This window comes from Pteropus medius, unplaced genomic scaffold, assembly GCF_902729225.1.
Source record: "Pteropus medius unplaced genomic scaffold, Ma_sr-lr_union100, whole genome shotgun sequence".
NCBI lineage: Eukaryota > Metazoa > Chordata > Mammalia > Chiroptera > Pteropodidae > Pteropus > Pteropus medius.
In genome coordinates, this window is record NW_024356248.1 from 2,139,214 (window position 1) to 2,418,619 (window position 279,406).

Consider the following 279,406-nt stretch of genomic DNA (forward strand, 5'->3'; position numbering starts at 1 on the left):
TGACCCGATTGCTGTGTGACTTTTCAGCTTCTCACCTCTGGGCCTGTTTTTCTATCTGCAAAGTGAAGGGGCAGACTAAATCCTTCTAGATTTTAAGTTGGAAATCCTGGGCTCACGTCAGCCCATCTTCCCATAACTGTTCCCATTTATAAAGCACTTCCTCTGTGAGAGAGTCAGCTTTTCACTTTTCCCTCCTTGCAAGACAGCAACTATTATCCCCATTTTACATATGAGGAAACTGCCCCAGACCTCACAGGCAGGAAAGGGTGGAGCCAGTGTTGACTCTGGAATTGCTCCAGGCCTGCTGGAATGTGCTGGCGAATTGCTGGTTGTAAAGTGCTGGGACTGTCATTGTAGGCTCAGCACCAACCGCTTGGTTGAGCTCAGTGATTTTCTAAAGGCATGGGTTGCCCTGGCTAGATGGGTGACCGCTTTGTCCTTTCTAGACCTGCCCACTCCTGAGCAATAAGATGGGCCCTTGTTTCCTTCATGTGAGAAGGCAGGGAGGGGTACAGATACCTGGGAGCCAGCCCTGGACAACAGCAGCTGCCTCCCCTCTGAAGCTTTAAAGCTCCTTAGCTGGGACCAATAGGGACAGGCCCTCAAAGTCGTCCGAGGCCAGCATGCACCATTCTTTGGCTGCTGAGTACTGAACTGGGACAGACATCTGCACTCCGTGCTCTGGGCTGAGTGAGCTTCAGGTCCCCAAAGGAGGACCACCTCGGGCAAAGGAGACAGCCCGCCACCAAGCATGGCTCCTTTTGCTTTGATTGACGTGGCTGGCCTCAGAAGACAGGGCCAGAGCTCTCATCAGGAAGAGACAGGTTAAAGGAGGGAAAAGCTTCCTACCACACCCAGCCTTCTAACGGGGACAGGGAGGAGTGAGTTCTCCGTGCCAGGAAGCATTCAAGCAGAAGTTTGAATCTGCTTGAATCTGGATGACAATAATAGCAAACTCTCATTCAGAGTTTATTAGGTACCAGGAGCTGTTCTACGCATCACACCTATTAATACATTTAAACTTCACCACACTGTATAGTGTGTTCCTGTGTGGTCGGTGGTATCAGCACCTTTGTTTTACAGATGAAGAAACTGAAACAGAGAGGCCGCATAATTTGTCCAGGGTCACACAGCTAACAAACTAGGGGAGGGGTTATTATTTGAATCCGGGCAGGCTGGCTCCCAAGTTGTGCTGGTGACGACTTTGACACTGCCTTGTGGGCTGAGGTAGAGGTTCTCCAGGCTATTTTCAAAATGATAGTTTTCAAAAATCCTTTTTAAAAAACTCTTCCCTCCCATGCTCTCTCCTGCATCCAGCTCCTTAGTCTGTGCTGGGTGCTGCTGGGCAAAAATCCACAGAAGGTTTAAAGTCATCCCAATCGGCCAAGATGATTAAAAAGTGGGAAGCAGGACCCTGGGACACGACTGGGCAGGAGGCTTGAAGTGATGAGAGGGGACTTCATTATATATACTTTTTTTTTTAATTATGGTAAAATATACCTAACATAAAATTTACCATTGTAGCCATTTTAAGTGTATAGTTCTGTGGCATTGATACATTCATAATATTGCACTACCATGATCACCACCCATTTCCAGACTTTTTTCATCTTCGTAAATTAAAATTCTCATCCCCCAGCCCCTGGCAACCGCCAAGCTACTTTCTGTCTCTATAAAGTTGACTACTCTAGAAACTTCACAGGAGAGGAATCGTACAATATTTGTCTTTTTGTGTTTGGTTTATTTCACTTAGCATAATGTCCTCAAGGTTGGACCACATTGTACCATGTGTCAGAATTTCCTTCTTTTTAAGGCTGAATAATATTCCACTGTATGTGTAACCACATGTTTTTTATCCATTTATCCATAGGGGGACACTTGGGTTGTTTCTGCCTTTTGGTTATTGTGAATAATACTGCCGTGAGCATGAGCGTATGAGTATCTCGAATCCCTCTTTTAATTGTCTTGGGTGTGTAGCCGGAAGTGGAACCGCTGGGTCATATTATACTCATACTTGGGAAGTCCCTGTGCTGGAGACGGGGACAGGCACAAAGGGCAATGTTTCCTGGCTTCAGCAGGGCCCTGAGGCAAAGGGGTGCTAGGGAGGAGGGGTGAGATCAGGAGTTGCCCCCAGGAAAGGCCTGGGCCACCCCATTAGGCTGGAAAGGAAGAGGCAGGGGTGCTGATGTCTTGGGTGAGCTGAGGGCACATCCTGCTCCATCCTGAGCCTCTTCTAGAACTTGGGTTTCAGGTCTGGCTCTGGCACAAATACTGCTGTGTGACTTTCCTTCATTAACCACCCCTCTCTGGGCTTGCTGCCTGTGGAAAGAGGGGACTGGGCCAGAACAGGAGGTCAGGCTTATTTGTTTTTAGTTTGAGATGTGTTGTTTGTTTGGCCTCAGGGCCTTGGGACTCTTTCTTCCAACACTGAAATGATGGTTGTCCTCACTGTGGGGAGTCAATTATGGACATGTGAAAACGTATAACAAGGAACAAGGATATTTGTGTACTTGGCAACAATGTAAGAAGTTGAGATTGTAAAGTGCTGGGAAAAACCGGGAGGTAACTGTTCACATAGCAATCACTGCACATTCCTTGCTACAGTTTAGCAGAGAGTTCTGAGTTGTGAGAATCTCATTGTTCTACTAGATAAGCAATCTGGCTAACCTTGGTTCTTGACTACTGTCTTTCTTATTGTAATGTTATAAATAGTGTGTTCTAAATAAACTCGGGGACACAGACACAGCTTGATTCTGTGATCCCTCCTGCAATTCTGTCTGTCTTCTTTCTTTTCCTCAGTCCATGCTCCCCCTTTCAGGTACCCTCAATTACTTCGTCGGCTGGCTCCGACACCTCACGTCTCCTTCCACCTCCACCCCACTCTTTCACCGTCCTTCCCCTCTGCCTTGTTACAGGGGCGTGTGGAAGGGAGTCTGCCTCACCCCAGCCCACACTGGCCTGGCCCCCTGGGCCCACTGGACGTGTACTGGCAGTGTCTCCTCAGGTGTGTCTACCAGGGCGACAGGGTCCCCAGAACAGAGCTCATGAAACCTCTTATTCTGCCAACAGGAACACTGTTTCTGAGCCCAGATTCTTCGGAAGCCACCTGACAATCCTCACCCAGGCCAGGTGTCCCCACTGTGTGATCACCTGTGTCTCAGCTGCTCCTAGTGACTCTCTGGAGTGGAGCGATTTGAAGCCGAGACATAGCACACAGGTGGTCGTGGAAGGGAGTGCTGACTGGGGCAACGCCAAGCCCATGAGGCCCTCTCATCCATGGGGTGGGGGCCTGGCTCCGCTGAGGACAGCGTGCCCAGGGGAGAGGATGCTTCTCTCCCCGTCACAGCAGGATGCCTGCTATTCCGGGGCTGTCGTGACAATGAAATGAAGGCTGTAAGAAACAAGCTCAGCGTGGTACCTGAACTACGGACACCAGTGAGTGACAAGGGTGTGATTATCATGGGTGTAAAGACTGAGTCCAGGGAGAGAGCCCGCTGACAGGCCAGATGACTTCGGGCTCCGCTGTCGATTTTCCAGCTTCTCCAGTGTGGCAGGACCACTGCCTGAGTGAGGCGGGAGGGCCACCGGGGCTGGGATTTTAAGACTCCCACTTTTAAAAAGTGCTCTGGTGGCTCTCCTCACCGCGTTATCACCAACAGGAACTGAAACGGCCGCGTCTAAGGGCTTAAGGCCCCTCTCGCTGTGTCTCTGCCTTTCCCAACAGGAAGGACTGACTCCCCTGATGGTCTGAGCGCTCGCTCTCCACCGCCCACCATGCTAGCATCACTTCTTGTTGCTCGGTTCCCACCTCGGTGGACGTTTCCTGGAAGAACTCTGTTGTGCTTATTTGATGGCTGTTCTGTTTCTGCCTGTTCTGTTCTTTTACTGTCTCCTCTGGGGGAACTGTTTGATTTCGCACACGGTTTAAAAATTCATGACTCCTGGAGAAGATGAAATGGGGAAGAAAATAAGAACCCAATCTCAGCCCTTTGATGAGATAGAGATATTCCTGGCAGTGTTCGGCAAACCCAGGGCAGGGGGCAAGACGGTGGGTTCGGGAGGCACAGAGATCTGGGTTCGAATCTGCAGCCCTGCCTTTATCAGGTCAGATTTCCTTAGTTCTTAAAGCCCATTTCTTTAGCTGTATGATGAGGTCACAGTAGAAATGCAGGTGGGGTGAGGATTCAGAAAAGGTAATATTTAAGTGCTTAGCCCACAGCCTGGCATAGAGAAAGCACTCAGTACTTATTTATGATCATGTTACATTTCCCAGCCTCCCTTGCAGTTAGATAAGGGCTATGTGGACAGTTCTGGGCAATGTGCTGTGTGAGGAATTGAGGAGTGCCACCTTCAGTCTGAGGTTATTAGGAGTGGCTGTGAGTTTTCCATTCTCTGTGGGTGGGGACGCCGTGTTGGGATAGAAGGACCAAAAGATGGAAACAGCCTGGACCCCTGAGTCACTGCATGGAGGTCAACTGCCCTGGACAGCTGCCTTTCTCTCATCAGGGTTGTGATAGAGAAACCTTCCGCCCCTGAGGTCTGGGATTTTGTTTGCTACTGTGGCATAGGCAAAGAATTGAAGATGTGAGGACTTCCTGGGAAAGAGGTATAGATGTGATTCTGTGTATTAGTCAGAATTCTCCAGAGAAATAGAACCATTAGGACATTAGGATGTGTGTGTGTGTGTGTGTGTATATATATATACATACATACATATATATGTATGTATGTATATATATATATACATACATACATATATATGTATGTATGTATGTATATATATACATATATATATGTATATGTGTATGTATATATATATATGAGAGAGAGAGAGAGAGAGATGATTATAAGGAATTGGCTCATGGAAGCTGACAACTCCCAAGATCTGCAGAGTAAGTCAAGAGAGCTGATAGTTTAATTCTAGTCTGTGTCTGAAGGCCTGAGAACCAGAAGAGCCAATGGTGTAGTTCCCATTTGTGGATAAACAGGCTTGAGACCCAGGAAGAGCTGATGTTTCAATCTGAATGCAAAGGCAAGAAAAGAACCCAGTTCAAAATCATACAGGCAGGAAGGATTCTCTTATTTGGGGGAGAGTCAATCTTTTTGTTCAATTCAGGCCCTCAACTGATTCACTCACTTAGGGAGGGCAATCTGCTTTACTCACTCTTCTGATTTAAATGTTAGCTCATCCAAAAATACCCTCGCAGAAACACCCAGAATGTTTGACAAAATATCTGATTATCCTGTGGCCCAGTCAAGTCGACACATAAAATTAACCATCACATTCTATCATTTGGGAAGCAGATAGCTCAGAGACCTACTGAAATTTTGCAAGAAAAGTAATGTCAAAGAAACCATGAGCCTGGTCTTTAAAAAGCTTGTAGCTGAACTAAAATGGATTAAAATCTTAAACATTAAGACCTAAAACTGTAAAACTCCTAGAAGAAAACACAGGGAAAAAGCTCTTTGACATTGATCTTAGCAATGATTTTGTGGCTATGACACCAAAAGCACAAACAACAAAAGCAAAAAGAAATAAGTGGGACTAGATGATACAAAAAAGCTTCTGCGCACAGCAAAAGAAACAATCAACACAATGAAAAGGTAACCTACAAAATGAGAGAAAATATTTGTGAATCATATTATCAGAGAAGGGATAAATATCCAAAAAAAAAAAAAAGGAACTCACACGACTCAATAGCAAAAGACAAATAACCCAGTTTAAAAATGGGCAAAGGACATTAATAGATATTTTCCCAAAGAATATATACCAATGGCCAACAAGTACATAAAAAGGTGCTCAACATCACTAAGCACCAAGAAAATGAAAATGAAAACCACCGTAAGACACCACCTCACACCTGTTAGAACGGCTATTATCAAAAAGACAAGGAATAACGAGTGTTGGTGAGATGCAGAGAAAAGGGAACCCTTATGCACTGTTGGTGGGAATGCAAAATGGGGCAGCTGCTATGGAAAACAGTATGGAGGTTCTTCAAAAAATTAAAACTAGAACTACCGTATGGCCCAGAAATTCTACTTCTGTGTATATATCCAAAGGATACAAAATCACTAGCTTGAAGAGATTCCTGCACTCTCACCTTCTTTGCAGCATTTTTCACAATAGCCAAGACATGGAAACAACCTAAGTGTTTGTCGATGGATGAATGGATAAAGTGGTACATATATAATGGAATATTATTCAATCATAAGAAGGAAACCCCACCATTTGCAACGACACGAATGAAACTTGAGGGCATTATGCTAAGTGAAATAAGTCAGAGAAAGACAGACACTGTCGGATGGCACTTACAGGTGGAATCCAAAAAGAACAAAATCACTCTTAGAAACAGAATAAAACTGGTGGTAGCCAGAGGCAAGGGGGTGGGGGGTGGATTGGTGAAAGAAGTCAAAGGGTCCCAACTTCTGGTTACAAAATGAATAAGTTCTGGGGGCCCAGTGTGTAGCATCGTGAGTATCGTTCACGATATCGTACACTTGGAAGTGGCTAAGTGAGTAGATCTTAAAAGTTCTCACTGTACATACGAAATGTGATGGACATATTAACTAACCTTACTGTGATAATCATTTAGCAATACATACACATATTAAACCATCATGTTGTACACCATAAATTCACACGATGAGATGTGTCAATTATATCTCAATAAAGCTGGAAAAAAGAAAAGCAAAAAAAAAATTAATTTAATTTCAAAATTAAAATCTAAAAAAAAAAAGCCTGTGACTGAGACTTGAAACTTCCACGAGCAGGAAATGGACTGAGAAATCCACAGCCCTCAAGGAGGGCAGAGCTCCGACCCCAGTGTGAGCAAGAAATAGACTTTTCTTGCTGTTTGGATCCACCGAGATCTGGGGCTGGTTGTTGCCACAGCACTACCTAGGCCTTCTTAACTTTTAAGCATTGTTATTTTTAAACATTCTCTTATTATTTCAGAATTAAGTGCAAACATTTCAACATGACAGAAAATCTGCCATCCCCCTTCCAAGCCTCATCTCTGAGGCTTTCCCACCGGATGCCCAGGCAGATAACAGGGGGCTAGTTGTGTGTGTTGGGGCAGGGGGTGTGCAGAGAGGTGGGAGAGATCAGAGTGCTGTGACCGCAGGCAGTGGCCCTGGGGAAGAGGTGATTGGGAGAACACTGGCCCCAAAGCACAGCGTAGGGCTCCCAAAGGGGGCAAACTCTCTGATGTTTTAGGAGAGATGTAGATAAACATGTTTTTAACAATTTGTGTGCTTAAAGTACTTAGTGATGGCAACAGAAAATTTCTTATGATAAAGCAATCCTGTAGAGGGGCCGGGAGGGCTGGTGTAGAACCAGGCTGCCTGGCTGCTCGTCCCACCGCCCCCACTCACCAGTTGAGTGACCTCAGGAAAGTGGTACAACTTTTTGGCACCCCAGTTGTCCAGTTAACATGGGATGATCAGAGTGCCTCTACCTTCGTGAGAAATAAATGAGCTAAATTAGAAGTGCCTCACATGGTAAGCTCATCTCACTGTTATTAGGCTCTGGATAGAGCTAGAAGCAGCATGTTTTGGGCTCTCTTCCCAACACTGACCAGGACACCAAGCACTTGACCACGTGAACTTCCTGCCACCTGGGCAATGGACAGTGCAGGTGGCAGGGGTCACTGGTGTGAGTTTTCAAGCACCGAATTTACACACACACATCACCACAAGAAACATTCCTGGACACTGACAACCATTTTTTATGTGACAAACTGATAAATAATGGCATCAGAGAAGGCGGTTAAAATCTTTTGCTCTCTCTACCTACATACATATGGCTGTTGGCACTATCGATGCTGGTTAATATCGCGGTTTAAAAACGAGAATTTCTTCTTGATGGAGCACTTCATCCTCATTTTAGATATAAGTGACATTAAACCAAATGCCCTTTTATAACAGACTGGTCCTAACCAGCTCCGGTTTTCTCAATGAGAAACTTACTTTTAAACATGAATTTCTGTAACTCAATTAGACTGCTTGCATTCAAACTTAATCTTCATTTAAACATTTTATTTAATTTTTTAATAACATTGTTTTTGTTTGTTTTCATGGTTATAGATGTGATTTTTGACAAAAATGCCAAAGCAATCCAATAGGAAAAGAAGTCTTTTTAATAAATGATGATGGAATAAGTGGGCACCTATATGGAAAACAAAAAGAACCTCAAATCTTACTCACACTATACCTAAAAATTCATTCAAGATATCTTCATGACTTGGGGATAAGCAATGGCTTCTTCAACAGGTCACAAAGAGCAACATAAAATAGCTGATAAATTGAACTTCCTCAAAATTTAAAACTTCAGCTCTACAAAAGACACTGTTAAGAAAATGAACATATAAACCACAGATTGGGTAAAAATATTTGCAAACGTGTCTGGAAAAGGACCAGTATGCAGGATATATAAAGAACTCCTACAATTCAATAATAAAATGACAACCAAATCTTAAAATGGGCAAAAGACTTGGATACTCAACAAAAGATATATGGCCTTATAAGCGCACGAAAAAATATTCAGCATCATTAATTATCAGAGGAATGCAAATTAAAACCACAATGAGGCACCAGTACCTACCCACCAGATAAGCTAAAATTTGAAGGACTGACGCCACCAAATGTTGACAAGGTTTTAAGTCAATCGGATCTCTCCTCCCTCGTTGGTAGAAATATAAAATGGTACATCTACTTTAGTTCTGACAGTTGCTTTAAAACTAGACATACACCTACCTATGACCCAGCAATTCTACTGCTAGATATTTAATAAGAGAAACAAAAACATTTGCTCGTAAGACTTGTTTGTAGTATCTTCACTCACAATAGCCCAATACTGGGAACAGCTCAGGTGTGCAGCAATAGGTAAATGGATAGACTAAACAGGATAGTGTCATACAATGGAATAAATAGGGACAAATACTGATATGTGTTATGACATGGATCGAACTCAAAAACATGCTGAAAGCAGTTACACACACAAGAGTACATATTATATGATTCCATCTACATGAAATTCTAGAACAGACCAAACTAATCTATGGTGGAAAAAAATCAGAGATATGCTTGCCTGGGGGTGTGGGGCAGTGTGTCGTGGGGCTGACTGGGATGGAGCACGAGGGAACTTTCTAGGGTGATGGTAGGAATTTCTGTATCTTGATAGGAATTTGGTTGTCAAAGTGTACCTAGTTTTGGTCAAAACTCAGCAAATGTACAAATGTAGATTTGTGCTTTCTACACCTGAAACTAATATATTGTATGTCTACTGTAATTGAAAGACAAAAATTAAAAAAAAATTAAAATGTGTGCATTTCAATGTATGTGCATTTTACAGCAAAAGAAAAAAACTTCAAATATTGAACTCTAGTTAATGACATGCACTCTGAAGTATTTAGGGAAAGCATTCTAATGTAATTTTCTTTAAAATGCATCAAAAAGAAGATGGATTGATGATAGGTGGAGAGGGAGGGAAAGATGGGCAGATAAGCAACAAATCAAGGAGAATAAAAAACTAATTGAATCTAAGTGGTAGATGTACGGGTGGTCACTGTAAAATTCAACATTGCTATGCTTGAATTTTTAATAAGACGTTAAAAAAATCAATAACATTTCATGTATTTATTTTTGTTACCTGTTTAATTTTGGCAAGTGACACTATTGATATAATTTTTTCATGTATGGTTGTGGTTTCCTTTAAAAATTAATTTGTTTAAATAAAAAAAGGGACTCAACTTAAGAAAGATAGTAAGTAAATATTAGTATAGACGGTATGTAGATGTGGCAAAGTTCACGATGGCAAGGAGTGAACGGGATCAGTATGGGACAAGGAGGTGTTCAAAGTAACTCTAAGGGAACCTGGATTTAAATCCTGTCTTGCTGCTTCCTGGCCGTGTGAGCATGGGCAAGCCTCTCTGGGTTTCGATTTCCTCATGCAGAAATGGGATAGTGCAACCTCCTCTGAAGGGGGCTTGTTTGCGAGTATGAATGAGACAGACCAGGGAAAGAAAGCTTAGTAGGTAGGCCACAGTAAGTGTAACCTCGCTCCCTGCACATGAGAAAGGCAGAGAGCATTGCTCTCTGGGACAGCAGCTTGAGGGACGCGGTGGAGCACGGAGTGTGTACGCATGTGTTGAGGGGCGGGGGAGTCTAAGAGGGCCCACCAGACTGAATGGGAGGAGAAAGCAGAGAGAGAGCTGGTACTGAGCACCCACACAGACACGACTCCCAGCTATTTCTGCTTCTCCAGCACACCCTCCTTGTGGGAAATGAGATGCCAACCCCCAGCTGTGGTGGATGGACCCTGGTGCCCTGTGCTCCAGGACCGTGGGGTGCAGCGTCCATATTAAAGAACGCCTAGGTTGGGGACTCTGCTTCTTTTAACATCCCAGATCTTCCAGAGGCCTGGGCAGAGAACCAAGAACTCTCCACTTTCCACAGTGAAAGAGACAGGCCTAATGCACTAAAACCCTTCTCTCTGGGAGCGTCCCCTTCGGCCATCCTTGGCCACATCTGAAATGGGCGTGACAGAGCATGTCCTCTTTGAGGTGGCATACTCTCCCTCCTGCTCATGGGTGGTTGGAGGTCCAAAGTTTTAGAACTGAAAACTGTCAAGAAATTTTGTGAAGGGAGGGAAGCCTGACTCCTGGTTCCCTCGGCAATACAATTCTTCGAAATCTACTTATTTCTAGTCGGTTCTGTGTGCCGTAGCCATACTTGCCTAGTCTTTTCCTAGACATAATTCCTGAGCCTAACTTGCTTTGCTGGTTCACTTCCATACCGCTTCCTTTCTCCTTAATGGCTATCTGGAGGCTTTCTGGTACAATAAATAGGAGGCATGCCTTTAAAAGAGAACATTCATGTCCTTGGCAAGAGTATCTGGATTCGGGCAAGACCCAGCAAAAAACTTGAAGTCTCCTTTTGTTGTTATAAGTTACGAGATGGTAAATTTCTCTACATATTTCGTCCTTTGAAGCCTATGTTATTCTTGGATAGCTTCACCTTTTCTACCATCTGCCCAAAAATGTCCGCTTGCCAATAGACATGTTTCTTAAGCCCAAAGAGCATTACTTACTTTAGGCCATCTGTCCCACCAATGCCATTTTACCTGACTGGGGAAGAGTCTAACACCGTTCAGAGGGTTCCCTGGGAAACTGAGGTTTCACAAGGTGGCGTAACTGGAAGCTGATCAGCATCATCAACTCAACAGCTACAGGATGGCAAGCCCACTGTCCTCAGACATAATAGGCTATAAACAAGGGGGCTGTTGGCTCAAAGTCTCCCAGACCTGCTTGCCATTTAAGGCTGCTTAAGCTTCCGTATCATGGCTTCTTCCTGTCTTGCCACAACAGCAGCAGATGGACTGAAGGGTAAAGGTGAGACTCTCAGCTCTCCCAGAGGAATCTTGCCCTGATGTTTAAAATAGGAGCCAGGTTTGCGCTGGTGCCGCCCTGGCTGATGCTGAAGAGACAGAGTAGCTATCTCCAGGTCATGCCTGACGCCAGCAAACGGTGCCTCTACGATAATCCACAACAGATTGGTTCTATTTGAGACAGAGTTCGAGCAAAAGGTGTTTGACTTATGGATTCTGAAGACTTAAGTGGATAAGTGAGAAAATGGTGGGAAAAAAAGCAGCCTTTACTGACCCAGTTTAATGTGTCATGTGAGAGTCTGGAGATAGGATTCTTGGGACCTCTTCAGGTGGGCAGGGCACGGCCAGATGCTTATCTGCCCAGCGCAGGCTCTGAATGAGGCCAGCAAGCAGTGATGTGTCAAACCGAGGAATGAGTCTAGCTTCTATTCACGGACCTTTGGGGTGGGGGGTGCTGCTGGCCTTTGCTATATGTTTATTAATATTTTTAAAAAATGTACTGTGGCCGGCCTAGTTTTACTTAATGCCTAATAAAGGGAAAAACTGTTTACATAGCACCCCTGGGTCTGACACTGAGCAGCTGAAGTTAGCAAGATCCTTCACTTTCAGAGATGACACAAGCCAGCAGCCCAGGAGGAAAACAATTCCTTTAGAAGCGTGCCATTCCCAGGTGAAAGTGGCAGCAGTTGGACATTATGTTAAATAAGACAAAATCAGAGTAAGGAGAGATCAAACCCCAGGGGAAAAAAACCCCAACTGCATACTTGGCTACTGGGGTTTGTTGCGTAAGTGTCCAGGATAGATGAGCAAGTCGCTGCCCAATTCATGTGCACTTTTTACAGTCCAGATATCTCTCTATATATAAACTCTCTGCCTGTTCAACATTTTCCTCACAGTACATCAAATGAGGCCCGAGAATGGCCAGAGTCTGTGGTAAGCATCCAGGGTGACATCTGTCTTCTCGTCTGCCCTGGTTCCGCCTTCTAGATCTTATTCCCATTCCTTACTTAGGTGAGCGCTACAGATTTTTCCATCAAAGGTCTTGTCACCAAGGTCTGTTTTCTCTCCCAGTGAAAGATACCCCGTGGTTCTTTAATAGGCTCGGCTTTCTATCTGCAGATGAGGCTGCCTGCACATAGCCTGCTGAACTTCCTGACACACCACGCGGTTTGTTAGCAGACAGGTTTTAAGTCTCAGGCTGATGCTATGACCAAACGCTGACACTGAATATCTACTGAGAGCTTACTGTGTGCTGGAGACCCTGTAAGAACTTTATATGCTTTACCCCTTCCTTCTCATCTGATCTTCACAGCTGGTTAAGACAGGGAGCATCACCATACCCATTTCATAGATGAGGAAACTGAGGCTCAAGCCAACGCATTTACCCAGCAAGCAAGCAGCAGTGCCAGATTCAAACTCGTACCCAGTGCTTCCTCACTTACGAGACCTACTCTGGGTGACCAAGTGATTACCTGGGGGAGCATCTGGCAGCTTCCTGCCCCATACATAACACACAGGTCACATCTCAGAACTGTCAAGTTTCTTTGCTATAACTTTTCAAAGCGTAGATTTCTACTAAGTTTCCATCAGTAAGGTAGCATGCTCTGGTAGAAAGTTCACAAGCTTTGGAGGCAGACTGAACTAAACGAGATTCTGGCTTTTTGACAGAACAGCTACTTGACCTTGGACGAATGACTCTGAGCCCCTTTTCTCACCTACAAAATGAGCAAACCACCACTTGTCTGTAGGAGTGCTGTGAGCTTTAATGTGATCATGTAAGTATAGGCTGGTTCTCTTCTCTTCTTCCCTTAGCCAGGGACACTGCAGAGCAGGCAGGACCATGACGCAGCTCCATGGGAACCCCGTAGCTCAACAACTCCAGAAACATGTGCTCCCTCCCTGCGTGCAGGTCTCACGCTCACCATCCACCTGGCAGCAGCTCTGGCCTGCCTTCCTCAGGCCCACACCTTCAGACAGTGCTGGCCCGGTCTGGGTGATGACTGTTCTGACAGGATCACAGCTCTGAGGGCGAAAGCCGCCCCTAGCAATACGGAAGTCTTCTGGCCCTAGAGCTAAACACTAGTGGCTAATTCATTCCAACATAATTGTGGAGACTATAGAAAAATGGAAAAAGTTTGCTATTGTGCTGTATGGAGATAGAAACCTGTGATTACGACCTTGTCAAACTCTATAAATATCTGGTTAGATTATACAAGAACAGACAAAATTAAATAATTGTGTGCGAGTTGGGGAACTGTGATATTCCTTTTTAAAGCATTCCTTAATATTCAATTATTGTTCAGTTCATTAAGTGAACATTTTAAAGAAAATCTGATGAGAAAGTGGGCTCTTAGGCGGCATGCACGCAGCATTCCCGCCCGCTGCCCTCGTTCTGCCCGCTGTGCCTTTGAAGGATGCAGCTCAGGGGGGGGTGGATCGGCCTCCCTTGGCAGGAAGAACCGTCCGGAGTTAGAAGTGGGGAACTGTACTGGAACAAAGCCCTGGGCACTCTGGGAAGCTTTCCATGTGACACCCTGGCTGGCTGCCTCTTTTCACTGAGCAGCTTCTGGCTGAGCCCATGAGCCAGCGCATTCGCTTCCCTACAGTGCCCTCCTGTGGCAGATGTCTGCCGGAGAAACGGCCAGGCCCAAGCGCTGGGCAACACTGACAAACCACTTCTGAGGCCTAGAACTGAACAAAAAATTGTTAGCATGAGACATACTGATCCACATGTCCTGGAGGAGAGGTGAGTCCATAATTTGTGGCAGGACGAATGGTCCGGGAGGGCTGAGTGTCTAAGGAAAAGCAGGAAGTCATAAGCAGTTAGGGTCCCTGGACGGAACCCCCCAAGACAGGCAGTGGTACACAGCTCACTGTGGCTTTTCAAAGAGGTACTCAAGATCTGGGGCCCGCAGTCTCTGCTCTTTGTTTTTGTTTTTAGCAAAGTCTCTCAGCAGTTCCATGACTTCATTTTCAAATATTTCTGGGGCTGGTTTTGCTTCTGTAAGAGAAGAATGGGCAGAAAGAACTGTGTCGGTCAGTCAATACTTAGGCATAAGGATCTTGAGACTTGCAACTCTGGTCTTGGCCAAGAGCCTGAGTAGAAACTTCGACAGTCTCCATTCTTCCTCTAAATATTCATGGTAGCCTACCCTCGGTGTGGGCAAATGACGGCAGCTTGCACCTCTAAATCGTTTTATTGGAATGACTGCTCCCACTGGTTACGTATCGCCCATGGCTGCTTCTGCGCTACAATGGCAGAGCTGAGTTAGTACAGCGGAGTCTATATGGCCATGAGACTAAAATATTGGCTATTTGGTATTCGTGAACGAGTTTGCTGACCACTAGCCTGTCCAGTCTTGGCCGGACTACTTTGCTCTGCATTTGGTATTTCAGTTGTTTTCTAGGTATTGTGTTTTCCCTTTGAGTCTATAAATTTCCTAAGGCAAAGGTCCTGGGTTGTAAGTGACAAAAACTATTTATTCTAGTAAACGTAAAGCAAAAAGGAATTTATTGGAAGGCTACTAGAGGCACACAAAAGTAATATGAATCCGGAGAACCAGATTTGAACGGACAAAGGCACCGGGAGTTCAGAGTTCAGAGTTCAGCCTCAGTCTAGGGGTACGGCATCCGGAAGTATGCTGCTCATCTCCAACCTTTCTTTCCACCCTGAGACACTCACTCAGGATTCAAATTACAAGCAACGCATCTCACTGGGAAAGCTTAGGTAACGTCTTCGGGAATTATCCTATCGACACTAAATACAATGCTGGGGTGGGCGGGAATTCCTCACAACAGAGTTGATTCCTCCTCACACAGCACAGGACCCAGCACCCAGTGGAGCTGGCATCTATTTTCTTGTGAAGATCAAAATAGGGTCAAGAAGACTTAGGCTCCCCGCTGGGATGGTGAAAGTTGGAAAGCGCACTGTACTCACTCTAACGAGAAGCCTATAAACTATAGACAACATAAGTTTTCTTGAAGTCATCAGGGAGCAGAGGTCACATGGCAACCAAATAGAATAAAATCTAAGGAGAAAGGCCCCTCAAAGGAGAAACTGGACATGAGTACTTGCTTACCTGAGACAAGGCACAGGAAGAAGAGACACTGGGCACCATATAAACAGGTAAAGGGAATATAGCTAAACTATTTAGTAAACTGCTAAAAGCCAAGTGGGGCTAGCCACAGACACGGGAGCTCATATCCACCTGCAGGTTCTTCTCAACAAACCACCACTGAGTATGCTCCTGACAAACACTGGCTTCAGAGCAGGAGGCTAGAGAGAGCCTCCCTCAGTGATGGAGGCCAGGAGGAGGGAGGGGAGTAGCCAACACTGCAAAAAACAAAACAAAACAAAACAAAAAACTATAAAGCCCAGCCAGGCTGTTCTCTTCTACAGAACAAAAGCCTCAAGAAACTAGGAGGAGGTCAGCAAATCCTGTCTCCTTCAGGGCACACATGAGGACCCATGTGGGCTGGTGGAAGAGTAAAAGGGAAAAATATCCCCTTTCCTGTGGGATGGGTGGAGTCACTGAGAAAGCCCACCTCCAACACTCTGTGCCATAGGGACTGGTCACAGCTTCTGACCTATAGAAACTATAAGCTAATAAATGGATGTTATTAAAGTCACTAAGTGTGTGGTTATTTATTACATAGCCATAGAAAACTCATAGAGATAGAAAACACACACCATGCAAATACTAATAAAAGAAAGCAGGAATGTCTAAATTACTAACAGATACTCTGGAACAAGGAATATTATCAGTAGCAATAAAGACAGATATTACATGATGATAAAGGAATCAATCCATCAAGAAGATATAACAATCTTACATATGTCTTTATGTAATAACAGATTCAAAATATATGAAGCAAAAACTGAGAGAACGGATAGGAGTAATAAATCCACAATTATAGTTGGAGATTTCAACACTCCTCTCTTATTAATTGATAGAACAAGTACAGAGAAAATCAGTCAGGATACATAAGACATGAAGAACAATATCAATCAACTTGACCTAGTTGGCATTTATGGAACACTTCATGTGTAAGTGCAGAACACAAGTTGCGTTCGAATAAATGCACGTGAAACATTTATCAAGATACCTACATCTCAGGCCAAAAAGCAAATTCTGAGAAATTTAAAAGAACCAAAATTATACAACATACATTCTGTGGTCACAATGGAATCAATAACAGAAAAATATCTGGAAAATCTAGAAATATCTGAAAATTAGACATACTTCTAAATAACTCATGAGTCAAAGAGAAAGTCACAAAGAAAATTAGAAAATATTTTTAATTAAATGAAATGAAAACGTAACACATCTAACTTCGTAACGTAAAGCTAAAACAGTGCTTCGAGAGAAATTTAAATGTTTTTCTAAAAAAGAAAGTCTCAAGTCAACAGTTCAGCTTCCGCCTTAGAAAACTAGAAAAAGAAGAGCAAATGAGCCCAACACGAGCAGAAAAAGGAAATAATAAAGATAGGAGCAGAAATCAATGAAATTGAAAACAGAAAAATAGAGAAAATAAATGAAATCAAAAGCTAGCTCTTTGGAAAGATTAATAGAATTGATAAATTTCTAGTCAGACTTGTCAAGAAAAAAAGAAAAAGTCTACAGTTTACCAATGTTAGAAATAAGTGAGGAACCTCACTACAGCTCTTCAGACATTAAAATAAAAAGAGAATGGTACAAACAACTTTATGTCCATAGATTCAACAATGTATGTGATGTGGGCAAATTTGGTGAGAAACACAAACTAACAAATCTCATCCAAGAAGAAATAGATAACTTGAATTGTCCCATATCTATTAAAAAATATTTGACTTTACAGTTAAAATTTTCAACGAAAAAACTCCCAGAACCAGATGGCTTCACTAGCAAATTCTATCAAATGTTTAAGGAAGAAATAATACCAATTCTCTACAAACTCTTCCTGAAAATGGAAGAGGAGAGAGTACTTCGCAAGTCATTTTATGAAGCCAGTATCACCCTGATCAAAACCAGATGATTCATCTTCCAAGAAAACTACACACCAACACCCTCATGAAGACAGATACAAAATGCTCTCCAAAATATTAGTGAATTAAATCAAATAATGCATATCATGACCATGTGGTATTTATCCTAGGAATGCAAGGTTGGTTAAATATTTGAAAATCAATCAATCATCTCAATAAACCAAAGGGAAAAAAAATCACATCACTAAGAAATTATCATCTCTATAGATGACTAGAAAGCTCTTGACAAAATTCAACATTTATTTATGATTAAACACTCAATATACTAGAAACAGAAGGATGTTTTCTCAACCTGATAAAAGGCATTTAAAACTTACCTACCGTGAACACATTTAATGGTGAAAAACTGAATATTTCCCCCCTAATACTAGGAACGAGGCAAGGACGTTCGCTCTCAATGCTGCTATTCAACATTACACAGGAGGTCCTAAACAGCACAATAAGGCAAGTAAAAGACTTAAAGAGCATATAGAATGGAAAACAAGAAAACTACCTGTTTACAGATGACACAACTGTCTACATAGAAAAATCCCAAAGAATCCATAAAAAAGCTTCTAGAACTGAGTTTAGCAAGGTCACAGTATACAAGGTCAGGATACAAAAATCAATTGTATTTCTATAGCCTGCCAACAATGTAAAATTGAAAAAAAATTAAGTACCATTTATAATAGCACCAAAATATTTAAATACCTAGCTATGAATCTGCAAAATATGCTGAAAACTATAAAATGCTGATTGTGGAGGGCAGAATTCTAGGATGGCCCCCAACAATCTCTGCCTCCTGCTATCATGTCCTCGTGTGATCCCTCTCCTTGAATGTGGCTGGACCTAACGACTTGATTCTAACCAACAGGACTTGGCAAATATGATAGAATGTCACTGATGTGATTAGGTTACAAAACACTGAGACTTCCATCTTGTTAGTAGACTCTGTTCCCTTCCTGGTTTGCACACTTGAGGAAGCAAGCTGCCATGTGGGTGAGGCTCTTGTAACCAGGAACAGAAGATAGCCTCTGGGCAACAGCTAGCAAGGACTGAAGAGCCTATGAGGAACCAAATCTGCCAACACCAGCGAGAGCCTGAAGCAGATCCTCCCCTAGCTGAGCCTCCAGATGAGACCCAGACCCTGGGCTGATACCCTGACTGCAACCTTGTGGCAGACTATAGCTTAGGAACCAGCTAAACCATGCCTGGATTCCAGACCCACAGAAACTATGAGATAATAAATGTAGGCTGTTTTAAGCCAGTAAGTTTTGAGATAATTTGTTAAGCAATAGATAACATACTGATTAAAGAAATCAAATAAGACCTATATAAATGGCGATATAGCAAGTTCATAGACTAGACAATTCTAAATTGCTGAAAGAATCTTCCCAGATTCATTTACTGATTCAACACAAGCCCAATCAAAATCCAAGTAGGATTTTTTTTTTTTTGAGAAACTGAACAGCTGATTCCAAACTATAAAATTCCTGGAATAAAGAAAATCTTTGTAACATTAGATCGGGCAAGTCCTTAGACATAATACCAAAAGCATAATCCATTATCACGTTTTATATTTGGAACCTACAGAATGGCTTCACTTTTATGATACAAATATTGAGTGAAAACAAAAACAGAAGACTCAGAGCGTGACAGAAATGGATGAGCTATCCCCTAATATCCATTCTCCCACTTTTTCCTTGATAACAGAATCCCCGATTTAGTTGGACATATGGAATAGACTATATTATTTCTTCCTTATAGTGAGGTGTAGTCATGTGACTAAACTGTGGCCAATGGAAACTAAGTGGAAGTATGGCGTTAAACTTCCTGAGGATCCATAAATAATGGGTGTGCTCTTCTACATACTTTTTTCTTGGCTAAAATATAGGCATGACGGATAGAGCCCCAGCAGCCACCTTGGATCATAAGGTAGACAACACACTTTGGGGATGAAGGAGTAGGAAGTCAAGAGGAATCTGGACCTCGTGACTTTTTGAAACCCCTCTATATGTCTACCTTGGACTTCTGTTATGAGATAGAGAAATATGGTTGTCTTGCTTAAAACTATTGTGTTTTGGATTTTTTTTTTTCACTCACAGTCAAAGCTAATCCTAACTAAACACAGTGAGAATTTGTTCCTCAAAGGCAGTGCCAGAATGGGACTACTAAAGAACTCCTGCTCTGCGGATTATAGAGCCGTCTGGTTCTACTCCATTCCCAGTCTAGTTTTCCTCCAACCTTCCCTCTAATACTGTGAGCTTCTCATATAATTTCACTAAATTCCACTTTTGCTTAAGTTACCCAGAATAGATTTCTACTGGTTACAAAGAATCTTAACTAATAAATTTGGTACACTTTGGAAAAATTTGAAGAGTATTTGGGTTGAGTGTCTATTATATGAATTAAAAAAAAAAAATGCCTAGGTTATAATTCCAGACTCAAATCAGCCCAAATCATCCTATTTTTCACATTATGCCGCTTATCAGTACCTGTAGCCCAGTAGTAAATATCCCAGTCGTTACTGGGTTCATTAATCAAGCGATCATAGAGGTTCAGCTGTTTCTCTGTCATGTTGTGCAGATATTCTTTAGCAAAGAGGCTAAAAAAGGAAAGAGAAAGAAGTTGAGAGGCTGTTTCCAGTCAAAGAAAAGTGATACCAAGACTCACGTTCCCCTACCTAAGCAAAATGCAGTTTTCCAGCATTCCTCTCTTTCTGCTCTCATAGAGCAGACGGGCTCTTTTAGTTTCTATGGATTCATCAGTTCGCTCCTGCCATGGAGGCAAAGGGATTTCAATCATATCTTTTTGGGAATCTGTTGTGCTGTCACTGATGTAGAAGCGTCTGAATGATGTTGTACTGAACAGAGGAGATACTACACGGCACCTTGACAGAGCAAGCATCTGAAACAAACCACAAACATCTTTATAACAGCAAAGAATATCACTGCCATTCATTCAACACACTAGGTATAAAATGCATTCCTTCTCATTTAGTCCTTAAGAAGTTATACTGTTACTGACCCCACTTCACAGCTCAGGAAGTCAAGGCTTAGAGAGGTTAAAAACTTACTAAGTTCACCCAAATAGTAACTTGCAGTTAGAAGTGAAACCTAGCTCTAACTGTAAACATGTTCTTAACCAGTGCCCTTCTAGAAATTCTCCAGTAGAAATATTTTCTCCTTCTTTTGCAGTCCCTTAAAATTCTTATGGTATAGTTTGTATTCCAGTTATTTGCTTGTGTTAAAATCTGAGCATACAGTGATGGCATAGACCCTAATCCCCCAAGGGCTCCCAATCTAAAGAAAGGCAAAAATTATTAAGATGTGATGAGACAGTGGTGACATCAGCAAGATGGCAAATAGGCAGCCCCACATTCTCCTCCCACAGAGAGAGCAACTCCACAGCAATACTCGGACCAATTCCCTGTATGGGACCTGGGATACAATAGAAGCCTGGGGGCTGAAAACAAAAGAGCGAGGAGGCTTGTGGCAACTCAAGAACCTGCAGTACCACAGAGAGACACAGAGGAAGCAAAAGATTATGTGCTCCTGACAAAGGAAGCCAGTAAATTCTTCTCATTGGGAACTGACATGCACAAATCCAAAAAATACATATCCATTCAAAAGAACTGAAAGACCCTCGGAATCTCTAGTAAGGCTGATTGGTGAAGGTCTCTTGGTATGAAGTAAGTACAAAAAGACTAGGAGAGTTGGCTATTTTTTCAAATGCGTGAGTCCCAACACAAAGTTTCACAAGATGAGAAAAAACAAGGAGACGTGGTTCAATCAAAGGAACAAAATAAATCTCCAGAAATCAACTCTAAAGAAAGAGGTACATGAATTACCTGACAAAGAATTCAAAATAACTGCTATCAAGATATTCAATGAGCTCAGAAAAACAATGTGTGAACAAAATGAGAATATCAACCAAGAGAAATATTAAAAAGAACCAAACAGAAGGAGTCAGTAACTTCAAAGACAGGTCATTTGAAATTACCCATCAGAGGAAGAAAAAGAAAAAAGAATGAAAAAGAGTGAAGTACACCCAAGGCACTTATGGGATATCATAAAGCAGACCATTACACACATTATAGAAGTCCCAGAACCAGAAGAAGAGAGAAAGGAGCAGAAAGCTCATTTGAATAAATAATGGCCCAAAACTTACCAAATCCAGGGAAAGAAATGAACATTCAAATTCAAAAAGCCCAAAAGATTTAAAGCACACTAGACAGCAACGCAAAAGCATATGATGAAAGCATAAAGCTCACTGATAAAGGTAAATATGTAACAAATACAGAATACTGTAAATGGTGGTGCATAAATTCAATACTGATATGGAAGTAAAAACAATTTTCAAAAAACTATGTTAATGGATACATAATATAAAAATATGTAATTGTGACATCAATAATATAAAGGGGGAAGGAGTTAACGAGCAGTTTTTGTATGAGATTGAAGTTAAACTGTTGCCAGCTTACAATAGAATATAAGATATTTTGTGTAAACCCCACAGTAAGCACAAAGAAAGTATCTATAGAAGATACACAATAGAAAATCAGAAAGGAATCAAAGCATGTCTCTACAAAAAGAAAAATCAGTGAAACACAAAAGATAACAGCAAAAGAGATAAAGAGGGACAGAGAAGCTACAATATATGCAGAAAACAACAAAATAGAAATATTAAGTTCTTCCCTATCAGTAATTATTTTAAATGTAAATATATTAAACTCCCCAACCAAATTACATAATAGAGTGGCTGGATAAAAATAAAAAAATAAAACAAGATTTAACTATATTGTTACAAGAGATTCACTTTAGATGTAAGCTATACATAGGTTGAAAGTGAAATGATGAAAAAAGATATTCCATGCAAATGGTAACCAAAAGTAAGCAGAGATGCCCCTACTTATATCAGAAAAAAATAGACTTTAAGTCAAAAACTGCCAAGAGATAAAGGACCATATGTAATGATAAAAGGGCCAATTTACCAGGCAGATATAACAATTATAAACATTATAATCAACATCAGGGCACCCAAATATATGAAGCAAATAGCAACACAATAATAGATCTCATCAACCAACTTTCAAACGTAGATAGACCATCCAAACAGAAGATTAAGGAAACAGAGGACTTGAATAACACTATAGAGCCAATGAACCTAACAGACATATACAGAACGTTCCACTCAACAGCAGCAAGAATACACATTCTTCTCAAGCACACCGGGAATATTCTCCAGGATAGTTCACATTAAGTTACAGAACAAGTCTAAGACTGAAATTATAGGAGATCTTTTATGACCATAGTGGAATAAAACTAGAAATCAACAGTAGAAAGAAAACTGGAAAATACACAAATATGTGAAAATTAAACAACACACTCTTAAAACTAATGGTTCATATGGATCAAAGAAAAAATCAAAAGGTAAATTAGAAAATATTTTGAGACAAAAGACACAACATCCAAAATAGTATGAGATGCAGCAAAAAGCAGTACTAAGGGGTTTACAGTGGTAAACACCTACATTAAAAAAAGGAGAAAGATCTTAGAATGCGGTGTGAAATGATAGGTATTAGAGAAGACTTAAAAGCAGAGAGACTTAAGAACTGAGAGAAGGGGCGCCCAGAGGCGATCTGGCCAGCTCCACCGGGGAAATAGGTGAAGTCCGAGTTGGGTCTGGAAGGAAGCCTGATCGTTCAACGGTACTACAAGACAGGCACACAGTGGGCTCAGGAAAGGGTGGACGCGACTTGCATCTACTAATTTGCAAGATCAACCTCTCCTTGGACCTGCCCTTGCCCTGGGCTATCAGGCAGTTGGATGTCCCTCGCGGTCTCCAAGACTGAAGAAGAAGACGAAATTCAGTCCTCACGGTGGCCAGCCCAGTACCGTACGACAGCCACTCTCCTCACCCGCGATAGAGCCGGGAACACGGTCGCCACCGCCATTTTTCCTGACCCGTACCGGAAACCCGCGAGCCAGCCACTTCCGAGAACTCCCGGACGCCGGCCCTGCGGAAAATGCGTCCTGAGCCGGAAGAAGCGTCTCTGCGTATGGCGGAAGTGGCTGTGCGTGTGACGCCGGTGGCGGGGTGGGGGGGGGAAGGCGGGACCTGGGGACCGAGAGCGGTTCGCGCGCTTCGGGCCTAGTCCGGACTCGCCGCCTCCGCCGCCATATTCCCGGTAACGGGGGCGCGCGGCCGGGGGCCGGCTGGGCCGGAGAAGAGGCTCGGGGCCGATGCTGAGGCGGGGAGGGGGTCGGTTGGTGGGGCAGCCGGAGTCGGCCGGGCGGAGAGGGAGGCGCGGGCCTTTGTGGGAGGGGGCCGAGGGCGCTGGGCCGGGTTTGTGGGGAGGGAGCGGGGCGGGCCTAGCCGGGGGCGAGGACCTGGCCTGGGTGCGGCGCGGGGGTGGCTGGAGCTCCGGGACCCTCTTGGACTTTAGCCGGGGCCGCCCTAGGGCCTAGGCAGGTGCGCTGGGCTGGGGCCGCGGGCTTCGCCGCGGGCGTTCTCCGCAGCGCTGTCCGAGGGCCCATAAAGGCAGAGGCCTGGGCGCTCCCGTCGCGCCACAGGCGGCTGCAGCGCAGCTCAGGTCGGGCCCGAGGGTGATGGGCAGCGAGCCCCGCGAGCCCCGGCGGCCTGGGAGAGCGAGGGGCGGCGCGAGGCCGGGGGCGGGGCGGAGCGGGTGGGGCCAAGCTTGGGCCGCCGGGAGGCTGCGTCTCTGGAGACGTGAGGTTGGCAAGCATTGCCTTCTTTCTAACCTGAGACCCTCATGTCATCTAACTCTTGCCTCTCTCCTCAGTGGCATCTTTCTTACTTTGTTCATTCTCCGGGCTCGCGGTCTGCCTTCCGGAGCCATGTCAGAAGGAGTGGACTTGATTGATATATACGCTGACGAGGAGTTCAATCAGGTGAGGGGTCAACGGGAGCATTGGGATTTTCCTGGATCCGCTGAAGAATCACTTCCAGCGTACTTGCGGTGGTTCCAGATTGTGCCACCAGCCCTTGAGGATTGGCCTGAACACGCCTCATCGGGTTTAAAATTGTTCTTTTAGCAAAGACTTTCAAGACTTCTGACCATTCCGCTTTATGTTAATATAAGCCTCCAGGCTTAATTTTAAAGGCTTTGATTTAAGAGCAAATAAAAATTAGGTTTAATAGATTGGTGAATCAACCTGTGGAACTCATTGCCCCAGGAAGCCAAAGTTGGGTATCTGTCTCCTCAAACACTAACCACATTTAAAATCAATTGTGTTTGTTATAATGTTCATGAAGACAGTATTGATACCCGTTCCTTTGAGATTCTCTCAAACTGCAGCTGGAAAAATATAGTAAGGCAGTACAGAGTCACACTATAAAAGATACTGTGACATTTTTCGCTTTATTTTGATTGTTTTTTATCTTCTGTAAGTAGCTTGAGCCCAATCTTAAGAAGTCTATAGGTATTTTGGTGTAACACATTTTATTGTGTTACACCAAATCTTAATTGTTTGGGTGTTGAGAAAAAGCAGGTGTAGACCCACTCACATAACCTAAGTTGGATTTGTTGGTCTCTTTATGTAACATTAAGAAACATTATACGGTGAGTTCCTTTGAAACAATAATCTCATATACAGTTCAAATCTGAGCTCTTGAAGTCATATCTCAAGAATGTTCCAAAGCCGCTATTTAAAACTTATTAATGTCTTATCTGGATTGTTTTCAACCCATTCTACTTGAGTAAACTGTCTTTTTCCCATTGGTGTCTTATAATGGGTACACATAGGATTGAGAAGGATAAAAAGAACAGACTAGAGAAGGAAAGTGTACTGCTTGGACCCTGACTTTGATACGAGGCAGCAGAAGAGGTTGAAGTACATTTTTTTCACTTGGTATTAGTTTACATTAAAAAAAATTTTTTTAATGCATTATGCCTTTTTAATGTGAAGATTTAAAAACACAAAAGTAGAATTGTGTCATGACCTCGTACTCATTATACAGCTTCACCAGTTATACTTTTTGATCGTCCTTTTCCTGTGTCTCACGTAAACTGGAGTGGGTGCTGATTGGCCCGAATACATGAAAAAAAATTTTTAATTTTGAAACAAGTCAAATAATTATGGATAAAAAAAGGTTTGGTATGTTAATTTAGTTACAAACCATTGCTTTCCTGAGTTTTTCATGTTACTTTGAATCTGACTTTTACTACTTTTTAACAAGTTATGGTTTGTTTTTTAACACAAGATAGCAAGGAAAGAGGAAGACTCCCTTGGTGGAATTGGCTCCCTTCTGTAGATTGATAACAGTGCTGCTAAGTCACTTTGGAAGATGAGCAGAACAGGGTCCTTGACCACAGGTCTAGCTACATTTGGTCTGAGAAAATGAGATTTCAAAACTGCTTATGCAGTATAAGTTGTAGGTCATCAGCAAGACACAGGTCTTCTCCAGTGGTCACAGCTTTGTCAGAGTAGAAGTCATTGCCCTTAACAATTTGTGTTCTCTGGTCTTTTTTGTTGAAAAAGACTTTTTAAAGATAGAGCAGAGATGGTGTGGGGAAATCTAGTAGGCATATATACCAAACAGACAATATTTGATGTTTGGCAAGTTGAAGAAAGTACAGGTTTTGAATGTCTTATGTCTTGTGGAAGGTCGGGGGTAGGTGCGCTTTTTTCCCCCCTGTAAATGAGTTAATTTTTGGCAAAGCTGGTTTTAGTGTTATTTGGAGGCTGCTAAAGAAATTATAAAGTTTCTGTCTGGTTAGAATTGTTAAAAGCAGGCTTAGACTGAAACAGCTAGTGCAGATAGTGTCTTATAAGGTTTTAAGAATGTTACTGATTCACCCCAAGGTGATCCACGCACCAAAACTCCGTCACATGTACTTTGCTCCCCAGGGAAAATGAACACAGTTTCTAGATGGAACCCCGTGGTGCCGACTCTGATCTCTTATATCTTATAGCATGAGCTGCAGATGCCTCTCTTGCTGAGCTACTTCACTCCTGTTACGTCGGGAGTCTTGAGATTCAAGCTGCTCTGTTGGACTGGGGAGAAAGGTTCTGGAAAAGTAACTGAGAGCTGCCTCTCTCCTGAGCATTTCATTTCTGTTACTAGTGCTAAGACAGGCAGGCGCTCTGAACTAGGCGCTATGCCTCGTTCTCTTCTTTACTTCCATCAGCAAGTATTTATTGAGCTACTTCTGTTTGCTAGGCACCTGAGGGGACTAGTGAGGTAAAAGGGGGGAAAAAGGGGATCCCTGTGCTCAAAAGAGGTGTTGTTCTGGTGGTTGAGGACAATGGACAGTGACAGGGAAGGAGGAGGGTGTGAAGTGAGAACTGTGGAAATGGTATTTATAAAGCCAAAACTTTTTAGTTGTGATTACAATGGAAAGAAACAATGGTATCAAGTAGGTTGCTTTGAGAAAAATAAATCCTAGGCTTTATTACTTCCCTCAGATTCCAGGCAAAGGGGGCTGGAAGGTAAGAACATTGAGCATACAATGAGGAAGCTCTTATTTAAATTCAAAATTCTGCAGGTTCTTTTTTGTTAACCAAGAAGCTTCATGAGACAATCACAATTTTTCCTATACAATTAAACACAAAATTCTTCCTGAGTATTAAAAACATAGTTCCTTTTTAATCTTCCTGGAATGTAATCTATAATACATGTAAAACATTGTATCGTTCACTTAATTTGTAGAATTAGGTTCTGCTTCAACCTAATTTGTCACTGCATAAATCACCAGCTTATTTGGTAATCAGGCCATTACCTGTTTTTCTGTCTTACCGGCTGAAGAAGTAAAATGAATTGGTGGTGTTAGCAGATTTAAATCCAAACTCAACTTGATCAGTTGTTTCTTCAATAAAATCCTCAACAGAATCCTCAGCATGCTTTCTCTGTACATCAGAACAGCTCCTGCCAACTTCTCTGAACTGAGGCTTTATGGCCCAGAAAGACCATTTGAATCTTATGACAATTTTGCACTCATTTCTTTTTGTGTTTCTTGAAGTGGTAAGTTCCATACAATAGGTCTTCCAGGATGGAGTCTATCATTCTTTAAGGCACCCTGAAAGAGTAGAGTGTTTGCCTAGGCCTACAGTATGGGGGATTTCCTCTCTGAGCTATCCAAATCTGCATGTTAGTTTGCTACCCAATTATCAGTGGTCATTTTTTATTACAACTTTCAAACACCTCTGAATCAGAGATACTATATAGAAGGAATCCCAATTTGATTTCACCAACTATCCAAGATAGTGTGTTTCCTTATTCCTTTTAAAGAATTTCCATTTTGAAATCCTAGATTTGGTATGAAGTAGTGCTCTCCAAGAATTAGAGCATTGGAGAGGATAAGGTGTTTTCTAAATTCTTACTCTGTCTTGAACCACGAGAACAAATCACCATAGCTAGTACATGAATAAATAAATGATTCATCTAGAATTGGAATTGTTTGAAATATCAGGGGTATGAAATATTTTACACATAATCTGTGAAGTTATTAGCCCTAGCCGTCTTCACTTTATTCAGTTTATTATCCACCCTGCACTCTGCAGTGTTAGCTTCTCTCCCCATTCTTCACATACTCATTTTTATGCAAAATTCTTATTTATAGATTTGCCTGCCTAGAGCAGTCTTCCTGTGCTTATTTGCCTCACTGATTCCTTTTCGTTTTTAAGTTTCCTCTAAAAATTTTACTCACTTTTGCCATTCTTTTTCTGATATTTTTACATGGTTTAAACTCCTCTCTTGAGGGGTTCCTTAGAGTATTAGTGATATTTGAAATTCCTTACATGCCTCAAAGTAGAATCCTTTCCCCTTTGACTGGCAAAACAATCCAATAGTATTATCTTAGTGTGAATGTTCTTCCATTGTACTTCAGATAAGCTGAGAAACTAAAAGATTGTTTCTAAAAGTTTGTGATGATATGTAGGTCTAAGAATGAATTTTGTAGTGAATCTCTCTAGTCTCACTTCAGAGTCAGCAGTTCTTGTGATGGCGTTGAAGAGAGAGAGTCATAGGAGCTTCCTGTCCCGAGTTTCATTAGAGGAAATGACTCTCCAGAGAACTAGACAGGTTACCTAATGTTGGTTTTTCTTTTATTCACTTTTTAAAAAAGGCAGCAATGACGTGAATGAACTGTAGATTTCCTAAAACACTTTGAGCTTCTCCTTGTCTCTGTCATTTTGGCAGCATCATCTTTAGCACTATTTGAATGTTAGAGTGTTACCTGAAAAAAAATACTTGTCTGAGATAATGACATTACAAAATCTGAAACATTAAGATCCCTTGATAGTAGTTATTGTGGTTGCAGGATTTTGGGTATATAGGGTTCGTCAGCTCAGGCTTCAATAACAAAATACCAAAAACTGGGTGGCTTATAAACAGCAGAAATTTATTTCTCATAGTTCTGGAGGCTGGAAAGCTGAAATCAGGTTTGGATTCTGGTGAGGGCCCTCTTCTGGGTTGTAGACCACTAACTTGTGTCCTCACATGATGGAGAGAGCAGAGCAGAGCCAGCAGCAAGCTCGCTCTTGACTCATAAGGGTACTAATCTCATTCATGAGGGCTCCACCCTCAAGACCTCATCTAATTCTATTACCTCCCGAAGGCCCTACCTCCTAATACCATCACATTGGAGAGTAGGGTTTCAACATAAGCATCAGGGAGGACACAAGCATTCAATTCATAACAGTAATATATCATGTAGGCAAAAAGTATATTTTTCATATCTTCCAGAATACACATTTACATTGTAAATGCTTATCATGACACAGCTTATGATATAGATGCTTCTCTTTTCTGACCCTTATGTTTTAGAGACTTTTTCATTGTTTTTATGTATCATTGAACGTGGCTGGTATTGCTCAAAGATATCTCTTATATAGGTGTCATGTACTAGATCTGCATGTCACTTGAGAAATAGAACTTAGTAAAGGAAGGAAACTCCCCAAGGTTATCCGCCTTTTAATGTTTCTTTGATGGTTATAAGAAAGATGGGATTATGTACCATGAGTCTTAGAGCTTCCCAAATCATTTGTGTAAGTCAAATCAGTAACTCACATTCTTTTTTGCGTTCATTCCCATTTTAACACGCTTTTCCCTTGCTTTCTATTTCTAAATAAATACACTCTATTTCTTATTAAATAGAATAGTAAGTTTTGTGTAACTCTTGATTTTGGAAATTGCATAAGATGTTGAAATTAAGTTTTCCTTAGTGATATCTTACATGTGGTCTGTAGAAGCTGACCTTGTTGATAACAGTAGCGGATGGATCTCTGTATTCTTCATTTGCATTCTTGTTTAATCATCATATACCTTTAATTTTTCCAGGTGGCTAGAGCTAGAAACATTGCAGACAACTAACAGGGTCTTCAGAGAAAAACCTACATAAGTATAATTAAGTGATAGTTTTAAATGAGAGAGTTTTCTTACCTAGTTTCCTAGAATTGGACAAGGACGTTTTGTACGTTGTTTTATGAAGTATTTGGTTAGATTCTAAGTGAACTAGAGTGAAATAAAATGAACTAAATGAAAGGTTTGCAAACCCACTTTTGCCAACCCCTCATTTCTTAGGATCCAGAGTTCAACAATACAGATCAGATTGATCTATATGATGACGTGTTGACAGCCACCTCACAACCCTCAGATGACAGAAGCAGCAGCACTGAGCCACCTCCTCCTGTTCGCCAGGAGCCATCTCCCAAGCCCAATAACAAGACCCCTGCAATTCTGTACACCTATAGTGGCCTGCGTAATAGGCGAGCTGCTGTTTATGTGGGCAGCTTCTCCTGGGTGAGCATGGGTATCCAAAAAGGCTTATGGGAGGGCTGGTGGGAGAGCACTGGGAGGTGATGGCATTTTCAAAAACCACTGTTGCACTGTTTTGTGCTCTGATGGGGTTGGATTTCTTTTTCCTGGGATCAGGTTGGATTGATCTCTGAAAGAGAACTATCCTGAGGACGTACTGATGCCGAAGAAAGCAATGATTAAGTGGGTAGTTGCTTTTTCTGCCATCTTGTTACCACCCCTGACCCTGGGGCTTTATGTCTAGCAGGGTCATCTGTGGGATGAGATTTCAGAGTGAACACCTTGAACTCTTGGTGGTCATTAGATGGTCCTGTGATAATGATGGGTGACAGGGATCAAAGACCTTGATAGCTCTAGTACACTCGGGGTAGGTGGTGATTGTTGTTCTGCAAGTTATTGTGTGACATGTTTTTGGGCTGGTGGTTTTTTTTCCAAATTAGGAAATGTACATACTGAGGAGAAAGTTTCTGATATTGGGCAACTGTAGCTTATCAGTTCTATAATTAAAAGATGCTAATAGTTAGTGTTTGAACTGACGACTAGATAGCCTAAGTGGCAAAGTTAAAATAAGTTTTAATCTTCTCAGTCTCTGAAGATGGGGATGGGGGAGGAGTGGGTTTTCTTGGAGTTCTTTATGGGCGAGGACAGTAAGAAAAGCCTGCACTAATTAAAATATTGATGGGCTTTTGGGTTTCCTGTGGGAGGTCATGGCGATGATTAGAATTCTAGGTTTGGGGGAAGGGTTGGGACATTCTGGGGGGAGGGGGTGTGGCTCTTGACGCTTCTTCCTTTTTCATCTTGCCGGCCCTAGTGGACCACAGACCAGCAGCTGATCCAGGTTATTCGCTCTATAGGAGTCTATGATGTGGTGGAATTGAAATTTGCAGAGAATCGAGCAAATGGCCAGTCCAAAGGGTGAGGTCTGGGTTTGAGAAGCCCCTTTTAGTTTGTAACCATTGGAATAACAGGTTTGCACTGTGTTTCAGCCTTGGATTTTAATCCTTCCAGCCCCTAGCCCAGTTTATTGCTTTGATTTTTAGCAAGCTGTCTTAGAATGGGGACCTAGCTGCAATGTAGAACATTCATCTGTTGAGGGCCAAAGAAAGCTGATTTCTAATTTCAAATAGGAAGATTATAGGCTGACACCTTTTCGTTGATAGTTTTGTATGTGTGCATGTTTAATAATAGCAAAATATCCTTTGCTTTACCAGCTTTCACCAAAAGTGGAAGAGAATTTCTTTGTTCCTCTCTCATTTGTCTAGATCTCATTCCTTTTTTTATTTTTCTTCCTCAAGGTATGCTGAGGTGGTGGTAGCCTCTGAAAACTCTGTCCACAAATTGTTGGAACTTCTGCCAGGAAAAGTTCTCAATGGAGAAAAAGTGGATGTGAGGCCAGCCACTAGGCAGAACTTGTCACAGTTTGAGGCACAGGCTCGGAAACGTGAGTGCGTCCGAGTCCCAAGAGGGGGTACGTGGAGACCATCTGTCTGAAGGGGGGAAGGCTGTGGGTGTGTTTTCTGTGGTGTAGGCTCAGCCTACAATGTGGAGGAGTTGGGAGAGGGTGGTGGTGGTTGCGGGTGGTGGCGTGATCAGTATGTGCTGGGAATGAGGTAGATTCAGGTTCTAGCTTGGCTCTGCCATTAAGTCATGTGACCTTGGGCAAGTCACTTTACGGCTTAGGGCTTATTTCCCCATCTGAACTAGATACATGATGTTTAAAGTTCCTGTCAACTCTAAATTGTGTGTTTCTATTTTAAAAAATCAGTGTATAGTGAATGGGCTTAATCGTAAGACATGTCTCTATAAATTACCAAGAAGCAGCCACCCTAAAATGTAGGTAAATTATATAGAGATGGCTGTAATGTTGTCATAAACATAGATAGGATGGGTGCTCTGCCAGGAGTTGACCAAAGGAGTGCTGGAGAATAAGAATTTAACAGTGTTTCTCCAGGTAATTGTCCAGGGATGCCCTTTCAATTCCCTGAATATGTTAGTCTGCTTGGCAGGTATCTCCCATTATAAAGTAAGTTGCATTACACTATCTTAGTTCCTTGAGAGTGTCCCTTAAGTTCAGAGAAAAACCTATTCCCTTTATTCTGACTGTACTCACCAAGTCACCTTCTGATACTGATTTGGTTTCCCAACTAGGCTCTCCTACTGGGAAGAGAATGCGCTGACCAGCCGACACAAGTATTCCGGTCTGCTTGGCAGTTACATTTCTCATTGTAAATTAATAAATTGGCATTCTGGTTTATGAATCAGTCTCTTGTGAGTTTGGTTAGTGCGAATCAATCTCCTAAGGTTCAATTACCCCTGGGTGAACTATTAAAATTGAGATTCTGAACCTGCGAAACCTGAGGAGCAGACCTTGGATTGTCCTGACCTCAGAAGGTGCAGCCACCCTGCAAGGCCCTGCCTGAAACAGCCAACTGCCTTTACTTTTCTTTTACTACAGTGGAGGGGAGTGGGAGGGGGTGGTCAGAGTCCTGCTCTTAAAATAGTGACTTAAATTGATTGGGTGGTCCGCTGAGGCCTTGTATTGATGGATTGAAGGTGGAAATATGGCCACTTCTCTCTTGCATGGGTCAGTTGTTCTTTTAACTAGATTGAGAGCTCAGATGGATGTGGGGTGAGCTCCTGTTGTTCTGGGTTCGAAAGCACACACTTCTTCCTTGACACCTTGAATCTTCAAATCCCTTGTGTTCAGTCTTTTCTGTAGTTCCTCTTCAGACTTCCTAAGATGCATAATTTACAGCCCCATCGGGGGTAACATTCCTGCCTCCACTTGGCTGTTCACTCCTTGGTGTGTTACCTTTCTTTACTGAAATGATGGTGGTGATTGAGTGGTGTCTTTCTGCTATATCATGTTGGTGGACTTGGCCTTTGGGCTTCCTTTGCTTAAAAAATGGTTGCTACTCTTGGGATGTGTAGCCATAGATACAAACAACCCTTTCAGCTGGGAAGGTGGCTAACTCATACTTGCTAATATCTCTTCTTCCTTCATTTTGAGAGAACTTGAGGAAGAAGCAAGTTGCTATGTGTTTGAGACACAAAAAGCAAGAAAGTCCTATGATAGGCACTGGTGATCTCCTACAATATAGAAGCCAACGTGGTTGCTAGGGTGATTAATTCTACCTTACGCTTTCGCCAGGAGTTGGGGCTTACACATTTCAGTTGAAGGTGCACTTTTCTTTCTCTCCACACTTGTCTGCTAACAGCATCTTTCTGCCTCCAAGACCGCCAAAGCCATGTGATCATGTTCTTCTGTTGGAGGCCATGTTAATCAGGTTTAGAGTAGGCTATTAAATTGGAGAAGGAACACATTTAACCAAGTGACTTGACAGTGTCAGCCATGTTTCCAGCTGTATACACACATGCTTTGAGTTCCTGTTGTGCATAACACCATACCAGCATGCTGTGATGATGTTCCTGGTATGCTGCTCTGTGGGGTAGAGCATTTGGGCCATTGAAATGTAGTGGGAGTTCCCAGATTTGCAGCATGTTTTGTACCAAGCTCGTGCTAGGAGTCCCTACTGTTGGCTGTGTACCATCTGCTTGTTTTGTGGCAGATCTTTTGTTGGCTTGTCTCCCATTTTCTCTTTACTGTTCAACCTTCAGTCTCCTACTCTTCATTGTATGCCTCTACTCCATGCCAGTCACTGGTTTTGGTATGTAGATGGAGGAAGTGTCATCTATCCCCTGCCCTTCCTTTTTTTTCCCCCAAATTCCCTAACCAAAGCGCCTTGGCAAGGGGAAAATTCCAACTGTACAGCAGGATAGAGAAGGTTGATTAGGACCAGTCTAAGGAGAGAGGCCCTGCACTCTTATCAGGGAGCATGTGATTTCAAATCAGCTTGAATCCAGCTGAACAGTAATGAACATACTTTAACACAGTCGTTTTCTCATGGGTTATTAGGATCCTTCTGCACTTAGAAATATAAAAGAAATCTAAGGATAAATTAAATGTGAAGCCCAGAATTTTTTGACATGCAGAATTTAGGGTAATATTGTTTTCTGGGTTTATGTCTTAACTAAGTGACCTCTGACCTTTTTCTCTGACGCCAAAGAAAGGTAGTAGATGATTTTACCTTCTTTTTCAGCCACCTGTCACCTTTCTCAGTATGGTGTCAGATGCCTCTTACTGAAGGGTGAGCTGGTCCCACGGGTATGTCTAAAGCCTGCGCAGTAACGGTAGTTCCTTTTTGCTTCATAGGAATACCTCCACGGGCCCACTCCCGAGATTCTAGTGATTCTGCTGATGGACGGGCCACACCCTCTGAGAACCTTGTACCCTCATCTGCCCGTGTGGATAAGCCCCCCAGTGTGCTACCCTACTTCAATCGTCCTCCTTCAGCCCTCCCCCTGATGGGTCTGCCTCCACCCCCAATTCCACCTCCACCACCTCTCTTCAAGTTTTGGGGTCCCTCCTCCTCCTCCTGGCATTCACTACCAGCATCTCATGCCCCCTCCTCCTCGATTACCTCCTCATCTGGCTGTACCTCCCCCTGGGGCCATCCCACCTGCCCTTCACCTCAATCCAGCCTTCTTCCCCCCACCAAATGCTACAGTGGGGCCTCCACCAGATACATACATGAAGGCCTCGGCACCCTATAACCACCATGGAAGGTAAGACTATCTTGTTCCTTTCAGATCTGAGCCAGTTGTACGAGGGTAGACAATGTGAATGAAGCATTTTCTCCCTGAGGAAGTGAGCACTGAATTTTTATGTTTTCCCTGTGGAAACTGTTGTCATAGCGTTGAGTCCTGGGAAATACAAAATATTGGATAATGTTTTTATTTGGTATTTTGTTTACATCTTAACCACTTGACCCATATTATGTGTTTCATGTCTCTCTTTAAGGAGCTTGATTAAATTGAGTGCCATAGTGGCTATTAGGAAGGCTGTGGATGTCTAGCACTATTAGGTCACCCCAGAGTTACAAAAGTACATGACACAAATCCTGTCCGTGAAGAGAACATGAACACACAAAACGTTTAAGACGTTATACAGGAGAGCAGATAACATGGTATTATAGAATGTGGTAAGGATAATAAGGGAGGTGGACAATCAGGAATGGTATTATTTCTGTGCAGCCGAGATTCGGGCCCTCCGCCCTCTACAGTGAGTGAAGCAGAATTTGAAGAGATCATGAAACGAAACAGAGCAATTTCCAGCAGTGCCATTTCCAAAGCGGTATCTGGAGCCAGTGCAGGTAACTCAACCTTACCTTTGCCGCCTTTTCCTTGCCTTTAGTTTTTGCACTATTTTTCCATATTTTCATGTTCTGCTACTTACGTTGGCAAGAAATTCAAGATAAAGTTGGAGCACTGTTAGATTCTCAAGGGCGGCACATTCTAAAAAGCAATATGTAACCTGATTTTTTTGGCTTTTGGGACTCCTTTGGTGTTATTTAGCCTTTGGCTAGACCTGCCCCATGAAAACCAACTCAGTGCCTAGAATATAAATAACTAATACCCTCTCATTGCAGTATTTGTTGTAGAACGAAATTCCTGTCTCATGGAGATCTTGACCTCAATGGATCTAGTGTCTATGTAGTGGATCCAGTGCCGAGTGCAGACCCTGAGTTTTTAGGACTGATGCCTCAACTAGATGATGGTTTGATATGGAATCTAATTACAATTGGGGATCTAGGGAGAGCTGGTGGCTTCCGTGTAGCCTATCCTAGAAAGAGGCAAGTCTGCTGGGTGTCATCTTAAGACATGATATGCTCTTATTATTAACTTGCCCTGCTGTCGATATTAAGTGGGCAGAACCAGAAGCCATGACTCTTGAGAGCCCCAGGCACAGAATCTTTGGTTCCTAAAAGAAGAAAATATAGGAAGTTTCAGGGTTCTGGTCTACATTTCACATTATATTAATCATTCACTTATTTTCTGTGTGTTTCCCACATGAATGTAGATGTAGACTGCCAGATCTCCTAAGAAATAAGTTAACCCTAAATATTATCATCTTTTTTTCGTGATTTCTCATCTTTGGCTGCAAAATTTGAATTCACAGAGTAGGTTAAAAATAGAAAGTGTATATATTCTTTTTTTTTCTATATATATATATATATTTTTTTTTCCTCCAGAAAACCTTTATTGGCATCTGAATAAATCTCTTTAAGTAAAAAAGTAATCTGTGCTCATTGTCAGATATACAAGGGACTATAGTGAAAATAATCTTCACCAGTTCCTTTACACTGAGATGATCAAAATCTGAATCTCTGTCTCCCTCCACTCTTGTTGTGTCAGTCACTCAAAGCACAGATATTTATCGAATGCCTATAAAATAGGCAAAAATTCCTTCCCTGGTGTTCCTGGGCCCACAGAATAATAGTTCTTCTGTAGCTTCTATTTTATTATTGCTTTGCACAGAGGAAGCCGCCAGTCCTCATCACTAGACCCTTGTCTGGTTTCATGCTTTCTTTGCATTATTCTTGTCCTTTATGCTCCTGACTTAGCTTACAAAAGTGTTATGCAGGCACCTGCCCTGCGCCAGGCATTGCACAGATTTGGGAATGAGGGGACTCGTTCTTGATGGCAGCATAATTTAAATAAATGAATTAATTAATTATACACATATATATACACACACACATATATTCTACATATACATTTAGATACACATTACATACATGTATACACACATCTGATTATAGACTTAAAGTAATTCAGACAAATATGCAGTGTTAATAAATGAAAGGCCCTCCACACAAGGACCACTTACACGTCCGCCTTTTACAATTTTGCCTATCCAGATCTTTTTTTTCCTGTGCATGAAACATATATAATTTTGATTGTTTTTATAAAAATGAAATACTGTTTTGTAACTTTTTAAGATATATTCTGGACATCTGTTGTATCAGTGTATAATACCTAACATTGAGTCCTTGCTGTGTGCCTGGCACTGTGCTAAGCGCTTTACATGGATTACTTTGTTTACACACAGATTTACCTCATGCTTTTTAACAACCATGTAGTATTCTGTATAACCAGTGTTGTGTAATTTATATAGCCAGACCCTATTGAAGGAACTTTAAGTTGTTTTGAATTCTTTAATACAACAAACAACACTGAAATACCGTTAAACATACATAGTTGTAAACAGAACTAGAAAATTTTTGGAATTCCTGGGTCAAAAAGTTTGCACGTTGTTTATTTTAAAGGATGTTGTCAAATAGTTCTCAGACATATATGCACCGATTTATACATCCACTAGCAATATCTGAGAATCTCTATTTGATTCCAAACCATTGGAATATAGGTGCCATCCAGTTTTATACCTGCCACTTTTTCCTCGTCCATTTTACCGTGGTTCTGTGGGACAGCTAGTTACTCTTGGTTTGTATCCTCCTGAGTTCTCCTTTTGGTCCAGTTAGTTTACTGCCTCTGCTCATCCTTGGCCTTTCCCATCCATCCCCTGTCAGGGGATTACAGTGACGCGATTGAGACGCTGCTCACAGCCATTGCTGTTATCAAACAGTCCCGGGTCGCCAATGATGAGCGTTGCCGTGTCCTCATCTCCTCTCTTAAGGACTGTCTTCATGGCATTGAAGCCAAGTCCTACAGTGTGGGTGCCAGCGGGAGCTCGTCCAGGTGAGTCGATGATCGCTTCAGCAGCCTACCACTCCTGTGCAGCACTCTTCCAGGGGTTGGCAGGGGGAGCAAGGGAGCCCAGAGTATCTGGCAGGGACCTGGCTGAAAGAGCAGACCTAGCCCTCATGCCCTCAAGGGGAAGAAATTAACTAAACACTTGCATTAATAAATGTCGGAATGTCTGGAATCTGTGTTGGGTGAGGCATGGGCTTATTTAGGAAAAAAGACAGACTGGTATTGCTAAGAACATGGGCTTTGGAGCCATACTTGCTTGGATTTGAATCCCAGTTCTTACCCACCTGTATGACTTTGAGCGTGGAATTACCAACATTCTAGGCCTTATTTTTCTCATTTTTTTAAAAAAGATGGTAGTAGTACTGACCTTACCAACCTGTTGTAAATATTAGATGAGATAATGCATGTAAAGCTCTTAGCACTGTGCCTGATACATTAGTAAGATCTCAACAAATTTAACTGTTCTTATTTTCCCAAAAGAGACGAGTCCTCAAAGAGCTAACATCCTCAGGGAGCGGGTCCGTGGTAGAGTAGTAGAAGGCTGGTTTAGGCAAATACTAGAAGACACCAAAACACAACATTTTAGGAAAGAATGTGGCAGGCCCTCTGAGTGAGGCTGAAGGCTCTTTCTAATAGGAAAAGACATCGGTCCCGAGAGAGGTCACCTAGCCGGTCCCGGGAGAGCAGCAGGAGGCACCGGGACCTGCTTCACAATGAAGATCGGCATGACGATTATTTCCAAGAGAGGAACCGAGAGCATGAGAGACACCGGGATAGAGAACGGGACCGGCACCACTGAGAAAGGTGGGACGGAGCCCCGTTTCTGGCTGGTGGATGATCTTTCATGAAAGAAAAATTATTGATAGTGAAGATTTCTGTCTCTTTTTAAAGCAAATAAAGGGGATGGAGGACTTCTGATTTAGGTAACTGAAAATTCAGTAGGGCAAATTTCCTGCTTGTTTGTCAGGAGTCTCACCCTGAGATGGCCCCGAGATGAAGTTATTTTTGTTTTCTTGGCTGCCTTGCCCTGGTATCTGAGACAGCTCCATGTCTGCAGGCAGTGCCAGAGTGTGAATCCAGCTCCTCTAGCCGTATTACTTTCTGATCCTCACTTCTTCACTTTGTAAATGAAGATAATCAAAGCAGCTGTCTCATTAGATTGCTGAGTAGTCAGTGAGGTAATCCATAGGCATTTAGCACCTGTAGTTCCTGTCACATAGTAAGTTCTCAATAAACGACAGCCATGTTATCATCATTGTTATATTTTAACCCTACCAAACTTTCAAGTAAAAAAGTAATATCTATTTAAAAGATTTTGAAAATCACAATACTTTAGACAGGAGAAAACTGATCTGAAAAAAATAATTATCCTTAATAGCTTTAGAGACGATGGAGGATATTTCAATGGCAAGATGTATTTGTTTTGGAAAAGCTTATTGACAGCAAATATTTCTTTTTTAAAGCAACACAAAAGCAGGAGAGTTGAGGTGGGGGAACCATAGTACCTCAGGTAATTGAAACTTTGAGTTAGGCTTGCCTGGCTCCAGGGGCTCCAGCACTGTTGTTTTTATTCTCAGAGTGGCTCCAGATTATATCCCATCAGCTCGGCACTCGCTACTGAAAGCAAGCTTCCAGCAGATGGTTTCTAATATGTAAGCAAGAATGGTTGTTGACTCTGTTTCTGTGGAGATCTTTAAAAGTAGTTTAGACTCTAGGGTGGTCCGTTTGTGGTTCCAGAAGGCTGCTGCGTGATCCAGGTGACTTTGGGGTCTCTTGTGGTTTCATATCAAGTGCATTATGAAAATGTTCTCAGGTACATGTTGATTTGGTTGGTCTGAAGTCATGGTAATTGAGAAGGGAGGTGAGGAGTAGGAATGGTTATGTTTGGGATCTTTGGGGTGGATAGCTGGATGAATAGATGAAGAAGGCGGAAGGAAACCTCCCCACCAGTGAGTGCCTGAAGTTCACAAGCAAGAGCTGTAAACAGTTGGAAAACTTGGCAATATTTTGCTTACCGACAACCTGACATGAAAAGGAGTCTTGCTGTGTTTGGCTGCTGCCCTCTACTACGTTGTTTGGCATTAAATTAAGCAGAATTATAGCTGGGAATTTTGTCATCTTCTATAGGTGGCAGATAAGTGGGAAAATGAAAAGTTACATTTTTTACCTGCTTCCCTTCTGTTCTGAAACTACTCATTCATTCCACAAAAATCTTCGAGAGCTTGACATTGAAATCTAAGATACCAGTTAGGGCGTGGGTTCTGGATAGTTCTTTCTAGATTTTGCCATAGGCTGAATTTTGGGAGGTACCAACACATCCTCCAGAAAAGCAGACTCTAGGGGAGGTGGAGCCCACAAACAGCTTTGGTCTAATTCAGTCTTGGAGCAGGCAGGAGGGTGGGCATTAGAGTAGGACTTTGCTCCGGTCTCAGCCCTCTGCAGCAGTAGCAGCCTTCCCTTCTCGTTGGAGCTCGCACAGTTGCTAGTGTCGCCGTGGGTCAGTTATCACCACCCTTGCCCAATCCTGCAGCCCACAGTGTGTGTCCTGTGGAGCTGACTAGGATAAGTGACCAGGGAGATGTTACTTGGTCTGTGCAGAGCACGAATTATAGTCTCTGAGGCTGCGTCCGCTTGGTAGTTAGAACATGTAACTGCATGTCACCATTCTGGTGGCTTTGCTTCTCACAGCCTTTTGACAAAAAAAATTGAGATCCTCTGATTATTGGTACTTTGGAGATTGAACATCTGAACCTGAGACTTTGGTTGTCATTTTACTTAATTTCTTCCACCTGTAAAATGGGATTATTTCTTCCATTATGAGGATGATTCAGTTTGGATAACTGAAAACCATAACCCAGTAGTTCCCAGAAAACAGTCACTGGCTGGTGCGGGCCTATGACAAGATGAGGAAAAGGAACTCTGGGGAAGGTTTTCCAATTCCCCAACTTTTCCTATGTAGGTTATTCCATCCAAATAATAATTTAGTCCAAAAGAACTGAATCAGAGACCCTACAAAGGTCAATTTCTCACATTTTCATCTTAAGGACTCTTAATTCCATCTGCAGTTGCCAAGTTGTGACTTAGATTTCATGTTGGGGAGATGGTGCACAGACCTCATTTATCTTGAGAACTTTGCAAGCTCTATGTATAATACCTTTTAGTAAGAAAATAATAGTGTTTATATTGTGTGAACAGTGTTCTTGAGAGCAAAAGGCATGGTCCATCAGCAGTAGATGAGTGATCTTTGTCCATCCTTCCTCAGGATACGCACCACCTCTGGAGTCTGAAGTCTGATCGGTCCACTTCAGCAGTCTTTGGCTTCTGTCTCCATTCAAACACTACCACCAAAATATAGCCATAACCTTTAAGAATTGGGTGCTATAGTTTATATTTCTCTTGCACTAGTTATCTGCGTCCTGTTTTATAGGACCAGTTCCCAAAGTATGTCTCTTTCAGGGTATATGTGTGTATTCTTTGCAGTTTGAGGATATTCTTAATTGGTGGTTTTAACTTTTTGTAGTTCTCGGCTATCGTTTCATTATTTTAGGACCTTATCCTACTTGAAATATGGTTAGTCTCACCTCATTCCTGTTCTCCTAGTCCAGTGCAAAGATTCAGTAGCCCAAGCGACGTGAAATTGAGAAGGCACTGAGGGCTTCAGTTTTCCTATAGAAAATGAGACAAATACCTACCTGCATACGTGTTTAGAGAAGCCAGAAGGCAGAGGCCATAACTGATTCTGAAGCTCTCGAGCTGAAAAGGTGCCATTTCAGAGTGTTCGAAGGATCACACAGCTGTGGGTGTCTTTTCTTGGCTGACTCCTCCAGGTTATAGTGTGTGCGTAAAGGGTGAGCATTTGTGTGGGTGCTGTTTTGTCAGTTTGGGTGTTAGCAGAAATCCTAAGCTTGAATTTAATCTCTCTTTTTCTGTTTAGCTATTCTATTTTATGTGGTCAGACTGACCAAGCCAGTCCCTGTAGATTGATAGTGCAACATTGGAACAACGGCTGAGTGGACTAGAGAGAGATGTGACAGGTGGCTTGTTCTTAACTGTGCTTTTAAGTTTCTCGGATGGTAACTGCTGATAATTTTCTTTTACTTCCATGCTCTGCTTTCTATTCTGGCCTGGCCAGATCTCTCGAGCTTGGTGTTAGCATTCTTCTTGGTCCTTCACCCACAGCTGTCATCTAGGAAAAGACTTAAAATCTCTTGAGTTTTAGTACTGCTTAGAACATTTCTGGTTCCGTGTGTGTGTGCATGCACACATACATACTCATAAGAGTGGTGTTTGGAATCAGGTTTAACCAGGGCTTCTTTAAAAGAAGAAAAAGGTTTAGGAGGTTCCTGTGTAAGTACATGTTCCCTGCGAGGGCCTTTTGGGGGTGTGGGGGTTAATGGATGTGGTTATGTACACACATGTCTTCTCACCATTGTACCTCCCATTTCCAGATTTGCCCCCTCCCCTTAAGGTAAGCTATGACTTGCTCAGAATAGATTTTCTGAAACAGTATTTAAAATCACCATGTTCCCTCATAGCAACTTTCTCGAAATGTAGTTTCCATACTTTTCCAGCCAAAGTCTCCTTTTCAATCAAAACTACTTTGAGACCTCATTTCATTGTCTATGTTTCTCTCCCTAATCTTAAAGATGTCACTGCTTTTTTCTCTCTACTCACTGTAGCTTCTCCAACCATTCCCTCACTACTCACAGTGCCAGACACTCCCAGGCAATCCTGCTTTCTTTGACTTCCCCCAGGCTTGCATTCTGTCTGTATCCCCTATGTCATGTGATGTAACGTTAGAAACTGCCGGTGTAATTCATTTAAGCCCGTTAATCAGAAAGTAACCTCTAATTTGTGTTTTCTTCTCTTCTGATGTTCTCATTACAGGAGTCTGGTTGGAAGCAAATGTTTTTTTAATGGACTTGCATCTCCTCACCTTGATCAGGACTAAAGGACGGAGGCCGATCCACCCCTCCCCCTTCCTCCAAACCCCTAACCCCCTCCAGACACCCAGGGAATACCCTCTGCCCTACAGGATTGAAGACTGCTTGACAGCTCTCCCAATCCCACACCTCCTGTCTGCCAGGAGAAAGAACCTAAAGACTTTATGGGGTGGGAGGGGTGGCAGACAGGAAGAAAACATGTCCAGGCCCCTGGTTTCCATAGAGAATGGTGCTTTGTCCAAGGAAACGTATGAGTTTCTGATTCTCCAGGAGCAGTTTAGTGGTGAGGTTGATGGGAAGACTTCCTTCCCAAAGAAAATGGATCCTCCGTGTAGGATCTGTCTAGGAGAGTGACTGGGTGTGCCAAACTATGCCCAGGGTCCTGCCCTCAGCACTAGGTTTGATGGGGCCAAGAGGGTCCAACCCCCATGCTAACATACCACTTTGTTTAATTCCTTTACCTTCCCAGCCCTTTGAGGAGAGACCATGAGAACAGAAATTACCTTATGAAAAGCTTCTCTTACTCTTGCTTTTTTCTCTTACATATTGACGGTTTGTTTCCCTGACCCCCTAGAGGGCTGAGTCCTTCCAGCTCCCTGCTGCCCAGCCTCCTCAGTGGACTTGCCCCTTCTGAGCAGAGAAGGCCCAGGAGGCTACTTTCTGCTGGGGAGCCCGGCAGAGTCAATTTCCACCCTCCGCTGCTTCATGCTTGGTTGCCTCTTGCAAAACCAGCTCTACTAGGTGTTCCCTTTCCCTAGGGCTTTGCCGTTTCACAAGTGGAGCTCTTCTCCCAAGAAGGCTGCTTCCTTGTTTTAGAGGAAGGTACTGCCATTGGGAGGGTGGGGACATCGGACCTCAGCAGTGAAGAACTCTTGTGAAGTACCAAGAGGCATGGGGAAGGAGGCAATTTGGGCAGGATACGACCTACTTCCATAGGCTTTTCTTTTTTCAGGTTTGATGTAAGCATGGGCTTGCATCCCCCAGGTACATACTTCTACTTAATGTGGGATAACCTGGCACTGGTAGACAGGTAAAAGTCACAAATTTGGTGTCTTTCCACCTTTTGACTATTGACTTACTAGCTCCCCTCGCTCTGCCTGGAGGTACTTCCTGCCTCCGATAAGGAGCAGGGAAGAAGTGGAGCCGTGACTTGGATGAGCTCAGCTCTGAGTTCTAAGGACCACCACTCTGGGGGCCATTTTCCACACAGGCATATGGAATTGCTTTTCCCGTACCATCCAAATTGTGACGTGGTTGTTGCTGAAGAAAGAAGCAGCAACAGGGTCCTGCAGTACCCACGGGGCGATGGATGCTACTTGCGCATGCATCTGCAGGGCACATGGCATCTAACATGGGAAGAGATGTGGCATGTGAGATGAGACTTGGCATATGAGATGTTGGGTCATTGGAGACCCTTCTGGCTCAGAGAGGAGAGACTGAGTTGGACTGAACCCTTCCTCTGTTCCCTGCACGTTTCTGACATAGCCCTCAATCAGTCACTGAGGGAGTCCCCCCAGGGTTGGAGAGGCACATTCCCTCGGGACAGAGGCTACAGATGTGTAGCTTTTTTTCCCCCCTGTCCCCAACCCCATCCCCACCTCCACTTCAGAACGTGGCACCCCGCCCAACTAGCCAAGTGTTCAGTGATGTGCTTATCCTCGAGAGCAGCTCCGGGTGTCTTTTTAAAATGTAGAGAAAACCAAGTAAGGTGACAGTTTAAGGAAAAATATATATATAGAATACCAGAAAAGCCGTTTACCCGGAGAATTTTTTCTCCCCATTTTTGTTTTGTTTTTACTCAATGACACAATTTTTAGTTTTATTTCCTGATAGCAAAAGGAAAAAAAAAAAACCCAACCCTCACAAAGGCCAAGGCCCCGTCCCCCTGTCGTCGGTGATTTGTTTGTCTTTCTGATAGGTTGAAAATTGTGTAATAAACTTGATGACGCTGTCAATCTTTTATACTGCATTGTATTTTTTTCCTTTTGTAAAAAAGTATTTTTAAATAATAAATGGGGTGTGAGCTGTTTTATGGATTCTGCATTGAATAGATTTGTTGAGGTGTCTGGGGCATGGGCATGGGCTGATGTAGATGCTGTGGGATGGTAGTGAAACCCTGGGTTCTTAGCTGGAACTGCATGCAGTTGCCTGTGGTACACACATTAGGAGACCTAGTGCAAACCTTTGGAAGTGCCCCTTGAAGTTTAGCTTTTTTCCTTAGCCAGCTAAACAGCCTGGTTAAAGAAAATTCTAAGTCATCTTTTACCCTTCAAAATTCTTAAGATTTCTATGGCCATGCCACCCTGAACAAGCCCAATCCCGTCTGATCTCGGAAGCTAAGCAGGGTTGGGCCTGGTTAGTACTTGGATGGGAGACCACCTAGGAAGACCAGGCGTAAAAAAAAAAAAAAAAAAGATTCTTAAGATTTATTCTCAATAAAATGTCCTACCTTGTATAGTTCAATGTCAGGAAGGGAAGAATCCTCTGCTAGGGGTTAGAACACATGATCGCTGGTGCCTCCTTCCACCTGCCAATCTAACCATGGACAAGCAATGGAACCTCAGTCTAATCTGTGAGATGAAAATGATAGCTGTTCTGCTTCCATGCAGGGATGTTTTAAGAACTAGAGATAATGTCTTTTGTAAACTGATCTACATATGAGCAAGTACAGATTAGAAGGCAGAAGGGATTCCAGAGAGCTGCTGGCTTTTTAAAAAACAGGTGAACAAAAGGAGAGTTACACGATAAAAAGATGAACCAGAGACCTGGTGATATATAATGTGTATTGGGACCAGTAAGGGCAAAATCTAAAACTTAGTAGAAGGGAAATTCCCTAGAGGTAGGTCTATGACAATGTGAACTTGAAGGAAAAAAATTGGGAGTCCTTGTCAGAATTTAGACCACTGTTGAAGTTCACAGCCACCTGCTTCTCCATTGTCTGCCATGCCTGCTAAAATTCCTGCTTCTGTGCTGCATCAATCTCTACGTAACGTAAAGTCTAGAAATCTTTTTATGTGCCAGATGACTTATGTAAATGAAAATGTGAGGGCTGCTAGTTTAGCTTTCATTTCATCTAGGAGTTACCATGGTGGTATAGAAGGGGACTGACCTTTGGGACAACTCCAGGTTCAAGTCCTAACTCTTACTATTTAAGTTGAATGCCTTTGGACACGTGTGATAAACATGGGTCAGTTTCCTTTTGCCTCAGGATTGTGTACACTAAATGTACTCTGCCAGGCACTGGATGAACATTAGTCTACAAGTTGCTGCCATGGTACACCCAAATCTGTGTGTCTTAAGTGCTTCTGGAATGGGGCCAGACTGCAGCCGCTGGAGATGGCCATGCAGTCACTTGACAGTTCCAGCCATGAGTTTGAATATGAGAGCAGGCCTTTTCTAGCTCATGTGACCAGAGTCTGCTCCTTTGCTCAGTCCTCTCCACTGTGCCAGAATGGTGGTGCTTGCAGGTCTGCACAGGCTATAAAGTGGTTTCCCATGGCATGCAGTGAGTACAGCCCCTGACCATGTTAACCCAGAAAGCCTAACTGTGATTCTTGCCCTGCCTCAGTTTCTGTTGTATGATGTTCTACTCTGGTGTGACTAACTGCATCCACACAGGTGGCTCCAACAAGCATCAGGATGAATGAACATTTCTGGAGCCACCCAAGGGAAACTGCACTAAGCTTCCAGATAACCATGAAGTAAATGAGGGACTTTTTCTAATCACAGCTCCCTTTTCAACCATTCATTCTCATCCTCAAGTGGTACCTGTGAAGAATGAAATTTACTAATCCAGACTGAGATTCATAAACAGAGTTTCTAGTTCCAACTGTTAGTGACCAGTTATATGACACTTGGTTATGTTACTTCCCCATCTTTAAGATTGCAAAGTGGAAGATTAGATTAAGTTGGTCTCTAAGGTCCCTTTGAATGAGCTACCTCTACACTTCCAACTGACCCTTCCATTCACTTATGTGTGCTGCTGGGAGGGTGACCTTCACCACTGAACCTCTAAATGAAATGGCCATGGACAATGGGTTCCTCTCCAGTTTAATGCCAGTGATTTCTTCAAGGCAGGGCTAGAGAAAGCAGTACGAGAAGCGAGAGAAAATCGGGGTATTAGTGGGGTTTGTGATTTAAGTATCAGGAACATTCTTATGGATTTTTAAATATTGTTCCATGGTTCATTAGGCCTGTCTACCACGGTTTTTGGATAGAACTCTGAAGGCAGGAGGCAAGGACACAGAAGGAATAGAAAACAAGAAAAAGCATCCGTGCACTAAACAATGGAGCCCTTCACAGGATGAGAATGAGCCTGATCACAGAAAATAATCAGAGTTTAAAAACAAAATGGAATGCTTAAAGGCCAATTACTTTTTACTTTGAGTAAGTACAGATATTCTAGAATTCATCTGACAGAAGGGCCATATAACTCAAGGTTTCCTAAAGTAAATTCTGTCATGGCTCCTGGTGGCTTCTTGGGGGAAAAAAAAGCCACAACCAAGCAAGATGAGAAAGTTTTAAAGATGGTTACTTGGAGAAGGGGATGATATACTCATCTAGGGCAACATTTCTCCAGCTTAAAAAAATAGTTGTTAACTTGAAATATTAAGTGACCAACATATATTGGTAAGTTGAGAATATGCTTCTTCCAATTACACCTCACCCTGGAAAGGAGCTGACAATCGTCTGTAAGAGGAATGAGAGACAAGATGCTGGCTTTGGGGCAGAGGTGAAGAATACAAGCAGTCTTGCAGGATGACAGACCTGAAGAAGACATAGAAGCTGGCGGCGCCTTTAAGAATTAATTCAGGCTGGAACTGGGGGAAGAAAATCAGTGGGACACCTTCATCATAGTCTTTGTATCCATCCTGGGTCACTAAGCACAGCCTGAGAACAAACCTGGGATAGTCTCTACCCTCTCTCGGAGTGGATGAATTTCTAGGGACAGGTGCCATAAGGAAAAGGCTGCACAACGGAAAATATGTATTTATTATAAAATGTTTGCTTCATGATGAAAGTAGAAAAATAACACTATGAGCTACTAAAAAAGTTCTGGAGCTCAGTCTGAAGAATGGGATAAGAGGCTTTTGCGTTACTTGGAGCACACCAACCTGAGGCTTTCTGTCCTCATGCGTGACAGGTATGGCACAGCACGTATAAGGAGTACGTGTGACTCAGGTCCTGCTGGAAGCCCAAGGAGCCTACATTGTCCACATAAGACGCTCTGGCCACGATGATCAAAGAGGAGAACTTGAGGTCAGCAGGAAACTGGTTCTGAGAAGGGCCAGGAGGCGGACAGCCTTGTCGCCCCCCCATGCTGGACTGCAGAAGATTCTCTTAGGCTGACGGTCCTGTTTAGAAGACGGTGCCCATGGCCTTATGCTCAGTTTATTGCCCAAATGTCTATGCTGAGGAAAAGCTGCAACTTTTCCCAGGACAACTTGACCCACCATTTCTCACTGGTGTTGCTAAAGTACCAGAAGCATGTGTGATCTCAACCCATGAGGGCTGCTGGCTGAAATTTTTGTATTTCAAATCCTGTCCATACTGATGGCAGAAAGAAAGAAAGAAAAATGTTAAAAGACCAGTGAAAAAGAGCAGCTGGCCTGAACTGTTCTATATTCCAAGCCTCCTGGCCCCAAAGAACAAGGAGAATATCTTCCCTAACTGGGTGGTAACTGTCTACCCGGAATGGGAAAGGCAGTCCCACAGACACCCCTTTCCCACTTAAAAGTCCTCTAGACCCTTCAGGTTGCAGAAGAACAATGACTCCCTCCCTGGATGGGATGGGAACCCAACCCTCAGGTAACAGGAAGTGGTCCCTCAGCAGCGGTACCTGGAGAAAGTGGCCAAGGCAAGCACTTCAAGCAGCAGCTCTAAGCCACAGAAGAAGAGCAAGATGCCGTTCATGATGGCTTCCAGGCGGAGCACGTAGGTCTGCAGCAGCAGGTAATAGGAGGCCATCATGGCAGATGGGAAGGTCAAGGCCACACTAATAGCAAGTGGCATCTTTCGCTGGCAGAGGTTTCCCTTTGTACCTGTCAGACACAGCCCATGGAGTCACCTCCAAGTGGCCTGCTTTCCCTGGCCTCAGAGAAAAGGTGAGTGGGATGTGATGGACTGGCAAGGCAGAGAAAATGATCCTGAATGAGGACATGCAGATTTATAAATGGGGTCCCACTGTACTAAAAATTAGAGGCTTTGGAGTTTAGAATTGGAGTCAAAAATCCTGCTTCCAGTCTGGCTCTCACTCAAGGGACAATGGACTCTTTATTGGGGCGAATTTTTTTTCAATTATAAAAATAATAATCATTCAAAACTTCACAACCAATATACAGAAAATAATTTTAGAAAATATAGAAACTGAAAGAGCCACCCATGCTCATGCCCTGGAGATAATTATTATTAGATGTATATTGTTTCAGATTTTTTTTATGTGTGTATACTCACATAGTACTATTAATTATTATTTAAAAAAATCATACTAATACTGTTTTGCAACTTTTTCCCATTTAACATAAGTCAGACATCTTTCCACATATAACTACCTTATTCTTTTTTAATGGCTGTGAACAATTTCATTAAACTAATACTGTCATTTAATTGATCCTGTCTTGATAGATGTTTAGGTTGTCTCTAATGTTCTAATGTTACAAAATATGTGGCAATAAATATTCTCACACTGATACCTTTGCGTCTATCTGGAAATATTTGTTTTTTTTCAGCTAGTTTTAGAAGTGAAATTGTTAGGTCTAAGAATATAAATTTTACATGGTGAAACTATCAGCAAAAAGGATGCACTAACTTAAATTCCCAAATAGTCTGGGAATGTAAATATTAACCACAAGAGTGTGGGACTACAGAGACCTGTTCCTCAGACCTATTCTCATACTATTGGAAATAGTATTGGAAATATTTTCAATCTGATGAGTGAAAATGTTCCCTTGTTGTTTCAGCTCACTTTTTATTAGTGAGTTTGGGCATTCTGTCAGGTTTATTGGTCCTCTGTAATTACTCTTATGTGAATTGCCTATTAGTGTCCTCTGTCAATTTTTAAACTTAGGGGTCTTTTCCTTAGTGATTTATGTGAGCCTGCTTTGTCCTTTGTTGTATGTATTGCAAGCATTTTTCCTCCCAATGTGTTTTAACATTGTTTTCAGTGATGAGATATTCTAACTCATAGGAGATTTGCTCTGTATTTCTGGGGATATAAAATTTATCCTAAAGAAATCCTTGTTCAGAGAAGTGGAGCGGACTGTAGTGCTACTCTGTGCAGGCGTGCACTGCCCTGGACATGGAGTTACAACTGAATCTATTCACCCAAGCAAACCAGTGAAAGGAACCAGGCATTCCTGTAGTAGTTAGGCAACTGGGAAGGAATTATCTAATATCTCACGCTACTGCCTACCATTAGCACTTCAGAGCAACAGACAGGTAAATCTTGATGCAAACTATAAAGCAGTTTGAAACTTCAGAAAGAGTAATGGGATATGTCACCAGATCCAATCTCTTATTGTGAGCCTAGGTCATGTACTTCTTGTTAATCAAGTTACAGTTACCAGCTTGTCTCATAAGGAATGGAAATATTTTCTGGACAACACTCACCAAAAAAGAGTCGAATTACTTCAATTCCAAGATAAAGGAGGAGCATCACCACATCCAGTACAAGATTAGCTGTTGGATACGGTAGCAAGAGACCTGCCGATACAAAAGCCAGAGTTTGCAAACAACACATAACAGCACCCACAAGAACTCCCACACACTGGGGAATAAAGAGGACAAGAGTCTTATCAGCTTTCCATGAGCTGGTGAGTAGGATGCAAGTAGGATCAGTTAACCAGCTGCGGGATATGTTAACTCACAGTGCCACTATGTCTGTTAGAGGCGGGCTCATTATTATGGGGTTTTACTAACTCCAAACGTCTTGGAGATTCCACCCTCCAAAATGATCAGATGTACGTGGGTACACAGGCTGCTGAACAGTTCTGAGGGTCACCAATGGGCTTAGAATTCACAAAAAGAGGTGACAGGGGAGAGTCAGAATAGAGAAGCCCACATTTCCCAAACTCAAGAAATTCTTGCTGAATCATTCTCAAAGAAGCCATCCAATGAAGAGACAGCTACCTTGCAGTGAAGAGGGGCACAGAAAAGAATGAAAAATAAGAAAGTTTTCAGTGGGAGCTGCCTCTGGGCTGAAGTTGGGAAGGGATTTGGGGCCAAGGGTAGTCAAGGCCCAGGCCTTACCTTTATATAGAAATATGAAGAGTTCCAGCAGGAAATAGGTAGCATAATACCACCCGTTCAGAAAGAACAGGATTTCTAGGGGGGTGGAGGACAACCGTTTACCTGAAAAGATGAGCACAGAGAACAAGGATGGGTCGGAGGGCAGCTCAATCTGTTGAGTAGTCGTGTCTAACTTGGAGAAAACGAGAGGTCACAGCCAATGGCAAGGGCCACTTGGTTGCTGATAATGAGGGGTGTGTGAGAGTATAGGATGTGGAGAGAGCTTCCTTCAATCTCTTTGTTCCCCTGGAATCACTGTCAAACTCGATTCTTTTGGCTTCGGAGGTGAAAGTCAAGGCTCCTCTATGATCTAACCCCATAATTACATGGGAGGGAAAATTGGGGCGCAGAGATCAGCAATGGCTTCTTCGAGGTCACACAGCAAATTGGTCTTTGAGCCGGCCTAGAATAGACCGAGCCAAGGATCTGGGGGTATTTGAGATCCTCACCTCGAGACAGTAAGGCGCTCGGGGTGAGTGGGGCTACGAAACCCTGCTTTGGATAAGTGAGGAGCGCTGTCCCTAACACCCGAAAATGGAGGGTTTAGGTTGAGCCGCCGGGTAGAAGGGAGAAAGGGGACTGAAGGGATCAGGACCAGCGACTCACACACCTCCAGAACCTCACCTCGCGGCGCCATCTTCAGTCCCCATGGAAACTGCGTACGCGGCTGCAGCCGCTCCCCGAGCAGCGAGGCGCTGCCGGAAGCGGGGGACGGAGTGGCCCCGGCTTCCGGCCGCTCAGCCCGCCCGCGGCACTCTATGGTTAGTGGGCCGGAGCCGCCTCGGTGCGGTCCACGCGTGCGCAAGAAGGGCCGCGGGCGGCAAAAGGCCTTCTCTGCGACTTTGGTTTTCTGAGGCTCCGCCGCCCACGCAGCCGTCGCCCGCGGGACCCCGAGGCAGTGGAGTTTCTCGTGGTCTCCCCCCCGCCCCCAGGTTACAGTGCGTCGGCTGAAGTGGCCAGTTGTGGCAGTGTGACCACAGGATTGGCAAATAGGCCCTAGCCCCACGATTTCTTTTCAGACAACGGTCTGAAAATGGGAAACGGTGTGCGCGACGGAGCTCTGCAAATGCGGGGTGAGGTTTAGGGGTCATATGTCTACCAGGCAGCCTTTTAGAGGGGTTAGGGGGTTTTGTGCGTCCGATTTATTAGGTATTTAGAAGGCCCCAAATCAGAAAACGTGAAGATGAAACGTGATCAACGTGTGACCCACAGCATGCTGGAGGAGTTGAGAGGACAAAGTACTCCCGGCGGGAATTGAGGGACGTTTCCAAGAGATGGTCTGTAAACTGGGTTTTGAAGCCTAAATACGATTTGGAGCAGTAAACGTGTGTGACTGCCTGCAGCAGAGTAGGAAAAAAGGGTTTTGCGTGGAATCGGGCCGTCTTGGCTGTTAGCCCATTGTTAGAGTAGGACAGGAACGGACGGCACGCTCAAACCAGGTAATTTGAGTAGCGACTAACTTTTAAGGACAGCGCTAGTTGGGTTGGAGGTGGGGCGGTAATTGTATTTCTAGGCATCAAAGAGCGGAAGCAATTCCCTGAGTAATTTATGTGTCTCTCATTTTGGAGAAGGGCGAAAACGTCACTTTTAGAAGTATAGATATATCTTGTTAGTAGGAATATAACTACTAGGGAAGATCAAGTATGTGTGGAACGGTGCATATGGAAGCTGAGTAGCCAAAAAGATAGACTCTGTTATCTATTTTTTGCCTCTCTGCTCCACATTCACCCTTCAGTACCGGTTCAGCGATAATGGACTGGACTCTGCAATTTCTTCAACCTTACAGTGAGCACAATGGCAAGCTTTGTCAGTAGAGGGCGCTGGAGGGACATTGAAGGAAAGGATTCGTCTTCCCCGCCCCAGTGAGCTCTGGTTTGCTTTTCCTTGTTCCTGCACCATGATGTCTCAGCAGTGCAAATGCTTGGGGACATCGAGGAAATCAGGCGTGCTCTACTCCAGCCACACGCCAAGAGCCAGCACTTCCCTAGCAACCTCGCAGAACTGGTCCAGGCCCGGTGACCACTTAGCTGTGGCCCTCCTGTCAAGGATACTGCATACTCCAGCCCTTGCACCATTGACAACTCCCTCCCTCTGTGCACCTGCCCCCTCAGCCTTGTTCACCTATGCCCTGGACAGTATTTGCCAAAGCTCTCCAGGCATGGACACCACGTACCCACCACAGCAGTGCCCCAGCTCCCTCCATGCATCTGCTCATCAACATTGGCTCTTCTTCCCAGAAGCTTGGTTCCTGTGGCCTTCAGGCCGTGTGTGGACATCATGTATTCCAGGCCTTGTGCACGCAGAGCACTCCAACAAGTCTTGGCTCACCTGTGCCCTGCTGGGTGGTTTACTGGGATCTTCTCAATGTGGACAGTGTGCGCTCTGGGCCCAGTGCCTGCAGGTAGTGTCTGTACGCTCCCAGTGTACCTGCCCACCAGCCATAGTTTGCTTGCATCCTGGAGGGCTGTTCCTTGTCTGGCACCTCTCTGGCCTGGGTAAACCAGTGAACTTGGGGGACCCTGTCAGGTTTGCCTTCCTCAGATACTCTCCTTCAGCACCCTTTTAGAGTTCTCTTCAATATTTTGTACTTCCTCTCACATAATAATTTAATGACTCTTTATATTAAGCTTGCCATGTTTAAATTACTGTATGGTTTCTGTCTCCTGGTTGAGACCTAGACTGAAACATCTAGCTATCTTATTGTTAGTTTCTCAATTCCATAGTCAAAGAGCATACTCTATCCTTTTACATTGATTTAAATTTATTATTAAATTTATTGAGAATTGTTTTATGACTCAGCATATGGTATATATTGGTCAATATTCTGTGTATTTGAAAAAATGCATTCCACATTCATATGCATTATAAAGGAATAGAAAAAAAAGTATATTTACCTAGATACTATTTCTGATGTGCTCCGTTCCTTGCTGAGGATGTTTCCATCTGTTGTCATCTCCCTTCAAGCCAGAGAATTTTCTTTTTTTCTTCTTTTTTTTTTTTTTTTTAGAGAACTCCTTTAGCATCTTTTATAGTGCAAGACTCTTGGCAATGAATTCTCTTCTTTATTTTTTAAATGTCTGTTTCAACTATTCTTGAAGTATATTTTTGGTCAATATAGAATTGTGAGTTGACTTTTTTCTTTCAGCATTTTGGAAATGTGATTACACTCTCTTCTGGCCTCTGATTTCTAGTGAGAGGTCAGCTGTTAATTGTCCCTCTGTATGTGGTGGTGTTTTTCTCTTGCTGCTTTCAGGATTTGCTCTTCATCTTTAGCTTTCAGTAACTTGACTATGATGTGCTTAGGTGTGGCTTTTCTTTGTTTTTCAAGGCGGGTTTGTGGAGCATCTTAAATCTGTCAATTTCTATCTTTCATCAAATTTGGGAAATTTTTGGCTATTATTTCTTTAAATATTTTTTTCTGCTCTTTTCCTTCTCTTTGTCTTCTAGGACTCCAATTACATGTATGTTGGGCCGATATTTAACTAGTCATGAGACTTTTTAAAAATATTTTTTTCCCTCTGGTTTTCAGCTTAGGTAATTTCTGATGGTCTATCTTCTAGTTCATTGACTCATTCTGTTCTCCTTTGCTGTTAATCCGTCCATTTAAAATTTTTCAGATATTGTAATTTTTATTTCTGAGATTTCTGTTTTTCAAAAATCATGTTTCTATTTTGAGGTTGCCTATCTTTTTATTCACTGAGAACATATTTTTATTGCTGCTTTAATATCTTGCCTGTTAATTCCGATATCTGGATCATCTCAGTATTGGCGTCAGTTTTCAATGTTAAATTGTGAAGATTCTGGTTTCTACTGTCTCCAAAGACTGACGGTTCTTTTTATCAGGCGGTTAGCTTGGTTGGCTACACACCACAAACCACACTTACTGGGTGGCAGCTCCAGTCTGTTTAGATCTTGTCTTTAGTTCAGCTACCTTGAGTCTGAATTGCATGTGTAGTCAGAGCTTGGGCAGACACGTAGGCAGTCAGAATTTGGGGATTCCACTCTCTCTGGCTCTTTTTCTTCTGAGATTCCCATCTTTCTCTCCAGTGGCATGAGTTGTCCTGGCTCAGTATTCTGGTACTATGGTTTTCCCCCAGCATGTCCTACATACCATTTTGCCTGCTACCAAGTTTCGAGCTGCAAAAATAGGGAACTTTCTCTGCAGAATTCCCCTCTTGTGAGTGTGGACTTCCCATCAAAATTTTGCTTCCCTTCATTCTCCAGTTGTCGTCAAGTAGCTGTTTTTTGTATTATGTCCAGATTTTACAGTTGTTATTTGTGGAGGATCTTACTCAGCCATTATTAGAAATCCCTACGTTCATTTTAAATATTTTATCCAATTCCTGCATATTTTCCTCCATGTCTCGAGCATGTCAATCATAGTTTTAAACTTGTCTGTTTTCTTCAATATTTTGATCACTCGTTTCTATTTTCTACTTTTATTCTGGCTTTAAATAATATGGTCTTCTCTCTTGACTTGCTAGTGATTTTTATTAGATCCAGAAATTGTGTATAAAAAATTATAGTGTTTCTAGATGTTTTTCTTCCACTCCTTCCTCTGCCAGGCAGACAGAATGGGGACTGATCACTGACGGGGTTTGAGGCTGCACTGTGATTTTGATAAGCCTCAGTCAACCTGTTTCATCTTGTTCCTTATAAGGAGCCCTCCTGAGCTTTCAACTGAAGTCCTTTGTGATCACCGGTTCCCGCACCTGGCAGGTCCTGAATTCTAATCATCAGCACCCTAAGCCTGCCAATAGTTCCATTCTGCTTTCCACAGCTTTGAGAAAATGAGTGTGTTTAGGGCTCTTCTGGTTCTCAACTTTGTTCCTCCAGTGGAATGACACCCATGAGCTCAGCTGTTTTCTCTGTTCCTGGCCTGCAACTCTCTGGGCAATTCTTGGATTCTTAGCCTCTTGCTCAAGCCCATTCAGCAAATGCCTCCAGGGGAAAACTGCTACAAATTGTCAGTTCACTTTGCTAAGATTCTCCCTTCTTTAGAATTTTAGGCCCTCCAGTCTGCTTCACTTGAGCAATTCACTGAAGTAAAAAGGTGGTACTTAACATTTCATCTGGTTCTTCTAGTTCCTGACAGGAGCATTTGATCAGCCAGAAGCAACTCCATCCTACTAAAGATCTCTAAGCACTTTTAAAGTGTTTATTTCCTTCCTCTGAACTTTGGAAGCAGATGTCCCCAAGGAATCAATTTATATCATATCTTAAAAACATTCCTACTGCTAAGTGAAAAAAAAAAGCCAACTATTTTATGGCATAGTCCCTATAATCACAACTGTGTATTAAATATATATACATACAGTTGTCCCTAGGTATCTGCTGGGGATTATGTAAAATGGCATAATTCATGTAATTTATGCTCGTCTTCCCATACACTTTAAATCATCTCTAGATTATTTATAATACCTAATACAATGTAAATGTTATGTAAATAGTTGTTATACTGTATTGTTTAGGGAATAATGACAAAAGCCTGTACACCTTCGATACAGACAACCATTTTAGGCCTAACTACATAGTACATGTCAGTAACAATGTGACCTATATTTCCCCCCTCGCCCCCTAGTATTTTTGATCTTCAGTTGGTCGAATCTGTGGATATGGAACCTTACCTGACTATTCAAGGATTTGAAATAAATGAGTGGGGTAGGATTATAGCAATTTTTTTGGTAAAAATGTTTCTGAAGTATTACATTGTTACCTATAAGAACTATGTAAGTAAATGCAGACTGTTGAGGGGAGGGAGAAGGAACTCTGGCTGACGTACAACAGTGAGAGATTAACTGCATAAACTTTTTATAACTTGAATTTTGTACAACATGAATGTATTAACTATTAAGGAAAATAAACATATATACATACACATACACATCTCAAACTCACAGGGCTACAAAGTGCAATAAATATTGTGAGGAAAACAGGCATTTGGTTGTGCTCACTAGCTGCAAATACAGCAGAGAACATTGTAGCCCTGATTCACTGGGTTTCACAGAAAATCGCTCATCTTTCCGCGATTGTAATGAGCAAAGGGGATTATAATAACTCCTGTAAGAGCTTTTATGAAAAGATTCAAAATTGGGCCATTGCCATCTTTTTACAGATGAAGGCATAGTAGGTATAGATGATGGCTTTGATAGGACTTTTTAGATCACCTTTTCTAGTGATAGGGGCCTTCGACATTTTATTTGAACATTGTAACTTTTCTTTTTAAACGTCCGTTAAAATCTGACAGCACAGCTGATAGTCTCTTTCCCCGGAACTTTATTCTAGGCTTCTAAATGGTGGTGGTGGTGGGGGGTCAACATACCATGGCCTGGGGCAAATCTAGACTGTTTCTGTACCTTAACTGGAATTAGTTTAGCTTTGTATCGGTTACTAAGAATAAATTTCCATTTCTACATTGTTGAAAAAGATCAAAGGACAATTATTTTATGACATAAAAAATGAAATTTAAATGTGTCCTAAAATAGTTTTATCGGAACACGGCCATGTTCATTTGTTCACATATCACCTATGGCAGCTTTCACGCTATAATGTTGAGTTGAGTAGTTGCAACAGAAGCCATATGGCCCTCAAAATCTGAAATATTTACTATCTGGCCCTTCAGGGAAAAAGTTTGGCTAAAGTGTCTCTGAATAACAAGTTTCATAGAACAACTTTCTGGTGAGGTAGACTGACAATTAATAGCCCTCCCTGTATCCATGCCTTTTTCCAACTTTGTAGTGCTTTCTAACCTGACTCTGGGTACAGTCACGTGACCTGCTTCAACCAATGGCAGTCAAAGAGACAGGTAGAGGCTTGAAATGGGATGAAGCACTGGGGCTTGTTCTCTGGCTCCTTGGCCACTCATGTGAACAGATACAGGCTAGTTAGTCATGGATGGGTCATGTGAACCAGAGCTGAGCTGCCTAGTCATTCCAGCTGAAGTCAGCCTAGGTTAGGCAAGAACCAAGGATCCCAAGATCACAGCTGCCTGGCTGACCCACAGCTGACTATGGACACATGAGCAAGCCCAGCAGAAATCACCTGAACCCAGCCAGACCACCGGAACCCCAAGGCTTAAGAGTCATGTAACTGTTTATTGTTAAATGCTACTGAAGTCTGGCAAGTGTATTCTGGCAATAGAAAACTGATAATATGGGCACATGAATTTAAATTATTTCTTTTGCCAAAACGGGAGTTCAGGGCTCTGACAGGGGGATGGAGTCTGTATAAAGCACAGATGTCTGGAACTCCAGGGGTCAGGCAGGGGCGTCAGATTACATTTTGAATTTCTGCAAAAATATCTTGTACTCATAATGGGACCCAATAAATATCTGTATTTGCTCTGTGGCTCAATCTGCCTACTATGTCAAGGAGATGCTAAGGCTAGGCCTTGGCATGCCTCTTAACTATGAAGAGAGCTAGCTAGACAGATAGACTCCACCATTTATGGAAAAAGACTTCAATTTATTTCCTATTTCTAAAATGAAAAAAAGTGCTTCGAGTATAAAATCTAAATGTCCAAGGTGTGATCAGTCAAGAGTACAGAAATGTCCCTGTGTATCATTCAGTCACCTATCTGTGTTGCAAAGCAAGTGGGTGCTGGGAACATCTGTACAGGCTAAGTGTGAGCTCCCTAAGAATAAAGCCACAGAGCTCCTGGAAGGGAGATGGGACAGAAAGGAAAGGGGATAGAACCAAAGCAGGAGGCCAAGAAGGAATTATTTATGTCCTGGAGTCTGTACTGGGCAACACTTTAATTTGCAAGAGGGAACATCTTCCTTTTTGACTGCTGAATGAAACTGGCCTGAGCCTGTCCAAGGAAAGTCAAGTTGCTTCCTGTGCAGAGGGCCCATCACCCCCTCTGCAGAGCCGCAAATGTAGCTTTTATCAAGCAGGAAAGGCATCCATCAGTGTGACAAGAAGTGGTCACCTTCGGACTTGCATGAACTCCTTGCGCAGCCACAAAGAGTCCTGGTAGAAGCGAGGATCGCCCAGTCTCACAGCTGTCCGTTTGTAGAAGTAACAGTATAACACTGCCGCTGTAGATAACAAGCAGAAAAGAAGCCTCAGGGATGCTCCCTAGTATTCGGTTCAGGTAAGAACATACCCTAAGGAGGCGGAGGGACCCTGCCTCATGATTTCCCAGTGACTCCTGACAAGAGCAGAACACAGTAATCTCTCCTGTTCTTGGTGTGGCTATTCCGCTCATCCCGTGCCAGCTGTGATGGGCATGCAAGCCAGGATCAAGGCTCTCACTGCCAGAGCCATAGGAGGGACCAAAGTGAGACCTGATGTTGGTCTGGTCCTTACCTAGCCTCTGGAATACAAATAGTGTTTGAAGTCCATCTGTCCAAACAAAGCGGTTAGAGTCTTTCCAGCGTAAGTTCTGAAGGAGACATGAATAGATGGGAAAGGTTAATGGCCAGATAAGGCTCCGACATATCCAACTTGGTTAGCTGCATAGATGCCACTTGGTTCAAAATAGGCAAATCTCATCGTCTTTCTTTCCATAGCCTCAAGTTGTGTTTCTTAAAGGTGCCTCAAGATCACTTTTTTGCTGCAAAGGGAATATCCTTTTAACCTTGGGGGATGAAGTTTGAACTAAGCTATTTATTCCATTTCACTCCATAGCCTTGGCCAAGGAGAAATGATACACATAATCTCAGGAGTTCAGTGTGGTCACTGTCTTGCCTTGAAAATCTCAGGCTCAGCTCCTGACAGATAAAGGCTCAGGGTTTAATCAGATTAAGAGCTTTGTGGTAAAAAGCCAGGACCTATTTTGGCTCCGGAACCGGAGCGGAGACAATCCTCTTTAGGAAGCACCTACAGACTTCAGCACTGCTCTGCTGCTTTCCTGGGAGCTCTGCTTCTCTCTAGGGAATCGTAAGGGTAACCCAATAGAAGGTTCGGTTTGAAAAGGTGACTTTAGTACAGAAATGACTAAAGAACCGAGGTGTCAACGTGTTGTATCAAAACGAGTACTTGAGAAACACATGAGATGCCCAGAGATGAAAGAATTTGTGAAGCAAAAGGAATCTGGAACCATGAAAACTGGATCTGCTCTGAGGCTTACCTCAGAACCAAACGGAGGCATCTTGAACTTGCTTCTCCTAGTGTACGTGATGGGTCGTAGCAAAGGGCATGAAGCACTAAAGGGCAAGCAGCACTTGTGCTTGGTTATTTCCCATGGGACACTGATGCCTAAGAATACCCCGTATCAACACCCACCTTCCCAAACAGCTAATGATGAAACCGATTCAACTTCCTGTTTTAGCCCTGGCAGGCCTGTTTGTGGCAGAGGTGAACTGAATGTCCAGAAATGTCCCTCGACTCTTGGATAAGGCTGTTCTTCAACACATAAGGTTGGGCAAAGCACCTCGTGAACCCCTCTTGTACCTAGCTTCAGGGCAGACGACATCCATTTCACCTTTTTTTTCTTCTCAAGGATTCCATGAAATGTAAAAGAATGATGCTGGATTCCCAGAGAAGATATTCCTTACCCTTTAAGGATTCAGAAATTCAGAGCTCCGCTCTTACCATGACCCAGACATGAAGGGAGATGCTGAGGGCGAAGTACATAGCTGTCAGGATGATGGTCCCTTTGAACTTGTGGAATAGGAGGTTGACCAGACCAGCCTGGAAGACGAAGGTGTTGAAGAACATGAGGAAAATGATGATGATGTTGAAGAGGACAGCAATATCCTGGATGCTGCAGACACAGAAAACACAGTAGAGCCAAATGGAGGCCTGTGTTAGAACCCAAGAGCTGGCCTCAAGTCCTAAGGGACACTATGAGGTCTGTCCTTCCCTGTGATTTAGCCCTCTGAAACCCCCACAGAGGTAGCATGGGCTTTGGGGCCCCAAATGACATGAAGTGAAAACTATACACTGGCCCCATCAGTTGAGTTGCAGTCCACAGACAACAAACCTCCTAGACACTTGTGAAGAGAAGCTAATTTCCTCCTTATGTCCAGAAAATTCCAGCCCTGTCTGCAGCATAACCTGGTCCTATCGGACATTTTCATCTAGCAAGACAGCAATGCACTTTCCCTCATCTTTGCATGGCTGGTACTTTAGTGCCATCCAAGTCTCAGTTCAACTGTCCCCTTTTCAGAAAGACTTTTCTTTAGCCCTACTACCTAAAGTAGCTCTCCCCTCCCCACCCCAGCTACTTTATATCCATTTTATGACATTTTACTATTTGAAATTATTATTATTATTTTTTTAAATGTGCTCATTATCCCTCCACTAGGATGGAAACCTCATGAGAACAAGAACTCTCCAGATTCACCACTGCAGCCGGAACTGTCTGGCAGGCCAATGAATACTTGTTAAAGGAAAACCATGTCTAAGGCTGTGGCTTTCTGTTTGGAATGTGCCTCACGAAGTCTATACATCATTATGAAGGAAAAATGCCAACAGCTTTCATCTTATGGGATTCGTATATATGATTAATGTGATTATCCTTTTAACCTGTCACTTTGTAATCCTCTTTCATGGCAATGTAAGACAATATTTCTAAAATGATTGGGTCAGGAGTCTGACCCTCATCTTCTATGTGAACTGCTCCCTGTATCCCAAACTCTTGTCTGAAGTATGCAAAAATAGGACCTGGGTCATGACTATGTACCAGCGAGTACCCAGGACAACATGAAATTTTTTCTCCCTGATAATTCTATTAATAACTTTAAAATGCTAAATCACAATTGTCAGGGCCTTCGAACTGCTTGGTTTAGCTGTCCAGTCCCACCCACTGAACTCACATGAAGAGCACCAGCTGAATGACAGGAGCCATTCGGAGTAGCTCCGAAAAGGAATTGACAAAGAGGTCATAGGACAGCAGCAGGAACTGCAGGGAGAGCACCAGGCTATAGTTACTGGTCTGAAGCATCTTCCTTCTGCTCTCTGGGGAGCCCAAGGGCACATTCCACAGTTCCCCAGAAAACAGCTCCCCAGCACTGAGGGAGAAGTGTCTAGTCTCGCAGAATCAGAGCTGTTTCCCTTCCTCTAAGACCAGGGTCTGTTGAGGAAAAAAAAAAAAGAAAAGTGGTTAGAAATTCATTAATATAATAAATATTTACTGAGGACCTATTATGTGCCAGGCACTGTTCTAGGTGCTTGGGATATATCAGTGAACTACATAAACAACAAAAAACCCCAACTAGTCACTCCTAGGGACACTTACCCTCAAACCTTTCTCCACACCTAAATTTTCTAAACACAGAACTCTACTTTTGAGTCTAAAGGAATCTGAGAGTACTATAAAGAATGACCATCTGGTCATATAATAATTCTAACACTAATCGCAGTTATAGTGATCACTTACCATGAGCCAGGGACTATTCTAAGCACTAACATTATTTAAATCTCACAATAACCCCATGAGGTAGAAGATACACTATTACTTTCCCCACTTTACAGATGGGACAATTGGAAATCCAGAGAAGTGAAATAATTTGTCCAAGGTCACATCGCTAGTAAGTGGCAGAACTGGGATTCAGATCCAGGCATTCTGGGTCCAGAGTCTGTGCTCTTAACTACTGCGCAAAGCTGCCTCTTACATAACTGACAGGCTGATATGTAACACAAAAATGTTGGCACAGGAGAAGTGGGAAGTGGTACAGGCAGGGAAAGCTGAGAGGAAATTGTGCTCTCTTGCAAAACTCTATGTTTAAGATTACAGTAGCAATACAGTGGCTCCAGGTAAGAGAAGCTGGGCCCTAATTTTCATATATTATAAGACTCTGAAGTTACTCTGGGGGCGTCCTGTGACCCCTCCCAGCTGGATTAAATTTATAAACAAATTTCGAAATGCTTCGAAGTATTAGAGATTGAGATTAAATTAACGTCTGTAAAATGTTTTACAATTTACAAACTCTATATTTATTACTTCTTTTTATCTGTACACCCATCTTGATTAGCAGCTGTCATTATGCATATAATCCCCATTTTACACAGAGGCTCTGAGAGGTTAATAAACCTTGCCCACCTCATCTGGTGTCAAAGTCCCACCTTGGTGGATGTGTGAACGTGGTTTCTCAGCCCTTTCTTCATTCAACAATATTGATAGCACCTACGTACCAGGATCATGATAAACTTGTCAACCTAGATAATTTCCTCTAATCCTCGCCAACTATTCTGCAAGGTGGGAAAGAATGATCCCTATTCTACAGGGAAGGGCACAGGGTCAGAGTTCAAGTCATTCTTCCAGGTCGCAGTTGAGAAGAGCCAGGATTCACAACTAGGTGACATCCAAGCTCGAACTCCTAACCACTACCTCAGCCACCAGAGGGCTGTTGTGAGGATCCGTTATATAGAACTGCCCACAGCCACCTCTATGGGAAGAACGAGCATCTTCCTCGAGTTTAGGGCAGCAGTGATTCGCAAGGCAAAGAAAGTCTTCAGTTTGTCCACCGCTACCTGCCGCATTCCCTTTGTCCCCAGGGCAGTTTTCCTCGACCCTTCCCAATCCACTTTAAAATGGAGCTGCCTTGGCAGGAAACCGAAACCAAAACAATAACAACAAAAATTCCGACTTCTAGACACATTACCTACTCCTCATCAAGCACTCTCACCTCAAAGCCCCATAGTCGGTTGTCATGGGGACATCATCTGGTTTCCGGAAACCAGTTTTAAATTCCGGAAGTAGACGACGGAGGCGGGCTCCGTCTGCGCCGCGTTACCAGCCTGTCATCGGCTTTTTCTCCCGGCTCTACGGCCAGTCCAGCTGCCACGTTTGGGTCTCGCTTTCTTGGGCTCGCTCCTCCCCGGGCCCTCCCAGCCGCTGACCAAGGCCAGCCCCTGGTGAAAAGCTTCTCATCGGCCCAAACATATCCGCTTCCACGGGATGGGGGACGAGGGGCAAGGTAGACCCACGACGGCGTTGCTGACCCCTGGAATCCCAGGCTTGGGGAAAAAACGCCCGCGGAGGAAGTGGTGTTGTGCTCAGCTGCTTAGCGCGCTGGGAGCCGGCGCCCCAGCGGTTCCGGACTTCATTTCCCAGGAGGCCGCGCGCGCGCGACCGGAAGTGTAGCGAGCCTATAAAAGGTGGAGGCGGCCCCGTCAGTTCTTTCTAGGGCGACGGCGTCAGGTGGGTTCGGGCATTCCCGAGAGTCCTTGATTCCACCCCCTAGGAGCCTCGGTTGCGGCGGCGGGCGCCGGGAAGGGAGAGGCGGGTCTCGGAGACCCCAAACTTCATTGCGTCCCACTGTGGTTCGGCGATGAGAATGAGCCCAGGCTGGGAGTTCAGTTACCTGGGTTCAGTACTGGCTTTGCTGCTACCTCGCTTCGCACTGTCGCGACCCTTTGCCCGGCCTCAGTTCTCTTTTAGGGAGTGAACAACGTTCTCCGTGCCCTTCCTTCTACTGGTGGTGGTCGTAAAGGCACGAAAGCTTTTCAGAAGCAGCAGTCAGCAGGCGGAGCCCCTCGTCTTAATTTTCACTCAAGGTTAGCCGGGACCTCCTTGGCCTCAGCAGAGACAGGGATCGGTCCCGGCGTTCCTGGAACGGTTCTCTGAATACCTGAGGCAGGCCAGGGCATAGTCCGAAGGGCGGGCCCGTAATCACGCTGGGAGCCTTGGTACCGGAATCACGTCGGTACCAAGGAATTTTAGACCTCACTCCTAAATCCTGACTTGGAAATGAGTCCTCGGAGCTGAGGGGCTATGCGAGCGTAAACTTGGATTCCTGTACCAGCTTTGCTACACACCTTGGCCAAGTCACATTCCTTCTTTGAGCCTCAGTTTTTTTCATCTGTAAAATAAGAGTAGGACTTGAGTCCTAAGTCTCAGGATTCCTAAAACTTGAACTATTCATCTGGGACAGGAGAGCAACAAAATGACTTTCGGTTCCTTTATTTGTAGTCTACAATATTAAAGTAGTACGAGTTTGAAATAGAGCCTTTTCCTAAGTCTGAGGGCCGAATGGGAAATACAGCCATACCTCCCGTTTTTACATCTTGCTTTATTGCGCTTCACAGCTGTTGTGTTATTTTACAAAGGAACGCAAGACTCTCCACCAGCAAAAAGATCACGACTGGCTTTATTGCGATATTCACTTTACTGGGGTGTTCTGGAACCAGACCCACGATGCCTCTGAGATATGCCTGTACCCACTTCCTACTCCAGGGCCTGATCTGTTTCTGTGCAGCCTGGGAGAATCCTTTCTGCCAAGGGATTCCAGAGCGTGGACTCGTTAGATGGGGGTGGACCAACTGTGACCCACAGACCAAATCTGGCTCGCCTGAATGGTTTTTACATTTTTAAACACCTGAAAAAAATGAAAAGGGAAACTTTGTGACATGTGAAATGACATGAAACTAAAGTTTCAGTGTCCATAAATAAAGTTTTTTTTGGCACACAGCTATATTAATTTGTGAAGGTGTTGTCTATGACTGCTCTTGTACTACATTAGCAGAGTTGGTGACATGGTTGCGACAGAGACCACATGGCCTGCAAAACCTAAAATATTTAGCATTCTGGCCCTTCACAGAAGAGTTTGTTGTCTTAGAATGGGGCTCCACAAAGCAAGGGCAGACTAGGGGACCACACTGTGGTGAGTACATCCTGAAATCAGCACAACCTGCTCTCGAGTAAATGAGAGCTTATTTTTAGCATTTGCATTGCAATTTTCACTGGACTCTTCCTTTTTTCTCTGCTTTTGTTCTCTGTTTCAGGCAGAGGAAGGGCTCATCTGTATACTGTGAGCAGTATAGCACTGCAGCCCTCTGACAGGGAAGTCCCCATTGTCTATTCCAAGCTTGTCCCAGGGCAGGACCTCTTCCAGGGATGTGTATACAGTCTTTTTTGGATTATATTTACTTTTACTTTTTCCTTTGATGGAAGGAAGAGATCCTTCATGCTGACAGTTCTTCCCGGGGGTGACTGAACATTTGGTGACCTGAAGCTTCCTCTGCTTCTGCACGAACTAAGGGGGCAGCTCTGAGGCTGGGCAGCAAATCTCTGAGCTTGATAGTTGATTCACAAAGCTTCTAGGAAGCCGGTGGCATGATTTTCTCCTTCCAGTCTCATGGAAGCTTGTTTTTACCCCCAGACCTCAGCTCTTCCTTTCTCAGAGATTATTGCCAACTTGGATCACCTCATGAGAGCTCTGTCTGTTTCTGGTTAGGTGGACACCTGGCGTGGAGAGAGCTGGCATGGCATGGAATCAGGGCCACTGGGCAGGCACGGGGGCCATATTCTTCAGGTTTTTGTTAGTTGGGATGAAATGCTGTGACAATACTAAGAAATGTGTAATACTTTACTCCTGCAATGTTCTTACATACATTTTCTCACTTGACCTTCTGATGACCTGTGGTCAAGGAAAAAACATGAGCCATGAGGCCAAACAGATAAGGGTTTAACACTCCCTGCCCACTTACTGAGTTCTGATTCTAGCCACTTAATCTTTCTGAGCCTTATTTTCCTCATCTGTCAGATGGGGTTGATAACCCCTCACAGGGTTGTCAAGAGGAGAAAATGGGATCATGTGTGTAATGTTTCAGTGTGCTGTCTGCTCATAGCTGCCTTTCAGTAAATTATATTCTTATTGTCATTCTTTTATTCCAGATGAGAAGACTAAGTCTTACAAATGTTAAATGATCTGCTCAACCTCACTTCATAATAATTAGAGCCCAGGCTGCCACCCTATCAGTCTGCCACTAGGATTAAAGGTAAGGAATCAAGTGTTTTATCTCCTCAGGAGTTCTCGGCCATTAGGGGCCTCCTCCTTGTTAACTGGTTCAGATTGAGGGACCTCAACTGCAGGAAGCCACAGCATCATCTTCTTGGTATGAGTCCATGGGATGGTGAGACTCCTCGAGAACTGGACCCATGCTTCCTGCACATTTGCTGAAAGCAGGGACAGTCTGTGACTTTGTGCGCTTGTCCGCTAATCCTCGTGCCCACCTGCCAGGCGTTTGAGAGGAGCTGCTCAGGGGCCTGTGCATTCTCCATGCCTGAAACCAGAGTCAGTGTCTGTGTTCATCAAGTGCATGTGGAAATCTCAATAGCAGGTCCTTGAATAATGTTGTTTTGTTCACTGATAAGCTTAAGGAATTTAAGTCTTGTATATAGCAATTAGCCTGTGGTGAAATTGGTTTTATTATACATCATTTCACCACAGTTCCAAAACCTGTCGACGATGTTAAGTGAGGACCTACTCTAAACTCTTGCTTTCTAGACCATGAGTTCTTACTTCCTTTTTTCTCCTTTGGACTTTCCGCAGAGGAAGAGAAAGCAGAAGTCTGGGGACAGCTGTGGGCCATTGCCCAATTCAAGGTACAGAGGGTGGGGACTCTGGAGTGAAGGCCTGACCTCACCTCCCCAATGGGAGGATTAGCCCCACAGAGTTCATCATCTGGGGGAGAACTTTTCTGTAGAAGTGGGAGCCCATAGGACTTCCTGGCTGGTCTGGTAGTAGTGTATTTGCTCCTTGCCGGCTGTGATGTGATTTTTGCCTCCTGATGTTAGAACCGAGGGCATTCGTGGGAGCTTGCCTGGATTTCAATTCCTGTCCCTTTTCTGTGGGGAGGCAATTCTGATCCTGTGAGGGGAGACTAATCCCAGAGTTCTGGGGCCGGAACCATGGTATCAGCCACGGCAGATGAGGCACCTCTCCAGGGCCAGCCCCAGGCCTGACTGGCTTCTGTGTGCACTGCCAGCTGCTGAGCGGGGCCTCAGTCACTGTCCTTAACCAGATATCAGGCCCACCCAGCTGTCAAGGCCTCATAGGGCAGTGCCCAGGCTGATAGTTGGGGAACTGAAGCAAAAAGTGTCCACCCTTCAGACCAAAAGCAAGGTCTCTAGCTGGCGTGTGGAGCACATTCGAGCCAGCAGGAATGTGTGATTTCTCCTTCTTCTAGGAGTGCCTGATCAGAATGGCTGTGGCATGGTTTTATGTGTCTGTCCTGGCACTGTCGTCCTTGGGCATGATATGCATCCTCTTTACCACCTATTGGATGTGGAGCTGGCACGGCGGCTTTGCATGGAATGGCACCAAGCTCACGTTTAACTATCACCCAGTGCTCATGGTTGCTGGCATGGTGGTGTTCTACAGTGCTGGTGAGTATGAGGTCAGCAGGGGAGATGTTCCTCGGCCCAGGCCTGAGCGGGGCAGAGCACTCCCTCTCTAGGGCTGGCTTTTGTCACTGTTGGTTCAGGGCTATAGAGGTTGGGTGGGTTGGTCTGTCTCCGGGCCCGGGTGTCATTTGGGGGCATCTGAGAAAGGCAACTTCATGAATATACTAGGGCAGGGGTTGGCACACTTTTTCTGTGAAGGGTCAGGTAGTAAATAGTTCAGGCTTTGCAGGTCGTATGATCTGTATTGCAACTATTCCGCTCTGCTATTGTGTTGTGAGAATAGCCATAGACAAAATGAAAACACACGCCTGGCTGTGTTCCAATAAAACTTTATTCACAGAAATAGGTGGTTGGCTGGATTCGGCCTGTGAGCTGTAATTTGCTGACCCTGCTCTAAGGAGCAGGAGGTTGAAGCCTCTCGTGGCATAGTAGGTCTTCACGTAAGGGATCTGCTTACTCCTGCCAGACCCATCTTAGTCCCATGCATTCAGAGCTGAGCTTTGGGACCCAAGAGAGCCTCATTTTCCCCACTTGTAACATGGAAATAAACGATGGTGACATTAATGATAGCAGTCTACCCTGTGTACTTCAGATACCTCATCCCATTTTGTTCTTACAAGAAGCTTATGAGGTGGGCTCTATTGTTATCCCTGCTCTACAGATGAGGAAACAGATTTAGAAAGAAGATGCCAAATAGCTAGGAGATAAAGCCAGGATTTGGACCTAGGTTATCTAGCTGTACATCCTGTGTTCTTGATAACTCATCTCAGTTGTGATAATACAGGTAGATGAAATAATGAATGTGACATTGTTTTGTAACCTGCAGAACTGCATGCAAGCTACCTTTATTATTGTAATGATCCAAGGGCAGGTCCAAGAAACTTGCTCCTCCCTTTTTATCACTGTCCCTTCCCTCTTCCCTTCACGACCGACTGTTGTAGGGACAAGAGACGCTGAGGAGTCGATACCAATGTTCTAGCATTTCTTTCTTTCCTTCGTTGAGAGGCTATGTGGGACCACGTCAGGGTAATTCCCCTAATGTGTGGTGAGCACGAGGGGAACAGGCCAAGCCGAGACTGCTCTCTCCTGCAGCGTCGCTGGTGTACCGTCTGCCCCAGTCGTGGATGGGATCCAAGCTGCCCTGGAAAATCGCCCACGCAGCCCTGCACCTGGTGGCTTTCATTCTGACCGTGCTGGGGCTCGTGGCTGTCTTTAAATATCACAACAAGGCAAAAATCGCCAACCTCTACTCCCTGCACAGCTGGTTGGGCATCACCACCGTCTTCCTCTTCACCTGCCAGGTGGGTGCTTTCCACCCTCCTTTGGGTTCCCACTGCTGGATGGCAGCCATGGGTTCTGGTTAGGGCTTCGCTTGTATCAGCACAAAATATTCCCTCTGCTCGTTGCCTGGAGATGGCCTTGCAGGGCACATCCGGTAGAACGGGCCATTTAAAAGGCCGTGGGAGATTGGCAGTTCCCACACTCACCCTGTTCCTGCTGTTACCCATCACACGGCCCACCTGTCATCCCAGAGTGCTCTGAGCTAACCTTGACACAGCACGTACCACGTTGATGCTAAATCATCTTTTTCACCTTCCCTACTCCCACCTTTCTGTGAACCAGAAGCAATTCTAGAAGTCGTGTTCATATTCTGATGTCAGTGCTGTACAAGGGAGATTTATGAGCCGGTCCTGGAAGGAAATAGACAAACAAGAATGGCTGGGTTTGCAGGAGAATGGGGTTGTAGCTACGCATTTTGTGAAACGTTGTTTGTGTAGCGGGAGCAGACAGACCACATTCAGGAAGCTCGGTGTGGTGCTCGGGAAGTGGCTGGTGGGCCAAGGTTCCCTGACCCGTAGGAGCTGCTTGCGGGGTGGGATGACCTTTGGTCACCCACAGTATGGTCAGGTACTTTCTCCCTGTGTCCACAGTGGTCCCTGGGCTTTGCCACCTTCCTGCTGCCCTGGGCGTCCATGCAGCTGCGCAGCCTCCTTAAACCCGTCCACGTCTTCTTTGGAGCCTCCATCTTCTCTCTGGCCATTGCGTCTGTCATTTCTGGCATTAATGAGAAGCTTTTCTTCAGTTTGTGAGTGGGGTGGGGCCCCAACTCTAAGGTGGAGGAGAAAGAATAGGGTCCTCAGAAGATGCACCTTATGATCATGAGACCCAACCAAGGGAGGGGGGCCTTTGGGGTTGGGCTCGTTCCTGATCTGGAAGGTCTTTCTTTACGTTGAGATTGGTAAACAGTCAGCAGGTGTTTATCCATAGTAGGTGCTAAGTCAATTATCGAATTGACTTAGCACCTACTATGTGTCAAACTATTCTAAGAACCTTAAATTTAATCCTCTAATCGCCCGACAACATCGATACTGTTGTCATTGCCACTTAAAAATGAGTTCCAAGGCACAGAGTTCCTTCGTAGTTGAAAAGCATTTTGCAAATATTTGTTGTGGCAGGGACTTAGAAATATGTCAACATTCCAGGTCACGGGTGGTCCTGGGGAGCATTCTCACCCTCTGTTAGTAGCACCGATTCTCCCACTGGGCAGAAACAGGTAGAAAAGCCTCTCAAGAGCCTGCATCGTTTCATCATCTTCAGGAAAAATGCCACCAAGCCATACTCCAGCCTGCCTGGTGAGGCAGTCTTCGCCAACAGCACTGGGATGCTGGTGGTGATCTTCGGGCTGCTGGTGCTCTATATCCTTCAGGCTTCGTCTTGGAAACGCCCGGAGGCGGGGATCACGACTGAAAGACAGGTATGGAGTCCAGGTCTCCCATGGCAGGTTGTTGGGGTAGGCCTGGGTCTAGACAAGGGTCACCCAGGAAAGGCGTGAGCCTGACCGGGAAGACCAACCCAGTAACATGGTGGGAAACCAAGTAACTGGAAGGTGAGGTTAGGTTCGCCGGTGGGAGCCCCGAAGTCAGGCCAGCACGTCCCAGCCATCGTAGCAGATGTAGCTGCTCTGGCTCAGGGGCTTCCAGGGGCCTGGCCCGTCCCCTGTGAGAGGATGGCGGTTACTCCCCCAAATTCCTGTGGTTTCACGAGGGAAAGCGAGGCCTTATTTTCCCCAAGGAAGGACTTGAGCATGATGAGGGCTGTCGTAATTTTTACTCTTCCAGCTTCGGGGCTGGTTTGGTGGGATGGGAGCTTATCTAGCAGGTGCTTGGCGACCAGTTGAGTGCTTGGAGCAGATTTTGCTTGTTCTTGGCCATGCAGGCACCTGAAAAATGGGGTGAGCTGGAGGGCGCATCAGGCTGAGGAGCTTTGGGGCTTCCCTGAAGGATGCGGTGGCCTGGGCGAAGATTGCCCTGCAGGTTGGCGTTCTGTGTGAATAGCTCAGACCTGGTGTGACTCCTGCAGGTCAGGGGCCACTTTGACGTTATGTCCTTAACCCCTGTGCCTCTGCCTTTTTTTCCAGTCCCTGTTGCATGAGAGAGAGTGAAGCGGGAAGGGGCCCCAGGAGCAGCCGGTGGTGTGGTCTGGATTCCCCGCAGGAGCTCTGATCTACCTGGGGTGCCCGTCTGGTTTCCGCAAGACTCATCTGGGCTCCGGGCCCAAACCTGTCCTTCCCTCTGTGTTGGGCCTGCTGTCTCCAATGTACTGCTCACCGCTTTTCTTGGTGGCTTTGGTGTCTGCACCCCTTCTTGGCATTGGCCTCCGAGTGCCCCATTTGCACAGGCCCCACTTGCCGCGGCTGCTTGCAGCGCTCCTGATGTCTGTCCGAAGTCAAGCAGATTTCCCCTTTAGACCCCTCAGGACATGGTGGGAAATCCCGACAGCCCAGATAAGCTGGGGCTCAAGTGCAGTCTAACGTGAAAGTGGGGGAGGTGATGTTCACAAAGGCGTTTCGTTTAGGGAGTGCCACGGGGCAGGCTTCATCTGCTGTGATCTCCGTCGGGCCCACCCGGCTGTGAGGCTGGACTGGGACGTCGCGAGGTGATGGAAGGAGAGGGGAGAATGGTTGCAGAGCAGCCTCTGCAGAGGAGCTGAGGCGCTGACGGCTCTTTGCTGCTGATTCATGTTGCTGCATTGTGTGCCTGCGTCCACTGTGACCGTGTGGCTTCACCTCTTCTAGCTGCTACTACAGCTGGTGCCTGGATCCCGGGCTGTCCCTGTGACTTACACACCTGTCAATGTCAGGCAGCCGTATGAACCCTGGTAACCTATTCTCCCAAGTACAGACAACCTGCCCCCGACTGTCCCAACAGGGATGAGTAGCAGGGCGCCTCAGACTTTTTACTTTCCCTCACTAGCGTAGGGTGTCCCTGCTTGTCCTGGGCAGGTTAAACCTTGCTCTCTTGACAGGGTCCCAGCCCCACTGATTTTCACACTCCAGCCCACCATGAGACGTGCCGAAGTTGTGTATTGTGCCCAGCAGAGCTTAGGGTCATGGCCATCTTCAGAGGTGTTCCTTGCTGAGCATCAGAGTGCCTCACCTGCCCCCAGAACAGCTGCTTGCCTGGCCAGACCCAGGCTCATGCGTCCTGCCAGCCTGTGTGTTGTAGCTCTTCTTGAGGGGAAACACCAGTGGGCACTTTGGCTTTTCCTGCCCCCTCCAAACAAGCCCGGCCAGGCGCCACACTGCTGTGCTTAGATAACAAGCAGCGTAACACCTGGGGTCCAAAGTGTACTTATTCCCGTGCTGGTATCCGTGAGGCCAACTGGCCACCCCAACCCTACATGGCCAGATGCTGGCAGGATGGCTATAGCTAAACCTCCTTAGTGGCTGAAGCCTTCAAAACCATTGGGATGCCAAGTGCCTTGCTCACTTCCAGCCCTCCCACTTTCTACATAGGTAGGCATTTCACCTGTTTATGAAGCCTGATATTCATTAAACATGTTTTTGAAAAAGCCGCCTCTGCGGAAATGACATTGTGGTTAAATGAGCCCTGTATAACTTGTAAAAGCTTTAGGACAGTTCTAGGCCTAAGACCTGGGGAGGGACAAACTAGAAGGCGCTGAGGATCCACATGGTTGTCTTCCTGGAGTTGCCTGTGACTCCTGATAACATAGATGTTCCTAATAGTGAATGGCTTTTGAGCACTTGGTCATCTCATGAAGAAGGAAATGCTTCCAGTTTTATAATCTGGAACACAAACGGATAAAGACTTGCCCAGGGTTACCCAGCCAGGAGATGGCAGAGTTGGGACCTGCAGGCCAGATGTCTGATGCCAGAATCTCCTTAGCTGCTGGGTGTGCACGTCTGTGCACTGATAACTGTGTCTTGTGGTCGGGGACCCGTGGTGTGGCCGATGGACAGGGGACCTTGAGCAGAGAAGCCAAGGAATTGAGGGAGACTGCTGTCAAGTTTGGGCAAAGGAAGTGATGGGGAGCCTCCCATCCCCTAGTGTGACCAGCTGCAGATGCCACCTAGTAGTGGAGCAGATGACCTGGAAAAAATTGGATGCAGACACCAGTAATGGGAGCTCCCAGTGAGTGACCCCCTGGACTGTGCCAGCGGCTTCACCATCAGTTCATTTGAATCCTTTTCCACGTCTCCACAAGACAGATACCATTTTGATTTTACAGTCCAAGAAGCTAAATAATAGGGCTGAGTTTATGTAGTTGGTTAAAGCAGAAACATGACTCAAAGGTGTGTCTATGTGAGTCTATGCCCATGCCCATGACCGCTGCCCTGTGCCAAGTGTGGGCCAGCTGTGCACTGTCCTGTCCACCACGCACCAGACTTGGCATCAGTGATTGCTCCAGAGAAACCTGGGGGTGCCCTTTCTGTTTTACCGCTGACTCTTACACCATGGTGATTCCTTTTCCTCCTGGTGTCCCATTTGCTCATTTGATTCCTGAAGGACCAGTAGGTCCTATTAGTTTAGTGCTAAGAAAAGCACACCCATTAGGTGTGGTCTGTGTGTCAGGACAGGAACGGGGATCCCAGCGGAGCCAGCTCAGCTGCACAGACCCAGCCTTTGGGTCTCAGGTGGTAAGAGATATGTCATGATCACCTCAACTAGGGGCCAAAGCCCTAATCCCTGGCGCAGCAGCAGGGCCACTGTTCACAGGTGGAAAAAGGTCCCTCAGAGGAAGCGGTAGCTGCTGCTTCAATGTGGTTTATTAGCTTGCTTTCCCACACTAGCTCAGGGTCAAATGCAGAAGGCCTTTCATGGAGAGTCTAAAAGCCAAATTAACATTGACAGTTAAAGGCTGAGCTGCCACCCAGGGAAAATGCCTCATTGCTGCAGCCCAGAGTTGGCTGGGGACAAAGAGGGGTGACCCCAGGACCCCACCCTCCCTGAGGAGGGAAAGAAAGGGCAGTGCTGAAGAGGCACGGGACCCACTCTGGGACTCATTTCTACAGTGGAGAGGTTCTAGAGGCTGATGGGGGAATTTCCTGCTGAACTCAGGATGGGCCCGAGGGGCGAGGGAGGGTGACAGAAAGCAGAAGTGATGATGGCCAACTGCACTGCAGTGGGAGGCACTGAGGCCCAGGGAGGCATTCACATACTCTAGCTCTGCAAGACCTCCAGGATGGCACGGAGAATGGCTGCGGCTGCCACCGCCCCGGGGTCTGGCTGATCCAGCCGTGCAGAACTGATGTAACTGGCTCTTCCAGCTCCAGCTTCCATGTTCTTGGTGGCCTGGGCTGCGGCTTCTGCACTCTGAGGGGGTGAGAGTGGGGGAGCAGGTTTAAAGACGAGCCACCAGGCCTCCTTCCTGCCATGGAGCCTGGACCCTCCTGTCCCAGCTCTGCAAGCACCCTCTGTACTGTCACTAGGGTAGAGAGGTCGCCTCCTACCGGCCTCCATTTACTACCAGGGCAAGGTCCACCATTTACTGAGGGCCTGCTATGCCCCTGACACCACCTATCTCTCCAGCCTCATGGCACCCTCTGATTCAGGTAGTCACCTCTACTTTTAGAGGAGGAAACTGAGGTATAGGAAGTTGTTAACTCGCTCCAAGCCTGTCTCCCTGGGTAGCCAGGCCCAGCCTCACTCACCTTGACTGCTTTTGTCAGAATCTGCAACAGATCAGCCTTTGGGCTCTTCCAGGCCTGGAGCTCCTGTCCTGCTGCCCACAGAGAATCCAGCTGGACAAAGTGAGGGACAGGGGAGCTGAGGACAGGCCCTGCCACAGAGGGTATCCTTCAGGGCTTCTATAATCAAAAGGGGGTAAGGACTGGGCCAGATACACACCATAGTCCTGTCACCTGGGGCAGCCTTTCCATACCTGGCAGGGAAAGAGAACGAATGAAGTTTACTGTGGGGAGTCACTTTGGGGTGGGCACAGGGCCTGGCTGGGATGAGGTGACATCAGCCACCTCCTCCAGTCTACCCCTGGTTTAAGGCACAGGGTTCTGGCTCACTTCTGCATGGCCTCCAGGCCGGCATCCATGGCAGCAGACCAGGCTGGGAGGTCAGTCTTGGCCTTGAGTGGCTGGGCTGCTGCAGTCAGGAACAGGCCATAGAGCTGAAGAGGAGCCGAATGCTGAGCGTTCGGGTCTGGCCTGGGCCTCAGCCAGCCTGGGAGCCCTCGGCCAGCCTGGGACCCCATGTCAGCCCTCCGCCCCCTGGGGCTGCCGGCACTCACTGCCCCGGATGAGCCTCCCATCTTCTCCAGCAGCAGGAGGGACAGTTTGGAGAGTAGCTGGGCAGGGCTGGCAGGGGGTGGACCCTCCTTCAGCCACCCCTGGATCGCTGCAAGCAGAGGGGTGGTGAGGAATTCAGAGACTCTCCCTCCCATCTGCCTGGACCCCAAAACATACCCCGGCCCCACTGCCAGGCAGCAGGAATGGGCCCTGGAAGAGGCTGAGGGAGCCCACGTGAGATCCCAGGCTCCTTGTTTATACCCCGTGTGCAGTCTGGAGAGGTGGGGAAAATGGTGACTGACGGGGACCTCGGCGTTCACCCAGCGGGTGAGGCCTGCCTGGGCACCCTCGCCTGACCATCCATAGCTCACTTCCCTGCTTCATTTTCCTCCTCAGGCCTTTGCTCTACTGTACTCTTACTGATTGTTTATTGCTTGTCTCCCTGCCAGAACACAAGCCACAAAGGCAGAGATTTTTATCTGCTCTGCTCACTATTATATCCACAGACTCAAGAGCCTGGCCTGTAAATTTGACACCATCTGATTTTTTTTTTTTTTTTTTGACCAAATGATGCTGGATAATAGAGAACTAGCCTGGGTAAGCCAAAAAAATGAGAACAATAGCATGAGTTCCCTTTGAGTCTAAAGTTATTATTCACTGCAGAATATTACATTTTGTTCTGTGATAACCTTCCCACATTTGTAATGTCAGAAGGGCCTTTTCTGTATGAAAACAGGTAGAAAGGGTGCTAGGTTTTGTGAATGACCACACTTGACAAAACAAAAGTCACGTCAGCACTCCAAATGATTTTGAAATTGTCCCTGCTCACGTAATGCCAACGTCTCAGAACCAAAGTGCCACCAGCCCCTTTCCTGACCCCAGAGGAACCCTGGCACCAACCTTTGGCGGCACGGCTGTGGGTGATGCCACAGTCCCCGTCACCAGCAGCACGGTCCAGGGCATTCAGATGATCCTCCATGCTCAGGAGGGTGGAGCACACGCGCTCCAGCACAAGCACTACCTTCTTCGAGGCTACCCCTAGAGAGGGAGGACAGTGGGGAGGAGGCCTGCCTGGCCCTTTCACAACTGAACTTGAAGGTGTGGGAGGTATGGGTGCCCAGGCCCTGCAAACCCTGCACCCTCCAGGGCTCGGGCCAACACCCTGGGCCACCTGCGCCAACAGTGGGGTTTGGTACCTCCTGCAGTGGTGGAATCACGGGCCTCCAGGGGCTCAGTGGGGGCTGCCCGGCTCCGCTTCCGCCCAGTCACAGAGACCTTGGGAGTGTTAGGCCAGGCTGATGCGGTGGTTTCAGCATCTAGGGACAGGATGATTCTCTTATACACGGGTCCGTTGGCCAGAGATCAAGTGGGACCCGGATTCCCCACCTGGTGGCCTGGCTCCATCTCAAAAAGCAAGTACTGAGTATCTACTATATACAAGGGAGGTAGGGGTGGCGTCCCTGGGGAAGACCCTGATACCAACTCCTCCACAGTCACGTGAGGGCTGGAAAAGGCTCGAGAAGTCAGAAAAAGCCTTTCCACGGGAGCCCAACTGTCATGGTCAGCCCTGATAGGGTTTCTCCAAATCCCCCTGGCTCTTTCTAGTTATAAGGAGCCCCGGCTCGGATGCCCCAGGTCCCCGGTCTCACCTATCAGTTTCAGGAGGGGCTCATCCACCAGCAGCAGGGTGAGAGAAAGGCCAGGCATCTCCAGGGCTGACATGAAGGTGCCCACGAGGGAACGGGCAATCTTTACCCCGCGGCCCTCTGCAATTCCAAAACATGGACATCTATAAGGGAAAGTGGGAAGGGTAATGCTTCCCACTCCCAAGCCTGGAGCATCAGAGGAATAAATGGAATAAGAGAAAAACAAGGACTTGGGAAGCTGGGGCCCTGAGGTCAGTAGGGAGATGGCCAGATCTGCTCAGGGCGTTCCTTCATAAAGCCCTAAATTACCATGTTCCCTGGAGAAGTCCCTTCTGTAGAGGCAGATGGGTAATTACAGGTCTCATTTACTGAGCTCTTACAGGTGCCAGACACTGTGATAAGTGCGTTTGGTATGTTTAGTCTTATTTAATCCACGACAACCTGGAGGCAGGTACTAATGTTTTTATTCCCTTGTGTATTCTATACACAAGGACCAGGCTCAAGGCTTGCAGCAATTAGGTGGCAGAGTGAAGACCTGACTCAGGGCTTTATCCAACTGCACAGTCCATGCTCTGGACCATCACAAGACCCCACCTCAGCTGCTTTTCTTATGCCCAGCTTCAAAGGGCTGGAGGGAAGAAGCTCTGAGGGTTGGGAGGTCCCCTTCCAGAGCAAGGCTCACCCAGAGAGCGAACAGCAGCGTCGGCGATGATGCCCAGTTCCAAGAATGACAGGCCGCCCAGGTTGTTGACCATCAGCACCACGGAGGAGCCTATAGGCAGGCATGACACCCTGGTGAGGCTCTCTGGGCCCCCCTACCTAGGGGGGGAAGGAGGGTGGAGAGAGAGAAGGCATGATAGCCCCTTACCAGCCTTCACAGGCACATGGGACACATTGGAAGAGTTGGTCATGTGGTCGAGCATGAGTGTCACAATCTTGTCGGCGGTTGCAATCTGCCAGAGGGAGCCAGAAGTAAACTGTGTCTGAGGCCTTGGCCACTCATCCACCTTCCCATCCACTCACCCATCCACTCACCCATCCACTCACCCATCCATCTATCTATCCATCCATCATCCATCCATCCATCCATCCATCCATCCATCCATCCATCCAGCATCCATCCACCCACTCTGGGCCAGGGAGTCCACCTACCTTTATCCGGTGGACACCAGCTTCCCCGTGGATCCCTGTGGACAGACATGGTCACTGCTGACCTGCTCAGGCCTGGAGACTTGCTCATCATGTTTTTATTAGGGGTTTGCTAAGTGCTGTGTACACTGGGTGTGGGGGTGGACATGGGCAGAATAATGAAAAATACACAGTCTCTGCTCTCCGGGAGCTATGGTTTGGTGGTGGAGAGAGCCAGGAACTTCACTTTTAACTAGGTAAGAAGCTTTAACTAGAGGCAGTCACCACGAGGCCACATGAGGTCGCTGCCCATCGCTTTGGAAATGGGAGGGAGAGGGAAGACTTTGTAGCCAGGATGGAACTCTGAATGGACCTTGGAAGAAGGGCTGCATTTTGGCAGAAGACCCAAAATGGTGTTAGCACAGGCAGGGAGGTGGACAGTGCATGGAACACCCACGTGGTGGGAGCCCTAGGTGTGGATGGCAAAGCAGGTAGAAATCAGGCAGGTTGGGCCAGAAGAGCCTCAAATAACCATTTCAAAATACCAAGACCACCCATGTGACAGCTCCAGGTAAGCTGAGAGGACCAGGTAGATGGCTCCCAGAGCATAAGATGTGGGTAGAGCCCAGCGAGCTGGCATGGCTGGGACAGGATGGCCACAAGCTTACCCAGGCCGAGCTCTACCTCATCAGCTGCAAGTTCAAAGGTGGGTCTGGAACCAGGGACACTGCAGGAGGACAAGCTCACTCCCAGGGTTCCTAGGAGAAACGAGACATGAACGAGATGACTGCTCTGCTCCTGGCATTGGCCAGAGCAGCAGGCGTTAGGTAGGGCAGCAGTAGTTGGAAGCCCTGCCCAAGGGCAGCCTCTTCACTGAGATGGGATGCCAGACTTTTCATCTCACATAAAGAGAAACCCAGCTCTGGGACCCAAGGCTATCAGTCCACAGAAACTCCCCCAGGGAGACCTTCCCTCAGCCCCTGGGGAACACCCTGGCGAGACTTCCTATGGAGCTGGTGGGAACATGCTCCTAGTCCCAAGGTAAGCCTCAGCCTCCTCTCTTCCCCTCCCCAATCCCTGGGCTGGCACTCACCCATGGCCTTGGCAACCATGTTCACTCGCTCTGTGATCTCCTCCAGCCCCACTCCTGCCTCGGCCAGGGCACCTGCCACCTGCACCCACACAGAAAAAAGCCCCCATAGGGGAAGGAGTCACTGTAGCACTTGGGGGTAGAAGACAGGCTGGGGCTGACTTTCTAGCTGGGCACATCTGAGTACTGCCACATCAACCTGGCCCATCGCATTTAGGGCAGAGGAGTGTACGCCTGCATTCATGATGCACTTACCAGGAATTTGGAGCCAAAAGGGGCTTTACAAATAGAGAAATAGACCCAAAGAGGAGAGATGACTTGTCCAATGTCACACAGCCAGTTGGTGGCTAGTCTTCTAATTCCTGGTCTCAAGTTCTTTCTCCAGGGCATTCACACCGTGGCTCCTTTTACCCCCCTCCCACCCACCCACCTACCCGGCCACCAATCCACCCACCCACTTTTTGCCAAGGATCTAGTGTATGTGCTGAAATGACAAAGAAAGTGACTAAGTCACAGTCTTGTCTTTGAAGGAACTCTAAGCCTCAGGGGTGGGGGGACCGGGGAAGCAGACATACACTAATCGAACATTTAATGGGAAGTGCTGAATGTGATGGTAAAGTTTGCCATAAGATGCAACACAAGTGCTGAGGAGAAGCTACTAACCAGCCTGGGCTGACTGACACGAAGACCCTAGAGGCCTTTTGGCAGGCGAGGAGAAGCTACTAACCAGCTTGGTGTAGCGACAGGGGTGTCTTCCCAGATGGGGAGACATCAGAACCGGAATTTGATGGGACAGTAGGAGTTAGCCAAGCCAGCGCAGGCTGGACGAGGAAAGGACTTTCGAGGCTGTAGATACAGCACCAGGAAAGCCCCAGAGGTGGTACAGGGGGTGGGGGTTAATGGGGCATAAGAGGATGGTAGGGATGATGGAAGGTGAACTTGGAAAGTCGGGGAGGAGGGGCTACAGTATGGTGGGGCCTGACCAAGAAGCCTGGGCTGACTGACTCAAAGACCCTAGAAGCCTTTTGGCAAGCGAGCAGCCTGGCAAGCGCACATCTTCAAAAAAACACCTCCGGGGTAGTGTGGGAACAGACTGGATGCGCAAGCAGGAAGCAGGCAGGGGAGCCCAGTGAGAAGGTGGCTACTGGCACCTGGGCACGAGCAGATGAGCGCTGAACCGAGGCTGGGACAGAAAGGGCGGGGCTCCGAGGAGGATGTGTGTTGTAGAGGCACCTGGGAATAGGGTCACCAGGACAGGGCGATGCTGGGTGTGGGGCATGGGAAGCCAAGGGCCTGGGAGAATGCCTATATGCTGGGTTTAGGTAGTAGAGGGGATGTGGGGCCTTCCTGGTTCAGGAAGCACTGGAGGAGGAGTGGCTTCCTGCGGGGTGGGATGGCTGGAAAGGTCCAGGTACCAGGTGCTGCCAGGAGACAGCAGACTGGGAGGGGCTGGCCAGCCTGTGTTCAGGTGGGGACACCTTACCTTGTGTATGAGCACTGTGCCACACAGTCCCCGCCTGCCTGCCTTCTTCAGGACGGTGAAGGCGCTGTCATCCCCAATGACCACCATCTCCACAGGGATGCCCGCAGCCCGGGCCTGCTCCCGGGCCAGGCCAAAGTTGAGGCGATCCCCAGTATAGTTCTTCACGATGAGGAGGGTCCCCACTGCAGGAGCAGCCAGCAGGGCCCCATCAGTGCTTGCCCTCATCACCCCCTAGCCTGCCCTCCTGGCAGCAGCCCCTCCTGCATGCCAGGCTTACCTGTGCCTGCCTGGGCCACTGCCCTGATGGCCGCCAGGATGCTGCCCACGGCTGGGGAGGTGAACACAGCTCCCGCAATGACCCCTGTCAGCATCCCCTTCCCTATGAAACCTGGAGAGGGGAGGGGTGGGGAGAAGATGCTGGGTGGGGACCCGTGTCTGCTGTCCCTGGGCCTTTCCATGCTCCTGGGCTTCATGGTTTGGTGGGCCCTACTGTGTGCTTAATGCAAGAAAAGCACCCGGGGTTGCTCTCTACAGATGCTCGCTCAGGAGTTATCTTCTTGGAAAGGCCTTCCTTGACCCCCACAACTGAAACTGTCACCTACCCCAGCCTTGTGGCTTACTCTTCCTTTCCCTGCTCTTGTCTTCATAGACTCATTTATATAATCTGGAACGATCTCTTTCACTTATATGTCTATCTGGTTACTCTCTGTCTCCCCAGAGAACAGAAGCTCTAGGAGGGCAGGCACCTTGCCTGTCTGGTTCACTGTTGCATCTCTAGTGCCCAGAACAGTCCAGGCACACAGTGGGTACTCGTTAACGTTTGTTGAATGGGTGGATGGATTTGCCAAAGGGAGACAGCAAAGGTATAGAGGATATAAAGCCTGGTCCCTGCTCCCAGGAGCTCTCAAAGAGAGCTCACATGCGTGGAACTGAACAAGAAACAATCCAGGGTTGTCCATGTTGTATGTGAAAAGGCAGGGTAGGAATCCAGAAAAAGGATGTCCCTCTAGGCTGAAAGAGTCAGGAAGGCTTCGTGGAGGAGGGGATGGGTCAGCCGGGTCTGGAAGGCCAGGAGGATCCACAGAATCACTGACTCTCAGAGCTGCAAGGGTCTGGAAGATCATTTGGCCTAATCTCCTACTTTTATAAGATACAGAGACTGAGGCCCAGAGAGAGACCATGACTGGACTCAAATTATAGTCTGAGGTATAGGAGAGCGGGAACTAGGACCTGGTTCCTAACTCTGGGCCAGGCTCTGTCCTGTGCCTCCTAGTAACAGTGACAATCTCTCTGGAGGCCCCGTCCACTCTGCCCAGCACCCACTCTGTACCTCTGGCCAGGGTACTCACCGGCGTGGGCAGGCTCATGGCCGGATCCACCACCCGACAGCAATGCCACTCGGCCCTTGAGGCTGTCCAGGTCAGAACGGAGGGCCACACGGTGGCCCTGCAGGAGCTGCAGGTTGGGGTTGCAGGCCACCAGGCCAGCAAGGGCATCATCAGCGCAGCCTGCTACCGAGTTTATCAGCTTCTTGGACGTCTGTGGGAGAGGAGAGAGGCGGAGGTCCTGGGAGTCATCTGGCCCCCATCCTGCCACATTGCTATGGCCAAGACCCCTCTTCCACGCCCACTCAGGAACTCCAGGCAGACAGCAGCTGGAGCAAGAACTCCAGGACACGCAGAATTGGGTGTTGTTTTATCAGATGGATGTTTCTGTAAGTTCTTAATTTTACCTTTCTATCCTTTGCCTACTCTATTAAGTGTTTTGAACTATGGCTTAAATTTATCCTGAAGAATGGTTTCCAAACAAAAAAAAAAAATGGGGGAACTGGAATCCTGAGTACAAAAAAAATTTAATGAAATTAGGGCCCAATGCCTTTTTTCTGTCAAAGGAGAAGCCCGGCTGAGGCTCCTGTGCCAGGGCAAGAAGGCAGGACAGGCTGTTCCCACTGGGCCTTGGATGGGGGAAAACAACACTTCCCACGCCTCTTGGCGTGCCAGACCTCGTTCTAGGCACTGTGTGTAAAGGGATAAGAGAACACTGGTCCTGCTTCCAATGGAAACACAGAATTTCCACATGCTGAGAGGAGTGCCTCACAGGGGAAGTATGTACATGGGGAGGGCACCCGGTAGGGCCCTTGGCCCCTTTGGCAGATCTTAGGAGTCTGCAAAGGGGGAGTAGGACTTAGGGAGGTAAAAGGGAGTGAGGGGCACTCAGGGACGGAAAAGGGAGCATGTTCCAGGCAGAAGGAGAGCATACGCCAAGGTCTGGAGGTGTGAAATAGTATGGTGGCCAAGCCAGGAAGCAAGTTAGAATGACCTGAGATACCAGTGACGATCAGGGAGAGGCGGCAGGAGCTCACCAGCAGATGGAGGACCCTGGCCACCCAGAGCGTCAGGTGGGAAGGGCATGGAAAGGCTGGCCTGAGCACTGAGCTGCCACAGGAGGCACAAGAGGGAGGCATGGGGGCTAGAGCTGTTAAGGGTTTGGGTTCTGCGGGCGTGGGCACCAGGGCTCAAATCCCACATCTGCCTCTATCGGGTGTGAAGACACTCACTGTTCTGAGCCACAAGTCTTCCTCTGCAAAATGGGGATTATACAGTATATGCCTGTTATACAGTAAAAACTGAATAAAAGGAAGCATCTTCCTTTTTCAAACAGGCTCTAAAAAGCTGGAGCTAGCTGAAGGTTTGCAAATTGGGTGCAGCTCCTGCTTTTGTCCCAAAGAATGAAACTGAGGCCCCAAAGGGACCCAGAGGGCCAGGCTCACAGTGCCACCTGCTGGCCCGGGGGGCAGCCTGCAGCTGATTCGGGTCTTAGCAAGGTGCACTTCCTTCCCTGACACTCCCTTCCTCAAGCCTGTGGACGGCAGGTTCCATTGTGAAAACTTTGGCCTTTCCTGGGTCCTGCTCTAGGACGAGGAGAGCAGCACAAGTCAGTAGGGAAAGAGCAGAATAATAAGATTGGCTCCAACCCTGAGCAGTGACTAAGAGCCAGACCGCTTCTAAAGGCTTTTGAGCATGTCTCAGTTAATCTTCCCACCAACCCTATTAGCTTGGTGAGGAAACTGAGGCACAGTTAAATGACTTTCCCCGAGGTCAGACAGCCAGCTTGTGTCCAGGTGTGCCTGGCTCCAAAGCTGGCTCCATTTTGGCCTTATCATGCTGCTTCTCCCAGGGGCTGAAGGGAGGCTGAATGGCAGGTCTTACCCTAGGAAGCGAACAGGCTTGTAGCTCTCAGAACCCATCAGGGACTGGAATATACAATGGAGCTGTAAGTTGGTCTCAACAACAAGCCCAGCCTCCAGTGCCACCACCCTCCAAGAAGGTGCTCCCTCACCATCCCTGACAGCCCGTCCTGCCTGGAATTCACAACCATTCCTGTACCAGAGCCAGAGGAGGGCTTGGGACCAGTGCCACCCCTGGTTCCCGTAGTCTGATGGGGTAGAAAAGGAAAGAAAGTTGATTAGGCACTGTGCAAGGCCCAGGACTCATCTGATAAACGCCTCACGGCCACCTGGAGGCAGGCCTTCATCGGCCTCATATTGCGGATGAGGAGAAAGAAGCTCAGATAGATCGAGTCTTCTGTAAAAGGTCACAAGCTGGCAGGCTGAAATTTGAACCTAGTTCTGTCCAAGGCCTGTTTCGGTTTGCATCAGTTCTAGAGTGGGCATGGAGCAATGCTCAGCAATGCTGAGCTTCCCAGAGTATAGATCCCATCTCTGGAACCAGCTGGCCTACATATGCACCTGCCTTGGGAACAGACACAAGGTCCTTCTCCATGGCCCCTTCTGTGACTGATACAGTGCGTATTACAGAGTAGGTAACTGTTAATGTTCTAATCTAAAGTCATGACCCAGACTGGGCGCAGATGGGCCCTGGAGAGACTCAGAGGCTACAGCCCCAGGCCTGGGTGGGAAATAGAGGGAAGCAGGGATCAGGCCCAGAGAGGGATCCTCTCTCTTAACCTTTCTGAACCACAAAAGACAGCAGTATCTCTTGGTCAGAGTGTAAGGAATCCTGTGTGCCCAGGGCTCCCCCTCCCCCTCACTGCACCAAGCCCAGGGGCCTTCCATTTCCCGGGGATCTCGTGGGACTCACCATAGTGGGGAGACTCTGAAGCAGGCTGAGCTCACACCTTTGCTCTGAACTGCTAGATGGATGATCCTGTGGGTGCTCCCTGGGTCTCAGTGCAGTGTAGACAGCAGGAGTGCCTGCAGGATGGGGAGAGAAAATGAGCTGCTGAAGGCACTTGTACCCTCCTGGCACAATCACGCTTCCAGAGCCCTAATAATTAGCGAGCTGCTCCAGACTTTGATCAAAGTCTAAACTCCAAACGTGGGCTGGGGATGAAGAGAGTGGGGCTGATCAAGGTTCACGCCTGTACTTGGCTGCCAGAGACAGATCTATCCACGTTGGGCACAGCACTGCCTTTATGCCCTGGAGCGGCACCTACCTCATCACTAAGGGGCAAAATGACCCACAGAATAATTTCATCTCTCACATGGGCCTTGTATACAGTGAATAAGTTTACAAAGATCTTCACACACTTGCTCTTGTTGATGTTGGTACCAAACCAGGAGGGAGGCAACTGAGCCTTTGACCAAATTTTGCTTCTGGCAAACTGACTCAGAGAGCTCTAGTGACTTGTCCAAGGTCATACTATTAAGAGCCAGGACTTAAACCCATATTTAGTCTTTGTACAGACTGTTCTACTGATAATTCACTGTCTCTAAACTCAGGCAGGCCCTGGTGTGGGAAACCACACATGTAAACGCTCAGTAGGCTAACCCTCAGTTCAACTTGGTTCAGAGGTATCTTGGGGTCATCCAGGGTCTTGGGCTCACTGTATGTTTCTGCAATGGGAAGAATCCACACCAGCTCTGCATCTGGCTCTGCCTCTGACTTTGGCTCTGCCTCTGACTTATTGTGGAAGAAGGCGGATCCTTAGGTAAACCAATTCCCCTCAACCTCAACTTCCTTATCTGTCAAATGGGCTGCATCCTCTGTGGTATTCCACAAGTGCTCCAAGCCACACGGGTCTCTTACTCCTTGCAGAGTCTGATGTTGTCCGCCTAGAAGTTGCAGAGTTAAGGTTCTCACTGGGGAAATTCTGGTTGTGTTTGAGGTCAGAATTTGTACAGCAGCAGGGGTACTAATAATGCCGGGCAAGTGGCCTAGGGGGTCCTTCAAAGTCTGTATAATTAAACACAGTTCACTATTAAGAGAGAGGTGAGCTTGAGCCTCCTGGTGTTCTCCCCACCCCCCACCCCAGGTGCGGTGGGGTGACAGATCATTCCAGGGTCAGGTGAGGGTACTAGCTAGGTTTGGAAGAACTAGGACTAAAGGGAGGAAGGTACGGAACTTGGTTCTAGACTGGTCCGAGCGCAAATTGCTGTCACCTCCCTTCCCTCTCTAGGCCTTTGCAGTTCCTCAGGTTCCGAAAGAATGAAAAGCCCCAAAGGCTCTGAAGCGATGGAAATGGGAGATAACGGGGCCTAGGACAGGGCGAGGAGCGCGGACTGGGGACGAAGTCGGCGGGTCAGCTCCCAGGGCAGGGGGGGCGTCGGCGCAATTCTCCCACCCGCTCACGCCCGCATCCGCCACCTCTGCCGCCAACACCGCTTCTCAAAGACCCACAACAGGGGCCCTCATCCGGGTACTCCGGACTCTGGCGGTAAGGGAAAGGGCGGGGCCTCCGGGGCGGGGCCTCTTTTGGTTGGCCGCCTCGGGCGCCCTGAGTCCTCCAAGAGGCCAGGTGAGGCCGTCCCGTGATGCCCTGCGCCCTGGCCGCTCTGGGCTGCAACGTGTCTGCGGGGCGGAGGCAGCGGCAGTGGAGTTCGCCGCGCGGGTAGGGGACCCTGTCTCTTCGCTGGTGTCCATCTCTCTGTCGTTGCGCTCGAGTCCCGACGGGCCAGCTCAGGCCTCGACATGTCGTACAACTACGTGGTAACGGCACAGAAGCCCACCGCCGTGAACGGCTGTGTGACCGGTGAGGCTGCTGAGGGCTGGAGACCCCGGCGAGGGAGGGAGCTGGGGGGGAACCTAGGCCTAGGGAGGCCCGCGGCTCCTGGGGCGGCCGGCGGGGAATGGAAGCTGCCGGCGGCCGAGGAACCCCTAGTCCACTTCTGAGGACCTGTCTCCACACGCGCCTTTTGGAGGGAGAGGGAAGCTGCGTTCGAGGGTCCCCTTTCGTCCCGGGAGGTCACTTGACCTCGAGGACAGGGACGGGCCCAGTGGGACGGAGAGCGAAGTGCGAGTTGTTTGTGCGGTGTTGTTGGGGCCCCGAGACTGGCCTCGTGTGGTCAGCGGACGGGGCGGTGGTGATAGCGATTTATGGGTTAGAATTTTCTTGTGGGAGAGCTGGGGGGTCGGGGCGGGGTGCAGGAGGTGGAGGGATGTGAGGCATGTCCGCGCTCACCCAAGGCGGGAGTTCTCCTTGCCTTGGGGCTGTTGTTTACTGGAGGGAGCTGCTGGAAAAGAGGGTTTGGATGGCCCAACCCAGTGCTGGGTTTGCCTTGTTGACTAGGCAAGAATTGTTAAGGACACGGATGTCCAGAATCTGGGAGTAATCGTCTTGAACCAGGTTTTCGGCAAAGTATGAAGACCTCAAACTTGTGTGTGTGCGCAAATACCAATTATGATTCCAAAACAAAACTGTTGTTTGAAGAGTTGGAAGTGTGGAAGAGTGTGGAGGAGGGTACTGGCAGATTGCTGGGAAGAGGTGTGGACAAAACAATGTTTTCACATAAAGCTGTGAGAGTTTTCTTCATTTGACCTGGTGTTTTTGGTAAGGAGTTTGTGAAAATTTAGATAAGGACTGAATAGAGATGCACACTTTCCCCAGTATCCCTTGATGAGAGAATAAGTCTGCCAGTGCAATATGAAAAGTAAAATTTGAGGGTACAGAGGCATCTGAAGTGTTTTCACAGTCATTGTCGGTTGAAGGACTTTTGCTGCTCTTAGGCCCAGCCTAGTTTTCTTAGTCTGATTTGAGAAGTAGCTTTCGTGAATTTATGAAGTGAGGCTGTGAGGTGCTGAATTTGGTGAGAAGGGTGTGAATGGAGGGAGCTGGAGAAATAATATGAATTAAATGAGAATTCTGGAGGTATTAGGTAGAAGTGATAGCATTATTTAGATACCGCTCTGGCTTTAAAAGTTAGAGAATCTGTTCTTTCAGGACATTTTACTTCAGCTGAAGACTTGAACCTGCTGATTGCCAAAAACACAAGATTAGAGATCTATGTGGTCACTGCCGAGGGGCTTCGGCCCGTTAAAGAGGTGGGCATGTATGGGAAGATTGCTGTCATGGAGCTTTTCAGGCCCAAGGTAAGTGCTCTGGGTTGGGCCCAGTGACAAAAATGGTTTTACATTGTTTTATATTGTTGCTTGGGGTGGGTGGAATAAAGCTTAAGAGAGAAACTACTCTTTTTGAATGGCAGACTTTAATTTATGTTCTTCTTGAACAAGCTTCCTAGGAGTGGGAGAGATTGACTAGGGAAAAAGTTTGAAATGTGGATCACCATACCGTGGGTCACTATGGTGCTTCATTCAGAGTGTCGGCTCTAGAGTAGGGCAGTCTTGCCGTCATTCTTTATTAAATCAAACTTTGGATGTCACCGAACCTTTCAGAGTCTTATTTCCCTATCTGCAAAATGGGGATACCAATATCCAATCCCCTGAGTCATTGCGAAGATCAAATGATTTAAGAACACAGGGCCTAACATAAGCATTCACTGTTACTTTAACAGTTACTCTCATATTACCATCGTCATTATTATAATATAAATGTTTTCATTCAGTTAGCCACCACATTGCTTCATTATATCTTAACTGAATCTGACAAGAAAGCAATGGGTTCAAAATTTTAATTATAATCTTTTGAACAAAATACTCACGTTTTGGGGTTCTGTGTTAATAGTAAGTAAAACTTTGTTGATCCGTTTTAGCGTCCACTGTTATTTACATTTTTTCCCTCTTTCTCCAAATACTTGGAGAGGAGTAGAGGAGTCATTTACATTCATCTTTCAGAATTTGAATGAAATGATTGAGGTTAGTTTGATTTGGAAATAAGTGAAGAAATATATGTAGAGCGGAGAGGTGGAGAATCATGAACGTGAGGAGAGGACTAGATGTTTATCAGCTTTAGTTCTGGCCTTTTGTACACACCCTTAGTGTGTGTGTGCACTTACGTGTGACGTACTCACGATGGGTTTTCTCTTCAGAGAGAAAAGAAAGTTCTTAAAGAACTTAGCATGCTTAAAGAATGATGATTAAAGGCTGGCCAGGTATTCCTGTTTTGAACAGATCCTCTTTTGATAGCATAATGTTGGTTTCCAGGGGGAGAGCAAGGACCTACTGTTTATCCTGACAGCTAAGTACAATGCGTGCATCCTGGAGTATAAGCAGAGTGGCGAGAGCATTGACATCATAACGCGAGCCCATGGCAATGTCCAGGTGAGGTGTCTGCTCCAGGCTGATGACGGTTTTCTAGGGCCATCATGATTTGTTGAAGAAAATTGAAGTGCTGGGGGCAGCTCTCTTCAAATGACCAGAGAAACAAGGAAAACACTAAGGGTTTGAGCTTTTATGAGGAAGGGACTTCTGTAGTTTACTCAGAGTCCAAGGGACAGGGTAAATAATTCACGGAGGTTCAGTATTTTGCAAAAAGGAATACACTGACATTTAGGCTCCCTGGCATCAGTAGATGCCACTAGTTTTACTACTACTCCTAAAACCATCCTGGGAAAGAGATGCTGGTGTCCTCTGTTACTCTGGGTGTTGAGGTTCTTTCCTAACCCCAGTTTTACTTCTCAGGACCGGATTGGCCGCCCCTCAGAGACTGGCATTATTGGCATCATTGACCCTGAGTGCCGGATGATTGGCCTGCGGCTCTATGATGGCCTTTTCAAAGTTATTCCACTAGACCGGGACAATAAAGAGCTCAAGGCCTTTAACATTCGCCTGGAGGAGCTGCATGTCATCGACGTCAAGTTCCTATATGGCTGCCAAGCACCTACCATCTGTTTTGTCTATCAGGTACTGGAGCGGGAGGAGAGAGGGAGAAGCTGCGTGAGTTGGTGTAGTAGGAGTTCATTTTCGCAAAATTGAAATGCCTAGATTTTGTAGTAGAGTAGGCAGAAGTGTTTAATGTATTTGTCCTGAAATGTTTTGAATGATAGAATCAATATGGGTCAGGTTTTGGTTGTATCTTGAATGCAGAGGTGCTTTCTGTGGAGGCAAGAAGCTCTGGGGCTTGTAGCAGGTTTTAATCCTGAGATTACACTCTGGTTGTGGGCCTTGGAGATTTCGTAGGGTGACCCAGTTATACTTCATCTCAGTCTCTTAGTGGCATGCTAGGGGATTATTAAAACTTAGCTGTAGAGAAATGATCTAGAAATTGCCTTTATAAGCAAAGAGAAAAATATCTTGGTGAGGCTTTATATATGTCTTCTAAGAAGAGGTTGGCATTTTATTCAGCACTCACTTTCTGGTGACTTGCTGGCTCTTGACTTCTATTTTAGTCTGTGCCTAAAACTTTAGCAGAGCTGATCGTGGGCAGCTGTTCCTTGGGCCAGATCCGTTAAGGAAGGGGGGCAGGGTGGCAGAGCACTAGACTGACCGACATGCCTGTATCTTGGTAAAATCTCAGCCTTTTAACAAAGGGCCATATAGCATGAGGTCATTTCATTAGCATGTGGTTGAATAAATGACGGAAGGAAACATAGTCTAAGTCCATGTATTATGTGTGGACATGAGCACACTTTGACAGGATCTCTGTTAAGTATTGGAAATATTATTGTATATTTGTAGATTCCTAGTGTCACCATATGTATTATAGTTCTGAGGCTGGTTGGAGTTCAGTTGAATAAGGTTAGAACTATTTTGGAGATTTGTTTTATTTTGCAGTGTATTAACTATCAGAGCTGAAATAATTTAGAATTTCTCTTTATTCTTCAGTTTTGTAAATATCAGATTAGTAAAACTCTGATGTTGGTTATTCTGTCTGTTCCCAGCCTCAGGGCTGCCAGTGCGAAGGAGCTTTTGTTTCTGTATGTGTGTCTCAAGGGGCCTAAATCTAAACCCCAGTTTGAACTTCTCGTGAAGTTGAGTCTTACCCCAGTCGTTGATGGGAAAAATCTCTTCATCAACTAAAAATTACTTTATTTCCTGTTTTTTTTTTTCTTTGCCAAAAACTCAATTTGACATACTTACCATGTGAAAGGTAGTTATGCTAAGTGTTTCATGAACTGTAATAGCGACTGAGGGGTGGTCCCAGCCCTGAAACACATGTCGAATTCCTTTCATAACTTCCTAGACGCCTGTCTGGCGTTTGTTGAGGCCCTCCTCCACTGGCCGAATGTAGCCTTTCCCCAGCCCTGCTCTTTTATCTCATAAAGGTGACTGACAGCTCCAGGGCGAAGTGAGTCATGATTCAGAAAAAGGAGGGGGAGATGATGTTGACAGTGGCAGGACTGGAGGTTTTATCTAACTTTAGAGGAGCAATAAAATGTGTGTTCTCCTAACCATCACTCCTTTAGATGTATTTAGCTACTCACTGTGTTTGTTTTTTCTCTTTAGCTATTTTGTAAGTTCTTGAACATATATATATATACTTCTTACACATGTATACGTGCGTACTCACACAAAAGTTCATATTTACATTGTATCTTATAGTGGTCAGTACAGTGACAAATTCATTTTTCTAATATTTAAAGCTTTCCTGGTTGGTTAAAGTGTTGGAAACAGTAGTTCTCAATGTCACTCTGTCCCAACAGTCACAGGCTCAGCTGGTGGCTGTCAGCATGCTGATGGATAAGGATGGATGTGAAGGCTGACAGGGGACAGTATTATCACATGCTGGGTAGTGGTGGTGTCCCTTTCAGGCCCCCTCTCCAGCCCAAGGTTCACCTTTCCTAAGGACTAATCCATTTTCCCCACCTAGGACCCTCAAGGGCGGCACGTAAAAACCTACGAGGTGTCTCTCCGGGAGAAGGAGTTCAATAAGGGCCCCTGGAAACAGGAAAATGTAGAGGCCGAAGCTTCCATGGTGATCGCAGGTTGGTTGGGGGTCTGAGGAAGTTTGCCTCTGCCCCAGGTCTGGGCGGGTTCCCTGTTTTTGTTCCTTCCTCACCTCTGCCCCTTCATCTCAGTGCTCAAGCGCTATTATGCCTGTTTGTTGTTCCGCACTCCCTTATGTGTCCTCCCTTTAAATGTGCTTTCCTTTGTTTTTTCCATTCTGTCTTTGGGATTTTCTTGTTTTTTACCCACCCCCAAAATATAGCTTTCCTTTATTTAGGATGGAGAGATTAACTATAAAACACTGAGGTTGATTTGCAGAGTGGCATATGGAAATTAGTCTCATTATTTTATTGTTGGGCATAATATTTAAAAAACTGAAAGGGACCAATAAAGCTTATCCAGTCTGACTCCTTTATTTCATAGATGAGGAAACAGGGCCCGAGGGACTTGCTCATGCTCCTTGACAAAGCCTGGGCTACATTCCAGGCCTCTTTGTACCTTATCTATACTCTTGCCCCAGTGCTGTGTTGTGTGTCTCACCTAGTAGAGAAATTTTAAAACTCTTAAGTGCAAATTGTCTCTTCTAAATGATGGCCCTGATAGTGGGGCAAATTAAGCTAAGGAACAATTAAGCTGAGTAAAAGCTTTTAAGTAGGAAGGATTTGAAGCTTAGGAGAGAAAATGGGAAGGATGCACATGGAAGAACACCAAGATGACTGTACGCTAGGCGCTCAGAAACACCAAGAGCGGCAATAAAATATCACCAGGATTAGATCGTGCCAGCCTAAGGTTTTTAAGACAGGATTCTCAGCAAAAAGGCTATCATGTTCCCTGGGCTCTCGATGTCTTTTTAAAAACAGTGACCTTGTTGAAATTTGCCTGAGATAACTGGATCAGGGCCCTTGCTGTCTCAGGGTGAGGCGGGGCCAAAGTGCAGAGCATTCTAATGCTGCCCTTTCTTGTGCAGTCCCAGAGCCTTTTGGAGGGGCCATCATCATTGGGCAGGAATCAATCACCTATCACAATGGCGACAAATACCTGGCGATTGCACCTCCTATCATCAAGGTGAGCAGCTTTCTTTTACTTTTTCCTTCTGTCTTTTCTCTTGTTCTTATCCTGCTCCTCTCTTTCTCCCCATTTGTCAAATGGAGATTCACAGATTTCTGTTGTATTTCTAACTAAATGTGTAAGATATTGTGTTGCTCTTTGGGAATACAAAGAAAGATTGGTCTGGTTTTGCCTACAAAGGACTTGCCTGTTTACTAAGAGAGAGAAATAATAATCAAAATAGGTTGACCCTTTGGTGCAGCCACTATGGAAAACAGTATGGCGATTCTTCAAAAAATTAAAAATCGAGCTGCCATACAACCCAGCAGTCCCACTTCTGGGTATTTTATCTGAAGTAAACAAGAACATTAATTCAGAAAGATACATGCACTCCTATATTCATTGCAGCATTATTTATAATAGCCAAGATAGAGAAACAACCATATTCCAAGGTCAGTTGATAGACGAATAGATAAAGAAGATGTGGGTGTAGGGTGTCTGTATACACACATATACACATTACACACACACACATATATATATAACACAATGGAATGTTATTCAGCAATAAAAAAAGAATGAAGTCTTGCCATTTGTCACATTGTGGACCTAGAGAGGATTATGCTAAGTGAAATAAGTCAGAGAAAGATAAATACCGTATGATTTCATTTATATGAGGACTTTAAAAAAAATGAATAAAACGAAACATCCATAGATACAGAGAACAAGTCGATGATTGCCAAAGGGGAGGAGTGTGGGGGAATGAGTGAAAAGGGAAAAAATACTGTGCAGATCTGTCCAAAAAGTGATTCTAGTCATGATAAAAATGGCATACATCAAAAAAAAAAAGGGTTACCCTTTTATCTACCGGGGCAACTTTAAAAAGGAAAAGTTGTGCAAATTCTATTGAATGTGTTCAGGGCTCAAGTCATGTAAAGTAATATAGCAATGAATTATATAGACTTTAAAAAGTTAGTGATAAAAATTTCAAACCTTAAAATTTCAAGTCATAAAAATTAAGTCTTAAGGATAAATGGCAAAATCTATGGTAGCATTATTAGTAGGGGGTAATTAGCGATAGTGAGGATAAATAACAAAATCTATGATAGCATTTATAGTCCAGTGAATACTTATAACTGGTTTCTATTCCGTTTATTTCTGTTTTCCAGTAGAATAATATGAAGAAACATTTAAAGTATATTGAGCACCTCAGAAAATTCTTCGAAATAAAAATGTCTTGATTTTTAATCACCAACGTAATGTTAGCTGAGTGGATTCCTTGATTGTGAAATGGTTGGTTTTAGTAAAGAGAATGGCTTGCTCTCTGGTTGTGGAAGAAGTTTCATCTGTAATGATTGTGTCTTCCTTCTTGGCAGCAAAGCACGATTGTGTGTCACAATCGTGTGGACCCCAATGGTTCCCGCTATCTGTTGGGAGACATGGAAGGACGGCTGTTCATGCTGCTTTTGGAGAAGGAGGAACAGATGGATGGCACCGTCACCCTCAAGGACCTCCGCGTGGAGCTCCTTGGAGAGGTGGGGCTCGTACCTGCTCTGCTGTGTCCTCCTAGGGGCCTAGTGACCCGAGATGTGCGATCCCACACTGAGACTGGGAATTATGTTGCTTAGCAACACCTGGCCACTCCTGCTGTGGACGTTGGTTTTTGAATGAATTAGAGGTTGGAGAATCTCACAGGCAGCCAGGCACTACCTCAAGCATAAAAAAGAAAGGGAAATAAAAGGTACAAGCTAGAATTAAAGATTAATGCTGATAGTTCTGGGAGAAGATTCCCAAAAAAGTTAAAGAATTATGCAGTGAATTTTAGAGGTTTCTAGTTATTTTGAGAAGACCAAAGTTGTTGGGATTAAAATGATCATTTGGAGCAGGCACCTGCACAATAAATTACCAGTCTTTCTGACCGTAGGGATGTGATAAAAACTTCAGAGATTTAGGAACATTTGCTTAGCGTGACCTGGGATTTGAATTAGAGGATTGTTTTGGGAATCACGGCTGTAGTTGGTTGTTTTCTCAGCAGAGGTCTGAGAGATGGATAGGACAGCGTCTGGATCCCACGCGGAGTCCATTCTAATTTCTTTCATGCTGTCGACTTTCCCCTAGACTTCTATTGCTGAATGCTTGACATACCTCGATAACGGCGTTGTGTTCGTTGGGTCGCGCCTTGGTGACTCCCAGCTTGTGAAGGTGAGAAGACATTTTCCTCCTTCTGTCTTTTTCACTGCTGCTTCATCAGGTTTCTCCTGTGTTTAGTGCCTTTCAGATGTTCTTCGGTTCATTTATCTCCCTACTACCCAGCTTTCTACCTGTTTGGTTTAACTTCCTGCCCTGAGTAGATCTTTATCCTAAAAGTTCATTCAGCAAGTGTGCCAGGCAGGGTGCTGGCTTTTGTGGACAACTATGAACAAGATACATCTCTTCCCTTTAATATGTCATAGTCTAATGTACTGGATATTCTCTTAAATATGAAAATTTTGGACCTTCTCTGGAGAAAAATGCCCACCAAACATTTTACGTTAATTTCCAAACTGCTTTGTTAGAAATCCCTGGCTGGTTAGTGGGTTACCTGTAGGACAACCAGGTTCCTTAGTCCATGATCTTCACTTAGACTCCTCCAGTGGAGCACAGGAAGGGCAAATTCTGGTAGGACTGAGAGTTTCTTTTGGATGAAGACCCATTTCTTTAGGGATGAGCCTGTTAGGAGTGTTGTAGGACTACCTTTATTTTTTCATTTTAGCTCAATGTTGACAGCAATGAACAAGGCTCCTATGTAGTGGCCATGGAAACCTTTACTAATTTAGGACCCATTGTGGACATGTGCGTGGTGGACCTGGAGAGGCAGGGGCAAGGACAGGTAAGGGGGTCATCCTGGAAATGGATGGTTGGTGTGCCCACTCGAATTGTGTCGTAGGTTTGCCTGTCTAGAATGGGGAGTGTGTGCTGAAGATAACTTTGAAAAGCTTCACTCATTATTGCCAGTGATGGAAGGATAACTACCATTTATTGACCGCCTATCTCGGGTTGCCAGGCATTTTATATTCATTATCCGTAATCACACGAGCGTCCCGTTAGAGTTTCTTGGCCATTTCAGAAGTGAGGAAACTTAGGGCTGAGAAAGATTAAGGAACTTGTCAGAGGTCACATAACTACTAAGTGGCAGATTGTGTCTGACCTCAGATCCTGTGATCTTTTAGTAGTCTAGGTTGTATGGGTGGAAGCCAGCTTGCTAAGAGAAGCTGTAGGAGCTTTTTGCTTCTTGTACTAGGATATCCTGTTTTCTTGGCAAATTTGAGAGATGTTGGAGATCAACCTCTGCTAAGTCTGCATCCTCGAACCTAGCTCTACGATAAAGGTCCTTGGATTAGTTATAGATAATTTATTTTCTGGGCATCAGTATGATGGCCTAGGCTCTGGAGGGGTTTATTTAGAAACTTTTTTTTCCTTGCAGCTGGTCACATGCTCTGGGGCTTTCAAGGAAGGCTCTTTGCGGATCATCCGGAATGGAATTGGAATCCACGAGCATGCCAGCATTGACTTACCAGGCATCAAAGGTAGCCTTCTGGTGGACATAAGATGCTGGTATTACTTGAGTGACCTTGGCCTTTTGCCTTATTACATATTGCGAAGGCACTTGGGTGGGACCTAGAGGAAAGCAGATCAAATGAAGAGTAAAAGTCATGATAACAAATAAATGATAGAAGCTTAAACATACTTAAAAGTATAAAAATTAACTTAAAAAGAATACTATTGACTAAAATTGGAAAATGAAATAGAAGAATGAGGGAGGAAAAGATTAATGTTTGTAGGGAATTGATAGACTCTCTAAAGAAAGTGGGGACGGAGGATATCATATAAGGTATAAGTATAAAAGATAACTTCTAGAACGAAAATACAAATCTTAAATTCTAGGCAAAATATGGTGATCCAAAAGATCAAAGACTATAGTGAAAGACTTTCACAGCGTATAAACAGTCAGCATAACGTAAAATAATGTAACAGAACTGATATCAAACATCTGTATGAGTATCTATCTGACAGATATGTTTTAAAGAAAAGATAATCAGATTGAATCATGAAATCATTTCAAAGTTTTATATAGGAGGCACATCTAAAATAAAGTAATTCAGAATACGAAAAAGTAAGGTGAGAATAGAAAAGAAATAGAGATTTTTGAGTTAGAAAGGAAGAGATAATGTAACTACAAAACCCAAGAGAGTGAACCGAAACACTATAGACAGTGAGAATTTATTAAAGTGGCAGGATATAAAATTAATATAGTGAAGTCAATAACTTTCACGTAAAAACACAATGAGAAGGTATAGTAGAGGGAAAGAGGTAATTAACAGTAGCAATAAAATGATAAAATACCAAGGAATAAATTCAACAAGAAATGTGTAAAATCTATACAAGGGAATCTTTAAAATACTCTTGAAGGATTAAAAGGATAGATTGATTAAATGAAAAAGATATACCAAAGTCTTGTAAATCATTCTAAAGCAATTCTCTCTTTGACTTTTTATATTTAAGGTATCGCAATAAAAATATCAGTAGATTTTTTATCTTGACCTAGACAAGTTAAAATCCAAATGGAAAAGGAAAAAACAAGAAAAGCCAGGAAAACTTGAAAAAGAGTGGTGAGATGGGACTAGCCTTACCAGATAGTAAAACGTACTGTAACACTTCAGTAATTAGAAGTGTGGTTTTAGTGCATGAATAAGTGGGCTCAGAAGTCCAGAAATAGACACAATTCTCTGTGGGAATTTAGTGTATGATGCTGGCGCTATCTCAGTTCAGGGAGATAAAGATGATTCTTTTAAATAAATGGTATAGGGATAGTGGTCATATGGGAAAAAGTAAGGCCAGACCCATACCACACAATGTATAGCTTGCTGGAATCTAAACAGATGAAGGACTTAATGTAAAAAGAAGCTATACAAAAACTAAAAGAAAAAGTTGGTGAATTCCCTTCTAATTTTGGAGTGAGGAGGTCTTTTAAACCATAACTCAAAGTACGGAAGCCAAAAAGAAAGATTGATAAATTCAACAACATAAAAAAGAAAACACTTCTTCATGGCAAAAGCAAAACACTCAGCTAATTTAGAAGAAATGGCAAACTGGATAAAAACATGTTCATCTTCTAGACAAAGGCCTAATCTCCTAATTTATGAAAAAATTTGTAGAAAGAAATTTCCTGACCCAAAATTGGCAAGAGACAACATGGACAGGTAGTAGTCCTCACTTGTATTAAGAGAAATGCAAATCAAAACAGCGATATCATACTTTACCAGATGACCAAAACTAAAAGTTTGACAATACATAATGTTTGTGAGGCTGTAAGGAAATAAGTGTGCTCCTTGACAATATCCACCAAAACAGCTGCATCTAGGGATTACCCGGCAGCCCCAATTCTGGGCTTTTACCCTGTAGACCTTCATATGTAAGATTATTTGTTGTGGCATTGTATCTTATAGCAAAATGGTGGGAGAAAAAGAACATCCGTCAGTGGACTTACCAATCAACTGGTATAGCCATAAAATCAGATTCTGTGCAGATGTCCAAAGCAAGGAACTATTCTGTTTTGATAAGGCTCAGGAATATAGTAAGTGAAAAAGCAAGGTGCAGACCAGTGTGTGATAGGCTCCTTTATATTTGTATTTGCTTGTAACAAACACAGTTCTTTCCTAGTTCCTTGAAAAAAAAAATTGGATTATTAACCAATTTATCCCAATAAATTTAAATAAATAAATAAATGGAAAGACAAACTAGAAACTCTTCTTGATGACTTTTTTAGGGGATAGATTGGAGGGAGAGGTAAAGGAATGAGAATTCTGTGTTTGATTTTGAGTCATGGAAATGTATTATCCCATCTGAAATCAAATGAAAAAATTTAAAATATCAGGCTCAAAACAGTTTTTAGAATACCTAATTTCTTCAGAATCTTAAATCCAGGAAAGAACAGTGTGCGTTTCAGCTCACAACTGACTCTAAATTTCCTGATCTTCCCCTGGGGTCAGGCTGGTCCTTCCTTAGATGTGTTGGTCTGTGCTGTGCATCTTAATTCTTGATCTGTGTTTCAGGCCTATGGCCACTGCGGTCCGATCCTAACCGGGAGACTGATGACACTTTGGTGCTCTCTTTTGTCGGCCAGACAAGGTAAGATGAGTCTGGTGCCAGCTCCAGTTGCTCATGTGAAGGTTGCAAGGTGGGGAAGCTGGTCCGGCTGACCTGGCCTTCAATTCTGCTGCAGAGTTCTCATGTTAAACGGAGAGGAGGTGGAAGAAACTGAACTGATGGGTTTCGTGGATGATCAGCAGACTTTCTTCTGTGGCAACGTGGCTCATCAACAGCTTATCCAGGTAACAACTGAGAAGGGACCAGGCCCCATGTACTTGAATTTGACCTAGAGTGCAGTACAGAGCACCTCTGGATTTTAAAAGTCTATTCTTATGGTTCTAAAGTAATGTTAAAGGGCTAGAAGAAATTTAAATTACGTGATAACCAACTCACTACCAGAGATAACAATTTAACAACTCTTAATTTTGGAGATGTTGCTTTTAGCTTCATTTTTCCTCTACACTGTATGTATATTGTATTTATCCATGTTTTCTTTTATAGATTGGGATTATATATTTTCTGGGGGTACTGTTTTAGTACTAATTACATCCTGTCTTCTGAGACACACATTTTCCCCCTCATTATAATATTAATACATACTTATTGGAAAAATGTCAAAAAGCACAAAGAAGAAGAAAGTCATAATGCTACCATCCTATATGACTGTTGGCAGCACTTGCCACATATTATTAGAACCAGAGCTCTAACTCTGTTTGGAATCTTGTTTTAAATCTATCCGTGATAAGGGGGTCACTTGTTAGCCATGAGAGCCCGATTTCTGAGCCTCCTTCCCCCTCCCCCCGTCAGTCTCTGTTTGGAGCGACCCTGGTGCTCTTCAGCTTTGCACACCCCTCGCCTTTTCATCTGCTCTCTACTCTGGCCAGAGTCAGTGTTTGTCAGTGTTGGGTACAGGACTTGAGTGCCTGAGGATTATTGAACTGTCTCTACTTTATCTTCTTGGTCTTCCTTTAGCCAACAGGCAGTGCTGGACTTGGTAAGAACTGGAGGGAGGTTTTGTCAGTTTGTGGATCAGGTGTGTGTCGTGGGGCAGTACCGACTCATTGCTTCATTAGCGTTTTCTAACTAGTGGCCCGAAGACTGACACAGCTCACAGATCTATTATTAAAGGGTTTTTCTCCTTAAATATAAACTGTTTTGATAGGTAAGATGAATTGATACATAATAATGTTGTCAAAATGCTTTGGGGACATTTCGATACGATTGTTGCCTTTAGTAAAGAATTTTGAATTGTTTTAATGATTCGTGCACAGTAAAGAACTTGGATACTTTAGAGGTGTCATTTGGGGTTGAGAAAAACTGCTGGCCTGGGTCTTACTCCATTGATTCCTTTCCACAGGATGTGGTTTGAGTTACCCCATCCTTAATCAGAATGAAGCAGGCCTTTTATTCTCGCTGTAGGCATGCAAGCTGCAAGCTGCCTTAAGTCAGTCTTTTTCAGAGCTTCACCTACACATGACATTGTAATTAATCATTGCAGGATTTTGGAAAAATATATGGCAGAAGAGGACTTGCGTAGCTTATTCTTAGGGCTCTCCCAGGGCAGCTCTTAGCACCTTCCTGCAGCTACTCGAAGACACTGCTCTTCTCTCTCTAGATCACTTCCGCGTCAGTGAGGTTGGTCTCTCAAGAACCCAAAGCTCTTGTCAGTGAATGGAAGGAGCCTCAGGGCAAGAACATTAGCGTGGCCTCCTGCAACAGCAGCCAGGTGGTGGTAGCCGTGGGACGGGCCCTCTACTACCTGCAGATCCATCCTCAGGAGCTCCGACAGATCAGGTGTGTGTTTATCTGTCTGCACTTTTTTCCTCCCCTGTTCTCTGAGACTTTTTTCATTGTTGGCTTCCCTCCTCTGCCATATTCTTCTTTGTTCAGCCACACAGAGATGGAACACGAAGTGGCCTGCTTGGACATCACTCCCTTAGGGGACAGCAATGGGCTGTCCCCACTTTGTGCCATTGGCCTCTGGACAGACATCTCAGCCCGTATCTTGAAGCTGCCCTCCTTTGAGCTACTGCACAAAGAGATGCTGGGTGGAGGTATGGACCTTTTAAACGTAGGCTGGGATCAGAGTCAGCATGTGGACCAGGAGCGTAATGCAGCTCTTTCCCACAGAGATCATCCCTCGCTCCATCCTGATGACCACCTTTGAGAGTAGCCACTACCTCCTCTGTGCGCTGGGAGATGGGGCGCTTTTCTACTTTGGGCTCAACATTGAGACAGGTGAGACGCACGTGTCGGCTGAGGGGCTCTGAAAACTGAGGAGAGTTGGAGTTGCAGAGTTCTTAGCCTCGGGGTGCTGATTTTGGACTTTCATAGTCCAGCTTTCTGTCCTTCTTTGCCTTTGCTCTTCGGACCCCGTTCTCTGTAGGCCTGCTGAGCGACCGGAAGAAGGTGACTCTGGGCACCCAGCCCACGGTGTTGAGGACTTTCCGCTCTCTTTCCACCACGAACGTCTTTGCTTGCTCCGACCGCCCCACTGTCATCTACAGCAGCAACCACAAATTGGTCTTCTCCAACGTCAACCTCAAGGAAGTGAACTACATGTGTCCCCTCAACTCAGATGGCTATCCCGACAGGTGAGCCTCTTTTTCTTGCCTCAGCAAGAGCCGTGGATTGAGAGCGTTGTCATGCTCAGTAAAAAGCGGAGGTGGGAGGTGTAGAGCAGAGGCGCTCGGATCTGGCCACCCATAGAAATACCTGGGAGACTTATTTTAAAAGTGCAGATTTTTTTGACTCCTCAGATTCTGATTCAGTAGCTCTGAGGTTGGGCCCTAGAGTCTGTATTTTCAGAAAACCTCTCTGGCGATCAAATGATTGAACTCCTGATTTAGAGATCATTATGTATGCCCCTAGAGCTGGAGTTCTCAAAGTGTGGCCCCCACCACCACAGCACTGCCTGAGAACTCTTTAGAAATGTTAAGTTGCGGGTGGGGCTGCGGTCTGATTTAACAGGCCCTCCAGCTGATTCTGATAGTTTGATCATTGCGATTGAAAAATCTCTGTTCTTGATTCTAATGCTGCATCATTGGCATTAAATTGAAAGCTGATAAATCTCAACCTAGGCCCACCTAGACCAATTTAATAAGATGATCTTCGAGTGGGACTAGGCAGAATTTTGAAGTCTCCTCACGTGATTTTTAGCAACAGTCTAAATTGAGAACCACTGCCCATGAGTAAGCTGGTGGGATTCTACTCTGTTTTTTTCCCCTTATGGAGTTGCCTCCTAGAATCTTTTCCTTCCTTGGTCTCTTCAGTCTAAATCCTTCTTTCTAGCCTGGCGCTGGCCAACAACAGCACCCTCACCATTGGCACCATCGATGAGATCCAGAAGCTGCATATTCGCACAGTTCCCCTCTACGAGTCTCCCAGGTGAGGCAGTGGTAGCAGAGCTGTAGACGGTGGGGATCGGGGAGTCGGTGGACTTTTCTGAGAGACACTGTTCTATACTTGTTCTGCAGGAAGATCTGTTATCAGGAAGTGTCTCAGTGCTTTGGGGTCCTCTCCAGCCGTATTGAAGTTCAGGACACGAGTGGGGGCACCACTGCCCTGAGGCCCAGTGCCAGCACGCAGGTGAGGGCAGGACAAAGAAAGATGGCGTTAGAGTAGGGGCAAACTCTTCTCTGCAGGGTCAGATAGTAACTGTTTTCGACTTTGCATGCCTCATGGTCTTGGTCACTACTTAACACTGCTGTTACGAAAGCAGCCGTGGACAACAGGTGGGGACAGCTGGGTTCCAGTAAAACTTTACTCGGGAAAACAGGCACGAGCTGGATTTGGCCCCTCATGGGAGGGTTCAGAAGAATTTGGGATGAGGGCGGCAGTCAGTGATCGTCAGTTTAGGTACTTTGTGTATAGTTGGGGACGGCATAGCATGGTAAGTAAGAACATGGGATTTGGAGTCTCACAGAACTAGCGTCAAGGTTTATTGCTAGCTGCGTGACCTCAGTCACGTTTAAGCTTCAGTTTTCTCATCTGCAGATGCTAATAGGACAGTCTAGAGCCGCCCATAATAGGCTCAATGGAGACATTAACTGATCTTTTTATTCCATGTATTCCTGGCCTTTCTTTCTCCCATTCGGCTGTGTTAGGACTTCTTCCCTAATCCCAAGCAGAAGGTCTTTATAGTTTTATAGTTTTCTTTTTATTTGAAGTGCTCCCTACTCTTCCCATTGAGAGTGGTGGAGCCTGTCACTTTATTAGGTCTCCTAGTTCCTTGTTAGCTTTGTTTGATTGACGTGGCATCACTGTTTTAATGATTGTTAATGAACCTTAGATTTTTTTTGGTCTTTTGGACTCCCGTGTCACTTCCATATGGGATTTGGATCCTGAGAACGAGTATGTCCTCAGTCCCTCTGTCCTTTCTGAAGCCTCGGCACTTCAGGCTCCACTTGAGCTGCCAACCTTGAGTTTTCCTCGTCAGACTCAGTCTCTAACCCTGTCCGATCCCCTCACTGGTGTTCCCAGCACTTGTTCTTCTTCCGAGGGATGATAAGCGTCCTTTCTGTCTTCAGGCCTTGTCCAGCAGTGTCAGCTCCAGCAAGCTGTTCTCCAGCAGCACAGCCCCTCACGAGACCTCCTTCGGAGAAGAGGTGGAGGTGCACAACCTCCTCATCATTGACCAGCACACCTTCGAAGGTGCGAGGAGCTCTTTCTGTCGTTTTGTACCGAGTTCTCCCTAAACTAGGCTGTTCTGGGTTCTGATGTAGTCCCACATTCGGTGGACACTGTGACAGATGTCCTGGGGCAGCGGGGGGCGGGAGGAGGAGAGGAAAGGGCGAGACCTCTGAGTCTGCCGTGAGTGTGGAGTATTAGGCCTCCTCAGGTCGGTACCAGGTGGGGAGGAGACAGGAACGGCAGGAGGCCAGTGCCCTGTCATCGCGCACAAGCCATGGGCCCCAAGTGCGGGGTTACATGTACGTGTGACCATCGGCCAGTCATCCCTCTCTACTCTCCTCCTAGTGCTTCATGCCCACCAGTTTCTGCAGAACGAGTATGCCCTCAGCCTGGTCTCCTGCAAGCTGGGCAAAGACCCCAACACGTACTTCATTGTGGGCACAGCCATGGTGTACCCGGAAGAGGCAGAGCCCAAGCAAGGTCGTATTGTGGTCTTTCAATATTCGGATGGTAAGTAGGCACAGTCTCCAGCTTTTGAGAGGTTTGAAATTCTGGAAAAGTAAGCATAGTGTTTTAGGTTTCAGAGCCTCAGTTAAGCAGCAGAACTTGGGATAATTGTTGTGACACAGGGTATTTTATTACTTTCTCTCAAGCTGTTGATGGTCTGAATGCATTTTGGAGTAGTTAAGCAGAGGCACGTACAATCTAGCATGTATTTCTTCCTTTTCTACTCTTTGAAAGGTATAAAAAAGGGAAAGGTGAGTGGTGAGTAAGAATCTAGTGGCTAGAGGAAGCGTTAGGAATCTTGGATTTGTTTTCCACTTGGTCGCTCAGCCATTTGGGTCCTCTTTCCAGCTTCAGCACTTTGGGTTCATTTCTGTGTCTTTTCTCGCCTTCCCAGTACAGTTCTAAAGACTAGCCATCAGCCCAGTGTCAGATCAGATGGCTGAGATGGACGTGGTCTCCATCTCAAGAGACAGAGCTGGGGTTTCAGGGTGGAGGCAGATCTTGGACACCATCTGGAATCACTGCATGTTACCTTGGGGTTCTTATTTCCGGTGTTGGTTAATCCCAGTATATACTGAATCTGCGTTTTCCTGCTTTCAGAGGTGGTTTTAGGGGCAGGAGTTAGAGTCAGAGGGGAAATCAGAGGATTTGTTTGATTAAATGTGGGCTCATAAAGGAGATTCAAGGGTATCTTTTTTCCCCCCAGGAAAACTACAGACTGTGGCTGAAAAGGAAGTGAAAGGGGCCGTGTACTCTATGGTGGAATTTAATGGGAAGCTGTTAGCCAGCATCAATAGCACGGTGAGGCCCATACCACTTGGTATCTGTCATACCGTAGGTTGCACAGAGTATGTCTCCCTTATGTTTCCTGGGGCTGTGTGTGTGTCCACTTTTAAGGATAACATGGTAATGGGCCTGCAGGGTGGGGCTGGGGATCTGAGAGGCTTGGGCTGGACCAGAGATTAGACTTAGTTACGTGAACCCCCGTGCGCGTCAGATCCTAAGTGCTGTGGGGATTGAGAAGGGGAAAGGCCATGGCTCCTGCTCCAGAAGAGTCCTAAGTGCAGGAGCTCCTGCCCTGCTGGAGTTGGGGCGTGCCACCCTCCCAGTATGTGGGTGTGTTCACCAACCAGAGAACTCTTTGAACCGCATAGTTTAGGGATTTTTATGGCGCCTTCACTAGACATGATGGATTAACTCAGTCTCTAGCCTCTCTTTTCTCTCCAGAGGATGGGTGGGACCTAAAATTCCAGGCTTCTAATCATGGCTTGGTCTTTCTGGTGACCAGCCCCCATCCCGAAGCCATCTAGGAGTCACCAAGAGTGGCCTTGTTAGAGCAAAACACACTCCTATCACTCAGGAAATTCCAAAGGTTTTAGGAGCTCTGCATCAGGAACTGGGGGAAGGTACCAAATATATATGTCTTACTACGTCACAGCGAGGACATTAGAGGTTTGTTTTTTGGACATGCTGAGTTCCAGTAGTCATCTTAGTGAAACGCCAGGTAGGCGGCAGGATGAGGGAGGCATGAGGTAAGCTGGAGAGATCGGCATGCCCGGTATTAGGTGGCTTTAAAGCTGGAAGTCTGGATAAGAGCACCTGAGCTCAGGGGGGAATTGATAAGCTGCATGTGCTGCCCGTAGGTTGGTAACGTAAGGATTAAGAAGAATTGGCCATTGGTTCTAGCACCATGGACATCAGTGGTGACCTTGACCAGAGCTCTTGGTTGAGTGTTGGGGATGGAAGGAAATCTGAAGAGGGTTCAACTAGGACTAGGTGGAGAGGACAGCTAGCATTAGAAAGCCCTGTCAGGGAGTTTGGTAGTATAGGAGAAGAAAGTAATGGGGGAACCACTGGGAAACGTGAGGCCGAGAGAGTTCTTCCTGCCTTTGTAAGTTAGGGTCTACTGCGTACGCTTCTGTTACGATGGGAACAGTCTGTTAGAGGAGAATGGCAGGAGCCATGTCTCTGAGTAGGCGGCAGGGAGGTGTGGGATCGGGTGCATGATGTTGGCTTCAGGTGGTGGGAACATTGAAAATCCTCTGGTTCTGTCCATCTTCTGTGAAGCAGCTGAGAGGAAAGGTGGGAGAGGAGGTATTCGAGGCTTGAGGACTGTGGAGGAGGGATGAACTTGGTCCAGGATCTGGGGAGTAATGCACTAGGCAAGTGCACAGTTACTGAGAGGCCTGAGAGCCCGTTTTCAGTGCGTGGTCTTGCGTTTACAGACGAGACCAGTCATCCTGGTTGGTGGTTTTTTCTCAGCTGTAGTTGAAAGTTAGAACTTCACTGAAGTCAGGTTTTGTTGGGTGAGCACGATCAAGGGGGAGAAGGGCAAGGGAGCTTAGTGTGTGTGAGAGGGATTATGGTGCTGGCCTCTGGGCATCTGAGAAAAGGTGAAACTGAGCACACGGCATCCTGGAGTTATTTTTAATGACAGGTTCTAAGAGGTGACCATAGCAATAAACAAGATAAGTGGGGAAGAGGGCTCGAGAAAAGGTTCGGGGTCGGAATCAGAAGGGTCTTCCTCGTGTGAACATTAAAGTCACCAGGAGTGATGGGGCGGGGTGGGAGTGGTCTGGCGGCGTGAACTTCAGAGCCGGCATCTTTGTGGGGAGGAGGGTAGACGTCTGAGAGGGCAGGCAGTGAGGTGCACGGAAGGCTGTCCTTCCTCCAGTCTCAGTGATACGAGGGACAATAGGAGAGGAAGTACCCAAGTTGAGAGGGTCACAGGGCCCTTATGAACGAACCACATTTTAGTTAGAATAACAAGGGACCAGCCAGAGAACAGATGTACTGTGACTAGTGACAGTGTGTTCCAGAGGGCGCAGTGAACTGATGCCAGGATTGGGAGGGGTCAGATGTGAGGTGAGATTAGGAGACACACAGCTAATCCATTGCTGTCCAATAGAAATAATATAGGAGCCACGTGAATAAAAGTAAAAGTAGATGAAATTCAATTTAGTAACGTATTTTATTTAACCCAGCAGATCTAAATATTATTTTAACATATAATCAATATAAAAATTATTAGATAATTTTACTTTTTTTTTCATACTGAGACTTCAAAATCCGGTGAGTAGTTTACATTTATAGCACATCCCAATTTTGCCTAGCCACATTTTAGGTGTTTTGTAGCCATGAGTGGCTACTGCGTTGGTCTTGGAGGTCTAGAACCTGTTGGGTTGAGAGTAGGAGGCCTGGGTTTTTGGTGGTGTCTGACTTCGGTCTTGACTATCTGTCTTTAAGACAGCAGGGAGGCTGAGAGTGGAGAGCGAGCGGTGGGTTGTGTTGCCAGGAGTGTGGAGAGCGCTCAGCCCCTTCTTTACTGTTGGATGTGCGGAGGGTGTTCTCAGCACCCTTGACCCTGCCAGTGGAAGTATTTTAACTATTACAGATGACTGTAGAAGTGAGTTCGGGTTTTTTTGGACATTCCTTGAGAAATCATGGCTTCATGTATTCTGTCCAGGAGTTTCTGCATGTGCAGAGGCCATGTGTGGGGCCTACTGGGCTTGGAAGGATCTGTCAGGGCAGGCTTCTCCCAGGGTTGAGTCTGTCTTCCTCCGACTGTGCTGTGCTGAATATCTGTCCATCTGTCCGCCCGTTACAGAGCACCTTCATTCTTTTGGAGCTGTGGCCGTAACTGAAGACGCATTGCAGTAGAGAAAGAAAACGTTTGTTGTTCGTTTGTTTTACTTTGGATGGAGGGGTGGCCACACACGCTAGTGCTTTAGAGTCCTTTGTTATGTGACAACATTTCTGTTGGACTTTCCTCGTTGGGCTCACATCAAAGGTTCTAGGAGTGAATGAGTTTGAGAAGGGTTTGGAAAAGGCACTTTGTTGGGAGGTGACCTTGTTCCTTTCCGATCAGGTAATCATAGATGGATCTTCTCTTTCCAGAGATATTTCCATAGGTCCGTCACCGAACTTCAGTCACAAGAAACCACCTTTTGTCTTATCCACAGTATCGCTTGCATCGCCGTTGACTTAGTATTCGTCTTCACAGTGACTCATTTTTTTATGTAAAGGAAAACTTTGTATTATTAGTTTGATGTGCTCACTCTATTTTTATAGCTCATAAGTACAAAATACTGAAATAAAAAATGTTCATGCAAGTACCACGTGAGACCATTTCACAGCCCACGTTTGCTTGGTCACTGGTGCTGCAGGTGGAGGACTGAAGACCTGGGAAGACAGTAATTCTGAGAGGACTCGTGCCTCTCAGGTTGAGAGAACTGCAATGCCCTCCCCAGGTGCGGCTTTATGAGTGGACGACAGAGAAGGAACTTCGCACCGAGTGCAACCATTACAACAACATCATGGCCCTCTACCTGAAGACCAAGGGTGACTTCATCCTGGTGGGCGATCTCATGCGCTCCGTGCTGCTGCTCGCCTACAAGCCCATGGAGGGAAACTTCGAAGAGGTAGTGGGGGCGGGGCAGGCCTCTGGCTCGAGCCTCGACCCCGCCAGTGTTTCTCTGGTTGGTGAGGGACAGTCAAGCCCAGTGGGGGCAGAAGTGCTTTCCCTGGAGCATACGTTCTGCATCAATTAAGTATCCTTACAGGCTGCCCAACTTGAACTCTGAGCACTCTTCATTTTGGGGGCTACGTTGGCCAGCGATTAGGGAGAATCTCTCTAGAGTGGCAGTTGTTAAACCAAGGGCTGGATCTTCCCAGGGCAGACTCTTGGCTTCTGGCTAAAGAAGACAGACTCCAGAACTGGGTACCATGCAAACTGCTGATTGTATTTTCTTGTTGGAACCTTGTTTATTTTAAGATTGCTCGAGACTTTAACCCCAACTGGATGAGTGCTGTCGAAATCTTGGATGATGACAATTTCCTGGGGGCTGAAAATGCCTTTAACTTGTTTGTGTGTCAGAAGGATAGGTGAGTGACCTGCTTGGGAATGGCGGGGAGGGTGGCTGGAGCCCCTGGTCGATGGTGGATGAGGACATCGTGTTCCCCTCTCGGGTTCAGGTGCTCCTCCTCACAGAGGTGGTTTTTTTTTTCATGAGAGAATCAGAGCCACAAAAATCAGCCTCTTCCGACCAGCTCCTCTGCTATGGGGTGTGTGGGCTCACCGGGCCTTCAGTGTCCGGTGTCCACGCACATCAGTCCCTGTGGGGCCGGGATGTTTGGGTGCTGAGTTTGTCACACCGCCTTTCAGCGCTGCCACCACTGACGAGGAGCGGCAGCACCTCCAGGAGGTCGGTCTCTTCCACCTGGGCGAGTTCGTCAACGTCTTCTGCCACGGCTCTCTGGTCATGCAGAATCTGGGCGAGACGTCCACCCCCACCCAGGGCTCCGTGCTCTTCGGCACAGTCAACGGCATGATTGGTAAGGTCACCCCTGCTGGCACACTCCCCCATGGCCTCCTTCCTGAGGGAAGAGAGAGAGCAACCGGACATGAGCTAGGCGGTTACAGAGGAGGCCGGCTAGCCGGTCCGTCCTTTGCTGCGTTCCTGGGCCGCCCTCTGCAGAAAATGCTGGCGTGGGCCCCAGAGCTCTCCATAGCTCACTGCTGCTTTTACCTCTTCAGGGCTGGTGACCTCGCTGTCAGAGAGTTGGTACAACCTCTTGTTGGACATGCAGAATCGACTCAATAAAGTCATCAAAAGTGTGGGCAAGATTGAGCACTCCTTATATCCTTCCCAGAGGTGTCTGTCCCCTTGCTGAGAGTCATGTCCTGGCACAGAGAGCTGCATGACCCTGAGCTGCTTCTGGAAACTGCTGTCTAAGAAATGTCTTAACTAGGTTTCTGTGTGGAACAGACTTTTTTTATTTTTTTTAACTTACAGAAAAATTCAAACACGATTGTAGGGAGAAGAGTATAACGAATCCCCGCCTAGCTATCACCCAGCTTCAACTCGTTCATCTTGGAACTGTACATTTATGTTCTGAAATGTGTCTGTTCTGGCCTTTCTGGCATTGCATGTCAAACCAGTTTAGATGACAACGTAGGAACATCCTTTCAGAGAAATTTTTGTTGAGGGGGGGCGGTGGTATCTAGGAGCCTCACTAGAGAGCCTAGCAAAAGATGGGACAAGTGAAGAAGCCGAAAACTCCAGAAGCCCAAGGGTCAGCCCCCTTGGGACATCCAGGATTCCAGTATTACTGGAAGCTTGTTTCTTACAGAGGGCCCTCCCCCAGGCAGGAAGTGGGAGGGCTCCTGCTGTGATCCTGTGAGGTTGTTCACACTTTGCTTCGAGACAGTATGGCCCAGCAGTATGGCCCAGCCGTAGCCATGGAAGGAGGAGATGGGCCAATGTGTGGGCTTTTTGATCTCCAGCAGGACCATGAGCACACCTGTGGTCTCACGAAGCCTCAGTTCATTCATCGGTGAAGGTGGAGGCCAGCCTTAGAAGGGCGGTCCTACCCAGGCGTGCATGTCCCGTCCACCCTGAACCCTCGTAAAAAATGTCCACACGCTTTCAGGCTCTACACTCAAAGACTGATCTGTACTTTTAAAACTGTTACTTTGAAGAACACTTCTGTTGGAATAGGAAATAATTTTACATATGTTTCAATTCCAAAACTGTCCAAAAATCAGTGTGATTTTCAGTTGACTCTGTTGTTTCCTAGTCTCTTCCTGATGATTGCTTCAGTTTGTGGTCTTGTGCAGAGTGAGCTGACAGAGTAAGGGTATTTCTAAATAATCAGACATTCCTTAACTCACCTGTCCACCTGGAGATCCTTTCACACTGAGCGAAAGACAGAACCAGCCACTGGCTTCATCGATGGAGACTTGATTGAGAGCTTCCTGGATATTAGCCGGCCCAAGATGCAGGAGGTTGTGGCAAACCTACAGGTGAGCTCTGTGGTGTTCAGCCCTGGACCAGTTACACAAGTGCATTACAGGGCGGGGCTCTCCAGGAGCCCGTCAGGACTCCAGGTGTGTCCCCCCCCCACGTCCCCAAGGCCAGCTGCCCCTGCATGGGAGGGTGGAGTCTGAGGGCAAGGAGATGCGTCTGAGGCTTGTGGATGCCCAGCACTGTAGTAGCAATTTTACCCATGTGACCTCTGTTCTTTATCAGTGAGGGCACGTCGCGGGGCAAGTCAGGGCATCTGGCAGTCCCTCAGGAGCGAGCCAGGGTCAAGATCCCTCAGGGAAGAGAAATTTCCGGTGCTGGAGTTTGGGGTATTGCTCCCTGGAGATGGCGCCTCTGGGGAGCACCCCGGAAGGGAGAAACATATGCCAGGTGGCAGCGTCTGCACCAGCTTTGCTGTCAGTGGGTCTTGTTGACCTGGACCCCCAAGGAGGGGGGTGGCTTCTGACGAGAACCTTCTCCCTGCCATGGCGGTGCTTGAGCCAGGGCTTTCCCTCACCGTGGGCGTCCCCTTCCCTCACGACCTTCCCCCTTTCCTTGCTACAGTACGATGATGGCAGCGGAATGAAGCGAGAGGCCACCGCGGACGACCTGATCAAGGTTGTGGAGGAGCTGACGCGGATCCATTAGCCAAGGGCAGGGACCCCCCTCTCCCAGACCCTCCCCGAAGGCTTTGCCCTCCTGCCTCCCCTCCCCCACCACTGTCTTCTCGGCCGTGGGAACCTTCCCTGAGCCAACTGCCCCAGAGCCCACAGTCACCTGTGTGGGAATGGGGATTTCTTAGAACTAAAACCAGTTCACTGGAGACCTAGGAATGGGCTGAAGGTGAAATATTTTCTCCCTGGATTTTTACCAGTCTCACATGATTCCAACCATCACCTTGGGCCACCAAGCCTTGATTGGTGTCGCCAGTAGTCCTCCTTCCAGGGGGGGATTTTGCAGCTCTTTGGCTGAAAGGAAGCTCTTTGCGTGTGTCTCACACTCATGCATTGTCCTCTACTATCTTTTTATGTAGGTTGGGGGTGTGGGGAGGTTTTGGGTGGAAGGGAAGAGGGGTGGGAAGGGTTCATTGTCTTTGAGAGCTTCCTTTTATTTTGTTCTGTTGCCTCTGAGGGCTTTGGGTCTGGAGGCGTGACCACCAGGCCATGGGCTGCTTGAGCATAAGACCTGGAGATGGTGGATGATCCCCACGCCGCAGCCTTTTTGTCTCTGGGGAACTGCCTTCTTCAGAGAGCAGGAGGTGGGTGGGTGTGAATTGGTGGTTAGTTTCTGAGTTTTACCAAATAAAGTAGAATCTAAGAAGAAAGATCTGTTTGTCTCTGCTTTTCTTCCCGCTGCCCGGCGCTCTAGCATCCTGGCCGCACTGTGCCCAGTTTCCTGCAGACTCATTTCCCTCTTTCGCGGCAGCTGCTGCAGTCACTCGTCCTTGCTGCTGGAACAAGTCCTCTCAAGTAGTGAGATGACGTCTGTACTTCTCCTTTGCCACGCGAGTGTTTCTGGTGGGATCTCAAGGGTGGTGGGTGTCAGGTTTTTGGAATCCCGTGGTCTTTGCTCACTCTTGACTCAAGGCTAACCGTTTGATTCCCAGTTGCCTCTGTTTGTAACCTGCCCGGGGGTTGCTCAGGCTGCCTTTCCTGATGTCATTTCACAGCCAGATGCAACTTCCTGCCAGCCAGTCCCCAGGCACTGCTCCTTGGCCAGGCAAGTAGCTGCTCATGCACCTCCCTGCTTCCTGTTATCACATGCCCTTCGGATTCTGGTTTTATTTCCTCTGGTTTTAATCAAGTAAACCTTTGGTGCCTTTGGTTTGAAAATAGAAGAGTAGGGCACATTTGGGGTTCACCTTTCTGTCTAGCAAACAGAGCCTGGCTTCTTTCAGCTCAGTGGGTCATAGTGTCTGGGCCCACGTTTCCACCAGTGACCCGGTGGGAATAAAGGCTGCTCTGTCCCAGCCATGGAGTCGGGTTGATCCCAGGCATATTGGCTGGCTCCTTTAAGACCAGCCTTTGATACAGTGTCAGGAAAGTTGTGGTTTCAAGTTCAAACTGTGGTTTTGAGAGATTCTAGCTTAAAAGGAAAAGGGCAAAGAAGCATCTCTGCTTTGGGGGTCTTCTGGAGTGAGTTTCCTTCCCTAGAGGCAGTCCTTGTGTTTCATTACCATTCTTTCTCTCTTACTCTCCTGGGATTTCTGAGGGTGGGGGATAAAGGTCTTAAGGGAAAATAATAATCAGCATCTCAAACACCACAGTTTGAACTTGAAGCTGGACACTGTGATTTGAATTCTTTTAAGTCATGGTTTGAATTGAAAAAGCCTATCCCCATGCCAGACACCAGCATTAATGAGGCAGGCAAGCAAAAGTCTCCAGATCGTGATCATTTAAAAATCTTAATCTTAGATGGGAGAATGGACTATAAGGTGCCAAGGTCAGAAAGACGGATGTAATGTGATGTATTCTGGTGCATTGTCGTGGTCTGACCTGCAGCCACGGAGACCTACATCGAGTAGTAGGTGATTACATATCAGTGACTTCAGTCTTGACTTTGGAATTCGTGGAGTCCTTAGAGTTTTTGTTTCCTTCAATCTTGGGTCTATTCATTCAGGATTGAATTCCAGCAGTCTTTTGGAAACTGACATTCTGCTGCCACACTCCCACACTCTCGCCTTAAAAACCATTAATCACCACTCCAGGGGTGAAAGGTTGCCTGTGGGCCTTTGCTACAGCCAGCTGGAAGGGCTTCTTCCCGTGTCAGTGCTGATGAGCTCGCCTTCCTCCAGGCCTCCTCACGAATGGACCTTTGGGAGAATAATAGAAACTGACTCATCACATGACCGTTTGGAAGGGTCACAAGCCAGAGGCCTTCTTTCTTCAGCCAACAACAACTTAGATCCTCCCCCTCGGTGGAGGGTCCCTTTTGTTGCTCAAGCCACAAGCCACAGAAGTGGGGAGGAATTCCTGAAGAACTGTAGCTAAGGGATGTGCCCAAACTTGTCTTTGAAGATGACTGATATTAAGTTAGAGACTCTCAGGGTCCAAACTTTGAGCCTCAGGTCAAACAAACCAAAGGATAAGATAAAGAACATAGTGAAAAGCAAACTAAAAAAACACAGTGTTAAGAGGAGCAAGATGATTGCCATAAGGTCAGAAACTGGGAAATGAAAGAAATGTCGGGCGCTGTTTACAAAGTTGTTTCGAAATGCTCAGGAATTTACGATGTCTTAAAAACCCTGAGCTCCTCCTGAGGGTGGATGAGGATTTTGTTTAAGCACTAAGTTGCATCTCAGCTATTCATTGGCCAATATGGAGCAGACCCTGTCAGGTTCAGGGCAGCCCTGGAGGATGGAAGGGTGGGACTACATGAAGCAGTAGAGCTCTCAGGTGTGAGGGAGTGTGGGAGGAGCTGGCATGAGGTGTGACAGGTGTGTAAAAGGAACCGTGTCCTGTGTAAATGAGAATCTGTGGGTAGTTTCTGGGGCTGAGGAGAAGGAGCACCTATTTGACATTGAGTGGTGGTCTAGGTAGGACTGATAAGGGCGATAGAAAAGGGAGGGCTTTATGTTTACCCCTGTTGAATAATTCAGGGCTAGATTCGTGACTGTGGACCGTGAGGCAGCAGGGAGGGATGCCGTGTGAGCAGTAGAGGGAGAAAGTACACCTTCAGATGTTTGAGATAAAAAGGAAAGATGGCCTAAGATTCTGAGGGACCTTTGGACTCAGAATGGACAAAAATATGGAAGCTGCATTCATCGTAGGATATGGACTATTTGGCAACCTACTTGCTGAGAATTTGTTGCTGAGCGTAGAAGATGGATCAAAGCTAACCCGGTGACAGAACCAGCCTACATTTGAACATCTGCAAAAACAACCACACAGGTTTCAGGTAGGGACATCAGCTTAGCTTGTGTTTAATAAGCAACAATGTAAAAACATGATAACAAAAACACCTGAGGTTTTCCTTTCATGTAAACTGTTAGGAACTAGCAGCAGCATGGGGTTGCCCCCCAAGCCAAGCGATGTTAGGCCATGCTAACGAAAGTATGGTGTCTGGAACAAAGGAAGCAAGAGTCCAGGCCACTGTTGGCACACCATGTTCATTTGTGGCCACCAGTGTTAAGGATCTCAGTGACAGGCTGAGGTAGCCAGTGGGAAGGCAACTGCAGAGGCAGGACCAATCGAACTGGGGTTATTTAGGTGGGAAGTAAAAATACTTTCTGTAATAATTCAACACGGAATTGGTCTCCCTTCTGACAGGTAGTGAGTTCCTTATGCTTGGAAGTATTTAAGCAAATCTTGACTAATTGGGTCCTGATGGTGGGGAAGATAACCCAACAGAGCAGAAGGGAGAATTTCAGCTTTCTGGTCATCCTCGCAGATTTCTCCCAGCTGAATGATCCTGACCGTCCACCACCTGCTCCCCCTTCTCTGCCTACCTCTCCGGCTGTGGCCTGGGGCAGCTGCAGAAAGGAGCAAAGAGGAGTCTATGGGTTCACGATGGCTTAGTAATTCCTGCCCAGGGAGCAGGTGGACCCACTGACTGGCACATTCAGGGGTAGGGTGCAGACCTGCTGGCAGGCTGAACGCCGGCCTAGAACTGCCCAGCAGCGAAAGGGCCCAGAGTCCTGGGCATGGATTTCCACGCTTCCCATCTTCTGATGACACGGGCACTTTGGGCTCCACCGAGACCAGCAACGCCCGGGACGCACGCCTTCAGCACCGGCCTCGTTCCCGAAGTCTCTTTTCTCCCTGGGCCTCAGTCTGACGCCCACAGGACTTCTCTGGGAGCCGACTCCCAAACCCAGGCGAGGGGTGTGGGCCGAGGGCGAAACCCCGCCCCCAGGGGTCCCTGATCTTTGACCCTGACCAGGGCTCCACGGCCACCCGCGGGCGGGCAGCGCTGCCTTTTGTGTCTTGCTTTGAGGTACGGGAGACCCCCAGCCCTGTGCTGCGTCCCCTCGCGGCCCCCTGCCCCTCCTCTCGGCGTCCGCAGCCCCCCTGCTCGGCTCCGCGTGCCAGCTCGGGGCTCGCTGGTTCGCTCCCCGTGGCGCCAGGAGGAGGGGCGAGGGCCGGCAGCCCCCTCCCCCGCGCGCCTCGCCGGAGACCAGCGAGCCGGGGGGACGCGCCGCCGCCGGTCATGTGGGCCGGACTGCTCCTCCGGGTCGCCTGCGTTGTACTCCTGCTGCTCGGGGTCCTGGCCCGCGGCTACACCGGGAGGAAGCCGCCCGGGCACTTTGCAACCGAGAGGTAAGCGCCCCGCACCCCTCCCCTGCCCCGCGGCGGGGGCACTCCCAGCGTGGAGCGGGAAGGCGCGGAGGGGCGCCGGGAGCCACTGGCAGCCGCGGATCCGGGCTCCGCTCTGGGGCTCTGTCCGCGCGCGGGCGCAGCCCAGGGGTCCGTCCAGACAAAGAGACAGCAGCTTGTGCCTCTGCACGGTTGCCGGTTCTGCGCCCTTCTCGGGGGGCTGCCCTGGCTGGGTCCGCGGGGGCACGGAGATCCAGGCGGTGGGCGAGCCCTTCTGAGTCTGCCCTGGAGCGTGGACCTGGGGCGAGGGGAGCCTGGGACGTGCCACCTGGTCTCCAGACTGGCTGGCTTCACTTGCGAACGTGCCAGAGGCTCTGCCTTGGCAGGCCCTGGCCCCCTGCGGCGCCGGCCCGTTCGGGGCAGGGGGCTTTTTCCGTGTCTAGGCTACGCGCACCCTGTGGACCTTGGAACTGCTGGGGTCTCGGGTTATGTTTCGGTTTCCGCCTGTGTGCTCCCCCGCGGGCGGGGGTGGGGTGTTTGTCCCTTTGCTCTTTCCCGATTGATGCCGCCCTCCCCTCGGGTCGCCTCCTGGAGGAGGCCCGGCGGCCACGGGCCGAGCGGTGTGTGCGTGATGCTCTGAGCGAGGGAACACGGTGTCAGCCGGCGGCCTGGCCCACGGCCACCGCCTCGCGGGGCGCGCAGGAGGCGGCCCCACCAGGCTCGCGGCTCGCACGTGTGTGTTCTGCCACCACCGCCAGTTCCTGCTCCAATCGGGCCAGCTCCACGGAGTTCCAGAGCCTTCCTGCCACCTGTCTCCTGGTCAGGGCCCGCCCTAGGAGGCTCTCTGGGGCGCTTGGCCCCGGCCCACCTGAAAGTGTATCTCTGCTAGGCTCCATGGCATCTTAACATCTGCCACTTCGGTGGCCTCCCAGTCCCTTTCAGAGCCTGGTCTGAGGAGCTGGAGCTGCCGGCTCCTCCGTCCTAGGCTGCTTACTGCTTGCTGCCTTAATCGCTCCTTTGGGGGAAGTGGCTGAGACACCACTACCAGTTCCATCCCCTCCCCCCCAGGGCCCCCTCTTTTTCTGTAAGACTTCAGAGAGCAAACAGGCCCTTTGGGGACACCAGGGTCTGTTTTCTGCAGACGTTTCTGCACGACCCTGTGCCCTGAGCTTCCCTTTTCAGACTACTTGTCACCTTTCACAGGGATTATTCTCCCCAGGAGTGGCGTGGGTCTGACTCGTCCACCCATGTCCCCAGCCCTGCTGCTGGGTCTGGCACATCGTGGGTGTTCCAGGACTGCTTGCCAGGCAGAGCATCCCCGTCAGCCCCTGGAGCACAGGTCGGGAGGGGTTCTCATCCCTATTCTGTTGCACCAGGATTCCTAGTGAAACCAGACTGGACCGCATCACCCTCTGCCCGGCCCATCACAGAACCAGTTGCACTCATTGTCTCTGTCCCCCTCCAGGCCTGTGCCCTGTGCTCCCTCTGCCTGGAGCACCTTCTCCCCTCCTGCGCTCTTACCCGCTGCCCCTATGCCTCTCCTCTGCCTCAGCCTAGATGCTGTCCTTCCAGGAAGCCTCCTCTGACCCTCTTTGGGGCATCACAGTCAGTTCCGTTGTGGCACTCGTCACAGTACGTTGTTATCACCTGGTTCTTTGTCTGCCCGGAGTCCCTGAAGGTGGGGAAGTGGCTCGTTCACTGGCATAACCACCCTCACCCCAGAGATGTCACTTGGGGAATGATGTCTGTCCAGCCCCTCTGGGGCTGCCGTCCCCCTTCCTCTTCTGCTGGCTTCCTGTCTCAATTTTCCCCTCAACAGCCATTTATTGAGCACCTACTATGTGTTAGGCACTGCCCTTGGTGAGGAGGTGAACAAAAAAGATGAAACCTTTTCTCTTCAAGGACTGATAGCGGAGAGGGACAATGAACAGATCAACAAATGAATACGTAGTGTCCCAGGAAGCAGATGTCATTAGGAAAAATAAAGCAAGGTGAAGGTGGACAGGAGGGGCTTCTCCGCAAAGGTGACATGAGCAGAGAGACCTGGGTAAAAGGAGAGAATGAGCTAGGAGAGTATCTGAGGAAGACCTTTCCTGAGAGTGGGAACTGCAGGTGCAAAGGCCCCGAGGCAGCCATCCCTGGGGCTCCTCATCCATTGCCGTGTTTCTTCCTCAGCGCTGAGGCCCCAGCCCCAATCTCCTGGCCACTCTTTGCTCTGTGTTCATGTGGCAGGTATCTGTAGGACACTGGTGTCCTGATCTTTGTCCTGCTTTCAGGAGAAGCTGTCAGGGTCATTTTTCTTTGGAAACTTCCCATTGCCCCTCCAGAGGGTCTCAAAAACCGTTTGTCGATCGACTTTCTGACTGGCTGGGAGGCTTGCACTGCTTTGTGGACCAATCAGAACGTGGACAGTGCTCTCTCCTCTCTTGCAGACGCCGGCTGGGCCCGCACGTCTGCCTCTCGGGGTTCGGGAGTGGCTGCTGCCCTGGCTGGGCGCCCTCCATGGGCAGCGGGCACTGCACCCTTCGTAAGTGCCTGTCCTTGTGTCCCAAACATCCTCCCCAGCAGGGTGCTCATTCCCTGGGCTGGTCTGAGGGGGCCCCAGCCCCCACTCCCTCACTGCATCTCTCCTCTCAGCCCTCTGCTCGTTTGGCTGCGGGAGTGGCATCTGTATTGCTCCCAACATCTGTTCCTGCCAGGATGGAGAGCAAGGGGCCACCTGCCCAGGTAACTGGGGTGGGCAATGGCTGATGGGAAGAACTCTGCTAACACTGGGATTATGCGTCATGCACCAGGCACGTGGGTCCTAAGCACATCGTCTTCAAACAACCCCGTTAGGCAGACATTCTCATTCTCATTTTATAGGTGAGGAAACTGAGGTACAGAAGTTAGTGGCTCGCCCAGGGTGACACGGCTAGTAAGTGGTAGAGCTGGATGGAAACTCAGGCCTGTGTGCCCTCCAGAGGCACCTTCCCCACAGAATCCAGGAGGCGCCCCAGTGAGGACGGGCGGCCGAGACTCAGGCATGGTACATGCTCACATGCTCGCTGCCCGTTTCAGAAGCCCATGGACCCTGCGGGGAGTACGGCTGTGACCTTACCTGTAACCATGGTGGCTGTCAGGAGGTGGCCCGAGTGTGTCCCGTGGGCTTCTCGATGACAGAGACAGCTGTCGGCATCAGGTGTACCGGTGAGAGATCTGGGCGCAGTGGGGGAGGGGCGGGCGAGAATCGCGTCCCCCTTCCTGTCCTGCCAGGATGGAAGAGCAGAGCCAGGACGAGCTCTGCAGTTAGAGAGAGGGCAGGGAGGCATGCAGACCCAAGGGCGACGTCTTCTGCCGTTTCACAAATATGTAGAGAGCACCGCTTCTGGGCCAGGAACCGAGCTAGGGGTGGGGTGCGGGGTGTGAGTGGGGCGAGACAATACCAGTAGCACGTGATGGGACCGGAACTGTCGAAGTGCGAGGTGAGACTGGAAGGGGAGGGGACCGTGGAAGAGTCCCTTGGGAAAGTGACATAGGAAAGACGAGGAAAGCAAAACTCGAGAACTGCTTTGTAAGGATATCGTTTGTTCGTGATTTTAAAAAAATTCCCGCGGGGCGAGCCTGTTACGTGTTCCGCAGAGGTAGCCACCGTGACCGGTTTCTTGCGTATGTTTCCTGAGAGCTGAAACCCCCTCTTTGAGGTTCGATGTTATAAAAATCACGTTTTGTCCCTTGCATGCAAAAGTAAAAGATAACTCATTTCGGAACATTTGGAAAATAAAAGAAGGATAGAAAGGTGGACGAAAACCCAGCGTGTCCTGAAGGCTCTACCCGGAGGTGTTGGTTACAAAAACGAAGTTATTTTTTCTGCCTTTTTCCTTGGGCGCACATGTTCGGGGGTGTGTACCTGTGCGCATATGTGTGTTAAGCACGCATATCTTTATGTTGTGTAAAACTGGGATTATACTTTATAGTTTTTGTTCATGATTTTTCTCACTAAACTTTATAGCGTTAGCACGAAATAGTCCTTACGACATAATTTTTAACAGTTGCGTATGTGGCTACTGTAATTTCAGTGCCACTGTCAGTAATGCTGCAGTAAAGGGCTTCTTGTCAGCATCTCTGATTACTCCCAGGAGGAGAACCCTTGGGTCCAACAGCTCATGAAAGCTTTCGTGCTCCAGGCTCATCGAAGCCATCCGCCCTCCCCTGTCTTTCATGGAGGGTACTTTACCCACACACTTCTTGTGACAGAGGCAAACTGGACCAAGGAAAAGCCAGAGAACCAAGTCAAAGCCAGCACAGGGCAGGGGGCACAGACCACAGCCACAGCAGTCCCGGCGGGGTGGGGTTAGTCAGGGTGGGCTTCATAGAGGCGGTGGGAGAGGTCTGGAAGGGGCTGCCTGTGGGAAGAGCAAGTAAGGAGAGTGGAGGTGTTCGGCTAGCATGGGGCCCGAGGGGTGGGGGACTCGGGTGCCGACTGGAGTGGGCAGAGCTGGTCCTGTTGGTCCTCCAGAGCCTTCTTGGTTCTCAGATGAGGAAGGGGAGGCAGGGGCGGGAAGGGCCATTGCCCAGCCCCCTCAGCCCTCAGGCCCGAACCTCCCCGAAGCGCTACTTGGATCCAGCCACCCCTCCTGGGCGGAAGCTTCGGAGACTCCTTGGAGCTCCACGCTGGAGCCTTACCCCGGCTGTCCAGCCCTGCCTCCCACTGCCCCCAACGCTTGCGCCAGCCCCGGCCCCAGGCAGTCCCTGTGCTTCCCAGAAGCCCCTCAGACCTCCCTCCAGTGGACGGGCCCCTGCTGCTGCTGCTGCCTCCTGGCCCTCTAGCCCACGTCTCCAGCACGCTGCCACTGCTGCGGCCGGGCGTTCCCTGGCAGGGCACATATCACCCAGCCACGTGTGGTCTCTCATGGGTGTGGGTCGCGGCTCCTACGTTATCAGCCTACGACCGTCTGGAGAGTCAGCGCCATGTCCTAGTCACAGCTGTGTCTTCGACAACTCCCTTCAGGTCTGCTGCTCACGAGTAGCACTCAAGAAACATCGAAGGGGGTTAATCAGCCTTCCTACCCACGCCCCTCTGCTCTCGAGTGGGGTCACCGGCAGGGGCTCTGTCTCAGCCATCCTCTCTGTCATCTGGTCTGCGGGGCTCAAAGAGGGGGGCCTGGTCCCTCGGCCTCTTCTTTCTGGGGCTTCCCGCACAGCAGGATGACTTTCCCAGTGCTTGGTCTTTCTTCCCGGGATGGGGTAGGGGCGCGGGGTCCCCGTGGAGTAGATTTTCTCCCTCCACCCCAACCACTTTCAGTGTGGGTGGTACAAGGGTGTTTTCTCTCTTCTCAGATATTGACGAATGTTTGAGCTCCTCTTGCGAGGGCCACTGCGTGAACACGGAAGGCGGGTTTGTGTGCGAGTGTGGACCCGGCATGCAGCTCTCCGCCGACCGCCACAGCTGCCAAGGTGAGCGGCTCAGGGCCGGGCAACGCGGACACTGCCGCTGCTCCTGCTGGGCTCTGATGTCCACTGGGTGGCCCTGCCAGGGCCTGCTCTGCCTGTGTTTGTGCATTTCACCTTGACCACGGTCCTCTGAGGTGGACCCGTGATCTTCTCCACCTGACTGGTGGGGCAACAGGTTTGCCCAGGGCCATTCAGTTTGAATCCTGGCAGCTCTGACCCTAGGGTCTGGGCTCTGAACCAGGGCTCTCTAAGAAACTGCTGCTGCCATCATTGCAGGGTGGAGGGATGGGGGCGAGGCGAGGCCCTGGGGAGAGGCGGGACCAGGGTCGGGAAGACAAATTGGAAGGAGGAAGCCACTGCGAAGAGGGGGCTGTGAGCACAGCACGCCCAGGGGCTGTAGGAGAGGCATGCATGCTGGGGCCATTCATTTGTTCCACCTGCCCCCATGCTGGGCCGGGCCCTGGAGACACTGGCCTCCAGCTGCCCCCAGTGGGGTGGAGAGCAGAACAACTTTGGAACAGGGCGTGAGTGCTGCAGGGGCCAGCGGGAGAAGGGGTTTGTCCTCCTGAGTGAGCAGAATGGGAGAGATCTTTTAAAATAATGACTCATTCTTTCAAGATGACTTATTTACAGAAGTTAGGTAAGAAAACACTCTCTCTTCAACAAGGCAGCTAAGACGAAAGTTCCTCCTTGATACTGCAATATTATTTTCTGTGCGTTTGAAATTTTCATGAATTTTGAAAAGTCTCTAGCTCCAGGCCCTCTCTCCCACTCCTGTACTCTGCTTTCCCTAGAGAATAATCCCCGTATCATAGTCAGCCCAGGCTGCTGTAACAAAATGCCACAGACTGGGCGGCTTAAACAACAGAAATATATCCTCAGTTCTGGAGGCTGGAAGTCCAAGATCAAGGTGCCAGTCCATTCAGTTCCGGGTAAGGGCCTTCTTCCTGGCTTGCACATGGCTGCTTTCCAGCTGTGTCCTCACATGACAGAGAGAACAATCTCTCTGGTGTCTCTTCTTATAAGAGCACTAATCGCATCATGAGGGCCCCACCATCCAGAACTCATCTAAACCTAATCACCTCCCCAAGGCCCACCTCCTAACACCATCACGTTGAAATTAGGGCTTCAACATATGAACTTGGGGATCAAAATTCATCCATAGCACTTGGTTATCAATCTGCTGAGTGCCCTGCCTGCCTCTTCCCAGTACATGTACACACACACGTGTACACACACGCGCACATGCACTTGACAGAGATGATAATAAGAGATGAGCAGCTCACAGTCCTGAACTATCGTGTCTGGGCACTGTGCCAAATACTATAGATGCATTTTCTCATTTCATCCTTAAAATTATCCTCTGAAGGTGGCATTATTTCCATTTCCCCAGTGGGAACACCGAGGCTTAAAGAAATGAAATAACTTGCCCAAGATCATGTTAGAGCTGGAATTTGTACCTGGCCATTCCTGGACTTGCTTTTCCCCGCTCAGTGATCTCTCTGGAAGCTATCTCCCCACCAGGGTCAACAGATCTGTCTCGTTCCTTTTAACTGCCGCCTGATATTCTGCAGAGCAAACATCCCATAGTTCACTGACTCTTATTGATGAACATGCAGATAACATCCAGTTTTTCACAATTTCAAATTCCAGCAAGGGGAAGCTATGTCAGAAGAGGTGCTGTAGAAGCTGAGTTTTGAGGTATGAGTAGGAGTTTTTCAGTCAGACAAGGTGGGAAAGGCAGCTCAAGCAGACAAGAGGACGTGGGCCAAGGGGGAGGCCCACGGGAGCGTGGTATACTTGGGCAATGGCACGGATTTAAGCAGAGCGAAGGTGAGGGGCGAGGAAGGAGTTGGAAAAGGCAGCCCAGGGCTCGGGAGCTGTGGTGCAGCATTGGTGTCTGTGGGAGCCGTGGGGGGCCGGGGGGCGATCAGAGGTGCCCTTTGGTCAGACGTCTTGGGAGCGGTGTAGAGGCTGGCTCGGGAGGAGCACAGGTAGAAGCAGTGAGGTGCATGAGGTTGTTGCTCTTCTCCAGACTAGAGTCAAAGGTGGCCCAGGCTAGGGTCGGCAGTAAGGGTGGAGGGAGTGGCTGGTCCAAGGAGGACTTAGGAGTTGATACCCTGACGGTGGACAGTGAGAAAGAGAGGAGTGGCCCCGAGTGGGACAGGAGATGGCGAGGAGAGAGATAAGAGGGGGCCGTATATTTCCAAGACTCTGTGAGGAGAGAGCTCCAGCCTTATCCTGCTTCCGCCCAGACACGGATGAATGCCTCGGGACCCCCTGTCAGCAGAGATGTAAAAACAGCATTGGCAGCTACAGGTGTTCCTGTAGAACTGGCTTCCATCTGCATGGCAACCAGCACTCCTGTGTAGGTAAGGTCGGGAAGACCCTGTCGTCTTCACACTCAGGCTGCCAATCAGGAGGATGGACAGGCGAGCCCAGGGACAGGGAAAGGTCAACGGTCTGGACCTCCTGGTCCCCTGGAACCTGTACCCGCTGGAGCCCTTGCTCAGAGCCTGCCTTTTGCTGGGGTTGGCATGGCTCCCCACGGAAGACCCTGGCTTTTCCTGGCCACATGCCACTTTCATCCTGTTATGCTTCTGTTCCAACCCTCTCCCAGATACACCCTAAGGATTCCTCTCTGGTCACCCACTTTCTTGGCTGCCTTGCTCCCCTGGGTAAATAAAGCACGTTATGTCTTGGTTCCTCTGGTTTAGAAGGAGACCCCTATTTTCTCAGCCCATGGGCAGAAATTTCCTGAAAGGGATTGGCACGTTTGGCTCGAGCTTGGCTCATGGGTTTGAAGGTGGGGTCCCATGGGCCTGAAAAAAGTCTTTGTTCCAGTGGAGTGTGGCGTTTGTCCTGAAGCCTGCCTTGAGCAGTACAGTGACTTTTGAGATTCTTTTTTCAGAGGGGGCCACACCATCTGACATCCAACACAGGGGGTGGTGGAAGGTTTGAAGATGAAATTCCCAGTGGGTCTCACCCCTCCAGCCAGCACTTAATCATTGCTGCCTGGGGCTGGGAGATGAGTCACTGGTGTATCCATTAAATGCCTACTGGATGTATGAATCTTACGATGGGACTAGCATAGATTTCAACCGCACTCTCAGACATCTAAGTCACATCCCGCACCCTGGGGCAGGGATGGACCCCGTAAGAACATGGCAAGGAGACTCCCCAGCCTTTTTGGCTAAGGGATGATGGAAGAAAGGCTTGGCAGCCCCCAACGAGGCAGCTGTGGCAGGGAGGCTCTCCTGCAGATGTGAACGAATGCCGGAGGCCGCTGGAGAGGCGCGTCTGTCACCATTCCTGCCATAACACCGTGGGCAGCTTCCTGTGCACCTGCCGACCTGGCTTCAGGCTGCGAGCAGACCGCGTGTCCTGTGAAGGTGAGCGTCCAACTCTGCCTCGACTCCCGGCCCCGCCCTCCTGGGACCGGGCCACGCCCACAGAGGCTGACCCTCTTCCTGGACCTGTTTTTGAGTCATCTTCCCAACGCTGTCCTTTCTTCCTGGCTTCCTCCTTCCACTTCTTTATCCATTCTTAACCCCTTTTCATTTCACCGTTTCCCTGGGCCTTCCGTTTATCCCCCAAATGGAAAGAGACAATGAGGAGCGCGTGACATAGGAGTCCCTATGGAACCGTCCCCAGGGCAACCTATGTGGGCGTCTGGTAGCAACTTGGCCTTCCAGGGGTAGACGCTTTGTACGGTGGTGTGTCAGGCCATTCTGTCACACTGTACCAGTGTGCCTGTAAACACGTATAATGTCGTATCAGCACCGAAGGCGCTCTCTCTAGTCCATAGCGAGTTCTCCGAGCGCCTCAGCAGCCCCTCCTGGGAAGCCGCGCATGCATGGAGGGCAGGGGCCACCCTCCCAACTTGTAACCTAGTCTGCTTATTTGGTACTTTCCCATCAATCTTCTTGTGTGATCGTCTTCGCACCCCCACTAGGTTAGGGGTACAACGGGTGGTATTAGACCCATTATGTTGATGAAGAAACTGGCCCAGAGACATTCAGCGGCTATGGTGATGGAGCTGAGTTCCGGTCCCCAGTTTTGCCTCCTGCCCCTGCTACCTCCCTCAAGACACCCCTGTGCTTCCGTTTCAGCTTTCCCGAAGGCCGTGCTCGCCCCCTCTGCCATCCTGCAGCCCCTGCAGCACCCGCCCAAGACGCTGCTGCTCCTTCCAGAGGCGGGCCGGCCCGCCTTCTCCCCAGGACACAGCCCTCCTTCTGGGGCTCCGGGGTTCCCAGCCAGAGTCAGGACCACCCGCCTGCCGTCGCCCACCCCCACACTACTCACATCTTCCCCTTCTGCCCCAGTGAGGCTGCTGCCCACCCTGATGGCCACCCCGGTGCCCCGAGCACCCCTGTTGGGGACCGTCAAACCCTCCTCAACACTCCAGGAGAAGGCGGTGGTGACCCCTTCCTTGCCCATGGACCCCACAGTCCCACGGCTGGCACCAGGGCCCTCTGCCTGCTGGCACCTGGGAGCCATGTACGAGTTGGGGAGCCGCTGGACAGAGCCGGGGTGTTCCCAGTGCTGGTGCGAGGTGGGTGTGAGGAGTCCTCGGGCTGCCCTGCTCTGGTGTCTGGGGCCTTGTGGTGATTGGAACTCCTGCTTCTTCCAGGATGGGGAGGTGACCTGTGAAAAGGTGACGTGTGAAGCTGCTTGTTCTCACCCGATTCCCTCTGGAGATGGAGGGTGCTGCCCATCGTGCACAGGTGGGAGCTGGTCCGGGGCGGGGCTGTGAGTTCCCAGTGTGGTCCCACCTCTGCCCTTCCCCAGCCCTTCTGCAGCTGAAAGGCCGTTCTCCAACTTCCCTGTACTTTTGAATCACCTGACGGTTGGGTCCCCGGGGTGGGTCCCTGCTCCTCCCGCCCCCCCAAGCTTCTGATTTAGCTGGTGTGTGTGTGGGCAGGGCCCAGGAATTTGCATTTCTAACAATTTCCCAGGTGATGCTGTTGGTTGCTGGTCTGGGGACCACAGTTTGAGAATTACTGGTCTATGCTATGATATCATATCTCAAGGAGAGCTTTTTGACTTCTGGGGATCCCTTTTGAGCTTCATTCATTCATTCATTTATATATTCATTCAGTGAGTTTCTCCAAATCCACTCTGTAGTCCCCTTCCCCTGGCCAGTTCCCCTCCGGCAGCCGGAGGAGTAATCATTTTGTAAATTCTGCCCCCTTTTCAATTCCCTCCCGCGATCTGCTTATAGTTCTTCATTTGCCTCCTATTGCTGTTAGGATAAAGACCCCACATGTTAACAGATCCTTCAACGGTGCTCCTCAAAACACACTGTGCACAGGCATCACTGGGGTCTTGTTGAAATGCAGATTGTCATTCAGTGGGACTGGAGAGGGGCCTAAGCTTCGGTGTTTCCATGGTGACGAGATGCCCAGGTTGTTGCACTTTGAGCAGCGGTAAAAAAGTCTTCCTAAGGGTTAGAATGAAAATGCACCTATTGATTTTCTGAATGATAATCGGGACCTTGTACAGTGTCAGCACTGAGCCCTGAATGTAAAATGCTGGACACTTTACATCTACAGTCGTGGATCCTTCCAAGTCCCCTTCAGGGCATTTCCATTTCACAGGAGAGACAACTGAGTCCCAGAAAGGTCGAGTGACATGTCCAAGGCCATTGAGGTAACTGAAGGAGCAGGCCAGGTTTCGAACTCATGGCCGTCTGGCTGCCTTTCCTGCCTGATGGGACTAAAATGCCACGCTACCAACCCAGTTCTGTGTTTATTGGACGTGAATGGAAACGTCCCCAGGGCAACCTACGTGGGTGTCTGGTAGTCCTTCGGGGGTCCTAGGACCACACAGTTCTGGGCATCTGGATCTGTCACTCCAGGGGCATCCCTGCCAGTAAGAGAAGGCGCCAGGTTCATCATGCCTGGAAAAGTAATGAGATCACAAGCTTCCTCTGCTTTGAAGAGTTCTGATGGCCCCTCCACTTCTGTTTGTCTTTCAAAGGCTGCTTTCACGGTGGCGTCATACGAGCTGAAGGGGATGTGTTTTCACTTCCCACGGAGAACTGCACCATCTGTGTCTGCTTGGTGAGCATCACAGGATCTCTGAAGCCTCTTGGGTGTTTTTTTAACCTTTTGGGGATGTTAGAGGTGAGCTCCTTGAATGGAGGGAGAGAGTTCTCAGGTTGTGGATTTTGGTCGGAACCTGTCGAATTTAAAAGCCTGGGGGAAAATGTGAAACCTGCAGGTCTGTGGAGTCAGAGAGGTGCCTGTTGAGCAGAAAAGAGCCAACAGGCAAACAGGGTCCATCTGTCTAGCAAGGGGAGGGGACAAAAGTCCCTTGGAAACTTCCCACCAGGGCGGCTGTTTTTCTCTCCAGGCAAAATATTTGCCGGCACAATAAAGGTATCCACATTTGGGAGGGAGGAGGGTCATTACCAGACTCAGCTTGTTAAGAGTATTTTGCTTTGGGTAAATTCACTCCTTCAAGATTAGTTATTAAGCACCTACTATGTGCCAGACACTGCCAGAGGTGGCCACATGGATTCGATTATGAGCACCCAGTGTGTACCAGGCATGGTCTTTGGTGCATTTCACCCATCTCCTCACCTGAGGCTCTGGCAGCTCTTCAAGGTCAGCTTTCCTGACCTTGAATGAGGCTGGGAGGGAGCGGAGCTGGGATTTGAGCCGAGGCCTGTCTGCGTCCAAAGCCAGGGCTCTCCCTGCTATCCTGTGACCGTCTTACAAAGCAGCCCGTGGTGTGGCAGTGATGACGGAAGCTGCCATGTAAGAGGTGGGGATGGGGCACATAGACAGCTCCTGCCACCCTTTGTTGAGGTCTTACTGGGGGCCACACATATGCAGGGGCCAAGCGCTCTCACGGACGATCTCATTTCACATAATCCTCGGCGTCCCCTCACTGATAGGGAGACCGAGGCTCAGAGAGGTGACATCCTTTGTCCAGAGTCACATGACTTGATAACGGAAGAGCGGACACTGGAACTCGAGTCTGGCTAGCTCCAAAGCCAGGAGTTTGTTTTCGTCTTCACTTTAAAATTTTAAAATTTAGTTCTAACTTTGATTCTTCGAATAGCTAATATAGGCACTTAGTTCAAAACTCAGATGCACAGGAAGGTGTCTCTGGTGGAGCAGGTAGCCTCTATCAGCATCCTTCCACGGCTTCCCTAGGCCGTGGGAGGGGATGCTGTGGAAGGCGAGACACGCCCTGCTCTCTGGTCCAGCCCTCGTCTTGGAAAGGGAGATATTTTAAACCACCCCATAATAAATGCTGGGGACCGGCTCCTTGCAAACTGCTTTTGTCATGACTGTGGTGGCATTTAAGTGTCTTGGAAGGCTTTCTTTCAGAGGCTTTTGTGCTGGACAGGAAAGCTGAGGTGTGGCGTGAAATGGATGGAGTGAGCTGGTTCTCGATGGGCCTGAAGGGCGTCAGAGCCTGGTTCTCCTCTCCTCCCCGCCCCCCATCTCTCACCTCAGGCTGGAAATGTGTCCTGCATCTCCCCAGAATGTCCCCCTGGCCCCTGTCCGACCTCCCCAAAGCCAGACTGCTGTACTTGTGTTCCAGGTAAATGACTTTGAGTCAGGGGAGAGGCGGGGGCATTTAGCTTCCTTGTGTATTTGGGGGAGGGGTGTCTTTTGAGTATGTTTTGGGGAGCAAGATGAGTGGAAGAGAGTGGAGAGAGATTGATTTTTGCTTTAGAAACTCAGATCAACTGAAGCATTTCAAAGCGCCTGTTTTAACTGAGGACCTACTATGTGGTTCGGATGCTAGACTGAGCTCATGGCCTGACCTGTCCCCTGCCATGGGAAACACCTTCAACGCAGGCAGGAAGGAGTTTAAGTTCACGCTTGGCATCGATCTGTCTTGAGCTGGAGAGGGTGCCTCCCCTTCCCCACGAATGAGCTGGTCTTTTGTTAAAAATGTGATTTTCTTTCCTGAGATGACCTCATCCCTGGCACAGATATTCCCTGCCAGCTTCGTGCTGTTGCCGCGTGGGGCACTTGCCGGCCCTTGATCTCAGTACTGTTCATAGCCCCATTTTATAGAGGAGGAAACTGAGGCCTAAAGACACACAACCAGTTAGTAGATGAGCAGGACTTGAACTCAAGTCTACCTTTCAAAGCTGGTGCCCTTTAAAATTTTTTTTCTTAACTTTAAAAGTTTATATTATTTTAAATTAAAAATTTGGCGATTAGGCAATGTCGTCCCTACGAGGTAGGAAGTGGTATCAAACCTTTGTGCAGATGAGAAGACGAAGCCTTAATGAGCTTTAGCACCTGCCCAAAGTTACTCCCTAGTGAGGCGCGCAGCTGGGATTTGGACCCGGGGCCGTCTGACCGACACCGGGCGGGCGTGGCCAGGTTTTCAGGCTCTTTTTACCTGTGAGGCATCTTCACATGAGAGGCTCTTGCTGAACCCTCCCAGCCGCCCCCCTGGGTGGCACGGTTCCCAGAGCCGTCTCAGGTGTCTGGAGCGGTCTTTTTTCATTTCTTCTTTTCTCTTCTTCTCTGGTTATTCTGGGCTTCCCCTGCCTTTTTAGTTAAGGACCTGATTTTACACGTGCTTCGTTCTCTGTCGGTTTTTAATAGCACATTTTTTTGTCAGGGGTTCAGAGGGGCGAAGCGAGCGTGGGCCGTGGTGGGGAGTGTCATGGGAGTGTGTGAGCATCTCCAGGTTCCCCCACTACCCGTTTCTTCTCCTTTTCCTTCCTCTGCCCCCTCTCAAAGACCTTGAGCTGCTTCTGCCTTTTCTCTCTGCAGTGAGATGCTTTTTCCATGGCCGGTGGTATGCAGACGGGGCTGTATTCAGTGGCGGTGGTGACGAATGTACCACCTGTGTCTGCCAGGTAGGGAGCTGAATTGGTGGGTGACGGGGAGAGGGTGAAAGACTGTCCTGGGATGCCTTGGCCGTGGGTAAGGGGGGCTGCCATGTGACACAAGGGAGATGAGGTAGCAAAGAGACTAAGGGACCCGCAGTCACCAAGGCCTTGAAGTTCCTCCTTTAGCAGTGCAATTTATAGAGCACCTACTGTGTGCCTGGAACAATGCTGAGAGCTGGGGACACAGCTAAGCACAAGACAGCCCCAGTCTCCTCTGTCAGGGACCCTATAGCCTGGGTGGGTGATGGACAGGTGACCAGGGCTCCTAGCCAGACTTGCAGGCTTCAAGGACACCTTCTCGGAGGGAGGGATGCTAAGGTGAGACCTAAAGGATGACCAGCACTAATCAGGTAAGGAGCTGAGGCAAGTGTGCCCGGCAGCGGGCACTGCGTGAGCAGAGGACAGGAAGCAAGAGAGAGCATAGTGTGCAGTACGGAACACATGACAGATTTGAGTCAGGCCAGAGATGAGGCTGCAGGCAGGGACAGCACTTGGGCTGGCTTCAGAGAGGCAGGGCCTGGGGCGGGATGCTTCTGTAAGTGAGTTTCTGAGGGACTGCTCTCAGGGGAACCGTGAGGGAAGCGGGAGAGGGGCAAGGAGCAGGGTGAAGATGGGGCGCAGGCCGATGCCCCGGGAGCGGGGCTCCTATACCTCCAGCATCTCAGCCGAGTATACTCCCTTGCTCCCCAGGGTGTCAGAGGGTGAAGGAACCATCCAGGCCCCTGGAAGATATGGCCTCCTTTGGCCAAGGGCATTACTTTAGGGGTGGTGGTGGCAGACTCAGTCGCAGAAGGCTTTGCCAGCCAGGCTGACGGTCTTGGACTTGGCAGAGCTGGGGAAGAGTTTTAAGTGATGGCGTGATGTGATGAGGCTGGTGTGTGGGAAAGTTCTCTGGCTGCATCGTGACAGATTGCAGCGAGAGCAGGGAGCCTGCACAGAAGCCGTTTTGCAGGAGTGAGGGGAAGAGATGCTGGCGGCTGCAGCTGGGGCCGCGGGGGACCCTCCAGACAAACAGCCGGCACATTCTCAGGAACCCCCAGCCTCACCCCAGCCCCAGTGAAGGACTCGTCCTTCCTCACTCTCCTGCCCCATGGAGATTTCTTTGTCACTTTGAGTGGGGTGATGGCAGCTGCCAGCCCTCCTCTTTAGCCCTCCCGTGGCCCAAGGCTTGGGAGCTACACTCACTGGCTCATGACTCTTGGCTTTCTTCCAGAATGGGGAAGTAGAATGTTCCTTCACTCCATGTCCAGAACTGGACTGCCCCCGTGAGGAGTGGTGGCTGGGCCCTGGACAGTGCTGCTTCACCTGCCGGGAGCCCACGCCCATGACAGGTGAGGGGCCCCAGCCCTGCCTCCCTGGGCTGCACCCAACACAGGCCAGGGTGCCTCCAGGAGGGAGGCTGAGCTGTATCCACTGAGACTGTTGCAATGAGTCTGAGTGTGTAAGTTTGTGTGTGTGTCTGTAAGTGTGTCTGCATGTGAGCAGTTATCTGTGAGTACATATTTGTGTAATTGTGTGTCGGTGTGTGTTTGTGTATTTGCGTATGTGTCTGTGTATATCTGTGTATGTGTGTCTGTGCGTAATGGTTTCTCCGTGTGTGAATATGTGTTTATGGGTGCATATGTTTGTGTGAGTGTGTCTGTGTGTACCAGGTCAATGTTTGGAGGGAAAACCCACTAAATGAGGGAGCTAGACAGGTAGCCGTGGGCCACTCCAGGTTGAGTGTACACCCGGGAGCTGTCTACACAGCATAAGTGAGCAGAGGGGTCCGCCCTCGGTGCTGTAGGTCTGCTGGGCATTCAGGGCCTTCCTCGGCACTTCGGCCCACTCATCCTTTCTCCCTCACTGTCCCCTGGCCAGGCTGCTCTCTCGATGACAACGGGGTTGAGTTTCCGATTGGACAGATCTGGTCTCCCGGTGATCCTTGTGAGTTATGCATCTGCCAGGTGAATGACAACCTGCGCGCCTTCAGCGGCTCTCCCTGCTGCTCCGCCCCTTCTTCCCCCCTCAGCCCCTCCTCACCACTCTGACGGGGATCCTCATGGGCCAGACACCCCTGCCCCTCCAGAAGCTGGGCCACCTGGGGCCCGCCCTCAGCCTTGCTCCTACACCATCGAGTTTCATTTTTACAGAAAGTGTTGGGACCCAGTTTATTCCACCCTTGGTGGACTTTTCAGGACAGCGGGGCTCGGCAGTCTGCCTTACGGATGGCGTGTGGCGCGTTGCCCTTGGATGGGGAGCTGCTGGCATAGGGAAATAGGAGTCCTAATTTTCCCCGACACAGATAACAGGGAACTGGGGCAGCCAGCTGTGCAGGCCTTGCCTTTGAAATTGCCGTGTTTCTTTCCTTAACATGAATCGTGTGACCTCATCGCATCGGAACTGGATAAGGAGAGGGTGCTTGAGGTTGCGTCAGATTGACAGCCGTGCAAACACAGCCACTTACCAAGAAACACAGTTGTTTCAGTTCATTGTTTAAGTCCATGTTGACTTTTCCTTTCTACTTGAAAGGAGTTTTCAGTCCCTGAGAGCTTTATGTTTCTCATAATGAGGTCCCTGCACCAGCGGAGTCATGAGTGTCACCTGAAGCCTGGTAGACACGCAGACTCTGAAGGCCGCCCAGACCTCCCGGCTCAGAATCTGCATTTTACTGCCGGCGATGTGTGCGTGCACATTCGCGTGTGAGAAGCACAGCCTTCAAGTCCCTTTGACGCGCCATTTGTTTAAAAGCCTTAGACCCTTACAAAAATTGGAAATGATTCATTAGAGCTGGAGTTGGGACGAAAAAAGCTGCCTTTTTTCTCCTTTATGACTCATCTAGGACACTCAGGTTATATAAAAAAAAAGCTAACACAAAAGCTTTGTAAACATTCAGATTCTTAGAAAAAAGGGGAGAGTAGATATGGCGCTAATGTCTCCTGAAATAGACATTTCAGGTGGAATAGTTTTCTATAAAAATGGGAATTTTGTTCTACTCCATAGGTTTGAGGTGAGCCAGGGTTCCAGGGAAACCCTGAAAGCAGAATTTGGGTGGGGTGTTGCTGCAGCTTTGGCTGCCACTGGAGAGGAACAGGAAGCTGGGGAGATGGAGCCCCAGCAATCGCCTACCCTCCCCGTGGATACGGGGGCCTTCCGGAAGGCTCACGCCCGCTTCCCGAGTAGCTGGTCCTCTTTGGCTGGGACCTGCCACTGCCCACCGCGTCCTGGCGCCTCTTAGGGCAAGCCTCGGCCAGTTGGCAGCATCGCCCTTTTTGGGGGGGCTCTGGGAGAGTGGAGGCGGGGGCTGGTATCGCAGGTAGGATCTTGGTGAAGTTCCTCCTTTCTTAGGCAGATGGCTCAGTGAGCTGCAAGAGGACAGACTGCGTGGACTCCTGCCCTCACCCGATTCGGATCCCTGGACAGTGCTGCCCCGACTGCTCGGCAGGTAATTCCCCACCCCTGATGGGGGGCCGCAGAGCACCTGCCTGCGCCCGTCGCATCCGGGCTCTCCCTGCTGTGGGCCCCTCCGTGAGAAGCGTCACACGGGCGTCATCCTGGGTCGCCTGCACAACCACCCTGGGGCGTGCCCATTTTAGAGATGAGGAAACTGAGGCTCAGAGACGCAAAGCGCTTTGCCCGCCGCAGGCCCTGGGAGCTGGAAGGAGATGTGCAGACGTGCAGAGCTTGCAGCCTGGGTGAGGCAGCAAAGGAAGAGGCCATACCCGTGAGACAATAAAGAATAATGAGAGAAAGCAGAAGCCAGACTTTATTTTTTTATAGTAATTTTTACCTTTTTCCATCTTACTGCAGCACATTTAGAACATACGGAAAGAAAAAATAAAAAAGAAATTAAAAAGGGCCCACATTACTACATTTACCCTCATGGTTTTGTCTTTCTAGTCTCTTTAAGTTATATATCTACGTCTATATATAATGTATCTGTAATACATATCTATATGTAACATATAATAGGTACATATTATGTATTTTTTCCTTCTAAAATGTTTTCCTGCTGTCCCTCACCGGCTTTTATACTTACTAGTATATACATAATACATTTCATCAGCGTAGCAGCACAGATTGGGCCTCTGCAGGTATTGGGAAGCAGAGAGGGGAGAGGTATGGGGGAACGTTCTGGAAGGTGAGGTTTGGGGTTCTCCTGAGTGGGGAGGAGCAGAGAGGATGGCACGGCGCCAGGCACCCAGGCTGTGTCTCTCAGTCCCTCTGTCCCGATCCCACCTGGTGAGGGGTAGAGGAGGACACGCTCTGCCCTGGGTGTGGGGGGCGGGGGAGCGGGCAACCCCAAAGTGAAGACACCCTGACCCCTCTGATGAATCCTGCACAAAATATCAGCCTCCAGTCCAGACACGTCCCTTCTCCAACCCCTGGGGCAGCTGCCCGGGGAGGCAGTTGGCCTGACCTTTGCTACCCAGATAAGCCTGGGACCTTCGCCCTGACCAAAGCCTGGTGACTGCCCCCGACCCGTGGCGGGTGCTCACCCCGTGCTCTCTCTGGCAGGCTGCACCTACACAGGCAGAGTCTTCCACAACAACCAGACCTTCCCGTCTTTGCTGGACCCGTGTCTGAGCTGCATCTGCCTGGTACGGCCACCCAGACCTGACCCCTGTCTGCGGAAACTCCCCAGGGACTGCCACCAGCTCCTGAACCCTGGAGGCAAAGTCCAGAGACCTCCAAGAGAAAGGTCACTTCTGGGTCATGGTGACAGTGGGCTCCCTCCAGCCCTGCCCAGGGTGAATCTTTACCCAGGGCCAGAGAACTGTTTTTCACTCTGCCCGGCTAAAGTCCTCTGCTTCTGGTGACCAGGGAGGGTCTTGGGGGGCAGGGCGGTCCTCACAGTATGAAGTGTGACCCGGGGGTTCTCGCTGAGGGTGTAGGTGAGGGATCCCGACCCCAGACTCTGCGCCCCAATCTTTAAAGTACTCGCATTGTCCAGCCCTGGTCGTGTGCCAACCTTGCTCTCAGCCCTTTATGTGCATGAACTCAGTCCTGGGGAGAATCCCAGGAGATAGGCACCCCCATCGCTTCACCTGCTGGGTGGGAAAACCGAGGCACAGTGAGACAAAGCCATTTGCTGAAGATGCCACAGCTAGTCAATTGAAGTGCCAGGAGCTGAATGCCCCGCTCTGAACCTGTGCTCCGGGAAGCACACTGTACCCCTAAAACCGTACCGCCTCTCAGTCTGAAAAAGCATGTTTATGATAGAGTCCTATCAGCTCGTATTTGGAAAATGAAAAAAAAAAAAAATCACCATTGCTTGTCTCGCCGAGGATGTTTAAAGCCGGTGGAAGGTCTTTGCTGGCGGTGGGTGCAGACACAGTGGGAGAAGGGCCAGGGTCTACAGAGACATTGAGAAACTCGGGGCGAACGTCTCTGGCCTCTCAGTGGCCCTGTTCGTTCACAGCCACGTGTTTCGGGGAGCTTCGGCTTCTGGGTCCTTCTCCTGGGGTTTTGGTGCTCGCCTTTTTTAGGAAGTTCGCAGATTTGTTCGACAGGTATCCATTGGTAGATGAACTCTGTAGACAAGGCCAGGGCCTTGGCCTTGTGGGGCTTGTGTTCTACCAGGAAGATAGACTCTTACCTGCCCCCACCACGGACCTCTCCACCAGCCTTGGTGGTTCTGATGAGGTTCTCAGTGGCCGTGTGACCTGTCCTTCTTGCGTGTTCCGTCGGCTGCCCAGAACGAAGGGCCTTGTGTGTTTTCTGTGTCCTGCAGCTGGGCTCAGTGGCCTGCTCGCCTGTGGACTGCCCCATCACCTGCACCTACCCCTTCCACCCTGACGGGGAGTGCTGCCCGGTGTGCCGAGGTGAGTGTGACCAGCTGCCCCACGTTCGAAGCTCCTGGGTGGGCCTGTGCGCTCATGGGCCCTTGTCTCCTCTGCCCCTGCAGACTGCAACTATGAGGGAAGGAAGGTGATGAATGGCCAGGTGTTCACCTTGGACCATGAGCCCTGTACCCAGTGCACGTGCCAGGTGAGCCGGACCTTGGAACTGGGAGCTGCCAGGCCAGGGGCTGCTTCTTGCGTTTTGTCCCTTTGCAAAACTCGGAGCCCCTTAGCCAACGCGTAAGCCCCTCGTCCTGCTGATTTTCAACTTTAACTACCTGCCAGAATACCTTTGGCTCTGACAGTACCCTCCCTCTTTGTGGTTTCCTTAAGGCTGCCTTGCTGTGTGTGGCTCTGCCTGTTGTTCAGGTGAGGGCCAAGCTCTGCAGCCTGTCTCCGGATCTTTCTGTGGGTCCCACTGCTGGTGCACGAGGCCCTTGGGGGAGCTGCTGTGGGCGGGTGAGGTGCTCTGGGTGTCTTCACGTGTATCCTTCTTCCCTAGCTGGGAGAGGTGAGCTGTGAGAAGGTCCCCTGCCAGCGGGCCTGCTCGGACCCCTCCGTGCGCCCTGGGGACTGCTGCTCCTCCTGCTCAGGTAAGCGGGCCTGGAGTTTCTGCCCCTTTGCTCTTCTTCCCAGAAACGTAGAACTCGTAAAGGGCTATGTGACCTTGAGCATGTCACTTCACCTCTCTGTGCTTCAGCGTGAGAAGCCCAGCCTGAGAAACCCAGGCTCAGAGAGGGAACATGGCTCGCTCAAGGTCACACAGCCAGCACATGGAGCGCAAGCCCGTGCCCCGGCTTACTGACCCTCCTCCATGCTCCTGCCACGCTGTGACATGCCGTACGGCAGCCTCGTTTGTTTACTGTGCCTTTTTCTTCTCCATTTTCTTCTTCCTTAATCTCTTCCTCCGCTTGCTTTCTTTTTCGAGAGATTAGAATTTAGAAACGGAATCCACTTTGCAGAAGAGTAAGCGCTCGCACCCTACTGAGCACGCGTTTCGTGTCAGGGAACGTCGTGTGGCTCCTTCAGCCCCTTTTTCGCAGTGTCTCTCTGAGAGCGGCACTGGTATCGTCCCCATTTTCCAGGTGACGAAGCCGAGGCACAGAGAAGTGAAGTCACGTGCTCAAGGTCACTTAGCCAATGGGCGGTAGAACCAGGATTTGAGCCCCACGTCAATGTTTTAGCTCCTACTCTGCCTTGACTCCGACAGATTATTCTCCTCTGTTTGTCTTCCTCCATCTTTAATGTTCGTCCACGTGGATTATTTTGCGGTGTAACCGGGACACAGACAGCCTGCCGTAACACATAGTTTCAAAGTATTGATGTGGCCCACAGCTGGACGTTTAAAAAGCTCCCAAATATTCTGGGTTGCTCACCCCCCCGCCTTTTGGGTTGACATTTAGGTGGTTTCTTTCTTTATTTTTTATTCTCTCCATAATGGACCTACTGTGAAAAATCTTCAGTCAGACAACTTTTTCTTTAATTCGGTTAGTTGCGTTTGGACTTCGGGGTTAATAGGTGGAGTAATTTGGTCATGGAGCGTCGGAATGGTGTGGTAACTGGTACGTGACCACAGCACATCGCCAGATGGGATCCTGGAGGAAGAGGACACTCGTGGGGATGTGGCCCGTTATCTGTATGCCCACCAACTCTACCCTGTCTGTTTTGAATTTAATTTTTCCAATTTAACGTGTCCGTCGAGTCCCTTACATGTGGCTTTTTTGTGTGTTTTTTTTAAACTTCGAGGGAGACAGTGAATTCTTCCACTGATTTGTGGCCTGGATTTCCTTGTGTATAAAATATCTTTCAATGCCTTTGGAATTTTGAGGAGGATGTTCTATATTTAGGGCAGCTCTTCAGATCTGTGGATAAAGAGCTGCTGTGAGGACTGGGGGGCTGGAGACATCCCGAGCCCGTGCAGCCATTACATGAAAGGAATCGAGTGCTTTCTAGATTCTTCTTTGGTTTAGCCACCACCAACTAACGCCTCTGCAAGCCAATAGATATTATTCCCCCTGCTCTAGAGACTAATCATTAGCTAAGGCGCCAGGCACGTATGGAGCATTTTACCTGTATGAGCTCCTTTAAATGCTCCTGGGAACATTCGAGAATGGCCGTCGTTACTGTTAGCTCTGTTTTGCAGATGAGGAGGCTCAGAGAAGATAAGTGTCTGAATTAAGGCTTTGTTCTAGTCGGTAGTGTTGAACTCAAGGCCAGGTCTCTCTGGACCTTACCCCCGGCTCCTTCCCATTCTGCTCTCCTGCCTCCAGATGGAGAAACTGAGGCCCAAAGTCGTGAGGCAGAGCACCAGCTCCTTCTGTGGGGACACACGGCCTCAGCTTGGTTCTCCATATTGCCTCTACCTAACGAGACCTCCTTGGAAGGAGAAACCACTGTTTATTGAAATAGACTACGAATTAGGGTTTTTTTTGTTTTTTGGTTTTTTTTTGATAATTAAAAACCATAACAACTTTCTTGAGATGTAATTCACCTGCCATACAATTCACATACTCCAAGTCTACAATTCGGTGGGTTTGGGTACGTTCACGCCGTTGTGGGACTGCCCTTCGATGATTTTTAAAGTGCAGTTGGTCCAGTGTTTTAATGCGTTTGACGACATCCGCCTCTTCCCTGACCAGGCTCTTCTCCAACGCTCTTCCTTCCTTGACTTCTCCCCCTGTGCGTTCAGCCCTTATGATGTGCGGGATCCAGGCTGAGACTTTAAAAAGAGAGATTTTTTTTTTCTCTTAGACGTTATGTTTTTAGAGCAGTTTTGGATTCAGAGCAGAATCAAGCGGGAGGTACAGAGAGCTGTGGTGTGCCCCGCCTCCCCGCACGCCCAGCCTCCCCACAGTCAGCGTCCCGTGGCAGGTGGCACGTTTGTTGTCGTTGGTGAACCTACTCTGAGCCCGAGCCCGGGGTGTCACTCAAAGTCCGTAGTTTACATTTGGGTTTAAGCTGAGACTTCCCGTGCACCCCGTGCAATCCTCATCCTTATGTCCATCTTACAGACGAGGAAATGGAGGCCCGGGGGAGTCGTGTGCCCCACACGACGTCACACGGCCACTGCCTAGCAGGGCCTCCCTCCATTCGTGTTGTTTTGGTCTGTTCTCCCTGGAGGCGAGAGCCAGCTGGTCCTCACCGGGTATACGAGGACCTTCAGAGGACTGAGTTTGGGCATCTGTCTCCAGTGTGGCTTGTCCCGGAGCTGCCTCAGCCATGGGGGAGGGTCACTGTGTTTCTTGTTTCCCCCACCTTTCTCTAGATTCCCTGGACGAAAGACGGGGACACTCTGCTCATGGAGACAGGGACTCGGCGCGGAGCCCCCGCGGAGCCACCGCGGCCCCCGTCAGCTGTAGCTCCTGCCCGGACCCCCCTGCAGCATCACCTCAGAGACCAGCACTCCACACCCTCCAGCTCCTTTTAAGGACCAACATGTCTTATGTGCAGACTTCACCCATGAGCCCCTCAGGAGCCCGGGCCTCACCCTCACCCCCTGTGGGGCCTGGGGCCACACCGCCAGGGGGGCCTGGGACCTCCCAGTCTCCTCGACCCTCACCAGGGCCATCAGTTTCTCTGGGAATCTTCACTCTACCTCCAGCCCCTCCCGGGGCTCCTGGGCCACCCCCCGTTACTCCAGAGCCTTCGTCCTCAGCATCTGGGGCCTACACAGTGTCCAGAGAGCCTTCTCTGCCTGCCGCCATCCTGACTAACACTTCTGCCCTGTCCACGACGGGCCCCATCCCCTCAGAGACCCCCATCACCCTCCTCAGGCCTCGCAGACTCTCCCCCACCACGTCCAGACTCTCTGCAGCCCTTGTGGCCACGCCAGCCCCAGTCCCCAGCAGCCCACGACAGGGACCTCGAGTGAGGAGGAGTCTACTGGGTAAGCAGGCCTCCATGACTCTGGACAGAGGAAGCCGTGCCTGAGAGACACTGGGTAGAGGACGCTGCTGGGGGTCCTGAGCCTGAGCGTGTGTGGAGAGGCTCCGGGGGCAACGAGGCGCAGCCCTGCAGGACTCCTGGCTGGACGGAAGACCCCCAGGCCTGGCGTGGCCTTGTTCCCAGGAAGCACGTGGAATGTGCCATGGGAATCGAGCACATGCCTCCTCCTGGGGCAGCATCCTCCCTGGGCGGCGTGCCCTCTGGTCTTTTGAGGAAGATTGGGCTGCTGAGCTTCCCGCTCTGGAGGAGGAGGGCCGGAGAGGGCCTGGGATTCCACTGGGACCGAGCCACCAGCGGTCACTGTCGTCACTGTCCTCTCAGCTGAGCTTTCCTGATTAAAGGCTGTCTCGGTCTGTCCCAGGCTGTGCTGCTCACTCACTTCTCACTTCGGGAAGTTGGGAGAACTTCACTCCATGCCCACAGGTGGCAAACTATGCCCCATCTCAGCCCCCAGCTTGGGAGGAAAGCCTACCCCAAACTGGGGCTGGGTTGGGGAGGTGTCTCGTGTAAGCACCTGGTGGCTTCTGATGCTGAGAGACTTCTAAAGTGAGAAGGGCAAAAACGGATGGAGAGGGCTTTGCAGGTTGGGTTCCCTGGGTGGGAACCTCTGAGAAGGAGCAGGCAGGCAGTTCCTTGTCACCACACCTGTGGGTGTGGGGAGGGAGAAGTCGGGCTGCCTTGAGTCGCAAGGCCTCAGCCAGCTGGATCTGGGAGCTCTGAGGCTGAGCGACTCTTCATAGTTGTCCTGAGGTGGGGAAAAGGGACAGGGCTTTGTGTCCCCATGTTGACCAGTAATTCTTTATGGGCTGCCCCAGGAAAGTAGTGTGACCTTGGACAAGACAACTCCCTTCAGCCTAGGCAATTCCTTGTGAGGGCTGATGGCCAAGAGCTGTCAGCCAACAACCTTCGGAGCAGATGGGGGACTAAATCCGTCAGTGCCGCAGGGGAGGTCTGGGCGGAGCAGCTTAGATTCCATGACCAGGGAAAGAGGACAGCGCTATTATTAATGGGGGGAAACGGGACGGGAATGGAAGACGGGGAACTTAGCTGTCACCAGGTCGCTAACTTGCTACCACTGAAGACCAACGGGGCTGTAGAATACACCGCAGCCCCCACCGCACAGACCCCACCCACGTTTGCCCAGGCTTCCCCGCTCGCTCTCCTCTGACCCGCCGCTCGCCACACGTACCAGGTGAGGACGTCTGCAGTAGTTGCCAGCTGCAAAGGCCATCCGGGGTGTCCAGCCCAGATGTTAGTGTGGTCGTGTCCTAATCTGCACGGATAGCGAATTTAGGAGCATGGAAACCAAAGACTTAAGAGACCATTTTGTCTAGTTAGACTCAAAGGGTGGTGGTTAAGAGTGAGGTCCGGGGTGTGTGAAACCAGGTTTGAGCCCTACTCCGCCCGTCTCAGTTCCCTCATCTGTGCGATGGGGTCATAATCGTCCTACCTCGTGGAGTTGCGACGATGGCACGCGATAATCCCTCTCTCAGTCTCTGTGGTTAGTGACCCGCGCAGCCCTCCGGCTTCCCTGTGTCACCTGGCATCTCTGTTTCAGGATGAAAGTGTGGGGCCCTGGCTGCCTCCACCTTGCAACTTCTCAAACAAGACAGGAGTGGCTACAAGTCAGCGCTCATTTTCTTATTGCCCTCCCTCTATTCAATAAAGAAAGCAATTCGCGTGTGAACGCGGGTTTCTCCCTGCTCCGTAGAACTCCAGTAAATGATGTTCATGTCGAACTGTTAAAAAATAAATAAATAAAGAGGTGGGGGGTGGGCGGAGCTGTAAACATTTTCCCCAAGGTGGTCCAAGTATGAAAGCCTGCTTCTCTGGACTCTCCATCGCCTCCCTCAGGTTACAGCTGGGACTGCGCAAGCCCAGAGAGGTTAGAGGCTCCCTTAAGGATGCACAGATTATGAAGGCTGGCCTGGGAGGGGAGCCCTGTTTGGCTCCCAGTATGGGCTTTTCCCCTTCACACGATACCTGCTGGGCTTCTCCTGCAGGAATTTCAGTCGATGATGGGCTACAGTTGATGGGAAAGCGCTGTGACCACCTTAGCTTAATCTAGGCTTCCCCGAGAGCCAACTCAGAGATGAATACTTGGGTGACAGTCACTGCCCTGGGAGTGATCTCAGGGAGCAGGTGAGGGAGGGGCCAGTGAGATGGAAGGGAAGAAAACTAGCCGAGGTGCATTACAGAGTGGTCATCGCTGTGGGCAGGTGGCACCAGCCCTTCTGTGGACCCTAGGAGACCATGTGGCACATGCCTCAGAATTGTCCCCTCCCCCGAGGGCCTGAGGATGCTATTCCGCTACTCCTGTCCCTCTCTTGTTCCTGGCATGTCCAGCTGGCCCTGTCCAAGGACCAACCCTGCCTCCTTGTCACTCACTCCCGGGCACAAGAAGGCTCTCGGGGCAGAGGTGCAGGAACTGCCCACAGCAGCCCTCCCGCTGGGCAAGGCTCACACCGCCTCACATCATGGTCACACTGCCTCTTCTCAGGGCCCGGGGTGGTGGGCAGGCAGTGCTGTTGCGATGACGTTCTGGGAGCCCCTGTGGGATCTGACCGGGCAGGAACCTGTTGTGCTCACAATAAGCCTCAGGTTCACAGCCCCTGCCCAGGGCTAGCTGGCTGCAGGAGACCGGGGGACCACCTTCGAGACCCTGATGGGCGCTTAATGCTTTTAATATGCAGAGTGAGTTAATAGCCTGGGCCCCCACAAGCAGGAAGGTGCTTGTTCTTGGGTGAACACATCCCACACTTCCCCTTACCTAGGACTCCACATTAGGGTTCTGAGGAGCAGCAGAGGATGGGGAGAGTGTGCCAGAAGCCTGTTCCCCGTGGTCAGTTTCACTGGACCTGGGCCTTCCCAAAGGGGCTAAGTGGTCAGACTTGGTTCCAAAGACCTGCTTTGGGAAGTTATCAGGCGAATGGGCCCAAAGGCAAACAACAGTAGGTTGTGAATTAGGATACACTTTCAGAGGGTTAAAAGTACCTTTCATTAACTTAGAGTGAATATATGGTATATCTGCATCCTTAGAAATAAAAATGTATAAAATTGTATTCGGTGAGACATCTCCCCCACCCCACATTTACCCAGTCCCCCCTCTTCTCTTTTCTGTGGTCTCCGATCTTGGACCTCGTTTCTCAGTTCCTTTGTGTATGTGCAAGCAAGTCTTATTTCCTTTGTTTATAACCCAAATATAGCACAGTGTAAGCCCCGTTGTCGCCTTGTTGTTTGGGTATTTGGTTTTCACGGAACGATCCCTTCTCCAACTCTTTCTGTCCCAGTACCTAGCAAGTGTATTCGCTTTTTCCTTTTTACAGCCGCGTAGCTGCTTCGTGCAGGCACGCACCAAACGCTGTTTAATTATTCCCTGTGGATGGACATTTGCTCTTATAAAAGATGCTACAAAGGAATAACCTTGTACTTACATCATTGTGCATGTGTGTCAATGGATGTTTAAGATAAATTCCCAGAAGTGAAGTTACTGGGCCAGAAGGTATACGCATTTCTAATTCTGACGGATATTGCCACGTGGGGCTCCTTAGGGGTTGTACCAAGTTGCACCCTCACCAGCAATGTGCAAGAATCTGCATTTGGGGAGGGTTTAGGTTCCATAGATGAGTGGAACAGTGACCCATGAGATGAAAATAACACTCTTGGACGAACATGGATGGAAAGGTGGGGGTCCGGCTGGGTTTAGACCCCCAGGGCCCCTGGGAAATGAGAAAGATGCATGAGACTGGAGAAAAGGAATGTGAGTCCACCTTGCTTAGCAACGTGGGGCGCGTCAGATCAGCTATGTTAGCACGAGGTTTTCCCATCCGAATGATCTGTTTAAGGGGGAGCCTTTTTAGAGTCTGTCTGGATCCAGGAATCCCAGGGTGAAGGAATGCAAGTGGGGCTGGGAGGGAGGGGCTGAGCTGCAGCTGGCGGGGCTGAGAAGGGGGCAGGGGGAAGGATGTGGCTAGGAGCAGGAGAGGAAGGGGCTGGGAAGACCTGCCTGCGTCCCCAAAGCTTAGCACATAGCCTGGCTCATAGGAGGTGCTCGGGAACTATCAGAAAGACAAACAGCTAAGGAGCTAGGACACCGTGAAATTCCTACCCAGAAATCTGAGCAGTCCACCTGTCGGTCCCATGACCAAACATGACAGGGACAGAATGCGGTGGGGGTGGGAACAGATCCATCTGTTGTCTTAAGCATGGCCTCAGTCAAAAAAGATCCACTCTCTCAGCCTATCCTCGTTGTTTTAAAAAGTCATCTCGAATGGATCACTCAGTCAACAAGGATTTATTGAGCATCTACGGTGTGCCGGGCCCTGCTCTTGCCGCTGGACGTTCAACAGTTAAACGGTCACAGCCCTGGCCTGGTCGATCTGAGGCGAGCACTTCCACGAATGCGTGGTGACCGGTTGTGCTCAGTGCCATGAAGGTGAGAAGGGTCGGGCTCTGTGGGAGGATGGTCAGGGAAGGCTTCTCAGGGAAGTGGCGTTTAAGCTGAGGTTTGCAGGACGCTGGACATTAGCAGATCAAGAAAAAGGGAACAGCAACCCAGGCAAAGGGAACAGTGTGTGCAAAGGTCTGGAGGCAGGGAAGAAGTTTGGGTATTCGTGGAGGTAGAAGGCCAGGGTGGCAGGAGCTCAGGGTAAGAGGGATCCAGGCGAGGCAGAGAAGGTAGTACACACTAGACCCTGCAGTGCCTAGAAGCCACACCAAAGGTGTACTGTCTTAATCCAATTGCAAACTGCAAGGCATTAATTAAAGATTTTAAGCAAGGAAAGGATGTGATCAAATTCGGGTTTCAAAAAGATCATTCGGCTGTCTCTTCTTAGAACTCGACATCTTATATTTATATGAGTGATACATGACAAATTGCAGGATGCCGTGACAATAGAATATCAAAAGCCATCTTGTTCTGGTCACCCCAAAGTCATTCTCTCTCGGCAGGGAGGCCCAGCTCTAGCCCTCAGGCCAGTGTATCCAGCGGACGGTCTGGAATCCAGCTGTCGGCAGAGGCAAGAGCTATGGGAATTTTTCCAACGTGCGTGTGGAGGAGCACAGGACTATATAGGTTTACTAGCAAAAGAAGAATGGGGATCCAGCGGAGCCAAGCTGAAATGAAAGAGATCACTTTGCAGCAGGACTTCTCAGAGCCTTTGGCTGGGATATGCGCCTCGTGAACCTTGAAGAAGGGCCTGGAATGTAGCATGTTCCACACTTATTTTGAAACTTTGGTTTTCGTTGAACATGTTGCTACCAAACTCACTCTGAGAAATGCTGCTCCATTTCCTGTTTGCATTTCTAGGGCCTATTTGCTCATGAGCGTGCTCGGTTCCTTCTCTCGTAACCTTTATTCAGAGAGCAGGAAAACCGCCCTCTTTTCTGATGGAGACATGCAGCGATTCAGTGTCTTGAACCCAGAGGGTGGAGGTGTCCTCAGCTGTTAGTCTAGATCAACCAGCTAATCACATAGAGCAGCCTGGTTGATGGCAGGTGTCAGCTTCTGTCACCTCTCCAGCCCGTATCTTATAGACAGTACCGCCCTGCCTGGCCTACTTAAAAATGTCACCATCAGTGGCCACCTGTCTTTGATCTCTCTTCCTTTCTCATTGTGCTATTGGCTTTGAGAGAAATAAGAAGTCGACTCCCTTAACCAAGAACTTAGGGGTCCTGTTCCATGAGGAGGCAATGTCCTGCCATCTGTGGTCCCCAGGTCTTTTAAATTCAACTTTGTTATTTTTTAAACTGAGGTACGATTGACTCCCCACCCTTTATGTGATGCTCCCAGCAGGACCTGCCCAGGCCCATTTGTCTTCCTGGCTCTCTTGTGAAGCGTGTACTGTGTTTGGTGCTGTCGCAATAGATGTGGTCATTTCTGTCCCCTTGCCCAGGTGTTCTGACCCCGATGATGTGAGGAGAAATAGCAGTAAAGAGAAGAAACTCCACAAAACAGGTTTTCAGGATGATATGTTTTTATTCTACATCATTGGTATGACAGAGAATAGGGCTAAGATTCCACCTTCGCGATCCCACAGGAAAAGCAATCAGGAGAATTATGTACGTCTAGAGTGGGCACCGAGCTGGGGCTGGATCATCCTGGGAAGTGGCCGGAAAGACTCAGGCTTAGGCCGCAGAAGCCAGGCCGACCTGGTTGTTTGCTCTGTCAAAGACGGTGAAGTACTGGCGGATGAAGACGTCACCCAGGATCCAGAGATCCCCGGAGGAGGTGGGGAGGTCCATGCCCTGGAAACCACTGATGCACTCATCGTCGCTCTAGAGAAAAGGACAATCAAACCAGAGATGGGACACAGACTCAGCAGTGGCAGGCGCTGGGGACTAAGCATCAAACGCCATGGTCTACTATAAGGCTCAAGCAAGGAGGGGCTTCCTGGGTCATGTCCGGGGACGTGGCTCTCTGGCCTAGGGTCTGCCTGTGTAAGCTGTTCACTGCACTATTGTTTTCCAGGGGTTCCTAGCCATTATCCGGTGTTTCTGGCAGAGGCACAAAGCCTGACACCAGCATCGGAGCTAAGGGATGTTGGGAGAACTCAGCTGCTGGGAAGGATTTTGGACGGCCCAACGACACAGCCTTTCTCATTATTCTGATCCTGTTCAGTGGCAAACCAGGGCGGCTGTTAGTTTATTTTCCTTCGCCAGGGTACTGGGCCACAACCTTGAGTGTATATTAGAATTACCTGGGGAGCTTTGAAAAATCTCATTGCTCGGGCCTCACCCCTACTAATTAATCAGCATCATTGGTGGCTGGGGGCATGACCCAGATATCAGTACTTCCTGCCAAATAACATCGACTCACTGGGCAAAACTAGTTTTGCACCTGGCATTATAATAGAAGATCAAGGGTTTTCCTGTGGTTCATTCGACTAAAATTTGTCACTTGGCGGAGGCAGTAGGAGCATATGAGCCCTAAGAAAGTTGTGACTCCCATTCACTCGACATTTAATAGCTTCGATATGGCTCCCCTGACCACTCTCAGAATCAACAGGCTAGTCATTGAGGCCCAGGGCTTGGACTCAGGTGTCCAACTAGAAATCCTCACTTCATGCCACCATCCTTCACCTCACTTTTTCTCTCAGAGGTGGGGGACTGCATCCACATCCTCACGCATGCATTTATTTTAATGTATTCTTTTTCTCCAGGGGCTACCCAGAGTGGACGTCAGCCGCGGCTCGTGGAAGTGTACTTCTGCTTGTGCGGGGTGGGAGGACGTGGCCACATTCTATGCAGGCACATCCAGGTGGAAGGCCCAGAGCCCTCTTACCTCCAGGATGTAGGCACTGGAAGGCAGAGGGTACTGGACGCCGTTGATGGTGAAGATGATGTTGGGCAGCTCGCTGGCAGCTGAGCAGCTGACCACCATCTGGAAAAAGTGAGAGTTAGAGAGGCTGCATGCCTCCTGCGTGGCAGAGCCACCAGCGGGGTTAGAGCAGGGCAGTCCGGCCTGGGCTTACATCGCCGTCCGAGTTCTCGCTGGCTCCAATGTAATTCTGGATGCTGCTAATGGCGGTGGTTGGGCCAGCGAGCAGGGAGGTGCCGGTGTCAACAATGGCCTGGCAGGTCGCACTGCAAGCGATGGCCTCTCCGTTCAAGGTGACACTGAGGGCAAGATGCAAATAAGGGTCCCCTTAGCTCCCAGGGGATACATCTCCCCAAGGAGGAACCAGGTGACCCCAGAGGGTCCCTCCTTCCCATCCATTGGCCAACACATAAAATTTCAGCTTCTCTCATTCACATATTCATTTACTCCACAAATATTAACTGAGTGCCTACTCGGCACCAGGCACGGGAGATGCAAAGCCGAATAAGACAGCCACCCGTTTCCGGCTGCGGGGAGTTCACGGTTTGCTAGAAAGGTAAGTTTTGAGTGAGGAAGAGCAGGACGAGCAGGGGGCGGGCCAGGGGAACAGAAACACAGTCCAGGGCGAGGGTGGTGGTGGCGGGGAGCAACCAGGGAAGGGGATGGGAGGTGGGGCGTGGTGGAGACAGAGCCACGGGGGTGAGAGCTGGACCTGACATTTTAGCATGGCTAGGAAAGACATAAGGCTACCAGTGCATCCTGATCTACCCAGGACTGTCCTGGTTTTAGTACTAAAAACTCTTGCGTCCCAGGAAACTGCTCACTCCTGGGCAAACCTGGGTGACTGGTCACTCTAGCAGCTCCTCGAGGGGAAGAACAGCTGGGGGACGAGGCTGCGTGGGGAACCAGGAGGCCCCGAAGAGGGAGGTGGGAAGGAAGGACCTGAAGCAAACTTAGCCATTTGGCCCTATCCTTCGGCTAAAAGTGACATTTTCCCGAGAATGAGAGGAGTGTGTGCCAATTCGCAGTCCCCTATATGCTGAGACATGTGGGCAGCCGGGTTCCGGCTCTCCCCGGGGATGCTGGTAGATAGTCCTCCTCTGTGACCAGAAGAGAAATGGTTGTCTCATCCTTGCAAAGGGTCTGGGGGTCTCAGCGAGGTGTCTTTCTCAGGGTCTCCCTGTCTTGGCCAACTCTACCTTCTCCTTCTGGGGTGCATTTCTCTGTGCTGGCCGTTCTGGGGGTGGGGGTTAGAAAGCTTAGTTGACTATGAGTCTATGAAAAAATGGGATCTGGGGCTCACGTCAGGACGTTGCCCATCCAAGGTGATCTCACCTGTCCACGGTGATCTGCCAGTAGGTCTCAGAAGACAGAGGCACCCAGTTCAGGCTTCCACTGTAGTAAGAAGAATCGATGCCACCAAACATCACCACACTGCCACTCTCGTCATCGCTGTGGAAAGTGGAGGGAAAAGATAGGAATTCATTCCTTCATTCATTCCTTCATTCCTTCATTCCTTTGTTCATGGAACGGAACCTAAACTGTATGCATTTGAAGAGCTACTTTTTCAGGGTTTTTTTGCGATAGAATTTTGGCCTCTATTTTAAGTAGATTCACTTTAGGTTCTTGCTAGTGCCAGGAGCCGCGCTGAGTGTGTGACAAATAAGGTTTCTTTTAATCCTTACACCAAGGCCAATGCCATGGTCGCTATGATGATTATTATTTCTACTTTACAGAGAGGAAACTGAGGCACAGAGAGGTGAGGTGACTGCCCAAGGTCACACAGCCCGGCAGCGGCAGAGCCAAGGTTAGAACCCATGTCTTTCTGGTTCCAAAGTGTGTGGTTTCCGCCACGTACTCTCATTGCTGTGGAGACCATAAGAGAAGTGAATACATAACAGTGTTTGCTCTTAAGGACTTGAGAGCTGGAACTGACATCCCCCAGTTAGTTTTGCCCCCAGGGGACATGTGTCAATGTCTGGAAATGTTTTCGATCGTCATGATTGGGCTGCCACTGGCATCTAGTAAGTAGAGGCCAGGGAGGCTGTGAACCATCCTACAATGCACAGGACAGTCTCGATGACAAGGACTCGCCTGGTCCCAAATGTCCATGGTGCTGAATCGAGAAACCTGATCTAGTTGGGCAGATAAGAGCTCTCCATGAAACATCTAAGTACCTGGAAATCCGGACTATGTTTAAGAGCTGACTTGAATATTAAGCAGCCAGGCATAAAAAGGGTAAAAGGAACTTCCTGTTGTAAATTGCAAGGGTCCTTGTTACTGGAATATTTATGATCTGAATCTCTGCAGATTTGGGTGAGATAGGAAAGCAAATATAGATGATGGTAGGAAATTAATCGCCGAATAATTGGCCACAGATAAAACATTCCCACTCACCTAACTCCACCCCATTCTCACTGTAAACCTCTGACAGTACATGTGACGTAATGAGATTCTAACAGAACAACTAACAACTGAAGACAAACATCAACGATGACGAACGGCTTCGAAAGAGAAGGATGTGAGTGTCCCGCGAAAGTTGATGACACCCTCAGATATTGTTGCATGAACCTCTACTCAGCTTAAACCAACGCTGGGTTTATTCTTTCTTCACTCTTAGAATTAACTCTTAGTCATGACTGGAACCTAGATTTTAACAAATAAAAGAAACTTGCTTTCGTCATTTAAAACTTTCGCTGTTCAAGATATAAGACCCAATCAAACCTTTTTTTTTTTTTCTTTCCATTTTTTGCTGCAGAATTTAGGCCCCTATTTAAAGTGGATTCACTTTAAATGGTGGTCTTTTGGAGACCCATATTGACGGGACTGGTACTGGAGAGCGAACAGCTAATGGCATTGGACTCGTGCAGGTCACTGTGACCAAGGCTCATGCTGGTCAAACAGGATGGATGAAGACGGCTTGTCACAGAGGGATTGGTGGTCGTTTTTGCCGAAGATACGCCTTTCAAGCATTGGACACTGACCTTTCAAACCTCTTACTTGCTAAGACCCTCTCTACCCCACCCAGTCCTGGACAGCACCCTGCTGGGCCAGGTGACCTTGACCTTTCTGCCCAACTTACGAGCTCAGATAGACAGAGAAGAGGTCTTGGGAAACGAGCCCCTGGTCCCACAGGTTGTCAAAGACGGGTGTGGCTCCCGAGGCGGAAATGCTGGGGTAGGCCAGACCCAGGATGCCGTCGAAGGGTGCGTAGTACAGGAAGGAGCCGGGTTCTGTCTCGCTCAGGCCGAAGATCTGGTTGGTGTCGGAGATGCCTCCAACCTGGGTGGGGGGACCAAGTCGTTTGCAATCAGCTCGTATGGACTGAGCCCTGTGGGGTGCCAGCCCCGGGCCCAAACTGTCCTGGTTCATTTTGTGTAGGACTCGGCTTCTGGGGAGTCAGGCTGCAAGCGGGGGAGGGGGACTGTGCCCAGGAATGGGTGTTATTCTGCTAGAGGTAATCATTGCAGCTGATCTCCAGGTGGCCACAGTCTGTGACTTGGTGTGAGAATTTGCTGCAGAACAGATGGTCACCGTGTGCTTGTGTGTCTGATGGTAGGATGCAAAGCAGACCTTAGGCAGATCAGAGCCTTTGACCGCTGCTAGAAGTGGGGAGCCAGTGGAGCTTTTGTTGAGGTGGGGGGGCTCTAGAAGGGGGAGGAGGAAGAGGAGGAGGAGGGACTAAAAGAGGACTAAACTGTTTTTTTACCTTCACCACTCCCTCCCCCCATACCACTCAGCTTGGGTGGGGCTGAGGTTGGCCTATGGCTCCAGGTACCATCCTGTTACCCACCACTGCCCGCCTAGAAATGTCTGTGATGTCTCTTCCATCTCCCCCTTGCCATCCCCCAGTTAGCTTACTTTTGTGACCACTGAGACCTGTATTGCTTAAATGAACTGGTTCTGGGGGTTAGGGGGTTGCTGGTTCTGGGTGACCCCTAAGGTCTTTGGAAGCTGGCCCCCAGGGCTGGGCAGAATGAGGTGATCAGTCAGCAGGTGCTTACCTGGACGGTGTCGTATCCGAGGATGCCTGTCATGCTGCCGGTGCCATAGGCAATGGAGACCGTCTCGCTGGTGGCCTCGAAGGTGGAGGAATCCTCAGGGTTGAAGAGGTTGTGGTTGTCTGTGAGGGCAAAAAGTGATATCATCAACTTCCAAAGCTGAGCAAGAGTCATGGGCTGGAGATGTCTTCCTGGGGTGGGTGTCTGGCTGGGCGGTGGGGCTTTGGGCGAGAAGGATGACCTCTGTCCTGGACTCTGGAGTCTGGGCGTTCCCAGATTTCATTCCTGTCTGGTGGGCCAGTTGGGACCATCTCACAACCAAACCCACGGTCCCCCCGAGGACACCCGGGCAAACACTGAGTGGACCAGGCCCATGGATGCCCTTGGCAAGAAGTGCCGGCCCACTTCTTTCTGCCATTGGCCTGAGCTCCTTGAGGGCAGGGACCATGCATGAGTCAGCCTTTTATCCGCAGGGCACCTAAGCCCAGTGCTTGGCACGTAATAGCTGTGCATTGAAAGCCTGTTGAGTGACTCCTTGAGTGGCTCCAGCAGGCTTGAAATTAGACTGGTTTGAAGCCCTTGAGTGTCCTGGGCTCCCAGGTCGGTTGGTGCCGGGGGCCCCGGCAGGGCCGAGCAGGACCGGGCACTCACAGCAGGCAAGACTGGAGCAATAGACCGAGGGCACCCACAAGTTGGAGGAGCCGGTGTCAAAGATGACGGTGAACTCCTGGGCAGGGGTTCCGATGCCAATGGTGCCGAAGTACTCCATCTGTGGGGCGGGGACAGCACAGCTCACGGACCGGGGCCTCCCCACCTCAGCTTCCCCAGGGACCGTCTCTGCGTTGGGTCCCTAGCCCGCCTCCTACCTTTCCCCTCACTGTTCTCCTTGCCTTTCTCTGCCTGTCCTATGCATCCATCCTTCAAGGCCCAGCCTGGTCTCCCCTCCTCCTTGAAGTCTTCCCTGATTGCTCCCCTGTTTCACGCTAACTCTTCTCTTCTAAGCACCATTCACACCTACTACTAATCTCGGCTGGTCTGTCTGAGTCTCGTTCTCAGAGGACAGGGTGAAAACTTAACACACCCCTCAGCGGAAAAGCTTAAATTTCCGTTCACTGAATTGTTGATTAGGAGATAAACAAGTCCCAGAAAGATGGAAACCCCTCCAGACATCTCCTCATAGCTAGGCGCACACAGCAGGTTTTAAGAGGGGGCATTTAGGAAAGGCGATTTTTATTTTTAGCGCCAGCCCTTTGGCCCTTGCCGGCTTTTCCGGCCCCACTGGTCTTGCTATTCTTGAATGACCACGAGCGCATTGCCACCCCAGGGCCTTTGCACTTGCTATTTCTCGCGCTTGGAAAATGCGCAAGATCACAAATGCTCTGGATCTTTCCCTAGCTGGCTCCTTCTCATCAGTCACTCAGAGCTCTGGTCAAACGTCACCTCTACCAAGAGGCCCTCCCTGATGACTTTATCTAAGTTTGCCCCTCGCTCTTTCTTCTTCTTCCCCTTACTCTAATTATTTAATTTTTCTTTGTGCCACTTGTCGTTCTCCGAAATTCTCTTACGTACCCATTTGTCTCTTACCTGCCTTCTCTAGAATACAAGCTCCAGGAACTTTGCTTATTCACTATCGTTTCCCCAGTTCCTTGCATAGCCCCTGGCACACAGTAGGTGCTTCATCAATATTTAAGTGAATAAATGGGCTAACTTTACCAAGCTCTTACCAGAGGACAGGCCTTGTGCTAAGTGCTCCAAAAGACATGATTGCACTCATTACTCGTAACAGCCCTCCGATGGTAGATATCGGTGGTTCTGATTTACAGACTAGGAAACTGAGGCTCACTGAGAGAAAGTAAATGATTCGCCCAAGGTTACATGGCTTGGAAGCATTAGAGCCTAGATTTGGACCAGGTCTTGCAGATTTCAAAGGCTGAGCTCTTAGTGACAGGTGACATCGCTTTGTCCCCTTGGCCCTGTGCCATTTGCACAGGGGACACACGGTTTTTACCAAAGGGCGGGGCGTGGCCGTGGCATCCCAAATAGAAGAGTCAGATTGATCTTCCTGTAACTCCAATCTGATCTTGTCGACCACCCATTAAGTTGAGTCAGACTCTTATCAGAGACTCTGCCCGGTGCCTCCCGCCGACTCCTCAGGCCTCACAGTGCACGCACCTCCCTTCCTCCCTCCCTTCCTGTTCTCCATGCACGCAGGCTTTCTTTCCTCAAATGTACTCTGCTCCCCACTGTCACAGGGTCTGGAACGAGCCTTCCTGCTCTCTGGGACTCTCTCCCATTCTCTTGGAACCCTGGCTCTTCCTTCATTGCTCCAGGGAGGTGTCCCTGCCTGCAACCTGCCACACTGGCACCTTCACCATAGCCCTCGCCCACCTGGACTTCTCATGCTTAGTGGGGCTCACGGATTATTGTCTGTCTCTCCCTACTAGACTGAGCTCTGTAAGGGCAGGGGCTGTGTGCAGTTTCGTTCACTCTTCCTTCCCCTGGCCCAGCACCATGCCTGACACGTAACGAGGTGCCGTATACGTAACCACTGGATGAATGAATGAACAAACGAAGGAATGAAGGAACGAATAAGAGCAGCAGCTCTGACTGAGTTTTCCTGCCTTCCCTCTGTCTCTGAGATCCAGGGAGCAGACCCCTGGAGGCTTAGAGTCCTGGTACATTTTCCAAGACTCCTGGGACCCCTGCTCTCCTCCTGGCCAAGTCCTTGGAGCCACCTCTGCTGCCTGCTTATGCACTCACGTCCAAGTAGTTCTCAAGGGTCTCGGTGGCCGTGAAGGAGGCGGCCTCCTTCAAGTACTTGCTGGCTGGATTAAGTTTGTGTGTCTTCAGGTAGTCTGCCAACAGGCCATGCTGGATCAGGTTCCTCCTCAAGGACTTCTTTTTGACGAGGGGGACCCTGCGGCGAGCAAGTGTTTGCAAACAGACAGTTAGGAGGAGGAAGAGTGATTAGGCAAGGAGTCTGCTCACGGGGTGCTGTGGAAGCCATGAGGAAAAGGAAGGTTGCCCAAGAGGGGATAGAGGAAGGGGGCCAAGAGGGGAGATGCTCCCATTTTGGGCACAATCATACAAAGGGGTTAAGTGGACGTTCAAAGCCATCCGGCCTGGCGATGGAGCTGGGAATCAAAACCAGGCCGCATTTGAGGGCCTGGGCTCTTAACCGCGTTGGCAGTGCTGGCTCCCCAAAAGGGCAGAGAGAGAGGCCCGTGGGGAGATTGGAGATGGTCAAAGAGAGAGAGAGGAGTTGTACGAGGGAAGGAGGAAAACCTAGGAGGGAAGAAAGGCAACGTGACAGGCAGCAAAGGGAAATAGCCCTTTGGAAGGTGTTCTTCGTGCTGCGTGTTCCCCGGACTCACTTGTAGATAAGGCACTCAGACAGAGCCACCAAGCCGAGCAGCAGCAGCCACTTCATGGTTCTTCCTGGGTCCCAAATCTCCAGAGAAGGAAAGGTAGGTGAAATGGGTACGGAAGCAGGCAGTGGCTGCTCCTTATATATATACAGCCCGAGTGCTTGGGAATCGATCTTATCAGCCCTCCAATGTCACCTATTATTCTAATTCCAAACGGAAAGTTTCCTGATAAGATTGTCCCCGCCCCTGAGCCATGTTCCAAGAAGTTTCCAGCTGAGTAGAGCTTTCCACTGTAACCACCTTCCATGGTGGGGATGAACCTGCAGAGAGCAAGTCACCGTGGCGTGGAGGCTTATTTCTTAAATCATAAAATGCGTTAAAACCCGACGAGATGGATATTTCGACAGAGTTGGTCTAAAGTACACTTAAGATTGAACAGATGTCAAAGGAGCTCAGGGTACCCTGATTTGTCCCAGTGGGACCAACAGCTGGGGTTCTCGGAGAGCAGCTCCCCACTTAGTGATGGGCCATGTTCCTGTAGCTGTGACCCCAAAGCACTTTCGTAGGTTGGTGGTTTGGGACTTAGGACACATTTCCCTACAGAAATGTCATTGTATGGGGTTGTTGGGTATCTCATTAGCCTACGGGCCTTCTTATACTCCTGTTCCTGGTGGCGATTGGGCTGAGTCCTGGGAAATGCAGGGGGAGAGAAGGGAGTGGAGCAAGTGGGAGAATGCGGCCTCCCTTCAAACAGGCCGGGTTTGTCTTCGGAATCGGGGCCCCTGACTTCCTGAACCCCTTCTCTTCCTACTGCTCCCCTCCCAGCCTCTCCGGTTGCTGGAAGCCTCCACCTCTGAGCTCTCACAGGGTGCTGACTCTCTGGGGTGCTCCATGCATCAAACTTGGCTGAGTCAGCTGCAGTGCAGCAAAGCAATTTGGGAAAATTCATACTAGTGTGTGCATGACTTAGAAAGGTTCTCTTGTTAAAAGAAGATGCTACCGGACATGGTTCCATAGTGTAGTGGTTAGCACGTCTGCTTTACATGCAGAAGGTCCTGGGTGTGTGCCCCAGCGGAGCCATGGTCCATGGTCTACAAGCCCGATGTCTGATCTCAGAAGCTAAGCACAGTCAGGCCTGGTTAGTACTTGGACGGGAGACCACCTAGGAAGACCAGGTGCTGTAGGCATAAATAATGATTAAAAAAAAAAAAGAAGAAGACGCTACCCACACAATGGATTCTCTACTTTATGGGGTTTATTCAGTGGACAAAATGGAGTGAAATTTTTGATTCAGGAATTGCGGGGGAGGGAGGTCACCAGTAGGTAGCGTCCCCTATCTGTGGGTCTTGCTCTGAAATCGTATGCCCTGGACCATACTTGGTTTTTCCAGCATCAGGAGCCATAGATTTTATAAAAGCTCCAAATTCCCCCTAGTACCTCTGGGCGAGCATGGAGGGGTGGGCGGTGCGGATCAAGTTCGGGACCAGCGGTGGTCAGTACGAAGCACATTTGTATTTCGAAACCACCCGTTAAGACATCTTCATGCCCCAAATGTGGGCGCTTGATCCATATTTCCCACTTCCACGTCTTTCGGGGCCTGCTTCCTCTCCTTCCCTCCTCCTCGACCCTGTCTCCTTTGATCTACGCCCTCACCTCCCAGCTGATCTCGGCACTTACGTGGAGGTGTCCATCCACGGTCCTGGAGATGCCTGCCTCCGTCCTGGGAGCGGCAGATGGAAAGCCCTGGGTGAAGGCTGCCAGCGGGAGGGAGGGCACGGGGCACGTGCTGGGGGTGGATTTTCAAAGGCAGCTGGTGTTTTACGCTGGCGGTGGCACATACGTACTCATCATCACACTTTGCGTATGCATTACGCGTGTATGAAACTGTTCATAATAAAATTTTTTATTTTTTAAAAGAGGGACAGGAGGACCGAGTCTTTTATGCACACTTTTCAACCCGGACACGAAGGGAAGTGTGGTTGGCTCGTATAGCAGGATGAGCTCTCAAAACTGAAGTGTGGGGAATGAACCGTGAGAGCATCGCGTGTGTCGCGGCCATCCCTCGTCTTCCTCAGGGAGTGATACGACGCGTGGAGGTGTTCAACGCCGTGTTCCAATGAATCCCGTGTCATGCCAGCCACGCGGGTCGCTTACACAGAGTGACGCCATTCGTGGGTTTCTCTTCCTTGGTAGTGACAGGAGACAGGGGAGCCCAGGTGCATCGACCTTACACGCTTAGCTCAGTGTGGAGAGTAACGTTCTCCTCCGCATCTTACAGACGAGGAAACTGAGGCACAGAGACGTCGTGCCGCTGGCCCGAGGTGACACAGGCGGAAGTGGCTGAGCAGGGGCAGGGGTCCAGGTCTCCCGGGTTCCCGTGCCTGCTCCCTCACTCCGCTGACTGGGTTTACTGGAGGCCGTGGAAGAATCTTAGGAGGCGCCCTGACTCCAGGGTCTGGATTCGAATCCTTGCCCTGCCCCTGAATCTCTGTAGCACCTGGGGCTAGTGATCCAGTCTCTCCGAGACTCGGTTTCCTCACCTGTGTCATGGATCTAACGACACTACCAATTTCTTGGGACCGTGCGAGCGTTCGATATTGAGTGCAAAGCGGCTGCACACTTAGAGCAGCCCAAATGAAGATACTTGTTCACACCCAGGGTTGAGGAAGACTCTGAGCGGAACTTCCCTGCGGTCAGGTGGGGACAAATGCCAGCTGGTACGGCCAGCTTTGGAAAACAGGTTGGCAGTCTCTCGTAAAGTCAACATGCACTTACCGTTTGATCCAGCAATCCCCGTCCTGGGTATTTACTCAAAAGAGATGAAAAACATATGTCCCCACAAAGACCTGTGTGCAATGTTTACAACAGATTTTTTCATACTTGCCCCAAACTGGAAACAATTCTAACGTCCTTCAGCTGGCCCCTGGATGAACAGTGGAGGGACGCTCGGCAGAGAACAGATAAATGACTGGGTGAATCTCCCCAGCCTTTTGAGGGAAAGAGGCCAGAATCCAAAAGGCTACGTTTGTAGGATTCTATTTATAAGACATTCTGGAAGAGGCAAAATAATGGGGACAGAAAACAGGTCAGGGGCTGGAGGAGGGGATGAGAGACATTTTGAGGGGTTGATGGAAATAGTCTATCTCTAGATTGGACACCTGACAAGGTAAATTTCATTTTATGGCAATAGATCCGAAGCACCTGACTTTACTTACAGGTGACACACTCCACCTCTGACAGCTCCGTGGTGGGCGTGAAGGGAAAATTGGGTATTAGGTTCTGCCTGGGGAGGCATCTTAGAGGGGACACGTTGGATTCATTTCAAATAAGCTGTCACAATACCACGAAAGGAAAAGAACAACCCACTCCTCACCCCTGCTTCCATCTGGGTCCTTCGGGACCATGAGTAAATCTGTCCATGGTCTGCTTTCCTCTGCCACTTCGAAGGGCAAGAGTGACAAGCTGGCAGGCTGCGGTGAAGCTCCGAGAAGCCGAATGAGGACTTCGAACATTTCTCAGCTTCCCCGGGTGCTGGGCCCTCTGGATAGGCTTTTTCATGTCATCCTGGGTCAGTGGGGGGCGGGGAGGGGGGACAAGGAGTTGGCCAGAGTCTCTCTAGATGGTGTCCAGGCTCCCTGTGCATCCTGGAACTGGCTTGCAAGGCTTGGAGTCCAAGGATGGGTATTGCTTTTGGGGGCACAGCTTGTCTGTGGGACCCACGTGTGGGTTTTAGACAGAGGAGAAATCTGTTTGGTAAGCAGCCGGAAGACTCCTTACGTGGTAATCTGCAGACTCCAATCTCACATTCATTTTTATTATGCACCTGCTACGTGCTAGGTAGGCATGTTCTAGTTGTTGGGGGCACATGCATGAGCAGGATGGAAATAGGTCATGCCTCCACGGAGTTTGTGGTTGGCTCAAGAGAGGGCAGAAGGAGAGGCCTCTTTCCTTTTCACTCAGGTGGGTCTTGGGATCACAACAATGGGAAGCTCTTAGATCAGTGAAGATAATTAAGTCTCCCTGCTTTAGAGATTCTAACCGCCTGAGGGAAGCTGACATGCTCGGTGGCACCAATTCTGGGCTTATGGCAGACTCTACGATGGCCAGCGATTATCCTTGCCTCCTGATATTCATGCCCCTTGTAATCCCCTCCCTTTGAGCACGTGCAGGGCCTGCGACTTGCTGCTAACCAGTAGTACACGGCAAAGCGATAAGATGTCACTCATACGTTTACATTATACGGGGTGGTCACTTCCGCCTTGCTAGCTGATGCTTTGCATAGACTCTCATTTGCTGGCTCTGATGAAGCACCTGCCCCGTGGAGGGACGTACGTGGCAAGGAGCAGGGGGTAGCCTCCAGCCAGCAGCCGACAAGGATCTGAAACTCCCAGTGTGACGATCCACAAGGAGCTGAATCCCGCCAACAACCAGGTGGGCTTGGAAGTGGACCCTTTTCCAGCGGAGCCTCAGATGAGACCACACTCCTGGCTGACACCTTGACTGTGGCCTTGTGCGAGGTCCTGAAGCACAGGACCCAGCCAAACCGAGCCTGGGGTCCTGACCCACAGAAACGATGAGGTGATACATGTGAGTTGTATTAAGTTGCTAAATTTGCGTCAATCTGGTCACCATCAACAGAAAACTAATACAGGGCTAGAAACGTTCTAGAAAACCCTACAAAGATCCGCCTGGCTGCCTCCATTTGGGGGCCTATTCATTGCCCAGCGATTGGAGAAGTAAGGAGTTGAAATCGTTGGTTCTCTTATCTGCAAACCTCCATCGATACAATAAGGCTTGCATTTCCGTGGCTCTTCATGCTTTTCTGAGTGCTTTGAGATATATGAGCTTTTAAAAAATTATTATTATTATTCCTGCATTATCCCTATAGATACAGTTCAGAAGGTTTAAGTGATGAGCCCAGGTTCACATAACTAAGTAGTGACAAAGGCAGGGCCAGCACCTGGGTCACAGAAGGCTCTGGTCTTGGGAGACTCTCGTTCTGGATCAGGCTCTGTGCCCGGACACATCCACCCGGTTTCTGTTCATTAGTTAGAGAGTAAGGTGGACATTCTATGCTGGCCGTAGCCTCCATCCCAGGGACACTCGGTGAAGCCATTCTACCCAGTCCTCAGGGGAACTCTTGGCAGAGAAAGTGTAACCCTAGGACTGTGTGTTCTCTGTGAGGGCTGACTGCCAGCCAGCGCCGGTGTGTGGCTGCCAGCAGCGGGGCCAAGTAATCTGACTGTACCAGACCCGCCTTGCAGGAAGATTAGACAACAGCGTTTACTTTGCCATCAGCCCCGCCTGGCACTTGGCTTTGAGGGGCACTGGGGCCTGAAGAGCTGGGACCTGCCAAGGGCGCAGGTGTTTGGAAGCGGTCTGTGAACATATCACATCAAACAGTGGAACGAAATCTAAAGAACCCAATCACAGCAAGACCGAGATAAAGCACTTAGGTGTGACAAGAGTTATCGAGCTGTCTGATAGGCCAGGGGACGGCTGGTCCCCTCAGGTCGGCTGGTCCCTAAGAACTTTTCGTCAAAGTCTCACCCCAGCTGCGTGGTCTTCCAACAACACAGAGAACACATTTACACTCCCCAGCCCCAGACTCACAGAGTTTCTCCAGAGACGGACACAGGTTTTTAAAATTAAATTTATTATAACACTTTTTTTGGCCCAAGTAGACACATAATGCATGTTCATTGTAGATCATTTACAGATAAATAAAAATTTTAAAATGACTCCACTGCTTAGCATTAGCCCCTATTAATGTTGTGAATGAATATTTTTATTTACTTACAGGAATGGGACCATGCAGTACAGTACATACTGTTTTGCAAAGTGCTTTCAAAGGATAATTAAAACTTTTCTTGAAATATAATAGGCACACAGAAAGATGCATGTCATAGGGAATAGCGTGATGAATTTTCATAAACTGAACATCTCCAGGTAAGCACTGTCAGAGCAAGAAGCAACATTACAAGTACCCCAAAAGCTCCCTCAGGCTCCCTTCCGGTTACAACGCCCCCCCTTCCAAACTTCAAACTGCAAAGATTAATTTGACCTGTACTTTAGATAAATGGCACCATATAACAAGCACACTTCCACGCCTAGCTTCTTCACTCAAAATTTACGTCTGTGGGATTTATCCCAGTATCGTGTGTAGTTGCACATTGGTTATTTTTATTACCGTATATCATTCCGTTGTGTAAGTAGACATTTTATCAATCTTTTCTTTGGTCGATGGGCGTTTGGGTAGCTTCCAGCGTGGAGTTTGTAGGGACAGTGCTGCTGTGAACACTAGCCCGTGCCCCTTGGTGAACATAGGTACGCATCTCTGCCGGGTGCAGACCCAGGAGTGGAATTGCTGGATCGTAGGGTAGGCATATGTGTGGCGTTAGTTAGAAACTAAGTTTTCCGGATCGGCCATACTGTTTCGTCCTTCCCCACACAGCACGAGAGTTCCAGTTGTTCCGCATCCTCGTCACACTTGGTACGTCAGTCACTTTGATTTTAGCCAGTCTAGGGGACGTAAGGAGGTAGTCTCTTATAGTTTTAATTTGCATTTCCTGAAGAATGAGGACATCGAGCACTTTTCACAGGCGTGTTGGCCGTTTGTGTCTTTTTTTTAAGAAGCGCCTGCTCAACTCTTTTGCTCATCGAAAAAAAATTAGGTTTTTGTCTTTTACTACAATTTGTAGGCGTTCACATCAGCAATTTAAATCTTCTAGGAGCAAAATATCTTTGCGTAAAACCTTACGTGCATGCGATGCCATCGTAGGAAAGCATGGTTGAGTTGCACAGGCAGCCAAGGATGAAGACCTCTGGGAATCGGAGAAACACCTTTTGAAAACCCCTTGAAATAGATGCTCTTCAAATCCTTCCTTCCTGCGTGTCTTTCTCCTTTGCAGTTTTGAAACATAGAGGTGGGAGCCCTCCTCCTCCTCTCCCCAAGAACATTTCTCCCCATGCAGCTGTTTCCACCCAAATCAATGATGGTAACTGCCTGCAGGCGTCCGGCACGTGCCTGTGGCATGCGGAGTATTCACGTGGTCCCTCCCTGTGCGATAGATACAGGACCGTATGGCACCATTGTACAGATCCAGAGCTGGTAAACAGAGGCTCGAAGAGCTTCATCAGCGTGCCCAGAGTGCAGAGCAGCGAGAGGCAGAGCTGGTGTCCTTGATTCCTATGTTCTACCCTCTGCTCAGAGGGTTGTGGTGCTGGCCATGCCTGTCCCACGGGGCCCAAGAGAGTCTTGGGAGAAATGAGGATGAAAGTTCTCTTGAATGGAGATGTGTGTGAGGCCCCCAGGGGTTGGCATGCTTTATTTATTTCTTGGCCTGGGCAGTTACTTGTGTGTTTTATGATAATGTGTTAAATTGTATATTTACGCTTTAAGCATATTTTTACATATTTGTTATGCTTCGCAGTCGGAAAAATAGAAGAGTTGATAGTCCCTTCGTTCTGGCTCTGGCTTCTGCTTATTCCCTAAAGAAAATGAATTTCTAATTGCTCCTGGCTTCCAGACCTCTGAGGACTGGCCAGTGGCACATGGGTGAGATGACACTTGTCCCAGCACAGTCCATCTCCTTGGGGCAGGTGGAACGAAGCCCCTTCCACCCAGACAGGTCACCGAGACAGGAAGGCGTAGAGGCCCGTGAGCGTGATAATGGCTAAGATGTATAAAGGCAAGTGTGTTATGTGAATTAAGCCTCATTTCAACAACCCTGTGAGGTACACACTCCTCTTATTCATGTTTTACATGGGAGGCAGAGAGGTTCATAACTCATTCAGGGTTCCACAGCTGGCTTGGGGCCAGAGCCGGGGTTCAAAGCCAGGCTGTCTGGATCCAAACTCGTAAGTATTTACTACCTCTTAGAATGTGGCGAAAGCTCAGGGCCCCCTCCCCAGGAAGATGCACGCAGACACACTCCCAATTTCAGAGTGCCCAAAACCCATCCCTGGGGGCCAGCCAGGGGAAGAAGTTCTGCTCCAGCAGATGAAGTTGTTGACCGTGGATAAGGCAACCTATGGGGAGCGAGCTCTGCTCTGTGGGAGGTATATAAGCAGAAGCTGAGACTCCATCTGGCAGCAGGTGCAGAATAGACGTTCCGTACAGATTAAGTGAGCGAATGAATGAGTTGCTCCCCGGGACAGCTGGAGTCCACTCACCTTCAGGGGCCAGGAGCATGGGGGGAGTAAGAACCATCCTGGCCCTGACATCCCCAGCTTTGTGGGTCCTTGAGCAGGGACAGCACTGGGTGCTGCGGTCCGAGCTCTCGAGGACGGTCAGGGAGCCGAGAGGAGGCAGTGCTTCCAGGGATCAGGAATGTGCTCGTGGGGAGTCTCCGGAAGGGGGAAGCAGGGCCCAGAGCCTCAACCCCAGCCTCCCAGGACCAGGCTGGACAACTGTCAGAAAGGCTTCTGACACCTGCTTTGAATAGAGGCAAGAGACAGGCTTGGGAGAGGGAGAAATTCGGAATGGGGCAGAGCAGGGGTTAACTGGAAGCAGACCAGGAGAGGTTTGGAACCTGGGAGTGGGCTGGCAGAGGCCAGAGTTACTAACCAGGTACGGAAACACAGGAACTGGAGTCTGACCCCCAAATTGACCTGCAGTCCCGGGCAGGGACAAAGGGGTTCTCAGGAGGCCCCCTGTGCCCCTCAGAGCCCCCAACTCCTCCGTGTGGCGGCTCCCCTGAGATGAACTGCAGCATGAACCTGCTGGAGCTGGTGGCCTGGGGTGAATCCCTTCTGTGGACCAGTGAAGGCCAGAGCACCTCTGATAATGGGTCCCGTGGCACGGAGCCCCAGCTCCTTTGTCCTGTATATCTCTAATGCCACTTTACTCCCTGGTACTCTGCCTTTTCTGATCCGATCTGATGGTGACCTGAGTCCTGGCTTGTCCTGTGACTTTATCATGTTTGGTTACAGCGGAGGGAGCAGGGGTGTGGCCAGAGGGTATTTAAAACCCTTGCCCTGGGGCCTCCCGCTCCAGATGGGCAAAGCCATTCTCAGAGCAGCTGGGCACCCGGCCTTCCCTGCCCAAAGGAGCTGGAGCAGTGGCAGCTTCGGAGCCTTCATGCCTTGGCCTGGGGTGGGGGGAAGTGAGGTCGCAAATCCAAGCAGAAGACTTTGCTGCCTTCTTATGCCCTACTTCCTGCCTTGTGTGACCCACCTTTGCTGGGCTGCTAAGTCCCCCGACTAGAGCAGGATACAGGAAGAGACCAAGTGCTATGGGTCATTTAGAAAAAAGAGCTCACTTCCAAAGGACATCAGGGAGGCCGTCACAGAGGAGAAGGCATTTCGAGCTGTCTTAGTAATATTTATATTGAGTGTTGACATCAGCCTAGGAGTGTATTCCCCCTTCCCAGGAAGAATCACATTTCTCCAGGGATTGGGACCTGGCACAGGGTAGATGTTGAGGGGCTGGTCGAGCAGTAAGCACCCCCGCTGACCCTCGGGAGTGAATTTTTGATGCTAGGATAGGTAGAGGAGGCTTCTGAGTCCGGCTGGAGGCTCTGAAATCACACTGCTGATGCTCAGATGGCACCAGCCGCGCTCCTTGTCCTCAGCAGAAGGCGTGGCCGGGTTACCGGGAGTGGAGGCCCCGGGCTGCCGCTTCCGCCCCAGTCCGCGGCCCCCATGCTGGCTCAGGTAAGGCTGTAGGTAGACCTCTGCTAGTGAATCATACACGGGGGTGGAGTAGGGAGGGACGTGTCCTGGTTCCCAATTTCCACTGAGGCTGAAGCTGCTCGGCTTCCTGTCCTCTGGCTCCCCAGGGCCATCTGAATTCTCCCAGCCCAGCCAGCCATGCCCTCCCTCACCTCCGGGCCTCGGCACATGCTGCTCCCTTTAAACAAGCTTTTCTCTCCTCACCGGGTATATCCTTGCAGAGTCCTTGCAAGAAACAAGCTCAGAGGTTTGATCCAAGAGACTCAATGGCGGGGCGGGCAGGGGTAACGGACCTGTCGACCTGTCGAAGCACAGGCGCCAGCAGCGGTGGGAAGTGGGCGGGGCTGGGAGAGGAAGCAGAACTCCCTGAACCTGGCAGGAGCCAAGTGGAAGGCAAAGGGAGGCAGGGGCTGGGAGCAAGACGAGCACCGAGCAAGTAAGTGTCCAGGGCCTCCCGCCTTCAGATCCTCCCCACCTCTGATTCTGCTAGGGTTTTGTAGGTCACCCAACTTGCAGACCGAGGCCTGTAGTCAGCCTCCTGGGCTCCAAGCAAGCAGGTCCGGAGGACTCTGGAGGGCCGGGGAAGAAGCGCCTTGTAGGGCCTATCTATCTTCAGGTCTCAGCACCACCTCTTCCTCTGTGGTCCAAGCACCTGGAGCCTGACCACCCACGGTGGACGGGGCGCCCAGAGGAGGGGAACAGTCCAGCACTTACTCCGGCCTGGCCCAGGGCACAGAGAACGGGGTTCGTAAAAATAGCAAGAAGGACTGATAAACAAGAGTCAGGCCTGAGTTCAGCTCCTGCCTCCCTGTCAGTGACCTTGAGCGACCTTTCTATGAGCCACAACGCCCTCATGTATAAAACTGGGCATTAATACCTAACCTGTTGGGGCATCGATGGAATACAGTAGGTCCATAGTAGGCAACCTGTAGGGCCCTTCTCTCCTCACTTTCATTGTGGGAAGAAAAGAAAGGTGACCTTGCTTTTTGTCAAAGCCCCATAGCAACATTAGGACACACGAAGTCACTCGCAAAGTCCCCTTCCTAGTGTATTTTCCGTCTTGAATATTCCTTTCAGTTTTTTGCTAGCGTGAACCATTAAAAAACTTAAAAACCTTTTATTTTGAAAATATTTCAAATCTACAGAAAAATGGCAATAGGGTAATAAGCTCCCATATAACTTGACTCAGCTTCACCCCTTAGTGACATTTTACCGTATTTACTGTCTCAGCGCTCACGCATGCACATACATGCTCACGTGTATTATTTTGGTGGAATAATTTGGGTCAGTTGCAGACATCGTGACCCTCCACTCCTAAATTTTTAGGTGTGTCTCCAAAGAAAAAGGACCTTCGTGTACATAACCACAATATAACAATCATATTTGGGAAATTTAAGATTGATACAATACTATTCTCTAATACCAGCAAATATTCAAATTTCACCAGTTATCCTAAGACTGTCCCTTTTACTGATTTTTTTTTTTTTTTTTGGCTCTAGGATTCCATCCAGGATCATGGATTATTATTGGTCACCGGCTTTCTTCACTTCCCTTCATTCTGACACGGCTCCTAAGCTCGTCTTTGTTTTTGGAAGAGGACCGGCCAGTTTTTCAGACTGTCCCTCGATCTGGGTTTGTTAGATGTTTCCTTATGTTCAGCGTCAGGTAATGCGTTATTTAGCATACCTGACGATGTTAAACGATGCTGCGTCCTCGGTGCATTGTTTCGAGAGGTACGTGGCGTTGATTTGTCCCATTATTGGTGATGTTAACTCTGATTAGTTACTTGGTTGAAGTGTTTGCTGCCGAGATTCTCCACTGCCGTCCTTGTGTTGGATTATTAAGGTATTCCGCAGGGAGATACTTTGAGGCTATAAATAACCTGTTCCCCACCAAATCTTCACCCAAATTTCAAGCATCCTTTGAGGATTCATGCCTGAATTAATTATTAAAATGATGGCTGCAGAGAGGTAACTTCCCAACTCTATCAATTCTTTTACGTGTTTTTTACTTGGCATCGTTTGGTGAAGAGGAGCTTTTTTTTTTCATCCTATGTATTTATCTATGTTTATTGGTCATCATAGTCTCCTAGATTCTTGTTTTATTCAATGAGTTATAATCCGTCATTATCATAACTTATTTTCATGCTTAAATTGTCCTGGACTAAGCCTACGGGAGCCCCTTTCAGCTGACTCCCGTATTCTTTTGACAGGTCCCAACATTATTTGTGTTTATGGGCTGAATTATGTCCCTCCCCCCACTCCACTCATATGTTGATGTCTTAACCTGAATGTGACTGAATCTGGAGGCAGGGTTTTTAAAGAGATGATTGAGATGAAATGCGATCACCTGGGTGGGCCCTAATCCAATCTGACTGGTGTCCTTATGAGAGGAGATTAGGACACAGACACACACGCAGAGGGGTGACCATGTGAGGACACCGGGGGAAGGCCATCCGCAAGCCGAGGAGAGAGGCCTCAGAAGAAACGCTCTGCAGACACCTTGATCTTGGACTTCCAGCGGCCAGAACTGTGAGAAAATAAATTTCTGTTGTTGAAGCCCCCCTGTCCGTGGTATTCGTTACGGTGGCCTGGGCAGACCGAAACAGCTGGCAATGTCCACGCCTCTTGCTGTGGCAGAATCGTCGTCCGTCCGTGTGAACCAACGACGTGGTGTTTTCTTAACGCTGATTTCGCATAACGTTCATCCCCCTGATGTTATTCATTGCGTATTTATTATGTTTCAGGCCCTAATTTAAGAACTGGGGATCCATCAAAGAACGAGACAGACCCCAGTGCTGCCCAAATGAGTGTCTACTCCAGGGCGAGAGACGGATAATCACAAGATGAATAAATACATTTGACAGCGTGTGAAATGGTGATGATGGAGGAAAGTGGAAGCAGGAGGGGACAGAGTGTCCGCGAGGGTTGACATTTTAGTGGGGCCAGAGCGGAGGTCATTAGAGCATAGACCCGAGAAGGGAAGGGAGGGAGGGAGTGCGTGTACTCGTGGCCCCCGATTCGGGCTGCACTTTTCTTTACGTGGTGCTGAATGAACTCAAAAAGGGTCTGGAGTCTTGGCCGGAAATAAATGATAGACATGTAGTCAAAGATCTTAGAGTTTGCAAACTGGGAACATAGCTAGGCACAAACCCAGAGCTGTTCCAAAGAAGAAAGAAAAGTTACAAGTTCTCATAGTAAAAAGTGCATTATTGAGAACCATCGGCTGTGCATTCTTAGCTCTAGGATTGATCCAGGATAGTTATCAGTCAGATGTCAGGCACGCAGGATGACAGAGGCCAGATGGTTCAGAAAATGGGTGCCAGGAGGTCTGGTTACATCCAGTGATGATGTCAGGTGGTCTGGATACGTGAAGCCTTCAGGGGATAATCAGGGGATTATCTGGAGGTCTGGTGTGTGTCCAGATGTGTATCTGGGCATTGACGTAGGACTGGAGATTAAAAAAAATACGTTCCTAGGCTGGTTAGAATAAGAATGGAATCTTTCCTTATCCCTTCATGTTAATAATTTTAGCAGCTTGGTTAAAGATACTCCGTTTTATATATTCCCTATCCTTACTCTGTGCCCAATGGACATAGCCCACATTCATCGCTTTAAGAGCTAGGAGCAGATTCCTTCCTGGTGATAATTCCCCTGCTGTTAGAAACTAAGGCAGTCTCCAACTTTTACTATAGATTCCCTGGGGAAATATTTATAGCTAATATAATAATTTATAGCTAAATCTCTTTCCATATAGATATATAAATATGTCTGTCAAAGTGAGATTAGCATGTCTAAAGGTGAGAAAGTTGATGTGTCCGCCGTTTCATGTTGTCAACTAACCCTTCAAGTACGTGGAACAAACGAGCCAGGTCCATCAGGCTAAGACCTTGTAGCGTGTGCACGTAATACCCACCTTGGCCACTAGGTGTCAGCCCATCGCTGTCTCTTCCTGCTTGGCTTTTTCTGGGCATCGATTTGCTTTCGAAGACAACCTCGGAGATACCGTCCTCTTTATAGAACAATGCTTAGCTCTCTCCTGATCTTAAAAGTGATCACTGAACAAACTAAGAAAAGCGTAAAGCGAGAGGGAAATTTCCCATAGTGCTGCCTCCAGAGATGCAGCACTATGTACGTTTGGTCTCTTCCTGTTCTATTCATGAAGTTGTAATAGCTTGTGTTACTCTGTGACAGGCGCCGTCTCAGAGGTTTTCTGCAGATCTGTGCATTTAATCCTCACTATAGACTGAGAAGGTAAGGACTATTCTTTCCTGTTATTATTTTAGTTACATATTTGTACAGCCTGTTTGAGATACATTTCACGTATCATAAATTCTACCTACCATTTAAGGGGTACTGTTTAGTGTTTCTTAGTATATTAATGGAGTTGTATAGCCATCCATGATTTAATTTGAGGACATTTCAATACCCCAGAAGAAATGCCAAACACATTAGCAGTCAACTCTCATTCCCAGTCCTGCCCTTTTCCCCAACTAGAAGAGACTATTTATTGTTATTAATTATTTTTTTTATTGTAATAGGAACGTACGACATGAGATCTTAACAAAATTTTAAGTGAACAATACAGTATCACTAATTATAGGCACAATATTGTGGAACTGATCTCTAGAACTTATTCACTTTGTATAGCTGAAACTTCATACCTGTTATATAGCAATTCTCCACTCTCCCTGCCCCCTGACAACCATCATTCCAATCTCTGCTTCTATGAGTTTGATTACTTTTGATACCTCAGACACATGGAATCATACGGTATTCGAATTTTTGTGACTGGCTTATTTCACTTAGATTAGTCCTCAAGTTTCATCCATGTTGTGGCAAATGGCAGGATTTTCTTCTTTCCTATGATAAAATAATATTCCATTTCATGGATAGACCACACTTTCTTTATCCATTCCTCTGTCGATGGACATTTGGGTTGTTTCCGCATCGTGGCTGTTGTGAATAATGCTGTAATGAACATGACAGTACAGATATCTCTTCGAGATCCTGATTTTAGTTCTTTCGAATAAATAACCAGAAGTGAAATAGCTGTGTCACGTGATAATTCTATTTTTTAACTTTTGAGGCACCTCCGTACTGTTTTCCACAGCGGCTGCACCATTTTACATTCCCACCAATAGGGCGCAGGGTTTCACGTTCTCGTCAATGCTTGTTGTCTTTGGGTTTTATGATAGTGGCCATCCTAATGGGTGTGAGGTGATCGCTCATTGTCAATTTCGCTTTGCATTTCTCTGAGGATTAATGAAGGAGGAACTATTTTTATCCTAGATTTACAGAATAGAAAACTGATGTCCAGAGATAAACCTATCCAAGGTCGTGTGCCTGGTAATGTGTGTCAGAGCTGGGATTTGAACCCAGACAGAAAAGCTCCACAGTGTGTGAGCCTGGCCAGTCTGCCGCCCCGCCTTCCATATGCTTAGCAAACCTGTGATCATGCTGTTTTATACTCTATTCTTTTCTCCCAACGTCATATTAGAATGATTTCTTTCTTATAACATGAAATATTCTCCTAAAACAGAATTTTAAGGTGGCTGCATGGTGGTCTAGCTATGCTGTGGATACCGTGTGCTTGACTGGCATTGAGATGTCCCTGGTGTTCTCTTTTGTAAGATACTCTGAGGGTTACACCTGTGCTCATGTGTTCGCAGGCATTTCTGATCATCGCCTCAGCATAAAGCATAGAAGCGAAATTGCTGAGACAAGGGCCATGCATATGCAAGGATGTCATCTCAAAAAAGATTGTACCAATTTGCACTCTTACAGGAAGTGCTCAAGAGCTATCACATTCCTTTTTCTCCACATTCTCGCTCACCAAAGGCTATAAATAAATCTCTCGGTCCGCAATTATTAAAGGGTAGAAGTGGAGGGAGGGGGAGATTTTTCCTTTGATGATTAAAATTTATTCTCATGTTCATGGCACAGGCTACAAATATAGAGCGTCAGGAACAGTTTGGCTCATTGATAGACACAGCTTCAGCCCCGCACACAGCCTTGCAGAGGGGAGTAAAGCCTGACCTTTGACAGTTGGTATAACGGCAGTCGGCCACACTGCCACCACGGGTGTCGCCTGGCACGGAGGCAGCGCTGAGCTCTAGCGGAAGCACTTACTAATTCATCCATTCATGTAGTTCACATGTATTTATTGAGGGCCTACTATGTGCCCGGCACCAAGTGCTGGAGCCAGAAGATGGGAAGGGGACTTCTCTCATCGGTGCAATGGGGACAAGGTTATCTGCCTTGTGGGGGGCCATGGGGAGACAGTGAGATGGCGTCAGTAATCAACTGGAGCTGTTATCATGACTCTTATTGTAATAGTAAGTGGGGTAAGTGCTGGTTTCTGACCAAGAGAGACGTTGCTTATGGTTCCATGAAGATCTACGTGGAAAATGAGTTTTACAAACAGTTCACTTGCATCTCTCTTAAGCCCAGTTCATGATATGTCTTGTTTGCTTAAAAACAATACCGACTCAGATCTCACCCTTTCCCTGCCCTACATCGGCCTCTCTTGCCTCCCCCTTATGCTGATCATAATCCTATGCCATCCCAAAGGGGTCGGGTACGCACAACTGTGGGCGTGCAGTGGACTTGCACACAGATGGTGACTGCAGGTTTTGGGGATGTGGTGGCAAGACTGAGGTCAATGGCATACCCTTCCACACACACAGCCCTGGAACCTTCTCCCTGGCCCTCGGAAGAGAAAATCCATCACTGCTCTGGCCCCCTATCATCTAACCACTGTCATCTCCATCCAGCACCTGCCGTGGGTGTCACGATTTATCTCTTTTTATTTCTTCATAACTCAACGGTGGGTTCTTAATCCAGCCCTCCGTTCCAGGGGTCCACCACAGTGCCTGGCACATACTGGGTGCTCAGTAAATATGTACCGAATGAAAGGGTGATGAAGGCAGGAAGACGTCACTCTCACCGATGTTGGCCTCGCCTAGCACAGGGCAGTACTATGCGTTGAGACGAGGCACTCGTTTCCACTTTTATTCTTTCCTGCTCCTTCTTCTGACTGGGCCCCTCTCCCTCTGCCTTCTGACCCCTGCTGCTCTCATCCTGGTCCTCTGCCTGGGGTCTGCAGGTGGGAAAAAGTGATACCCACACCCAAAACTTGCTAAACCATGGAGGCTCAAACCAAAGGGTTTTGACACTGTCCCCCTGGAGGAAGCTCAGAATGATATGCTCTGGAAGGTCAAAGGCTTTGTGTACCCTGGGGCCCCTTTATTTGAGAGTCTGCCTCTACAAGACAGTCTTGGGGGCCAAGGGAAGGGTCATGCTGGGCATCTGAGGGGTAGGGATGGCCCAGGCATCCATATGGGCCCATCACCTGAGAAGCAGGACCAGAAAGGACATTGTAGGTATGTGTGGCAGAGAGCTAGTGACTGGGGTCTTTGCCTGCCTTCTTGTGTGTGCATTTGGGAGACAGTGGAACCATTCCAGTTTGAAGGACCTCACCCAGAGGCCTCCTAGAGCAGAAGACCACTGCCAAACATCCTTTGAGATGGGAAGAATAGAATTTATTTTTATTCTCCCTCATCATCCCTCTGAATGAGGGCGTGGTGGAATTTGTGGGGTAGCCACAAACTTTTCCATTGTCCAGAACATCTCTCTGCCAATTCTTCTGGGGACTGCTTCTCCCTAGCTCCAGGCAGCGGTTCTGAAGGAAACTGTCAATCACCATTTATAGCTCAGCGGAGGCCATGTGACCAAGTGGAGCCAATCATAGTACTCCCTACCTTGGCCATAATGATTGGTCCAGGGCTGGACACATGACCTGAGGTGGACCAATCAGAGCCCTCCATGGTACTCTACTCTTGTCTGAGCTTCTCTCCTTCCCAACCTTTAGTTGCCTTAAGGATGTAAAAACCTGGGACAGGCAGCAGCTGAGTCCTTCCCCACATATAGAGAAGCATGGCAAAGAAGGTGAAGAGAATCAAAGATGAGAGAAAGGAAAGAAGGAGAGAAAGTGAACTGATGGCTTTTGATTTCTTGGGTTTAGTCACTGAGCTCTTTGGACCCGCTCTGGCTCCTGTATCCTGGATCCCCAGTACCCTTTCAATAAATGTTCCTTTTTGATTAAGCCAGCTAGAGTTGGGCTCCTCTCACTTGTGGTCCAGACTAGATTCTAGAGTCCTGCCTGATTCCGATGCATCTCCCAGACCCAAAGAGAGGTACCCGTTTACATTAGCACCATTGGAAATGAGATCCTTTATTTTCCACTGAGAATTAGGCTTTGCAGAGCACCAGACACAGTTTGAGCCAGCTCTCCTGAGTGGGAATGCTCTGAATGTGTTTGTGAGGGTGTTTGGAGTGGGCCTGGCTGCTTCCTGGAGCAGTGCGAGCATCTATATCACCACTGGAGCCAGGCCAATCCGGTCATTTGCCCGATCGAAAACGGTGAAGTACATCCTCAGGAAGACATCACCCAGGATCCAGACATCTGAATTGGCTACCATGCCTTCAAAGTTGCTGTAGCAGATGTCTGAGTTGTACTGGAGGAGACAGAAACAACACACCGGTCAGCCTGAGCCCTCACTTGCCACTCACTTTAGTATCCAGAGCTGGTGGCATCTCAGCTCCATTTCCCTCCTTTCCGATGAGCTAAGTGGCTCTTTCTGCAGCGGCAGACGTGGGGTACCTGCCCAGAAACCAAAACTGCCTGTAGCTCTCCTCCCACTCTGCTGTCTTTCCTTGGGACCGATGCTCAGGCTGTTCCTCGTCGCCCCGACTCATTCTTAATGACCGAGCTCAGCCTCCTCTGGGCAGCCTTCCTGGACCCATGCCTGCCCTCCTCAGCCAGTCCAGGATGGATGGGCTGATTTCCCTGGAGGTCCTTGTGTCTTTAGCCTTAAGCGTGCCCATGTACCCCTTTGGATAGCTCTTTGGGGTTCCCTTTGCGTGGAGCCTGATGTAGACCTGCCTTGACCCAGGCAGGCCTCCTTGAGCCTCCAAGAGGCTGGGGGCTTAGAATTATTTCTCTCCTTCTCGTCCTCAAAGCTTTCTTTGAACCCATTCAAGCCTCCTCTGAACTCCCATGGGAACGGACATTTATTAAGCTGCGACTCTGGGCCAGGTGCTCTGTGATCACTGTGCATCCTTTATTCGCATCAGCCTCGAACCACCCGCGCAAAGGGAGGGGGTGGTACCCCACTGACAGAGCGGGAGTTGGGGCTTAGCAAGGGGAAGTGGCAACTTCAGGCGAGGATTATCATCGAAACCAGGACGTTTTTGAGATGGGAAGGGAGCTCTGTTAATTACGGCGAGACAACACACTGAGACTGTCCCCAGCCAACTGCACCTGTCCCTATTCCTTTGGCCTGGCTCTGGGCTTGCTATGGCTGATTTCCTGCGTTCATCCGTCTCAGCCCCCTGGTTACACGGAAGCTCTCTGAGGTCAGTGGCCCTCAGTATTCTGCTCTCCTTGTGCCTAGCGCCGTGCACGTGTGGGGTGGTTGCCCTATGTTTCTGTGAGGATGATGGATGCCCTAGACAGCCATTTGCCATCAAGAGGTTTGTTTTGTGGGTGGTGCCAGCCCAGCCAGGGGTGCTCTACAGCATCTGCAATAGCTAGACCTGGCCTCCAGGGGCCTCTTCCTCCTCGCCTCAGCGCAAAGGATCCAGCAATTCCCAGATTGGAGAATCAGCTCCAGGGGTTGGGCCCTCACCTTCTGGATGTAGGCACTGGCTGGTACGGGGTACTTGATGCCATTGATGGTGAAGATGGTGTCAGGCAGGGTGTCAATGGAGCTACAGTTGACAATGTACTGTTAGAGAAAGGAGGAGAGAGAAGGTTAGCACAGCTGATCCTTCGGTGTGTGGAGAGCCCCAAACTGACCCTGTGACATGACTCTGTACCTCGCCACTGCTGATGGGCTGGGCGTTGATGGTCTTCAGGATTTCGAGAATAGGGTCATTTGGGCCAATCACCAGTGAGGTCCCAGTATCGACAATGGCCTGGCAGCCACTTTTACAAGCAATAATCTTCCCATTCATTGAGATGCTGAGAGACAGGGCAACGAAGCGGGCACGAGGATTACTCCGCAGCCTCCCCGGCTGTCCCCAGAACAGTCCTCCGGCTCGTGCCCTCCTCTGTTTCCCTTTGTCTCTCGTCACACTGACCTTCTTTGGCTTCCTTTCAGCAAGCTCGTTCATGCCTCAGGGCCTTTGCACCAGCTAGAATCGCCCCATCTCCTTTGTCTGGCTAATTTATCTTATGCTCTAGGTTCCAGCTTAACTGTCACTTTTTCAAGGAAGTCTTCTCCCCAGACTAGATCAGGCTCCTCTCTTGGTCACTTTCGGCATATGATTCATTTCTAGCATGTATCAAAGTGACAGTTCATTATTTGTGTGACTTGATCTTTCATGTGTGGCCGCCCTACTAGAGGTGAGGTCAGTAAGAGCAAGTGGTACCCTCAGTGCCTCCCTCAAGTGCCTAGCCCACAGCATATGCTCAACACATGTTAGTTGAATAAGTGAATGAATGAATGAACAAGTGAACGGGTGAGGGTTAACTGGAGACATGTATCTGGTGTCTGACCAGTTATGAAAGCCACGCAGGGAAGACGAAGGTTCTTCTGGGCAGCAGAAGCGGTGGGAAGGGAGCTGTGTGTTGTTTTCCCCGCTTCCAAGCCTCCTTCACAGACACTGAGGCCTCTGGCCAGGCAATGCCTGAGCTGGCCCAAGGAGCAGGATGTGGGCCTCTAAAGGACATTTAGAATTTTTGTCTGATGGGATTGCACAGAATCCCATCAATGATTGCCACTCTGTTCTCAGGCCACTCCCAAATTCCCAGCTTCCTGATTCTCTCACGTCCCCTGCCCAGGATGGGGGTGGGGGGACACCCCCTTGTACGATGTGCTTTCAGGTCTCCAGAACGAAGACAACGTCTCATCGGTGCTGGGTAGGTTCTCCCACCGGGGACCAGCCTTCCTGGTTTGTCCAGGACTTTCTGTTTTCAAACTGGCAGTCCCGTGTACCGGGGTGACCTGGGATGGTTAGTCACCTGACGATGACCCTGTTCAGGCTGGTGGAGTTCTCCTTGATCCCCTTTTCACTGCAGCCCGCCCCACAGCCTGGTGGGTGCAGCTCTCCCACGCTGCACGAGCCTCTTCCAGGAGAGTTCGGTCCCCAGGCCTGTCCCCTCTCATTGTACTCCATGACTTAGGCCCAGTCCAGCTTCTCTGTTCAGGAGGCGTGGGGCAACTAAGAACCCATGCTGATGTGTGTGTGTGTGTGTGTGTGTGTGTGTGTATCTGTGCATCTGCATGTTAGCATGTGGCTATGTGCGTGTCTGTCCAAGTCTGTGTGTGTCCAAGTATCTGTATATACATTCGTGCCTGTGCACATGCATGTGTGGCGACGTCATTGCTGTGGCCCTCACGGGGAGGGGCTTACCTGTCCATGGAAATCTGCCAGAAGCCACGTTGAGTCACCGGCACCCACTTGAGGTCCCCCTTGTAGTAGGAGGGGTCCACCCCGCCGAACAACACCACGCTTCTCTTCTTGTTGTTGCTGGTGGTGGGGGGGCGGGGCAAAGAGAGAGCTCATTGTCAGGGGAGAATGATGGGTGGCTTTTCTCAAGCTCAGTGACATGCCAGACATGAAGGGCTGCACTTATCAGTGATTACTTGTCCAGGCATCGCACAACCCTGTGGAGTAGGCACTTCTATGGTCTCCATTTTACAGATGGGGAAGTCGAAGCATGGAGGGGTTGAGTACTTGTCCAAGGCCGGTCACATGGCTAATGAGTGGTAAAGCTAAGGTTTGAACTTGGACGCTCTGGCTGGGCTCCGAAGACACCCAGGTCCCCTCCAGCAACCGGAGCACTTGGAGATGCTGTTGGAGGATGCCATGCGGGAGGGGACTGGCCTCCACCTTGTCTAGCCTGTCATTTTTCAGAAGAGCTGAGGCTGGTGGGAAGCCACAGTCCATGGGCTCAGGCTCGCACAGGGCTGGCTTCATGGGCCTGCTACTTGTGCTGTTCACAGGGTCCCATGCCTCTGCTGTCCATGTTTTGATATTCCTAATACTCTTTGAACAAGAGGCCCTGTTTTTCATTTGGCACAGGCTCCTGCAAAGTAGTAGCTGGTCCTGGACTCATGATAAAATGTTAGTGAGGGAGAAAACATCCCTGCTCACCGCTCTCCTCCCTGTTGCATCGAATCTATCAGCAAATCCTGTTGCCTTTTCCTGCTACTAGAACCCTAACTCCTTCCCTTGCTCTTCCTCTTCCACGTCCCTGGACCAAGCTGCAGCCCTCCTTCCCCTAGAGAGCGTACTCAGCCTCTTCCCTGGCCTTCCTGCCTCCTCGTCAGTCCGTCATCCTCCAGCATGCACCCAGAGTGAGCTTTCAAAAACGTAGCTCAGGTCACGTTTTCTCCCTGCCTAACCCTCCGCCAGAGGCCTCCACTCCCGCCTAGAACAAAACCCTAGGGCGGCCTTTGCCCTTCCTCCAAACGAAGACTTCAAAAGGCCCCCACCTCCAGCGATCCAGCCACACTGGCTCCTTGCTGCTCCTCCGTCGTGCCTTGGGGCCTTTGCACCCACTCCTTGCATCACCCCCGATCCCGCTGATGGAGCTTTGCTTCTCCCCCATCACAAGGTCTCAGTTCAGAGAGGTCTTTGCCACTGCCCGTCTAAAACCCCTCTCTCCTCACTGAACATTCCGCCACCTTGTTTTACTGCTTTCCCGCCTGTGAAAAGGGGGATCGAGAGTATCTGACTAGGAGTTATCTTTTCCCTTTGTTTGTTTATTTATTTCTTGTCTGCCTTTTCTCTCCCTCCTGTCTGTCTTCTTCACATGCACAGAGTGGTCCCCAGCTCAGTAAATATTTGTTGAATGAGTCGTCTCCTTTGATGGGGTACAAGTGTCCCAGAGGCTTATAGAGGTTAAATAACTTTCTTCAGTTCATGCTGTGGAGCCAAGAACATAGGTCCCCCCGGAGGCCACAGCCTCAGTCATACTCTGCCTTCTATGTGGATCTGTGGGGAAAACTTCTGCCTTCAGTGGGAAGACACAATCTGTTAACAGGGTCCTCCTCTAGTCTGTGCTCACCCCGCCCCCCACACCCCAAACCTTCAGCCCGTCGGGGACTTCAGCTCTTCATCTATCTAGCTCAGTGACTGGACACCTGCTGATGGCTTGACCACCCACCATGGGGGACAGTTCCACAGGTTGAGTTTGAGTCCTGCCGCTACCAATACCTGACTGGGGAATTCTGTGCAAAGCTCCTCTCTGAGCTTCAGTTCCCTCATCTGTCAAAGGGAGAAACTGAACTGCAGGGGTTGGCAAACTTTTTAAAGGGCCGGATCGTCATTATTTTCGTCTTCGCAGGCTGCGTGATCTCTATTGCAACTTCACGGTGCTGCCGTCATAGAGCCAAAGCAGGGCCGTGTGACAATAAAACTTTATTTATAAAGAACAAGTGGCAGGCCGGATGTGGCCTGGGGCCACTCTTTGCTGATCCCTGGATTAGAGTGTCTCTCAAGAACCTCTGGGTCAGGTAGTCTATAATTTTTCATGCAACCGGAAGCACTTACCTACTCAAGTAGAAGGCGAAGATGTTCTGAGAAATGAGGCCTTGTTTCCACAGGTTGTCAAAGATGGGGGTGGACCCTCGGAAGGCGATGTTGGGGTAGGCCAGGCCTAGGATGCCATCAAAGGTCCCATTTTCAAAGGACTTGTTGGACTCCTTCTGGCTCAGGCCAAAAGCCTGGGACACAACCACAAGGCTTCCGATCTGTGGGAGAGGAGGTTGTTCTGGTATAAAGGTTTAGGAAGTGGGGCTGGGGCTGGGCGGGGGTGGAGGTGGGTGGGCAGATGTCACTGGTACCACAGGGGCCAACCGAGGCCTGGCTATGCCCTGGGCTGACCTCAGATGGCGGTAACGAGCCAGATCCCTTTGTGCAACACTGTGGAGTTTAACCAACACCCTGTTCCTCCTGCTCGCATCATCCTACTTAGTCAAATACGCTTTATTCATTTTTTACAGGCGGGGAAACCGAGACTCAGAGTGGGACAAAGTGGCTCCCATTTGAGGACCTAATGAGTAGAGAGAAGGGTCGTCTTCTTTTTGGCATTACCATGATCTGATGACAGAAATGGAGCGAATCCGTTGCAGTTCATTGTGGATTCTGCATCCCTTGCCCCTCCTCCCCAGGAGGCAGAAGCCACTTATATCATGTAGCTGCCAGGGGCCTTATGAAAAGTCTGCCTGGGAAACACTCTTTTGGATGTGTGTGTGTGTGTGTGTGTGTGTGTGTATTATTCAGTCACTTGGGGAGGCAGTCTGTAGTTTTTATTAGATTTTCGAAGGTCCCCCAAAGTAAGAACATTTTTATCAGGGCCCTCCGGCATCTGAGGCCCCCTGCTTTCCCTGCCCTAGTGTCCGGAGCCCTCTGCAGCCCCCAGAGGTCCCAGATCAGTTCTGCCCTCTCTTGGAAAATACTCCATGCCTCCAGGTGTGTGACTTGGGGCAAGGCACTCACTCTTTTTACCTCAGTTGCCTCATCTGTATTATGGAGATACCAATAGTGCCTGCCACGTGGGGTTGCTGCAGGATTAAACAAGTTATTACAATGAAAATGCCCAGCATAGTGCCTGACACAATCTGAGAATGTAAAAATGGGCAGTTGTTCCTCACCTCTCCGGGCAAAGTTGGCTTTCGGCTCACTGTGGGGAAAGGAGCTGCAAACACACGCCACCAGGCCCCTCCTGCACAAGAACCCACTCTCCGGGTTAGCCATTCTGGAGGTTTGTCTGTCAGCAGGGCCACGATCTCCCCAGGGATGCAGCCCCACAGGTGCTGGGGGACTTTGGGATGAATGGGCGCTCCCCGCTGACCCTGCATCTGGTCCCGTGAGCAGTGGTTGCTCCCAGGGCCAGGTGCATCGCAGCCTCCGGTTCCCACCTTACCTGGACGTTGTCGTAGCCGAGAAACCCGGACATGATCCCCGAGCCATAGATGAGCCGGATGCGCTGGCGTGTGCTCCGGAAGGTGGAGGACAGCCGGGGGTCGAAGACGTTGTGTGTGGCTGCAGACACAGGGGGTGCAAGTCTGTCAGCCTGCCAAGGACTGAGGGGGGCCCTGAGGTGGGGTTCGGGGGCACTCACTGCAGGCCTTGCTGGAGCAGTAGATGGAGGGGACCCACAAGTCAGCTGAGCCGGTGTCAAAGATGACCTTGAACTCCTGAGGGGGCGTTCCAATGCTGATGTTGCCAACGTAGTACAGCTGTGGGGGCCGGGCGGGAGTGGTTAGGGCAGGCCTGACTGCCCTGGCCACCCCCGATCCTCAGGGTGCCTGCCTCTGTCACGATGTCCTGTGTTTCCCGAAATCACTTTCTAAATGTCCACAACTGCTGCTCAGGCCAGTGACTTCACTTGAAAGGTTTTCCAGCCTCCCCTGCAGCTCTCTAAATTTTCCATCCTTCATGGCCCAGCTTGAGTGCTTCCTCCTCCAGGCAGGTCTCTTAGGTCACCCTAGGCTACTTCCACTATCCTCAAAACATGTAACGTGAATACCATACAGGTAGCTCTTGCATTTGACATTTATTTAATCTTTGTCTGTCTCCTCTTGTGGAAGAGACGGTACCCTTTGTTATCAATAACGATAACCGTAATGTTAGTGTTTTATAACCTTGCACACTGTAGGGGCTCAATGACTTTTTATTGGTGTCACTCTTGGAGCTGCAGAGGCTAAACTTCCTCTGCCTAGGGTATAAACTTAACTCACAGTTGGCTTTGTTGTCTGATCAGACATGGCTTACCCTTCAAATATCATATAACTCAGTTCAGAAGGAACGGAATCTGTCAAACCAAGTGCCGTGATTCACAGGCGCCCAATGATATACCATTGGCACAGAAATGGATGTTAACCTGCCACCTGGTCATTGCTGGACCCAGTCCCCACAGACCAAAAGTCGAGGGTGGGAGTGTGCCTTCTCCTCCGGGGATGGGATCCTTGTTCCCCAGCGTTGCTGCCTGCAGGAGCCCCACCTCCAGATGATCCTCAGCTCTTGGCCAGAGCTCTAGGGGGTGTTGTGGGGCACCCCACATCCCTCACCACCAACCGCACTTACATCCAGGTAGTTTCTCATGGGTTCATAAGTCACTTCCGAGTTCGATTGCTTGTAAAACTTATAGGACAGTCTGTAAGGATGCTTCTCCAGGAAATCCTTCAGCAGGTCTCTTCTCCTGAGATTTTCTCGCATGGACTTGATCTTTATCAGAGGGATTCTTTCAGTGGGAAAAGGAAATAAAAAAGATAGCGATCCACTGCCCCGTGTTTCCGTGTGACCACCACGCCTTGCTTGCTGTTACACTGTGTATTTTCCGAGCATTTTCATGAACATCAACTTATTATCGGGTTACGCCACTCGATGCCATGGAAAGACCACGGCAGGGGACCTGCGTTTGAATACAGGTTCCGCTGTCATCTTGGGTAAGCCATGTAACCTTTTGGAGCCTCGGGTTCCCCAACGAGTGGAATGATAATACTCCCTTCACATGGAATGTTTTGGGTATTATTAAGTGAGATGATAGATGAAATGCACTTGACAGCCATTACCATTGCCATTACCATTGGCATCTCACTGTCTCTTTCTCAAAGAAGCTTTGGGAGCGCGGGCAAGTAGGAATCACAGTCCTCTTTTACAGGAGAGGCATCTGAAATGCAGGGAGTTTGTGACTTGGCTGGAGTCACACTGCTCGTTAGGCAAAACCAGGCCTAGAATTCGCCTTTCTGATCTTTCTCCAGAGTCCGAGCAGAAGAGAAAGGGGGAGAGGAAGCCAGGAGATGAGGAATAAATTAGGGAAATTAAAGAGGCTACAGAAACAAAAAAGAATCAAACCGGAGAAAAACACAGAGTATTGCATGCATAGAGACGTCCAAAGGGATGGAGAGATAGAAGAGAGAGATCGAGAGATGAAGACGCAGAGACAGATACACACGGACATGGGGCGAGAGCAGGGAGAAGACCTAGAAGCAAGTTTGAGAGAAAAGATGTCCCTGGATGAGACCACACCTGCACAGGTTGTGCCCTGGCCAATTCCGAGAGCACCATTCACATAGCCCATGTGCAACCTGGAGCTGTGCAGCCCCACGAGCCTGTCCCAAACCTCTGCGCCCCACAGTGCACATGGTAAGCTACTCATCCATAAATAGAGACTTGAACTTTAAGACAGGGAATCATTGCATTTCTTTCTCTAACCCTGGATGGTCAAAGAATAAGAGGACAATGAGAAAGAGCCCAGAAAGAAAGCCAGTGCTACCTGCAGTCCCCATACTTACGTGACTAAGCATTCTGAGAGGGCCACCAGGCTGAGGACCCCAATCCACTTCATGCTTTTTCCCTGGATTCACGTCCTCAGGAAAGTGAGGTTTGAACATGCAGAAATGAGCAAGAACTGCTAGTTATGTATGCTCTGACCTGCCTTCATTTTCCCCCTGAGGGCCGCTGATGGCCCTGATAAGGAATACAAACCTCCTGATAAGATCTTCACCCCGTGAGTGTCCCTGAGGAGAGGACTTAGAAAATTCTCAGAATATAGAGATTTCTATTGTAATCTCTTCCTTAGGGGCTTGGCTGAAAACAAACAAACAAACAAACAAACCAAAAAGCACAAAACTAAAATCACATGACCTAATGAAGAGTGGGGAGACATTCGCTATCTTAGAGATAAAACACTGCTCATAATGTCGTAAAAATAAGCGCTAGTTACCATGCTTGACATTCGTGGTCTTACGCAGTCTTCCTAGTGACCCCCTGAGGTATGCATTGCTGTCCACATTTGGAGAGAAGATTGCTAGGAGGAATAGAGGTCAAATGACAGAATGAAGATGTTGGGGCAGTCCATTGACATGTGAATGGCTTTAGGTGGTGGGACAGAGGGCACAAATCAAGAGGATACTTATGATGCCAATCTGCTTCAGAGATCTAGGCTAGAGGACTACGATAATCGTATAATTTTAATATTGGGAGAAATGTGATGTATGCGACCAAAAGACATTCTATTTATCTGACAGACATTTATTGAGGACCCACAGCATGCTAGGGCCTGGGCTGGATGCTGGAAAGTCAGATAAGACATAGGTGGTCCTTGCCTTCCGGGAACGTGCAGTCTAGTGCAGGGCTCGCAAACTCAAGGCCCAGGAGGCAGGGGAATGAATGGAAAGGCCGGACGGACATCATGAGCACTGGACAGCACATGCCCCACCACCACTCTGCTCTGATCGGCGGTTGCCGTGTTAGAAAGCGGGCTGGTTGGCCAGGTTTTCAAAAAACGTCAGGAGTCTGGATACTTATGTGAACTCCCCTGATTTTTAAATGGTAGCAACGAATTACATTTTTTAAAATATCGAGCCGAACTTTAAGCAACTGTGGGCTGGATTCAGCCTGTAGCCTGTGTAGGTTTTATTTCTGGCCCAGAAGTGGGAGTAGAGAAGGGACCGAGGAGATGTTCAAGTCATGCTGTTTGAATGAATAAGAGACTGAAAACATCCTAACCATGTTATTTTTCCTTTCGTAGGTATAAAAAGACCCCCAGGCTCAGATACGCCAATGCACTTAGTAACTTCCCCTTGCCGAGTGCCCGATGTAATTCTCCAACAGCATCCATGCCTTGGAAACGTTTCGTCTGCCAAACCAAATATGCAAAGAAATAATTAATTTTTAACTGTCTTATCAATCGAAGAAGACAAAAACCGACCACCCACAGCTTCTTATTCTAGCTAAAGTAAAGGGAATGGAATCGATGGCTCCTTCCAGGACTCCTGGGGCTTCCGCGTTCCTAGGTGAGATCTGTCTGGATCCGTCCCTTGTGTAGGACAATGGGAGATTGGCCTGGTCCCCAGTCTTAGGTGGTAGATGGAGGGAGGACTCTCTGTCTTACCCCTCATTGTTGCGCATTGTTAAAATTTAGTTTTGGGGGTTCGGCTCCTACGGAGGGGATTTGACAGCATCTAGCGAATGACACACACGTATGTCCTTTAACTCAACAATGCTTCTAGGAATCTATCCTGAAGATCTACTGGTAGAATTCAAAACCAGGTATGTATAAGCTATGCACTTCAATGTTATTTGCAAAAGCAGAAGATTAGAAACATATCAGAAGTGACCATCGACGGGAGTGTCAGATCAGCTCTAGCATCCCTGTATGACTGGGTAGAGTGCAGGTGGAAAGAGGAACGAATGGGAGAGAGCTCTGGGGTACACTGTTTGGTTTTTAAAAAAGAGGGGGCAGAACAGTGTTTGCGATTTGCTGCTTTCACATACACAGATATGTGTGCATATATCTGTACATATTTCAAGAAGAAACAGTGGATGAAGAAACCAAAAACTGATAAAAATTGTAATTTAAAGAGAAGGGCAGAGATAAAAGTCAGATTTTTCTTTTTTATGTGTGACTTTGCAACCATTTGCAAATGTGCTACAGAATCAAAAAACAAACACCTAAAAATCACATCCTTCAAAATCGAGAACAAACTAAAACGAATGGGCCTACTTGGATCAAGTCGGTGACATGGCCGCACACAGCAAATTACTTCAGGTGGATTTAAAATGCAGAATTTTGACTCTTATGTTCACAGTGGGATATTTTCTAAGGGCAAAAACAAAACAAAACAAAAAACAAAAATGAAACAAATAAAAAAGAAAACACGAAGAAATCTGAAACTGTAGCCAACGACTTTATCATTGGTGATAGTGCTACTGTTGATTTGCAAGGACAATGTGTATGTTCTAGGTTAAAGTAAGTAATCGGGCTAATGTTATGAAACAGACTTTCAGTGGAAAAGAGATGTAAGTATAAAACAAAAAGGTTAAGTGAAACCCAACAATCTTAAAACTTGAATTGGAACTATAAGTTTGTATTAATTATTATTTTTTTTTTCTAAAAATATGTATTTCCTAGCTCTGGACACTGAAAAACATAGAAGCAATGAAAACCTGATAACAGTGAACAGCCTAAGGCGTGGCTCGTGGCCACTAAATGTCATTTCCCACCAGAGGCTCCAGGGATTTTTGATGAGATGACTGATTCCAGGGCTGGGCCAAGAAATGCACAAGATGAGCCTGGGGCATCTTGAATGGCCGGATGGTTGGGGCCTGGGAAAAGATTCAGGAGTCAGTATGAAAAAGCTTCCACTGGCCAAAAAATAGGATGATTTGAACATCACATCCAATCAATTGAAGCACATTAAATATATAAAAAGCCATGAGTTTCATAGGATATCACATAACATCGAATATGTCACCATGAAAACTCATTCGGGCACCAATTCGTTATTCCGATTGTTGAGAGAGAAAGGGAAATCATCGTCAAGATTTATTGCTGTTTTTGTCTGGATGAAGTATATTTCACATAGCTACAATTAGTGATGAAAGGAAGTTCTTTTTATTGAAGAATTCCAGCAATTAAATTCAGGAGGAATAGTTGAATTAGGAAATCACTGTTCTGTAACTAACTCTTAATGAAACAATGGATGTAGGCAAAGGTCATTGATGAATGTAAAACCGCGGGGAAGTTCATAATAGATGGATGAGGTTGGCAGCATCGGGACCCACGGTTCCTTCTTAGCATCTATAGAAGTGGGGCAACTAGAAGTTATGTGCCTCTCGAAGTGATATGATAAGAAATACGTGGAACTACCTATGAAGTATTTCAATAAAACATTTTAAACTCAAATCTAACTCTAACCCCCAGTTTTCAGTAAATATATACATAAGGAATGAGAAAGCGATCATCCAAACCCAATACTTGAGACATTCTGTAGGATGAGTGACCCTATCTGCTTCCACTTTTGAACAAATAAATAGCATAAAAGGGGAGAGACTGTTATTTATTAAAAGTCTTAAGAAAAAAACAACTGAATGTAACTTCTGTGTGCATTCTCTAGATTCTGATTCCTGATTTGAATAAATAAATTGTTAAAAGGCATTTTTTTTTTTTTTTTTGAGAACAGAGAAATTTGAACATGAACTGGATATTAGATGATATTAAAGCTGTTGATTTTTTTTTTGAATACAATAGCATGGTAGCTATGTATATTTTGTGAAATGGTAATCTCTGCCTTAAAATACTCCAGCAAAAATGAACAAATAATAAAAAGATTCAAAAGGAAGGTCTAGAGAAAACAAAGATTTGTGTAGTTGCTATGGATTGACTTGTGTCTACCCCTAAATTCATATATTGAAGCCCTAACTCTCAATATAATAGTATTTGAAGATCAGACCTTAGGGGGAGGGGGAGTAATTCGGTTTAGATGAGGTCAAGAGGGAGCCTATCTCCCCCACCCCCCATCACCAGTGTGAAGACACTGTGAGAAGACAGCTGTCTGCAAGCCAAGAAGAGGGTCCCCAGGAACCAAATTGGCTGGTGCCTTGATCTTGGACCTGTAGCCTCCAGTCTGTGGCAGCCTGGGCGACTGAGACAGTAATGTAATTCATGATGCTGAGTGATGGAATAAAGCGTTCGTGATACTATTCTTTTTTATTCTCGTTATGTTTAAATTATTTCTTTATAATAAGAAGTTTAAACAACTTTCATTTTGAAGTTTCTGTCTGTAGTAACACCCCGAGGGTATCAGACTTGGGCAGGCCCCCAACAGCTGAGTCATGGGAGCCTGACCTGGGAACTGCCCCGCTCCCGACCTCCCAGGGCTGCTCGACTGTCCATCTTGAGACTTGGAGAAGCCACCTCAGGGGCTGGAGGTGGCAGGAATGAGGAAAATTTTTAGGAAAAACAAACCAGGAATCTCCCTTTCTGACTTTCTCTTCTTGAGTGCCATCTGCAGGTTAAGAGATAGGGCCTGGGTTGGGAGCAAGCTAAGAAGTGAGGCCATGGGGTATATATATTTTTTTCTTTCTGTTACTACATATTTGACCTCCTTTACTCCGTCTACCTCCACCCTCCCCCGCCCCTCTGGTAACCACTAGTCTATAGTCCATGTCCATGAGTCTCTGTTTGTTCTGTTCATTTGTTGCTTTTAGGTTTACATCCCACATATAAGTGACGGCATGTGATTTTCAACTTTTTCTGTCTGGCTTATTTCACTTAGCATGATTATCTCGAGGTCCACCCACGTCGTTGCAAATGGCAGTATTTCGTCTCTTCTTATGGCTGAGTCATATTCCATTGCATATATGTACCACAACTTCTGTAGCCAATCATCTATCGTAAGACACTTCGGTTGCTTCCATGTCCTGGCCACTGTGAATAATGCTGCGCCATGGGATATTTCGAAGAGAAGAGAAGATGAATTTACAACTGAGTGACAGAGAAGGGCAGCTCGTGCAGGACCCAGGAGGGGGTGGGATGGGGAAGAAGGCCTGAGGAGCCAGGGCACCTGCCAGCACTCCGGTCTCATTTACACACTGTGCTGGGTGCCACATCCTTCCTGCTGGAATTCCTGCTCCGGACACAGAGGCGATAGAGTGATATTTGCTGCTAGCGAGCCACGGCAAAGAGGGACAGCCACATCCAGTGGCCTTTTGATGACTCTTAGCTGTTGGCATCATTTCAAGCTGGACAACAAAAGGACAGATAGGTCATTCAAAGCATTTAAAATATTGTCTAATTCATCTAACCTTCCTGGCATGTCTCGTACCCAGAGTCTTTTGATTGGTTTCCATTCCTTCAGGAGAAGTGATCCCTCAGCCTAGCTCGGGTTTCTGTTGAAGAGTCCAAGCTCAACCTGTCGGTGACTTCTGCTTTATAACTACCTAATCTCAGCCCTTTGAATCCACTTGGCAGAATGTACCACTGGGCAGGGTCCTAAGGTCCTCTAGCTCATGGATGGCAGTTACGTGGACCTGGTCTGCCGCTCCCCATTCCAAGTCCAGGGCAGACATCGCCAGGCAATCAGAGCGCCCTTGACTACTGGTTGTGGCCTCAGCCTTCTTGTTCCGCTGGCCATCATTGGTGCTCAGTCTGGAACGAATAGTATTCTTGAACAAGTCCAATCTCCTCATCCTAGAGGTAAGGAAACCGATGGCTGGGGTGTGTGACGAGCCCAAACGTTGCATGGTGAGTTAGTGAAGCTTTGGGACCAGCCTCCGGTTCTCAGACCGGGACAGCTCTGAGAAGAGAAAGGTCGGAGAATCCAACCTCCACAGAATCTTTTGCTGCTCAGCTTCTGTGGGCAACTCTCAGAGGTCCGCAGGAGCCAGAGCTGAAGCCCGGCTCGGCAGCCCGGCTCCTCTTCCTCGTTCACACAAGACCGACCCTCACGGAATCGTGTGGTGCCGGCCCGCCGTGAGGGCAATGAGCATTTTCTGCTCAGCCTTTGGCAACTGAGATTCAGTGTCTTACTCATTCTTCAGGCAATACTGGGCTGAGTCAGGAGGCCCAGACAGGCCTGGATTCAAGGAACTTGTTGCTTCTTTGATGCTCAAGAAAGACCTTGAGCTTCAGAGTTCCTGGCCCGGGATGAAGCCACTCATGTTCTATGGGGACTTTGCTTTGTAGTCTGATGTAGAAAAAGGGCAGGCCAGGGAAGACCCACGGGGAAAGGCTGCGCATTACCTGGGTCCCAATTGATGACAAGTTGAGTTCCAGCCACCAGGTCTCAGGCTCAGGTGCTGGTGCTGATGCCCCATGGCTCCTGCAGAGAAGAAATGGAGGAATCGGGTTCTACCGAGAAAGTGGCCACCTCTGGGGGCCCCACGATCGCACAGGGAAAATTCGGCAAGAGCGTTTACTTTCCTCTTGGCTCTCTATCTATGTGTTGGAGGTTTCAGCCGGGAAGACAAGCACACCGAGAGGGTCAGTCATTAGTGGGGATTAGTGGCAAGCTTGGATTTTGGTGTCATAGGCCTCATTGTCCACTGGGCCTCTGGAGACTCAGTGCAGCTGGTGATAACCAGCTTATCCACACAGTCCTGGGCCCAGAGCAAACTCAGTTCTATTAATAGCACTGATCCTCATGACTCGGGCTGCATGTAGCCCCAAAGGTTGCTATTCTGGGGAGGGAGATGAGGACCTCATTGCTGGTAACTAGTCACTAGTCAAGTGTGTGCTGAAGTCATGGCGGGTGATTAGTGGCCTAGATGTCCCCTGGTGAACAGTGGTGTGTGCGTCCAAGTATGGAAATGGAGAAGCAGCAATTTACTAAACTTGGTAACCTTGGGCCTTTGCAATTGCTATTCCCCATCTGGAATGTTCTCCCAACTCTGCATGGTTGGCTCCTTCTCCACTTTCAACTGTCATTTCCACTGTCCCCTCTTCAGTGAGATCTTCCTTGGACACTCCGGTCTCCCAGGCACAGAGCCTGACTCATTCGAGGAGTCCCACAGACACTGAATGCATTTTTCCATGTGTTTTTCCATGTGCTTTTTGGGGTTGAGAATGTCCCCAATTTACAGATGAGGAAACTGAGGCTGGGGGGAGTTAAGAAACAACCTTGAGGACATATGGCTAGTGAGGGGTAGAGCCAAGATTTGAACCCAGGTCTGTCTCACTGTAACTTTCAAGATCTTGACCATTCCGTTGCTCACTAGCTGGGTTTGGGGGACCAGGGAACGATGTGGAGGACAGAGAGGAGAGGAGGGGGTAACCGAGGGGAGTCTCATCTGTCAAAAATATTTGTTCTTTCAGTGAACACGTCTTGAAGGTGCTCTAAGTCGAGTCCCCAAAATGCTCGCCGTATGGAGGGGAGGCTGGCAGCTGGGGACAGCACTGTACCTAGAACACAGGTGCCAGGTCAAGGGGGAAAGTGGCCTGAAGTCTAGTCCATGTTCATTGCTGAGCTATGCCCTAGAGACCTGCAACCACCTGGAGGAGTTGGATTTTCTGAATGGGCTAGCAGTGGCCCTATAGCGCGGGAAACAAAAGGTTAGAAAAGAAGCGTGACCAGACTGTCACGGAGGCATGCTCGAGGCATCCTGGTAACGGAGGTGCTAAATGCTGCCTCGGATGGAAAGCTGGGAGGGCTTCCTAGTGGAGGTGGCATCTGAGCTGGGTCTCCCTAGATGGAAGGACTTTGCCGCGTGGGCATAGGGAGGAAGGAATGTCAGTCAAGGAGGGTAGCACTGGCATCAGAATGGACTCAAGGGATTGTAAATCATCTGGCAAGCTTGGATTACAGGTGTCATAGGCCTCAGTGTCACATTATATTAGTCAGAACGGCAATATGGGCAGTAACAAGCAGCACCCAATTTAAAAATAATTAGATTTCTCTCCTGCTCTCCCTGTCTGTCCATCACGTATCATCTGGGGCTCACAAAAACAGGGGACTAGACCTGTTCTGTGGTGAATTTGCGGCGTAGAACAAGACAAAGGTTAAGTTGTCAGAAGGCAGATTTAACTTTAATTTGCCAACATCTGTTATCCATTTACTGTTGCAATTTGAGCTATTTGCACAGATAGGTGTGTGTGCATGTGTGTGTGCGCGCGTGCGCGCGCGCGCGCGTGTGTGTGTGTGTATATTTGGAAATGCGAATTTCTGTTTTCACAGCTGGAAAAGAAGGGCATTTAAAGGTAACCCTGGAGGCCAGGCTGACAGCGGGGGGTAGTAGCTTCCTTGGGTTCTAGAGCTTCACCGAGGCACGCTCCCACCCGCCGAGTGTTTGGAAGACGCGTTAAACACAAGTGCCCACAGGTGGGGAGGTGGGCAGAGGCGTATGTGCCTAGATGGGAAGAAGGAGGAAGCCCCTCTGAGGGAAAGAGGCGTGGTGGCTTCCAGGCGTGGCTGAGGCCGGTTCTCCTCCGCTCAAGTCTGCAGGAAGGGACAGAACAGACTGTGGTCAGTGGGTGCTGGGGCCTGACCGCTGAGCATGTGGCCTTGAGAGGAGCTGGTGGGATCCCCCATGACCAGCCCTTGCCCTGTCCTGTGCCGTGGGAGGGACACCTCTGTCACCTGCCCAGAGACAGAGGGCAGGTGACAGAGGTGACACTGGCATGTCACCCTGTGGCTGGGTGCGCTGTAGCTACGAGAGTAGCCACCGTGGTGTCTGTGTGCCCTCCTAACCCTGAGTTTTTCTCCCCCTGAAACCATAGTAGTCTGGAAATCTCACAGGATTCAATGAAAGGGGAATCTCCGAGTGGAATATAAATTCTCTCTGCCTGGCGGTGGGGTGGTTCAGTGAAGAATAAACTTGAGTTAAACCAATGAAGAGATGTGATATTGCCTACAGAGTGAGAGGGAGCATTGCATAACACTTAAGATCCCAGGGCTGGGTTCAAATCCTAGCTTGGCCATTTACTAGCTGTGCGACCTTGACCAAATTACCTAATCTCTCTGTGCCTCACATCTCCATCTTCAGATGGAGACTAATAGAACCTAATGAGTTAATATGTGTAGGGTGCTTAGACTCTTAATAAGTGCTATATAAGAATTGTTTAAAATCAAGCCTGTGTTTTTGACTCAAATTCATACCTGTGTTACTTGCCAGATGTGGGGAGCTTAGCTAGGATTTAGGGGTTAAAAGGGAGCTGCCTCTCAGTGTAATGTGATGTCTCGAGGGAGCAACTGATTCAGTCTCTGGCCTTACAGATGGGGAATCGAAGTCAGCGAGCAGATGGGACTTGGTCAAGGTCATCCCTTCAGACCGAGATCACTTAGTGACAAAACAGGGCCTTGAGCTCAGGAGTCTGAGTCCCGTGTCAATCTCCCACTAGCTGTGTGACCTTTGTGGTGTGGGGCTGTCCAGCTGTGGGATGAACAGGCTGCTCTGTGGGCCTCCAGGCCTGAGCAGGAGCAAGCAGAGGCTGGATGACCTCCAGCTGGTCCAAGGGCTGCTTTGTGGAGAGTGGCTGTCTTTTTACTCTGACACCCAGCTGGCCCTAGGGGTTGAGGAGATGTGTTTGATCCGTGGGGCCTCATCATAGTCAATGAGGATGAGAGAGTGAGGAGCTACAGTGAGACACCGAAGGCCCACATCAGAGACCGATCCTGGCTTCTCTGGACTGAGCCCTTTATCGATAGTCACACTACCTGCATCTTGCTCTTAAAAGACTTTCAGGTGCGGGCATGGAGATGTAAATGCTGTGGGTAGCACTGGAGTGAAACGCACTCCTGCTCCAGCTGGTGGCTCCTCCCCGGTTCATTAGAAATGGGTTTCCCCCTACATTTAGGGTGTCTTTGCCTCTAGAGGCGACAATGGGCTCCTCTCAGAGCCGTGGCACAATTTCTGATGTGATGTTGGAAAGAGCAGAGGGGTGTGGACTACCTCCGAGTTATCCGAGGTCGCACTTCCCGGCTTTGGTGTGTTTTTGCGTCTTGTGGCACCTGTGACTTTGGCAGATCTAATACCATAGCTCATAGGCACCTGGGTGGCCTCTAGCCAGTGCCTGAGAGGTGCCGTGGGAGTGCGAGAGCCCAGCTCCCTTGCTTGGGGTTTGGCACTTTTAAGGTTCGATTTATGTTCTAGAGTTCTCTGTGGGAGCAGGCAGGAGCTTCCCTCCACAGGACTTGAGTGAAATCACAGCCATGCTGGACCCCATCCCTTCCCTGTCTTGCTTCTCCGGTTCCCTCATTTCCTCCAAGAGCAACTTTGAAATAGATCACTTGTGTATGAAACCTCCTCTCATGGCTCCTTCTGGGAAACCTGAGCTAAGATCATTCCCTTCTTTAGCATCCGACTTGTTTAGGGTCCCCTCTCATGTGTTCCTAGAGCACCTTGACGTTTCCTTGTCATGTGGCTATGCCCTGGCTTGCTTTGCTGAAGCCCCTGCTAGACCACATGTCCCAAAGGGCAGGGATCTCACCTGACTCATTCATAAGCCCATGGAAGTGGATATGGTCTCCATCTACAACTCTCTAATTGTCGAGACAAGGCTAACACACAGATTCCAGGTAGGTATTAGGTTCCAGGCCCAACTGCTGTAACCAAAGCCTAAATAACGGAGGTTTAAATAGAATACAGTTTCATTTCTCTCTCATGTAATAGTCCAGGTGGCCCCACAGTGATGGGGACCCAAAATCTTCACTGTTGCTTTGCCATCTTCAACATGGGGTATTCATCTCTTGGTCTTATGTGGCTGCTCCAGCAGCTGCCATTACATCTGCATCCCAGCTAGCAGGAAATAGAGAAAGGGAAGCAGCCCTTTCCTTAAAGGGCATAACCAGAAGTTGTAAATAATCCTTCCATTCATATCTCATTGGCTATAAGGAAACCACAAGAACACTTTTAGGTGAAAGAGAGGCTAGGAAATAGATTCTTTAGCTGGATGGTCCTGGATGTAGGGGCTTGACTACTAAAGGAAGGAGACAATTAGCAGCCCCTGTTATACCCTCCTGTTTCAGCGAAGAAATGCTGAGTCACACTACGAGGTCACACAACCCCCGAATCTCAGTAGTTCAACACAACTAAGGTTTATTTCTCACTCCCTTCTAACAGAGGTTGGCAGGGAGCCCTGCTCATCACAGTCACTGTGGGAGAAAAGCTGACGGATGCTCCCTCTTGATGCAGGGGAAAGGAAAGGGTGGCAAGTTGGACTCTGGTTCTTAAAGACGTCTACCCGTAAGTGACACACATCGCCTCTGCTCACATGCTGAGTGCCAGAGGAGATTTCACGGTCATGGCAAACCGGACGAGAGAAGACAAGGGAGGAGGAGAACTGTGATCCTGCTATAGAATATTTCCGACCAGCAGCAACCACCACCACCCTTTGTTCAGATACCTACACTTTATTCTTCTTTAATCCTTTCCACATTGTGGTAGATACAAATTTGGGTGAGATTATATGAGAAGACATACGCTAAGCTGTTAATAAGTGGGGAAACCAAGCAAAAAATAAAAAATAAAAAAACTATAAGAAAGCATGTTTACTATCACAATTTTGCATTTATACCAGAATATGTATATGTGTGGGTGATGCATAAATTTAAAGAAATAATAAAAGCAAGAAATTCATAAAATATAAATTTACTTACCAAGTCCAACAAAATAATAACAATAAACCTATATTATATTAACCACATAGTAGTATCAGGTTTAAGTTTGGGTGCACATTACAAGAAGCTTAAAAGTAACATAAACAAGATAAAACTTGATTTTTTTTCTTTTTTTTGGTCTCGCTTAAAACAAATCTGGAGGTAGGCCATCCAGAGCTTGAATGGTTCCCATTTGTAAGATCGCCTTATGGTCTAATACAACTGCAGGAGTTACAGCCATCACATTTGAAATCTAGACAGCAGTTAAAGTGGGTTAGAACTTCTTTAAAGCAGCTTTCCAAGAAATCCCTCTCCATACTTCTATTTATATCACAGAGTTGCCCTGTCATAAGTAGCAGCAAAGGAGGTTGGGAAATGCAGTCTTTTAGCTACCGGACACATTGCTATATAATAAAATATACTCTGTTTTTAAGAAAAACCAGAGAATGGATAATTTTGTAGGTAGCTTCTAGCCCCTGCCTCAGAAGCATAATATCCTCTGGCTGAACTGCTGCACACAGTGTGGGAGCCAGAAGCAGCAGTGAGAGTGAGAAATCGGCCAGAGGGATCTGACTTTCAACTCTGGGGGGGATGGGGGGGCGGAGAAGCAAAAACACAAAACACAAAGTCTCCACTGAAGATCTCCTGAAGAGCAAACGGAGGATTATACACACCTGATGGCTAAACTTCCTTTACAACCTGCTTTTCCAACCCAGTTCCCAAATCTTTCTCACTATCTCAGCTTCTCAAATATCTTGTCTTTGTTACCTCAAACTCTGTCTAATCTTCCTTTGTTTACATCACTTCTCCATCTAGTGAAGCGGAATCACAAGATCCAGTACTGAGGAGCAGACAAATATTTGTGTAAAGGGATAGAAAGGAAGCACAATGAATGTTTCTACTTTAGTAGATTTTGTTTCTGATCAAGTTTATCTGAAAGACAGATATCTTGGGATATCTTGGAATAGGAAGATCTCCTGTTTTCTCTCAAATCCCAACCAAGAATGTGACTTTCCTGAGATTGGCGATGGTATCTGATCATTTTCTACCCACAGGTCTTAGCAGCACAGGTAGTCAGTGAACATATGGAATGAATGAATGTCTCTCTAGCTGTCTGTCTGTCTCTCTAAGTATCGGAGCCACTCGGAATATGAATAAAATTGGGTATAATAGAGGCCTGGTATATAGCAACCTCGATGCAAGGAATAGGAGAGAGGATAAAGGCGGATGGGGCTAGAGCCTGGGGGGAAGTTGAAAAAAGCCGGAAGTAGAAAACAGAAGGAAACAAGGCTGAAAGAGCACACTTTTCCAATGCCACCTGCCTCAGGGGACTCGAATTTCCTGCCGCTTTCTCGTCCTCCCTCCTTTGCCCTAAATTCTCTATGGTTATTCAGAAGGGCTAGCTGCTCCCCTCCCCCAGTCAAGGTGATCTTGGCAATGACCCATTTGATGCAGAGAGTGCATAGCGGTTTGTCATTTCCCCTCAACACCCTCGGTGGAATCATTGTGTCTGTCACGTTTACAAGTTACTATTGTCATTGTTTTAGAAGTTTTTGTGTGAAATGGTATATAAAATGGTCTCTATTCTTACAGAAGTTACTATGCAGGGAAAGTGAATGGTTGTAGCAAATGCTAAGAAAATATATGGGGTGTTTGAGGAATATACAGGGGGTGGACACTTAGTCTTGGAGATACAAGAAGGGCATTCCAGAATGGAGTTTGAGACCTAAAGGGTATGAGTGACGGAAAACACAAAACAACAGTGGTGAACCAAGTAGTTATTTCCTCCTCCTGTAAAAGTCCAGAGGTGGGCAGCCAGAGGTGTCATAGCGCTTCATAATAACAAGACTCAGGCTCCTTCTATTTTGCTGTGCTGCCAGGTATGGCCTCCATTCCCATGGTCACTTCACAGTCCAAGAAGACTACTCTTGCTCCAGCTATCACATCCCCAGTCCGCATTCCAATACAGTACCAGTGAGTGAAAGGATTGCTGAATATAAACTCAAGCTAATCTATCAGGAATGTTTTCTACCCCCGCCCCCCACCCCAAATACTACACGCACAGGATTAAAAATTACATAGCACAAAAAGGCTTAGAACAAAAAGTTAAGGTCATCGCTTTGGTCCTCCCCACCCCACAGAAACAGTTTCAACCCAGCTTTCTGGCAGCTGCTGTCAATGGGAGACACTGTGACATTATGCTCAAAGTAGAATATTTGCAAAATCAATGGCATCTCTCGAACAAGTCACTGGTGCCTCAGAAGGACCAGTAGCTGGAATTGCCTTCCTCACTGGTCCCTTTGGTGCTCTAAGTGGTGATCACTGATTGGAGAAGGATGATCACCTGACCCAATGGCTGTTAATCCATAGGCTACCTGACAGCCTATAAAATGGCAAGAAAGGAGAAGCTCTGTCCAATAGGGACAATGGTGATTATCTTAGCCAATCAGATCCATTCTCTCTAGAATTTGAAATAGAAATCTTGACGCTATCTGCTGAAAGGAAAGGGTGATGACACCAGAGAAAGAATGGAGTCAAGTGAGAAGGATGAGGCCCATCCTTCCAAATAATACTGACCGCTGCTCCTAGAGTTTATGATTATGTGACCCAATAATTCACATTCTGCAGAGCTGGTTTGCATTGGGTTCTGTCACTAGCAACGATGGTCTTAAATCAACATCTAAGAAGGTTTTAAATTGGGGGCAGCATGGCTTCCTTTTTCTAAGAAGCTCTTCTCCTGGGATCCCATTTTTACAAAGCTGCAATTACGGACGCTGCAGAGAGGCAAACCAGGGAATGGGATTCACCTCTAAACTTTGTTGTCCAGAGAAGAGAGCGTAAGCATCAAAGCCCTGCTTAGCAGGTCATCAGCCTCGTGATTCTGGACAAGCAATGATATATAGAGACGACAGTGATTTTTAAAGCACTATCTACACAGAATGGACTAAAAGGGCCTTGGGGAACCGGTTACTTTTGGGGAAACTACTCAGAGTTGTTTTGAGGAGCCTGCCGGTCAGTTCCAGACCAACAGGCACTGCTCTTTGTCAGGGGACACTTAGGTCCGAGGTTACTCCAGTCCTGGGGCCAAACGGTGTCATGGAAATGAGCATTTGGTTGGCGCGGGGGTGCTGCAGTTTGAGCTCAGCCCATCTGTGGCGTCCCCTACGCATTTCCTCTCGGGCCCCTTTTGGACCTCTCTGAGAGTCGGCCCCTAACCCCAGCCCAGTTTGACAGCAGCCCCTGGCCCACGGAAGACGCGGCGGGACGCCTGCGCAGGCGCGCTGGCCCCAGGCGGCCTGGGCTCCGCCTCCTGGGCGGTGTCCCTCCCGGGGGCGGGGCCGGGCGTCTGCCGCGCGGGCGGGGCCTCGCGCGCCTTTCCATGGGTGTGGTCCCGGGCGGCCGCGGGTGTGTCTGGTTGGGTGCGGGGGGAGTCTGAGTCGTGACTCAGAGGCCCGCGGGGCGCCCAGCGTGGTAGCGGGACGAGCGGCGTGGGCGCCGTGCCGAGACCCGGACGTTGGAGGGGTGTCACATCCGGCAAGAGGGGGCGGGCCTCGCGGACCCCGGAAGTGTGGGCGTGGGCTGTGGTTTAACCCGCGGCGGCTGTGGCGGCGGCGGCAGCCCCAGCAGGTGAGCCGGGCCTGGGGAGGGGCGAGGACGGGGACGGGGCTGGCGCTACAATGGCCTCCGGCGCGCCCCCTCCTGCCCGCCTCGCTCTGGTAGAGGCCGGTGATTGGGCGCGAGGGGCGCGTGACTGCAGCTGCCGGCCGGCGCCCCTGCCCCTCGCAGTAGGAGGGAGGGAGTGAGGGGACAGCGGCAGGCTCTCCCTCGGCTACCCCCTCCCCACTCCTCAGCGCCACCCTTCTTCCACCGTCCCGTATTTGAGCATTTTGCTGGTTGCAGTTCTAGTGACGTTAGAGCCAGTTAGCCCATTGTACAGATGGGGAAACAGGCCTGAGAGTGGAGACTCACTTGCCAAAGGACATATGGGAGGCTGGTGGCAGAGTGGGATTAGAGGGACACTCTGGTCTCCGAGTCCCAGTCCTGTGCCCGTTCCGCAGGCTTTCAGCCTTGGCTCCGTTCTTAGCCTTTTTTCCGGACCGAGACTTGGACCGCCGGCATCACTGACCAGTTCCTCCCCCTGGACCTGCTGTGTTTGTGTCTTGTGGGAACTAAGGAAATAACATTTTCCCTCTCACCTTATGAGTTCTAGCTGGGTTAATAATCAAATTAACAGACATATTAAGAAGAGAAAATCAAATTTTAATATGTTTACACGGGAGGATTCACATAAGCACCGAAAATTTCTGAAACAGGTAAAATTAGGCATCTATGTTATTTTGGACAGAGGAGAAGGGGGGATGGGATCTTAGAATTCAAAAGTGAGAATGGGTGATTTGCAAGTATGTGAGGAAGAGTGGAACACACGTGTCCGGTAAAATTTTGCTAGGCAACCCAGAAAACAGTGGGGTGTGGGATTTAGTCAACAAGCTCCTGCTTGGAGCCTTCTGTCTAATGCTAAGGTGATTATGCTAAGGTTCCCTCCCTGAAGCAGGTTTTCCCATCTGAATCTCTCCGGCTTGGAAGGCGGGGAGGGTCAAAGGTTTTTCCTGAGTCTTTTGTTTCTTAATAACTCTCTTAAAATTAATATCCCAAAAGGCAAAACTTTTGGTCCCCTTCAGTGTATATCTACAGTACGCACCTGGTTCCACTCGGGTACAAAGGGCAGTGATGTGTGTGTGTGTGTGTGTATACAGTGTATACACACACACACACACACACACACACACACACACACAAATGCTCCTCAACTTATAATCAGGTTATGTCCAGATAAACCCATTGTAAATTGAAAATATTGTAAATTGAAAATGCATTTAATACACCTAACCTACAGAACATCATAGTATAGCCTAGCCCACCTTAAATGTGCTCAGAACACTTATATTAGCCTACGGTTGGACAAATCTTCTAAGATAAAGCCTATTTTATAAAGTGTTGACTATCCCATGTAATTTATTATGCATTTCACTTTCGCACCATCATAAAGTCAGAAAATCAGTCGTACATTGACCCATCAGAAGTCAGGACGGCCTGTATATCTCCAGTAGGTGCCTGTGAGGTGCTTATTTCCCACTTTCTGGGTGAGGGAAGGAGTTCCCTGGGCTGTGTTGGGAGTTACTGGCAGAGTTGACTCTACACTTCAGGGTCTTTCCTTGAAGATGAGTCTGCTTTTCTCAGCTACGCAGTATCTGAGCTCACTCACCTGAGTAGTGCCCACCTGTAGCTCTGGAAACTTCGGTCACTGCCCTTTGCTTCAGCAGTAATCCTGTTGCTGACTCAGGCCTATTCCACCCCCTTCTCTGGCTCCCTGCCTCTTCTCCAGGAGCCCTGAGAAGCTACCACTTGACTCAGCATTGGAGCTAGAGGAGATGGTGGCAGAGGGATTTGGGATGGAAAGCCTTTCTTTGGCTGTCGTCCAAAGCTGAATCCTTGAACTCTGGTTCTGGATGGGAGCAAGGACTTGGGGCAAAATACTGGACACTGAAATGCGAGTCCTTGTTCTTGGCGGTCTTAGTACCCAAAAAAGTTTTTCTTTGCTGTATTATCTCTGAAATCTGGTTTGGTGCCTTTGTAATTTCCATTAGGTAGAAAATTTTTATTGTATACTTCATCTGGGCAGATTCTGGTGGCTATATTTTAGGTAGCGATAGCTCTGAGTTCTTGCTTGGATGCTGTGTACTCTTGGCACAGTTTGAGGGGCCTTTGTGAACATACTGAACTCTTGAGAACACTTCAAGGTAGGTGGTGATCCTGTTTTACAGATGAAAGGTGAGTCGTGGAGATGATAGATAATTTAGCTAGGGTCACACAGTGAGTGCCCAAATTGGGGTTTTTAACCTGTTAGCCTCATTTCAAAGCGAATGTGTACTTTCTAGACCTTCAGAATCATCTGTGGTGCTTGTTAAGCATTCAGAACCACACCTCTGCAGATTTTTACTTAGATTGTCTGGCGGGGTTCCATGTGTTTTTGACACGTGTAGCACTGGGTGATTCTTACTGTAAGGCAAGTTTGGGAAGCAGTGCCTATAGAAGTTTGTAGATTTACTGGGTTTGGAAGTGAAGTTATTTCAAGGAATCTTGTTTTATTTTTGCTTATTGCTGTGAAATTGGCTAATCTGAGCTAAATCTGCCATTATAAGGGCATTAGGATAACTAGATATATGAATCATCTCCGGACACTGTTGGCCAGCACTAGCAGGGTTTTTCCAGACTGAACTAATCAGTCTATTTTAATCTGATTGGATCTCTGTTTAGAAATTGTTAGTTTCTGCTCAGGGTCTGGAGTTTTCAGATTTAAGTTTATTTCCAGATAGTTGTCCCATATTAGCGAGATCTCTGTCATGGCAGTGGTCTCAGGTTTGGGGTGCTGTAAGGGCATGTTTGCTTACAGGCGCTTCCTCCATTGCATTTCTCTCCCCTCTCACCGCTCCCAAGTTCTCTCCTTTCCCGAATTTACATGAAAGACTTGTGCAAATACCAAACAGTTTTGTCTGTGATTGGGCTGGAGCGATGGAGTGGGGCCCCTGGGGGTTAGGATGGGCTGGAGTGTGGTGAACAGATAACCCAGGACAGGTGTGCAGAGCACTGAAGTCATATAAGTAATTTTAGTCCCACTGCTAATTTATCTGCTCCCTTCTTAGCAGGATTACAAGTAGCAAGAGTCAAACTCAACATTATAGTATGACTTTGTTCTCTTTCTGTCCAGTAAACATTGATTTCTAACTTAATTCTTTTGTAAACAGAGGACGTACTTTGTGTGATTTGAATTGTTTTGATTTATCGAGACTTGTTTAGGATGTGGTCTACTTCAGTAAAATGTCCTGAGAACACTTGCAAAGAATGTGTTTTCTGCTGTCATTGAGTGGAGTGTGTTCTATAAATGTTGGGTCATGTTGGTTGGTAGTGCTTTTCTGCCTACTTGTACAATCAGTGATTGAAAGAGGGACATTGTGGATTTTTCCATTTCTCCTTGTAGTTTTATCAATTTTTGCTTCATGTGAATCTTTGAATGTCTGTTACCAAGTATGTAAACATTTTGGAGTGTTATGTTTCTTTGACAAATCGACTTTTATTATGGCACTATTCTTTGCTCTGAAGTCTATTTGTCTCATATTCATATAGCTAATCCAGCTTTTGAAAAAATTTGTGTCAGTGGATTGATATCCAGAATATATAAAGAATTCCTACAACTCAACATAAAAAAAACAAAACAAAACAAAACAACAACCTGATTAAAATGAACAAAAGGCTTAAATAGACATTTCTTCGGGAAGGTAAACAAATGACCAAGAAGCACATGAAAATATGCAACATCGCTAGTCATTAGGGAAATGCAAATCAAAAGGACACTGAGATGCCACTTTACACCATTTAGGATGGCCGTTATAAAAACAATCAGAAGTGTTGGCGAGGATGTGGGGTATTGGGACACTTATTTATTGCTGGTAGGAATGTAAGATATGCAGCTACTGTATGGCAGTTCCTCAAAAAATTAGACATAGAATTGCCATATGATCCAGCAATTCCGTTTCTAAGTATAAGCAGAGACTCAGACATCTTTGTACCCCACTGTCTATGGGTGCATCATTCATAATAGGCAAAAGGTGGAAGCAACCCAAGTGTCTATTGACAGATGAGTGGAAAAACAGAAAGCGGTAATACCTGCAATGAAATGTTATTCAGCTTTAAAAAGGAAGGAAATTTTGACACATGCTACAACGTGGATGAAACTTGAAGAAATAATGCTAAGTGAACAAGCCAGTCACAAAAGGAGAAATATTGCATGGTTCCTCTCATATAAACTCCCTAGAATACTTAAGTTCATAAAGACGGAAAGAAGAATTGTGGTTTCCAGGGACTCGGGGGAAGCAGGAATGGGAGTTAACGTTTAATGGGGACAGAGTTTTAGTTTGGGATGATGCAGAGTTCTGGAGGTGGATGGTGGTGATGGTTATATAACAGCGTGATGTACTTAATGTCACAAACTACACTTAAAAATGGTCAAAACAATGGATAGAGATTCTAAAACTTAGTGTTAGCATGATGTATCTCTTTACATCCTTTTACTTTTAAATTGTGTCTTCGTATTTAAAGTGGATTTCTTGTAGGCAGCATATAGATGGGTTTTGCATTTTGTAAAATCCCATTTTACAATCTCTGCCTTTTCATTGGGATGTTTAGACCATTTACATTTAATATGATTATTGATATAATTGGGTTTAACTATCATCCTGCCCTTTTTTTTTCAATCTGTTCCATGTTCTTCTCATTTCCCTTTTTCCCTGATGTCTTTGGGAGTGAGTAATTTTTATGATTCCATTTTGTTTCCTTCGTTATTTTATTAGCTGTAACTTTTTTTGGTGGTTGCTTTGAGATTCATGTGCATCTTTAACTCGTCATAGGCTATCATAAGTGATACCCTACCACTTCTCCTATGTAGTACGAGAACTTTACGATAGGATACTCCATTTCCTCTTGGCCTTATACTGTTGTTGTCACGCATTTCACTTCTCCATTTGTTATGAATCCCACAATACGTCATTATTTTTGCTCTAAGCAGTCAATTATTTTGTGAAGAGATAAAAAAGAAAAGGTTTTTTATATTTCCATATATGTTTATCATTCTGGTGCTCTTCATTTCTCCCATGTTGATCAGACTTCCATTGTGTTTAAAAGCCCTTCTGACCTGAGAATTTTCTTTAATATTTATTTTAGTGCTGGTCTGTCAGTGATGCATTCTTTCACGTTTTGGGTGCCTTTGTTTTGGAAGGATATTTTCCCTGGGTAGAGAATTCTAGGTTATCTTTCTTTCAGCATTTTAAGATGTGGTCACTGTCTTCCGGCTTACACCGTTTCATATGCATAATCCATCGCCATCCTTACTTTTGTTCTGCTGTTCCTAACGTGTCTCTTTTCCTTCTGGCTGCTTTTCTTTTATCATTGGTTGTAAAAAATTCGATTACGTGCTTTGATGTAGTTTTTTTTCATGTTTCTTGTCCTTGGATTAATTGGGGTTTTTGGATCTGTGGGTTTCTAGCTTTCATGAAATTTGGAAAATTTTCAGCCAGTGATTCTTTAGATGTTTTCTTTATTCTCCTTCCTCTCTCTTTCCTTGAGACGCCCGTTACAGGGATGTTAGGGTGCTCAAAGCCGTCCCACAGCCCTCTGATGCTCTCTACTCATGTTTTCCCCCCGTCTTTTTTTCTCTTTGTGGTTTGTTTTGGATAGTTTCTATTGTTTCTTCAAGTTCACTGATCTCTACATCTGCAGTGTCTAATCTTCTGTTATTTCCATTCGGTATACTTTTTATCTGGGACATTGTAGTTTCCACATCTAGAAGTTTGATGTGGGTTTTTAAAATATTTTTTTATGTCTCTACTTAACATGCTTAGTCTTCCCTTTAGCTTCTCGAATACGTGGAGTATGGTCGTAGTAAACGTGGTACATCCTTGCCTGCTAATTTTGTTACCACGTTTCTGAGTCCGTTTCTATTGATTGATTTTTTTCTTCATTATGGATCATTTTTCGTCTTTGTCTGATAATTTCGATTGGATGTTAAGTGTTGCAAATTTTACCCTGTTGGTATCAGAGCTCCCCAGATATTTACAGAGCTCCGTGGGAAGGCTGGACGGGTGCTGGATATTTTTCTATTTCTGTGACTCTTCTCATTGTTTTGGGACACTGAAGTTATGTGGAAAGAGTTTGATCTATTGAAGGCTTGCCCTTAAGCTTTGTTGGCCGGATCGAACAGTCTTTAGACCAGAATTAATTTTTCGCAGTACCCTCTTCAGTGCCTTACTGATATCCTGTGAATTATGAGGTTTTCCTATGCTGGCTGGTGGGGATGCAAATTATTTTTGGCTCATTAGAGGATTGTTACCTCTAATCCTGATGAGTGCTGTCTATACTCGGCTGAAAACTTGAGGGGGACCCTCTGCAAATTTCTGGAGTTCTCTCTTTGTGTAGCTCTCTCCTTTCTGGTGTTTGGCTCTGTGAACTCTGGCTCCGCAGGGTTCCCTGGTCTCCCAGCTGCTTTTCCCCAAGTTGGGGAGACTGTCAGGCTCCGCCTGGGTGCCTCCTCCCTGTCCCAAGGCTTGGAAACCTTCTCTAGGGAGTAAGTTGGGGGCAATCGTAGGGCTCATCTTGCAATTGCACGGCTTGATGTCCATTGTCTGAAAACTGTTGTTTTATTTGTATATCTGGTTTTTAGTTGTTTGAGGCAGAAGAGTAAATCTGGTCCCTGTTCCCCTTTGTTTGCTGAAAGTGAAAGTCCCTGTCTAGTTAGCAGTCACTGAGCTAGGCATCCATCTAGGCTCTGGAATGCAGATGTGATTGAGACATGGGCTGTGCCCTTGGGGAGCCCCGATTCCTACATAATACATACCACGTGGTACTTACAGAGCACCAGGGGAGGGCCAGATGCATTCTTTGGGAGAAGGAGCAAGGAGCCCTCCCCAGAGTAGCTGACATTTGAAGGAAGGATGGGCAGGCATTTTTAAGCTGGAGAAGGTATAGGAAAGAAATTCCAGGAGGGAGGCAGAGTTGGGGACTCCTTGAGGGCAAGGCCCCTATTGTGTTGATCTTTATGTAGATGTGGACTATTTGTCAAGTGATCAGAAGCCTGTTGTTTACTCTGGGAATAGTAGGTAGAACAGAAAGAGCTAGGGTAGGGTGAGCAGCCCAAGGGGGAGTGGAGGGAGACCTAGCTGGAAAGAGAGGCTTGGGGTCAGCTGATACCGGGCCTCGTATGACAAGCCAAGGAGCATAAGATTTTGAACGCAACACCAAAGCACTAGGGACATATGGACCGTTTTAAGCAGGGACGTGGGAGCTCTGATGGACTCTTCTCCAGCCATTCCTGGGGTATGTGGGTTGGAGAGGGCTGAGACTGTTAGAACCAGGCAGGCGACTGCAGAGAGCTGGGCTCCGAGCAGACATTCTGCATGAGCATGAAGACAAGTCCAGACCTCAGTGTGGCCCCTGGTGTTGCCACCTTTCACCTCTTAGTGGCCTTCCTGGATTCCTGCCTGGGTCAAGAGCAGATAGGAGGAGCCTCTGACCTGGTTTCTGGTTTTCTGTGGCTACTCTGTTGCCCTCAACACGCTTGCCTGCCTCTGCTGGACGGGGTAGTTCGGAGGGTCATGCATCACTGGCTGGGGGTGGGGTAACAGCTGTTCCACCTCATACCGGCCTAGGCTGGCCCCACCTTGGCAAGATCAGTGAGTCTCACCAGATTAGACTTTGAACATACGCCTTGATTGACCCCATACAGACTCCTAGATGTTTGTATTGAGTGTGCCCTGACCTTAATCCTGATCCTTTCTGAAGGGATGGTTGAACCTGCTAGCTCAGCTTGCTCTGTGCAGATTAGAAAGTGCGGGGCAGGGCTGGAGGACTTGACAACCCCAGGCTGAGATCCTTTCCCGGTCATCCGGACAGAGGAGAACCAAAAGGAAGTTTGGCATGAAGTAGTTTAGGATGGTTTTCTTTTCAAGTCAGAGCCATGGGCCAGAGAAGGAAGAGGCTTTGTCAAGTAGCTGGGTTTTATTTTGCTGTCAGGAGGTTTCAGGAACAGGCTGCTTATTAAATAACCCATTTCTTTGCCATCATAATGAGCCATGGTGAATGCTATTGATCTGAGTTATGTCCGGCCACTGGAGTTCTGTCACTCTGTTGACTGATGGCGTCTCTGGAGCAATCGTAAATCCTTTCTCCTCGGTATTCACGTGGGAAGTGCTTGATTTGCAGAGGCAGGAATAATTTGAGGGTGCCCAGTGACTGAGAGCGCAGGGCGGTCCGCTTTCTAAACTCTGAGCCTTTAGTCACAGGGCTCCCCTGCAGAGCCCGGCCTGGCGTCCTTGGGAGATCCGTGGCCGCAGGGCCCTGCGCACCTGCCAAGGAGTGTGGCCTCGCCCCGAGGCTGGTGAAGGAGAGTAGGTGCCACGCTAGGATTTGTTGAGGACAGTTATTCTGGGTTCTGAACATCGACAGGCTCTATTCTTTAGGATTCTAGTTGAAAGATATGAGTAATAACGACCATTGAGTTTGGACCCAGAGACGGGCACCTTGTCCACGGGCATGGACTTGACTAAGAGGCGATGTAACACAATGGTGGAGAGCGTGGGCCCGAAGTTAGACTGCCTCGGGTGAAGTTCAGGCTCTCGACTTCTCTTGGCCCAGGTTTCTGGTCTGTCAAATGAGGAAAGCCAAGTGATGTGTCAGTGGCGAGGGCCTGTTGCGGGGATTACACTTGTTGCTGGGTATTGAGCGCCTGGAACACTGCTCTGTGCGCAGGAAGCACTCCACTCAGTAGCTGCGATGACCGGCATCATTGCTCTCTTACTGGTGGGACAGTGAGGGTGGAGAGAGGAATGGTGGTAGGTGGTAAAGCCTGGTGCCACCCATCCTCAAGGAGTCCCCAGCTCTGACACCTGCCGCTGCTGTTGCCGTCCTGCCTGGAATCCTCTTGCCTCGTCCTTCTCCGTGCCACAAGTACCTGCTTGTCCTTCAGCTGTCAGCTCCTCTGTGATGCTTCCTTGCTCCTTCTCCCAGGATTTCATCCTGCCCTCCTGTATGCTCTATAAGTACCAGGTAGCATTCACCTTGCCTGGCTGCCCCTCGCTCTGCCCTGTGGGTGAGACATCCCGGCTGAGAGGGAGCGGAGGAGGGGGCTTGGGCAGGGCCGGGCAGGTAGAGGTGAGGGGTTAGGGCAGTGGTTTTCACACCACATTCTGGGGTCCCCCTACGGGCTTGGTGAGGCTGAATTGGGAGATTAGGGCTCTCCCTCTACCCCTTCGCCCAAAGCGTGGCCTCTGTGGTTGGTTCTGTGCTCTGGGGAGTTGGGCGGAGGGGAGCGCGGGGGTAATGTTTTGTTTGAAAACACCAAAAATGTTCTTTGAAAAAAAGCTGAAAGGGTTTAGCAAACAACAGGAGTGGGTGTGCCGGGCACGTGGGAAAAGAGGTGGACGTGTGTGTCCTGACGGTGTCCTGACGGCTCCAGCTGGAGGGATGGGTGGGAGATAAGGGCAGGAGGGAGGGAAGAGAGGACTAACTTTAGGGAAGGCAGAGGAAGCAAGGAGAAAATGTTTTCAAAAATTAATCCAGATGGTTGTAAGGAAGAGACAGTGGAGGTGGGAAGACCCATTTGGAGTTTGGGGAAAGACAGGGATGGGTGCACTTAAAAGTCTTCAGGAGGGTGTCTCCGTAGTGTAGCGATTAGCACGTCTGCTTTACACGCAGAAGGTCCTGGTTTCGTGCCCCAAGTGGCTGGAGGAAGAGAAGCGAGGGTGCCGAGGGCAGCGGAGGTCATTTGGGAGAGGAATCTAGCTTGGGGAGAAAAAACAGGTGGTAAAAAGGTACCCCCCCCCGCCATTGGCATGGTAAATCGGGCACATTGTTCTTGGGTCTTCTCACTTGGGGCCTGCTTCTGGGAAAAGAGGGGTCAGGTACAATTAGTAGCCCAAGGAGCATCTGTTGGTAGGTATGTACATATGTATTTGCAGTGACAGTTTTCTTCACAAGCCTTGTCCCAGGGGGACTGTACATGCCCCCCCATAGGTGTGTGGACACGCTTGTATTTGAGGACCTTTGTTCAGATCGGTTTAGAGCCTGGTTCAGAAGCCACACCCTTTGCTTCCCTCTGGGACCTGCTGTTTCAGGGCCTCCCACAGCGAGCCTCGCCGGGCGCCCGGCGGGGTTGTCAGGCAGCATTTACACTACGGGGTGTCAGTGCGTGGGAATGAATGCTGCCCAGCACCTGCTTGCTGCTTTTGCTGGCACCTCCAGAAGTCCTCTTGTGTAATTCTCATTAAATCTTACAGCAACCCTGTGACACGTTGGTGCGATTAGCCCCACATTACTGATGAGAAACAGAAGAAGAAAGGCTGAATAATCTGCCCAAGGTCAAATAGCTAGAAAAAGGTCAAGCTGGGATTTAAATCCGGGAACATTCACCTCTAAAGACCTGAACTCTTTCCACTACGTTTTGCACTATATTAACTAGCAATGGGCATGAGCAGGGACCTCCAGCCCCAACCCCACCTCCAGAAATTCCTTAGAAAGAGTAAAAGCTATAAAGGTCTTCCTTTGGGGGCTTGCATGCCAACTTTTCAGATAGTGAGGCCGGTTAATTGGATGGTGTGGGATGTCAGGTGACTCAACAGTCCGATACTTGGGTGCATGGCTAGACTCATTTTGGGGAAAGAAAACTAGGTCAGATCAGGTCAACAGAAGTTCCTCATCAAGCAGCAGGATTAGGAAGGTTTCTAAGGCAACCATAGGTGTTCTTGACGTGAGGGGCGAAATGGGGCCAGTTTCCTATAAAGCTAGCAGATCAAACCGTGCAAGTTGCTATGGTAACGACTTCTCAGGCTGCCATAGGTGGATGTGGGAAATTTGCAAGAAGCCCAAGGCCTTTATGGCTCTCCTTGTAGTGTGATTTCAGGCTTGAAGTTGCTGGCAAGGAAGTGAGTGACTGGAGCCAGAGCAAACAGAAGCGCCGGTCTTGTCATATGTTACGATTCAATAATCGTGGTCATTTCGCTTGACTCAATATTGAGCCCCCAGGGTGTCAGGAGTAGCTCCTGATCATCCGATTGCCCCCGAGAGGCAGGATAATTAATGTTTGTTCAGTGCTCAGTAGCCTGCAAAGCCCTACTCGTCTGAGGCACACAGCCCCCAACGTGGGATTGTCAGGGTGCCTGGTTTCCAGAGAAGGAAACTGAGGCTGAGGGACTTGATCAAGGTCACACAGCTGAACAGCCGTGGAGCCAAAGCGCAAACCCAGGGCATCTGTCCCCGGATTCTGTGCTTTTCTCCTCTGCATTCTGTGCGGGGCAGAGCTGGCATTAACGGTTTGGGCAGAGACGAGGGGCACCACAAGCCATCTCTAGGGCTGGCGTGCCTACCCTGATTTGAACACCCTTGCACTTAGAAAATGCTGAATTTTCCTTCCTGTTTCTATTTTTTCTCCGTCGAGTTTATCCTTTTACAGCATCTGATATCAGTTGAAATTATTTGTTTTCCAGCCGAAACAGTCTTGGCAAAGATCCACATTGAGCAAGATCTGTCAATGCATTGCTTTTTTTCCTTTCCTATTAAGGACAGATCTGGAAGGCTGCCCTGAGTTTGAGTCCTTCCCAGCATCCCCTGTCCACAGTTTGCAGCCTCTCCCTCTCCCACGCTCTCCCCCTCACACCTCCCCCAGGAAAGGACACCACCTCTGGCCTAAATCCACAGGGTGTAGTGTAGGCTCCTTGGAGCCTCATATCTTCCACTAGATCATGTTCCCCGTGTTCAGAGCACGTGAGATTGATTCAGTCAGGATACAAAGTGGTGGAAAGAAGTAGAGACCCAGAGGTGTAAGCAGCAGGGGCCAACGGCCAGAAACTGTCCTCCCCTCATCATAGTGTGTGTGGGTTGCAAAGGCCCAGGGGCCACGCACCTGTGGAATGCAGGATTCCTATAGAGTGTGTCGCCTCACCCTTCTGCCCGCCTTCCTTTCTGTGGACTCTGTCCTGGCAGCTGTCTGTTCGAGGGCATGTTGATTTAGGGTTATAAACCATAGTCCGCCCAGTGTCTTGGAATTGGCTACTGAAATTTAAAAATGGGGAGATGTCACATAGATCTGGATTTCCAACTTCCCCTGGAGACCTGGCACATCTGTTAAAGCTGGGCCTGCCCTTCTACCTGCAGAAGTTCCTGAACTGGAGCCCATGCTTTCCAGAGGGGCATACTCCCCGCCCAGCGCCCAGCGCCCAGCGCCCAGCGGCTTGGCCGCTGATGTCCCCGCCTGGCCCCTGTAGGCACAGGGTTTGTGACTTTTGTGATCTCTGGTGGAGGTGAAAGTTGCAGAGGAGACAAAACAAGCCTAAACAAAAGAAAAAAGGAGGAGAAAGCTTTTTTCTCTCTCAGGAGCTGTTAGGAGGAAGGTGACACTTTCTCCTCCAGATGGAGGGAATGTGGATTAGCGCTTGCATTTTTCCACCTTGTCCCCAGTCTGACCTTCGAGTTGATGGCATTTGACGGCATTGCCCCGCAAAGAGGCGCTGTCTCGCTGTACCTGTGCATGCAGCCACCTGCCTTCGTCGCCGGCCTTCTCCCAGCCACGCAGACCCACAGTGGTTCCCACGAGGGCCCTGCTGTCGCCTGCCCCGACCCTCCATCTCCTGTCCCAGCACCAGTAGCCCCCTTCAGTGGGGCCTTGTGGGCTCCTTGCACCCCCACCCCTCAGCGCTCAGCCTCCCCTCTCCTTACTCCACTGGTCTCCCCTGTTACAGCTTCTTGCACCTGTGTTCCCCAGGATTCGTTGTGAACTTTTTTGCTTTTTAAAACCGAACTGAGTTCCTGGAGAATTCGCACCAGTTTTTAAGTTAAGGCTGTGTCTGGCGCATGGTAAGAACTCAGTAAATATTTGTTTACACCCCTCCGCCCCCGTTTATCCGTCCTCCCTTTCTTTGGGTCCTTATACAGTACTTGGCATGTAATAATGAATAAACATTAAACGACTGTTCAGTCAAAGCATGAAGAAAGGAATGAAGGCGTGAAAAAGTGCAAGAAGCCCTGTTCTCACATCCCCGTGTCTTGGATGACTCGTCCGCTCTCTCCCGCCCTACCTCTGTCTGTCCTTCTGCAGACATTGTTATGAATTATCCGTGTGGCGCTGGGAATGCGAAGGTGAACAGGACATTCTCGTTCCCCTCAAGGGACTTGTCTCTCCTCACCTCAGTCTTTTTTCCTGTCCCCTCCCCTGAACAGCAGACTCCAGACCTTCCCCCCTAGAAGCACCCAGCATCTTCCCAAACACTTTGGTAAGTGGAAGGGGGTCCGGCCTGGGTGCCGAAGGGCAAGGTAATTGGACTTGTTGGGCCCTCCAGAAACAAGAGCTCATGGCCTGTGGGCCCCCAGATAACTTCTCAGTAACCCCCAGTTCTCTGCATTGGGATATTCATCCCTGGTGCTTGTGGCCGCCTTGAGAAGCGCTGGTTTGCATTTTTTGCCACGTCGGGTGAGCAGGCAGCAGCACACTGCCAGCATCAGGAGCCCTGCCTTCAGGGGCCCCTGATTTGTGTGCCTCAGGCAAAATATTGTCCTATTTATTTTTTTTCTCCTTTTCCAAAGTAAAGACCCAGAGAAGTGTTTACTGCTCTCAGGCTTCCTGGGTGGCTCTGAGGGTCAGGTGATGTCTCTCTGACTTCTGAAAGAAAGGCCCCAGTAGCTTCCAGGGCAGGTGATGCAGGTGATGCCGGGATGAAAAAACAGGCCTTTGCCTGCCAGGGCTTGAGAGGTCAGAGGGTGAGGGGGTGGGGGTTGGCAGGGCCCAGGGGCCTGGGGCTTGGCTTTTGTGGGCCCGTAATCTCTGGCATCTTGGACTATCCTCCAGGCTACCTGTGAGGGGAGGCTGGAGCAGGTGGGGAGAAGGTGCTTGTGAAATTCAAATACCAAGGCTTCTCAGACCTTTGGCAATACCCTTACTATTTCTCTCTGGGCTGATCCCGGAAATAGGGGTAATTAAGCCTTGTGTTCACTTGACTTAGGGGAGTGATTAGGAGTAAGTTAATGGGAGAGTTTGCAAAGGGCTTTGATCTCAGAAGGAAAGAACCATGTGACCATCAGAGGTGGTTTACCTATCTCATAGGTAAGGAAAATGAGTCCCTAGAAAAGAGAACATTTGGTATATATATGTATGTGGGATCCTGAGCACCCCTCACTCCGGAAGAAATGGAGGCAGTGCTTGTGAGGTGGTGCGAGAGGAGGGGGCTGAATGGTGGAGCCTGGTGGGAGGCGCAGCAGGCCAGGGTCAGGGCTCCTGGGTCCGGTGTCCCTTCCTTTGTCACCACAGTCAAGTTACATGCCACTCTGCCTTAATTTTACCACCTGCGAAATGGGCATGGTGGACTTGAGAGGGAAGTCAAATGAGAAACGAGAGAAAGTGGAATTAGAAGAAAGTGCTAAATAAACCCACATCCCACTGTGGCCAATTACATCTCAACTGAGAACCTGCCGCGTGGAAAGAGGCCCGTTCCCGATGGTGTCAAGGACAGCAGAATATGCAGGTCGGACCGCGAGACGTCGTTCTGATGGCGCAGACTTGTCTGAAACGGAGGTGTTTCGAACCTGCAGTCTTGAGGCGTGTGAAATGGACGTGGCCTCCAGTGAAGTCTGCAGCGAGAGGGGAGTGACCCAGGAGAGAGCCTGTTTTAGGGCCACAGGGCTGAGCTGTTTTTTTTTGTTTTTTTTTTTTCTGAATTTGGGAGTGATCATCTTTCCCATATTTCTCAGGGAGTGCCAGAGATAGTCGTCACAGGCAGGAGCTCGAGCCTCCTTCTGTCCCGTTCGTCTCCCGGGTTCTGGAAGGCTCGCCACACGGAACAGCACCCTCTTCCTCAGCGACGGGCCACGTCCTGGTGGCTTGATGCCAGGCAGAGGGTGGTCTGATTAGGAGACCCGTGTGTTTCATTCATTCATTGCCCACTTTGGGGAGAATTCTTGCTGTCTAAAAGGCAACGTGATTCTTCGGATCAGCAAGTAAAAGTTACAGGGATTTTTTGCCACCGGAAATTCAAGGCAGTCACACAGAGCCAGGTGCGAGGTGTTAGATTCAGAGGAAGATTATCATTTGGGATGGGTGGAGGGGACCGGATCTAAGGGGGCCGTGTGTAATGGTTCAGTGGGCTTCATACTTCAGCACCCCCCAGAATTATCTGGGGTGCTCACTTTTTTGATTGGCCGCCATTCTTTATTTAACACAGGAAAGTTTCTGGCTAAATATCTATGGTCACATCACCAAACTTTGAATGCAGGTTATGTGCATCCTTGGGGCTGCTGCTGCCCTCCCTGTCCCTTGTGAGAGCAGCAGCGACAGCCTCGCACAGGTTTTAGCCACATCAGGCCCCTCTTTGGGCCACCTGGTGACCTGGAACTTTCAAGCCCGTGGGTAGTGGGCTTGGCACCTTTGCTTTGATGGACTCATCCATCGAATGCCATGTTCACTACAAGTTCAAGAAGCATGGACGTGCACACTAGATCCACAGAGGTATCAGTAATACCCTTTCATCAGCCCCAGAGGAAAACAATTCAGAACGTTGTAAACTACTTGAATGTTGTAAATAGATTTTGTTTTGGTGACATTCCTGTAATTAAAACGTCTTCCTTTTCTGGGGGAAAAGAAGAAGTGGCCCGTGAGGGCAAGCCCGTCAGGGAAGCCAGTCCTCCCAGGTGGCTGTAGGTGGGTCTGACATCAGTGCCTCCTTTCAGGTGAGCTCCCAGTCCCTTGCCCGGTCCCACCGACATGAGCCAAGCCACAGGCACTGAAGGGACGTGCACTCTGGGTCCCGGCAGAGACGCACTCAGAACAACACGGGGTTGAGCCCCTGCACTCCCGTCCTGCCGCCACAGGGACTGGTTGACAGATCCCTCTTCTGAGTCTTTGCTTTTCCTCTGTCAGATGAGGCCGCACCCACCTGAGTTCCCTTAGTTCCGGAGGAGGGAAAAGTAGGACCCTAGACAACTTCATTAAAAATTAAGAAGGCTGGAGGTTCTGAAGTGCTGGGTCTGGAGGGGGACTTAGGACTCTGGCTTTCTACAAGGACTCCAGGCGAATCCGATGCACCTGCTGAGAACCCCCTTCCTACCCGCCATACACACTGCCGAGGTCATGGCTGCTTCCTAGCTGTATGACCTTGGAGCAGGTCACTTCCCTCTCGGCCTCTTCTGAGGTCGGGTCAAAGCGATGCTGACTACAAGGTGGTTGTGAGGGTCCTGGTGACGGCACATACGCAGTGCCGACTCTGTTACAGGCAGGCCGTTCTGACGTGAGAAACCAGGGCACAAAGGGTTAAACAACAGGCTGGTAAGTGGCAGAGGGGCATTCAAACGCAGTCTTGCTCCGGAGTTTAGTCTCCTGAGTGGTTCTCAAAGTGTGTTCCAGGGACCCCTAGGAGTCTCCGAGACCCTTTCGGGCGGTCCATGAGGTCAGAATAATTTTCATAATCTAGGACACTATTTTCCTTTCTACTTTCTCACTTGAGTACACAGTGGTGTTTTCAGAGGGTACGTAGCCTGTGATCACATCATCATTCTGGCAGTCAGTGTGTGTGCTTGCGAACTCTTGTGTTTTGAAAACTCCTCACTTTCAATTTCGAATACAGTAAACATTGATAGCTAAAATCCACATAAATGAAAATTCTTTGGGCTCTTCGGTTAGGAGTGAAAGGTGTCCTAAGACCAAAAAGTGTCCACTCTGCTGCCCGAGGCTGTGCTGCCTTAGGTGTGGTATTTGTCGGACACAGAGGGGCATGGAGCGTGACACCTCCCGTCACAAGTGGCTGAGGCGGAGAGTCGGTGCCCGTCCTGGGGAGTGGCGGCTGTGCTCAAGGCTCTCCTGGTGGGTGCGTGCTAACGTCCCGAGGTGTGAGCGTGCGCCTGGACCTGCAGGGCCATTGCCGATGCCATTGCTAAGCATACTGTGTGCGTGCGGCTGGCCAGCTGCCCACACGGCATCTTCCATTCTCTGCCCGGGGTATCTCTGTGCTCAGCCTGCCTGCAGTCTGAGTGGACACCCTGTTCTATGTGTGGCAGGTTCCTCCTTGGGGGGAGTGGGGCGGGGCACTGCTGCCGCTGAGCCCAGCAAGTTCTCAGCCGGCCGTCGTGGAGGCCCCAGGAATAAATAAATTCCGCGGAGCTGGAGTCTTTCACCAGCATTTGCTCCGGGCCAGGCCTCGTACCACGCCCGTCCCGTGCTCTGCACGCTATCATCGAACCTCGTACCAGCCCACGTTAGGGACCAAGAACCCGAGGCTCAGGGAGGCTCCACGTAGGCGAGGTCCCGCAGCTGGTAGGTGGCAGCCTGGGACTCAGACTAGGTGTGTCTGACTGAGCCCGTGCCCCTGGCGTGTGTCAGACCCTCAGAAGGTCGCTGCGCTTGTCCTGCTCACGGCCGAGCCCCCCGTGTTCAGTGCGCTGGCGCGGGCTTCTGCTGCTTCCCAGGGCCGGTGCGTCTGCCGCTCCCCTGTCCCCTGGGGCAGCAGGGCGAGGTGTGGACGGAGTACAGTTTTGAATGGGACCGTTGTTGCCACCTCGCAGGATGAGGACGGACAGTCCTGTGAAACTCGTGCTGCTGTGCTCGGTAACTGGTGCCCTCACTGTCACATGACTGGCGAGGAACTGTTGCCTTTTCTGAGTCTGCCGCATCAGCATCTCCTGGAGAGAGTGGGTTTCCGGCCCGCCTTGGCTTACTGACACAGCTCTGCAGATGGGGCTGGGCCACCTACATTCTCAGGGAGTGTCTCCTGGGATTCAGGTGCATGCCTGAAGCTCGGCATGCCTGCCCTGCGAGTCAGGGGCTCCATTCAGCCCTCAGGGATTAGCAGGCAGTGGTGGGACCGTGTGTGGATAGCTTTTATCACGGGGTGCCCCTTTACTGGCACACCTCGCTGTATGCCCTTCGCTTTGTTGTGTTGCACAGGTGTCGCGTTTTTTACAAACTGGAGGCAAAACCCGCCACCAGCAAAAAGATTACCTTCCGCTTTGTTGCGACACTCATTTTTTTTTTCAGTGGGCTGGAACCAAACCCACAGGATCTCTGAGGTATGCCTGTAATTTGTTGTCCAAACCAGGGCACTCTGGAGCATAAAAAAGGACACTGTTAATGAGCTATGCTGGGACCTGAGGAGTAAAGCAGGACTTTCTTGGTAAATGGGGGAGCATGGTCAGTATTTATTAGTCTCTCTTTCCACTTTTCCGATGACCCTAGGAAACGCCTCTCCCTTTCTATGACGGATGGGGAAACTGAGGCCCAGAGAAGGTTGCTTCTGAGTCTGACCTTGGTCCTCGATTTCAGAACATCCCTTTGGCCGAGTAATCAGCACTGACTCCCTGGGTGCTGGTGCAGGGTGCGGGGGTGCACGGACTCCAGATACCCTGTAGTTGGAATCTTTAGAAAACTAACATAATCTTTATATGAGAAAAACCAGCATTAAGCCTATAAAGCGCATATCTAGGAAAGATAAAAAAAACAGAGGATTTCGTCAGCAGAAAGGAAGCCAGTACTGGGTGTGTTTCAGTGTTTGTGCTGCTTCTCGGTCCCTGGGGCCTGGATGGGACCCCTTGTTACACAGACCATCTCGTAGTGTCCCTCTGGGCAGAATGACAGACGGAAAGACTGCTGAAACCGGTGCTTCATCAGAACAGACGTTCTCTTCCACTCGGTCCATTTCTTTTTCTCCCGATTGCCTTAGAGGCCAGTTTGGTGATTTTTTTCCATCGTGGTGATGAGGAGGATGTGACTGTGACAGTCCATTTTTGTGGCATGTGGCAAGGACTGCAGTCACAGAGAACACCTGAGGGGGCCCAAGGTTGTTGGTGTCCTAAATATAACAAGCAGCGACGCACTCGTGCCTGTGATGTTGAAGCCGCAAGGCCCCTGCGTGTGAAGGTTGGGTGTATTTCTGGTTCGGACGGAAATAGACACCTACCAGCGGGCATGCTGGCGCCGGGGCCCGCGGGCCTCCTCGGGCCAGCTTCATCTCCGTCCCTGGCTGCCTGGCTCACTCCTGCCTCTTCCATCTGCTCTTCGTGGAGCTGCATCAGCATTTTCTCTCTGGCTGCCGAGTGCTTGCACACATCCTGCTGTTCATGGTTTGGCTGGAAGGAGTGGCTCCTTGGTCTCCCTGGGAAGAGGCGGTGGCTGGGGTGGCAGGAATACACTTCCCGGGACCCTCACCCCTCCTTGAGCCTCCCCGTGGAGTGGGAGCACCTTGGAAAACTCATTTTTCTTTGACAGATCATGTGTACGGGCTCACGGTCTCTTCCCCACGAGCTGCCTCTTTTCCTCATGGCGGTGTTGTTATGTGTTCCCAGGGAAGGATGGAGACCCTGAAAGAGAAGACTCTGGAGGAGCTGGAGGAGATGCAGAATGACCCGGAGGCCATTGACCGGCTGGCCCAGGAGTCCCCCGAGGTAGAGGGAGACAGTCATTGGGCCCAAGAAAGGCCAGCAGATGGGACCACGGCCCTTCTTAAGGATGCTGGCTTATTGGGAATTTGGGCCAAGTTCATCTTCCTTTTCTGTGGCTTTCTCCCAGCCAGAGCCACCCCTGACGTGTCAGCCCAGTTCCTGGGCACCCCGGAGGCGTAGGGGGCAGTACTCGGGGGTCCAGAGCCCTCAGTGAACCCACGTGCCCCAGGAGTCCCGCACTGTTCTTCCAGCCTGAATCTGGAGGCAGTTGCTAAAAGCATGGTACTGTTTTGTAGCTGCCTTTCTTTCCCCAGGGGCCTCGTGGCCCTGCTTCTCCAGGAGGAGCCATTCTCGGGCTGGGGTTGGGCTCAACTCCTCTTTGATCCTGTTTCCTGTCATAGCTGGCAACTGACCCTCTCAGCCTCCAATCACAGTCCTCATGGGAATAAAAAGAGCCTTCTGTACAGAGCCTGACACCTTAATAAAGGCCTTTCCTGTCCTCCCCGTCTCCGGTACCCCGTGACTGGATGTGGCCACAGAGCTGCAGCTATGCAGTTGTGCCTAGGGTGGCTGCAGCCTGTCCACAGCTCTGCAGGCTGCCGCCTGCCGCTCCTAACGTTAGGGAGAAACAAACGCAGATCTGCCAGGCTCACTTGACTGGCATTTGGATGTTGTTTTTTTTTTGACCGATGCACAGGTGTGATGTATCTCTTCTGTGAGTTCCCGATATGTTCACCAAAGAAAGGGAGCCACCCCATCCAGCTTCTCCATGCTGCTGCCTCCCCAGGGCAGTTTCCTCTCTGTGAGGGGGAAGCTCTTTGCTGTTTTGTGCCTTCACTGCCCCTCACCACGGGTCCTTTACCCACGTGGGCAAGCTTTGCTGGGGCCGCAGGGGACGACGTGTCAGGCAGGGGATGGGGAGAGGTACGGGGACTCGGGGTGGCACTCCCTGCCCACCCTGAGCTCGTTCAGCGGGGACGTGAAGCAAGGCTCGTGTTGGTTAAATGCCGAGGCCGCCTCAGGTGGTTCATGAGGCCCTGAGCTCTGCCAGGGCCGCGTCTGCGCTGGCACAGAGCTGGGCACGGCGCAGGTCTCCCCGCCGCCACCTGCCATTCTCCGTCAGTCGCACAGTAAGCACCAAGTGTTTCTTAAAATCTGCCATGAGCACAGTGCTTTAAAGCACACGCTTCGTAGAAGCAAGCCTTTACAGAATTAGAATTAGTCGACATCCAGGCGCGGCAGGCCGATAGGATCTGTGGCAGGGTGCCCAGAATCTGTGGAAAATGTAAGCAGAAACCCCTCTCGGGCAAACGGCAACTTGAGTTTTGTGACACGCAACCTCGTCTGGCTAATTGATTTGAATTCTCGGGGGAAAACGCTCGTGGGATCTCGGGGAACGAAGGAGGGTGGACTACGTAGACTTTCAAAGCCCCTCGGACTAGATTTTCTACAGGGGGCCATCAAACGATAATTGAGTCGCTGTGAGACTGTGAGGAGAGAAATGAGAGCTCGTTTGATTTTAGGTAGGAACGTTGCCCGGCGAACAGGGATTAGTAGGGGACAGCTCTGCATAGAAGAGCGTGACTTGTGGGGTGAGCCCTTTGGGGCAGGGTACTAGAACTGTTTTTGTTGACCTCTTATAAATGACTGGTGGGGGGCTTCATAGTTAACCCCAGTGGAGAAAGATCCGGGGAGGCTGTGGGGAGAAGGGACAGAATTGATAGGACAAGATTTAGGGGAAACCGATACAGCAAAGATTTATTAGTTAAGACCCAGAGAAAAGGCAGTGGACGCACATGAGGGTCAGAGGATCTTCGGGGCCCCCTAAGGGACAGCTGAGCGGGAGGCCTTCAGTCTTCCCTCTCTGTGTCAGCCACATAAGTAAATAAAGCTTTGCGGCTAATAAAAATGAGATTGAAACTTCCCAGTGTCAGTGTCCCCGAGTCAGTGTGCTTGCTGAGTGGCTCGAGATGGTATTTGTGGCAGCAAACCAGACCACCTAGCTGTGGGGCACTTGCCCTCATGGGCAGACCAGACTCCAAGAGACCATGGTGGGCCCCGCCCTCCCAGTGCCCCTGCGGCCGCATCCTTGGAGGGAAGATAACTGTGACCCCCTCTTTCCAGTCCAGAGCGTGAAGGACAGGCTCCAGGCCTGCCCCAGAGCGCAGGTCTCAAGACCCTGTGATTGGGGGTTGGCAGGAGGGCGTCCTCCCTGAAGTCCCCTCTTCCAGGATGCCTATGGCCTCTCGTGTCCGTTGGGGAACAAGCCATTAAGGCTCGGTTCGTCATGTGCTGACTGTGGCGGAGAAGCTGCCCAGCGGCTCCTGTGTGGAAGCTGGTCTTGCCTAGCTGTGCCCTGAGCCCTCCACTGGGTGCTGAGTCCTCTCCTGGTGCCACATGGTGCTGTAGGTGTATTGTCTCTGCTGTCTCAGGGGTGGCGGGTCATCTCCATAAAGATGACTCCCTGGCAGATGGACAGGGCTTCAGTTCATAGCAGCTCTGGGAAGGGTTCCCGTGGCTGCCACCTCACCAGCTGGTGGCAACGAAAGACCTGGCTGAGGGCACAGCGCTCCTCAGCTTGGGGACGTGCTTTCAGGGGGCACATAGAGGTGCAGAGGTTGGCATTAGGGCCTCAGGTGGCCGCAGGTCGCCTGTGTTGGTGGGAGTCCTCTGCCGGCTGTGGGACTCCTCCCATGGTTCTTAGGGGCACTCTGTTCATTCATCCACACAGCTTCTCTGCAGGACACACGTGGCCTAGGAGGTGGGGACAGGTCTGAATCAGTGTCAGTCTGGCCATGACTTTCTCACCTCTTGGAGAAGCTGTCTTTGTAGCCTCTTTGCATGTCTGGCTTGTGGCCTGGCCTAGGCCACCTTAGTCCTCAGAGCAGGTCTCTTGACTCTGAATCCTGTGGGTAAGTGGTTGAGGCTTCTGGTCCCTTCCCTCTTAGAAAGCTGGTGCTTTCTTGTATAGCTTGGTCCCCCCCTCCTCTGCTCTGCACAGCCCATGGTGGGCCTGGCTCCTGCTCATCGCATGGCCTCGGGCAAGCTGTCGACTTCAGTGTCAGTTTCCCACGTGGATCCACCACATAGGCTGTTGGATTCAGGATTCGGTGAGGTGCCTGAGTCAGTGCTTGTTCAGCGTTAGAACCCAGGTCCATCTGACTCTATCTGAGGGCTGAGTATTGTGGTTCCCCACGGTGGGCGATGAGTCCCAGAAGCCCCTGGTCCAGGCTGCCACGAGCTGAGGGATGGTGGCGATGCCGATGGTCAAGTGTCCTGTTCTTTTAGGTGCAGGACCTGCAGCTGGAGCGGGAGATGGCACTGGCCACCAACCGGAGCCTGGCTGAGCAGAACCTGGAGTTCCAAGGTCCCCTAGAGATCAGCCGCTCTAACCTCTCCGACAAGTACCAGGAGCTCCGGAAGCTCGTGGAGCGGTGCCAGGAGCAGAAGGCAAAGCTGGGTAGGGGCAGCCGGACCCCGGGAGTGTGCTCTGGGAGCTCCTGTGAACTCAGGGGCCCGCTCGAGGTTGGACTGGGGAGAGATGCTGGAAGAGCATGGAAGAATAGATGCCCCCTCCCTCCCCCAGGACAGGAACGGGCCTGCAGTTTCTGAGGGTCGCCACGCCCCAGCCCTGCGTAAGCGCCTTACGTACATTTTCCACAACAGCCATGAAGGGGTAGCTGGTGTTACTGTCATTTCATAGATGAGAAAAAGGAAGCCCAAAGAGATTCAAGAACTTGGCCAGGGGTACACAGCCAGCTGGAGATGGGGTTGGGATTTGACAGAGAGCCTGCACTCTGCCCTGCAGCCGTTAACTTGGCCACCTCAGCTTTTGTGCTCTGCATGGTGGGTCCAGGTTCTCTGTGTCCTGGGACCTGCCATCTCGGAAGGTGAGAGGGGCTGTCCCGGGGGTTCGGTGGTCAGACAGGTGAAGTCAGTCCCCTGTGAGGCAGAAGGGGGCTGGGGTTGGTCGGTGGGCTCTGAAGCCCAGCTCCTGGCTTCCCAGGCTGGCCGCAGGGAGGCTGGTGAGCAGAGGTCTGCGTTGGGCTCCTTTGAGCTCTCTGCTCAGGAAGGTGACCTGAGGGACTGGAAGGGGCTCTGCAGCAGCCCAGGGTGGGGGCTGGGCCCCCGTGTACACCGAGGACCCTTGAGAGCCTTTGCTGAAACCTCAGCCTCCAACACCGAGTCGAGAGGCTCTTTTGAAATGTTCCCCTTTCTGCCCTCCCTTCCAGAGAAATTTTCTTCAGCACTGCAGCTGGGGACCTTGTTAGATCTCCTGCAAATTGAAGGCATGAAGATTGAAGAAGAGTCTGAGGTGAGGTAGCCCGTGACACCCCCTCTTCCTTGAATAACGTCAGCCCCTGGAGCAGGAGCCCTTGTAATGGGCACTGGATGTCTGCAGAGGGTGGCACAGGGGTACTTTCGTAGGTGGCAAAGATGAGTGACACCTTTAGTCCCAGCGGAGGCCTTTTTAGACACAGAACAGGAACCCAGTCTCACTGGCTGAAGCAGAAATGGGCGACGGAGAGCGTGGTCATGGCGAGCTGGGGACCTGGGTGGAGGGCAGTGCAGCAAGAGCCCCCAAGGACTGAAGCCAGGCCCCAGCCCCTTCTCAGCGGGGCTGCCGGTCTCTTTCCTGCTTCCCTGAGCGTCAACGCGTTCTCTGCGGTGGGCCGGCGCTGCCCACTTCCCCGTGCTCCGGGAGGAAGAAGCTGCCTTGGGCCTCCCGGCCCCTGGGCCGGCCTGCATGAGTGACGGAGGGACTAGTGCTCATTCAGTTACTCCACACGTAGATGTGGTAGCCAGCGGGGGGGCTGGCACAGTGCCAGGGGCAGGGGATAGCGGTGACCATGACTGACAGTCCCTGCCCTCCAGGAGTTGATGTCCTGGTGAGGGAGAATAAACAAATGAGTGTGCGTCAGCAGTGATGAGGACCATAAGGAGAAGTCCCCAGAGCAGGGCCAGAGAAGGCAGGGGGTGCCTGGGAATGCCTGAGGCTGCCGGGCTGGGAGCCTGTGGGTGGCCTTGTTCTCAGTAGGCCCCTGTCGTCACCGGGCCTGTCTTCCAGACCATGGCTGAGAAGTTCCTGGAGGGCGAGGTGCCTTTGGAGACGTTTCTGGAGAACTTTGCCGCCATGAGGATGCTGTCGCACCTGCGCCGGGTTCGTGTGGAGAAGCTCCAGGATGTGATGAGGAAGCCCAGAGTCTCCCAGGAGCCTGCCGGTGACGCCCCTCCACTCCGCCCGCCACCCCCGCCTCGTCCCCCAGGCACCTGTGGCTGAAGAGCAGCCACCCCCGCCACTGCAGCCATCAGGGGTGCCTCCCTACCCTTTGCCCTACAGTCTGCCTCCCGGCATGCCCATGGGCCCCACCGCCCAGGGCGCGCTCCCTCCGGCCCCCTTCCCGGGGGTGCCTCAACCCTCCTTTTCCTACAGTGGGCCCGTGGGCCCCCCTTACCCGTCAGCCCAGCCGGGACCCAGGGCTGCTGCGGGCTACTCCTGGTCCCCACACAGGAGCACACCGCCCCAGCCTGGCTATTCTGTGGCCCCCACTGGTGCCTCTGGCCCCGGGTACCCCTTGGCGGGGGGCCGGAACCCGAGTCCTGGTTATCCTCAACAGCCCCCCTACCTCTCAGCAGGGGGAAAACCTCCCTACCCAACGCAGTCCCAGCTCCCGAGCTTCCCAGGCCCCCACCAGCCCCCCTACCCCCGGCACTGTCTCCCCTCCCTATGGGTTTCCTCCACCTCAGGGTCCTGCCTGGCCCAGGTATTAGACACTGCCCTGGCCCTCGGCCCCTCCCTACTGCCACCTGTACCACAACCTTTGGCCCACCCACTGCTGAGATTCGAGGTTAAATTAGAAGTGGAGTTGGCACTGCCTGTGCACTTGGCGGACCTGGCCGGGATGATGTGGATCCCCAGAAAGGCACGGGCAGTGTGACGGGCTCGGCCGTACCAGGCCGTCACGGCACTTACCAGCCTCCCCGGGGAGGGAGTGCCTCTTTTCAGTCGCTGGCTTTAGCTTGTCTCTTGGGAGCCAAGCTGGGAGTTCACCTCTCCACGGGTGTCTGTACGAGTGAGCTGTGCATCTTTGAACATCTCCTCGTGCCTATACTCCCGGACACCTGAACCCAGTGCAGTTATCACGGTGATGGGCTGGCCAGTCTCAGGCCCCTGCCCACCCTCCTCCCTGGGATTTGGCACATTTGGGCTGGTGCCCACATTAAGGGATGCAGCTCTGTGTCTCTCCGGTCCATTCGAGGATGGCCTGCCCCACGTACCATGGCTAGGGGTGGATCAGAGGGAGAGAACGGAGTTAGGAAAAACACTTCGTGATTTATAAGTCACGTAAAGCCATAATAGAACTCTGATGGGTTGACGCCAGATAAACTTGTCCTATGGGCTGATTTGAATGACAGCAGCAGAGCCAGCATGGTGAGAAAACTGGGGATTATGCAGGTGGACCCCAGGCCTTGCTTGCACTGGTTGGAAAATCGGGGATTGGGGGGAGCTGTCTTGGATCCTCTGGCCCAGGAGATTGTCCCATTGGGACTCACCAAGGAGCGGAGGGCCAGGTCTCCTCCCCGGCCGCCGCCTTTTCTGGTTGACTTTTTCTGTGGCCCACCGTGTCTGTCCGCTCCTGTAGTGCCTTGAATCTCATTCGCAGAAGCCCCCTCCCGTCATCCCCTGCCTCTGGCTCCCGTGACATAATTCTCCCTTCATCCCCAATGGCCCTCCTGAGACAGACATCAAAAGACGCCCTAACAGTAACCTCCCAAATGGTGCTTCCGAAACACCATCACTCCGTCGGAGTCCATTCTCTGCATCTCTCCCGTTTTCAGAATGTAAAGGGCAAGGATTGTGACTTCTGCGCCCCACGCAACCCCCAGCACCTTGGGGGTTTAAGCATATTCAGTAATGAAACGTGACAGTAGACCAAAGGGCGTGTAATGAACAAGCGTTAACTTGGTTGTTCCAGATGTGAACCAGGTCTCAAGGGCAGACCCTGGAGCTGCTATCGGTTAGGAAGTCATATGTGCCTTGAAATGTCCACTACACGAGTACCCAGCATCTGGTGGCCTGGGGTGCTGGGGGCCAATGAGGAAACTCGACCTTCTGGTGCCTGCCCCCTCCCGGCCTGCGTGCCATCAGTGGGTGCGTGGACGAGATGCTCGATGAGTGCTGTCAGTTCCTTGCCAATTGTGCTTGCTCTCATAAGTTATTTATAAAGAGAAATCCCTAATGGACTCTACTAGTCCGAGGGCTTCGGAACTAGATGAACGACCGCCGGTATGTTGTATAAATAATTTCGACCGCCGGTATGTTGTATAAATAATTGCCATAATAAACTTTGAGGAGTTCCATGCCGCGTTGTGGCTCGGGTGGGTTTGAGAAGCGGGGAGTGGGTGGGAAGGGGGCATGGATTTCTTCCGCAGCCTGCAGGATCAGGCTCTGCTGAAAGGCCTCTGATTCAAGTCCACAGAGCCCCACCTGGATCGAGTCCGAGCTGCTCCCTTCCTGCTCCTCCCCCTCGGGGCCAGGTGGCAGGCACTTCCCTTTCCTTCTCTGGTTTTCTGTCCTGGGCATTTTCACGCTGGCCTCTTCCTGAGCGGAGAGCGTGGGCTGTGCAAAGCCACAGAGCCCCTCCCCCCTGCCCCCCCAGGCACTGTGCACATTGCTGCCACCTGCTGGGCTGAGGAGGACCTCCACCGTCAGCCTGTCCGGGACCCCCAGCTGGAGTCTGCCTTCCTGGCCAGTTTCTACACCAGATAGAAGGGCAGCCCTTTGAACCCTCCCCCCGCACCCCCGCCATTTTAAACAAGGGGAGGAGATGGCAGGGCGGGGCGCGGTTCAGTGACCGGGGCGCACATCCTCGAGGGGTGGGGCGGGACTCGCACCTGGCTGTCTCACCTGGCCGCGGGGGCTACTCCGCCATGCCTCTGGGGTCCCAGAAGTCATCAGGCTTCGAAAGGCAACAGTCCTGAGAAAAGCTGGGAAAATCTGGGCCCGTGGTTGAGAGCCCCTGGGCTCTGGTCGAATGTTGACTGTCCTTTACCTGCTCCTCAACTCTGACCTGGCCTTGCAAGTGTCTGGGACTGAGGACGCAAGACTCCTGGGAGAACTAGAAGACAGCTTGGCTTTGTAGGAAGAGGTTGAAGACCCCACCCAGGGGCACAATCAAGTCACTTGCTTTGGGGCGGTTCCAGAGTGGTGCTGGCCGCACAGCGGGGCTGACGAGAGGAAGTGCCACTTTCTAAGTAGGCTTGGTTCAGAGCTGCTTTAGCCGCGCACTCAGTGCGTGGCACCCCTGCTGGGCTCTGCCCCCCCCTCTCCCGGGGCCTTCCTTAGATCTAGCCCAGACTGGCTCTTGGGCACTCCCTGCGGCTGCCTCCCCACCCAGCATTCACCACTGAAATCACCAAATCCCCTGGCATCCTCTGCCCGACCACAGTGGGCCTCTTCCTGCAGAGCGAGCTGCACGGGGGACGAACCTTTAGTGTCAAAAGCCCCAAAGGGATTCCTAGTGAAAAAAGACACTGCCGCGTGAGCCGGGCCGAGGCCATTTGAAATGTCCCTTCCACCGTAGGTTCCTTTAGTTCCATTCAGTGCTCCCTGATCCCAGCTGCACGACAACTTCGAAGCCACACTTGTTGCTAGGTAGTCAAAATGAGCCTGCCTTTTGGGCCCTCACTTTCCTTGACTCAACGTGAGAATGTCTGAGAATCAGGTCACACTCAGACCCTCGGAGGGTCAGGTGGGTAACGGTTTAGGGGAGTGAGCTGGGGTGGGGGACACAGGTGAGTCTTACCCTCTCTGGTTGAGGGGCGGGCGGCCCCTGCTCTGCTCTGCCACGTTGCCGTGAGGCAGGAATGTGGACCAAGAGGTGGCCCAGGTCACGTCACACATCCTTCAGGGCTGAGGAGTGCTCTCCGTGGCCTGGGTCCACCCGCCAAGCCTGGAACTTAGCAAAGCTGCCTCCGAGGCCGAGAGAGTTCCCACTCATTTGCTTAACCAGATCTTTCTGGAATGTGTCACCTGCCACCAGTGGTAAAACAATTTTCTAAAGAGACCTTTGTATCGATATGGCTTTTTTTTTTGTGGGAGGGTTGTTTTTAAAATAGACCATGGTTGTGCTGAGACCCGGGTGGTGGCCAAGCCAGAAACGAAAGCTTTCACGAAGAAAGACTCTGGAGGGGGACATCTGGTGCATCATGTCCTCTGCTTCTCCCTCAGAGTGGCCTCTCGGCTCCCTTCTGGGGACCCCCCGGGAAGGTAACTGGCTGTCCCTATTTCTGGGTTCCCAGCATGGTCAGGGGCTCGGCCACTGAACTCTCGTGGAAAATTGAGTCCTGAGCAGTGCGAGGATAGGGGCCCGTTGGAAGAATGCCTTAGAATCGGCTTGCGCACTCAGACCCTCCGAGAGTTAGTGCATTGGGAGTTGGTGGAGGAAGGGTTCTGACCAGGCTCTTCTGGTATGTCAGTGCCCCCAGCTCCTTGATTCTGAGAGCGTCCCCCCACCCCCAGTATCCTTCCAGTAACCCCTTGGGCTCTCCCACAGTGGCTTCTGTGGCTGAGATGATCAAGGTCTGTTCCCAGTGGATACAGCGACCAGTCATGTGGAGAAAGACCCCAGACCCAAGGTGTGTTATGCTGCTTCACCTGCAGGGAACCATCTGATGCCCAGGGGCTTAACGAGGCTAAGCACAGCCTCTCCCTTCACCAGACCCTTCCATCCCATTTAGACATGCTCTCGTCCCTTGCAGTCACAGAAACCCAGTCACTGCAGGATTTGGTGTGTATCTGGGCTCTCCAACTGGTACAGGAGACTATTTCAGTTGAGAGAGTTATTTAACCCTCAAGAACGTTCAGCCGCCCCTTCCTCTGACTCTCCAGTTAGAAGGTTAACTGTGATGAGCTGAAAACCCTTTAGCTTTGAACTTCTAGCTGGAGTGGAGGGGAGGGGAGGGGCCTCTGGTCAGGCAGCCACTGAAGCCTGGGCGCCCACATGACGTCCTTGCTGTGGCTGTGACGTGCTAAGTTGTCTTTGAGTCAGGTGTGCAGCCCTTGTGGTCCTGCAGTGGGCGTCCCTTCCCTTGGGCATCCCCAGAGTGACCCAGTGGGTGGACCCTGGATTGAGGAGACTGGGAACTCTAGTTTTCAGGAAGTAGAAAAAGCATTATTTACAAAAAAAAAACCACACTAAAAATACCTAGAGAACTCAGCCCCACCTTCCCCCCCTCCCCCAATCTGAGGGTCCGAATCTGAGGAGAGAGCCAAGTCCTCCTGGGAGCTGCTTCCTACAGACAGGAGAGGAGGCTGCCGGGGCCAGGCCCCCACGTGTCTCTGCTTGGGGGAGTGGCACTTGCTTGTAGGCTTTGCCCTTTCACGGCTCCCATACTTGGAGGGGCCAGCCGAGCTGTTTTGGGGGTCTTCACTGGGCCAGGCTCCCAGGGGGGATGTCAGAGCTGGCCTGCAACTGTAAGGCAGTAGGCCATGTTTGAAAGGCCCCTTTGCCTCCATCTGTGTTCTGGCTGGGGCGGAAATCGGGATGTTCTTCCCAGGTGGTGAATGCAGCGTGTTCTCAGCATCAACAGTCTGGCTCTCCACGTTCGTTCCTGGTTCCCGGTTCTGTGGGGCGAGGAGGACAGGTCAGGGGAAGAAACCTCACACCCTGGAGGTGGTTTCAGGAGCGGGGTGGGGGGGGCTGACAGGCCCCAAGCCCCTGGCTCAGTGTCAGGGACAGCGGCTGCCCCTCTGGTCAGGGGCTTCTCCTTCCTGCTGGCGACTCTGTAGGGGTATAAGTCCATAAGGAAACTTTTGGGTGACCTTCTGAGGTGGAGTTTAAGAGCTGGTGGTAAGGTCAGTGATCTCTCTGCTTTAATTACCAAATCAGCTCTCATCTGCTTAACCACTGGTGTTTATTCTTCGCCTTTGCACGAGTTAGGGGCTTGGAGTTCCCCGTTAGTGGAGGGGCGGGCAGGAGGTGAGACACCAAGTGGCCGGCGCTCATCCCCAGGGCTGTGTGGGAACCCCAAGGTGCCAGGGGCCGGGCTCACCTTCTACAGCCTCTGAGCCCCGTGCAGATCGTAGTCACTGTCCGAGGAGTTGTCAGGCTGGGCGGAGACACGGTGCAGGGCCCCTTCCAGAGCTGCAGAGGGAAAGGAGGCCATTTGCAGCGGGCTCATCCCACCGGGCTGCACACAGAGAGCCCCTCAGAGCCGAGAGCCCAGCTGGGACTGCAGATAAAAGGGGCTTTACGAGCTGGGGGCTTGACAGCCCCAAATCTGTTTTGATCAGATCAGCCGAGTGATCACTAATGATGCCGAATGCCAGCCTGCCCGGGGCTTCATTGTTAGTGCCAGTCAGGGAGCACTCAATACAGGGCTCCTGCGGGCCACCGGATGGCTCTGTTCTGCCTCATTTACCAGGCAGGCCACAAGCCCCTGTAGAGGAACGGGCCTGTTAGGTCACAGCAGTGCCGGGGTTAATGGCCCGCCAGCGCCCGCCTTCCCTCCAGGTGAGCGGCCCATTAAGGCTGTATCCCTTCTACACCCTGCCGTGACCGTGACCCGCTGTCCCTCAGGCAGTTCAATTCCACTTCTCCAAGGGACCTCCCTTCTCTCTCTGGGCGATCACGTGACCTGCGCCCCAGCAGGAGCAGCCCCTGGTGCTTACCTGGATACGTGGAGACGCGGGAGTTCCTGGGAGGCTGACTGTACTCGTTCTCTACGTGTGAGACTGTGGGGTTCTCAGCCTGGGACCGGCGGACGGTCTCCGTGTGGTTGCGGTGGAAAGACACTGCACAGATAGATCCAGGAGAGGGTGTCATTAGACCTGCTGCTTGCTGCTGTGACTCCTTCTGCTCTGTCCCAGAGGGGACCCAGAACTTCGATTTCCTGGTCCCATTGTGTGATGAGGGGGGAGGTAGGGGGACAAGGGAACCCACGGCTCCTTCAACACGTCCCTCTTTTCCTTTCTTCTTGGACAGGTTCATGCTAGCAGGGGTCAGACTTAGAGCAGCTTTGGGTTGGCCAGCAAGCTGATTGGTGGGTGGGCCTTTAGTCGGTCAGTCAGTCAGTCATCAAGCATTTATGAAGCAAGGGGTTGGTAGAGATAAGGTAGATATACTCTCTGCCCTCCCAGAACGGAGCGCTTTTATTTATTAAAAAAAAAAGACAAGACTTGACAACACAGAGCCTTCTTAAAGGATTTGACCCTTGACTTGTAAAGGAGGGAAGAATGGGAGTCGGGGGAGGGGGTGCTCTGGTTCCATCCATGAGGGTGGCCCTGGCTGTGGCTAGGGCCAGGAGAGAGGACGAAGCCTGGGGGTGGGGTTAGGCGGGCTGCATCGAAATGTGTTCAAACTGGCCTTTTAAGTTATTTCATGACAAGGGCATTCCGTGATAAAACTAGCTTGGCCAGCCCTTCTTAACGTGTCCCTCTCTTTGGGGATGAACAAAGCAAAAATGCCCAACAGGGTTCTAATAAGTCCTGAAACAAGGAACCATGTCTAGTTTTGCTTAACTCATGGATTTCCAAGTTGATTTGGTCACGGAGTCCTCCTTTGTGAGCATCACCTGTTAACACCTGTTGGCAGTTACACCTTAGATGAACATGGCGGAGCTCAGAGGCCTCAAGCAGCCACTGCCTCCATGACCTCCTTCCTGAGCCTGGTGCACACTGGCTGGGGCCGAGGGGGGACCCTGATTCCGGGGACACTTACTGTTCTGGTTCATTCCAGTCGGCCCAATCCACTGGCGCTGCTTCTTCTGGCGAACTGGGTGACAGACAGGAAAGGTGCATCAGGGTGGGGGCGGGTGGAGGAGAGGAGTGGGGGGTCGTAGGAGTGTAGGAGGAGGCGGCAGGTGCTGCCGAAGGTCAAGGGGGAGGGGCACTGCTGGATTCTGCCCTCTGAAGTCTTTGGGGGGCCTCAGTTTTCTGACTTGCCTGAGAGGGAGCTGGACTTATCTAGTGCTAACGGAGCCAGCGTGGGAAAGAGGCTGGTTCTCCAGAAGTGACTGTTTAGGACCAGAATTAAGACCTGCGAAGGCGCTGGGGACCCAGCCAATATTGCCCACCTCTGGGCTTTCTCTTTTCAGCCCCTGTCATCTCACTTCCTTGTCTCTGAATAATTTTCTCCTCAGTTCTGCAAGACGAGAATAGCAACTTGCTGTAGTCACTAGGTGAGTAATCGCCCATTCGGTAGGTGAGGACACAAGCTCAGAGAGGAAGTGGCTCAATCGACATCATGTGCAGCTCGTAAATGTTGGAGCCAGGCCTGGGACACGTGTCCTCTGAGGTCAGAGGCCATGCTCATGACCCTCTGAGCCTGTCACCCTCTAAAGAATGACCACATCTTCCCTTAGGCCTCCAGGGGGTCTCAGCTGGGCCCCAGGAGTGGGCGAATCAGGGAGGCTGTGATGTTTCTGATTTTCTCTTTCTGTTACTTTGGGCAGAAAAAGGCCAGTGGGCAGGAGACAGGCGGGGCCGGGTGGTGAAATAGGGCTGCCCTTGGCCCGAGCTCGCTGGTGGCGAGACCCCTTCTCCATGGGGCTGAGTGCGTCCCGTCCTAACTCCCCACACGGGGGCTTGAAGGGAAGGTGGTTGGGTCCCCTGTACCTACATTTCTTCACCAGCTTCCTGTAAGCGAGAGGACCGCACATGACCAGCAGCACAGCAAGAAGCACGAGGCCCAGGATGATGCTCATCACGGTGCTTGCGCCCGGGCCCGCCGGGTTTGGATCCTGGCCTGGGGGGAGGCAGAGGGGTCAGGTCAGTCCCACCCCATGGGTATCAAAACCATCCAGTCGAAGGGAAGCTGCGGGCCGGTGTCCCCGGGGATTCACTGGCGTGTGTGGAAGACAATTATCTGTCTGGCTGTTTCTCTACCCATCTCTAGAATTCTCTGCTACACATCCATTTATCTACCATTTATCATCTAGCAATTGACCATTCAGTTATCACTTGCCACTCGTATAATCAACTATTTAACTTTCTACCATTTTCCAGTTATAAGTGATCACCTTGCCATCATATATGACAATATCTGATCCTGTACCAACAGCCGGCCCTCCATCCCTCCATTTCTCTCTTTAATGAGCTCTTCAGGTACCATCAGTATAGCAAATATGTAGCGTCTATCCCTTGCTTTTCTATGTTCCATCCTGATAGAGAAGATGACAGAATGGAGTTCTGTCATTCGTTAGCACCTAACAATTACGGCCGCTTCCTTGAATGGCTCCCGCCCACAGCTGGCCCCCTCTCCTCTCATTTGCCATCTCTCCAAACTTTTCTGGGGTTCTGGGGCTCTGCGTCTAGCTCCAAGGGCCTCTTCTTCGGAAACGTGCTCACCGACGGGGTCTTAGAAAGAAAATCCAGGACTGCCCTCCGCCCACCATAGGGCTGTGGCCAACTTACATGTGACAGACACCCTCTTGCAGTAGGCTTTTTTCTCCTGAAGGTGGTGGCACTGGGACAGCTTCTCCTGGGGACAGTAGAGCCCCCGGGAGGTCTTCTCGCTTTCCAGCACCCGGTAGGAGTGGAGGTCGCCACACTGCTGCTCCTGGCACACCTCCTCCCAACGCGCTGTGTTCTTGGTGATGGGGCCGTCGCACAGGGCTTCCCACCGCTTGCCGTGGCGCACCTCCACGGAGCCTGTACACACACCGCTGCCCCCGACCAGGCGGCTCTGCACCTTGGGCTGGAAATCTGGGGACAGAAAGCAGTGGGAGGTGAGGTGACAGGCTCGGAAGGAACTCCCTCGGCAAGGTGAGGACCCTGACGGGGGCCAGCTCGCAGGGGTCTAGGCACCGCGTGAGACAGCCTTCCTTTCTGTCTTTCCTTCCCTCTGGCGTCCTCCCTGGCACTTCCCCCATCTCTGGGCAACTGCCGGCAGCTGTCCTGCTCCTCACAGCATGGGCGCTTTTCAGCGATGAAGCTGGCAGGGTGGCGATGCCTGTCGGCGGCCACGAGCAGGGAGGGCCCCGCCCAGGTGGAGCAGTGGAAAAGAGGCTCCGTTTCTCTCTTGGAAACATTCTCTCATTCTCCCGCTGCTCCTTGGGAGGTGTGAGGGCTTCTCAGAAAGGGAAACTGAGGCCTGGGGATGGGAAATACCTCTGCGCCGAGTCCCACATATCACAGGTGGGACAGAAGCCAGGAATCTTGCTGTCCAAGCCCGGTGCCCCGAGGGCCAGGCTTCCATCAAAGGGGCCTGGTCCAACAGAGACCAGACATTCCTGTGTGTCAGCGTGGAGCCTGGGGTCCATCGCTGAGGCTCGCTCACGCTCGGTATAGAGGGAGCTGTGATCTCACCAGCTTTGGCCAGTTTCCATAGCAACATCCACCTTCAAAACCCTAGTAAGTCTTCTGTTTGGAACAAATGTCAACGGCCAGCCCCTGGGGTATGATTTGCTCTGTAGCCTGCAGGAGGGCTTTTAGACAGAGGGCCTGCCCTTCTCCCCTCATCAGGCCAAGAGGCCGTTGGGGGCTGCTTCCGCCTGGAGGGAGCAGAGTGGACTGATTCACACCAGGTGTCCAGCGGGCGTGGGCTGCAGGGTCCAGAGCTCCGCTTCCTGGCTTCCTGCACACCCATCGCTGAAATGCAGAACCTGATTCAGCAGGTCGGGGGTGAGGCCTGAGAGTCAGCCTTTCTAACCAGCCCCCGATGACATCTCCGGGACGACACTTTGAGTAGCTGGGGCTTAGGCAACAGGCTCTGGAGTGACCCTGCTTGAGTGGCAATCTCGGCTTGTGCTCTATGATATTGGGCAAGAAATTTAACCTCTCAGAGCCTCAGCTTCCTCACCTGTCAAGTGGGGATAACAGTAGCACTCACCTCCGAAGGCTGCTGTGAACATGAAAACGCCCTGGAATGGTCCTCGGCGTGACGTATGACGTATTAAAGTCTGGACTCCCCAGAACCCTTCTGCTGATAGGAGGCCCCTGTCCCCCTGAGGCAGGCTATGGTTTCTTTCCCCTGGGATTCTCTATTGATCCTGGTTTGGGGGCTCACAGACCAGCCTCATAAGCCTCCTTCCCTCAACCACACCAGCATCACCAGTCTCTTCAAGTTGCCTGCCTGTGGCTGGGGAGCCTCTGCAGGGGGCCCTCGGGGGACCTGCTCTGGTCTCTCTCTGCCTGCTATGCCCCGGAGACCTCCCATCACTGCAACCACAGCTGTCTCTGGGATTTACGAACTCCCCTCCTGCAAGGCTTGTCACTCCCCAGTGCTCTATCCTGCTCTGGTCTTTGGCACAAGCCACAACCCCCACCTAGAAGAAGCCTTCTCTCCTTTGCTCCACCAAACCCATGAGACCTTGCCTCCTCCTGGAAGGTCCCGCTGACCCCACCTCCCCGTGTGGCGGCCGAGCCAGAGGTGCATTCGTGCTTGTTTGAGTTGCTTTGCAGAGATTCCCAAGGCACCCGGTATGAGTGTGGTCTCCCCACCCCGGACCTGCCTCCCGCTTAGAGGCTAGCTGTCCGCCTCTGCCTCTCTCGTGTTCTGCATAGTGCCTCACGGGTGTGCTACATGCAGGGGTTAGGGGGAACATGTGGCGACTGACCGCTGCGGGCAGCCGTGGGTCTTGGCCGGGTCTCGCTCACCAGAACAGACGAGGGCGAGGACTTGGCCCCACTCCCAGGGCTGGGCTTTTCGGAAGCACTGCTCCAGGGAGGCGCAGCTTGCATTCTGGATCTTCCATCGAACTGGCAAGGGCTCGCTCTCCCCCGGCCCTTGTGTCCCCACTGCCTCGGCCTCCGGCAGGTGCTTCAGAAAGGAGCCGCACTGGAGGGCCGCACAGACGAGGTCCCCCAGGTTCTGGGTTCTGTCTTGGTCCTCGTAGATGATGGTACCACCCAGACTGCCACTGTAGAACTCCACCACGCCGGCGCACCGCAGGCCCCTGGGCCCTGGCACCAGCTGCAGCCTGGGGGGAGCTGGGGGAAGAGAGGGGATAGGAGCGTGGGTCTGTATGCTGACAGCCCGGAGGGGTACCCGCCTCGCTCCTGGGTCTTTGGCTTCAACACCAGGACCAATGAATGACTAGCCGATGGCCCTGGGAAGTGGTGAGGTCCCAAATATTTCACGGATGTCTTTCTCCTGAAACCGTCCATGTTTACCTGAAATTCAACCATACCTGGGCATCCTGTGGTTTTTAATTGCTAATCCGACACCCTACCCCCAGGGGGCCTCAGCATCCTCTTACCTGTGGGCTCTGGGGTGGTTGTGGGCGGTGGGCTTGTGGGAGGAGGAGTCGTCTTCCGTGGCTCTGCAATGGGACACTCTGATGAGGAAGAGGCAAGGGCCCCCGGGAGGAGAGGGGGTGGGGAGAAGGGAAGGAAGGAGAGGGCTGGGGCGACTGGCAGTGTTGAGAAGGACCTGGAACTCATGACGTAAGTACCACTTAACCCACGAAGCCCACTTGACCGACACTTTGTCTCTAAGCCTCTTGTGAGGTGGGCGGTACCAACCCATTTTACAGAGGGGAAAATGGAGGTTAAGAGGAGACAGTGAAGTCAGCGGTTAGCAGAACCAGGTCCTCGAACTTTTTATCCTTCTGTGCAAGTGCCAACACCCGCCCCCCCCAGTCTTCCCCTTCCAAGTCCCCACCAGTGTATGTTTTGGGAGGATGTAGTTGTAAATCAGGGATCCCCATCCACCTGCCTGATCAGGCCCCGAATCACAGGCCCTGGGCAGCTTCCTCGGGGCTGACGCCTGAGCTGAAGGAACCCGTGTGACGAGCTAGTTACCCACCTAAGCAGATCAGGCCCAGAGGTTCCCTCTGGTTTGCCTTGCTGGAGTTGCAGTTGAAGGACCCCAGTGGTCCATCGCAGATGATATGGTTCTGGGGACTGTTGAAGTTAGGGAAGTGGCCGAGGTTCAAGGCTTCCCCACAGTTCAGCTTCTGGCAGAACTTGGAGGCCTGCTTGAGGTCCTTCCAGCGGTCTGAGCTCAGGCCCCAGCTCCGGCTGTCAACTGTGTGCCACGTGTCTCTGAAATGGACCTCCAGCTGGCCCTGGCACATTGAGTTGGAGCCGCTTAGTCTCACCAGGGACCCTAGGGATCAAAGAGGTAGCCGTGGGGGGTCATGCAGGGAAGGACCCTCCATGAGAGCCCTTCACTGACCACCCCCCACCTCTGTCTGAGCCCCCAACACCCAGCCAGGCACCCTTCCGCCCCACAGGTTGCCTGCCTTGACCTTGCTCCTGTGAGCTCCTCCTTTGGGACACTGCAGAGACTTTTTGGAAGGGCTCAGGCTGGGGCTGCTCCTGACCCAGGCGGCCCCCCGAAAGCTGGGCAGGTAGGATGGGGCTCAGACCTCAGCAGAGAGGAACTCGGAGCAGTGGGCAAGGGGGCGTCGGCATGCACTGTGCAGCAGAGTTGCCCCAGTCCTGGAAATTCTGTCTCAACAGATCCCAGATGGGGCCTGGCACCTGTTTCTTTTCCTCTCTTTAATTGAAAATCAATTTTATTGAGGTACAATTTACATACAGTGGAAATGCACCCATTTAAGGGTAATTGTTCAATGGAATTTGACAAGTGTGTACACGATTGTAATCACCACCACACTCCAGACATAGAATATTTCCATCATCCGGAAAGTTCCCTGAATCCAGCCTCGGGCAGCCACTGGTCTGCTTTCTGTCACTAAATATTAGTTTTGCCTGTTCTAAAATGTCATTTAAGCGGAATCATTGGGCATTTTTGTTCGTTCTTGGGTTGTTTAGTCTGGCTCCGTGGCTGAGGTTTCTTCTGTTGCCGCAGGAATCGGCAGTTTATTCCTTTGGGTTGCTGAATAATGTTTCATTGTGTAGATGTGCTGCGGTTTATCCATTCGCCACGTGGGCTGTTTGCAGATTTTGGCTGCTCTGAACATTCATGTACCGATTGTTTTTGTGTGGGCACCTGTCCCTGTTTCTCTTGAGAGAGTAGAAGTGGAATTCCTGGGTCATAGGTAAGGACACAAACTTGTGTGATTTCCTAAAGCTCCACGAAGGAAAAAATAAGAATGTATGTTTGTATTTGCATAAAGACATTCTGGATGGATATGCAAGAAATGAATAAATGTGGTCATTCTCCGGGGTGTTAGGGGGAGGGAAGGACGGGACAGGTAAGAGACAGAGATGGAAATGAGATCGTATATACGTTTCGTCTCTGAGCCAGGAAGCTGTGTTACTTATTCAAGAAAAGTATTTTTAAATGCGAAAAGGTTTTCTAAGTGATTCTGAGGTAGAGGTTTTCCCTGGTCAAGAGTTGCTGGTCAGGCTGCCTTTTTCTTCCCACAAATGAGGGCCCAGCACACAGGGCTAGGGCTGGCCAAGGTCCCTTGGCTAGTTAGAGGCCAAGGAGGCTCGTCCCCATACTTGACATCGGCAGAAGGTTTGTGGCTTTCCCTCCAGCAAGCTGACTCACTGAATCCTCACCAGGGAAGAGGTTTTCTCCCCATTTTACAGGTGGGAGAAATTGGGGCTCAGGTTCTAAGCAAGTTTCTAGAGCTCAGATGCCATTGCAGGGCTCCAGGGCCCAGTGCAGGGCCTTCCGAAGGCCCCCTCTGCTTGCAAGGTGACTTCATGAGACTCTCCAGCCATATTTGTCCCCAAATATATTCAGCATGATGTTTTTTCAGGAAATGTGAAAAAGAGAGCTCTGTGGTGAAATGAGTCTGGGAACTGCCGAGTTAAATGTTTAACAGGTTTCTTTGCTACAGGACTTCTCAGAGCCTTTACTAGGCTAGTGTTACACTGTCATTCTCCAGTGAGTGATGGGGTGCTACCCATCCTTTGTCCAACGTGTTCCGTGGAACCCCGTTTGGGAAACAGTAGCCTCTGGGATTAAAGCCCAACTTCAAAGGCAGGATATTCAACACACTTTACGATCTGCTGCAGTCTCTCTGCAGCCTCGGCAGCAAACATCTTCGACCAGGGAGCCTCTGGCAGGACCAGGTAAGAAGCAGGACTTCGCGAGGTGCATTTACGGGCCAGTATGTTTTCTGTGCATGGCGAATGGGTCATAATAACACCTATCGTGAGAACTGGCATTTGCAGGCAGGTACCTGCACCTGGGCTTCTTAAACGTCGTGTGTGTTCGCGTGCACATGCGTGTGGTGGGGTTCTCTCTCTTTCTGGTGTGGGGTTCACTCTGGTGGAGCTGCCAGTTTCTTAATTGGCAGGACCCCCTACAACCCGATGAACTCATAGCTCTGCTCCCCACCCTCCCTCACCTCTGCCCCAGACCTCCTTACCTGAGTCCAACCAGTTAAGCCATCCGAGGCAGGAAGTGACTGTGGAAAGGAGAGAGCAGGGTCAGAAAGTGAAGTGTCCCTCCCGCTTTCTCCACCCGCAGGCTGAGCAATGGCCTTTTCTGCCTGCCGCCATGATTGTGGGGTTCAGAAGCAGAGGTGTTCGTACTATGGAACCCCTAGGTGGGTCATAAAATCAGTTTAGAGGGTTGCAACCATCAGGTTTTTTTTCTTGTTTTAGAATTTTACTTTCTAAATGTACATGCAGTAAAATAGATTTTCCTTTAGTGCATAATTCTATGAATGTTAACACATATGTAGACCTGTGTAATCATCACAGTCAGGCATGCAACGGTTCCATCACCCCCCAGATTTCCTCCTGCTGTCCCTTTGTGGTAATATGCAGTATTGAAAGCATCGATTAAAAAAATATATATAGTGATGCAACCATCGACCTTTTAAAAAGTGAAATGGACCGGAATAGAGGTGATCAGAATGCGCCAGGCCTTTTGAGGCTAAAGACCACTTTTCGTGCATTAGGTTGCAGAGTAAAAACGTCCTGTGTGTCGCTTTCAATCAAGAAAGTTTGAACTCCATAGTTCTAGAGAGCCATAAAACGAGCCGGCAAGGGACTCCAAGATGACGTCGCTACTTTTTAGTATTCCCAAGACAGAACGAGAACGACAGCAATTTATCCAGAGAAGGAAATCGAAGCTCAAAGAGACTTCTATTCAGAGAGACTTCAAAGGCAGTGAAGCCAGTTGGCAAAAGAGCCAAGACCACAGTCCCAGTGGAGAGGACTGGAGGGGACTGGCCTTGCTCTGGCCCAGCTCCTGCCTGGGCCCAGCCAGTAGGAATGAGGGTCATGTGGGACGTTCCGCCTCCTCCCAGCCCCGTCGTAAGAAGAGGGGGGTCTCTCAACAGAGCAGCCTGTGGCTAGCTCATCTGTGGTTGGGGTGGAGGTTTGATCTAGGTGGGGATGGGGTGGGCTGGCAAGCCTGTGTGTCCTCAGAAGCCACCCTCTGTGTTCACCGCACGGCTTTGTCAGTCACAGATGACTGCCATCTGTCTGACTCCTGGACTGACTTATCAACTGGGAGCTGGGGACAGCGCTGGGTCAGGGCGACCACGTTATGAAGTAAATGGCTGTGTTTAAGCTGCTTTTGAGAAATTGTTGCGGAGCGTTAAATAATACGTATGTTTTTAAAAGTCTGCTCTTGCCTGAGGCTTCTGAACCAGCAGTCGAATTTTAAGGGGGCTTGAGGCGCTTAGTTCTCCTGAGCCTTCATTTCTTCATCCACAGCATGAGGATAAAAATAGAACAAACTTTATGGTGATGCTGTGAGTTGGAGCTGAAATAATAAATGTAAAAGGCTTAACATGGGCGGCCCTCGTTCGGAGCCCAGAGCTGGTGTTACCGGTCGTGGTGGCGGCCAGGCCTGGGGCAGGTGTGGGCAGGACGGAGGCCTGCCGGGAGCTTCCCCCGTGGGAGGAATCCCCGTCCTGGGTGCTTGGAAAGCCAGGTCATAGGGTTCATACTTCCCTTTCCCACTCGGGAACCTCGTATTCCCAAAGTCACCTCGGTCAACATCCATCATTAACAGAAACTACCAATGATCAGGCACCTTCCGTGTGCTCAGCACTTGGGTGGCCCCTGACAGATGGCATTGCTCACCTCCCACAGCTCCACGGTGTGCACTGAGTATGTTCACAGAATAGATGTTGGGAGAGGACAGGTGTCGCGTCCAGGGTGACGCTGCCAGCAACCGGCTAGGCCTGGCTTCGAACCGTAGGCCTGCCCCCTAAACCCGTGCTTTCTACTTTCTGCCACCGCTCGTACCTCCAAAGTGCTGAGTCTGGGGATGTAGAGATGAACACGACCTAGGCCCTGACCCAAAGGTGCTTGGGCCTCCAGACCCTGATGGCCCTAGGGGTAAGGACTGGGCTTGACCCTCCTGGCAGATGTCACACAGAAGAGCCCAGGACCTGCTCAGAGAGCACACTTGAGAAAGACTGACCAAGCTGGAGAATTGAGGAAAATTCTAAAAAAAAAAAGTGCTCTGTTGAGGAAAGGCATCTATGTGTTCTAGGGCTTTGCCTCCCTCTGGGTGCCTGTCTGTCCTCAGCAGAGCAGTGCTTCCTGTCTTGTTCCTCCATCACCAGCACCAGCACCAGCACCAGCACCAGCACCATCATCAACACCCTCATAGTTCGCACAAGGCATTTTTACACATTAACTCTCAAGCCTCGCCACAGCCCTCTGGAACAGGTACTGTTGTTCTGATCCCCATTTTATAGATGAGGAAACTGAGAGAGATTAAGCAACCAGCCCAAGCAGCTGGTGAGCGCTGGGGTCAGGCCAGTTGGCACAGCATTTGCGCTTTTTGGCGGGTGGGCCAAGCCGCCTCCCTTTCTTTCAGAGGGATGGCTGTGGCCGCCTGCCGTGTTCCACCAAGTCTCACATATTCTTGCTGTGCAAACCTGATGAAAGCCGTGATTCTGTTCAGTCAGTGAAACATGCCATTTCCACAAACTTGCTGTGTGACCTTGGCAAGTTGCTCAATCTCTCTGGGCTCAGTTTCTTTGTCTGTAAAATGAGGAGGTTAGAGTCCGCGATGCCTCGTCTTTGTCCTGGTTTTAACATCTATGGCCTAGAATCTTTTGTTCCTGAGGTATCTCAGTGGTGGCAGGGTGGGCAGAGGCAGATGATGAGACAGATGTGTGCCTGACCTGCAGGCATCCACGGTGCTTACTCTGTCTGTGCGGGGAGAGGTTCAGGTTTTGATTGCCCACAGCTTATTTCCATTCTTTTAGCTGCTTCGCTCAGAGATCAGACCAATATCATCCTTCCCCTGAACCTGGCAGACTGTGCTGGGGTCTCTCTGACCCCCTCCTAACTATAACCTACCCTTCTGGCCCCTGCCTGCAGCCCGAGGCCTGAGGCTCTGTTGCAGACAGAAGCCTGGAGACCTGGTGACCACGAGGGACATGAGGCACAGAAGCATCATGACATTTCCTAACCTGCCATCCTCAACGACATGCCAGCAGCTGGGGCTGGGAATGAGAATTCTCTGAAGGCCTCTTCCTCCCCCCGCCAACCGCCCCTGGAAGCCCTGTGGTTTAGGGCTTAGATCGGCCACGTCCAGGCAAAGCTCAGGACCAGAGAGGGTTAGAAGGCCACGTGACCGGCTCTCCCTGAGCCCCTCTGTGTCATTTCTGCATTTGCAGAGATTTAATCAGTTTGACCCTGCCTGCGCCATGAGGTCTCTGTGAGGAGTTGGATGAACTCCTGAAAGCAGCTCCGAGGCATTTATAGGCTCATTCCACCCCCCGTCCTCTTACCCTCCAGCATTCCAGATGATTCTCACTTTAACTATCTCTACCATGACCCAGCAGGCCTCATTAGGCCATGGATGAGTTTTATTTACTCTGTGCAGTGTTTAACATTTGGGGGCTCAATTTTTTTTTTAAGGATTTTTTTGGCTTTGTTTTGTTTTGCTTTCTAAAAAAAAAAAATCCCAAGATCCAGATGTTTTTGAAAAATAGGTCGTTCTGGCTATACTGAGCCATGTCACCGCCAGCCCCAGGCAGTGGCCTGTCCCTTTTGATTTGCCAGCGCCCCTGAGGCAGCCTCCCGTCACCCTGCCCTGGGTCTGGAGAGCCCCAGCTTCAAACGTAGGATGGTTTCTGCAGTGACACATGAGTTTTCACACTAGGCGGGTTTCTGCAGTGACACATGAGTTTTCACACTAGGCGGGATGCGTCAAGATTACAAATAGCCTCCTTAGTCATTCAGGTCAGGATTTGCACAGAATGTTTGCCAGAAATTTACAAATTTGGGGTGGGGGTTGAAATCGCAGAGGAACATTTGCAAGCTTGTATGATCAGTACCACTGTACAGTACTCAGCGGAGCCAGGATTTGTAAAGCCCGGGCTGGCCCACCTCTGACATAGGCCCTGCCTGGGTCCGCGGGCACCTGCCCTGGCAGCCCCTCTACACAAGGACATAGAGGCCAGGACATGGCCCGCTGTGGGTCTGCCCGGCACCCAGATCCCGGTGCAGGGAGGGAGGGGACATTACTGATGATTGCAACAGCAACAGGGAACACTGACTGAACTCTTAGCCCATGCAGATCCCAGGGCGGGCGAGGGGTGGTCACGGAAGACCTTGTGTCAATCCCGACAGCCTCGTCCGACGGGGGCTGCCATCTCTATACCCCAGAGAAGGAAAGCGATGGACTGATTTTGTGTGGGTTGAAGTCAGATGGTCTGTTTTTCCATAAACAACGATCCCCCTAGTAGTCCATGAACTTCTCATCGATTTACAGCAAATTCCGTATGTCTGACCGCCTTTGGGGGCATGCTGGGTTCTCCTTCCTCTCGTCTCTGGAGGATGGGCTGCCTCAGAAGGTCAGGAACCCCTATTTCCAGAACTGACACTCGTCAGGGAGCCCTGTCCAACCTGTGTCTGTATCAGGGCGTCAGAGAGACAGAGATCACAAGGGCCTAAATTCTGTTTCTCAGCCAGAGCCCGCAGATGAGGAGGCTGGTTTATGATTAGGGGCCTTTTTTATGGCAGAACACAGCAGAGAACCTCACTGGGCTCATACCAGGACAGCCTGGGGGCTGGAGCCCCAGGAAGGATAGCAGACTGGGCCTCTAATCTCTGTCGCCCGGGGCATGCTCCCATGAGCGGATAGCAAGCAGATCGAGGCAGAATGGCCTTCTCGGTTTAGCTTGTCATTGTGCTCTCTCCCTGGTGACCTGTTGTATCTAATTGAATTTGCCTGTGTTTCATGCCACATATGTGTCTCCATTGTCACAGTGACAAGCCTGCTTTTTTGCTCAGAGCTTCACATATCCCAAAGCTCTGTCACATACAGGGGCTCATTCTTTCTACCCACGGCCCTGTGTAGAAGGGATCATGTTTCCTCCCAATTTCGGATTAGGAATCCGAGGTTCAGAGAGGCTGAGTGACTTGCCCAAGGTCGCACAGCTCGCTGGTGGTAGAGTCAGAGCAGAAACCCCATCCCTATCACTTGACAGGGCCCCGTGGGAGACAACCATTGGGGGATCCCAGAGCCTGCTCACCCTGCGGTACAGATAGGGGAAGCTGAGGCTGAGGAGAGGGCAGGCTCACTGTGGAAGCCTCTGTGGGGAGTCTGTGGTGGCGCATAGGACCCTTGTCATAGCTATGCAAACTGCCACCCGTTTTCTATCTTGTTCCTACCACGTCTTCCCAAGCCCCCAGGGAGAAGGGAGTGTTGAGGTTCCTACAAAAGCCATGAGAGTCCAGTCCCTTAAGGGTGCTCAGTGATGACGATGGTGGTAATGGTGATAATCGTAGTGACAGGGTAAGTGACACAGGGCCACGATCCCCTATTTGCAATTGAAAATCCAAATCAAAAGTCTTCCTAACGGGCATCTGTAGTCCTTAGGGGTCCCTCTGAGCGTGTAAATTCACGCTTCACTGCAGAAGTGGGAATGGGTTTCATGAGGGGGTGTTGCCGGAGACCTCGCCGGCCGTTACGAGCACACGGCCCATGCACAATTTACCCTCTTCGATCTGAAAAGTTCTGAATTTTCTGGAACTCATCCGGCCTGGGGTTCAAGATAGGGGCCCGTGGCCCTGGAGAGGGGAGAATGATCATTTCTCTCCAGGACACTCGGCATGCTTTCTCCTCCGCTCAGGTCAGCGGCCAAGAGGCCCAGGCCTCAGTCCTCAGGGAGGCCCCGCAGCCCCTTCCCACCAGCCCGCATGCTGATGGCTGCTCTGGCAATCCTCCCCAGCCCGCACGTGGCACGCTCACTCCCTCCCTACCAGTATTTGCTCACACATCATCTTCTCCTGAGGCCCACTGTACCCTCCCAGGTACAGCACGCCCCCCAGTGCCCCCAACCCCCCAACCCACACCACTCATGACTCTGAGCACCCCTACAATCACTGGCCCACTTGGTCTCTCGTCTCTCTACCCATCGCACCCAGACTACTATATCAGTCACCAGGGCCGGGGGGTTTATTGTTCACTGCAGTGTCCCCAGCACTTAGAACGGTGCCTGGCACATCGTGGCTGCTCAATAAATACTTGCTGTCTGAATGAACGAATGAATGAATTAGATTTAGTGACTGCAGTTATCCTTTGAGGCGGGCACAGCGGTTACCGCATGTTATAGATGAGACAGCTGAGACTCGGAGAGGTGTTCTTGTCATTCGTGAGTGGCCAGGTCGACATTGGACCCAGATCTGTGCTGCTGTAATCCCCACAGGCCTTCACGCATGTGCGTACGACATTCATGCACCCACGACACACACGGCACGAAGCGCACTGCATACGCACTTGCTCACACACCCGCATGCATGTATCCACGCGCACACACGGTGGGTGTTCAGTCAGTTTTGCCAGGTGGAGGCGAAGGTCTCCCCTGGTTGCTGGGGGAAAATCCTTCTGAACTGCCGGAGCAGAGTAATTAGAAGGGCCAATGCCAGCCCCTCAGCCCTCTGGTCCCTCCATTCATCGCTGGGGCTGCTGGGGGCCTGATCCTTTGTGCCCAGAGCTAGCAAGGGCCTCATTCTCTACAGCCTGGGAGGGTGGGCTGGGTGGCCGGCTCGCAGCTGGAGCCCTTACGCCCCTCCTCTATTGAGGACGCCCAGCTCCCCAGTGAACTTGGTCACTTATCGCAACCACTGCTGTTTCCTTGGTTGCACTCATCACAATATTTGTAAATATTTCTGGTGCTCGTTTACTTCAGCCCTCTGCGGGTCTCCTCTGTTAGCCTGGTACATGGTACCGGATCCATGACAGGAGGGACTCAGCTCTTATTCACTGCTGTATCCCCAGCGCTTTGCACAGAGCTGGACACATAGTAGATGCTCGATGAATATTTGTTGATGAATAAATGAATAAAGGAATAGTCTGTGCAAAACTGTTGGGGAACAGCACGATTGCTGGCTAGGCCAGTGTCTGGCAAAGTCCTGCCTCACCTAGTTTCTCGCTGACTCTGATTGTAATAATAATAATAATAATTATTATTATTATTATTATACCACCAAGTCCTCATGGAGGCAAAGGGTCTCTGCTATTATTATTACTAATGCTTGATCACTTACTTTACTATATGCCGACGTTCTTATTAAAGCTCTACATGTATTGATTCATTTAATCCTTATAAATCCCTGTGAGGCAGGCCCTATTATTACTATTTACATTTTGCAAAGGAGAAAACTAAAGCTTATAGATCGTTCCAAGGTCACCCAGCTGGCAAGCGGCAGGCCAGAATTCAGACTGCAGAGTCCATGGCTTTCTTAGGCCCCAGAGCTGGCTTCTGGGGTCCCAGCGACTGGGCCTGACCCAGTGTTGCAGGGGTCAAGGCCACCTTCCCGCCCACCCCCAGCAGGTGAGCCTCAAGCAGAGGGGAGCGACCGTGAGAAGCCATGGTCACTGCCATCCCAGGGACGACGTGGGCATCTTTTGCCCCAAAGGTCCCCAAAGTCACGAGCACAGCCCCACAGGCCAGCCAGGATGCCGCAGCATCCCTAGTGCTGTGGAGGCGAGGCATCTCTCCTTGGAATGGCTCGAAGGGTGTCTGGGGTGTTTGCCCGCAGCCTGAGCCCTGGCCCCTGGCATCACCCGGCCCTTGGTGGCCGCATACTTGCTGGCAGCCGTCGTGTCCTGCGGCCATTTTCCTATTCTTGAGAGTGACTATGGTGGGGCTTTGCTCTTAGCTGAGGGTACAGAGGGGCCTCCCCGAGAGCAGGAGTGCTAGGCTGGGGTTGGCTCTGCTGTCCACTAGCTGCTGCTCCCTGAGTGGGCCGGTCGGCTTTCCCAGACCTCAGTTTTCCCCGCCGTAAAGGTATCATGGAGCTTACCGAAGAAAATGGCTTTAAAGGCGTTTTGTAAACTGTGACCCACCGAGCAATGGGAATGTTTATTACCCACCAGCACACACACACACACGCACACATATGCACATGCACACGCACACACTGAGAACCATGTGCTCCTGTGGTTCCAGATGGTTCCTGTCATATTTGGGGTGAAGGTGCTGCCCCGAAGTCATCCTGACTCTGGGCTCTGTTGGGCCAGAGGATCTGCGTGGTCCTGCTAGCGCCCAGGTGGGAGGCCCAGGAGCAGGACCCATGGCCCCGCACCCAGCTGGGAGCTTGGCCAGCCCTGCTGCCCAGTGTGGTCAGAGGCCACAGGAGGGGAAAGTGGGGGTTAAGGGCGTGGTGCTGACTCCCCAGGGCCCAGGAGGCCACGGCAGCTCCTCAGGAGAGTCCTGGGAGGCAGTTAGGGGCCCATCTCTAGGCCTCTGTCCTGGGGACACAAGGCATTTTTGTACCTCTTGCAGTTCCGTGTAAGAGCAGCCATGTGAACATGTGTGCACATGTGCCATTGTCACATGCACAGGGGACAGTAAGCCTACATTTGCAGGTATGTCTGGCCCATGAAAACACACATACACACCTCTCATGCATGCACACACAAACGTACGCACTTGCTTGCACACACATTCACACTTATACCTGCACAGCGGCTTCTCTAGGAGGGACCGAGGGTCCCTGCTCAGGCAGGCAATCTCCCCTGAGATACCTTTCTGTCCTACCTGAGAAGCTGCGAGCTCCCTCCTGTTCCCACCCATTTCCATCCTCTCTCCCCTGCCTCACCTTCCAAACCCTTGAGAAGCGGTCGGCTCTCACCCAGGTCACCCCCCTGCATTTTATAAGTGGGGAGATGGAGGCCTGGAGAGGCTCGAGGACATAGCCGAGGTCACGCTTGGACTGATTTGGGACCCAGGGCTCGGGCCAAAGTACACACTGCCGTCTCTCCTCGCCCTCCCCCCGGGGGACCCACGAACCTCTCCACGGGCCAGTGTCAGTGACCGCCCCAGCAGCAGGGCTCTGCTCCTGAGCTAGCGCCCCAAGTCCTTGGGAATGAAGGACTGCCAGCTTCCCCCACGTCCCCCAGCAAACTGGAAGCTCCAGGCCGTTTCCGTGGGGGGCCCTGGGGACGTGCCTGGAGTGAGAGCAGACCCAGGGTGTGCTCCCAGCCGGCCAGGCGGGCTATCAGGAACTAAGGCGTGCATCTTGTCTTTGACATCTGCTTAGCTGCGTTCTCAGAGACGGTCCCCACCCTGCCTCAGCCACTCTGCCCAGAGCATCATCAGAACTGTCCAGGAGACGGCGATTTTCCCGTCCCCAGAGGCATCCAAGGAAAGGCTGGACAATCACGGGGCAGGGGGGATGCTGCAGAGGGAAGCCCTCTTCTCATGGGGGCTGGACGACTTGGTTTCTAGGCTGAGAGTCTGATTTAGCATGGATTTCATCTGAAATGGTACAGTAAGGCCACCAACAGGGCAAGAGAGAAGCAGAGTTGGGGCATTGGGGGTGGGACAAGCAGAGCTGAGAGCCGAGCTGGGGCTGGGAGCGCAGACAGGGATCCTAGTAGCCCCAACCTTCCATGATGCTCCAGAGAGGTGACATACAAGCCCCAGAGCCAGACCAAGGGAAGAACTGGCATTTCCTCCTTGCACCCCGAGCCCTTTTAGGGGTACTCACCCAGCACCCCCAGCAGGTACAGGGCAGCCAGCAGTGGTTGCTGAGACGCCATGGGCACGGCCTCCTTCTGTCTCAGCCTCGGCAAGCTCAGCACCCGTGGGTGAGGCTGTCTGGCCCTGTGTCTCCCTCTCTCGGGAGGCGGGGGGGTGGGGAGGGGGCGGGGCAGGCAGGCTTAGGCAGGGGTGGAACCGGGGAGCAGGCAGTGTGGGGCCTGCGTCACTCGTGTTTGAAGTTGAACTGTCAACTTCCTCCTGGTAAAACCACTTGTCCCAGTTCGAATGGCGGGCCTGGCTTCTGCCAGCTTCCTGCCCGAGGTGCCCAGGACTAGGGTGGCGTCCTGACCATGCCATCCTGGGCCAGGACCCCGCTGAGAGCAGGCCTGCAGAGATCGAGAGGCCTGGGGACGAGTTCCTGAGGCAGAGGTCCCACCCAGATGGTGCCGAGCTGTGCCGGTGGTGGGGGGTGGGGGTGAGAGGCGGGAAGAAAGGGGCACAGCTCTGGTTCATGCTATAGGCCCAGTGACGAAAACCCAATGACACTCTTCGCCTCCTCTTCTGGGGACAGGGCGGGGATCTGAGGTGAATCCCCACAGGTGATATTTAACCAGCAAGCACAGGCAAGGGCTCCTCCACAAATGCTGGGCCTCTGTCAGAGTGTGCGCGTGCGTGTGCGTGTGCGCGTGCGTGCATGTGCGATCTCCATGCCGATGTTGCTCCCAGACGGCTTGGAATCCACCTCTGGCCTGTTGAGAAGGGGCAGGGTCACTGGATTCCTGCAAAGTAATTGGGGGAGGCCTGAGACAGGAGAACTCCAGCCTCCTGGGGCGCAGCACACCCCGGACGGGTTAGACTGAGGCCAGACCCAGGCTTCTTAGGGCTTCTCATAATCTGGGCCATTCCAGGCAGGCACGAGGACAGGAGGCAGCTGAACGTGAAGGGTTGGAGGGCAAGTGTCTGAGCCAGCCCGCCAGGGGCACCTCCCCTCCCTCCCTCACCCCCAGCAGCTCCAGGTCTTTCAGGGCTGATGGGGGTGCAGCTCTTTTTTCCCGAGACCAATCAGATTGTCTCAGCAGCTGCCGGAGAGCACCCCCTTAACTCCCCAGCTTTCAACGTTCCCCAGTGTCAGCTACAGGAGGCCCGAGGGTTTCAGACGCTTGAATCATTTCGCCAAAGGGAAGAACCGAGGCCTGGGATCAGGACGGAGGACCCCAGAGTCCGCGTGATTGGGGGCCACGCCCACCACCTCGTGCAGGATTCTGATGCCTCCTGCCCTCCTCAGAGATAATACTGCCCCAGCCACCAGCCCTTCCTGGCCCTGCCCCTGCCCTCGCGGCCATCCTTCCTGTCCCCTGACTCTGGAATTACCAGACTTTGCATTCATTTGTTCGTTCGTTCATTTATTCACTCATTCATTCATTCTTTCAGCAAATCTTCACCCCTGGCCGAGCACCAGGGACAGAGATGAATGAATGATCCCTGCCCTGCTCTCACTCCAAGGACCCCCCTGGTGATTGTTTTCCTGGAAACTGGGTTTTTAGAAAGCTTTTATTGGTCACAGTAGCTGAGAGGATTAAGTGGCCCATCATAGCCCCTTTACCACACTCGGTTTACAAAAGTGCAGTTTGAAAGGGAGAAAGGATTTTATTGAGCCTCTGAGTAAGACAGAGGTGTGGTGTCTTTGCCTTCCCAAGCATCACGGGAAGTGGGTGGAGTTTTCCATTTCACGGATGAGGAAACTGAGGCTCAGAAAGAACCCCGCTTGGCCTGGCAAAACTAAGATTCGAACCCACGTTTCTCTCAATTCACAACTCTTGCCACTATCCCCACCCCCACTTAACAAAAGCAAAGAAAACAGACAAAAAAACTTGGCTTTTTATTTGATCTCAGTCTTCAGCATAGGCAAGATTATGGTTTCTACTTTTTGTTTGTTTTTGGAAAATAGAAAGCAACTCAGGGCCCGTCCAGTCATCCAGGGCTTGGTACCTCCCCCTATCCCAGTGGAAGGGGTCCCCTTACTCCCAAAGCCTCCCCCCTCCCAGACACTGCCCCTAGGCTCCCTCCTCTGTCTCCTTGAGACCCTCCCTCCCTGCCGCTGCCACCCCATGAGTCACTCCTTTTCCCCCTCCTGGCCTCCAGGCCCACTGTCCCCGGCTCAGACCCCAGATCCCTGTGGCAGTTTCCTGTCCTCATCACCCTCACTTTCCATGACACAAGAGGAAGTCGGCTGAGCCCGGGCTGGGTTTTCCATGCCGCCAGACGGGGTGGAGGCCAAAGGTGGGGGCGGGGGAGGGGGTTTGCAGCCCCCAGGGCCCAGCGTCAGTACCTCCCAGGCCTCTGCTGGAGAGGCGCCTGCTCGCTGCCCTGGCCACACCAGGTAACCACGGGATGTGTGTGTGTCCTTCATTCGGCCAGCCCAGTGCTGCCTCAGCCCCTCTGGGCTCCTTGACTCCCCGGGGGCCCCCAGGATTTGCCCTCTTTGTCAGGGCAAAGGGGCCCGCAGGGTTTGCGTGGGGAAGGGGGAGGAGCTGAGGGCTGGGAGGGAGGGAGGGGAGGCGGGAGGAGAGGAAGGAGGACTGGAAATGTGACTGGTGCCTAGTAGGACCTCAGTTTTTGCTGCATGAATGAATGAGTCTAAGGATTGTTCCCAAAGATGACAGAATGGCCTGGTGACCAGAGGAGGTGCCTCTGCTCTGAGATGGGTGGCATGAGCTATGCAAATATGTGTTTGGCGAATGACTCAGTGACTTGAATCCTTGAAAACCTGTACTTGGCAGCCTGGAGAGGGGCACCCATCCAGGAGGACAGCCCTTCCCCCAGCTTTGCTCCTGTTCAGTCAGATCACTGGTGGGAGTGGGGAGGGGGAGAAGGAGGGACTGAAAAACTGGGCTCTGAATGGGCAGTAGAGGGGCGAGCAGGTGTGGTGGAGGGGCTCCAGCCCAGGCGGGCACCTGCATTGAGTCCCACCTCTGCCCCAAATTGCCATGTGGCTGCTCAGCTGACTTCTTGCTGGGCGATCCCAAGGCCAGGTCTCTTGCTTTAGGATCTTGTGGCATTGGAGCTGGGTGGGTGGATTTCTCTGTTCTGGGCGGAGACCTGGAGGGTTTAGTTCTTTCTCTTGAGTGAGAGGATGTCAAGTGCTGGGGCTTTTGGGGATGGGCAGAGGGTGCCCTGGAGAGGAGCAGGCTGGTTCTGCATGATGGCTCAGAGCGTGCCCCTTCCCGAGTCCCAGGTGGGACTGGGGCCTCCCTCTCAGGCTTGTCCTCGCCATGCCTTTCGGCCCCTCCCAGGAGCCCAGATTGTGGCCTCATGTCCCTGTGGTGACACATCGAGTAAGTGACTCACAAGTTACCTAAACTCCTCATCTGCAAACTGAGATGGTCTGAAGATGAAGCAGACAAACCTGTGCAAAGAGAATAGACGGTCTCAGCTGTTAGTAAGAGCTCCAGGCACCACAGTAATAACCATAACTGTAACCGTGCTGTGAAGATCGTTTGAGGGTGGGGAGGCTAGAATTTGGGGGTTCAGAAGCTGGCTTTCCGTTCTGACTAGGTGGGTGACCTTGGGCAGGTCATTTCCCATTTCTGAGCTTGAGTATCTTCCTTTTAGCGTGGGGGTCGAGGTGGACCCCTGCATCACAAGGTTTCTGGAAGTCTCCGTTATAGTGACATGGAGGGCTGGTAAACCTAGTTCACTGCCTCGAGGTGCGGGCTGGTCAGCTCACAGGGGCTGTGTGTGTGGAGGCCCAGCAGATGCCTTTGAGTGAACTGACCTGCCCTTCTCACCCCCCACCCCCACCGGGCCTGTTGCTGGGTGTGAGGCAAACACACAGCCGGTAGCCCACGGCCCCACGGGGTGTGTGAATCACATTTCTCGAAGACTCAGAATTCACAGTTTCTTTTCCGTTGCTTCTGTGAGGCTGGACTTGCTTCAACCATGGAGCTTAAGTTTTGATTGAGAAAATAAGGCCGCGTAGTAGGTAGAGTAAGAAGACAAGTGTTAACCAAGCCCATTTTTCAGATGATGTAACAGGATCGGAGCTGTTGGGTGAATTCCCCAAGGCGCACAGCTAACCGATAGTGAGGTTCGGACTGGACCCCCCAGGTCTCCTGGCCCGTGGGCGACCCTTTCCCAGCACAGCCTCTCTCTCCTCTCAGGCTGGTGCTTTTCCTGTCCTTTGGGGGCCTGTAGCCAATGCTCTGGGAACCTCAGATCCCTTCTGTAAAATGGGCAGAACACAGCCTGTCTCGAGGGGTCAGCATTTCTAAAGTCCCCGGTGCTGCTAGAATCTGTCTCTCTTTTGTTATCCAACCCAAACCTTCTCTCTCCAGCACCCAACACCGGCCACAAAGGTCTTTCTAGAGCAAACGAATGAATGAACAGAAAGGAGGCTTTCAGCATGGGCACATGAAACAGACTGGCAAGCACTGCCTCCCCCACAACCTCAGCCCTGAACTTCCAGGCTTCTGGGAGACCACCTGACAGGCAGCTGGAATGGGTGTGGGACAGCACTGAGAAGGGCTGGGCCTGAGGCAGCATGCAGGAGGAGGTGTGTCTAATCCATCCTCTGGAAAAGTCAAGGAAGGCTTCTTGGAGGGGGCGACATCCAGGCTGAGACCCTAAGGGTGAGTAAGAGTTTGCCAGTTTGGCAGCGGGATTGGTTTTCCAGGCTGAGGGCAAAGGCTTCTGGGTTCTATTAGCGCAATAGCCGTGTTACTACAAGGGAGAAGGATCTAGAAGTTGGAAGACCTGGGTGTCAGTTCTGACTCAGCCCCTCACCGGCTCTGTGCCTGGGGTTGAGGTCTTAGTTTATCTGTGAAATAAAGAGGCTATCCCAGATGATCCCCAAGATTCCTCAATCTGGGAGTTGAGACTTGGGATCTCATGATTTAAAATATCATTTCCCAGAAACTGAAAAATCGATACAGCCTTTTTTTTGAAGGACAAAATAGCAAAAGCCACATTTTTTTTTTGAAGCTCATAAAGTGTTACTTTTAAAGAGCTTTCCTCTGCTCCCGGGGTGCAAGGCGATATACATAAGAGTGTTTAGGCCACCTAGGGACCATGAGAAATGGAAGGCAGGGCACAGGGCAAATAGGTTCCACCCCAACTCGACTGTGGAGTACGATACAGCCTTCAAGAAAGAGGACAGAGTCGCAGGTACCGACATAGACAGGTGGCCATTTTGCTCAGTGAAAAACAAAACAAAACAAAAAAAACAACGAACTTTCAGGACATTTTGTATCCTGCAAAATGAAAATATGAGCAGATTAAAAAGTCAGAGAAAGTGTTTCTATGTTCACAGAAAAAGGTTCTGCAGAATATTCTTCAAAATAATGATAACATGTTAATTGTGGGGGACAGGCTTCAGTAGAGATGATAGAGTGAGGTCGGGTTGGGCTTTTTATTTTATGCACTTTTTTATTTAGTTTTTTTTAACGGATGCGTATTATGATTTTATGATCAATTAAAACATAATGTAAAAAGGATTTGCAGAAAATCTTTTAAAGAAAAAGTCCCATGTATTAGTGTAATTATATATGATCCATAATATTTTTATACTATGGTTTTCCTTGATGATAGAAAGAAGCATGTTTACTGAAAAAAGTCAGTAAGCACAGTAAACAAAAAAATAAAACCACCTACAATCTAACTGTTTAATATGATGACTATTAACATAGAAGCATATATTAGCATATACTTCCATTCTTTTTTCTATTTATAATTATAATAATTATACTTTGTTTCAAAATTAGTATCATTTTTATGATCTATATCTTTATATGTAAAATATATTTATATGTATTTATATGTAAGATATATATACACACAGAAATATTTATACACAAATATATGTTCATATATACATTTTTGAACCTGCTTTTTCTCTTAAAATATATCTTGAGTGTCTTCCCATGCCGTAGATTTATATAACATGTTTTTTTAAATGGTTGTACAATAGCCAATATAAAAAAGTCCTGATATTTGTTTAACTAATCCTTATTACTGAAAATTTTTTTGTCTATTCTTTCTTTTTTTTGCTGTTAAAAATAACTCTGATAAATATTTTGGCACGAGCATCTTTTTTCATGTTTTTATTTTCTTTAAGTAGAATTATTTGAATCATCTCAACTTAGTTCTATTAAATCTCAATACTGGTTGGCTGGATTTATTTAAAAAGGGGCAGACATTTTAAAATAGTTATAATAGATTTATATCTACTTTTAGGGTCAGGGGTTTTTTATTCTGTGAGTACTGGGTACTCCAGGTACCCCGTGACAGTCTGTGAGGGAGAAACCCAGGCACGTCCTGGAGGGCAAATCTGAGATATTATTAAGGCACATTTTTGATGATTCACTGAGTGTCTATGGCTCTCCTATGCTGAAATCTGTCTAGTGATCTGGACCCACTGAAGAGCCAAGGCCACACTGGCCCTGTTTTAGTGGTGATGAGACTGGGCAGGGGGTGGTGGTGTATATGACTCAGGAGTGGCCTGGGAGAAGACACAGGTCAACAGAGGCATCTAGAGAAAATCAGCTTTCATCTGATAATGGAAGGTGGGAACCTGCAGCCCAGAACCTTCTGCCCAGTCCATACCCACGTGCATCCCGGCAGGCTCCAAGGCTTCTGGATGGGTTCCGTGTCCTAATTTCTTTACGCGCTACTGAGGGCTGGGCCACGTTGGATGACCCTATGAGGTGGTCTGGAAGCTAGTATCTATTGGCTCTGTATGTGGTGATAATGGCCATGGTGATGGTGATGATCTTGGTGATGAAAGTGATGAAGGCGATGGTGGTGATGATGTCAGTCATGGTGATGATGATGGTAGGATGATGACAGTGATGTCGGTGACGATGACGTTGATAATGAGGATTACGATGGTGAGAAGGATTATGATGATGCCGATAACGGGGATGATGGTGCTGATGATGAGATGATGATGAGATGATGATGATGACGACGACGATGTCGCTAACGATGATGACAGTGAGATTCGTGATCAAAATGGTTACCCTTTCCTAAGAGGGTTAAAATGAGACATTGTGGCATTCTGAGCTAAGGACGAGGCAAGGTGCCTTGAACTTCAGTGGGGAGGAAGGTCCTTTGCAGGATAAGCAGAGCACATGTTCGGTAATCATAACTTTGCCCTGTTCTACAGATAGATCATAAAAAGTTATTTCTGGTGATAACTCTTATTATGGGAAAGGCCCCCCATTTAAATTCTTTAAGGGAGAGGTCAAAGTTTCTTGCGCGCTCACAGCGTCTCGACTGCCTTCAGCTTAAAATCATTCACAAGCCAAAGTGGCACGTCCTGGGGAAGGCTGTTCTGAACCCCCCTCCCTAGAAAATAGGTAGTCCACACACCAAACACATGATTTATGAGAGTGATGTAAAGTTTTATTTTTAGATTATTTAGGTAAAACTGCTGGGCTGATTTCAAGGAAAAATATTGGTACTTAGAGAAGGTAAATATCATGAAGGTAGAATTTAAATAGTTGATATTCGGGGCCATCGGGGGCAGAAATCATTGTCATCCCTATTTTGCAGGAAGGGAGAGTGGAGTTTAATGAGCCTGAGATCACACGATATGCAAGTGGTAAAGCTAGGACCCGCACGCAGGTGCTTAGTTACACAACTATTTTATTTAAATATAGGGCACACGCAGAAAAGTGCAGAATATACGTATATAGCTCCAGCGACTTCACAAACTGAATACACCTGTGTCACCAGCACCCAGATCAAGAAACAGAAACTGACCAGCACCCAGAAGCCCCCATCATGTGTTTCCGTCCAGCACTCCACCCCACCTCCCCAGGTATCCACTCTCCTGCCGTCTATCATCATGGATTGCTTTTGTCTGTTCTTACACCTAAGCAAAATGGTGTAACCCAGGTTATGCCTTTTTGTGTCTGTTTTTTTTATTTTTTTCACTCGGGAGATTCATCCGCGTTATAGCACATAGCGAGAGCTCGCTCTTCTTCATTGCCGTGTAGTATTCCATCGCATGATGAACCTGTGATGTGTTTACCCACTCTACCGTGATGGGCATTCGGGTCCTTCAAAGTCCACGTTTTTGTTTTTGTTTTTTTTCAACTAGAAGCTCTGCTGCCGCCCGCAAATACCTGCACATCACAGAGTAAATTGGACTTTTTCTACAGAGCTAGAGAGCGAGGAGGGGCGCGAATCACTCAAACCCACAATTACAGAGGCAGGTGCTCTCCTAATTGCAGAGCGGCCTTGAGGTGGCCCGGGTGGTTCGTGGTTTGGACAATCTTAATGCTTCTCTTGTGGCATTGCACTTTATAAAGCACTTTTCCCAGTAGCATCTCCCCGCCCCATCAGGTGGGGGTCGGGGGCTTCTCGTCCTCGTACTAGAAATGATAAAACTTGAAGCGGAAGGATGTGACTCCAACACCACGTCGGGGTGAGGGGGGGAGGCGGAGGAAGAAACAGAACCAGGATCTGAACTTGAATCCCCTGATACTAAGTCCTTGGCTATTTGCACCTCCTTCCAGCTGCCTTTTGAGAAGGATCGAAAGCCCAAACAAGTCCCTAGCTCTTTGGAGTGAGAAGCTGCCTTCCTTCGAATCTCACTTTATCTCATTTGCAAATGTGGGGGAGGCCTGTGTTCCTCTGCAGGGGAAGGGCTGTGGTCTCCGTGATCATTAATGATGCCTGGCTGTCGTCTTCATTGAGCCTTGAACTTTCACATTCATTGTCGCAGTCAATTTCATAATCACCCCTGGGAGGAAGGCAACGCAGATAACACTTGCCTCATTTTGCAGGGCGATCTGCCCATTAGTCACAGGGTGGGTCGAGGAACCAACGGGGACCCAGGCCTCAGGATTCTTAACTCTCCCCACTATGCTGGGCTTTGTCCACTAGGGGAGCCCCGCTTTTAGGACATGGCCCACACCGGGGCCCTGGGGCCTGAAACACAGGCCGTAGAGGCTAGGGGCTTCCCCAAGACGAACAGCAAGAAGGGTCCGCCTGGGTTGGAGCCCACGGCTTCAGCGTCCCACTGTCTGCAGGATGGGGCCGGTCTGGGGAGGCTGGGGGATGTCACAGAGAAGTTCAAGGTGGACTGGTTTCAGGGCAGCTCACCTGGTGAGCTTGAGAGTTCAAACAGCCTCTTAGAGCCCCTTTTCTGTTATCTGGAGAACTCTGCCACTTGCCAGCTGAGTAACGTCTGAAGATGGGCATAATGACAGTACCTGCCTCGTTGGATTGTTATGCAGATTAAATGAGGTAAAGCTGGCAGAGCTCTGAGAAGGGTGCCTGGCACAGACCGCCCCCCAAATCTGCTAATGAGGTATGCACATGGCGTTGGGGACAGGTGAAGCAACACACACCCCTTCTTGGACATTCCAGGAGGGACGGTGTTGTGACTGAGAAACAGGATCCAACTGTCAGAGCAGATGGAACCAGCACATAAACCGTGACCATCAAGTGCTGTCCCCTTGATTCTGTGACAAGGCTACTCTGCCACGTTTTCACCAGGCAGCAAAGGAACATGCGTCCCATGGCACATAAGCCACACCCATCTGTGGGCCTGCACGGGGAGGGGGCTGCAGAGAAGCCCCTCGTCTGGGCTGTGTATGTCTGTGGGGGCTGTCTGCCCTCTGCGCCCCTGTGAGATTCTGATCGATGTGCAGGGCTGGCCCAGGCCTGTGATGACACAGGCACTGCGGAGGAAGGTCTGGGCTTGATGAGGTCTGGGTGGGGCGTGGGAAGGAGTACTGGGGGCGGAAGGAAGCTGGAGCTGGTCCTGCCCCCACTCTTACCCTCAGCCAGGCCTGGGCCAAGGCTTCCTCTCCCAGGAAGCCTTCCTTGGTTCCCAATCTACAGTGAGGTGCGGCCCGCCCCATCTCCCTCCTTCTGCTCTCCTGTCGGCCCCCTTCCAACTTGCCCTCTCTGACAGAAGCGTTGGACAGAAAAGTTAAATCTAAACTTCTGTACCCTTAAGAGCTCATTCTTCTCTAGGCTCTATTAGATGTGGCCACAAGTTGTACTGAGTTCCAGGTCGCATCCAGATAGGATGTGCGGAGCGGATGGAACGTTTAAATTTTCAATATCCCAGCCTGAAAGACACACTAGCCAGCATGGATGTTCAGGCAGAGAGCTGCTGCGCCTCCAGCCTAGATTCTGCTTCCTCTGGGGGGTGACCCCTGGCCAGGAAGGTCCTACAGGGCACCCTGAGCCCGGACGGAGCAGAGGTCCTGACCTCCAGGCCCAGGCTGCTGCATCCGGGTTTCACCAGCTGCCTGGTGTCGCGTGCGTGCGTTGGTGCATTTTTCCGGGGAGTCGACCCCCCACACGGTCAGTCCCAGTGTCCGGGCCTCGCTTGCACCTCCGAAGGCTGTACAGCTGCAGGGCAGGAGAGCCCGTGCAGGGTGGCAGCGTGGTTTCGTGCTGTGCTGATTCGCTGGGCTCTGCTGCAGCGGCTGCACCTTCTCCCCGCTTAGGAAACCACCGCCTGGGAACCTGGGCTTTGTGCTTTTTGTCTGTATGGCTGGGCTCCGTGTTCAATCGATTGTTCTGCTAGAGATTACAACTCTGTTTGCATTTCCGTCGGCTCCCCGGGTCCCACGACGACGAGGGGCCTCTGGCATGATGGTGGCTGCTGGGGCTACGAGGTGAAACGAACCCCAAGTGGCTGGCACAGGCCCCCAAGGCCAGTCCAGAATGGCATCTGGCATTTCTGAGTTTGGGTCCTGGGTCTTTTCATCCTAGTATCCCCCAACCTCATGGCCTTCCCTGTTGCCGAAGCAACAGATGGGGGAGGGAGTGGGGGGAGGGAGTGGGGGGAGGGAGTCCTCTACCTGCAGGGGCTGCAGGTTCATTCACTGCCCACCAGGACCCTGCAAGCCCAGGATCTTGTCCTGACTTTATGGCTACTGTTTAGCGTGGACGGATAACCAAGAGGTGGTCCTGTCGTCTCCCCACAGAGCCCCTACGTGTCCCACAAAACCATTCCGTCTCCTTGTATTTTCATGACCTCTTTGTGCATCACCATGGGCTTCTTACACTCCGATCCACAGCCCACTGGTTTCAAGCAAAACTCTAAATTCAGCGCCTCAGAAGTATGCCACGCTGAGCACATCTGACGCCAAGCCCCAGCCGCCCCCTACTTTTGCTTGGCGAAGAGCCTTCCCACGCTTTATCTGAGGCCCTGAGGATTTGGGGGAGCTGGGGGATCAAAGAAGGAATCAGACTCAACAACCCTTGGCCTCGTAGAGAAAGAGAAGCTGAATTTCACAATGGGAGAAGGTGCCGTGGCCCTTTTTGAGGTTAAAAGCTTCTTTTTTGTTCCCCAGTTGTGTGGCCTGGGAGTCGTGGGTTTGGGAACGTTTGGAATGGCTAGGCCAGCTTTGGGGGTCTTATGGGAGCAGGGTGGGGATGGCCTCTCCTAGGTTCTTGGGAGGGGAAAAATCTATATGTGATAGAAACGTGTTAGATCTATTATCAGCTATGTGAACTATGAAGTGCAAGTTCCTTTTTTACATGCTCTGACACTGAAAACGTTCACAGATGTTTTATGAGAAGCCTGGAAAATAAAGGCGACCGCTTCCCAGTCCAGGTAACCTGCCGCTGTCACCTGGCTGTGTTTGCAGCTGTGCGAGGCCCGAGTTCCAAGGTGGGCAAGGGGAACTGAGGCCTTCTCCGCCCAGCTCCCACCCCTGAGCCCAGCAGAGTGGCCCCCGTTCAGGACGTCCGTGATGCCTGTGTCTGCTGCCTCTTAACACTCAGCCCCTACCTCTCAGTACTTGTCTCTGTCTGACTGTTTCCCTCCCCAACCCAAGATCTGGGTTTGGTTTTTTTTTTAACTATCTTTTTTCTGATGAGAACAAAATAATACCCATTTACAATCTTTGTACAAAGATTAGAAGATACATCAAATATACAGAAAACAACTTAAATCATTGCCAGAATCCCATCACTCAGAGATCCCCTCGGTCCCCTCCAGCGGTGGCCAGCCAGCTAAGGTTCTCACTTCCGTGCCCCTCACCGCCCAGCTTAAATCTGACCTCTTTAGCACGGCTAGTTAAGTGTATTTATTCATTTCAGCTTCGCTTTTTGTTTTTAAAGCTTTTTCTTTTATAATCGTAAAGGTTGCACGCTCACTGGAGGAAATTTGGAAAGCAGAGAAAAGGCATTTTCTTGCCTCTTTAAGCAAAGAAAGGACAGTCACAATCCACCTCCCCAAGGTGGCCACTGGGAGCCGTTCGGAATAGCCCGCTTCTTGTCCTTTTGGACATTTTTTAAAGTTCATGTTTCCACAATTGAAAGCAGATTATATAGAGGATTCTGGTCCCGGTCTGCCCTGTGACAGTGTAAATAAGCGTTAACACTGTTAATAAAAACGGCAGCTCTGGTGGACCGTCTACTGCGTGTTTAGACGCTGCAGGCACCATCTCGCTTAATTTTCTCTTGGCCTGTTGAGGCGAGGGCTGTTGTTAATTTTGTAGATGGTGAAACTGACCTTGTCTGAGGATGGGAATCCAGCTCCCTGGTTCTGAGTCCCTGCTCTTGATCACTATGTTACGTGTCCTCTGAAATTTTAATAACGTTTCTAGTTTTATAGAAAAGCAGCAAATGACCATTGTTAACAATTCAGAAATTACTGGACCGCATAAAGTATATTCAGAATCCTATCACCTCTGATGTTTATTTCTGACATTCGACGGCTTTTTGTGCGTATGTGGTCCCCATATTTTTATAGTTGATGGTATCCTAACTCTTCGGTTTTGAATGATTTTTTTTTAAATTTAATTTTATGTTATAGATATTTCCCAAGTCATTCGACCCTCATGGAAAAACATAATCTATATCGATGGTTTTTCGATCCATCGAGTGGGGGATCTTAGTGAGTATAATTACTTCCCAGAGGCTAGAATTTCAGGCTGGGCTCTCTTTCTGAATTTATAAATAACTCAGGGATAAATATCTTTCTGCATTAAATCTATTTCTGTATTTCTGGCTATTTCTTTAAGATACATTGCCAGAAACTGAATTACTGGGCCAAGAGTTTTATAGCTCTTAATTTCTCTTGCCAGATTATTTTAAGATGGTCAGTAACTGTTTATTCTTCAGTTAGCAGAATCCATTGTATTCCTAATTAGACGAATGTAAATATTACTTTGGTTTAATTGGTGTTTCTTTTATTCCTAATGAAGCTGAATTTTTTAATGTGTTCGTTAGTCACGTCATGTCTTCTTTTGTGAACTGTTTTAGAGCTTTCCAATCGAATGCTCCGAAATGATAGAAATGGTCTATATCTACACTGTCCGATGGGATAGGTAGGTACCAGCCCCATGGTGGCTGTTAAGCACTTGAAATGTGGCTAGCTTGACTGAGAAACTGAATTTTTAATTTTATTTAGATTTAGATTTAATTTAATTTAAGGTTTTCATTTAAATCTAAACTAATTTAAATCTAAATTTAAATAGCCACATGTGGCTTGTGGCTGCATATTGGCCAGTGCAGGTCTAATCCTTTCCCCAGTGATGTCTTGGAGTCTCAGTGAGTGTTTTTTGTATCGATTTGTATGAGCTCTTTATATATTACGGCTATTAATCCTTTGTCATATTTGTTGCAGATAATTGCCCCAGTTTGCAATTTGACCTTTACTTTGTTCACATTGTTTACTGAGTATCAAAATGTTAGGCAGCCAAATCTCGTGATCTTTGCTTTTGTGGTTTCTCCCATAGCTTTAGGCTTAGAAAGTCCTCCCCCTCAACAGAAATTTGATAAATACTTGCATCAACTTCGAGTCTTTCAGTGATTTTTTTTTTTTTCCTTTAGCCCTTTAATCCACCCAGAATTAATTCTGCTGTGTGGTATGAGGTACAGCTTGTCTTAGTCATCTCTGTGTCTGGCGTAGAATATACACTCAATACATTTTATCTTAAATGGGACACTTTGGTGCCTGCAGGTTAGGTTGGATGGGGTGTGGGGTAAGCAGGGTGAAATTCAATAGGAGATAAAATAGCACTACTTAAAGCATTGGTATGTTTTTAAAATTTTGATGTTTATGAAGATTTTGAGAACATAAGAAAATGACTCTAATGCAATGTTATTGTCAAAAAAAGATACAAAATCCCCTCCCTCCCTTTTATCTTTCTTTAGTTTTTATGGCTGGACTAATAATAAAATAATAACGTTGACACAAGACTAGATTAACAGGAGAAAAACCAATTTCATGTGTGTGCATGGGAGAATCACAATATGATGCTCAAATCATAAAATGAAGCTTAAAGAAATGATCGAATCAGATACCTTTTTATATTTTTTAGACAAAGAAGCAGTACATTTGTGAGGAATTGTCAGGGCAAAGTTATTGCTCATTAGGAAAGAATCTGAGAAAGGCTTGGGTTTTCATCCATGAGGAATTTAAACAAAGTAGTAAATCAGAAAAGAGGCAGTGCGATTTGATTAGATAGAATTTTTGGCTCAGAGTTGTTTAATTTCAGCAATAAGGAGTGTCTTCCAGATGCTAGAAGGACATTTTTCACACAGGAGAGTTATTTCCTGCATTCGAGGAGATAAAGAGCTTCAAGGTGCCTCTTGGCGCAGGCTGCTGGTCAAGTAACTTTAATTCAAAGTAATCAATATGCTATTGTGAGAGATTTGGTGGTGGCCTGTCTTGGGCCCCCACGATAGTAATTGTCTCTGTGTGGATAGTATATTTTTCCCCAGCTTCTTAAACTTTCTATACTTCCCCAGCTTTTCGATATGATCAGAAATATTAAACACAGCACTTGGAGAAACGATGCAGGCGTTTGCCACCTCTAGCTGTCATAGCCATCACCTTCCACATCAGCGCTTCACAGGGGCAGAGCTCTGGGGCGGGGGAGATGTGGTGGGGGAGGGGACCTCCTGGCTTTTGGGTCAGGCAAGCCGGGACTGAATTCCTTCTCAGCGCTCAGAGTGCCAGGGTCTCAGGCGAGTGATATAACCCAGGACTCTTTTTCTCACCCGTAAAATAAAAATAATAGCAACTTTGCATGGAGCTTGTGAGGATATACTGTTAGTTAGACACACACACACACAGTACACAATGTGCAAAATTACACATATCGTAGAAACATATTCCAAGAACACTAACATTACTTTTTAGAAAGCGACATTTCCTCATCTCTGTCATGCACCGCCAAGCCCCCTCCCCAGATGGAATCCCAACTAAGTTCGGTCTGATTATTTATCTGCGTTTTGCTTTCCCACAAAATGAGACCATATTATACTTACGACCATATAATCGCTTCCTTTTTTTTTTTCCACTTCCCGATAAGTTGTGAGTGACTTTCCGTGACGGTACACGGGGATCTATGTTATTCTCTTTAACGTCCGCACAGTCGTCCGAAATGCGAACGGACCATGACTCGTTTCTCCCTGTCTTCTTCAGTGTGACGTCTGTTGCCTGTCGCAAGGAGAGCCCAGCAGACATGTCTTTAGGCACATGCGTTTAGTGCCTGTTAGGATGCGCTTCCCGATGTGGTGTTTCTTTGTGTGTGTGAGCGTTTAAAATTTTGCGAGATAATGCCGAGGAGTTCTTTTAAGAAAGTTTAACCAGTGAACATGATTACCGTGAAGGTAGGAATGTTCTGATCGCCCGCCACCTCCTCAATTCTGAATATTACCGATATGATAGGTATAAAATATGTAATTATCTTTTAAATTTTTATTTCTTGAATTGCGAGGGAAGTAGAACATTCTTTTTTCATGTGTTTCATGTGTTTCATCTTTCTTCGTTGGTTAATTATCCATATTCTTTGCCTGTTTTTCTTCTGGGTCGTCTGTCCCTTTCTCATTGATTTATAGAGACTCTTTATATATAATGGATATTATTCTTTGTTTAGTACATATGTTGCAAATATTTTGTCCTAGCCTGCCATTTTGTCTGTAATATTTATTTTTATGGTGTCTTTCACTATTTATGTTTTAAATTTTTCTTTTTCTTTTTTTTTTTATGGCTTCTAGTTTTTATATCATGCTTAGAAAGGCCCTTTGTAACGTCCATTGAAGTTATAAAAATTTCTCCCTATATTTTCTGCTATTTTTGTTGTTTTTATTTTATTACATAGACATCTGTAATCCACCTGTATTTGGGGGACAGGGAGGTATGATGTGAGATGCGATTTGTTTTAATTAATTAAAATAATCTTTGAAGTTTTTATTTTTAATTTTTTTCCCCAAAAGGAAACAGTTGCTTCAAAACTACTGTTTGAAAGCTCCATGTTCCCCCCACTGATTAGAAACACCACATTATTGAACGTCCTTATGAATCTGGGTCTTTTTCTGGATTTTCTCTTTTTTCCTATTAATTAATCTATTCCCAAAATGGTACACTCAGTTTTAATTTCTGTCAATCTGTGGATTTAACTGTAAGGAAAGACATTCTTCTTCTTTTGCAAACATTTCTTAGTTATCTTCACTCATTTTCAAATAAATTTGTCAAATCTCCCACCCCCAGAAAAATCCCATTAGATTTGAATTTCAATGACTGTATGACTTGATCTGGAGTAGAAATAACACGATTATAATATTGAACCTTGCCATTGAATATCTGATGTTAGGCTAAATAAAATTTATGCAGAAATAAAGTATTAGAATTAAAAAAGAAATAAAATTAAAAAAATAAGATTTATGCTCTGGGCCTCAGTTTCCCCATTTGTAAAGAGAGGAGTTTGAATTAGATGTGCACTTCCCTTCAAATTCTGTAACTGAAAACAACAAAACAATGACAATAATAGTTATTATAGGGCCTAAAGGACCACCCTGGGTGTTGGGGCACAAAGATAATACAGGATAAAATCTTGATCCTCTGGGAGCTTTTCATCTAAAGGGACATTCACCTGTGCAAGAAGCTATGGCCAGAATGCCCAATTAATATGTTCTAGGTTCATGGACAAAACTAGATAAAAGAAAAAATAAATCGATGGATGGAGGGAGCTGCCGCCGTCAACGGGGGCCAACGCCATCGCTGGGAATGCTTTGCAGGTGGCACAAACATTCACTGTCGTTAATGAATAGTGGCACGAAATGAATAGTGGTGCCTGTATCTAAATTCCTAGATGACTCCCCACCTTTTTTGGGTGCTTTTCTTAGTGACCAGCTGGTTGTGAGTGGTTGGTAAAAATGTGTTCAGGCTTAGACATTCACAGCTTCTTAGGGTCAGATGGAACCTCAGAGACCAAACTCTTTATCATGTAGACCAGGAAAATGAGTCCCAGAGAGGGGAAGAGACTTGCCCAAGGTCACACAGCAGATCGGAGGCAGGAGGACTCCAGCAGGCTCTGTGGGTGCCTTGCACCCTCCGGGCCTCTGGGGTTTGAGGGCGCAACTCTCTTTGGTGGGGGGGCAGTTGCAACCCTGATACTCAAACTCCAGGCTGGGTTGTCCAAGGGTCTGTGGGGCGAATGCATAGTGAGCAATGGGGGGCGGAGAGCGGGGGACGGCCCCCCATGAGGCTAGCTGCTACCACATCCTGCTGATTCAGGCCTCCTGGGAAGCCCTGACTTTTATCTAGAAAATTCCCCAAGGTGCATTACACATGGGGTCAGGGGCCCTGGCTTCTGGCCTGGGATCGGGTCTTGACTTCAGCAAGCCTGGGCTCTCTCTGGGCCTGCAGCAGCGTGGACGGAGCAGATGGTTTCTGAGCCCCCGCCAGGATCTGAGCCATCAGAACTGGCTTTCTGTGTTCTTTGGCATCTTGGCTGAGTGTGACCGCAGTCAAGCTGTGTGCACTGGGGAGTGACAGTGGACAGTGACTGAAGGTAGCCCAGTGTGGTGGCAGATCAGGGAGCAGTGACATAATAGCCCAATGCTCACTCTCTCTGAAGCCATCTTGATTCACCAAGTGGCCCGTCTCCCTGCCAGCACCGAGCTCTCCGGAATCAGCCCCTCCCAGGTCCCCAGGCAGATCAAAACCACCCGTGGTCAATCCAGGTCCCATCTGCTCCAAGCGAAGGCCACAGAAAACTTGAAACCCCGCCACCCTGTATTACTTAGTCTAAGCAGAGGAGCCCCCTCCTCCCCTGACTGGTGTCTTCATCTGGCGGGTGACACCTACGATGAATGAGACCCGGTCCTGATTATCCCGAGCCCTGTAGACTGGCCCTCACCCTCCAGAGGCAGGAAGCTGAGGCCCGGTACAGTCACCATCACCTCCCTTCTCTGGGACTGCCCCAGGTGAGGCCCCTTCTTCCCAGAAGCCGACTCCCCCACCCCCTGCACGTGGGGTGGGTGGGGTCCTCTGGCCCCATTCCAGGAACCGGGCCCCAGCCCTCACTCATGAACTGAGATGTTTATTTTCAAAGCAGCGATGATGTGGTTCATTCCTTCCTTCATTCATTCATCCTTTCATTGACTAAGGGTGCACTGAGCACCTGGCCTATGCTGGGCACCCTGCACGTGAAGGTGATTGGAGTATCGTCACAGTCACGGATCCTGATCCCGCCTGGATGAGTGCCTGTCCCTTGGTGGTGACAGTGGGGTGGGGGTGGGGGGTTGGTAAACCTCCCTCAGACTGCGCGGGAGGAGTACTTCTCGGAGAGGGATGGGGTCCCATTTGGAGGCTCCGACGTGGGGGTGGTGCTGGGGACCAGCAGAGGTTCCCATTGCCCGTGACCTTGGGCTTCCTCGCTCCTGCTTCAAACCGTATTCCCTAAAGCAGGGCATAGCTCAGAGACTCCACAGCGCCTAGGGTGTCCCTGGGCACATCTCATCCGTGACTGGGCAGTCTGTGGTCTACCCTGGCCATGCTGAGGGCCACACTGTTCCACGAATCAGGGTGGCCCCCAGAGGTGTATTTGCTGAGGAAGCCTCTGGTTCTCACTTCGGGTGGGCGACTTTCCTGCCTTCGAGCTGCCAGCAGCACCAGCTCCGCAGGAAGTGGTTCTTCTGTCTCTGTCTCTCTGTCTCTGCCACACATTGAGGCTTGACAGCATGAAGAGGAGAGGGCGGGCCGGAGGGCCAGGGCCTCAGCTTAGGCCGCCCTCGATGGGCCGTGCCACCGCCTGGCTGCAGAGACAGCCCTGGCAGCCCGAGAGTTTCTGTTTGTCTAAAATCGATGCACCCTTCTGCTTGACTTACTAAGAGAATCTGAATCTACACTAGTTGTAGAATTGTGCATACGTTACAGGCTAGAGACCAGCACTGTTGATATTTCTGGTGTCATCTTTCTAGATGCTTTTCTGCACAAACATACATACCGTTTAAAAACCAAGACGGGCTCACGGGAACACATGGTTTTATGCTCAACGCCGGAGCCATCTTTCCGAGTTGAGAGATGTGGCTCCCACTCACTTTCGTGGAAGTCGTGCTTCATTTATCCCATTCGCGTTGCGGATACTCAACTGGTTGCCCACTGCGCTCTGCTCTGATGGGCATGGCTTATGGTCAGGTGGCCACTCCTTCGGTGACCGCCTCGCGATACGTCTCTAGGTTCCACGGGATGTACACTTAAAGGCCAGGGTATTGCTCCCTGGGTTTCGATCAAGATCTGCTTTAGGCTGGGGATAAAAAAACAAATTTCCTGGTGCCCTCCCAGGCCCTCTCGAGGCCCCTAATCCCCTCTCCCTTCTCCTCCCCAGCCCCGGGCTTCTGGTTTCTGGCTGACTCAATTTCCCCTGGGGCAAGAGCCTTGCCGATGTGTCCCTCCTCTGTCCAGTCTGTCCTCTGTCCAGTCTGCCCGTGCTGCTCTGGCAGAAGCAGGTGGTAGAGAAAGGGCAGAACAGAGAGAGGGCCGAGCTGGGGCCGGGATTGGGGGCGGGTGTCTCCTTCCTTCTCTGATGCGTGTTATTGGGCCTTAGCCTGTGTCTCCCGGCCTGTGTGACAAGGATGCTGAAACCGTGCTCAGGACCACCATGACGGGTCACCTGAGATGGTAATGGCAACACTCTTTGTAAACTGTACCAGGCAGGACAGATAGGAGGGGTCGAGGAGGGTAGGGGCTTCTTAGAGGTTGAACAAGGGAGGTGTGGAGAGCCATGGGAACCGAGGGGTCTCTTCTTCCCACCTCTGAGGGGACAAGGGTGACCTGGCTGGAGACCCACTGTGTGCCCGTGACCCTGCTCTGAGGGGCCAGGAGGAAGAGGAAGAGCTTTGCTGAGGAGGCTGTGGTTCCAGAGAGAGGTCGTTGAGCCCGGAGCCATTCATTTATTGAACAACTTATTAAATGTCTACTATGTGCTGGACTCTGTTTCTTGGCGTTGGGGATATAGCAGAGAACAAAACATTCCTGCCCTCCTGCTTCTTACTTTCTCATTTGGGGGGGACAGACAATAAACTAAGTAAGTAGAAATGTACTGTGTGTCAGATGGTGATAAATGCATTGGAGGGAAACTGGGAGAGACCAATGGCGGTTTTAAACAGGGTTGCCCAGGAAGACCCCACCGAAGGTGAGGCGGGGAGCTTCGTGGCTACCTGGGGAAAGAGCTTTCCAGACGGAGGGACCGGGCAGGGCCGTGCAAAGACCCTGAGGCAGAAAGGCAGTGAGGAGGAAGCGGCGAGAACATCCTAGAGCAGCGGGATACGAGACTGGAGAGGAGAAGGGCCTTTCTGCAGGATCGCTCCGCGTGCAGTGCGGAGCAGCCACCGAAGGGACGAGGGCGGACGGCAGGGAGGCCGCTAGGAGGCCGGAAATGACCGTGGCTGGGACCGGGGTGGTTGCCACGGAGATGGTAGAAGTGGTCGGCGTTTGGCTATATGCCGAAGGTGGAACCAGTGAAGTTTCTGGATGGTTTGCCCGTGGGATGGGAGGGGAGGAGGAGTCTGGTGACACTGGTTTGGGGACAGAACACCTCAGAAGACGGGGCAGGTCTGCTCGAAGGTAGGGAGGAGCAGGCGTTTGCTCTGGACCACATCGTACCAGAGACGCCATAGAACGCCCGAGTGGGGGTGCTGAGGGGGCGGTGGGCAGGGGGAGACGCGAGCGTGGGGCCCAGGAGAGAGGTCGAGGCTGGGAGTGTGCTGGCGTCATCACTGTGGATACGGGAGGGACGGTGGGCGCTGGCAGCGGGTCATGCGAAGTCACTGCCCTCCCTGTCTCTGTCCCTCAGTCGTGCCTGAGAGGAGAGCCAGACGGTTCCGCTGGAGCCCATCCCACTTTGCCCGTCAGCCGCCCCCTCCCCACCCCCCTCCTGCCTCCCCTTTTCAGTCACCTGTTGTCTCTGTGTGGCTTGTGGAGGGGGTTGCTATTTTGGGCTCCCTCCGCCCCACACTGAGCAGAGGAAAGAGCATCAGAGGCCATCGACACCAGCCCCAACTTGCTCCAAAGAAACTAGGTCACTCTGAACTCGGACCTCCACGCTCCAACCCTGGCCATGTCTGTCATTGATCCAAGACTTACATGTCCCTATGCCCAGCGGGTGCCCTCTGGGCCATGTGCAGCTCTGGTCGGCCCACTGCTTCTCTGTCTGAGCTCAGAATGTAAGACGGATGACTCTTGTGTATGGGCCATTAGAGGCGGTCTGATGTCATCGTCTCTCCACGGATGGACTTGTTTCCCAGGCTGGCCTGAGAGCTAGCTGTCCGCCATGATGACTGGGAAATACAAACGGCTTCGCAGAGGCCGCAGCCTCATATTTCACAGGAAGAATTCAGACTCAGGCAAAAGTGTCTTTGAACCGTTCATCTTTTGATCAAGCAAGTTAGCTCTGAAACAGATGCATACACAGACACTGTTAATGGGTTTAAAAAATAACTTTGAGTTATTGCGCACGCACACACACACACACACACTCACATAAACACTGCCCACCTTGGGATCTAGAACATTTCCGTCCCCCCAGAAGGCTCCCTTGCGCCTCTGCCCATCAAAAACTCCCCTCCTACCCTGACCTAAGCCCTGCTCTGACTTCCATTACGATCGATTAGTTTCGCCTCTTCTGGAGCTTCATATAAATGGAATCAGCGTGCATGCTCTCACGTGTCTGGTTTCTTTCCCTCATCGTTATGTTTGTGAACTAGATCTGGAGTGTGGCAGTGGTTAGTGCTGTGTCATAGTACCGTGTTTGGTTAGTCTTAATGATTTTTCTCTAAGCAACTTGGAGATCTGGGTGCCGTGTCTCCTTCGGCCCTGGATCTGCAGATCCTGGCACGGAGTTTGTCCAATAAATGAATGAATCATTGTTCTTCTTTCAGTGGACATTAGCCAGGACTGGGTCTGAGCCGCACGGCGTGTGGTCGCCATGTTTGTGGACCGCCTCTAGGTCGTGCTGGGATTATCTATCCCGGACCAGGTAAAGACACGTGAAAGTTCAGTCCTTGGCCCCCCTTCCTGTTCCGTGCAGGGCGTGTTGCCTCCTCCTGCAGGACCACGGCAGACCCCTACCTTGTTACAGTCCTGGTTCTGGGGTTGCTTGAGCACCCAGTGTGACCCCCTCAGTCTTCACCGTGGAGAAAAGGGCAGAGACATCCCTATATTAAGTAGTCTAAAGCAATGGATATGCTACAGAGGTGACAGGCTTAGGCTTGAGTGAGGAGACTGGATGCGAGAGACCTACTGTGTGACCACGACCTCACGACTACCCTCTCTGGGCCGTGCTTCCGTTATCTGGGCAAACAGTTTGGCTTTGTCCCATTTCGGGTTTTCTCGGGGCTTCAGCCCACTGTTGCCACAGGTGGCTGTGGGATCCTGCAGGACAGGACAGTGGGGCAGATGTTTCAGAATGTCCCTCCTCTGTTGGCCGCTGGGGTGAGCTGACAGGGTCCACAGCCCCCACCCCAGAATCACCCCTCCAGGCAGAAGCTGTTGCTCAGCCAGGCCTGCTGCTGATAAGACCGTCCCCCCTCCACCCCCCAGCCCTGCCCTGGCCCTTGTCTTTGATGGTGAAATGTGAAATCAGGAAGCGGCTATAGCTCTTGAGTGAAGTTGTATCGAAATGAATCCTTCAAGGCGAATGGGATCTTGATTTCTTTCTGTTGCGCGGTTGCTGTTTCCTGAGTGGAAACGTAAAAGATGACAGGGTGCTTTTCGTCGAAAACCAAGAAAGGGGGACGATGGAGTAAACGTTGGGTGGGAATGTTAAAACCGGGCCCTTTGTGGGGAGAAGGCCCCCCCGCCCAGAGGCCCTGGATCTTCTGTCTTCGTACACCGAGGTTAGGTCTGCACAGCCTAAACACCTGGGTGAATCCAAATGACAAGAGGCTAGATATTTTGTCTACACTGGTAGCGAATGTACGACACGCACGCAACCAGTCCACTCCTGCGCCCCTAACAGACATCGCTGATCCCCTGCAGCATCCGTTTCTGCTGAGTTCAGATGCAGCTCAGATTCATTTGCAGTGTCAACAGCGTTTCAGACTATCCGATCGGGTATGCGAATTCCAGTCTGTTCGTTAACGCCGGGTCTGTGTGAAAGCCGAGCAGTCAGAAATCTTGGAAACTTCTGTGTGTTGGCTGAAGTTTTGCTTTCTTTTGTTTTTGTTTTTACACTTTTATCAAGGTGTTTGGCGCAGCTTAATCTAGATGTTCCCTAGGTAGGATTTGGGAGCTCCGGAAAGGGTCACCCAATGCCGCCCAAAGTGCCACTGCCACAGAGTCATTCCATGGGGTCCCTTTTAAAAGGAGGAAATGAGGATCTTTCTGAATTTTCAGTGTAGGTTTCATAGCCTGAGACAGGGTCTGGGGACATTATCAGAGCTGGAGGACTTTGAGAAAGGAGAGAAAGAAAGACGGAGGGCCTCACCCTCCTGGCTGACTTCTTTCGGGCTGGGGCCAGCCCTGGATTCAAAAGCAGACAAGTAACCAAGATGAAAATACAACAGCAACGTGCCTCTCACGTCTGCAGGTCACTTGACAGTTTACAAAGTGCTCCCACATTTAACTTCTTTAATCCTCCCAGCCTGAGAAGTAGCTGGTTTCTTTCCCTCATCGTTATGTTTGTGAACTAGATCTGGAGTGTGGCAGTGGTTATCCTCATTTTAAAGATGAGGAAACAGACACGGAGAAGTTCAGCCATGTGTGCAGTGCCACGCAGCCAAGAATGCTCTATATGGGGTCCTGTGTGGCCCCCGACACCCATGACCTTTCCACTGCCTCGTGAGATATCCTCATTGACCCCGGTTCTCGACTTCCTTTCCTGCTTCTTACCTGACAGCGCTGTCAGTGTGTCTTTGTCTGCTGCCCTGTCTGCTGACTGTGCTCCAGAATGAGCCATTAGTGGCATATTTAAGATGGAGACGTAATCTGTCTTTCTCACTGGTAGGTCCATGTGGCTCGGCCCACCTCTCCCCTGCATTCACCCCAGCCTTCTTCATAGTATCCATGGATTATGTGCCGCTTCGGGCTGAAAACAGGGCAGCAGGAGAGGTTTGGGGCTCAGCAGCGAAGGGAGGCTGTTGAGCACTCTATGGACTTGATCTCCGAGGTTGGCGCACTTTATCCCTGAAGTAGAATGGACATATTAAATGCTATGGGGAATTAAATTAACCCCCAAGGACATCTTCCTTATTTCCCCATTTGGCTCTAAGTTATTTTGGAGGTTCTCTGAGGACCTCAGGCAAATAGACCGCGTTCTAAGTGGGACTTACATCCTGAACTCTCGGGGAAAAGATAGAGAAATGACTTTCTGTGAAACCACCCCTAATCCGGATTCTGTGTGCACAGTCCTGGATCCCCTGGGCGGTTCCCGCCTCCAAGCTTCTGCGTCATACAGTCCTCCTTCTGGGCAGCTGCCAGAGTGGTCTCTGTACAACAGGAATCTGGTCACATCACTGTTTACAACCCTTTATTCCAACCTTCAGCCTCCCCCCGACCCCCATCATACACACCAGGCAGGTAGGATCCGTGAACTAATGGGACCAGACAAGGGTGACACCAGGGAGTGGTGGGGGCTCCGGTGAATTGGAGGGAGGGTGGTGGCTACACCCCATCTACAGAGGACCATCCCAACACCGATGATTGCCATAAAAAATATAGGCTCCATGTTCTCAGATCCTGATTTTTCAACCCAACCTGGGAAATCTAGGTTTTTATATAAAATCTCTCAATTTTCAAATGTTGGTTTATCTTTTTATAAAAAGCACCACATGGGCCACCAACAAAACATTTCTGCGTGCCGGAGACCCACATGTCGTGACCTTTGCTTACTCTCTATGCTGGCGAGATGCTGGCAGTTCTCCGTAAACGCCATGTTCTTTCATCTCTGTGACTTCTCACGCCCCGATCCCTATGATGTCTTGGTAGGTCAGGTTGTCCTCATGCTGTGCACATACCAGGTATGTGACTTTGGACCAGATGACGGAACCAGATGAGGTGACTCCAGTCTCTCCTCTATGAGGTGGAAATAATAATGGCACCTACCTCGAAGAGTGATGGGGAAGATTACGAGTTAATGAATTGTGTCAGAATATGCGTGGCATACTGTAGGTGCTAAGCCAGGGATAGCTAACCTCATCATCATCATCTTCTACTCTTGGTTGTCACCTGCTCTGAGGAGCCTTCTTAGACTCCTCGAGGACAGACTGTCCCCCTCCTTAGATCACCTGTGCACTCACATCTCAGCACCGCGTCACTATATTAATTGTCCGTTAACTTCTCAGTCTCCCCCAGACTGTGAGCACCTGAAAAGAAGCGACTGTATCTTTTTTTCCATACGCGGCTTCCAACAACACTTGGCTCGGAAGAGGCCTCTGTAGAAGGTTCCTGAGTAGATGGACCTTAAATGAATGGTGGGCTGCTGGCCTGATCAACTGGCTATTTCCAGCCAGAGATGTGCTTTGCTTCTTCTGGAGGCACAACAGGGTGGACTTGTCCAGCCCTACAATGGTGTGACATCCGAGGAAACAGGAAGTGAAATTGACAGACACGGACCAACTTGGTTTCAGGTGTGAATGAGCCCCTCGAAGGTGGGGGGTTTGGCGTGAGTCATGGTGTATCTTCGAGATTTTTTTTTTGGATGCTTCTTTCAGTTTCAAGAGCATGAAGCGCTATTACTATGGGTTGAGAACCTGGAGAGCCAAATGACTGTGTCCCACACGGGACACTGCTAATCTTGTCTGGTAAAGTACCTGGGAGTTTTCTTCGCTCTAGACGAGGTTGGCGGCTGAGCTGTGGGGCCTTACAGTGATGTTATGGTTCCATACAGTAGCGTTCCTGAACCTCAGAGCCCTGACTAATTCTTCTGCCCTTGAGCTGGTATTAAAAAAAAAAAAACACACACACACACACACCACACACACACAAACCACACACAAACCCTCTGTGGTCACAACCAAGATGAGATGATAGACTTTGAGCCCCGAGAGTCTCACCCAGCCCACTCCGGCACGTTTCGCGGATGCTGTGAAACTCGGTTGAGCTGCCTGTCATCATAAGAGAACCGGGCGAGTGGGGGTGAGACATTCAGATCAGCACGAGTTCTGTTTCTCGCTGGTTATACAAACAGGCACTTGCCGGAAGCTGCCTCAGTGGGAACGAGGTGGAGCTTGGGGAGGGTGCCGGCCAAACTCTGGCTGGGAATGATGGAGGTTTTTTTTTTTTTTTCCATTTCTCATTTCCATTACTCCCAAAGAAAACAGTTATGACCTGGGACTTTTTTTGTGTGGGGTCCTGGCTGCATGTTTGTGATTTTCAGGAGTTCTGGTGGGAGTCGGGTGGGATGCGGTAGGGGCGAACCTGAAACCTGCCCCAAATTTGTGTTCCATTCATCATTACCGATTACCAATGACACGTGGGTAATGTGCTGAGGAGATGCGGGGTGTGGCTGAAAGAACTGGGATTTGGAGTCAGCTGGGCCTCGTCCCTCCTGGACAATCTGACTGGACAAGTTTCTCTACCTCTCTGAGCCCCAAGTCCTCCGTTTTAGTATGCATTTGTGATACAGGATTAAAGGGACAGTGCGCAGATGGGTCCTGGCACAGAGTGGGCGAAATACGATGGCTGTCATTGTGAGTGCTGCTTGAGCCCATCCCCACGCTCCAAGTAGATTGACCTTGAAGCTGGAGAAGGTCAGCCTCAAGGCCATTCACTTGCATGATTCCTTTCCCTTTACCTAATTTTATTTACGGACTGTTGGATCCTTTTTAAAGAGGGCCTCCCAAATTGTATGAGCCTCAGGCCCAACAAAACCTGGATCCATCCCTGATCATGTATCACCAATAGTGAAGCATTGGCTCTGTTGACCAAGTGTTGGAATCGTGGCTTCATTCATCGATAGGGTCCAGCTATTGACATATTTGTTCATCTCGTTTGTAAGTGTTATAAAAAAATATTTACTTATTACTCCAAATGAGAATCATAACCCCTGGGGCCCAGTCACCCTGGATAGTCCTTGCTAGAAAATAAAAGGTCCAATGTGATATTCATTTGAATTAGTTTCAGTGGCAGAGAGCGTGATAAGCATGAAGGGCTTGGTCCTACTTGGGGAGTTTCTCAGCCAACAGTAACAATACTACGTGGTGCTACATGATCTCACAGGTAGGATTTCAATGGGCCGACAACTGCCTGTGAGATGGGCAAGACAGGGGTCACTATTATCTCCTTTTAGCAGGTACACAAACCAACCCAGAGAGTCCAAGGAGCCTCGTTTAAGTTCACACTGTCATTAAGAGGCACAGACAGGATTTAAATCCGAGTCATCGAAGCTCCAAAGTTAGTGCTCTTTCAACTGCCACCATGTTGCTTCTCCAAGAAGCTGCACACAAGGAAGACCAGGGTGGGTTTGCTGACAAGTGTTTGCTCTTGATGGAGAGTGACTTCACTTTAACTCGACCTACCGTGGGTTGGCAAGAGTGAAAATGACTGAGAGGGGTTTGCGTGCTGGGCTCTGTGTCCTCTGTGTCGCTAAGGCCTCTCGGTCCAGCCAGGTGCATGTTACTCTCCCAGGTTTGTGGAAGAGGCTCCTACCCTCCCCCACCCTCTCTCCTTGATTGTCAGGTTCAAGGTTAACCTGGAGGGGTTGTCGATGGTTCAACTAGTGGAAAACCAGAACGCCTACTTGAGATGCGATGAGCCTTTGATTTTGTGACTCTATTTTTCCTGGTTGATTTTTGCCTTAAACGTTCGGTATGGTGTGAGGGGAGATTTTTTTGTGTTTTTGATTAATGCTGAATGTTATCTACCTAACGGGTTAGTGTTGCACATTAGCTACAACTAACCTACCTATGGAGCTTTGCTTGGGGTTTATATCAGTGCCAGAGACCCAGGTTAGGAAGATCCCTAGAATGTCAAGACCAGAGGAGCCTCTGAGTGTGTCTAGTCCGGGGGTTGCAAACTCAGATGCCCACGGGGGACCATGCCATAGGAATCAGGCTAAGGATAAGCCAACAGAGAGTGGCAGGGCTGTGACATCCAAATTCAAAAACTCCCAAACTCCGTGCCGACTGGACAAAACTTGACATAGTGGGCAAATCTGGCCCAGGTGCTATCAGTCACAGATGCAGTCAGACCTCTTCGTTACACCAGCAGGGGAGCCGAGGTGCCTCAGCGGCTCGTCCAGTGTGTAGTTAGACCATGAATAAATTCATGAGTCTCAGTGTCGTTTGTTGGTGTCGCATTAAAAAAAAAAAACACTTCATTTGCATATAAGCTTTTAGAGTTTAGTAAGTGTGGTCACACAAATTATTTTAGTGGGTCCTAATAATATCTTCACTCCCACATGGGGGAGATTGAGGCTCAGAGAGATTAGCCAGCTTCCACTCCATGTTAGGCGACCTCAAGTTCTGCTTACCCAGGACGGCCCTGATTTACGCTGTTGTCTCACCATCGTTATTAATTGTCCCTCTTCCTCCCCCAAGTGCTCGGGGGGTAAGTCGCAGGCCACACTAGCTATAGGATCTGTGCTCTTTCGCCTGCCATCTCCCTGTGCGAACAGCAGCACGGGCGCCCAGGCGAACCTTCAGAGAGGTGAGGCCGTGCGGCTGTTAGGACGAGCGCAGGCTCCGCTGTCTGTCTGACTCAGCTTGGATCCAGATCCCGTCACCTCCCCGTGTTAGCGACTTAACCTCTCCGAGCCTCAGTTTTCACATCTGTATAATGGGGGCAATAATAACAGCTATTTCATAGCCTGGGCCTGGGGGTTACCCCAGAGAACGCGTGGAGGCCACTTAGCTCACACTTGCATTGACAGTCAACACCAGGGGGCTGATGATGTTTGGACTTGGTTGACCTTGAGCCCGTGGGTGATGTTCTAGCTAAGACATTTGGGGCACCTGGCAGCCGCCATCGCTGACCAGCGGTGATGGGTCATAGCCTGACCTGTTCTCGTGCAGGAAGCCGGGCCCTGGCCCACATGCTCAGGAGTGCCTGTGCCACGTGCCCAGGCCATCTGGGAGCTGGGCGGGGTGGGCCCCGAGGGGCCCCCTGCCATTTGCACTTGTCTCACTGGAGAGGTGGGTTTAGAGTTGAGTGGCTCCAGTGAGAGGGTGGCGGGTGAGCTGGCATGCACTTTGGGATATGGCTAAGATGTGTTTTCCCGGGAACTGCCCTGGCTGTCGGGGTACAGACGGGACTGCTGGCAGAGAGGACTCGAAGCAGGTGAGCTGCCAGGGCCGTGTGGTCCATGGGACATGTGGTTCTGAGGACGTTCTGCAGGCAGTCCAGGGACAAGCACCCAGACCCTGGCCAAGCTATGGAGGAGCCTGAAATCCAGCCCGGATCCCTCTAGGACCCAGCGGCTGTCAGCCTTGGCTGGGCTTGAAAATTCCCTGGGAAGTTTTTTTTAAAATCCTTCTGTCCACATTGCATGCACCCCAGACCAATTAGGTCAGGTTTCCTGAGGTGGCAGCAGACATTAGGATTCTGTGCGCTCTGAGCTCAGCCCTCAGACCTATTTGTCACTGTGACTACTCATGCTATGGTGAGGAATTGGGGATAATGCTGGAAAAGCAGTTTGTACACCATCAGGGGCCATGCAAGCATAAGCACGTAAGTGTCAGCCCATCCTCTGATACCTCAGGGCAGCCCTCTGCTGACGAATGACCCTCATCAGGCGCCCGCCCTGGTATTCACTCTTCGGGCTGTTTGTGCCTGCGTGTCTGGTCACCCGTGGGATTAATGGAGCGTCGATGAGATGAGGACAAGCATCTCTGTGTTTTCGTGATGCTGATCTGGGGTCGGCACTGACCAGACTTGCAGGTGGTGGTGAGGTGACGACTTTGTGCGGTCCACAGCTCTATGTTGGCGAGCCATCTCGCTCAGCCGCCGGCCACATGACTTCCCCTCGCCAGGCCTCAGTTTCCTTCTTTGAACTTGGGGACGTGTGTGCCTGCCTGCGCGGGGTTGCTGTGAGCAGTCAGTACAAAGCTTCTGCACTTTGCAGCGTCTGAGCTGTGCACCTTTGAAGCCCCAGCATCAGGCTGGGGGCTTCACATTTTTTTATTACCTGTGACTCAGCAAACTAATGATCTTCTCTGACACCTGGATCTTTCTCTATTTGCATTGTATTTCCCTGCATTATTTGGGGCTGGTGGTTCTCAAACTTCTTAAGAATCACCTGAGTACAGTTTTTAAAATACAGTTTCTCTTTTTCGGTTGGTCTTCGGGGCAGACCCAAGAATTTTCATTTTCACCAGGGTCCTCACTTGTTATTTAAAGAATTTCCACAAGCCAGTGTGTGCGTGCTTTTTCTCCATGCAGCAGCAGTAGCGCGCGCTTGTTGCTTTGCAGCGCAGCATCTCAGCTGAGTGCACATGTCGTTATTACTGTGTGTCCATGTGCATGTGTTTTCTGTTGCGCACGTGCATGTGTGTTTAGCGTGTGCATACACATGTGTGCATGTGCGTAATATGTGTGCATGCCATCAACATAGCATCAATGTTTGTGTGTGGCCACCATGTACGTATTGCACGTGTGCTGCATCACATATTAAATGTGTTTGTTATTATGTGCATGTGCATGTACATGTGTGCGTACATGTGCATGTGTTTGTCGTGTGTGGCCATGTACGGCCATGCATGAAGATTATTGTGCATGTGCATGTTTTTATGCGGCAAATAATAGATGCATGTGCGTGTGTATCTGCGTCGCGTGCTGTCGTGTGTGCGCAGCGTGAGTGTACGCTTCATGTGTGTGTCGTGCAGCATGTGTCCATGTAATGTCATAGCGTCGTGTGAGTGCATGTTTGTGTGCGCGCGTGCAAGTGTCTGTGTGTGCGTGAGTGTGGCGAGAGGAGACAGAGCCTCATTTCTCCTCCTTCCTTTGCTCCTTCTGTCCATCACTTAATTATCCCCGTTGGCTGTGTGTACTTCGGCTCTGGGGTAAATATGCCAGGTTTGACTTTTGATCTGCTGCTTACAGCTGTGAGACACAGGGCAAGGTGTCCCATCCTCTGAACCTCAGTGTCCTTGACCGTAAAGCAGGATGGCAGTGTGGGGCTGTGTGTGCATCAGCCAGTGGAGTTACATTTCTTTATCCTCCCGGGGCTCTTGGGGAACAGAAGTAGCCTTGTGACGGGTAGAGCCTGGCTCTGGGCTGGTGTGGCATATGTGAGGAAATTCAAGACCAATGATGGAGTCTAATAATCTGAAGCCCGAGGCACTGTGATAGATGGCCGTTTGCCGCAGAAGGGACGCTGTGAGGAAAGAGACGTGTCTGCAGCCCTGCTTGCTCTTGGGGGCCTTCCATGAGCGGTTGGGATAATAATAGCAGGATGAGGCTGATGGTTAAGAGCTGCCGGTTACTGAGCACATGGTTGTTTGCAAGGCGCTTACCAAGCGATTCTTGACTTTAATTCACTTAACCTTTACCTCAGCCAACGTGAGGCTGTTACCACATTCTAGAGATGAGGGAGCAGAGGCTGGCTAGTGAGTCCTGGAGTCGAGTCCAGGTCTGTTGATGTGGTTACACCCAGCTCTGCCATAGCCGGATCAATAACGAGACCGGCATCCCCATAGCTCCTGACATTTTTCAAGACACTTGTACACAGTATTTGAATGGATCCTTACAACTGACACTATATGCCAGGTACTTTTTAAAAACAGCTTTGGCGAAGTATTATGTGCACACCATGAAATGTACTTCTTTGAATCATACGCTTTAATAATCTTTAGTAAATTTACAAAGCTGTGCCACCGTCACCACAGTCCAATTTTATGGCGTTTCTATCAGCCCAGAAAGATGCCTTGTGGCCGCCTGCAATCACTCTCCATTCCTTCCTACCCCAGCTCCAGGCAGCCACCAGCCGACTTTCTATCCCTCTGGTTTTGCCTTCTCTGGATATTTCGTATGAATAGAACCATCCACCAAGTGATCTTCCGTGCCTGGCTTCTTTCACTTAAAATGTTTTCGAGGGTCAATCGGATTGCAGCTGGTGTCAGTACTTTTTACTGTGGATGGTAATCCACTGTGCAGATAGACCTCTTTTGTTCATCTGGTCACCAGTGGATAGACATTGGGGTTGTTTTGTGTCTTGCCACCAGGTTCTCATGCTGTTACTGTGACCGTTTACAGCAGAAAAAAAAAAATGCGTGCTGACTGTTATCGAGAGCAGGGGCTCTCTGTCCGATGGGCAGAGAAGCCAGCACCACGGCCCCAGATTTTGAGAAAAAAAAAAAGGCCTTATTTACGAGTCGACAGGCAGGGAGACAGGAGGTGAGCTTCAAATCTGTCTCTCTGATCCAGGATTCGAGGTGAGATTTTAAGGGCTTTCTACACTGGGTCTTCTTGAACAATGGACCGACCCTTCGCTTCTCGAAGGGTTCAAGTTCATCATGTCCGGTCCTTTGGTCTTGTTGCGGGGAGCTGTTAAGGGTTCACAAGTGTTACTTGTAAGTGGTGGATCTAAGGTTTAAACTGTGGTTCCAGGTCTTGTTAGAAAGAGGGTAGGACCAGTTTGAGCTGGTTGTGCGGTTACAAGAGTTGTCATTGTCCCCATCTTACTGCTGCCATGTCTTGCCTAATTAATTAACCTGTTAGGAAGTATCAGAGCCAGCCTCGAACCCCACCAGCCCCAT

General features: G+C 49.3%; 12 protein-coding genes, 1 long non-coding RNA gene and 1 pseudogene across 24 annotated transcripts in view; 7 read left to right on the plus strand and 7 right to left on the minus strand.

Annotated features, from left to right (window-relative positions):
* LOC120600807 (uncharacterized) overlaps window positions 1-1,767 on the plus strand; it is a 3,913-nt gene extending 2,146 nt beyond the window's left edge. For both annotated transcript variants that reach the window (XR_005652290.1, XR_005652289.1), the window contains one exon: window positions 1-1,767. This exon is cut by the window's left edge and continues 230 nt beyond it. This is a non-coding gene — a long non-coding RNA (uncharacterized LOC120600807).
* A 7,536-nt stretch (window positions 1,768-9,303) lies between these two features.
* SDHAF2 (succinate dehydrogenase complex assembly factor 2) lies at window positions 9,304-24,196 on the minus strand. 3 transcript variants are annotated; one of them, XM_039860488.1, is made up of 5 exons: window positions 23,783-23,801; window positions 23,311-23,409; window positions 20,074-20,297; window positions 19,886-19,995; window positions 9,304-14,387 (listed from the first exon to the last, which is right to left on the minus strand). In XM_039860488.1, the coding sequence occupies exons 2-5, from the start codon at window positions 23,344-23,346 to the stop codon at window positions 14,257-14,259; spliced, it is 501 nt and encodes a 166-aa protein (XP_039716422.1). In that variant the 5' UTR covers window positions 23,347-23,409; window positions 23,783-23,801; the 3' UTR covers window positions 9,304-14,256. The 3 variants fall into 3 exon arrangements, with proteins under 3 accessions (XP_039716422.1, XP_039716423.1, XP_039716424.1); XM_039860489.1 differs by lacking the exon at window positions 19,886-19,995 and having other exon boundaries at window positions 14,263-14,387; window positions 23,783-24,024; XM_039860490.1 differs by lacking the exons at window positions 19,886-19,995; window positions 20,074-20,297 and having other exon boundaries at window positions 14,263-14,387; window positions 23,783-24,196.
* Window positions 24,197-24,201: 5 nt separating this feature from the next.
* Window positions 24,202-44,763, plus strand: CPSF7 (cleavage and polyadenylation specific factor 7). The gene is given in 10 exon segments (XM_039860487.1): window positions 24,202-24,304; window positions 29,937-30,155; window positions 30,982-31,085; window positions 31,466-31,611; window positions 34,384-34,573; window positions 34,575-34,796; window positions 35,265-35,383; window positions 37,601-37,769; window positions 38,421-38,588; window positions 42,672-44,763. Coding segments are annotated over 9 exon segments (1,386 nt in total). The 5' UTR covers window positions 24,202-24,250; the 3' UTR covers window positions 38,584-38,588; window positions 42,672-44,763.
* A 249-nt stretch (window positions 44,764-45,012) lies between these two features.
* Window positions 45,013-45,131, plus strand: LOC120600923 (uncharacterized; annotated as a pseudogene).
* A 1,949-nt stretch (window positions 45,132-47,080) lies between these two features.
* Window positions 47,081-51,717, minus strand: TMEM216 (transmembrane protein 216). 2 transcript variants are annotated; one of them, XM_039860499.1, is made up of 5 exons: window positions 51,638-51,711; window positions 50,975-51,076; window positions 50,336-50,428; window positions 48,567-48,768; window positions 47,081-48,277 (listed from the first exon to the last, which is right to left on the minus strand). In XM_039860499.1, the coding sequence occupies exons 1-5, from the start codon at window positions 51,648-51,650 to the stop codon at window positions 48,262-48,264; spliced, it is 426 nt and encodes a 141-aa protein (XP_039716433.1). In that variant the 5' UTR covers window positions 51,651-51,711; the 3' UTR covers window positions 47,081-48,261. The 2 variants fall into 2 exon arrangements, with proteins under 2 accessions (XP_039716433.1, XP_039716435.1); XM_039860501.1 differs by having other exon boundaries at window positions 47,701-48,277; window positions 51,624-51,717.
* Window positions 51,718-58,087: 6,370 nt separating this feature from the next.
* On the minus strand, window positions 58,088-63,790 carry TMEM138 (transmembrane protein 138). 3 transcript variants are annotated; one of them, XM_039860496.1, is made up of 5 exons: window positions 63,589-63,790; window positions 61,777-62,033; window positions 60,551-60,722; window positions 59,324-59,399; window positions 58,088-59,052 (listed from the first exon to the last, which is right to left on the minus strand). In XM_039860496.1, the coding sequence occupies exons 2-5, from the start codon at window positions 61,902-61,904 to the stop codon at window positions 58,940-58,942; spliced, it is 489 nt and encodes a 162-aa protein (XP_039716430.1). In that variant the 5' UTR covers window positions 61,905-62,033; window positions 63,589-63,790; the 3' UTR covers window positions 58,088-58,939. The 3 variants fall into 3 exon arrangements, with proteins under 3 accessions (XP_039716430.1, XP_039716431.1, XP_039716432.1); XM_039860497.1 differs by having other exon boundaries at window positions 63,565-63,682; XM_039860498.1 differs by lacking the exon at window positions 63,589-63,790 and adding an exon at window positions 63,003-63,481.
* Window positions 63,791-63,946: 156 nt separating this feature from the next.
* Window positions 63,947-72,952, plus strand: CYB561A3 (cytochrome b561 family member A3). Of its 4 annotated transcripts, XM_039860492.1 has the most exons (9): window positions 64,149-64,459; window positions 64,991-65,565; window positions 66,579-66,682; window positions 67,237-67,289; window positions 67,874-68,072; window positions 69,183-69,391; window positions 70,022-70,176; window positions 70,689-70,845; window positions 71,307-71,476. In XM_039860492.1, exons 5-9 carry the CDS (start codon window positions 67,889-67,891, stop codon window positions 71,346-71,348), a joined length of 747 nt encoding a protein of 248 aa, XP_039716426.1. In that variant the 5' UTR covers window positions 64,149-64,459; window positions 64,991-65,565; window positions 66,579-66,682; window positions 67,237-67,289; window positions 67,874-67,888; the 3' UTR covers window positions 71,349-71,476. The 4 variants fall into 4 exon arrangements, with proteins under 4 accessions (XP_039716427.1, XP_039716426.1, XP_039716428.1 ...); XM_039860493.1 differs by lacking the exons at window positions 64,149-64,459; window positions 64,991-65,565 and adding an exon at window positions 63,947-64,103; XM_039860494.1 differs by lacking the exon at window positions 64,149-64,459 and having other exon boundaries at window positions 64,487-65,565; window positions 67,226-67,289; window positions 71,307-71,479.
* A 1,500-nt stretch (window positions 72,953-74,452) lies between these two features.
* TKFC (triokinase and FMN cyclase) lies at window positions 74,453-86,667 on the minus strand. Of its 3 annotated transcripts, none has more exons than XM_039860484.1 (18): window positions 86,561-86,667; window positions 85,078-85,190; window positions 82,327-82,516; window positions 81,255-81,365; window positions 80,978-81,159; window positions 79,498-79,576; window positions 79,073-79,162; window positions 78,429-78,463; window positions 78,145-78,229; window positions 77,959-78,048; window positions 77,280-77,396; window positions 76,827-76,946; window positions 76,531-76,668; window positions 75,633-75,739; window positions 75,409-75,512; window positions 75,239-75,272; window positions 75,043-75,132; window positions 74,453-74,704 (listed from the first exon to the last, which is right to left on the minus strand). In XM_039860484.1, exons 2-18 carry the CDS (start codon window positions 85,078-85,080, stop codon window positions 74,552-74,554), a joined length of 1,728 nt encoding a protein of 575 aa, XP_039716418.1. In that variant the 5' UTR covers window positions 85,081-85,190; window positions 86,561-86,667; the 3' UTR covers window positions 74,453-74,551. The 3 variants fall into 3 exon arrangements, with proteins under 3 accessions (XP_039716418.1, XP_039716419.1, XP_039716420.1); XM_039860485.1 differs by having other exon boundaries at window positions 86,584-86,648; XM_039860486.1 differs by lacking the exon at window positions 86,561-86,667 and adding an exon at window positions 86,342-86,495.
* An 88-nt stretch (window positions 86,668-86,755) lies between these two features.
* On the plus strand, window positions 86,756-112,443 carry DDB1 (damage specific DNA binding protein 1). Its single transcript, XM_039860481.1, has 27 exons — window positions 86,756-86,968; window positions 88,157-88,305; window positions 89,317-89,433; window positions 89,794-90,015; window positions 91,922-92,036; window positions 92,966-93,063; window positions 94,422-94,580; window positions 95,164-95,247; window positions 95,798-95,914; window positions 96,509-96,611; window positions 99,138-99,213; window positions 99,308-99,416; window positions 100,790-100,968; window positions 101,065-101,228; window positions 101,305-101,412; window positions 101,561-101,768; window positions 102,466-102,561; window positions 102,651-102,762; window positions 103,704-103,827; window positions 104,152-104,316; window positions 105,020-105,114; window positions 108,564-108,734; window positions 109,088-109,197; window positions 109,478-109,647; window positions 109,850-109,952; window positions 110,995-111,118; window positions 111,684-112,443. The coding sequence occupies exons 1-27, from the start codon at window positions 86,908-86,910 to the stop codon at window positions 111,765-111,767; spliced, it is 3,423 nt and encodes a 1,140-aa protein (XP_039716415.1). The 5' UTR covers window positions 86,756-86,907; the 3' UTR covers window positions 111,768-112,443.
* A 585-nt stretch (window positions 112,444-113,028) lies between these two features.
* VWCE (von Willebrand factor C and EGF domains) lies at window positions 113,029-140,809 on the plus strand. Its single transcript, XM_039860483.1, is given in 21 exon segments — window positions 113,029-116,377; window positions 118,807-118,901; window positions 119,012-119,101; window positions 119,435-119,563; window positions 121,694-121,810; window positions 124,063-124,179; window positions 125,071-125,199; window positions 125,920-126,362; window positions 126,441-126,534; window positions 127,790-127,872; window positions 129,280-129,367; window positions 130,564-130,649; window positions 131,896-132,013; window positions 132,543-132,628; window positions 134,010-134,106; window positions 135,180-135,262; window positions 136,396-136,486; window positions 136,570-136,652; window positions 137,007-137,097; window positions 139,770-140,330; window positions 140,333-140,809. Coding segments are annotated over 21 exon segments (2,853 nt in total). The 5' UTR covers window positions 113,029-116,267; the 3' UTR covers window positions 140,395-140,809.
* A 5,766-nt stretch (window positions 140,810-146,575) lies between these two features.
* Window positions 146,576-155,198, minus strand: LOC120600616 (pepsin A). Its single transcript, XM_039860035.1, has 9 exons — window positions 155,143-155,198; window positions 154,529-154,685; window positions 152,420-152,537; window positions 151,772-151,890; window positions 150,850-151,049; window positions 149,103-149,219; window positions 147,922-148,066; window positions 147,732-147,830; window positions 146,576-146,725 (listed from the first exon to the last, which is right to left on the minus strand). The coding sequence occupies exons 1-9, from the start codon at window positions 155,196-155,198 to the stop codon at window positions 146,576-146,578; spliced, it is 1,161 nt and encodes a 386-aa protein (XP_039715969.1).
* Window positions 155,199-173,182: 17,984 nt separating this feature from the next.
* Window positions 173,183-182,178, minus strand: LOC120600730 (pepsin F-like). Its single transcript, XM_039860245.1, has 9 exons — window positions 182,126-182,178; window positions 180,915-181,071; window positions 179,950-180,067; window positions 179,752-179,870; window positions 178,377-178,576; window positions 176,232-176,348; window positions 174,693-174,837; window positions 174,503-174,601; window positions 173,183-173,329 (listed from the first exon to the last, which is right to left on the minus strand). Exons 1-9 carry the CDS (start codon window positions 182,176-182,178, stop codon window positions 173,183-173,185), a joined length of 1,155 nt encoding a protein of 384 aa, XP_039716179.1.
* A 14,926-nt stretch (window positions 182,179-197,104) lies between these two features.
* Window positions 197,105-224,083, plus strand: VPS37C (VPS37C subunit of ESCRT-I). Its single transcript, XM_039860133.1, is given in 7 exon segments — window positions 197,105-197,335; window positions 216,626-216,724; window positions 220,010-220,181; window positions 220,954-221,036; window positions 221,790-221,983; window positions 221,985-222,426; window positions 222,428-224,083. Coding segments are annotated over 6 exon segments (1,050 nt in total). The 5' UTR covers window positions 197,105-197,335; window positions 216,626-216,631; the 3' UTR covers window positions 222,494-224,083.
* A 2,890-nt stretch (window positions 224,084-226,973) lies between these two features.
* Window positions 226,974-246,642, minus strand: CD5 (CD5 molecule). The gene is made up of 11 exons (XM_039860294.1): window positions 246,513-246,642; window positions 236,960-236,998; window positions 234,472-234,774; window positions 233,924-233,986; window positions 233,322-233,654; window positions 231,138-231,428; window positions 230,344-230,469; window positions 229,444-229,497; window positions 228,396-228,518; window positions 227,777-227,868; window positions 226,974-227,348 (listed from the first exon to the last, which is right to left on the minus strand). Exons 1-10 carry the CDS (start codon window positions 246,562-246,564, stop codon window positions 227,780-227,782), a joined length of 1,473 nt encoding a protein of 490 aa, XP_039716228.1. The 5' UTR covers window positions 246,565-246,642; the 3' UTR covers window positions 226,974-227,348; window positions 227,777-227,779.
* Window positions 246,643-279,406: the final 32,764 nt, after the last annotated feature.

Bases quoted from the DNA above. Each gene is read 5' to 3' on its own strand.
- SDHAF2 (XM_039860490.1), bottom strand. From the start codon at position 24,139: ATGCTTGCCAACCTCACGTCTCCAGAGACGCAGCCTCCCGGCGGCCCA. The intron at 23,410-23,782 runs GTCCTCGCCCCC...CATTTTCCGCAG, and splicing joins CCGCGCCGCACCCAGGCCAG to GGCCGGCGTCCGGGAGTTCT. The intron at 14,388-23,310 runs GTGAGGAGAGTG...CTTCTCTTACAG, and splicing joins TGTTCCCGGCTCTATCGCGG to AAGCAAAACCAGCCCCAGAA.
- TMEM216 (XM_039860499.1), bottom strand. The intron at 50,429-50,974 runs GTAAGGCCTGGG...TTGTATCGGCAG, and splicing joins CTTCATATTTCTATATAAAG to GTCTCTTGCTACCGTATCCA. The intron at 48,769-50,335 runs GTGAGTGTTGTC...TGTGTCTGACAG, and splicing joins AGTAATTCGACTCTTTTTTG to GTACAAAGGGAAACCTCTGC.
- TMEM138 (XM_039860496.1), bottom strand. From the start codon at position 61,904: ATGCTTCAGACCAGTAACTATAGCCTGGTGCTCTCCCTGCAGTTCCTG. The intron at 60,723-61,776 runs GTGAGTTCAGTG...CTGTGTCTGCAG, and splicing joins ATTCAGCTGGTGCTCTTCAT to CATCCAGGATATTGCTGTCC. The intron at 59,053-59,323 runs GTAAGGACCAGA...TGTTATCTACAG, and splicing joins ATTTGTATTCCAGAGGCTAG to CGGCAGTGTTATACTGTTAC.
- CYB561A3 (XM_039860493.1), top strand. From the start codon at position 67,889: ATGGCTGTGGCATGGTTTTATGTGTCTGTCCTGGCACTGTCGTCCTTG. The intron at 68,073-69,182 runs GTGAGTATGAGG...TCTCTCCTGCAG, and splicing joins GGTGGTGTTCTACAGTGCTG to CGTCGCTGGTGTACCGTCTG. The intron at 69,392-70,021 runs GTGGGTGCTTTC...CTGTGTCCACAG, and splicing joins TCTTCCTCTTCACCTGCCAG to TGGTCCCTGGGCTTTGCCAC.
- TKFC (XM_039860484.1), bottom strand. The intron at 81,160-81,254 runs GTAAGCCTGGCA...CTGCTCCTGCAG, and splicing joins AGTGGCCCAGGCAGGCACAG to TGGGGACCCTCCTCATCGTG. The intron at 75,133-75,238 runs GTGTGTATCTGG...CACTTTGTCCAG, and splicing joins CCCCAGGTGACAGGACTATG to CTGGATTCTCTGTGGGCAGC.
- DDB1 (XM_039860481.1), top strand. From the start codon at position 86,908: ATGTCGTACAACTACGTGGTAACGGCACAGAAGCCCACCGCCGTGAAC. The intron at 94,581-95,163 runs GTGGGGCTCGTA...ACTTTCCCCTAG, and splicing joins GCGTGGAGCTCCTTGGAGAG to ACTTCTATTGCTGAATGCTT. The intron at 103,828-104,151 runs GTGCGAGGAGCT...CTCTCCTCCTAG, and splicing joins TGACCAGCACACCTTCGAAG to TGCTTCATGCCCACCAGTTT.
- LOC120600616 (XM_039860035.1), bottom strand. From the start codon at position 155,198: ATGAAGTGGCTGCTGCTGCTCGGCTTGGTGGCTCTGTCTGAGTGCCTT. The intron at 152,538-154,528 runs GTGAGTGCATAA...CCCGCCCCACAG, and splicing joins CCCTTGAGAACTACTTGGAC to ATGGAGTACTTCGGCACCAT. The intron at 151,891-152,419 runs GTGAGTGCCCGG...TTGCCCTCACAG, and splicing joins TTGCTCCAGTCTTGCCTGCT to ACAACCACAACCTCTTCAAC.
- LOC120600730 (XM_039860245.1), bottom strand. From the start codon at position 182,178: ATGAAGTGGATTGGGGTCCTCAGCCTGGTGGCCCTCTCAGAATGCTTA. The intron at 180,068-180,914 runs GTAAGTGCGGTT...CGGCCCCCACAG, and splicing joins CCATGAGAAACTACCTGGAT to CTGTACTACGTTGGCAACAT. The intron at 179,871-179,949 runs GTGAGTGCCCCC...CTGTGTCTGCAG, and splicing joins CTGCTCCAGCAAGGCCTGCA to CCACACACAACGTCTTCGAC.
- CD5 (XM_039860294.1), bottom strand. From the start codon at position 246,564: ATGGCGTCTCAGCAACCACTGCTGGCTGCCCTGTACCTGCTGGGGGTG. The intron at 233,987-234,471 runs GTGGGTAACTAG...GTCCCATTGCAG, and splicing joins TCTGGGCCTGATCTGCTTAG to AGCCACGGAAGACGACTCCT. The intron at 230,470-231,137 runs GTAAGTTGGCCA...GCCTCCCCCCAG, and splicing joins CAAGAGGGTGTCTGTCACAT to GCCAGGATCCAAACCCGGCG.